Genomic DNA, 238,397 nt, shown 5'->3' with positions numbered 1-238,397 from the left:
CCTGGTAAGGCAAGCAAGCTGAGAGTCCAGAGGATAGGCTGGCATTTACTAGAAAAACTCAAAAGATAATTCAGACCAGAAACCTCCCCTGAGTTTCCAGATATTAGCAGGTCTCAGGAGTCCCTGGGAATATTTAAAGACGACATTGTGCAGAGTCAAGGTTTGGTGGCTGACTGTTTTTTCACTAAGGAGAAATTTGAAACCTTGACTAGTCTTTTCCTATGGAGTAGCAGTCACAGAGTAAAGTAACAGAATAAAGGGGAAGACCCACTAAATGGTTTCCAAGTAGATCCTCTCCATCCCTGTCTATCTCTCCCCTGCCTTTTCCCAGCCAGTTACCCTGATGCATTCTCTCTACTCACTCCCCTCTAAGACGTTTATTTGCTCTGCTTCTCTGGATTGGTGTTCCCAGATGTTACCAGGATTTTTATTCAGGGCAATAGCCCCTATGACCTTGAGTTGAAAACCTGTTTCCCTTCATGTGTATTCAAGGAGACTGATCCCTTCTCAGGGGGAATGGAGTGAATGGTAGAGTTGAATAGCCCATCTCTTGCACTTACTCTCAGATGGCAAGCTCTGGGACAGAAAGCAGAATGCTATCAAAGCTCTGGAATTTGGTTGCTGATGTCATCATAGGCATTGGGACCCCTACGTACCCAAATGTACACACTCTACCACAGGATCATTTTATAGGGTCATTTTTCTGGAGGAACTGGCCGTTGTGTGGGTAGGATGAATTTAGACAAGACCAGCCACGAGCTTTAAAAGCCAGATTGAAAAGTGTCATTTCATTTCGTTTGAATCTTTGTGGCCCGAGGTACCATATACATGTGCTTTCCCGGTTTTGTCTAGGAAAGGGTTAAAAAAAAACTCCAGAGCTTTAAGTGTGCAAGGTTTTTTCAAGTTTCCTGCTGAGAGTCCGTGTTAAGTTGTGAGAATCTGTCCCCAGCTCTGTCTCTAAAATTAGATTTTGTCTCTTTAACCTTTTCAGTCCTAACGGATAGCAAACTGCATTTCCTCATATTTATTTTCCAAGTCATCTTATCATCTGTGTAAATTCCAGTGGCAGGGAATGTGTCCGTACTCTCCAAACCATTTAGTACAGTGCTCTGCACACAGTAAGTGCTCAATAAATATGATTGACTTCTAGTGGAAGCTCCTCACATTGTGCTGTTGCCATTCCTAGTAAGTGGGGGCATTGGCTATGGAAGAGTCTGCTGCCTGGTGTATTTTCTTACAAAATGCCCATTCCTAGAAATCTTTTCATTCCAAATACCAAAATCGCTCCAATAATTAATGAATTTTTGCTTTTGAGACCCAAATCACATTCCTTCTTCTATTCTCTTCATTTACCTAACACACACCTAAAAGCCAAGCCTCCACAACAGCTCCCTTTAGGTGCAGAGTCTTTTCCTGAATTAACACCTAAAATCTGGAACAAATCTCTTCTAGTTTGCATCTCCCTTGACTTTTCAGCTTCACTCCAAAAACTCACCTGAAAAACCTACCTTGACCATTCCCCAGCCTTTCTTAATTTCCCTTCGCTGTTTGTCATTTAAGTCACTGAAACATTTGGGAGCTCAGTTTAAATGCAAGTCCTGACATAAAATAAAGCTGAATTGATTACAGGCTGCTGTACAGATGTAGCTTCTCTGGCCAAAAGCATCACCTCCTCTCTTTTGGACACAGAAAGCACTCAGTCAATATCATTGATATTGATCAGGGGTTTGGAGAGCTCAAAAATGTGAAGTTGAAGCATGACTTGAAGGAGGAAGTCCTGGTAGATGTAAACGGACTACAAAGTCTGCAAAATAGATTCTGTCCTAAATCTTAGTGCTACAGAACCATAGGGATTGAATGGACCCCATAAAATCAACTATTTCAACATCCAGAGCTTAGAACAGTGCTTGGCACATAGTAAGCATTTAACAAATACCATTATTATTATACTGCCTTTAGGAGGACCTCCCCTAATGCTGCCTGTGTGCTTCTTAGACTGGGAGCTTCGTTTGGGATGGGCTCTGTGTCTAATCTGGTTACCTTGTATCTACTCCAGTGCTTAGCACATAAGGGCTGAATAAATACCAAAATCATAAAAATGCCGACTAGACGCTACGTGCTATCAAACAGTCCGGTGCACCCTAGCAGAATGCTGTACCCAACTGTCCTTTCCACTTCTCAGAAACCTCCAAGCTTTGCCCACCCACCTCCACCAGAAATTCTTTACCATCAGCTTTAAAACTTTAAAATACCAAATCAGTTCTCTCCCTCTTTCGTTACTTTATTGATCTGCGAGCCCGTTCTAGACTGTGAGCCCGTAGTTAGGTAGGGACTGTCTCTGTATGTTGCCGACTTGTACTTCCCAAGGGTTTAGTAAAGTGCTCTGCACACAGTAAGCGCTCAATAAATATGACTGAATGAATGATCTCCTACTACGACCCAATCCACCCACTCCATTGCTCCAACACCTACCTACTCTTTGTAGCTCAATCATGTATATCCCTCCACTAACCCCTTGCCCATATTAATAATAATAATAATAATAATGGTATTTGTTAAGCGCTTACTATGTGCAAAGCACTGTTCTAAGTGCTGGGGAGGTTACAAGGTGATCAGATTGTCCCACAGGGGGCTCATAGTTTTAATCTCCATTTTACAGATGAGTAATTGAGGCACAGAGAAGTTAAGTGACTTGCCCAAAGTCACACAGCTGACAGTTGGAACATTCTTCTTCAGGCCTGGAAATTCCTCCCCTACAAATCTGACAAGTCCACCACTCTTACCACCTCCAAAACCCTCCTAAAAATCACAGCTCCTCCAAAAGCCTTTCCCAGATTAATCCACTCATTTCCCCTAACTGTTCTCCCCCTGTTTCAACTATGAAGTGACTGTGTTCACTTAAGCATTCTGATACTCAACCCAGCCCAACCACACTTTTGCAAGAATTATTTTACTGTACTATTTCCCTAATCTATTTCATGTACTTATTTCCCTAATCTATTTTAGTGTCTCTCTCTCCCTGTTAACTGTAACTTCTAGACTGTGAGCCAATTGTAGGGGAGGGACCGTCTCTATATGTTGCCAACTTGTACTTCCCAGCGCTTAGTACAGTGCTCTGCACACAGTAAGTGCTCAATAAATACGATTGAATGAATGAATGTTCACTTAAGCATTCTGATACTCATCCCAGCCCAACCACACTTTTGCAAGAATTATTTTACTGTACTATTTCCCTAATCTATTTCATGTACTTATTTATTTCCCTAATCTATTTTAGTGTCTCTCTCCCCCTGTTAACTGTAACTTCTAAACTGTGAGTCCGCTGTTGGGTAGGGACCATATCCATATGTTGCCGACTTGTACTTCCCAAGTGCTTAGTACAGTGCTCTGCACACAGTAAGCGCTCAATAAATACGGTTGAATGAATGAATGAATGTAAACTCCTTGTGGTCAGGGATCAGTCTACCAACTCTGTTGCATTTTCCCAAGCGCTCTGTATGCAGTAAACACTCAATAAATATCATTGATTGATTAACTAAACAATGAAGCTGCCAATGAGCATGGAAAACATCTTTTAGGTCATACCAAACTTGGTTTTCGAAGGATGGAATTTTACAGGGACACCCAGGTTCCTGGAAATAGTAATTATGAAGCCCAACTACCGTGATCCTTGAGTGTCCAAGCCCAGGACACAAAACAGCTACACACACAAACACACACACTTTCCCTCTCACCCACCTCTTCTCATCTCTTCTAGACTGCGAGCCCGCTGCTGGGTGTGGACCGTCTCTATATGCTGCCAACTTGGACTTCCCAAGCGCTTAGTACAGTGCTCTGCACACAGTAAGTGCTCAATACATATGAATGAAGGAATGAAAGGGTCTAAGAGATGTACAGCACAGGGTTTTCCTATGAAACAGTATTTCAAACAAAAGATTTACGTACAGGGGAAAATCCTTTCGGCCTCTGAGCTATAGCAAATACTGGAAAACCTGATCTCTCCTTTCCAGTCCCAATCCCTCAGCCCCAAGCATCCTTAGGATACTACTGAAATGAGAATTACTCCCCCTTCAAGGTAGATAGCCCTGTAGTGCCCCCCGGCTGTGGCTTTCATCAACAAGAGACTAGTGTCTCTGGCCAGTGGGGATGGAGGGGGAAGAAAAAAAAAACCAACCCTCTCTTCCCAAACAACCTCAGTTCCTTGCTCTTTAAGAGCAGCCTTTTATTTACATAGCCCCACCCATCAAATCCCTGAACAGACTCTTTCAGAGACCTCCCCTCCCGGGTCCTGAGTGGCTGTCCCTTTCCCTGAATATTTAAATAAAAGCCTCTAGGGGTGGAGTTTGCTCTCTGAATGAGGTCTCTCTCTCTCTTTTTCCCTCTCTGCCTTGCAGTTTGCTGAACAGAAACATTAGTGTAACCTAGCTCAGGATCCCAGTGCAGTGAGGAGAGAGAGTCAAGGATAGAGAGAGGAAGGAAGGGGAGGAGAGAAAAAGAGTGAGGGAGAGAGTAAAAGAGAGACAGGGAGGAGGGAAAAACTGCTGCATCAACTGACCTGCAGCTCTGAGACATTTCTATTTATACAGAGACTGAAGATTTCTGTGGTGCCTGATTCCCCACAACCTTCATTGTAAAAGGGGCGGGGGGAACCTGGGCTCCTTTTCCATTACTATTTGTGTGGCTTTCTTCCAGTCAGAGAGTTTTATTATAGATTTACTGCCCTCTCTCCCTGCCATTCCTGCCACTTAAAAAAAACAAAAACACAAAGTTGGCAAGGTTTTGTTTACTGAGAACCAAAAAAAAAAAGGTGTGACTTTCTGCTCCAATAAACCAAACCAACAATCCCAACAGCATTTTGTGGAGATGAGGGGCCTTGCTGGTTGGATGCTGATCGTCGCCCTGGGAAACTGGGTTTGGGTCCAGGGTCTGGTCCCTCTGGCTGACTTTTACCCCTTTGGCTTGGAGCAGGGGGATGCTGTCACTTTGAAGCAGGATGATGGAGGTTCCGGGCTTCAGCCAATCTCCATCAAATTTCCTTTCTTCGGAGTGGGACACACTGGACTTTATGTAAGTAACGCTCTCTTTATTTGATTCTGGCATTGATGGAAACTGCATTTTTCTTAAGCAGGGATTTGGAGGGTTATCGGGGCCACTACCCGTTTGCCTTCCAAGCTCCATTAGGTGGCATTCCCTGGCAGAGGGTATTCTGCCCCAGCTGGTTCTGCTTCACCCCTCTCAGGGGCTCTAGGGCTTACTTAGGAATTTGGCAGAGGAGCCTAGATCCATAAGGTGGAGTGAGGACAGTCCTTATCTGAGCAGCTTCAGCCAGGCAAACAAGAAAAGGGTTTCTGTTGCATGAAGAAGCCGGGTTTTAGAGAAGCAGCATGGCTCAGTGGAAAGAGCATGGGCTTTGGAGTCATGGGTTCAAATCCCAGCTCCGCCAATTGTCAGCTGTGTGACTTTGGGCAAGTCACTTCACTTCTCTGTGCCTCAGTTCCCTCATCTGTAAAATGGGGATTAAGACCGTGAGCCCCCCGTGGGACAACGTGATCACCTTGTAACCTCCCCAGCGCTTAGAACAGTGCTTTGCACATAGTAAGTGCTTAATAAATGCCATTATTATTATTCTTATTAATCAGTGAGCTAGGATCCCTTTCCACAGTCCTCGTGGAACAGAACAGGAGGAAGTTGAGGGGAAAAGGGGCACTGTTTGTTCTGGCATGAGAATGGCATGCAAGGCAATAAGCTCCCTGTGGGCAGGGAACTTGTCTTCCAACTATGATATAGTGTACTCTTCCAAGCGTTTAGTACAGTGCTTGGCACACAGTAAGTGCTCAATAGATACAATGTGATGGACTGATTGAGAACTAATAAGGAGCCCAAGCATTTGGCTCTATTTAACCAATTGCCTGTGCTCATTATTAGTTCTCAATCAATCAATCCATTGTATTTTTTGAGCACTAATAAGGAGCAATTGGGTGAATAGAGAGCACAGTAGGTTCTCTTCAGGACAAAAGAGCCTCTCCAGAAATGAATGCATCTTAGGACCCTCTTTTCTCCCTCAGCCCCTTTATCCTCCTTGCCCACCTGCTTCCAGCCCAACTGGGAAGAAACCCTTGGGGAGGGGACAGAGGGAGAGAAAGAGAACAAGGTAATCTCCTTAGCTATTTGATTTCTGCTGAGATGCATTTAGGAGGTCTGGGTATCTAAGTGCTAGAAACAAGACCCACATCATTGTGGTATGTTACCACTCTCATGTGGTCAGTGGTTTTCCCTCTTATCCTTAATAAGGATTCTGAGGAGTTCCTTTGTCACTAGAGAATGTGTGAACTCTTCCTGGGATTTCCTCATACCAACTCCATTCATTTATTCAATCGCATTTCAATTTGTATATGGTATCCAGTATTTCTGCCACTTCCCATAGCTCTCCCGGGAGAGGGAATGTGGTTTAGAGGAAATAACACAGACCTGGACCTGGGTTTTAATCCCAGTGCTGTGACTGGCCTCTTTGTGAACTTGAACAAGTCACTGACCTAAGTCTCAGTTTCCATAGCTGTAAAATGGAGATAATAGTAATAATGAGGACAAAAATTGAGTAAGTGATGTGAGAATGATTTAGATAAAGGGGCTATAGAAAGTTGAGGTATTTCTCTCCTTATTTTATTAACGTTGTTATTATTATTGCCCTAAAGCCCAGCTTTTGGAAAAGAGACAGGGAAGAGCTGAGAAAGATGAGACTTGAAGTGTTCTCACAGTTGGGTTGTTTGGGGCTATGGTTGGAGTGATGTCCTGACTGACCTCCATCTGCTTGAGTCTCTGAGCAGTAAGGGACTGGAAAACGTCAGGAAGTAGCTTGTGGTGGTGATGATGTCTGAGAAAACAACCTTCCTACGATGGAGTGTCAGGAAACTCAAGCCATCTCTCTCATACCTAGAGCTTTTTTACGCAGACTAGTCGGCTAAGACCAATACTCAGCTCACCTAGATAGTGTCTTCAGTTATGAGCTTTGTTCTCCATAGATGACACAGCAGTGGATAAACCACCCAGTTAAGAGCCCAGTGATATGAGAGAAGAAGAGTTATGGATTGAAAGCCAGTTTCAGACACTTGTCCGTCACCACTAACCAACCAAAGAGGACTTGTTTCATCCAACTGAGTTATGAAGACTATTTAGCAGTCTCCCTCATACAATACCGCTCGCTCTGTCTGCCAGACTCTCGCTGGTACACTTTCCATCCAACTGACCAAGAAACTACAATGGGAACCCTTCTCCCCACAGCTTTGAAGTGGCAACTTTTGGCTGCTGAATTCTTTGTTCACCTAATCAGTGAGGCGTTCCTCGTTGGCTACTCTAAGAGGTGAAATATTTCTCCAATCTAGACTGGGGGAGGAAGGGTCTCATCCCAAAGGTGAGGGGAGATGTTGACAAATGTCCAGGCTAAAGAGGAAATAATCCCTTCTATTACCCTGGCTAAGCACAGGAAGTTCCGTTTAGCAGTCTGTCATGACAAGAGAAGGCACCTGTGTTTTCTGCAAAGAAATGTTGATCACATATGGGCAAATGATCCTGTTCAAATCTGTGCAGTTCTGTTCAAGAGGCAGTTCTGCAATTGAAAGGGAAAGGCGAAAGAATTGGGAAAATGTTTGACTATCTCAACAGCCCAAAAGAAAATATTTGCTCTGGCCAGAACAACTGAAACAAGCGTTTCTAAATTGGAAATGTTTGCTGGCAAAAACAGATGTTTTTTCAACAGAAACGAATATTTTGGCTGTTAATGCTAGGTTTTTTCCTGAAGGAAAGTTTTTATTTGAGGAACCATTGCCAATGTAGACACGGGAAAAGAAAACGGTTTTCTTAAATTAAAAAAAAGACACCCGGGGTATCCTGCCTGAAATTATTACCAGGAATTTGTAGCAAGTTAGAGGGAGTTCACGAAAGAATAGCAAAACAGATTAAGGGATTGGATAGGAGCCAAAAGAGAAATGAAAGGAAGTGAATATGTCAGTTTTATAAAAGAGAAAAGTAATGTCATACAAGGAGGAAGAGAAACGAAACATGGGAATTTTTGATTCTTCATCTGAACATACTTCCCTAGGCCTAACCAGATCCCCTATACCAGCATAGTTTTAACTTTGCAATGATGACCCATGGTGATATCCTTAAAGGCACTATGAATACAACTGCTAGTTTAGGTTAAACCATCACTGAACCATTGTCCATTTCTAAGGCTGTCCCAAACTATAGGCAAACAGGGAGACAGCCCAGGGTGATATTGTCTTATGAGAGTTAATCAGCCACCCTATTCTTCATAATTCCAATTGCACTGTTCTTTTTCAATGGGATCCATGCCCTAAACCCTTCAGTCACATATCTTGCTCTTTCTAGACCCAGCTTGTTTGGCCTTTTCTTTTGGAACAATCCTCTGGAGGTGAAGGATGGGCAAGGGACCCACCAGTAAAGGATATTGAAGTGATGGGAGAGTCATAGTGAGATTGGGCTCGGAAACTGAGCAGTGGGATTGGGGGCGGTCACTGAGGACAGCTTGCAGGGCCTTTAACTCTAATATGAAGGAGAAGAAAGTGGGTTTGGTGGATGGGAGGTTGTTCTCTGAAAGAGGGATGGAACAGGCAAAGTTTGGGTGGTGGGGAAGGAGGCCCCTGAATCTCCTGGGTACCATGAGTTGAACATCAGGTTTGAAAGCAAAGTTGCAGCTGGTTGCACCACCGAAGTTATTTTATTTTACAAATGATTCTGGGGGTGGCTTCCAGGCTATCCACGAACACATTTTTTGATAAAAACGAACTGGGTCTCTCAATTCACCAAAATAAAACTGGTCAGTATGCTCTGAGGGTTTTCTACCGCACCTCTGTGTCCAGATGGGCCATTTTTTATGTTGACTAATTGGGTGGGGACAATTTTTAGAAATTTCAATCAATGCTATTTATTGAGCCCCTACTTTGTACAAAGCATCGTACTAAGCACTTGCAGTATAATGCAGTTAGGCACAATCCCTGCTCTCTAGGAACTTATAGTCTGACGGAGGAGGGAGACAGACACTAAAATAAATTGCAGGTAAGGGAAGCAGCAGAATGTAAGGATATATATGTAAGTGCCATGGGAGTGGGCATAGGGGGAATAACTAAGTGCTTAAGGGGTGGGACTAGGTGCATGGGTGAGGCAATAAGGAGAGAAAAATAGGGTGGAGAGTTGAGAGATTAGCCAGGGAAGGCTTCCTGGGGAAGATATTTGCCCAGAGTGCTAAAATATCCGAGGCCAGACCTCAGGTAAGACTAAGAAGGAAACCAAAGTTGCACTCTCTTTCCACCTCTATACTTTTCTCTTAATCCTACATTTAAACACTTAGTACAGTGCTCAGCACACTGTAAATGCTCAATAAATAATAATAATTGCATTTGTTAAGCACTTACTATGTGTCAAGAACTGTACTAAGCACAAGATAATAATAATAATAATAATGGCATTTGTTAAGCACTTACTATGTGCACAACACTGTTCTAAGCGCTGGGGGGGGATATAATGTGATCAGGTTGTCCCACGTGGGGCTCATAGTCAATCCCCATTTTACAGATGAGGTAACTGAGGCTCAGAGAAGTTAAGTGACTTGCCCAAGGTCACACAGCAGACACATGGGAGAGCCGGGATTCAAACCCATGACCTCTGACTCCAAAGCCCAGGTTCTTTCCACTGAGCCATGCTGCTTCTCCGATAATCAGGTACCACAGTCTAAGTAGGAGGGAGAACAGACATTGAACTCCCATTTTGAGGATGAGGGAACTGAGGCATGGAGCGACCAAAGTCACACAGTGGGCAAGTGGCAGAGCTAGGATTAGAACGCATAGTACAACTGATTGACCTAACATTAATAACCAAGCACAGCCTGAACCTCCAGCTTCCTGGTCCAATGTGTTTGGGGATAGCTTAGCACTGGTACTGAAGGTAGATGGGTGAAAAAATGCTAAAAGCCTCCCATCTTTGAGGTATCGAAACAATATCGGGTCTTCTCAGCGAGGAATCTTCTAATCCATAATGGAAAATGATCAGAAATGCTTAGGAATCTGGGGTGCCATGCCCTGTAGAGACACAATGCTTGTTGAGTGATGATGCTTAATGTAGAATGGGGATTCAATACCTTTATCTTCCTCCTAGACTATGAGCCCCATATGGGACAGGGACTGCGCCCACCCTAATTAACTTGCGGGTACCCCAGCACTTAGAACAGTGCGTGACACATAGTAAGTGTTTAATAAATGTGATAATAATAATAATAATATATGTCATAAATAATAATAATGGCATTTATTAAGCGCTTACTATGTGCAAAGCACTGTTCTAAGCACTGGGGAGGTTACAAGGTGATCAAGTTGTCCCACGGGGGGCTCCCAGTCTTAATCTCCATTTTACAGATGAGGTAACTGAGGCACAGAGAAGTTAAGTGGCTTGCCCAAAGTCACACAGCTGACAATTGGCGGAGCCGGGATTTGAACCGATGACCTCTAACTCCAAAGCCCGTGCTCTTTCCACTGAGCCACACTGCTGAATCTGCCTAATTGACTGACCGAGAAAGCAACGTGGTACAGTGGAAGAGCGCCTGCTTGAAGCCAGAGGGCTTGGCCCTGTGTTCAAGTTCTGCCAATGCCCTGCTTTGTGGCCTTCAGCAAGTAACTTAACCTCTCTGTTTCCTCATCGGCAAAATGGAGGAAGTAATACCTGCCTTTCTACTTCACAGGAGGGCAAAATGTAGATATATGTTTTGAGAACGCTTTAGGGATACAAGTGCTTTCCAAAACCAAAGTATTTTTCGTTCAGTCATTCAATCGTATTTATTGAGCACTTACTGTGTGCAGAGCACTGTACTAAGCTCTTGGGAAGTACAAGTTGGCAACATATAGAGATGGTCCCTACCCAACAATGGGCTCACAGTCTAGAAGGGGGAGACAGACAACAAAACAAAACATGTGGACAGGTGTCAAGTCATCATTATTATTATATCTCAACGAGCCCCTCCAGGTGACTGTTAATGATAACGATCCAGAGGACAGAAAAATGAGGACCTCTTTCCTGACGCAAATGAAACTGGTGAGACATTTATATAAGGCCAGCAAGGGCTGATCATAATAGTTTCTCTGTTTACAAGGGAAGACAAAGGCATCCCAGGTAATTCAAGGCATCACAAGAACTACAGGTTTACAAAACTGAACCCTGAAGTTGAAAGGAAACATAAGAATAATTATCTACAGAGCATGCGGTAACGCAAAATGATACATTTCAGGTGAAATAAAGGAACTCGAGGTGATTGACTATTCAAACATCAAATAGAATGTTGTCCATAAAATTTCAAGTTGTGCAGAGTGACTAAAATGCATAATAGGACAGAGGGAAATACCTATTAACTTGGGATTCTGAACTAATAATAAAATCCTGGGTATGGAATGTTTAAGAGAGGGGGTTAACACAAATACATAAATCTGCCTCTTCGGTATATCAAATTTGTAGGGTTTTGGTTGTCTCTGAGCCCAACATAAATAGAGGCCAAGATGTGAAGGACCATGCGGTAATAGGAAAAGGCAAGATTTTGAAGTGCTAGCTAAATTTTCATTGTGCCTGACAATTGAATAAATAGAAACTTGGGAGACCACCACTGGAGTCATCATTATTTCTAAACCCTAGGAGAAATGTGGTGACCAGAACTGCCTTTTCCAACTACAGAGAATCAGAAGATTATAAACTTTTCTCTAGAATGAGGCTTCGTAATGATGATATTATGTCAGCCATTCAAGCTAAGTTACTACCAATTGCATTTACCAACTCTTGTACTGTACTTTCCCAAGTGCTTACTACGCTGCTCTGCACATAGTAAGCCATCAATAGAAGCAATCATTTGATTGATTGGTCAGGCTGTCAGTAGAATTTATTGAGTGCCTACTCTGTGTAGAGCACTGAACTAAACACTTAGATACCAACAGTTGAAAGAGAAAAGAATACTCCATACTACACAGCAACTCACACTTTCCTAATATAAATTTCACTACTTACCCTGAGAGATGGGGAAATTTAAAACAGTAAGTCAGTTGGTTTGCCCAATACAGTATTTTTCAGCTTGACCTGAAACCTATATCTTTATCACACCGTTTGCATCACCTATCAATCCACCTTTAAGGCACTAATGCATTAGGTTCTTAGTACCCTGCAAGTGCTGAAATATTTCCATCTGATTCACCCAAACCAACTGAAATGAGGCCCAGCCCCAACCAGACTGTGTCCAAAGAGCGTTGACTTCATGCCCAGTTCTTTACCTGGGTAAGTCTGATGACTGCCAAAAGGGAATGGTAAGAGAAAAAGAGAGGAAGGGGGAGAGATCTAAATCTTGTCGGTTCAACCTTCACAACCTAGCTAAACAGTACTCTTTCTTCTCCATCCAAATGGCTACCACATTAATCCAAGCACTTATCCTAGCCTGCCTTGATTACTATATCATACTTCCTGCTGACGTCCCTGCCTCCTGTCTCTCCCGACTGCAGCCCACACTTCACTCTGCTGGCCAGATCGTTTTTCTACAAAAATGTTTGGTCGATGCTTCCCCACTCTTCAAGAACCTCTGGTGGCTGCCCTTCTACCTCCGCATCAAACAGAAATTCCTTACCATCCACTTCAAAGCAATCACCTTACCCCTTCCTACCTTACGTCGCTGCTCTTCTATTATAACCCAGCCTGTGCACTCATTTCGTCTTTTTCCACTCCATTCTGCATTGCTCTGATTTGCTCCCTTTATTCACCCCTCCTTCAGCCCCACAGCACTTATGTAAATATCCATAATTTATCCATCAATATCCATAACGTTAATGTCTGTCTCCCCTTCTAGACTGTGAATCCACTGTGGTCAGAGAATGTGTCAACCAACTCTGTTATACTGTACTCTTTCAAGCACTGAGTATAGTACTCTGCACACAGTAAGTGCTCAATAAATACGACTGATTAATTGATAAGTCCTCTTCCTATTTAAGATCATGTTCCTAAAGTAGGTCTTTGTTTTTGACCAACTATCCAGCCCAGTTTCTAAGATTTCTAAATCTGCCATAGGTGATCAGAGCTGATTTGGTGGCCCATTTCACCTTCTCCTAGAACCAGCTTTGATTACCTGTAGCTACCGAATGTAAGGGACTCCCAAATTTACATGCTTAATCCCCATGTTATAGATGAGGGAACTGAGACATGATGAAGTAAAATGACTTGCCCAGAGTCACACAGTAGATAAGTGGCAGAGCTGGGATTAGAACATGGGCCCAGGCCCCTGCTCAATCCACTAGGCCACATAATAATAATAATGGCATTTGTTAAGGGCTTATTATGTGCCAAGCACTGTTCTAAGCGCTGGGGGGGATACAAGGTAATCAGGTTGTCCCACGTGGGGCTCACAGTCTTAATCCCCATTTTACAGATGAGGTAACTGAGGCACAGAGAAGTTAAGTGACTTGCCCAAAGTCACATAGCTGACAGGTGGCAGAGGCGGGATCAGAACCCATGACCTCTAACTCCCAAGCCCGGGCTCTTTCCACTGAGCCACGCTGCTTCTCTATAACTACATAACAAGAGCTAAGACAGGACCAAAAAAAGGAGAAGGTAAATAGGATCATTTAAGCACACGTATCTCTAACTAGAGGATCAAACCCAAATGGGCAATCTTCAGTGGCTTCAGAGTCAACTTGGAGGTGGCATGCCATATGGGATTCAATGAGGATTGGTTGTGAGATTGATACTAAATGGACGTGCCAGTGCTTAGAACCATGCTCAGCGCTTAGAACAGTGCTTTGCACATAGTAAGTGCTTAATAAAAGCCATTAATAATAAAATAAAATGATAATAATAATAATTCTGATATTTGTTAAGTGTTAAGTGCAAGGCATTGTACTAAGTGCTGGGGTGGAGACAAGCAACTCAGGTTGGACACAGTATCTGTCCCACCTGGGGCTCACACTCTTACAGATGAGGAAACTGAGGCCCAGAAAAGTGAAGTGACTTGCCTAAGGTCACACAGCAGACAAGTGGCGGAGCTGGGATTAGAATCCACCACCTCCTGACTCTCAGGCCTGTCTTCTATCCATTACGCCACACTGAAGGTGATAAAACTCTAAAACAGGCAACAGAGGCAGAGTGTGGATTCTTCCTCCCTGTAGATCTTTAAAATAGACAAGCACCAACCCTGACTTCTGGAAGTCATTCATCTGCCTGGAGGCAGAGGCCTGGACCAGATGATCTCTCTGGATCCCTTCCAGCTGCAACTCAAGGTTTCCTGATCTCTCATATTGTACTCTCCCAAGTGCTTAGTATAGTGCTCAGCACACAGTAAGTGCTGAATAAATATGATTGATTCCTGAGAATTGGAGGAGAACTGGCCACTTCTAGAAATCCTTAGCCTGCTCAATTCAAGGTAGCCTGTGAATAGACACCAAGATAGAATATTTCTGCAGCAAATTCAGGGACCTGACGTGATCAGGTTGTACATTTCACAATTAAGGATGTTAATCTACAGGGTTTTCATGCCCAGGAAAACCAGTTGGTAGCACACTTTTCTACTCAATGCAGGTAGTGGTCCCAAAGGGACTGTGGTTGTTGCTTCTTGATTCATATTGGATTTATGGCCTTTATTGATCTTTGATGATCTGTACATAATATTAATTATGGAATCTGTTAAGCATTTCCTATTTGCAGGCACCATACTAAGCGCTGGAGTTGGACAGAAGCAAATCAGGATGGACTCAGTCCCTGTCCCATATGGGGCTCACAGTCTCGATCCCCATTTTACAGATGGGACAACTGAGGCACAGAGAAGTGAAGTGACTTGCCCAGGGTCACACAGCAGACAAGTGGAGGTGGCAGGATTAGAACCCATGCTCTATCCACAGCGGGACATCTTATGCCATGCCATCAACCTCTGCATGACAGAGTGGGGTTTATACTGTCTCTAAGAATAGCTTTCAATTTCTTTGCTAAATGCATTCTCCCATGCTCAGTCAGGGACAGTAACAGTTTATTCTGGGTAAGTAGAGAAGAATGGAGATTTTATCTTTGATTTAACCTATGTGTCTCTTGGAGGGATTGGGCTGGTTAAAAAAATCTATTGGGGAGTGGGGTACCTCTTTGGTTCTTATTTGCAAGGCTGCCGGAGGGGAAAGAAATAAATTTTAAATTCCCCTTAGGCAGAGGAAGTTTAGCTCTAGTGCTATTCTGGCTATTTCAAACAAGTGTCCTGGGGACCTGGTTTATAAAATGGGCAATTGATTGAAACAACATGAGTAAAGCGGGTGGGGTGAATGTGCAACCAGGACATTACAACTCAGCCCAAGAGACACTGAGACTGCTGGAGACCTCAAACTGTGAGGTCCCCACAGGTATTTCTTTTCCATCTTAGGAGGCGACTCTGCAGAGAACAGAGAAATTGGGGATTGTGTAAGCCTGTTTATGTGTGAATATTCTCTCTTTCTCTCAGATTTCGGGCTGTCCGGCCTACTTTCTGTCACATGTTTTAACTGAATAGCTCCAGACCTCTGCCAGCTGGAGTTATACAATTAGCCCTCTCTCAAGAGTTCCCAGGTGCTCAGAGAGGGAGGGAAGAAAGCTATTTTTCACAGGCATTTGAGGATATCACAAATGGGAAAATTCAGCAGTATGCAGTAAGGAGTACACACTTGAAAAGTGCTGAAAGACTGAATCTTTTCAGGAATGCTTGCTGTCAGAAATCTTTGGGGTTAAAATGGTGATATGGGAATGAATTCAGATTGAGTTCTCCATGACCTCCCTAGCCTTCTGGTCCTTGTATCTTTTCCAGACGAGTGATGAAATAAATGTCATTCAGTGCTACTACCCCAGCTCAGATCTCAAACAAGAAACTCTTTAGGAAGTTATAGTTATAACTTAGCTATAATTCTATTTATTCTGTTGGCATTGACACCTGTCTACCTGTTTTGTGTTTGGATTTTTTTTTTTTTGTCTGTTTCCCCCTTCTAGACTGTGAGCCCATTGTTTGTTAGGGACCATCCCCATATGTTGCCAATTTGCACTTCAAGTGCTTAGTACAGTGCTTTGCACACAGTAAGCTCTCAATAAATGTGATTGAATGAACAAATGAATTTAGGGGGCCACTAGGGGGTTAGCATTTACCTGGCTGAAAAGGCCTCTTAGAGGTACTTTGTTTCTAACAATTCTTCCTGCATATGTTTTGTTTTCTACTATTCACTAGGGATGCATTGATATCAGAAGAAACAGCCAGTGACTTATTGAATAAATTTACCCTAAATGCCAAGGAGCAACTCAGTTATTCTCATTTTGGATGTCTTTGCTTCTGACTTTGTCTCAACAACCCAGATGTAAAATGATCATCATCCACCCCACTTCACCCTCCTGCCACAAATTGTCAAATGATAGCAAGAACAACTCTCCTGGAGTCGTTTTGATTAGCAAATTATAAAAAAAACTAAGTGTAAAGCACTCTGTGGATATAAAGTTCTCACAAAAATGCAAAAAGTGAATCTAATGTCTCGGAATGATTCAGAAGAATAGAATGACTCGGCAGAAAGGGGCAGTATAAACAGTGAGGGTTGGTGTATTCTTGAATCAGGGCAAATATCCAGGCCTCTTTTTCCATTAGTCACTGGGCGATTCTCAGATAATTGGCCATTGAAAATAGGAGTGAAGCAGAAGTTTCTGCACTTTCATTGGCTCTCCAATGAAATAGTCTCTATTTTTTATGTTTTGTTTTCTGGTATTTGTTAGGCACTTACTATGTGCCAGGTGCTGTTCTCAGTGCTGGGGCAGATACGAGTTAATCAAGTTGGACACAGTCCCCGTCCCACATGGGACTCACCATCTTAATCTCCACTTTACAGATGAGGTAACTGAGGCACAGAGAAGTGAAGTGACTTGCCCAAGATCACCCAGCAGACAAGTGGTGGAGCCAGGATTAGAAACTCAGGCCCTCTGACCCCCAGGCCTGTGCTCTTTCCAGTAGGCCACACTGCTTCTCCCGTTGATAACCTGTGCTCCATTAATGGTGCCTTGTTCTCACCATCAGTTGTTTGGATTCCTGGGCTGTTGAGAGGAATGCTTTAATAATAACAGTGGCATTTATTAAGCACTTACTATGTGCATAGCACTGTTCTAAGTGCTGGAGAGGTTACAAGGTGATCAGGTTGTCCCACGTGGGGCTCACAGTCTTAATCCCCATTTTACAGATGAGGTAACTGAGGCCCAGAGAAGTTAAGTGACTTGCCCAGAGTCACACAGCTGACAATTGGCAGAGCTGGGATGTGAACCCATGACCTCTGACTCCAAAGCCTGTGCTCTTTCCACTGAGCCTCGCTGCTTCTCTTTACCGTCATAGGCATCCAATAAATTAATACTAGCATAATGACTGTGCTGTCATTATGGTCCTATAAGATGTGCACATTTATTCCTGCATGACAGAGCAGAGCTTGTCTACTGAATGCTTTGTTTTTTTTTAAATAGGTGAGCGCTCTTCTAGGATAGGGTTAAATTTTTCAGCAGAAGTCCCCCAATCATGTCAGTATGAGCCAAGAGACTCTGTTACCTGCTCCCAGGGCAAGATGATTGGTTGTCTGGAAGGGGATTGCACTAACATTTTTCACTGCATAAAAAAATCCAATCAATCATTTGTCTTTATCTCTCAAATGGGTAAAAAAAAAATTTTAAAAAGGTTGGAATTTTTTGAAAGTAGTTTTCCAAATTCATATCACATACCAGTGGGAGGATTGCTAGTTCTTATTCAACTTCCTAATTTATCATTTTCATAGAGATTCCTTGGTACAACCTCTTTATCACAATGTCTTTAGCCCAAGACCTATGTAATGGCAAAAATGCTGCTCTCTCAAACCTGAACGTGGGGGCTGGTTGGCCTATCCAGATCAATCAATCAATCGTATTTATTGAGCGCTTACTGTGTGCAAAGGCACCGTACTAAGCGCTTGGGAAGTACAACTTGCCAAGTTGTACTTCTCTGGGCCTCAGTTTCTTCATCTATAAAATGGGGGTAAAATACCCAGGTTCCCCCCATTTTTGACTCTGAACACCATGTGGGACAGGAATTGCATTGCATCCAACCTGGTTATCTTGTATCCTATCTTTTTTATTTTGTCTTGCACATTCTCTCTTACCCTAGGTTTTTCCTCAGTGGGTTTCCCGGGGAATACCAGGCTACTTCTCTCTTCTCCTTCATGCTTGTTTCTGTCACATAATCTGCCTCTTTATTCATTGAGAAGTAGCAGCGAGAGCACCTGCATAAGGAAACATCAGGCAGTTGGGTTTCATTCTTGCCCTTCTGAGTTTTTCAAGAAAAGGAGCAACACGGCATAAAGCATCTGGGAGTCAAAAGGTCAAGGGTTCTAATCTCAGCTCCGCCACTTGTCTGTTGTGTGGTCTTGGACAAGTCACTTTACTTCTCTGTGCCTCAGTCACCTCATCTGTAAAATGGGGGGTTAAGACAGTGAGCCCCAAGTGGGACAGGGACTGTGCCCAACCTGATTCGCTTGTATCCACCCCAGAGCTTTGTACAGTGCCTGGCACATAGTAAATGCATAATACCAAAATTATTATTATTGGAGGAGAAAAAAATTTTCCAAGTTAGTCAGGAAGATTTCTGACTGGCAGTTCTACCCAGTTGGACAGGGCATAGAGTTATCCTCTTTATCTTCTTGAAAAGTGTTCATTTCTTTAGGGAGGTTGTCAATGAGTTAGCAGCCTTTTTTTTTTTAAAGAAAATGCTAACTCCAGTAAAAATGTTGGGGCAACATTCTCAGTTTTGTTCTGTCTGCCAAATATAATCCCCACAGCTTGGGCTTCTTCCTGCACACCTTTCTTCTGAAAGCTTCAATACACTTTACCAACATTAACTAACTCTCCCTTTCAAAGTAGCTACAGAGACCTTCCACAAACACTTCTTTGAGATGGAGCTATGTCTGAAGTGAAAACTGTTTAACAGAGCAACCCTGCAGAAGAGAACAGGACATAAAAAGGCAAAAATGTTAAATAACTAAGGAGTTTTAAGTATCCAGATCCCTCTCTTTGAGTTCTGCTCAGGCCAAGACAACCCAGAAAACGTCCCTCAATTGAGAGGGGGGCTTTGTTCTCTTTGATGACCTTTGACATCCTTTGCCAAAAGTTGAAGTGTTCCATTTTACTAGTTGTCCCTCTATGTCCAAAATGTTTTTTTTTCTTTTTCCTGAAAAATCATTTGTCTTCTTAGAATCCAAGAGATTAAATACTCAGAATAAAATAAACTGTTTTGGAAAGTTCTTATTCTGGGATGCTAGGAGTTCAGCCTTGAGTTTCCATCACTTTTCTAGGAAGAAAACATTTCCAACCTTCAACATGATCGTGCCATTTTTCAATCCCAATCTCTTTCAGAGTGAGAGAGAGCTGTCTCAGACCCATCTATGAGGAAACCCCCTCTTATTCCAACACAGTTAACTTCTCCCAGGAGGATAAAGAAATCAGAATCCTGGAAGTGGATCTATTTTCTTTGAATGGGCTAAGTGTTCAGAATATCTGGGTCAAACTCCAAAGGTTTATGTTTCCAGCAAGGTTTTTTTCAAGGCGTTCTCGTAAAAGGTCAGGAAAAGGTGGGGACTGGCACTCCGTTCCCCTGGGGTTTTCCACCACCAGAATAATCCTTGACACAAACACCTGCTACCCAGGAAAGGAAATAACCCTATTGCTCCATGTGTGTGAATACATACCCCTGCAGCAGAATCTTGGGGCCCAGTTCCTAGTTTTCCAAAGGGTTGCTACCAGAACCAATCCCAGAGCTGCCCATGGCCTCTAGGAACAGTTCTGGTTTATAAAAGACTTTGAGGATGAGGAGGAGAAGAAAAACAATTCCTTTCAGGCCTCACAGAGGAAGGTGTGGTTGGAAGTTGCTGGGAGGAGGCCACAGGTAGAGTGTTGACATTGAATCCTGGTGGATCTATATTAGCACACTGTTATTTTTGCTTGCTGCACACCAAGAGAAGTTTGAGATTCCTACATAATATTACACAGGGCGTAGGTGTCTGAATTTCTCTTGGCACTTGGAGGGTGGAAGAGTAATCGGATTAATATGTACCATTAGTACTTCTTCTAAGATGGAAGAAAAAACTGCTTAGAGGGCTCAGGGTGCCCACAACTCTTAGGTCTATATAGGTTTGGGGGTGGGAAGAGGAGGGAGCCCAGTTCTCCCAGGGAACCTCCCCCTCCTAAAGGAATCCATCTTTCAGTGGTATCTACAGAATTTCACAGCTCCAAGAAGCTTTCCTTGCAAGCAAGCAGACCAAGGGGAAGCGTCAAGTTGGTTTGTTATTTAACATTCATTGGGTAGCAATACTGGGCCAGAATAAGTGGAAAAACTGGGAGCTAAACACCGCATCCACCCATTGGATTCACAACCTAATCTCAACAGACAAGTGAATCAGTGGGCTTAAACAACAATCATTCATTCCTTCATTCATTCAATCATATAGAGCACTTACTGTGTGCAGACACTGTACTAAGCACTTGGGAGAGTACAATACAACAATAAACAGACACATCTATAGGTTCCCCCAAGAACTTCATAGAAAGACTGTGCTATACACATTATAGAAGTTCAGGAAATACTATTGTTATGCATACTATTGATATAGATAGTGATTCTGAAGCACATTATTTTTCTGACACAGAAAAGTGAGGCTTGACTACTTATTTCACATTTATAAAATGAGGGCATTATGCACCATCTTCTTACCCCAGAATGATGCAGCGAAGGCAGATGTAACAATGTAACCTGTTTTCCCCTTTTCTGAAAAAGATGCAGATTAAACCTAACATGCAACAGCTCAAAGAATCTCTCTCTTGTTTGCCATTATAACTATGCTCCTCTCAAGCCCTCGAGTTTCATCCCTGTTTCCAGATGCCCCTTTTAAGCCTTGCTCTCAAGTCCATCGACCACACTGCTTCTGCCCACAACTCTTCTTTCATATCCTAATCCTTCCTCACTCACTCCCTTCCTTCCCACTAAATGTATTTTTCCCTTACCTTCTTGGTTTTCCTCTCCAACTCCCACCTTCATCACAGTAGATCCTAGAAGGCAATGAGAAGAGACACAACATGGGAGATTCATTCATTTATTCATTGTCGTATTTATTGAGCCCTTAGTGCAGAGCACTGTACTCAGTGCTTGGAAAGTACAATACAGCAATAAAGAGAGATAATCCCTGCCCACAGTGGGCTCACAGTCTAGAGGTGGGGCGTAAATGTGGGCTTGGCCCCACCTCTAGAAGAAGTGGAACAAAGTGACACCCCAGAATCCAGCAGGAAAATGGAGCTGAGAGTTTCATTTCCCCAAGTTATTTCACCCAGCAATGGCTTTGGGTATCTTCACATCAATCCCACTGCTCCTTTCTCTTTCCCCTTAGCCTGCAGTAACTAACTCCTCTCCCTGGGACTTTACACCTTTCCAAAACCGATCTCCCCTGTACTTGGTGCTTAGCCAAACTCCACATATTTAACTTCTTTAATCTTTCCTCACAAATCAATCCTTTCATTTCCCTATCCATTATGTTTTGGGCTTCTCTGATCTTGCTCCAATTTGTCTTCATTGTTCTGGCAGAGCGGTGCCCAGGACGGAACCTGATCTCTCTCTGCCTGCCCATGTATTGCAATAGCCTTGCTCCCTGTAGTATCCAGGCAGTGCCACTTTCCCTGCCAGAACCCTCCGGGGCTTACTGAAAGTGAGCACTGCCAAGTTTCTGAGAAAGGAAGTGGTGACATTTGCAATCCTGAAATATTCTCTGAAAATATACATTATATATATATATATATATATATGCATATATCATATACATTTTTAAATAGTATTTGTTAAGCACTTACTATGTGCCAGGCACATTCTAAGTGCTGGGTTAGATATAAGCTAGTCCAGTTGGACTCAGTTCATGTCATGAGAAGCAGCGCGGCTCAATGGAAAGAGCACAGGCTTTGGAGTCGTGGTCATGGGTTCAAATTCTGGCTCCGCCAACTGCCAGCTGTGTGACCTTGGGCAAGTCACTTAACTTCTCTGTGCCTCTGTTACCTCATCTGTAAAATGGGGATTGACTGTGAGCCCCCTGTGGGGCAACCTGATCACCTTGAATCCCCCCAGCACTTAGAACAGTGCTTTGCACATAGTAAGCGCTTAATAAATGCCATCATTATTATTATTTTTATGTCCCAGATGGAGCTCACCATCTTAATCTCCTTCTTACAGATGAGGTAGCTGAAGCCCAGAGAAGTTAAGCGACTTACCCAAAGGTCACACAGCAGGCAAGTGGAGGAGCCAGGATTAGAACCCACAACCTTCTGACTCCCAGGCCTGTGTTCTATCCACAAGGGCATGCTGCTTCTCCTATATTCTGAAGTGGCTTAAATTTAACTTGGGCCCTGTGAATCCAGGAAGTTCAGCAAACCCACCCAGGTTGAAGTGAGCTAAGGGACATTGGGTCTGGGCATGTCACTCCCCTCCTCAAACATTTCCAGTGGTTTCCTATCACCTTGGCATGAAGCAAAAACTCCTAACTACTGGCTTCAAAGCTTCCATCACCTTGCCCCCTCCTACCTCACCTCCCTTCTCTCCTTTTCCAGCCCAGCCCGCACACTCCACTCCTCTGCCACTAACCTCCTCACTGGGCCTCGTTCTTGCCTGTCAACCCCTGGCCCCCATCCTACCTCTGGCCTGGAATGCCCTCCCGCCTCACATCTGCCAAACTAGCTCTCTTCCCCTCTTCAAAGCCCTACTGAGAGCTCAGCTCCTCCAGGAGGCCTTCCCACACTGAGCCCCCCCCCTTTTTCCTCTGCTCCCCCTCCCCTCCACCCCTACTCCCTCCCTCTGCTCTACCCCCTTCCCTGCCCCACAGCACTTGTGAGCCCGGGCTTTGGAGTCAGAGGTCATGGGTTCAAATTCCAGCTCTGCCAACTGTCAGCTGTGTGACTTTGGGCAAGTTACTTAACTTCTCTGTGCCTCAGTTACCTCAACTGTAAAATGGGAATTAAGACTGTGAGCCCCCTGTGGGACAACCTGATCACCTTGTAACCTCCCCAGCACTTAGAACAGTGCTTTGCACATAGTAAGTGCTTAATAAATGCCATTATTATTATTATTTGTACATACTTATTACTCTATTTGTTAGTGATGTGTAAAAATCTATAATTCTATTTATCTATTTTGACGGCTGTCTACTTGTTTTGTTGACTCTCTCCCCCTTCTAGACTGTGAGCCCGTTGTTGGGTAGGGACTGTCTCTATCTGTTGCCGAATTGTACTTCCCAAGCACTTAGTATGGTGCTCTGCACACAGTAAACGCTCAATAAATACAACTGAATGAATTAATGAATTGGGCCACAGACCCACTATGGGGATTGAAAGAGAGGGAGGAGGAGTCAAGAATAAAGCCAATATTTAAAAATTTGTCAAAGAAAAAAGATGTGCCAATGAGGCAATTTATCAAATGCTTTTTCAATCTGAGTCCTGCTATCTCTTCAGTGATATTCATCTAAGTTTGTTTTTCTGTTCTCTCAAAAATCTATTCAGTTCTTTTGGAATAATTTGTCATTTTGAAGTCCAGGCTGCTTATCGTTCATCATTCCTTTCCTCTAGTGGTTTTGTTTTCTTTATTTTTTTTTCCACCCTTATTTTGCTAAGCTTCAAGGTAATGGGAGCCGGCCCATTTTCAGATCCATTCTGCTTTTCTGTCTGATGAGCATCACTGCACCTAACTTCGGTAGCCTCTCTGTCCTCTGCCACTTCTCAAATAATTATAAATTAATTATCCAATTCCTGGAAGCATGTCTCATGGCCCTGGTCGTCTGAGTTTAGTCATATTTTCTTGGGCTGGTATCCACTTTCCTACTAGTTGATTTTGCAAGGTGTTTATTATTTCCTCTTTGAACTGTAATATCCTGGTCTGTCTTTAGGAAGACAGGTTTTTAAAATCATTCAATTTTTCTCATCTACTTCAGCAATGTCACGGATTCCACCTCCCTATAATGATGGCATTTATTAAGCACTTACAATGTACAAAGCACTGTTCTAAGTGCTGGGGAGGTTACAAAGTGATCAGGTTGTCCCGCAGGGGCTCACAGTCTTAATCCCCATTTTATAGATGAGGTAACTGAGGCCCAGAGAAGTTAAGTGACTTGCCCAAAGTCACACAGCTGACAACTGGCAGAGCCGGGATTTGAACCCATAACCTCTGACTCCAAAGCCTGTGCTCTTTCCACTGAGCCATGCTGCTTCCTTCTGAATTGGTTACAATGAATCCACCTCGGCTCGGCCGGAACAAAATCTCTTTGCGGTTGGTATGTAAGAGGAGAAATAGACTGACTGCCTGTTCCCTTTAGCAGCCCGATAAAAAAGTCCATCAGGAGTTATCAGGCTCGTTGGAGTAAATAATCAAAATTCGAAAGACCGCAAGCCAGGCTCAAATGATTTTCCCGTAAGAGTTACATAGGATGCAAACCAAGGTTATCATTCATTATAATCTGATCTTTGCTAGGTATATACCAGTGAAACCTCAGGCTCTAAATTGTTTATGCATGTGCCTTACTCCTCCTGTCTTCCACTCTTTTCCTTTGCTTAGCCTCGCCTCCCCTACTTCCTCACGGCAACCCTTAATCCTAAAAGAAGGGACCCTACTGACAGTAGTCTTCCCACTGGAAGGACTAGCTAAGGGCCTCCTTTGAGGAATCATTAGAATTTCTAGAGCCCCATTGCTACAAATGTTGCATCCCATCAGCTTCCACGGGACCCCTCTTGTCACCCCTTTCCTGATTTTGGATAAGAATCTTCTGACAGTGTCCGTCTTTGCCTGTTCATGTCATTCTCTCCATTAATCCCATCTCTTTGGTTCTCTCACCCATCCCATCATCTCCTCCTTATGACTCACCACTGCCAGTCAATCAATCAGTCATATTTATTGAATATTTACTGTGTGCAGAGTACTGGACTAAGCGCTTGGAAGAGTGCGATGTAACAAAGTTGGTAGACATGTTCCCTGCCCACAGTGAGCTTACAGTCTAGAGTCCTCCTAGTTGTTGGTTCTGTGCTTACTGTTAAGTCAAGCAAACAGCTGAGGTGTCATGGCATCGTCCATGCTGGAGGTATTCAGCAATGCTATAGCTTTTCAGCTGTCTCTGATATTTTAAATGTTGCCCTATTGAAGGCAAGGGGGATGAACTAGATGACCTCCAAATGCCCCTTCCAGGATGAAGGTTCTAGGATTTCATTTGACCATTTACTGAGACCATAATTTCCCCTCAGATACAAGAAATAATAGGTAGCTGATACCAGAGTGGGTCCCACAGCATCTGATGGTTGGCCAATGAGCCATTTCCTCTAAATGGCAACATTAATCTTTGTTGACTAGCTCACAGCTAAGCCTAACAGGAACACTGGGAGATGCTGTATGGTGAATTTTAGTGGAATATCTTTACTTCTGTCATGTGAAATTCCCATTGAAGGGCTAAGCTAAAGCAGGATTCCACTCCATTGAGGGTGATCAATTCACCAGACTTTGTTCTGAAGATACAACGGCTCTCATTTAGAATGGATCCTTCCCATTATCGATTCATTTAATGGTGTGTGGAGCCGGAAGATAATTTTCAGTCACTTCTTTCTTAGCTTTCTATGCAGTTTCTACTTCAATTTAAGAGCTCTGGCAGTTCTAATTTGCATCTAGTCTTTGAAATACCTCGACTCCAAGCATATAAAATGCAATGTGGCATAAAGGAATCTCTTGGCCAGGAAAGGGACAATACTGGTTGAAACTTAGGGTTAGAGATGGTAGATTAACTGGTAAATATGGATGTGTGAGGAAGGATAAGCTAAATCCTAATGATTGCCAACAGGGGAAAGAACTGTTCTCAGTAGTAATATATGTATGTATATTCAATTGTTCTTGAATTACTTATTCTGGTTGTGCTGCTACTTCATCCTGTTATTTGTATTACTACTTCTGTTCCCTTTGTTTGTAAATAATTTGTGTCTGCCTCCCCTTTAGATTGTTAGCCCTTAGTGGGCAGGGAACATGTGTTTGCTTCTGTTCTATTCTCCAAGCTCATAGTACAGTTCTGTGCAACTGGTAGTGCATAGCAAATGCCACAGATTGACTGACTGATGGGTCAATTGACTGACTGAGCGTTTAAGATTTTCAAGGCATAGAGATCCTTAATGGAAACCGTGAGTATTCTGACAGCTTGTAAAATTAGACACACACAAAATTACAGTTCAGCAAAACCTCTAACCAGTGTTCTGAATGGTCATTTGTCCCCTGCGTGACAGAACTGATCTATATTCTTTTTAAAAAACCTTGCAAGAGAAGAAAATGTTTCGCTAACATTTGTGCCTTGTTCCCCAAATGTTCTTTCTCTAACTCCTTCTACTTATTCAACCCACTGCCTCTGACATTCAGGTGATGTTCCATATGCATTCATCTTTCACTAGCTTATCTCTTGTCTCTAATCTTACCCCAGTTCTCTCACCTTATTCCCTGAATCCCCTTCTTCTCTTTGTTCCTTTTAGTCTCTTCTCGGTGTCGGAACTTGAAAACTATCTCCAAAATGCAGATTACATTTCAGGAGATTCTCTCCTCCGCATTAATTGATTGTGGTGTTTAAGTGTTTACAGTGTGCCTCTCACTGTAGTAAGTGCTGGAATAGCTATGCTGCAATCTTATCTGTCTCTGTCCAACATGGGAACTCCCTGTTTGAGAGGGAGGGAGAACAGCTATTTTATTCCCATTTTAATGTGAGGAAACTGAGGCACTGAGAAGTTAAATGACTTGTCCAAAATCACACAGCAGGCAAGTCAAGGAGCCAGGAAAAGAACCCAGGTCCCCTGATTTCCAGGCCCGTGCTTTTTCCACTAGATCACTCTGCCTCTCTACATCTCCCTCTAACCTTCGGCCACTCCCTAGGCTGTAACTCGGCCCATGATTTTCATGAAAGCATTGTCATGCAATACGATAGTGATTGTTTGTTAATGCAGCTTTAGTTCTCCAGTCAGACTGTGGTTGATTCTCCTTGGATTTATCCAGCAGAGATTGGGTCTCAGAAAAGAATCCCACCCCAGGTAGTTGGGCTGCATTTGAAACTGCAGCGATACAGATACGTTCCTATAGATCCTATTTGGATCACTGGAGCCGGAGGCCTTTCCGATTCTCCTCTATGCACTTCAGACACCTGCTACTGGAGAGCTGCCCAGCGTTTATAGTGTGTCATCAGGAGTATCTGGCACAAGCGTAACATGGCCCAACAAAAAATTTGCAAGAAAAGCAGAAAATCTGGTAATCAAAAACAATCTGCAGACCCCAAGGCTGGAAGGCTGTCCCAGCAAAATGAAGTGGGAATTTAAGAGAAGGCGTATACAATTACACATTTCCTAGCATCAAGCCCCGAGTCGTAACTCTGGAAATAGACTGTGTTATAAGGACAGCTCTCCCACTGTAGGTTTTATCTCTCATCTCTCAATGACTTTCCTTAGAAAAAGGAAAATGTATTCAGCTTTTCTGTTCTTCATAAGCTGACACCTCTACAAGATACACTTCTGATCCATACGGCCAACTCTAACCATTTTCAGTGTATAGAACAGGAAGTTGGTCTTCTGTTCCCATTAGTGCCAGATTGACTTTCAGTTTGGCGGACGGGGATAGAGACTTCAATCCCCATTAATGTCACTGGAAAGTTCCTGCACTCTACCCTAAAGTTATGCTCCATAATTGTATTTTATTTGGCATTAAGCAAGCCTGGCTAACCCATGACACTGAGGAAAGAGGCTTAAAGAAAGGACACCCATTAATAATGAAAAGAATACATTAATTTTATGGCAAAAAAAAAGCAAATGAAAGATGTGTCCCTGAAGACCTAAGATTAGTTCACTTCCTGATCGTTCTTCTAATGCTTACCCATAGGTAAGCCCCAAGGCCCGCTGTTTCCACATGTGCTTGCAGTGTTAGAACAAGAGCAATTCCAGCCTTTCTTTGGAGAATTTTTCTCCTTTTGCCCTAAACTTTATGTCTCAGTAGTGCTTAACAATCTGAAATTGTCCTTCAAATCTCAAGAATGGCTTTGGCCACAGCTGCTGTCAGAAAAACTAGAACCTTTCTTCTTAAAGGTGGCCTCTTCCACATCAAAGGGGATTCATGATCTCCCATCCGAATCCCTTAAATATACTCTACCTTGGGACCATCGTAAATGCTGGACAGAAGCTCCCCAGGATACAGAAGAGAACACCCCCTGCTCTCTTTGTGGTGTGGACTGTATGCAACATACAACCCTGGCATTCTGCACACTAACCTAGCTTCCAATACTAAGAAGAAGTATGAGAAGCATCATGGCTCAGCAGCAAAGAGCCCGGGCTTTGGAGTCAGAGGTCATGGGTTCAAATCCTGGCTCTGCCAATTGTCAGCTGTGTGACTTTGGGCAAGTCACTTGACTTCTCTGTGCCTGTTACCTCATCTGTAAAATGGGGATTAAGACTATGAACCCCCCCGTGGGACAACCTGATCACCTTGTAACCTCCCCAGCGCTTAGAGCAGTGCTTTGCACATAGTAAGCGCTTAATAAATGCCATTATTATTATTATTACTATTTGTGGATTTCCTATGATGCTCATTACCCTACATTGTTTTGACTCTGTACGCCCAAAGTGCTCGATACATACTATTGATTGATTATATCCTAGTTTCCTAAGCAGTCACTATTCTCCCTATCCTCACCACAGCACAGAGTAAACTGAGCACTTTGACTCCATGATGACAGATTTAGCCTTTGAGGAATAAAGAGAATTGTCCGTGAAATTCGTCTCCCAGAAAACTCAAATGAATGTTCCTGGAGCAGTTATCCAACAGAGCAGCAATTTTGCTGCTCTGGAAACCTGGGAAGTTACTTACATGGCCTCTTTCCTGTTGAAATAGGCAAAACTAGAGCTGTTTGCTCCCTCCTCAGAATTCCACTGGAGAATCCCCCTCCCCACAGTCCAAGCTCTGCCTCTATCTCCTTTGCCTCCCAACACTTTTTGCAATTCTATATCTATTGCCGTAGCTTTGTTTTCTTTTCCTTATGTCCAAAGTTGCTGGGTCCCATCAGGGAACTCATTACTCAGAGAAGCAGCGTGGCTCAGTGGAAAGAGCCCGGGCTTTGGAGTCAGAGGTCATGGGTTCAAATCCCAGCTCCGCCAGTTGTCAGCTGCATGACTTAGGGCAAGTCACTTAACTTCACTGTGCCTCATTTACCTCATCTGTAAAATGGGGATTAAGACTGTGAGCCCCCAGTGGGATAACCTGATCACCTTGTAACCGCCCTAGCGCTTAGAACAGTGCTTGGCACACAGTAAGCACTTAAATACCAACATTATTATTACCTCTGCTACTTCTGTGGCTTAAGGCCCCTCTGCCTTCTAGGAGTTGATCCATGGTGGGATGTGGGGAGAGCAGGCAATGACGATGAGGTTAGAAGAGGAACGCTAAGGAGAAGAGAGGAGTAAGGAAGAGATTTAGATGACCTCCCTCCACCCACAACCCAGCAACAAACACCATCCTCCATCCTCCCCCTTCTTTTCCATTTTTCCTTTCCCCCCACCACCAAACTACCCAGTCCATTCCTGGTTCCATGGCTTTGCAGTTTGCAAGGGACTGGGGCAGCCAAGCAGGAAGAAGCAGCAATATCACAAAGGTCCCCAAATAATAATAATAATAATAATAATAATAATAATAATGGCATTTATTAAGCATTTACTATGCACAAAGCACTGTTCTAAGCACTGGGGAGGTTACAAAGTGATCATGTTGTCCCACGGGGGGCTCACAATCTTAATCCCCATTTTACAGATGAGGTAACTGAGGCATAGAGAAATTAAGTGACTTGCCCAAAGTCACACAGCTGACAGTTAGTGGAACTGGGATTTGAACCCATGACCTCTGACTCCAAAGCCCGGGCTCTTTCCTGCTGAGCCACGCTGCTTCTCGAATGGAACCCATCTGCATTGAAACTGTAAACTAGAGCAAAAAGGGGTGAGTTGTGGAATGACCAGGGAGCCAAGTTTGAAGAGTGGGGAGGAAAGGGGTGAGAAAGGCTGCAGGAACCCAAAGAAGGTGTTACTTCCCTGATAAATTTGCTGAAGCGGACAGCCAAGCTGCGTCACTTCAAGAGGAAGTGGTCTCCACCCAGTTAACATGAACCCCGTGGAGGCGTCATCGTTTTTCAATCTTTATGAAGAGAAAATTGGTCAATGGCATTTACTGAGCACTTACTGTGTGTAGAGCATGGTTCTAAGCACTTGGGAGAGTACAACAGAATTGGGATAGTCATCATCCCTGAATTTGACAGGAATGAATCTCCAAGGGCGATTCTGGCAACAGGGTATCTGTGAATGTAGAATAGTCCAAGGATCTTAAGGAGTGGCTTTAGCTGTGCATAGTTGTTTGTGAATGCACTCAGATTGCTAAATGAAGGAAAAATTATGATTTCCATCTCTGGATATAGAAAGGTTGTGAGCTCCATGAGGGCAAGGAATATATCTATATATTCTGCTGTATTCTTACTGAAGTGCTTTGCACTCAGTAGATATTCAAAAAGTACCTTTGATTGACCAATTCTTGTCTCAGCATATTCATTCATTCAATCGTATTTATTGAGCGCTTACTGTGTGCAGAGCACTGTACTAAGCACTTGGGAAGTACAAGTCGGTAACATATAGACAGTCTCTACCCAACAGTGGGCTCAAAGTCTAGAAATATGGTGGTACATGTAGCCTGCAAGCCCATTGTTGGGTAGGGATCATCTCTATATGTTACCAACTTGTAGTTCCCAAGCATTTAGTACAGTGCTCTGCACACAGTAAGCGCTCAATAAATGATTGAATGAATGTGGCCAAGGGCAGTAAGATGTGACAACCTCCCTGTACTCTTTTTTTCCATAAACTTCAGGAACCTACCAAACTTTTCATCCCTTCCAAAGATCGGAGTGTTGTATTTTTATTTTTGAAGCCCTGGATGAGCTCTTGAGAACATTCTATTTATATCTTTCGAGATCTTGGCTGGGAAGTGAACCGGAATCATCTGGAACCAGTAAAGAAAGGGCTTTTTGGTGCCGGCTCATTCTTAGCAATGAGATCCTTCCAGATAAAGATAGTGACTCTAATTGCCACAGAAAAGGTTCCAAACAAGACTTCTGATTACTGTGGTATCCCACAACTCAAATCTCGAGTCTATCGGACATGCATGAGGGGGATTTGGGGGGAGGTTTGTTTGCATGTTCATTGTTTAATCATTTTCCCTGCAGTTTGTTTTAATCCTTTTTCTTGAGCTGGCTTGTTGATTGGTTTTTCTTCTAATCTTTCTGCGTTTAATTGTGAGGATTTCCATAATTGCTTCTCTGCTGTTTGGTGGTTTCGTATCATTTTTCCTGTTTGTTTTTATAGATTATTAAAACGGTTTTAGCATTAACTGCGTCATCTATGACACATGGAATCAGCAGGTGGCTTTTAGCATTCAGGCATATGACAACAATTAGAAATACAGCGTGACCCAGATAAGCTCTCAAGAGCCCTTATGAAAAAAGTTCTGGGAGACTTGGGTAAAGTGGACTCTGTGCTTTGTTGCCCGGGTGCAGGCAAGAGGCATTCCCCAAGAATGCATTAGCCTCCTTTGCAAATGTGGGGCTATGAATAGCATCTCTGCCACTTGCCCTGGGTGATAAATGACCTATCTTGGGCAAGTAGTAAAGGACGTTCATTTTCTTCTTTCCCCTTCATCTGGCTCTCCTTTCAGAGGTTTTTTTGGCATGCGACGGTAGTGCAAGTGTTAGGGGAAGAGCAAAAAATGTCTGTGGTCTGGTAAATCTTTAGCTCTTATTTGCAAGACTGACTTAATGCCTTTGCTATGGTCTCCCTTTAAGACTTGCATCTTCCAGGAAGTTTATCTGGGCCCACGCTGGGCCTTTCCATGGGTGAGGGAGGGGTAAGCTGCATGAATCAACTTCCTACTCTCAGAGGCAACACGACTTCGGTCTTGCCCGTGTAGAAAGAAGGCTCTGTAAGCGATGAAATAGCTTCACAGACTGCTATAAAGGGAAATGGGATGGTATGTCGGGTATGCGGCAAAGATGTGCCTCGCTAAGGTATGAAGGACTACCAACGGATTGGTCTCCAGGAGACCTACTTTGATCACATTCTACCAGTTGAAAGTATTACTTTATAGGGCGTTTCCAGATCTCTTCCTCTGATCAGTTCCCGTTGCCGACTTGTACTTCCCAAGCGCTTAGTACAGTGCTCTGCACACAGTAAGCGCTCAATAAATATGATTGAAGAAGAAGAAGGTGGGATCTTATTGGTGGAAATGCCTACTAATCTCCCTGTTGAGGATCTGATTGACAGGGAGAAGAGGGGAGGGAGGAGAGAAAATGCTAAGTGGCTATGGCCTTTGTTGGAAGAGAATTTCATGTTTCATAATTTAAAATGTTTTAGGATTCCTGAAGGAAACAAGATCCTTTTGGGGGTTTTTTTATGGTATTTGTTAAGTTCTTACTACGTACCAAGCCCTGTACTAAGCACCGGGCTAGATACAAGTCAATCAGGTTGGACACAATCCATGTCCCATATGGGGCTCACAGTCTTAATCCCCATTTTACAGATGAAGTAATTGAGGTGCAGAGAAGATAAGTGACTTGCCCAAAGTCACACAGCTGACAAGGCAGGCCTGGGATTAGAATCAATCATATTTATTGAGCGCTTACTGTGTGCAGAGCACTATACTAAGCGCTTGGGAAGTACAAGTTGGCAACATGTAGAGACAGTCCCTACTCAACAGTGGGCTCACAGTCTAGAAGGTCCCTCTTAGAACCCAGGTCCTTCTGACTCTATCCACTAAACCATGTCATTTCTCTTTTAAAATATGCAAAGTGAAAACACGGCAGTCCGACTAGGGTGAGGAAGGAGAGGGGTGAAGAGTGTAGGTTTCCAGCTCACTTCCAGAGAGGTTGCTGAAACTGCAGCAAAGGCTCCAGCCCAGTGGATTGTTAGGCAAGCTTACCCCACCCTTCCCTCACTAATGCAGGCGAAAGCGACACTTAAAGGACTTGCCAAGCAGTTGTCAGCCTGCTATGCAGGCCTCGTGGCCACCAATCTTTAAGGAATTCACCAAATAGTAGGATCACTGTACACAAAGGAGAGGTTCCAATTTGAAATCCCAGCCTGCAGCCTGAAAAGGAGGCAGCCCAAGCAGCCGCAGCAGGATTCCCTGAGAAGTGTTCTCTGTTTCTCTGTGTCCGTACACTCTGTGACCTATGCACACATACCTTGTTCACACATAAAGATTGCCTACAGGCTGATTTCCACCCCTAAGAGCAACCGACTGGTTTGGTTTTTTTTGATGGCATTTATTAAGCACTTACTATGTGCAAAGCACTGTTCTAAGCACTGGGGAGGTTACAAGGTGATCAGGTTGTCCCACGGGGGCTCACAGTCAATCCCTATTTTACAGATGAGAGAACTGAGGCACAGAGAAGTGAAGTGACTTGCCCAAAGTCACACAGCTGACAATTGATGGAGCCTGGATTTGAACCCATGACCTCTGACTCCAAAGCCCATGCTCTTGCCACTGTGCCACGCTGCTTCTCTGGTTCTGCCCTTTGCCAGTGGCCTGCTGAAGGAGAGAACCTGAGAGGGTGACAGCCAAATCTCCAGCTCCCATAAGTGTGCCAACCTCACTTAACTGGACAGGATGACTGTCTCTGCATGCAGAGACCCCTGCTCACCCTCGACAGCACGTGGACCATTCGGGTCAAGGGGTTGGCACCGATCCTGCCACCTTTCACTTTTACAGATCTTCTAAGATACTCTGGCTGGTTCCCTTTCAGGGTTCAGGAAACCCAGGAATTGTATTTAAGGCCCAGAATCCCCCAACCCCAGGCAGGCCTGGGGTAGAGGGTGTCTAGGCAATCTCAGGGGGAAGGTTGGGCAGCATGGCACAGAGAACAGACAACAGGCCTAGGAATCAGAAGGACCTGGGTTCTAATCCCAACTCTGCCTTGTCTGCTGTGTGACCTTGGGCAAATCACTGCACCTCTGTGAGCCTCAGTTACTTCACCTGGAAAATAATAATGGCATTTGTTAAGCACTTACTATGTTCAAAGCACAGTCCTAAGTGCTGAGGAGGATACAAGGTGATCAGGTTGTCCCACGGGGGGCTCACAGTCAATCCCCATTTTCCAGATGAGGTAACAGGCACAGAGAAGTCAAGTGACTTGCCCAAAGTCACACAGCTGACAGTTGGCGGAGTTGGGATTTGAACCCATGACCTCTGACTCCCGAGCCCGGGCTCTTTCCACTGAGCCACGCTGCTTCTCTGAAAATGGAGATCAAAACTGTGAGCCCCCTGTGGGACAGGGACTGTGTCCAACCTAATTAGCATGTTGCTCAGAACAGTGCTTGACAAATATTAAGCGCTTAACAAATACCATCATTATTAATCCTAGCTCCACCACTTGTCTGCTATGTGACCTTGGGCAAGTCACTTAATTTCCCTGTGCCTTAGTCACCTCATCTGTAAAATGGGGATTGAGCCTGGGAGCCCCACAAGGGACGGGGATTGTGTCCAGCCCGATTTGCTTGCATCCACCCCAGCGCTTAGGACAGCGCCTGGCACACAGTAAGCATTTAACAAATACCACAATTATTACTATTAGATGGAGACTGATTTGGAATGGGGAATGTTCTCCCAAACAGGGAATCCCAGGATGCCCCTGCCACATGGAGCATCCCCTCCAAGGCTGCTCAGGTTGTGAAAGTCTTCTCAGATATCCTGGACTTGCCAAGCATGGAGGGCTGTGTTTTTGATCCTGTCCAAAAGGCAGGCCCAACCTCCACCCGCACCTACTTCAAGGAAGGACCTCCTGCAGCAGGAGACACAGCCTCTTTAAGAGCAGCTCAGCTGTGCCTCGAACTTAATCCAGAGCTTCATATTTACTGCTATTAAAATAGAAATAATAGTAAGAGCTCTGACCACACCTAGGGGCCTGTAGGACTTTAATGTGTTTGAGAGAATAACATTAATCTAACTTTCTGTAAGAACATTTGTACCAGTTGAAATGGGACAAGTTGTCTCAGCTCAAAAAGTCTGTTTTGATTGTATCTGAGCCAGGAATGATTACTGGGAAAGGCTACTTCAGAGGAGGCCTTTCAGTCAACCTTTTTAGGGGGTCCACGAGGGCTCTCGTTGAAACTGCCCTGTCCCACAACATCTTCCCCCCAAAAAGCAGATATCACAAGGTGGTCCCAATCATAATCGGAGAAGCAGCGTGGCTCAGTGGAAAGAGCCCGGGCTTTGGAGTCAGAGGTCATGGGTTCAAATCCCAGCTCCGCCAATTGTCAGCTGCATGACTTAGGACAAGTCATTTAACTTTACTGTGCCTCATTTACCTCATCTGTAAAATGGGGATTAAGACTGTGAGCCCCCCATGATTACCTTGTACCTTCCCAGCACTTAGAACAGTGCTTTGCACATAGTAAGCACTTAATAAATGCCATCATTATTATTATTATTATTGTAATGGGTACCAAAATGGGCTCAAACGTTGCTGGTGGAACCTGAAACAGTCAAGCCAAAAGGAAAATCATTCCCGGGTCCCTGGAAGAAAGAGACTCCAACAACAATGCAAACATCTCCCTAACTCTGCCCTGGCTTTACTGTTTTGAAGCAAGGTTCCACCAGCAAGGAACCTGCGGCAGAAATGAAAATGATGTCCAGCCTTCTTGAATTCTGACTGAACATCTCTAAGAATGTTTCTAAGTGGCCCACACTAATATGAACAGAAAGGGGGTTTAGTTTTTAGTAGAGAGATTATTCTGAATTGTGAAACAATAATCTTATTCCATTTAAACCTGCCTGTGACTCACTGTTGGTTTACAAATGTGGTTTGCAGAATGGTGACTGGAGGGATCACTCCACCACTCAGAATGCAAGCTCACTGCTTGATTCTAACCCTTCCAAAATTTATAGTGAACACATTTAGAAGGTCAGGTGGGACCTAGTCATTTTAAAAGTTCCTCATCCACAAAGTTTTATGGACAAAACTGATGAAAGAATTTAAATTCTTAAATCCTCATGGGCCATGCATTCACAGTCTCTCAAATAAAATATAACTCTCCCTTTTTCTCTTCTCCAAACTAAGGAAGTGGTTTGGGGTTTATAGCTGTCATTCTGATATAACAATGAAATTATTCTCGCTTCTAGACCAGTGCTTTGCCCAGAGTGAATAATCAACAAATACTATTGACTGCACGTGCAATCTGATTACATTGGGATTCCAGTTTTTACATTGTTCAATTTCCGGCTCTACGGGGGAGGGTGGGAACTCTTTCAAGTTCACTGTTGCCTAGATCTGAAAGTTGTTAGAGATGACCATTTTTAGCGAGAGCAAGGAAGCGGGGTCATTAGGTTAGGAATTTCAATATAGTGCCCAAATACACAAAAATTTTCATCACATGTGTCAAGGTCCACCAGACTCCATACAATCCCTTCCCTGCCGAGAGCCCACAAAAAGTAATTATCAACATAAAACCACTTAATTTGTTTTCCCCCCCAAGAACAGTTCCCTCTTATCCTCTTCTGGAAGTTCTGGATAGTATCCGATGGCGGTTCTCTGGATTCGCAGCATGTGATGAAAGGTCTGCTACTTTGCTTTTCAGACTGCTTTCTCCACATTCAAAGTTCAGGCCTTTGGAGACCGGTCAAAACATCTTTACTCCAAGGTCTGTTTTGTTTTCAGCCCTATATCCCAAGGCTTCAATAGGTTTTTTTTATATTTAAGCACTTACTATGTGTCAAACACCATTCTAAGCCCTGATGTACAAGTTAAGTAGGTCAGACATAGTCCCTCTCCCACTACGGGGCTCCCGGTCTAAGTAGAAGGGGGAACAAGAATATCCCCATTTTACAGTTGAGGAAACTGAGGTACAATGACTTGCACAAGGTCTCCCAGGAAGGAATTGGCAGAACCAGGATTAGAACCCAGATCCTTCTAACTCCTAGGCCTGTGCTCTCTCCACTAAGCCACACTGCTTCTCCTTGACCTTAATTAAGCCTTGATGCTCACACTTCTGGACTTTTCAGAGTTTTTTTGCCTTCACTGATCTAGTGGCAGGCCCTCTGAACTCTACTGCTCCATTTTTTATATAATCCAGATTCCATAGACCTTTAGCTGCATTCATTTGCCTGTCCCATCCTGCTCCTCTTCACAAGCTCTTATTTACCGGTGCTAATTCCAATGCCATCACTCCCTCGCCCAAAACACGTTTTCTAAGGACCTCAAAGAATTATTTCATCGATTTGCCAAAGCTAGAAACTGAGATATGTCCAAGTTAAATTTCACCATTCTGCAAACAAGAAGTCAGAAACCAAGCCCCTGACCACGCCACAGACCGAAACCAGCAGACAGTGTAGGGGGCAGAGGATTGGAATGAGGTGTCCAGGTTGTTTTCGATGTCTTTCTGAAGGTGACTGTGCTTTTAACTAAGGAACACCAGGCAGTTCCTACTGGTTTTGTAGGATCAGTAAGTGATGCAAAGCCATATTCTTGGGTCAAGACTTACTGAATGCTAGGCACCAAACTAAGCACTTGGGAGAGTTCAACAGTCACAAGCCCTCAAAGAGGTTGAAATTTAATGGTGTCAGGTAAGGAGAAAAAGGAGAAAAATTAGTCACAAGGGAAGAGAAAGGAAAAAGAGGAAAACAGCATTGAGGAGTAACCTAAATCTTGGAATAGAGCAAGACAGGAAAGACTCAGAAGAGAAAAGCAATGTGAGATTATACCTCATTTACTCCTATAATTGCCTCCACTGCATAATTCCACCCCCCATCCCATCCACCGCTTTTGAGCAGGAAATTAAAGATTGCTTTTGGAAGCAGTGATTGCAGTGCCTATGAGGGTAGGAAGAAGAGATGATGAGAAATAGCTGTTCTCCTTCCTACTTAGATTGTGAGTACCATATGGGACAGGGACTGTGTTAAACCTGTTCATCTTTTATCTACTGCTGTGCTTAGTACAGTATCTGAAACATAGTGAGTGCTGAACAGATGCCACAAATAAGAGAAATACCGTGGCCTCGTGGATAGAGCGTGGGCCTGGAAATCAGAAGGACCATGGTTCTAATCCAGGCTCTGCCTCTTGTCCGCTGTGACCTTGGGCAAGTCGCTTCACTTCTCTGCGCCTCAGTTACCTCATCTATAAAGTGGGGATTAAGACTATAAGCCCCATTTGGGATGCGGACTGTGTCCAACCTGATTAGTTTGTATCTACCCCTGTGCTTAGTACGGTGCCTGGGACATAGGAAGTGCTTAACAAATACCCTTTAAAAAATGGTAAAGCATCATATACCTGCATGTGCCCATGTGTTCCTTCACTAAAATGTGGGAATTCTAGGAGAAGAAGAGGCAGAGGATGGGAGGGGCCGATTAAATGAGTGCTTACTGCATGCAATACAATTGTGTACATTAGAAGTGTCACAACCGTGGCTTGTAGCAACCAAGACTTTCCTGAACAGAGGAAGCCTCAGTGATTCGTAGTAGTCACCAAACACCAAGGTTACTGTGAAAAGTTTTTTTTAACCAACATTCAAGGGACTGACATATACTCACTCTCACTCCCTTCACTCAATCATATTTGGGCAAGTCACTTCACTGTGCCTCAATTCCCTCATCTGTAAAATGGGGATTAAGACTGTGAGCCCCCCGAGGGACAATCTGATCACCTTGTAACCTCCCCAGTGCTTAGAACAGTGCTTTGCACATAGTAAGCAATTAATAAATGCCATTATTATTATATTTATTGAGCACTTACTGTTTGCAGAGCAGTGTACTAAGCACTTGGAAAGTACAGATCGGCAACAAGGGTCCAGTACCAGTCTGCTGATCAAGGGAGCCCATTCGGCCGATGCTTCTTCTTTCTGCTTCCAAATGATACTGCTCTCCTGCTTCTTTGCTTGCCTCTTGAATGCTTGCTTCTCCTCTGCATGCCTCAGTGATGCTCCAGGTGCTTTCTGCTTAACTCTTCTTCCTTCTCCTCCATGGGCTTCTGCTCCAGGTGCTTCTCCGTGATTCCAAATGACCGCCTTTTAGCTACCTTAGGCATTGCAGCTGTGGTTTACATAGCAGTGATTGATTGGACCGGGCCTGTGAGTGGGTAGAGAAGGCCACAACTCCCTCCATGCTCCGCCCCCATGGATTGGCAATCACCTGTCTCAGGTACAGCCCATCAGTGCCTTTGCCAATCTCTTCCTTGTTCATCATGGGATCACAGACAGTCACTAGTAAGGCAGCTTGGTGTGGTGAAGAAAGCACGGGCCAGAAGTCAGAGGGTCATGGATTCTAATCCCAATTCCGACACTTTTCTGCTGTTTGACCTTGGGCAAGTTAGTTCCCATCTCTCTACCTCAGTTACCTCATCTGTAAAATGGGGATTGAGAGTATTGAAGCAGCGTGGCTCAGTGAAAAGAGCCCGGGTTTGGGAGTTGGAGGTCATGCTTTTGAATCCTGGCTCTGCCGCTTAGCTGTGTAACCTTGGGCGAGTCACTTAACTTCTCTGTGGCTCAGTGACCTCATCTGTAAAATGGGGATGAAGACTGTGAGCCCCACGTGGGACAACCTGATCACCTTGTATCCCCCCAGGGCTAAGAACAGTGCTTTGCACATATTAAGCACTTAACAAATACCACCATCATTATTAGTATTATGAGCCCCATGTGGGACAGGGGCTGTGTCCAACCTGATCAATTTGTATTCACCCCAGTGCTTAGAACAGTGCTTGATACATAGTAAGTGCTTAACAAATACCATCATTATTGTGACCAGTCTCAAGTGCCCTTTTAACTTTCTCCTCCTTCCCTCCTCCTTTATTTTCTTTTCCTCTTTTTTCTCCAGCTCCCCTTTTTGCTAGAGTTAATTCTTATAGAACAATATGTCTTATGTATAGCTGTATGTACCTTATATAAGATTACAAATTTTATATGATTTATACTTCCTAGGTCCCCCTTCTGGCCTGAAGCACCCTCCCTCTTCATATCTGAAAGAAAATTATTCACTCCACCTTATTGAAGGCACATCTCCTCCAAGGGGCTCTCTCTGACCAAGCCCTCATTTTCTCTTCTCCCACTTCCTTCTGGGTCACTCTGATTTGCTCCCTTTATAATAATAATAATAATGGCATTTATTAAGCGCTTACTATGTGCAAAGCACTGTTCTAAGCGCTGGGGAGGTTACAAGGTGATCGGTTGTCCCACAGGGGGCTCACAGTCTTCATCCCCATTTTACAGAAGAGGGAACTGAGGCACAGAGAAGTTCAGTGACTTGCCCAAAGTCACACAGCTGACAGTTGGCAGAGCCGGGATTTGAACCCCTGACCTCTGACTCCAAAGCCCGGGCTCTTTCCACTGAGCCACGCCTTAAGCATTTGATACCCACCATTAATCTCCATTAGATATTTTGGAGAAACTTCTGTCCCTAAGGGATTCCCTGAGGCAGTCATGTAATCAAAATATATTAGACTCCAATGAGAGTAAGATTGATGGGAACTGGGATTGTACAGGATTCCTTCATTTTGTGGAATAAAAGGAAGAGGGGGAGAGAAATCCACTAATATAGGGAAAATGACCCGAAAAGACCAGAAAAAAGTCCATCAAAAGAAGTGGGAGGAAATTGCTCTTTGATAGTAGCATTTATCTATAGCAGCCTCAATGCAAGAAAGGTGTAACGCATGCGTGTGCGGGTACCCACAAACACACACAAAAAGATAAATTGTAGAGAGCAAAAACATGATGGAGAAAAGAGAAAAGAAACCAAAACAAAATGTCAAAAGGAGGATCCATGTATAATGTTTCTTTTAATATTTTTATATTGCTTCATTTGTTTATATTCCAACAGTAGTCATCAGCAAGAACTCTTCTTCTGGTTATGATAATAGTCAAGAGAGAACATAACTTTTCGATTTTCCAATTCCCGTAATAGAACTGTTTTAGAGCTTTTTTTTCCTGAGAAATCAAGAATATTAAGTACAGGATTTCATCTCTGAAAACCCAGGACACAACACAGATTTATGACTTCCTAAATAAGAAGTCTGGAGACCAGGTTTATGAATTTCAATGACAAATAAATTATAGGCCCCTGCTGTGACATTTGGACTGGAACCTGAAGACACATCTGGCACCCTACTGGCAATGCCCCTATAAATTCTGTTGCCCTGAGCTCTTGTGGAGTCTCCATTAGATATTTTGGAGAAACTTCTGTCCCTAAGGGATTCCCTGAGGCAGTCATGTAATCAAAATATATGAGACCCCAATGAGAGTAAGATTGATGGGAACTGGGATTGTACAGGATTCCTTCATTTGGAGGAATAAAAGGAAGAGGGGGAGAGAAATCCACTAATATAGGGAAAAGGACCTGAAAAGACCAGAAAAAAAACCATCAAAAGAAGTGGGAGGAAATTGCTCTTTGATAGTAGCATTTATCTATAGCAGCCTCAATGCAAAAAAAGTGTAACACATGCATGTGTGGGTACCCACAAACACACACACACACACTGTAGAAAAATGCACCTAGATTGGAAACCTCCAATAAATATTTTTTGAGGGTCAAATCAACAGTCATGAAATAGCGTGTACTTGCCTATATGTCTATCTTGATTACTGCTCCCCTGATTTTGTCCTATATTGTTTTTTATCTTCTCTGGACAATCTCAATTCATAATAATAATAATAATAATAATGGCATTTATTAAGCACTTACTATGTGCAAAGCACTGTTCTAAGCACTGGGGAGGTTACAAGGTGATCGGGTTGTCCCACGGGGGGCTCACAGTCTTCATCCCCATGTTACAGAAGAGGGAACTGAGGCACAGAGAAGTTAAGTGACTTGCCCAAAGTCACACAGCTGACAATTGGCAGAGCCAGGATTTGAACCCCTGACCTCTGACTCCAAAGCCTGGGCTCTTTCCATTGAGCCATGCTGCTTCATCCACTGTCTTTGACCCAGGTCCTTTCTATTATCACAGAAAATAAAAGAGGAGACAAATTGAGACCTGGGAGAAGGAAAAGGGTTCATAAGGGCCAACAGAAACTAGTACAGGGTATTCATTCATTTAATCATATTTATTGAGCTCTTACTATATGCAGAACACTGTACTAAGCACTTAGAAAGTTCAATTCAGCAACAGAGACAATCCCTGCCCACAACGGGCCTACAGCCTAGAAGCGGGGAGACAGACATCAAAACAAGTAAACAGTCAGGGTAATAATTATAGTATTTTTTAGTCCTTACTATATGTCAAGCACTATCGGAAGCACTGGAGTAGGTACAAGATAATGAGGTCAGACACACACAGTTTGTCCCACATGGTCTAAAAAGAAGGGTGAAGAATTATGGAATCCCCATTTTACAGATGAGGAAACAGGCACAGAGAAGTTATGTGACTTCTCCAAGGTCACACGGCAGGCAAATGGCAGAACTGGGATTAGAATCCAAATCCTCTGATTGCCAGGCCCGGACTCTTTCCACTAGGCCCTTAACGATCAGCAAGAACTTTTCTTAAGGCTGTTATCTTTGAGTTTCCCATCACTGTAGACGGCACTACCATCCTTCCCGTCTCACGAGCCTGCAACCTTGGTGTCATCCTCAACTCCACTCTCTCTCATTCACCCCTCACTTCCAATCCATCACCAAAATCTGCCGATCTCCTCCGCAACATCGCCAAGATCCACCCTTTCCTCTCCACCCAAACCGCTACCCTGCTGGTTCAATCTCTCTTCCTATCCCGACCGGATTAGTGCATCAGCCTCCTCTCTGATCTCCCATCTTCCTGTCTCTCCCCACTTCAGTCTATACTTCACGCTGCTGCCTGGATCATCTCTGTGCAGAAACACTCTGGGCATGTTACTCCCCGCCTCAAAAATCTACAGTGGCTCCCTGTCAACCTCCACATCAAGCAAAAACTCCTCACTCTCACCTGCAAAGCTCTCCATCCCCTCGCCCCCTCCTACCTCACCTCCCTTCTCTCCTTCTCCAGCCCAGCCTGCACCCTCCATTCCTCTGCCACCACTAACCTCCTCACTGTACCTCGTTCTCGCCTGTCCTGCCGTCGACCCCCGGCCCATGTCCTCCCCCTGGCCTGGAATGCCCTCCCTCCACACATCCCCCAAACTAGCTCTCTTCCTCCCTTCAAAGCCCTACTGAGAGCTCACCTCCTCCAGGAGGCCTTCCCACACTGAGCCCCCTTTTTCCTCTCCTCCTCCCCATCCCCCCCGCCCTACCTCCTTCCCCTCCCCACAGCACCTGTATATATGTTTGTACAGATTTATTACTCTATTTTACTTGGACATATTTACTATTCTATTTATTTTGCTAATGATGTGCATTTAGCTTTAATTCTATTTGTTCTGATAATAAATAATAATAGTGATGGTATTTGTTAAGCGCTTAATGACTTGGTACCTATCCACATGTTTTGTTTTGTTGTCTGTCTCCCCCTTCTAGACTGTGAGCCCATGGTTGGGTAGGGACCGTCTCTACATGTTGCCAACTTGTACTTCCCAAGCACTTAGTAAAGTGCTCTGCACACAGTAATTGCTCAATAAATACGACTGAATGAATGAATGAATGAATGAATGAATCAGAAGGTTGGACGAGCTACTAAATGAAGAATGACTCATAAAATTTGAACTCTTGCTAGCCTGGAAAGACAAAGGCTGTGTGCTCTGCACACAGTAAGCGCTCAATAAATACGATTGATGATGAGAGATAACATGGTTAAAGTTTTCTCCCCCTTTAGACTGTGAGCTCGATGTGGGCAGGAATATTGACCTCTTACTGTGTGCAGAGTCCTGCGAAGCACATGGGAGAGTACAATACAGTGGCATTGGTGGACATGACCCCCGCCTTCAAAGAGCTGATAGTGTAGTGAGAATTGTAGTAGTGAGAATTGTAGTGTAGTGAGAGCTCACAAAGACTCCATAATGTATAACTAGAGAAAAAGATTCCGAAATAAAAAAATTAGGGATATGGGAGGACCTCTCCCTAACCAACAGATGTCTAGGACGGCAGCCATCCCACCTCTAAGAATCCCATCGCTACTTTCAGAGGCGGAATACTGGGCTGGGTGGATCACTGATCTGACCCAGTAATTACCTCTTTTATGACCCAAGTGCTTAGTTCGGTGCTCTGCACACATTAAGTGCTCAATAAATGCAACTGAATGAACAAGTGACCTTACTGGATCCCTCAGCCCTAAATCTGCCGGTGGCCCCAGCAACTAGAGAAGCAGCATGGCTCAGTGGAAAGAGCATGGGCTTTGGAGTCAGAGGTCATGGGTTCAAATCCCAGCTCTGCCAATTGTCAGCTGTGTGACTTTGGGCAAGTCACTTGACTTCTCTGGGCCTCAGTTACCTCATCTGTAAAATGGGGATTAAGACTGTGAGCCCCCCATGGGACAACCTGATCACCTTGTAGACTCCCCAGTGCTTAGAACAGTGCTTTGCACATAGTAAGCACTTAATAAATGCCACCATTATTATTATTATTATCTCAGAGCTTATTTGACCTCTTTTGGGAAGCAACGTGGCATAGTGGGAAGCAGCAGGACATAGCAGCCAGAGCCCGGGCCTGGGAGTTTGAGTCCCAGCTCTGCCACTTGTCTGCTGTGTGGCCCTGGGCTTGTCACTTCACTTCTCTGTGCCTCAGTTACCTCTTCTGTAAAATGGGGATTGAGACTGTGAGCCCCACGTGGGACAGGGCCTGCATCCAACCTGATCAGTGCTGAGAACAGTGCTTGGCACGTAGTAAGCGCTTAACGAATACCGGCATTATTATTTGCTTGTATCCACCCCGGCACTTAGTACAGTAACCGGCACAGCGTAAGCGCTTAACAAATACCGTGGTTAATTAATGAATTATTGCCCCCATTTTAGTAGATAAGCCGCTACTGTTCCGCTGTCTGACAGAATGTGTATATGTTGGCTCTGAGAGTCCAAGTGCGAAGGGAATTAACTGGAAAGCCCTCCAGAGGGCTGGCATGTTTAGCTTGTTGATATTACAACTGGTGTCTGTCTTCGACCAAGTTCCCAAAATATGTTTGGCCCAGAAGAAAAGTACCCTAGCCTTACCTCAAGGCACATGGCTCCAAAAATGCGGCTGAGGGACCAGAAAGATAAATAAAAGGTGGAATTACCACGATGTTTGGTCTCCGCCATGCCAATTCTAGGTTGGTCTCTAAGCTCAGTTATTGAGCTTTTCCAGTTTCTATTTATCTTTCTCTGACTCAGCTGCAAATGCTACAGGATTCTGTAATGTAAAGTTGCCCCTGGAGAAACCAGCAGCAGTACTGTTATTTTGCTAGCTGGGTCCCACGAACACCAAATGGGCGTCTCTTGCTGTTTTCCTTTGGGCCAAAAGAGGAATCACTGTCTGTGATCTCCGTAAACTGAAGAGCTCTTACTTTCTCCATCTTTCTTAGAGTTCCTGTGATGGTTTTATTTTCAGATCTTTGAAACTCTCTGCATTTTCACAGATCCATTTTCAGAGGGAAATGAGTGCTTACTGCTCCTTCTTAAAGATGCTGTGATGCTGATTAGCACAGTCCTAGTCCAGCTTCTGTACTTCTTTAAATGTTCAAGAGTCCCAGGGATGATTTTGAGGAACCAAAGAAGGGAAGGGATCCTGCTGAATCTTTCAAATTTCTTGTGCTTTGAATGAATTGGAGTTACTTTCTTATTTGGAAATGGTGGCCCTTCAACAGAAACCATTTAGGTCTTAAATGGTTTTAGATCATTAGATCTTAAAGGCAGTTGGGAAGTTTGCAGGCACAGCTCTCTACCACTGTCACCATTTTTCTTCCATCTCCTTTTTTTAAATGGTGATTTGTTAAGTGCTTATTATGTGCCAGGCACTGTACTAAGCACCGGGTCACTGGGATAGATACAAGCTAATCATATTGGACACAGTCCATGTCCCACATGAGGCTCACAGTCTTAATCCCCATTTATCAGATGAAATCACTGAGGCACAGAGAAGTGAAGTGAGTTACCCAAGGTCACACGGCAGACGTGTGGCAGAGCCGGGATTAGAACCCTGGTCCTTCTAACTCCCACGCCCGTGCTCTATCCACAAGGCCATGCTGTTTCTCTCCATTACTCTTACATACGTGTACTAATCTGTCACCTTTCTCCCTTCTTTAAAATCTGAAAACTCACTCCTTCCCTGGAGATGTTCTTGATTAAGCCAAGATTGATCCCAGTGCTCACAAACATCCCTATTGATCTATTGATTTTGACTGCCCATCTCAACTTCCATCCACTGTTGTGATTGCTCTTGTATGTATTTGGGCACGTCGATGTATTTTACCAACTCATGGTAAGACAGGCAAGTGTCTGATCGCCATTTTTTAGAGTACCAAGTCCTCGATGGCAAATCCTAACTTAATGATGCCATAGAAGATAGATTAGATTAGATTATCCTTCGCTGTAGGATATGGATCTAAATGATCAGTTAATCGATGGTATTCATTGAGTGCTTCCCGGGGATAGAGCACTTTACTAAGCACTGGGTACTGTGTACAATATACACAATATACAATAACTGTGTACAATATAAGTGAGTTAGAAGACATGTGTTCCCTGCCCACAAGGAGCCTACAATCTAGAGGGGGAAACAGACATTAATATAAATAAATTAATTATGGCTCTGTCCATAAGTGCTATGGGGCTGAAGGTGCTCAAAGGGGTCAGATCCAAACGCAAAGGATCTTCCAAACTTTCTGTTTTCACACCAACTCAAAATGTTTTTAGCATCCGACAGCTCCGAAAGAAGAGCTACTCTACAGTGGTCGCAAGAAAACGGAGAAAGACATGAAAAACACGTTTTCTTTCATCTTTGAAGATGGGGCCACCGACAGGGAAATTTGCTTATGGTTGCAAATGTGGTTGAAAAGGCCCCTTCTGGGATGAACATGCTAAGACTGCCTGGTATGCTGTTTCCAGGGCCTAGTGTTATTCCCATTTTGTTTCAGTTTCATGATCCTATAAAAAGGGTTTTTTATGGTATTTTTAAGTGCTTACTATATATGTACTAAGCACTGGGGTAGATAAAAGTTAATCAGGTTGGACATAGTCCCTGTCCCACAGGGGGCTCACAGTCTTAACCCCATTTTACAGATGAGGTCATTGAGGCACAGAGAAGCTAAGTGACTCACTGGAGCCGGGATGCGACCCCAAAGCCCTTCTGACTCCTAGGCCTGTGTTCTAGCCACTAGGCCATGCTGCTTCTCTAGCTTTATATGAGAAGGGGCAGAAAGGGATGCCAAAAAGAAAGAGGGAGTCAGGTTTTTAGAGCAGGTCTCTAATGTGGTTGCTTTGAATTAGGATTCAGGTGCCCAAAACCTGAAAATGCCATCACCATAGATGCAGAAAACGATGCCCCCAGCAAAACTGTGGGCTAGCCGCACCAGCAGAATGACTGCCAATGAATGCCTAAATCTAAATCTGTACCTTGCATCGCCAGTGCATGATTTAGAAAGTCAAATTGATGAGGACCTGTATTATTTACATGCCAGTACACTGAACAATAGACCCACTCTTCTCTGGAACCCAGTCGATAGCAAGTAGCTTATTTAAATTTGAAACATCAACCTCGCTGCTGTCTATTTATGGGCTACCCTGGCTGCTAGTTAAGTGTTGGAACATCTGTCTTTCCGATTTCCTTGTGGAGTGAACTGAAAGTTCCCTGTTATCATTCTCGCAGACAGAGGATTTGCCTAATTTATAAAGGCACTCATTTCTGCCATAACACGTGTTTTCAATATGCATTTTGGTTAGAATGTGAGGAGAGGATTAGAGAAAGTTCTTCCAACAATGTGAAGCTCCTTATCGAGGAAATTGGACACATGCAAACTGTCAAATGGATGAGTTCTACTGTGTGAGTTTTTCTGAATGCAAGATTTCCCAAGAATGCGCTCTTCACATTCTTGTAGATACGAGTGCACATTAGGATCTATCCATTCCCAAAGGCACTGGTTATTCTCATACAGCACTGGAACTATTATGAATCTCTGATGCATAAAATAACTAATTAATATCCTAAACCCGCTTCAGCACTACATCCCAGACTTGGGGCTTTCTATGAGTGAAATTTGATATCTCCCTTCTCCGGAGAGAAGCGAATCTTGAAATCCCAACATCACTTTGTTATTGCACCACCCAAATTCGTGCGGTGATGAAGTGATTCGAACAGGCTCCAAGATTCATGATGAAAACCAGTTTCTCATCTAGAGTGCCTGTTGCTGAAGTATCAAACTTCCTTATCATCATCATCATTAATGGTATTTTTTGAGTCCCTTCCTTGTGCAGAGCACTGTACTAAACACCTGGGAGGATACAACAGAGTTGGTAGACACAGTCGCTGCCCTCAGCGAGCTTCAAACATACCAGATTTCTCCCAACCTACACAAACTTGGATGTGAAAGAGTAAAATCTGGGCAATTCAAATGTGTTGATATTCTCCCTAAGATCCTCAAGTATAACTGAGTTCACGGAGGGATAAGCCAGCTTTTTTGTTTTCAGTTGGAAACGGTGAGTTTGAAGTCCTTGATATCCAACGGATATGCAGGAAATAACTTGTGCGGAGTATGGGGGAGATGAATAGCTGGTTTACCTCTGCCAGGATTGCAGGAACTGGAGGAATTCCCAGGCTGATTATAAGTTGCTTGAACCATGTGTACCAGCTGATTTCCAGAAATTTTATTTTGAACTGTAAACATTTTTGAAACGTGCCCATTTTTCCTGATATTTGATTCCCAGTTCAATTTTAAAATTCTTCTAGACAAAAGCATCACCTTTTCTCTACTTTTTAATTAAAACCGGTCTTTACAATGCTGGGCTTCAAAATGCTAAATATCTGGCCCAGCCCATTTTAAAGAATATTTCTCATTTTCCTCAATAACAGCGGCTCATTTTAGTATCCCGGATACTTTACAAGCTGCATCGTTGGCCAAAATGGGTACCGCAACTTTGGTTTTACAGCAAGGAGAGCACTCAATCAATCAATCAATCAATGGTATTTATTGAGTGCTTACTGTGTGCAGAGCACTGTACTAAGTGCTTGGGACAGCACAATACAACAGAGTTGGTAGAGACATTCCCTGACTACAAGAAGCTTACAGTCTCTTCCTTCCCTGAAAGGGGCTGTTCACTTTTCTCTCTCTAAACTGGCAAATAACATGGCTCTATTATCAAAACTTAACAATAAGAATAGTTATAATTGCATCTGTTAAGCACTGGCTACATTTCAAGCACCGGTCTAAGTGCTGGGATAGATATAGGGCTATTAGTTTTGACACAGTTCTTGTCCCATTTGGGGCTCGCAGTCTAGGTAGGAGGGTGTAGGATTTAATTCCCATTTTTACAGATGAAACTGGGGCATGGAGAAGTGAAGCGACTTGCTCAACAGCAGACGAGTGGCAAATCTGGGATTAGAGCCCAGGTCCCCTGACTCCCAAGCCTGTGCTGTTTCCACAAGGCCACGCTGCTTCTTGTCAGAACACTGACCCATACATTTTAAATGAGAGCTGGTTCATAATTTCAGGGAAAGGAAGTTTCCACGATCCGGAGGCTTTGGCAAATGACTTCAAATCCCTTCAAAGCCTAATTCTCATCAGAGGGTTTTCCATGACATTTCCGGTATTTCCGGGTGTTATCCAAGTCGGAAATACCAAAGGAATAGTTTTTCTTATAGTATTTCCTCTTCCTGTACCAGCAAGGACTAAAACAACACTTTAGGAAAGCTAACCACGTTCCCAAACAATGAAAGGGCAGCTTGGCCCAGGGTGTGAGGTGAGCATTTTCTCTGAACTACATTCCACAGCCCTCCCTGTCCCGTTCCTTCTTCACCTCTGCGGTGATCATGGCTCTGACCCTTGCTAACCTGACACATGTAACTAGCTCCAGGCTTGGAAATGGCTAATCCTCACAGGGCCCGACAAAGGGCCTGGGCAGGACTAATTCTGCGCAACTGTGCGCTCTGTGAATGATACCCTCCCCTTCACCCAGAGTTGGCCTCTCTGCTGACCACGACAGGACGAGAATGGAGCTGAATGTAAAACAAGGCCTCCAGAGCTTGAAATGCTCATTTTTCCTTCGTTGGTCTCCTCCACCCTCATTATTTACCGAGCTCCGAAACCATCCTGTGATCTGTGGTCAGAAAACCCTGGCTAGAAACCATTTCCCATTAAGTTGACTAACAACCCTTCCACTGGCTAAAGACAAGATTTCTTCATTAGTTCAAAAGGGTGGAGCCAACAATAACAACCATCACGATAACTGAAAGGAGCAGAGCACCTACGTTTAGTTTTTAATGTACTATCTGTAGGCTATCAGCACCTAAACCGGTTTCCCCCAGAATGACTGGTGTCTTATGCTGGCTGCATCTTGGGAACGTTTGTGGATTCTCTCATTCCAGATGTGTGAGCTATGTTTTTGGGAACAGGGCAGCAGAAGGCTTTGCAGTGTGTCACGAGGACTTCCTCGGGGCAGGTGGCTGCTGAAACCTGATTTGCTTTTCACTGTCATTGGCTCTTTCCAGATGTTGCTGGACTCAATTAGGCTATTTCTTTGGCTACCAGATTTAGCCAAACACAAGACCCCTCGCAGCTTAATGTTTATACTTTCGTGACTGAAGCCCTGCTAGCGGACTCTGGCTAGTCACCTCATCCCCGGAGTTGTAATTCCTTTCCAAACCACAGAAATTGAAGGAGGTTGTGGTTGGGCCTAGTGGGTTTGATCAAAAAGACTTGTTACACCCTCACTGAGTAAGCTCCCCAAGCATAGCTCATCCTGGGCTCCAATTGGGAAAATTAATTAATCCTTTATTCTCCTGGGGAATGGCCCCAAACCTGCTTGGAGCCTCTCTCTCTCTCTCTCTCTCCTTGCTTCAGGCATGGTATTGCTGTTTCCAAGCTGTGAGGGACTGTCTCTAATTCGTGTAACTTCCTTTCCCTGGAATTTTGAACTAGCTCTCACTTAAAGCTCATGGGTCAGTTCTCTGACAAGAAGCAACGTGACCCTGTGGAAAGAGCACACGCCTGGGAGTTAGAGGATTTGGGTTCTAATCCCCGTTTTCTGCTGTGTGACCTTGGGCAACTCACTTCACTTCTCTGTGCCCCAGTTTCCTCATCTGTAAAAATGGGGATTATATCCTACTTCCTCCTATCTAGACCGTGAGCCCCAGGTTGGGCAGGGACTATGTCCAAACTGATCACCAAAGGCCATGTTTGGGCCCAAAGCACTGGCTCTAGCTGAAGTTGACGGAGCCGGGAAAGTTTCCGGGGACCCATCCAGACACCCAGCACTGAGGTCTCCTTGCCTTGGAAGCAGAGAGGGAAGCAGGTATGATTAGTCAATCTGTTGAACCAATAAAGCATGTGTGACACAGCTTTGCTGCTAAAGAAGTTGGCTGGAGCAGGAGGAGGGGGTGGTAAGAGGGTGTGTGAATAAGAGTAGCCAATATCCTTTCATACTCAAAAAACATCCTAGGAGGAGGTGACGCCTGGGTTCTAGCACTTTGTGGGCAGGGAATATGTCTACTAACTCTACTGCATTGTACTCTCTCGAGAACTCTCTGCACACAGTAAGAGCCCAATATATGCCATTGATTAATTGATTGACTGATTCTGACAGGGCCCAAGGCAATCTGAGGGCAAGACAATCTGATCAAATTTGATCTTAAGTATTTACCGTGTTCCAGAATCGGGTGTGGTGTTTTTCTTTCCTCTACTCAAATATCCCCTTCACCATCACTTATGCCCTTTCTTCTCTCTGGCTGTTTCTACCTCTGCCTCATTCCCACAAGATACGCTTTCTTCCCTGTCTCTTTCTGTCTCTCATGCTCTATCTTTGCCTACCTTTCCTACGAATGTTAAAAAGGGCATTCTAAATGACCAAGAACTGCCAAGAACAGAAAATTCACCTTATAGTATTACTTAAATATTTACTATGTTTCAAGCACTGGACTAACCACTGTGGTAGAAACAGGGTAATCAGATCAGACACAGTCCTTGGTCCCAAATATGGCTCAAAAATCTGAGTGGTTGGGAGAACAGGCTTCTTATCGCATTTTACAGAAGAGAAAACAGAGGTACTGGAAAGTTAAACGAGTTGCCCAAGGATTCATGCCTAGCCATGGTAAGGGCTAGGGTTAAAACCTGGGTCAACTGATGTCCTGTCCCACGTTCTTTCCACTAGGCCATGCTAATTGAAGTTCAGTCAAATCAAGTGAACAAACCAGCTCTACTTACTGTGGTTAAGACATAGGGTTAACATTAGGTTTGGATTAATGATAGGGTTTGTTTAGGCTTTGGGTAAGGTTTAGGGGTAAAGGAAATATGTGAAGTTGGATAATTGAATAATAACTGTGGCATTTGTTAAGGACTCATTATGGGCCAGGCACTGTTCTAAGCACCAGTATATATACTAGATAATCAGGTCAGACGCAGCCCCTGTCCCACATGGGGCTCACAGTTAAATGGGAAGAGGGAAACTGGTATGTTGCCGATTTGTATTTCCCAAGCGCTTAGTACAGTGCTCTGCACACAGTAAGCGCTCAATAAATACTATTGAATGAATGAATTTAATCCCCATTTTAGAGATGAAGGAACTGAGGGACAGAGTAGTTAAGTGACTTGTCCAAGGTCACAAAAGCAGATGGTATCGTTATTATAGTGTTATTATTCTAAAGAGCCTATTCCAGTTAAAGAAAAGTCAGGCATAAACTGTTGGTGCTCTTAAGGTTCAGAGACTTGGGCTTTGTGAAAATGGGAAAAACAATCAGGACTTGGCTATCAGTCAGGAAGAGGGTAAAAAACAAAGAGACATAGTTCTCCCACACCATAACACCAAGATACATCTGCACCTGGAATAATGCATACAGTTTTAGTCACGGTTTAGCACACGCTAGAGCTGGAGAAGGACTCCACTCTAAATAGATGAAGGTTGAGAGTAAACACGTTCGAAGTTTTACAAAATCTCGAAGGGCACAGAGAGGGTGAAAGCAGAACTGCTGTTGATCAATTCCAACAGTACCAACATTAGATGGCTCTCAAAGGAGTTTCAGGGTTCAAAGCAAACAAAAGGAAAACTTTTTTCATAGAGCAGAAGGGGAGCATATGGAATTCATTACAACAGGAAGTTGTGCAGGCAGAAAATGTCAGTAGAGTCAAGGAGAGTTTGGTTAAATTAATAGAAGTGGAAAAGAGGTGCACAATGGATTGATAGAGGGAAAGTTGCAGCTATAAAGAGAAAAGTTAGGGGGATGTTTTCAGACTAGAGGCACTTATGATAGATCATAAAAGGATTATTAAGGTCTAAGAAGATAGAGGAGACTTTTTCTACTTCACTTACTGTGAGGGTTCCTGTAGACAAGGCCGACATGGATAGGCCTTGTCTATTACTAATTTTGTAGCAGCTTATATCCTGGGCTGCCAAGGGTACTGAGATTGCATGATGGTTTGCCCATTCATCACTCATATATATTCCAGGACTCAGAAATACGGTATTTCAAAGATTTTTTTGAGTAGAGGAATCACATTTCCAACTCAGTTCAATTTCTGGGTGTTAAATGTTTGTATCTACAAGGTTTAGTTAACATTCTCTTGCACTAATTGCTTATTGCTGAATAAATGTTTGTTTGGGACTTCCTGCAAATGCAGTCTTCCCTGAAAAAGGGAAATTGAAGGTGCCAATCACCAAATAATAGGTCTATGGGGCTGGAACCAAGTACAACAGAAAGTGTCCAAAACCTGTTTTAGTCTGCATGCCCTTGGCCGGTACTAATAGTATTTATTAAATGCTTGCCATGTACAGAGCTCTGTGCTCAGTGTCGGACTACTTTTGCTACTTTTTGGTCTATTCCCTTTTCACTTCCAAATACACTCAGTTGAGACATCCTTCGAACCGGACCTCTGATCGGCGTTTGGAGAAGGGAATAGTATTCTAACCAGTAAATGATAAACTGACTTGAATGGAAATAATCTAGTTTACAGAAAAAGTCAAAGGTACTGCCATATTCATGCTTCTTTTTCATACTAAATAGGTTTGCACTCCGTATTTCCAAAGTACTTTGCAATATTTATCCATGTATACAGTAGTCAGGCGAAAGCAAATCACCTCCAGAAATGGAAGGTGTCCAATCAACAAGCTTGATGGGTCTTAGGGTGGAAAAGAGAATGCGGGGCCGAAAGGAAGAGGAGATGAGAGGAATGTGAGAAGGCTTTATCAGCTTTATCAGCTGTCAAAGAGCACTTCAGCTTGAAGGGATATAGATGTTATTATCCCCATTTTACTGAGGCAAAGAGACAGGCCCACAGCCATATTCGCAGGCCAGTGGACAATCCTTTGGGCTACTTGGCATTTCAGAATCACAAGACGTGCCCTCCGAAATCAGGACTCATTTTATAGAAATGTCTGGAAACCTATAATAGATCTAGAAAGTGTGGCAAACATGTAGAGGACTTTTTTTGTAAGTAGTATTTGTTGAGCACTTGCTATGTGTCAGGCACTGTACTAAGCACTGGGGTAGACACAGGCTAATCAGTTTGGACACAGTCCATGTCCCACGTGGAGCTCACAATCTTAATCCCCATTTTACAGATGAGGTAACTGAGACACAGAGAAGGGAAGTGACTTGCCCAGATCAAGCAGCAGATAAAGTGGCAGAGCTGGGATTAGAAGCCAGGTCCTTCTGACTCCAAAGTCTATGCCCTAGTCACTAGGCCAAGCATTGTTTAGTATCTCAGGGCTTTTGTGACAGGAACAGGACAGACATCAACCCCATCTACCTACTTCTAGCTCTGCCTGTTACTGCAAGCTCCGCAAGAGCGGAAGACCATGTGTCTTTTACTCTTATTTTGTGTTTCTCGTGTGGCTAGTATAGCTCTCCATATTCCTAAAATGGGCACTCAATAAATACTGGTGATGATGGTGATGATGATGATGATAACGGCGATGAGGGTGAGTCGTCCTCATCCTAACTCCAACCCCAAGTCGGACAACCTTCAGAGTCCCTCCACTGTACTATAGCTAGGAGAAGCCTCGGTTTCCAAGCAGTTCCCAATCGATCCATTTGATTGAGGAGAGGAAGAAAGAAAATCCCCCTCCCCGCCACCCCCTTCAACATAAAAACTTGACTATTTAAAGAAAGGAAGCTGGGCCAGATTTCCGCAGAACTCCTGCCTCCTCTCCCAGGTGAGGTGGGAACAGCCCCAGGGAACTGGGCCCTGTTTGTTTAAGCCGCTGCGGCCGCTACAGTTTTCTCAGCTGTTCCTCCTTCCTCTGGCCCATCTCCGCCAGGAGAACAGGGTTTGGTTTGTTCTGCCTCCCTTCCTAGACCCCCAGGCCACGGTCCTGCAGCCCACACCTCATTCGCTGTGAACAAATGGCAGAGGTTGTCAAGGGGAAGGTGGGGGTGGGAAGCAGATGGGGACAGATGATGAGGGATACGGGAAAGCAGGAGAGGGAAGAACGGCCTGTGTCCCTCGGCGCTCTTTTTTTTTTTAATCTGCATGCCATGTCCCGCGTAAGAGAACAAATTCACACTTCAAAGACCAGGAAGGAAAAGCTCTCAAATATTTATGAGGGAAAAAAAATGTATCATCGGCAAGAACTGAACCCATTTACCGGAGCAGTTCGCTCTCCCGGGCCTGTGGTCTCCCACCTATTTGATCAGCTAAAGAAATGGAGTTGGCTCCAGATGTGGACGGCTCAGGAAGGAAAAAGACACGAGGAGATAAAGGTGTTTGAGATTTAGAGACGTCTAGAAAACATTTTTCCCTGGCCAAGGTCTCTGTGGGGCAGAGGTGGAATTAACGTTTGCCTGTTAGACTACTTCCCCTTCCAGTCGGCAATGGGTTCAAATCCTGCCTCTGCCACCTGCCTGCTGAGTGAACTTGGGTGAGTCGTTTAACTTCTCAGTGCCTCAGTTATCTCATCAGTAAAATGGGGATTGAATGTGAGCCCAACGTGGGACATGGACCGTGTCCAACCTGATTACCTTGTATCTACCCCAGCGCTTAGAACGTGCCTGGCATTTAACCGATACTACAAAGAAAAAAAATTTCAACCTTGATATTGGATTTTTGGTCCTTTCTAGGTGAACAACAATGGAATCATCTCCTTCCTGAAGGAGGTGTCTCAGTTCACACCGGTTGCCTTCCCCATCTCCAAGGACCGCTGTGTCGTGGCTGCTTTCTGGGCAGATGTGGATAACCGGCGAGCCGGGGAAGTGTATTACCGGGAGAGTAAGAACCCAGCCACGCTGCGGAGAGCTACTCAAGATATTAGACAGTACTTCCCAGAGTTCACGGACTTCTCTGCACAGTGGGTTTTCATCGCCACCTGGAACCGAGTGACCTTCTTTGGAGGCAGCTCCTTTTCCCCTGTGAGTTTTCATCATTTAGCCAGGGGCGGGAGCAGAAAGTAACATACTGGGGCATCGGTCCCAATGTCAGAGGGCTGCTCACCGATTTGACCAAGCGTTAAAGTTGCGAGACCTGCCCCGGTTTAACAATGCCACGGAACTCGGCTTGTGGGCAGCTGTTTTCCCTTCCCCGGGTTTGAGAGATCAAAGCAGTAAAGTTTTTCCATCAAATATCCAAAGATTGCCTTTCACCCACAGAGACCCCTCTGCCACAGATGGATGCAACCAAGCAGACTCTCTTTTTAGCGCCTCTTTCGGGTAGTCTAGTAGAATTTTGTCACTTCACTCTTCTGGGGAAGGGAATTTCAGATGAGGCTATTTCCAGCCAGTCCCAAATCTCCCTAATCCAATAGCCCAAATGAGAACCTCTTGTCCCTTTAGACCACTGTTCTTGCGAGAGATGCTGAGATGCCTTCTACTAAGCCCCAAAGAACCAAAGGGTCTGTTTTAAGGATTTGGAAAGGGTGGGAAGCCCCGTACTGGAAATGGCAGTCAGCAGCCATGCCTTTGAATAGAAACACAATCCATTTAAGGCAGAATAGTGTAGTCTTTTCAACAAACATGTCCCGCCCAATTTGGATTGAATCCCACGTCATGGTCAAGCACTGACTAAAATGGTCCAGTCTCCAGAGAGAGGAAACAGTAAATATACAACAGCTCAGTCACATGAGAAAGGTAGCAAGTCATAAGAAAATATCTGGGTTCATTCTTCCTAGAGGCTCTCTAGCATCAAATTGTCCCCTCCACCATTGGTCTGTGAGTGTCGTCTAACTTTCTAGAAAGGAGGTGGGTTGCTTCTTTTTATCTGAGAAGTCTTACCCTCATTCTCCCTCATTTCTCATCATTACCACAAACAGGAGAATGATAAAGCCCTTACTTAGGAGTTGGGCTTGTTTAGTGCTGAACAGACAATAGCAGACCCCCTCACGTGGCATTCCCGTAGAGGTCACAATTCTGCTTCCTGGATGGAATGTGGATTTTACTTTATTTACAGAATTTTGCAGAGATATTTGACAGCGGTTGAAATTCTCTTCAAAGTATTATACTTGGGCCTTCTTCATAAAATTCTGCCATCATATTCTCCTCCACCCCAAGTAGTATTTTCCCCATCCTATTCTACCACCATTCTGCATCACCTACGCACTTGGGTCTGTGCCCTCTAAGCCCTTTAAACTCACCTTACCCACCCCCCAGAGCCCCCAGGTACATATCCATAATATTCTGTTGCTTCCCCTGTCTGTAATTTATTTTAGAGTCTATCTTCCTGACCAAATTGTAAGCTCCTTAATCAATCGATGGTATTTATTGAGTACCGTACTAAGCACTTGGGAGAGTACAACAGAGTTGGTAGACGTATTCCCTGCCCACGAGGAGCTTGCCATGTAGAAGGGGAGATATTATAATACATTTTTGAATGTTATAGATGTTGAGGGGCTAAGGGTGGGTTGAATAGAGGGTAGGGACCGTGTCTACCAACTCTATTGTATTGTAATCTATCGTATTGAGAAGCAGCCTGGCGTAGTGGATAGAGCACAGGCCTGAGAGTCAGAAGGTCATGGGTTCTAATCCTGGCTCTGCCACTTGTCTGCTGTGTGACCTTGGGCACGTCACTTCACTTTTCTGTGCCTCAGTTACCTCAACTGTAAAATGGGGATTGCGATTGCGAGCCCCATGTGGGACAGGGACTGTGTCCAACCCAATTTGCTTGTATCCATCCTAGCACTCAGTACAGTGCCTGGCACATAGTAAGGGCTTAACAAACACCACAATTATTAATTATTACTATTATTATTATTATTACTAGAGAAGTAGCATGGCTCAGTGGAAAGAGTCCGGGCTTTGGAGTCAGAGGTCATGGGTTCAAATCCCAGCTCTGCCAATTGTCAGCTGTGTGACTTTGGGCAAGCCACTTAACTTCTCTGGGCCTCAGTTACCTCATCTGTAAAATGGGGATTAAGACTGTGAGCCCCCTGTGGGACATCCTGATCACCTTGTAACCTCCCCAGTGCTTAGAACAGTGCTTTGCACATAGTGAGTGCTTAATAAATACAATTATTATTATTACTATTATTCCTACCAGGCACACTTTGGACCCGCATCAGGTCAAGTGCCCCTCATAATCTTGTCTCCATTATCTTCTCTTTTTTTCTTTCTTACTCCTTGGATTACTCTTTCCCTCTCCAAGGTCCCTTTTGTTCCACGTCTGTCCAGTTAATTCTTTTTACTTTCATGCTTCTCCTTCCTTTGTAGGTAAACACCTTCCAGATTGTCCTCATCACAGATGGCAAACTGTCCTTCACCATCTTCAACTATGAGTCTATCACATGGACTACTGGCATGCACGCCAGCAGCGGGGGGGATTTTGCTGGTTTGGGAGGCATTGCTGCCCAGGTAGGATCAGTACCTGACCCTGATGCCCTCGGGAACAACTCACTTTTCCCCTCGCTTGGTTTATTTTTCTCTTTCACTGCCTATTTCCTCACTAGAATTTAGAAACAATTCTAAATTGTCAGAATTGAGAGTCAGAGGTCATGGGTTCTAATCCCGGCTCCGCCACCTGACAGCTGTGTGACTTTGGGCAAGTCACTTCACTTCTCTGAGCCTCAGTTACCTCATCTGTAAAATGGGGATGAAGACTGGGAGCCCCACGTGGGACAACCTGATCACCTTGTATCCCTCCCCAGTGCTTAGAACAGTGCTTTGCACATAGAAGGTGCTTAACAAATGCCATTATTATTATTAAACAAATGGACTCTTTTTAGAGGTTGTTCAATATCCGTGTGTTCTCCCACTCCTCAAGGTTGTGAAATGTTTCTAGGGCTGTATAGGAAGCGTCGTTATGCAGAAACCACCATTCTTTACATTGGCCGAAATCTCTTCATTCCTTCCCTCCCCAACCTCGGACTTGAAGAGCAGCGACGGCAGTGAACCGAACTCTCGTTCTTGTTTTCATTCCGTCCCTTTGTTGTTGTTTTAACTGGTGCCCAGTCGGATGTGTGAATTTGTGTGACTCTGTCCCTGGCATTCTGCCTGCCCTCCTCTGAGAGTCTCCAGAAAGCAGGAAATCACAGGTGTAAAGGAAACGGATGCGTTTTGAATCCCACGATTCAAAAGAGCGGATTTTGTGATTGTAAACAGAGCGGTAACCACACAGATTGGGTGCCGTGCCCTGCTTTGGGACTGCCCCGCCCTAACACAGGAGGGATGAAAAGTTGAAAAGGAAATATCAACTGAGCATCAGATGAATTTTCCAGGCTGGACATTAGGGAGGGCCCGAGGGGAGCCTGCTTCCCCGGGGTGGAGGACTGCCAGGGGGGAAAATGGGGCATGAGTGTGGGGAACCAGCCATGCTTTCTGCAAAGATGTAGCGGACTCCCAGTGGGATGTCTGTCCCACTCAGATCCCCAGAACCCATCACATCAGCCAGCAGTTTTGCAGGACTACTGGGAAGATCCAAGAGCTGAGGTTTCTAGACCACTCGGCTCCCCCAGAGAAAGGTGCTGGATAAATATCGCATCTCAGCCACCCAGTCAATCCACGGTGTTTTCCAAAGAGCCAATAGAAACAGGAAATCGAAGTAGGTGTTGAGTGGAACCACCGAAAAAGAACAAACCATAATCTCTGCTCTAGAGGAGGCAGGATACACACGGATACACAAGCATAAAATCCAGGGACCAGCAGAGAAATCAGCATGGCCTAGTGGAAACAGCATGGGCCTGGGAGTTGGAGGACCCGAGATCTAATCCTGGCTCTTCCAATTGCTTGTTGTGTGACCTTGGGCAAGTCATTTAACTTCTCCGTGCCTCGATTCCCCCAACTGTAAAATGGAGACTAAACCCTACTCCCTCCTACTTAGACTGTAAGCCACATGTGGAACGGGGGCTGCGTCCAACCTGATAAGCTCGTACCTATCCCAGCGTTTAGAACAGCGTAAGCATAACTGCTTAGAAATACCACAGTGTAAAAAAATCTAAACGGATGCAAACGATCCAAAGCAACAGAATCATAGATGCTGAGGCTTGGCTGCAGTGGACTCAGATGGGAAGTTTACCTGTCGTATTTCTGTTTTCCTTTAGGGTGCTGGTGGGCAAATAAAGTACGTCCTCTCTCTGTCTGTTGTCTTCTTCCCCTCGTGGAGTTTTCACTCCCTGCCTTTGTCTTCCCAGGCAGGCTTCAACGCCGGTGATGGGAAGCGTTACTTCAACATCCCTGGGTCCCGCACCGATGACATCGCAGACGTGGAGATGACGACAAATGTGGGTATCCCCGGGCGCTGGGTGTTCAGAATCGATGATGCCCAGGTGCAAGTGGGGGGCTGCATCAACACAAGTAAGAGGACAGCCGCTAGGGTTATTCAAACAAAATGTCTTCGATCCCGTTGGGGGAAGCGGGCGGGAATTTGATGTCCTGTGTAATTCCAGCTCCCATTTTATCGTGAAATTGGAGCAGGGTCCAGGTGTGCAGTTGGACTGATCACAGAAAGATGTTAGGGTTCGAGGGAAAGTCTTTGAATCAGCCTAACATGTGGCTGCAATAATACACCGATATTAAGTACCTTGGATTTATATAAATGGCCTTTCTTACAAAGAGCTCAAAGCACAAATCAGTGGCTTCTAATCCTGGCTCCCATACTTGTCTGCTGTGGGACTTTCCTGTGCCTCAGTTACCTCATCTGTAAAATGGGGATTGAGACTGTGAGCCCCACATGTGACAGGGACTCTCTAACCCCAGTGCTAGTATAATGCCTGGTACATAGTAGCTCTCGACAAATACCACAGTTGTTATTATTATCATTATTATTAATCAATCAGTCAATCAATCAATGGCATTTATTGAGCACTTACTATGTGCAGCACACTGTACTAAGCACTTGGGAGAGTACAATACAACTGAATTGGCAGACAGGCTCCCTGCCCATCACGATCTCATTTGTTCTTGCTATATCCTTGAGAGGTTGAGAAGGCAAGTATTATTATCTCAAAACAAATGGGAATATCAAGGCCCAGAGAGGGTAAGTTACTTTTCCAATGTCACACAGTCAGGAACTAGAACCAATCCAGATCTTTTCCCATTCCACTGTGGGGCCAATCATTAATTAGTTAAGGAGCAATTATTTTAGTTCTTTAAAACCAGTGATATAATGGAATGCATTAGCGGGGAATAGATTCAAGGAATTAACACAGTGCCTTGGAGGGAAAAATAAATGGAGTAGAAATTCAGGAGCCAAATGTGTCTGATTAAAGCAAGGCACTTTTGATTTGTTACACAGTCTTCAAAAGGGTATATTCCATCTTTTTGACCTCAGTTTCTTTAAAATGGAAGTCACCCTGGAGAGTCCTCTGGTAGAACAAGGGAATTAATCATAGCTCAATGGAAAGAGCCCGGACTTGGTAGTCAGAGGTCATGCGTTCAAATCCCGGCTCTGCCAATTGTCAGCTGTGTGACTTTGGGCGAGTCACTTAACTTCTCTGGGCCTCAGTTACCTCAACTGTAAAATGGGGATTAAGACTGTGAGCCCCACGTGGGACAACCTGATCACCTTGTATCCTCCCCAGCACTTAGAACAGTGCTTTGCACATAGTAAGCACTTAACAAATACCATCATCAATTAATCGTGCGAGTTAAGGGCTTTCTTACCTTTGCCTTACAGAGATTAGGTGAGAAGAAAGTTACTAACACAGTGTGATATTTGTCTTTCTGTGATTAAACGAGTAATTCATTCATTCATTCATATTTATTGAGTGCTTACTGTGTGCACAGCACTGTACTAAGCACTTGGGAAGTACAAGTTGGCAATATATAGAGACAGTCCCTTCCCAACAACGGGCTCACAACCTAGAAGTAATGCACACTTTTTCCTATAATGGTTTTCAGAGATCATCAAAAAATATGCTCTGTAATGAGAGAGAGGTTAAATAACACTATTTCAGGCTTCCAGTTCAGTACATACATACAAAAATGAGCTAAAAATAGGGCTTCGGAAAGGAGAAGCGATAAATGGTCAGATTCATTCATTCATTCATTCATTCAATCCTATTTATTGAGCACTTACTGTGTGCCGAGCACTGTACTAAGTGCTTGGGAAGTACAAGTCAGCAACATATAGAGATGGTCCCTACCCAACAACAGGCACACTTTTTCCCATAATGGTTTTCAGAGATCATCAAAAAATATTATGTCCAGCCGTAATGAGAGGGAGGTTAAATAACACTATTCCAGGCTTCCAGTTCAGTACGTACATACAAAAATGAGCTAAAAATAGGGCTTAGGAAAGGAGAAGCGATAAATGCTCAGATGATAATTGAAAGCAGATGGAGAGTGAACAGAGGCTAACAAGAAAAGCAGCATGGCGCAGTGAGTAGAGCATGGGCTTGAGAGTCTGAATAACCTGGGTCCTAATCCCAGCTCTGCCACTTGTCTGCTGTGTGATCTTGGGCAAGTCACTTAAGTTCTCTGGGCCTCAGTCACCTCATCTGTAAAATGGGGATCAATACTGTGAGCCCCATGTGGGTTGTGTACTGGATCCAACCCAATTAGCTTGTATCTACCCAGAGCTTAGTACAGTGCCTAGCACATAGTAAGTGCTTAACAAATACCATTAAAAAAGTAAAAACGACTTGTAGAGAATTCATTCATTCATTCATTCAATCGTATTTATTGAGCGCTTACTGTGTGCAGAGCACTGGACTAAGCACTTGGGAAGTACAAGTCGGCAACATATATTGTCCCTACCCAACAACGGGCTCACAGTCTAGAAGGGGGAGACAGACAACAAGTGTGTTGAGTCATTCTATCCTAGGTTCTGTAGATGTGCAGCGCTTAGAACAGTGCTTTGCACATAGAAAGCGCTTAACAAATACCATCATTATTATTATGAGTGAGGGAGCAAGGCTGATTTGGAAGGGAACCTTTTGTGTTTCAAAGAGTTACTTGCATTCTTGTCAGTCAGATCAGGGGTGAGGTGTTCTCCTTTCTTTGCATATGAAGAACACAAATGATGATATTACACCCTCTTACACGAGGCCTGGGAAGTCATAAAGACGAGGGTAGCAGTATCTGAATCTAGGATCATTGCTCTGGCCTTGCAGAGCTCAGACTAATTGCAAAGAGGAGCAAATATTCATGTTGCTGTCTTTTGGGTTTGAAACTGATCCACTAGGGAATATTGAAGGTCAAATGGAGGCTTGAGAGAAGAGTAATTTTCTTGAGTACACTGTTAAACAGAAGGGAGTTTGGAGGGGTTGTTTTCTTTTTAAGGTATTTGTTAATCTCTTACTGCATTCCAGGCATTGTAATAAGACCTGGGGTTGATACAAGCTAATCAGGCTGGACACAGTCCACGTCCCATGTGGGACTCACAGTCTTAATCCCCATTTTACAGAAGAGGGAAAGGCGGCACAAGAGACTTGCCCAAGGTCAAACAGCAGACAAATGGAGGGGCTTGGATTAGAACCCAGTTCCTCTAACGTCCAGGCCCATGCTCTCTCCACTACACCACACTGTTTCTCTAAAAAGGTTCAAGATATGTTAGTTTAGCACTTTCATGGGTGAATGATACCTGACCTCATAGAACTGGGAAAGATAGCATAGAAAAGAGGGTGTCAACCTATCAATCAATCAATCAAATCAGGTGTATTTATTGAGCACTCACTGTGTGCAGAGCACTGTACTAAGTCCTTGGGAGAGTGCAATATAAACAGGGTTGGTAGACACATTCCCTGCCCACAAGGAGCTTAGAGTCTAGAAGGGGATATTCAAATAAACCTAGAAAAATGTAGGAAACCTAGCAGCACCGCAGCAATCAAAACAAGAGAAGTTAGTTTTCCTAAAGAACCGGGAATGACAAAAGAAGAAACAAGTAACTCTCCCAAGCACTTAGTACACTGCTCTGCACACAGTAAGCTCTCAATAAATACAACCGAATGAAGTAACTGCAAGTTGTTTGTAGAGCCTTTCTTTCCTTAAAAAGAGTGAATTATTGCATTTGACAGTCAAGGTGGAAGTGGAAAAGACAAAGATGCTCAGGAGATTATAAAATGAATAATATGGGAGAGAGTAAAAGTAGTTGTCAAATCCCTCTTATCAAATAAATGATGTTGGGTCCCCTTTTTATAATGGAAGTGCCATAGAAGCCCAGAGTTGGAAAGGACCTCAAGGTCATCTCTTCCAGCCTCCTGCCTTTGGGCAGGTGAATGATTAAATCATCTAGGATAGATGGTTTTCTATTTCTTATAAGGCCTCCAGGGTTGAAAACTCCCCAACCTCTCTCAGTTTAACCCTTGCCTGAGTTAAAGAAGAGTTTGGATAAATCCATGAATGAGATAGCTTATTAGAGGGGAGAGTTAGAGCCGTGAGAAAGTACATCCTTAACAAAACAATTGATTTGGGGGGGACAAAGGTCATCATCCCGTTCCCCCAAGCGTCCTAAATTGCTACTGTCAGAAATAGACTTCTGGGATGGATGAGCCGTTGGTCTGACCCAAGATGACTCGGTTAATGTCCTCATGTTCTTACTTTGGGGAGTAATTTGGTTTGGTTGGGATGAATGTAAAATATATAAATACTAGTCATGTGGGCCTTTCTTGTTGGAAAAGTAACTGAATGGTAATATTCAAAGTTATGAATGCTTTTTATCATTTATTAATGCCATCAAAGCATTTGTTTCTGACCAGTTATTAGTGTCCCCGTCCAATGGATTAACCTTCCGAATAGTTGCACAGAGTTAAAGGAGATGAACTTGATTTTTCCTAAGTCCCTGGAGTCACCATCTAGGCAGTGTCTCTTTCTGAGGCAAGAACTTAAACCAGTGAAGTCTGATTTCCTATGGATCAATGAATGTCCTTTGGTTTCATTGACAGCAACTGAGTCACATAGAGATTTTTCTCCTCTATTAACTCTATGTAGCTAGTCACGGTTGGCCAATTTCCAGCCTGGCCGGATCATTCATTCATTTGTTTAACCAACTGTACTTAACACAGAGGTCAATACTGGAATGTGGTTATAGAAACTGTACAACGAATTACTGGTCAAAACAAATTTGGTCCTTTCTTACTATATTAGTGGATGCAGTGATTATCAAGTGCAAAAGACTTCCAGTGATTTTCAAATTCATAAAAGGTCTCGTTACCTTCCATTACCATCACTGGGAAATTTTTGAAGTTCTGAGTTCAACATTCCATCAAATTTGTAGGTATCCCAAGGCTTGAGAGGCTGCCCAGGCCATCTGATTTTATAGGCCTTCTTTCCATAGGAAATCAGTCCGGAAACTGAGAAAATCAAATGTCAAATCCAGCAAAATTCATTTAAAGTATCCTGACTCCCCTGGAGTTTGTTGTATAGACTGGTAAAACTGAGTCCATAAATGAGCCAGCATTTGTTTGTTTTCTTGATTGACTGAAGAATGTCAGCTACCTGTCCTAATTTGAATTCAGCATATTGCAAGAAATATCAGAACACAACCTGCTTATATTGAAAGATTTCCTGCTTTTTGCCTGCAGCCTCTGTGTGTTTGACACTTCGTCCCTGTCTGAACGGAGGGAAATGTATTGATGACTGTATTACTGGAAATCCCTCATATTCATGCTCCTGCCTTGCGGGCTTCACAGGAAAGAGATGCCATCTTGGTAAGTATTTCTCAGAAAAGATTCCTCCAGAGGAAATTTCTAGTCCTCTTCCTCTATTTTCCTTTGCTTCTCTTCCTCTTTTCTTCCTCCTCCTCATCCTTTAATCAATCAGTTAATCAATCAGGGGATTTTTTTGAGTGCTATTGTGTGCAGTTTGCTGTATTTAGCACTTAAGAAAGTACAATACAATAAAGTTGGTAGACTCAATCCCTGCCCACAAGGAACTTACATTCTATATCCTTTCTATCCCCTCCTACTCCTCCACATCCTTCTTTTTTTTCCTCTTCCCTTTCTTCGCCCCCTACATACACACTATCTTCTCTTTGGTACTCCTTTATGGGATGCAGCATGGCGTGATGGATAGAGCATGGGCCTGGGAGTATAAAGGTCCTGGGTTCTAATCAGGCTCCTCCAGACATCTGCTGTGTAACCTCGTGCAAGTCACTTAACTCCTCTGGGCCTCAGTTACCCCATCTATAAAGTCATTCACTTTTCTGTGTGCCTCAGTATCTTCATCTGCAAAATGGGGATTAAGACTGTGAGTCCCATGTGGGCCTGGGACTGTTTCCAATCTGATTAGCTTGTATCTACCCCAGTGCTTAGAACAGTGCTTGATACATAGTAGGTGCCTAACAAGTACCATGATTATTAAAGAAGGGTCACTTTGGCATTAGCCATTTTTTTTCCTTTTCTGAGGTGGGAGGACTGACTAGGGTGTTTCCTTTCCCTAACCTCCCCATCTCATCTCTTTCAGATGTGAATGAGTGTATTTCCCACCCATGTCAGAATGGAGGTACATGCATCCACGGCATCAACAGCTTCAGCTGCCAGTGCCCGGCAGGATTCAAAGGGCCCATCTGTGAGACAGGTGGGAAATACTGCCTAAGTTGACGCCCCAAGAGATCACATTTTGTTGATGAAGTTCTTACGAGAGTCACGGAAATATTGTTTGGAAATTTGCCCGGGTCGGGTTACTTATTCTCTGGCAGTTTTTGGATTAAAACTGGGCTAAAATGGTCATTCTGACATTCTAGTTCTTATTTTTTCTCACCCATCTGCTGTCACTGGCCCACATGCCCCACTACAGAAGTTTTCAGCTAAACGGCAGGAAGCAAACAGAGCTAGGGAAAGCTCCTTAGGGGCAGGAATCATGACTACTAACTCTATTGTATCCTTGCAAGCACTTAATAAAGTGTTCTGCACTGAGCAAGCACTCAATAAATACTAGCGATTGATCTATTAAGGATAATGTTGTTCAAATTGTGCTTCAATTCAGCACTTAGAACAGTGCTTGGCACATAGTAAGCACTTAACAAATACCATCATCATCATTACTGATCACTGGGCCCTCTTTTTTCTCCCTGATAATAATGATGGCATTTATTAAGTGCTTACTATGTGCAAAGCACTGCTCTAAGCCCTGATGGCCCCAGAACACTTTCTAGAGGAGGTTTATTTCATTCTCTTTCAAGTTAATCATCACTGTCTACCTGTGATGGAGGTAGAGGGTCTACCTGTGATGGAGGTAGGGGGTTAGACATAATTATTCCCATTCTACAGGTGAGCAAATAAGCATAGAGAGTTGAAATGACTTGCCCAAAGTGGTCCAGTGAAAATCAGTGTGGCCTAGGGGCTAGATCATGAACCTGAGAGTCAGAAGAACCTGAGTTCTAATTCTGGCTCTGCCATTTGTCTGATGGGTGACCTTGGGCAAGTCACTTAGCTTTTCTGGACCTCAGTTACCTTATCTACAAAATGGGGATTAAGACTGTGAGCCCCATGTGGGACAGGGGCTGTGTCCAACCTAATCAGCTTGTGTCGACCCCAGTGCTTAGTACAGTGCCCGGCACATAGTAAGCGCTTAACGCACACCATGAAAAAGAGTGACGCATAGACCAAAGAGGGAGTCCCAATTTCCTAGCTTCTCTTCCGCAACTCCAGGAGTGCTCTCCATTGTCTGAATAGATTGGTCTATTCTGAAGTTAATCTTAGTTGACACTGCGGTTTCTGCAGAGATTAATGTTTCTGGAAACCTGTCCAAATTGGGACAATCGACTCTTACCTTCTGGTAGGACACCTTGATCCCAAATGGAAGAAAGAGGTGCTCAATCAGAGTGTGGCCAGAGACCACGGGCAATAGAAGAGAAACACAAAATGTCTTAAAAAAAAAAGCAAAATTATTTCAGGTTAGCCAGTGCAAACTGCTTCTTAGTCATCACAGCCTGGAAAACAGATATCCCCAGACAAGCAACAGAAGCTGAAGTCAGAACTGTTTAAATCCTCTTGGCTATAACTATATAAAAGCCCAAAGCTATCTGCTCACTCTCCTGGAATTTTGTGGCAAGAAAGTGGTTGCCTTCTTCCAGAGAGGAAAACAGTGTGTGTCTGACCTCTGTGGCTGACTCTGGTCCCGAATGGAAACAAAGAGGCAATTCCCGGGCCATCCTTTGAGACCATCTTTCTCTGTAATGAAATCTCCCTTCCCTTTTTTTTATATAAATCAAAGTAAGCAAACTTTAACCCTGAGTGAAGACATGGCCTTTGTCATCCTTCTTGGCCTCAGAATTTCATTTATTGATGGGCTGTTTGCTTTCGCTGTTCGATTTCGGTCTTTGCATTTACCACTCAGAGAGAGAATCTGGACAGCATCAGCTGCCAGGGAGAAAGGGACATTATGGATCCCAATTACACCTAGCATGCCTCTTAAATCAGAAGAAAATGTCAAATCTTTAGTTTCCCCCTTGAGTCATCCTTGGCTGATTTCTCCTTCTGATTTTCCCTTTAGTCCCTTACTTCTCTGTCAGTCATTTTAGTGATTAAATCCAGGACCGATCCAGCATCCTTTCTGCCTTTCTCACTGATAAGGAGCTTAGCCTCCCCTCTTTCCAGTTTACTCATGAGCTCAGAACAATCATCAAGAGCCAAGTGTCAGATTTTTTTTTAATGAAATTACCACAACAAGCTAGTCTGTGGCTCACCTAATTTTTATCCAGTGACTTTAAACAGTCAAAAAATTAGCCCTTTTAATGGAGCTGTTTCTTCCAGCAATTCTAGCCACTAGATTATACAGGCCCTCCTCCCACTGGATGTTGCCATTCTCTGCTTAGAAAGCACACGAGCAAAATGAGAGTCAAACTAATCAGGTGACTCAGAAAAGTTCATGCTGGGAAATAATGGTAGGGCTACAACTGTTGCAGAGGTGTGGCAACTGAGGCAGCTGCCATAAGGAGCCTCACCTGGGCATCCTGACAGAGTGGTCCCCAAACCTCCCTACCATAAAGAGGGAAAGAGGTGGAAGCCAATTTTGCTCAGCTTGGAAATGGCTGGAAGAGAAGAAGCAGCGTGACCTAATGGAAAGAGCAGGGCCTGGGTTATGGATTCTGATTCTGGCACTGCCATTCGCCTACTGGGTGACCTTGGCCAAGTCACTTAACTTCTCTATGCCTCAGTTTCCTCACCTGATCCCTGCTGCTCTCTAGCTCTACTCACTCCATTTGTGACTATTCTGAGCAAAATCTCCCCTAGACATTTCCCGTCTCTCTTGAACAAGTCAGTTCACCCGAGACAGTGAGCTGACCAAGGCCACTGAGAGTTCTCTCTGCTAAGCTGCTTCAGCTGGCCCACACCATTAAACATTGCCTAAGACAGCCAGCCCAGAACACCTGTGAGATTCACTAGAAAAATGATTTTGCTCCCGTGCTTTCCCTGCACATCTGTTTGAGGAGATTATGTGGTCATATCTACCTAAAAGCATAAACCACCTGAAGAGGGGAATCTTCTCAAGCGGCTTACAGTTAGACAGCCCTTTACCAGACAGGTTACTTGGGCATTCTCGCTAATTGAGGAAAGTGCAGAATTTGTGACTTGCAAAGAACAAATTCCAAACACTGACTTAATATCCCTAGTATCACTACCCTTTCAACTATTCAGGCACTAAACAGGGAAAGGAATACTGTGGCTCTTAAAAGCAGCACTCCTTTAAGCCCAATTTAAGCCATTTAAACCTGGTAGATGAGAAAGGAAATGCGATGGTGGGATTTTTGAGGAGAGGGATCATGACCGCTAACTCTATTGCGGTCTTAGTACAGTGCGTGGCACACAGTAAGTGTTCAATAAAAATTGTCGATTGAGTCTTTGTTGCTTGCTAGAAATTATGATGCTGATTAATTATAATAGCACCAAGGTACACAATTAGAAGGAGCATAAAATGTGATGTCACCAACAACTTTCATGTTTGGCTGGTTGTGTCCGGACTATAGTGATAAAAAGAACTTCCTAGTTAGGCTGGCCATGGAGTGTCTGGGGAAAACTGGTGCATTAGGATCCCATTCCAAACTCCGATTCCAAACTTGGGCACTTAAAGTAAGCAAGAGCCACTGAGGGCCTTTGTCAAATAGCTTCACCAATTTAGACAAGACACAATTTTCTAGAGTTGCCTAAGTGCATTTATAAAAATCTGGGATGATCGCAGTTTAAAAGGGGGCAGGGATTGTGTGTGTGTGTGAGTGTGTGTGTTAGGAATTATTAGGAATAAACTGACCGTAAGCATTAGGTCAGTTTATTCCTAATAAGTCTAAATGTCATGATAATTTGGATTGTGATCAAAGAAGCAATTAAAAGATGAATGATTCATTGAAAATCTTACAGTGAGAAATCAGAAATCTGGGCCGTTCATTCTGGATACAGTTTACACCAAGTACTCTGACCCCCACCCTCATGGTTGCATAATTGTGACTCTTCCAAAGAAACTTGTCATTCGCAATCATTTTTATTTACTACTTTCTATTATCCCTGCAAGAGCGAGTTCAGCACTGTGGGCCTATTTTACGGAAGAAACTGGCTAGGAAATCTATTCACACAGTTAATGAGGTAATGAGGAGGAGAAGCAGTGTGACCTAGTGGCTAGAGCACAGACTTGGGAGTCAGAAGTCATGGGTTCTAATCCCGGCTCTGCCATTTGTCCGCTGAGTGACAATTGAGCCATGCTGAACTTGTTCAGTCTCTCATCTCTTCTGCACTCTCTGGTTTTCCTGGAAATCTATTTTGGGGAATTTTTGAAAGTACAAGTGTCAGGTAGATGTTTTCTTAACCAGGTGTTACGGATGGCAGTGAGGATGACAAAGAAAGAGAAGGGGTGGCTTTGGGAAATGTGACTGAGGCCAATACAAATTACAAAGGACAATTAGAACTTTGGAGGGCATAATGATTTTTGAAAAGAGCTGGTATAAACCATTGCTTCAATAAACCTTGCTTCCTCTCTAGCTTGGCTTGGAGGTACAGCAAGGGACTTGTTTTACCGACTACTTTGCTGAGATGATTCTTTTTTTTTTTTAATCTATGACATAATAATCAGTGGACTCCCCATGTGACACCAAGGAATGCCAAAATGGTGGAGAATGTCAGGCAGAAAATGGGACCGCTGTGTGTGTGTGTCGATCAGGATACATGGGAGAAGACTGCGAAATCGGTAAGAAATCGAATGGGTAGGTCCCTAGTGGACAGGGGAAAGGTCCATTTTTACAGCACTCTGAGTACCAGGCGAGAGAGAAGAGGGATTGACCTGGAGGAAATTTAATGATTTTAGAGATTTGTGATTCTTCCTCTTCAGATATAAATGAATGTGACTCGAACCCATGTCTCAATGAAGGACGATGCATTGATTTGGTGGATAATTACACCTGTGAGTGTGTGGATCCTTTCACTGGACGGCACTGTGAGACAGGTAACCAGCTTTCTTTGGCACATTAGTCAGACCGCCCTGAAATGCAGTTAGTCTCCCTCACCCCATTTTTCCCCCTCCAGTTCATCCGCAGCTGACCCTTCGCTTTCCATCTGTCTCTCTTTCTCTCTTCCCATCTGTCTCCCATCTGCTCTTCTGCCTCCTCAGATTTTCTGGGCTGAGACCGGTCCCGCCTCTTGTGTCGTTGGCGCTGCTAACACCACTCAGCTACTCTGAGGCTTCCTCTTTTCTGCTCTAGATCCCTCCTCCTGTGAAGAGAGAAGCTGCAGGAACAGACAGACCTGTAACTATATCAGGCCTGGACGCTACGTCTGCATATGCTCCCCTGGTTACTATGGAAATAACTGCCAGTATGGTAAGCGATAGAGAGTCCCGCCCAACTCAGGAACCAAAATCGTGCAATCCCATGGCTAGATCCCCTCGCTACACGAATTGAAACAACTGGATTCCTGCCAATCTGGAAATCGCGAGCCCAACTTTCATCGGGCCTAAAGTTACTCTTTAGAAGTCGATTGGGCACTTTAATGAATACTGACCATTAGAGAAGCAATATGGCTTGGTAGAAAGACGTTGAAGGATGTGGGTTCGAATCCCTGCTCCACCACATGTCTGTTGTGTAATCTTGGGCAAGTTGCTTATCTGTGCCTCAGTTACCTCACCTGTAAAATGGGGATTAAAACTGAGCCCCATGTGGAACAAGGATTGAGTCCTACCTGATTACCTTGTATCTACCCCAGAGCTTAGAACAGTGCTTGGCACATAGTAAGCACTTAACAAACACCACCATCATTATCATCATTAGTAGTATTATCATTATTATTATGATGATGAGAGAACTTATGCACTAACACACTCATCTGTGCCCCTCCTAAAGTTTCTACTTGCTCCCAGAGAGTAACCTTAGGTACAGTGAAAACTGGGTTCATTTGAATAAAAAGAAACGGTGACTAATAATTAATTACTTAATCTTGCTTAATAAATAGCAAGGCTGGAAAAGTGCATTATAAAGAAACATATGGATTTGGGATTTTTCTTATGAAAAAATATGCCTTGGTTTTGCCACTCGTGGATGTAGCCATTGTGATACAGATTTACTACTGATTCCATGAATCAGATTTACTCCTGATTCATGTGGCACAGGACAGTACTACTCAAAACAGTTTTACTCACCTAATTTCTCTTGGTCCAAGCAAGTCAGGGAAGGAGTTCCAAACACCACCGAATGTCACTGGGTTAGTTTAGACAATGTCCTAGATCAGGGAGAAACACAGGGAAGATAGCATTCCAATTGCATAAGCCTCTAACTCCCACTGTCCGCCTCTGATAAAGACCAACCTTACTTTCCTCTCGCTCGTTTTGAGGCTAAAGTATTTGGAACTTTCAAATCTGCACTTCTGCTTAAACACTAACAAAGTATCTCCAAGGACATTGCATCTGCTGAAAAGTATAATCATTCACTGAGAGGTGCCACTGCAGTGAATGGTGCCATAAGCTATATTAATTGAAGATATGGTATCTTCAATCCTTAATATGTGACCACTCTGCCATACTTAGAACAATCAGAAAATCCAGTACTTCAAATTTAGATTCCACATATCAGACTGAAGTGAGTGCCTCTTAAATTTTTAAGTGCCCCTCTGCTGCTGATTGACATATAGCATCGTGTACATTTTCTGTGCTTCAGTTTTGTCAATTGGGAACAGATATAAATTCTAGCCAACCACTTACCACTTAGCTATATCGTGAAAAACAACCACTTTCTGATACCGCTGTGCTTTGAAAATAGAAAGCTATATTTTCCAGTTAGCTTTCCATCCTCTCCTTCAAGACGAAAAAGCAAAGCTCACATTTAGTCAAGATATCTTATGGTAGTCACCAGTGGAAAATGTAAAGGTAATACAGTATAATGCCGCCCCCGAAGATAAAAAAACCTGTTAAGACTCAAAACTCAAAAACCCTTTACTGATTCATGGGAGATTTCTCATACTGGATCACCTGTGTGCCCTTTGTTATTATTTGGCATTATTAATGAAATCAATGATAAAATAATAATAATATCTCCCATTGAGAACCTGCACAGAGGAATTGATTATGTTAGTAGGTTGTATCAAGTTATTTGTGCTCTCTTGCATCCCTGCTTATCAAATTTCCACCAGGGCAGAGACAGCAATGAGTAAATGGATGAGTAGGCAAGCACACTACAAAGTGTACACCAAAATCATTACACAAAAATCATTTGTCTGCAGGACCCTTTATTGCCAAAAAAAATCTGTCATTCAGGGCTGACAGTGGTGTTGTAGCTCCATGACCCTTCAGGTACGTTGGTCCACTGGACCAACAGCACAGCTTATTATTCTTTATTAATTGCATTAATAATCATAATATTACAAATAATATTGGCAGTCGGCCCCATGGGGACCACAAATGGTTCCCAAGACTCTGAAGCTTGTTAAACAGGGGGATATGTGGGATAGTGGAATCTCCTCCCCTAGCAGCCCTTCAAAACAGAGGATTCTCACTGTCTGCGATGGATGGCTATGGAAAATGCACCCTGGAATCCCACCAGATCCCTCCAACTCATAGCTCAGAAGACAGTTAATGCCAAGCCTTTCCTCATGCTCTCTCTAGATTTTTTTTTCCACTGGCTAAAGCTGCCATCTTGGAAAATCCAATATTTCTCACTTTTTCCCTCCTCCCTGGAACAGCAGGAATGTCGCAGCCCTGGCAAAAGGGAGAGATTCCCCTCTGGCTCTCCCAGACCTTCCTGGTCAGTGAAGGGAAGGCAGTCAGTAATTTTAGAGCCAAGATAAAGCCATGGGTTTTTCCGGTAAAACGTGCCATTCTGACTGTACCCTCAATCCTCCCTCCTCAGTCCTGGTGCTTTTCATTCATTCAAATGAAACCTCACATCATCCCCAAGCAGAGTATGAGCTTGGCATTATTATCCGCATTTTACAGATGTAGAAATTGAGGCTCCTGGAGGGAGTCATTTACCAGTGGTGATATAGCAAGGTACTGGCAGCATCAGGACTAGAAGCACAGGCAAACCGTTTGTTCACTAGCCCTACCTCTCGTGATTTCCTCCTTCTTTATTCACCGTGATTTCTCCTTTCAGGGGGTCCCAGGATCCCGAGCGCTTGTCTCTCCAATCCATGCCAGAACGAGGGCACCTGCCTGGAGACGGACCAGGGATATATCTGCGAGTGTCCCAGTGGGTACGCAGGTTCCGACTGCACAGACAGTAAGTGAGGCCATGGTTGCCTGAAGGGAGTGTTTCTGGGGTGAATGGTTGACTAACTGGCAGAGCCATTTGGAGTAAAGAATGAAAGTTAAACAGTCACACACAGGGCAAATTATGAGTAAGTGATGCCTCTGATTTCCAGTGGAAAGCTATAGTTACTTCATAATACTGGACTGGGTTCTTTTTTTTAATTGAGGAATAAAGGTGTTGGTACGATCAGGTTCAAATTGTACTTGTCCCTATCTTTTTTTTATGGTATTTGTTAAGCGCTTACTACGTGCCAGGCTGAGGTAGATGCAAAGCTAATCAGGTTGGACACAGTCCATGTCCCACATGGGGCTCAGCGTCTTAACCCCCATTTTACAGAAGAGGTAACTGAGGGACAGAGAAGTTAAGTGACTTGCCCAGGATCACACAGCAGGCAAATGGCAGAGCCAAGATTAGAACCCAGGTCCTTCTGATTCCTAGGCCCACGCTCGATCCACTAAGCCACACTGCTTCTCTCTGTGGAGACGAATTAAGCCGGTGGTGGAACTCACCCATTGCATTCTTAATGAGGATGAAAATTCATCCATTCATTCAATCATATTTACTGAGCACTTACTGTGTGCAGAGCACTGTAAGAGCTTGGGAAGTACAAGTCAACAACAGATAGAGACGGTCCCTACCCAACAACGGGCTCACAGTCTAGAAGAAATGTTCCCATTGTTGGGTAGGGACCGTCTCTATATGTTGCCAACTTGTACTTCCCAAGCGCTTAGTCCAGTGCTCTGCACACAGTAAGTGCTCAATAAATACGATTGAATGAATGAATGAATATGTTAAGCTCTCACTATGTGTCAAAAACTATACTAAGCTCTGGGGCAGATACAAGTTAATCAGGTGGCATAGTCCCTGTCAGACTCAGGGCTCACAGACTAAGTTGAAAGGAGAACAGGTATTTAATCCCCATTTTACAGATGAGGAAACCGAAGCCCAGAGAAGTGAAGTGACTTCCCAAAGTCACACAGCAGGCAGTTGGTGGGGCCGGGATTAGAACCGAAGTCCTCTGACCTCCAGGCTCCTGTTCGTTCTGCTAGGCCGGGCTGCTTCTCTGCCGCTGTTCTTCAGTGGGGAATAATCGTTTGGTCTTTAAATATGAATGTGTGAGAAGTGTAAATTTATATATGTTTGTGTGCATATATATGAAGTGTGAGTGCATAATGTGTTTGTATGCATATATATGAAGTGTGGGTGCATATGAATTTGTGTATATATACAAGACTGTGAGCCCGTTGTTGGGTAGGGACCGTCTCTATCTGTTGCCGACTTGTACTTCCCAAGCACTTAGTACAGTGCTCTGCACACAGTAAGTGCTCAATAAATATGATCGAATGAACGAATATACATACATAATACGTGTGCTTGTGAATGTGTATGTAGTGTCTATATAAATTGGAGTGTATATGAATGGTTGCAGGCGCTGCGTGAATATGTGCGTCATCTTTGAAACCAAAGATTCATTCATTCATTCATTCATTCATATTTATTGAGTGCTTACTGTGTGTAGAGAACTGTACTAAGTGCTTGGGAAGTACAAGTTGGCAACATATAGAGACAGTCCCTACCCAACAATGAGCTCACAGTCTATAAGATAGATTATGTATTAGGAGAATGTATGTATATTTGGAGCGCATATGTGCTTGAGCTGGGGAGGTAAGGCAATCGGAATCTTACAGTTTTACCCTTGGTCATCAAGAAACAGTCTTCTCCCACCATCCCATCCCAGAAAGACTAAGAGTAAAGGCAGGGAATGGGAGGGGAAGTTTGGGCAGAGGCTGGAAGTGTTGTCTAACCGTATTCCTGATGTGGAGCACATCACCCTGAATAGCCATGCCTTTGGGACTAGTGACAGGGGCTTGTGACAGGTAAATCCCGGGCCGCGGCCTTGTTAGTTTAACTGAAAATCTGCCACTAGATTGGAATGGGGAAAGCAAGTGGACGGGAGAAGGGAATGAGATCATGGCCAGAGTAAGGCTCTTTTGCTTCCACTGCAGAGCTTGCTGAAGATTGTGAGTGCCGCAATGGAGGGAAATGTCTAGATGGGAACTTCACCATCTGCCAGTGTCCTCCAGGATATTTTGGTCTCCTTTGTGAATTTGGTAAGGACTCTGGGATGAAAATCTTTTCATCTTTCACTTCACTTTCAAAACCACGAACTGCATGCCTCTTTTGTAAAGAAAATCTGAAACGCTTCTATAAGTTAACAGTTTTCCATTCTAAATGGGCAATGAGAGGGTAATGATGGGGATGAGGATAAACCAGAGGTGTCAGGATTTGGGGGCTTGAACTGAAACACAGAAAATAAGAGTAAGGAGACGGTCAGCAGTCAGCTTGTCTAGATCTTCTCACATTGGACCCTGAGATAATTCTTAAAGGAGAGGGAAATAATGCAGCTTGTTTTACAGTTTACCTTTCTATATGGGCAATGATGGGCAATGAGAGGGTAATGATGGGGATGAGGATAAACCAGAGGTGTCAGGATTTGGGGGCTTGAACTGAAACTCAGAAACTAAGAGTAAGGAGATAGTCAGAAGTCAGCTTGTCTAGATCTTCTCACATTGGACCCTGAGATAATTCTCAAAGAAGAGGGAAACAATGCGGCTTGTTGAATCAGCCTTGAGTTTCTCCATTGTCATCTCAACGTCTAGCCCCTCCTGCCCTCTCTAGAAAGGAAAGCAGCCTTGAAAGAAGGATTCTTTCTCTTTAGATCTGGTGACATCATCCCTCAAGAGTGGGCACCTTATCACTGCAGATTGCAGAACCCCAGCACCAATAAACTAAGGAGTTTGAATAAGCCTTGTGGATTAGGCTAAAAGGAAGGGGTTGGGGTGGGTTTTGTCCCCTTTGTCCCCTCAGAAGTCACCGCTACATCTTGCAACATGAACACACAGTGTCCAGATGGCGGTTACTGCATGGAATACGGTGGGAGCTACTTGTGTGTGTGCCACACCGACTACAGCACCAATCACTGTAAGTCATGAGGAGAAATGTGGGAAACAGAATTTAGGATCACACTGTGGCATGGGGCCAGAGAGAGCAAGGGAAGTGATTTCATTTTTAACAAAGGGAGAAGATTGTGGGCAAGGTGTGGAAGTTTGTTCTGTCGACTTGACACCTGTCCATGTTTCGTTTTGTTGTCTGTCTCCCCCTTCCAGACTGTGAGCCCGTTGTTGGGTAGGGACCATCTCTATATGTTACCGACTTGGACTTCCCAAGCGCTTAGTACGGTGCTCTGCACACAGTAAGCGCTCAATAAATACGATTCAATGAATGAATGAAGTCAGAAAGGCGAGGACCAGAAGAAAGCCATGTCTTTTAGGAAACTGGTGGGGAGGCAAGAAGTAAGTGAACCTACGAAGAAGGGAGTGTTACTTCGTAACGGTATTTAATAAGTGGATATTTATGGCATAAATAGAAGATACGAGCAGCTGAGGAAAGGAAATTTGGACTTTGTGTTCTGGGGGAAGAATAACTGTCTAAACACAAGGTGTCAGAACAAGAATCTGGAAACCATTAACTAAAGTGGTCTTAGAGTTGAAGATTGTGGTTAGTAATGTACGGAAAATATCCAGGAGGATGAGTCCCTGCTTTGAAGAGTTTTATGATGTCAGGAAAACCAGGAAGCTGCACACCTAGTTCAGGATGGATACTGGGGCAATGTTTGAGGTGGGCCTGCATTCCTCTGCCCTGTAGCCCAAAGCTTGAGTACAGTTCTGAAAGCAAACCCGAACAGCCTGCGTCATACAGGAGAAAAGATTAGCTTTTAACAAACCGCTGTTTATGGGCAAACTCTAGATAAGCCTCAGAGACGCAGGTGGGTTTTAAAGAAGTGATTTCTGTCAATTAACTCAAACCTCTACCGCCGCAGCTCTGCCATCTCCCTGTGACTCGGACCCCTGCCTCAATGGGGGGTCCTGTGATGCCCAGGATGATTCTTATACGTGTGAATGTCCTCGAGGGTTCCACGGCATGCACTGTGAGAAAGGTACGCCGGGGTCCTAGAGGTGGGAAGACAGAGCAGGACTGACACTGGAACCAACCTGTACACCCAATCCTTCCGATCAAGTGCTTAGTACAGTGCTCTGCACAGAATAAGCACTCAGTAAATACCACTGATCGATTCTGGTCCAACTCCAGTCATGAAAACATCACCTCCCCCAAACAGCACTCCATGCAGAGAAGCTGTCTAAGGCGTGGGGATGAAACCCACACGATTGGAGACTTGTTGATTATAAAATGGACCCTTCTCTCACCCTTCTCCTGCTTACTCACCTTAGTGAAAGAGGTTCTGGCCTGAAAGAGGTGGCTTTCCCTAGCAACAATCACACAGGTAATAGGAGGAGAGAAAGGAGAAAAACGTCCACCCCATGGCACAGTACAGACTGCCATTCTGGTTTCTGTGTGTTCCTGCGTAATTTGTCTTAATACAGTGCTCAAGTGCTTAGTATGGTGCTCTGCACATAGTAAGCGCTTAACGAATACCCATTGATTGATTTTCAAATCCTAGTAATAATAATAATGATTGTGGTATTTGTTAAGCGCTTACTATGTTCCAGGCACTGAACTAAGTGCTGCGGCGGAGACAAGCAAATCGGGCTGGACACAGTCCCTGTCCACAAAGGGCTCACAGTCTCAATCCCCATTTTACAGATGAGATAACTGAGGCACCGAGAATAATAATAATAATGGTATTTGTTGGCACTTACTATATGCCAAGCCCTGTTCTAAGCACTGGGGGGTAGATACACGGTAATCAGGTTGTCCCACCTGGGGCTCACAGTCTCAATCCCCCTTTTACAGATGAGGTAACTGAGGCACAAAGAAGTGAAGTGACTTGCCCAAGGTCACCAAGCAGAAAAGCGACAGAGGCGTAATTAGAATCCATGACCTTCTGAAGGGAATCACTGCCCGCTTTGTCATTTTGCCTCATCTTTTAGCCCAGCTTCTAACCGTGAGCTGTGAGAACGACTTCAGCCCAGCTTCTGAAGGGAGAATCCCAGCGGGGTTATACTCTGTTGCCCAATTCCCTAGGGCCAAACTTGGAGCCAAGAAGTCACAAATATAGATCCAGCCCGAGTGCTTACTCTCTAATAGGTGCTTGGGGTTCATATTCAAGAAGGGACCTAGCGCCTGCCCTGAAGGAGTTAATAATCTAATAAATATCTTCAAGTATCCCCGGTTTCTTCCCAGACTGGTTGCCCCATTGATGGACCATGGGGAAGTCAAGAAGTAAGCGCGGTTCAGAAGCCCCATTAAAAGGATAGTTTGGAGGTATCGGAATCGGGGTGCTGCAAAGCGAGACGGGCTGGGGCGTGAACGTGAGAGCTTGTCCCGTTTCTTCCTCTCTTTCCTCTTTCCTCAGTAAGGCCGAGACTGTGCAGCTCTGGACCGTGTCGGAACGGTGGCACCTGTAAGGAGTCGGACGGAGAATACTATTGCAGCTGCCCCTACCGATTCACCGGGAGGCACTGTGAGATAGGTAATACCGAGGCTCGGAGCCCATGGGGAGCCAAGACCCCAAAGATGCTGACCCCTTGTCAACTGGTATCTTCCCCTCGTTCTCTTCCTAGGAAAGCCGGATCCCTGTGCCTCCGGCCCGTGTCAGAACGGAGGAACCTGCTTCCACTACATTGGCAAATACAAGTGTGACTGCCCCCCAGGATATTCAGGGCGACACTGTGAAATACGTAAGGAAATGATCACTATAATTATGGCATTTGTTAAAGCGCTTACTATGTGCTAAGCACCGTTCTAAGCGCTGGGATAGAGACAGGGAAATCAGGTTGTCCCACGTGGGGCTCACACTTTTCATCCCCATTTTATAGATGAGGTAACTGAGGCACAGAGAAGTGAAGTGACTTGCCCACGGTCACACAGCTGACAAGTGGCGGAGCTGGGATTAGAAACCACGTCCTCTGACTCCCAAGCCTGTGCTCTTTCATTCATTCATTACTGTGTGCAGAGCACTGTACTAAGCGCTTGGGAAGTACAAGTTGGCAACATCTAGAGATGGTCCCTCCCCAACAGTGGGCTCACAGTCTAGAGGGGGGAGACAGAGAACAAAAAAAAACCACATTAACAAAATAAAATAGAATAAATATGTACAAATAAAATAGAGTAATAAATACGTACAAACATATATACATCCCCCTCCTTCCTCTACCCCTCCTCCTCCTCTCCACCACCTCCCCGCCTTACCTCCTTCCCTTCCCCACAGCACCTGTATATATGTATATATGTTTGTACGGATTTATTACTCTATTTATTTTACTTGTACACATCTATTCTATTTATTTTATTTTGTTAATATGTTTGGTTTTGTTCTCTGTCTCCCCCTTCTAGACTGTGAGCCCACTGTCGGGTAGGGACCGTCTCTATATGTTGCCAACTTGGGCTTCCCAAGCACTTAGTACAGTGCTCTGCACACAGTAAGAGCTCAGTAAATACGATTGATTGATTGATTGATTATACATATATATATAAGTGCTGTGGGGAGGGGAAGGGGGTAAGGTGGGGGGGATGGAGAGGGGGAGGAGGGCAAGAGGAAGGAGGGGGGGCTTTCCACTAAGCCATGCTGCTTCTAGAGCTGCCAACTCCGTGGGGAGGAGGGGCCATCAGCTCCAGAGAGGGGTCATTAGTTCTCAGAGAACCTGAGATATCACTCTTTGCTAATATGACCTTTAATGGGCCATTGGGTGTTTTGAGATTTAAGAAATTTAATCCATAGAGCCCTTGTAGACAGTGTCTGGTCCGTAGAGGTCCTGGATCTCAGGATCTCAGGATCGGAAGGTTGTACAGAACGATGTTGGTCATCTTAAGACCAACAGGAAAGGTCTTCCTGATTTGGTTGCTGCCTCTGGAGCAGAAGTCCTGAGCTCTTTAAATAATAATAATAATAATGGCATTTATTAAGTGCTTACTATGTGCAAAGCACTATTCAAAGCGCTGGGGAGGATACAAGGTGATCAGGTTGTCCCACAGGGGGCTCACAGTCTTAATCTGTGTGCTCTGCACACAGTAAGCGCTCAATAAATATGATTGATTGATTAATCCCCATTTTACAGATGAGGTAACTGAGGCCCCGAGAAGTGAAGCAACTTGCCCAAAGTCACACAGCTGACAGTTGGCGGGGCCGGGATTTGAACCCATGATCTCTGACTCCAAAGCCCAGGCTCTTTCCACTGAGCCACGCTGCTTCTTTAGAAGGCTGGACTCTGTGGACTTTCTGTGGACCGGAAGTTCTGTCCCTTATTAATCAATCAATCAATCGTATTTATTGAGCACTTACTGTGTGCAGAGCACTGTACTAAGCGCTTGGGAAGCCCAAGTTGGCAACATATAGGGACGGTCCCTACCCAACAGTGGGCTCACAGTCTAGAAGGGGGAGTCAGCTTGCGGGCCATACCTATGACCCTTATATTTTTAATGGTATTTTTAAGCCTTTACTATGTGCCAGGCACTGTACTAAGTGCTGAAGTAGATGCATCTTGCCATGAGGGGCTAGGTTGGGACCCTTCTAGTCCCTTCTAGACTGTGAGCCTGTTGTTGGGTGGGGACCGCCTCTCTGTGTTGCCAGTTTCTCTGCAGGGCTCTGCACACAGTAAGCGCTCAATAAATAGGATTGATTGAATGATCGAATGACTACAAGCGAATCAGGCTGAACAGACTGTTTCCCCCCAGCTCCTTCTCCTTGCTTCCTGAGTCCCTGTGAAAACGGCGCAACCTGTGATGAGCGTGGTATGGACTACATCTGTCACTGCCCCGTTGGATTCACCGGGAGACGCTGCCAATCAGGTAGGATGCATCGCGTACTTCAGACATAGGGCTACCTCCTCCTTCCTCTCCCCCTCATCCCCTTCTCCATCCCCCCCTGCCTTACCTCCTTCCCTTCCCCACAGCACCTGTATATATGTATATATGTTTGTACAGATTTATTACTCTATTTATTTATTTATTTTACTTGTACAGATCTAGTCTATTTATTTTATTTTGTTAATATGTTTGGTTTTGTTCTCTGTCTCCCCCTTCTAGACCGTGAGCCCACTGTTGGGTAGGGACCGTCTCTATATGTTGCCAACTTGGACTTCCCAAGCGCTTAGTACAGTGCTCTGCACCCAGTAAGCGCTCAATAAATAGGATTGATTGATTGATTGATTACCTCCTGGGTGGTGTGGAGGGGGGGGAGGAATGCCACCTTCTCCCCACGACAGCCATCCAGACTCACGGGGACTCTGGAAGCAGTACGCTGGGCACAAACATAAAATAATGACACCGCGCAGAAGTCTGCTTCAGTCTACCCTCGCTCCTGAAGCTACAGCATTTATTCTGGGGGTCTCCTATTGACCCACTTACTCCAGAGCCATTGCGTCCCTTTCTCAGATCTTTTTTTGCTCTCTTCCTCCCTTCAAGGCCCTACTGAGAGCTCACCTCCTCCAGGAGGCCTTCCCAGACTGAGCCCCTTCCTTCCTCTCCCCCTCGTCCCCCTCTCCATCCCCCCCGCCTTACCTCCTTCCCTTCCCCACAGCACCTGTATATATGTCTATATGTTTGTACATATTTATTACTCTATTTATTTATTTATTTATTTTACTTATACATATCTATTCTATTTATTTTATTTTGTTAGTATGTTTGGTTTTGTTCTCTGTCTCCCCCTTTAAGACTGTGAGCCCACTGTTGGGTAGGGACTGTCTCTATATGTTGCCAACTTGTACTTCCCAAGCGCTTAGTACAGTGCTCTGCACACAGTAAGCGCTCAATAAATACGACTGATTGTTTGATTGATTTATTGATTGTTTAACATGGGCCCCAGTCCTGATTTGGGTGGAGAGAGGCTGGCCATCCTGCAGCCAACCTACGTCTGTCCCCTCTGGCGGTGGGCCCTGTGGCAGCTACCAAACACTCTTACTTCCTGAAGCCGCCCCTGGAAAGGAAGGATAATAATAATAATAATAATAATAATAATAATAATAATAATAATAATAATAATAATAATAATAATGTCATTTATTAAGTGCTTACTACGTGCAAAGCCCTGTTCTAAGTGCTGGGGTGGTTAACAATAATGATAATAATGATGGCATTTATTAAGCGCTTACTACGTGCAAAGCACTATTCTAAGCGCTGGGGCGGTTAACAATAATAATAATAATGATGGCATTTATTAAGTGCTTGCTATGTGCAAAGCACTATTCTAAGCGCTGGGGCAGTTAATCATAATGATAATAATAATGATGGCATTTATTAAGCGCTTATTATTTGCAAAGCCCTGTTCTAAGCCCCGGGGTGGTTAATAATAATAATAATAATGATGGAATTTATTAAGTGCTTACTACGTGCAAAGCCCTATTCTAAGCGCTGGGGTGGTTAACAATAATAATAATAATGATGGCATTTATTAAGTGCTTTCTATGTGCAAAGCCCTGTTCTAAGCACTGGGGCAGTCAACAATAATAATAATAATAATAATAATAATAATAATAATAATGATGGCATTTATTAAGCGCTTACTACATGCAAAGCACTATTCTAAGCGCTGGGGCGGAAAATAATGATAATAATAATGATGGCATTTATTAAGCACTTACTACATGCAAAGCCCTGTTCTAAGCGCTGGGGTGGTTAATAATAATAATAATAATAATAATAATAATGGCATTTATTAAGCGCTTACTACATGCAAAGCACTGTTCTAAGCACTGGGGCGGTTAATAATAATAATAATGATGGCATTTATAAAGCGCTTACTACGTGCAAAGTGCTTGAGGAAGTCATTCATTCATTCATTCATTCAATTGTATTTATTGAGAGCTTACTTTGTGCAGAGCATTGTACTAAGCACTTGGGAAGTCCAAGTTGGCAACATATAGAGACGGTCCCTACCCAACAGCGGGCTCACAGTCTAGAAGGGGGAGGCCACGCTCTTCCCCTAACCAGCTCACAATCCAGCATGTTCTGAGCTGATTCCAGATTTGATTCTCCCCAGGATTTCTATTTATTCTGATGACTTGACACTGGACCACATGTTTTGTTTTGTTGTCTGTCTCCCCCTTCTAGACTGTGAGCCCATTGTTGGGTAGGGACCGTCTCTATATGTTGCCAATTTCTACTTCCCAAGCACTTAGTACAGTGCTCTGCACACAGTAAGCACTCAGTAAATACGATTGAATGAATGAATGAATAATCAGCTCACTACCCAGCATGCTCTGGGCTGATTCCAGATTTGATTCTCCCCAGGACCTCTATTTATTCTGATGACTTGACACTTGACCACATGTTTTGTTTTGTTGTCCGTCTCCCCCTTCTAGACTGTGAGCCTGCCGTTGGGTAGGGACCGTCTCTATATGTTGCCAACTTCTACTTCCCAAGCGCTTAGTCCAGTGCTCAGCACACAGTAAACGCTCAATAAATACGACTGAATGAATGAATGAATGAGTGAGTAGAGTTTCTTTTTAAAGTAGGGAAAGATCTGAAGAAGGAAGTATCGGCTTAGAGGTATTTATTTTACAATTCCCGTGTCTCTGTCCTCCTGAGAGGAAATAATGGAAACAATGAGGTTTCTCCAGGAAGAGACAACAGGCCTAGTGTGTTGTCCTAAAGTGCTGCCTATTTTTCAAGGCTTTAAGCCTTTGTTGGGTCTTTCTCTCTCTCTCTGTCTCCCTCTTTCTCTCTCCAAGCCCCAAGAGGTAGTTGTAAGGTTAATTCTCTATCTGCATCCCATTTTCCCTTAGAGGTAGACTGTGGAGTTCCAGACAAGGTGAAACATACTCAAGTACGGTTTAACTCTACCAAGATGGGCTCACTTGCAGAATACAAATGTGATCGTGGCTACGCTCTGAACTCTCACAACAACCCCAGGGTCTGCGGCGCACAAGGTGTCTGGAGTGAAGCTCCAGAGTGTGATGGTAATTTTTTTTTTGAATGACTTTTGCTTTCCCTTCTAATGTGAGAAAGGGTCTATTGAAACAAATCCTTGCTTTTAACGAATGGTATTTCTGCTTCCTTCAGTCACTCAATCGTATATATTGAGTGCTTAGGGTATGCAGAGTACAGTACGAAGCATTTGGGAGAGTACAATGTAACAGACTTGGCAGACATGTTCCCTTCCTACGACAAGCTTACAGTCTAGATGGGGAGACCGATATTAATATAAAAATATAAATTACAGATGAGGCTGAGGAAGATAAGTGGATGCAGAGTACAGTACGAAGCATTTCGGAGAGTACAATATAACAGATTTGGCAGACATGTTCCCTTCCTGCAACGAGCTTACAGTCAAGATGGGGAGACCGATATTAATATAAAAATATAAATTACAGATGAGGCTGAGGAAGATAAGTGGATGCAGAGTACAGTACGAAGCATTTCGGAGAGTACAATATAACAGACTTGGCAGACATGTTCCCTTCCTACAGTGAGCTTACAGTCGAGATGGGGAGACCGATATTAATATAAAAATATAAATTACAGATGAGGCTGAGGAAGATAAGTGGATGCAGAGTACAGTACGAAGCATTTGGGAGAGTACAATATAACAGACTTGGCAGACATGTTCCCTTCCTACAACGTGCTTACAGACTAGATGGGGAGACCGATATTAATATAAAAATAGAAATCACAGATGAGGCTGAAGGAGATAAGTGGATATGAGAAGCAGCATGGTTCAGTGGAAAGAGCACGGGTTTTGGAGTCGGGGGTCATGGGTTTAAATCCCGGCTCCGCCAATTATCAGCTGTGTGACTTTGGGCAAGTCACTTCACTTCTCTGGGCCTCAGTTACCTCATCTGTAAAATGGGGATGAAGACGGCGAGCCCCCCGTGGGACAACCTGATTACCTTGTAACCTCCCCAGCGCTTAGAACAGTGCTTTGCACATAGTAAGCGCTTAATAAATGCCATTTTTAAAAATGTGAATAAAGGGTGCAATTCCAAGCGCAAGGGCAATGAAGAAGGGAATGGGAGAAGAGGAAATGAGTGCTTAATCAAGGAAGACCTCTTGGAGGACATAAGATGTGCCCCTAATGAGACTTTGAAGGTGAGGAGAGCATCCGTAGGTCAGATATGAAGAGGGAGGGCATTCCAGGCATAGGAATTGGTGATGAGATAGACAAGATTGAGGTCTAATAATAATAATAATAATGGCATTTATTAAGCACTTGCTATGTGCAAAGCACTGTTCTAAGCGCCAGAGAGGTTACAAGGTGATCAGGTTGTCCCATGGGGGGCTCGCAATCTTAATCCCCATTTTCCAGATGAGGTAACTGAGGCACAGAGAAGTGAAGTGACTTGCCCAAAGTCACCCAGCTGACAGTTGGCGGAGCCGGCATTTGAACCCATGACCTCTGACTCCAAAGCCCGGGCTCTTTCCACTGAGCCACACTGCTTCTCCATAACACCAAAGTTATGGGCTCGTGATCAGGAAGGATGGTGGAAGGATTCTAGACTGTAAGCCCGTTGTTGGGCAGGGACCGTCTCTATATGTTGCCAACTTGTACTTCCCAAGTGCTTAGTACAGTGCTCTGCATACAGTAAGCGCTCAATAAATACGATTGATGAATATGAGGAGCTCCGTTTCAGACATAATCAATCAATCGTATTTATTGAGCGCTTACTGTGTGCAGAGCACTGTACTAAGCGCATGGGAAGTACAAGCTGGCAACATATAGAGACAGCCCCTCGCGGGACATCCAAGCAGAGATGTCCTGAAGGCAGGAGGAAGTGCAAGACTGCAGAGAAGGACAGAGTTCAGAGCTTTGATCCATAGTATAGGATAAAGAGTAGCCAATATATTAAAGAGTAGTCCAACTCCTACCAATGGCTCTTAGAGCCACTGCAAACCTTCACAGCGGGTTGTACATAAGGAGCTAGATGTTCAGACAGACATATATGCTGAGAGTAGTGGATTTCTAGATATTAATTAGGAAAGCATTCTCTCCAACCCCAATTCCAGGAACTGTAAAATTTTGCATGCGATTACGCACCCAATCCTGGAGCACCAATCAAGCGATTAATTATATTTACTGAGTATTTGCTCTGTATAAAGCTCGGTACTAAGACCCCAGGAGAATACAATCAAGTTAGTGGTAATTATTTGTTAATTATTATGGTATTTGTTAAGCGCTTACTATGTGCCAAGCACTGTTCTAAGCTTTGGGGTAGATACAAGGTAAACAGGTTGTCCCACGTGGGGCTCACAGTCTTAATCCCCATTTTACAGATGAGGGAACTGAGGCCCAGAGAAGTTAAGTGGCTTGCCCAAGGTCACACAGACCACAAGTGGTGGACTCCCAAGCCCGGGCTCTTTCCACTAAGCCACACTGCTTCTCTAGTAGAAATATGCTCCTTGTGAGTAGGGAATGTGTCTTATATTGTCATATTGTAGTCTCCCAAGTGCTTAGTTCAGTGCTCTGCACACAAAAAGCACTCAATAAATAGGATTAACTGACCGATTTCAAAGAGCTTACAGTCTGGCTGAGCAGAGGGGCAGCCTGTTCTGATGGGCTAGCAAAAACTACTGTGGAAAAATTTTTCTTTGTTGACAATTTGCAGCAGAAACGTTCAAGGGTCATCAACTGCTCTATCCTCTTCCACGCTTCCGTTTAGGCCAGTCAGATTTACCACTGAAGTAACTTCAGTGGCCTCTCAACAAGGGGCGTCGGGGTAATTCGCGCAAGATAATGTGACTTTTTGTTTTCTTCCTCCTTCGACCTTTCTTCCCCTAGAAATAGACGAGTGCAGGTCTCAGCCATGCCTTAATGGGGGCTCCTGCAAGGATCGCGTTGCCGAATTCCTCTGTGTGTGTGGAGCAGGATACACGGGACACTATTGTGAGTTGGGTAAGTTTTAGGAAACACCCCCTATCCGCATGGAAAAATCACTTAAGCACTAAAAGCAGCATGAAGCAGCGTGGCTCAGTGGAAAGAGCCCGGGCTTGGGAGTCAGAGGTCATTGCTTTGCCGCTTGTCAGCTGTGTGACTTTGGGCAAGTCACATAACTTCTCTGTGCCTTGGTTCCCTCATCTGTAAAATGGGCACTAAGACTGTGAGCCCCACGTGGGACAACCTGATCACCTTGTATCACCCCAGTGCTTAGAACAGTGCTTAGCACATAGTAAGCGCTTAACAAATACCATCATTATTATTATTAAAAGGGAGGGGAAGAGGAGGTATTGGAGTAGATTCTGTTCTATGAGGACCAGAAAGATGATCATCAAGGGCACTGAATCCTGGGAGATACCATGTAAAACTCATGGGATCAGGGGAAGGAAAATCAAATATTAAAGAACTGCCATAGCTAACCCATCTTTATTAATATGACCCAGAGTCAGGGAGCCCTAAAATGCATGTCCCCCAGTACGGTGACAAAACCAGATAAAACTGCCAACTATGTTGCATATTACGATCCCAAGCATTTAGTACAGTGCTCAGGACATTGTAACTGCTCAATAAATACACTGAATGAATGAATAAAAAGTAGCAAAACTGACCCATCTTAACTCTCATTTTCTTTCCTGCCCCTGCTAATCCTGAGTTATAGTTCCCAATGAGCAGACTGAAGAGGGATTATAGCTCTGAGAGTGAAGAGGGATTAAATCATTGCTCTGGATAGTCTTCCAATTCCTTATCAATCCCTAAATAAATCTACGAGAGGCTAAACAATGAGATTATATCAGTAGGTGGAAATAGTCAGTGTATATACATATACATATCTATATAAATATAAAAAGATATATATATATGCAGATAAAGGTGTTTATATACTGTACCCGTTTGTGTATAATGATGGTTGTAAATATTCTTTGTTTCCGAACAGAGATTAATGAGTGCCTGTCAGATCCCTGTAAGAATGGAGGAATTTGCAAAGATTTCCCAGGATCTTTTACTTGCCAGTGTCCTGACGGCTTTTTAGGAATCCACTGTGAAACAGGTAGGAACCACACCTGGGCCTGGATGTGCCCTCATTAGTCTGAGACCTCTAATGGCTGAATTGAGGCCTTTCTTCGGTGTCATTTCATTTCTACTCATTCCCAGAGAGTTTTTGTGTCTCTCCCGAGAGCCCCTGTCTCTACTCCCTTTCTTAAAGGACCCAGCAGAGCTAATCCAGGTACTGGGAAGATTCTGGGGTAACAAAGAAACTCAAGAACAGTAAGGATTGGGATCGGCCTGGCCTTTGTAAACTCCTTGAAGGCAGGGACATTTCTTTGTGCTTTATTGTACGCTCCCAAGGCCCTAATAGAGTGCTCAAAACACGGCAGAGGCTCGGTGAGCACTGAGGAGGAAGGACGACGAGCGCTGGCATTGAAGGCCAGAGTGCACCTCGCACTTTCTCATCTTCTCTCTTCCCCTAAAAAAGACCATCCCTGTTCTAGACAACAAACGCCTGGGACAGCCTCCTGGAGGTTATTTTCTTGCCTTCCAGTTGCAGTTTAAATGCTATCCAAAGCATGTAGACTGTTTCCTTCTACCAAGTAGATTTATCCTTCCTGAAAATGTACCATTATTTATTCTCAAGGATTTAATCCCTACCTAGGTTAAACAAAGAATTATCCCAGTGAAGAGTGAATGTCTACACCTCAGGTTTCCCAGCTGAAAAGTAAAGAGACTAACAGTGGTCTTTTGCCCATTGCAGAGAGGAGTAAATAAGCTTTCTTTTTCGCAAGTCAAGGGAAAGGAAACAATGCAAAGAAGGAGCTGAATTTTTGCCCTCCACAGAATGATGATGATGATGATGGTATTTGTTAAGTGCTTACTGTGTGCCAAGCACTGTTCTAAGCGCTGGGGGAGATACAGGGTCATCAGGTTGTCCAATAGACTTAATCCCCATTTTACAGATGAGGTTACTGAGGCAAAGAGAAGTTGCCCCAAGTCACACAGCTGGCAAGTGGCGGCGCGGGATTAAAACCCACGACCTTTGGCTCCCAAGTCCGGGCTCTTTCCACTAAGCCGAGAACCCAAGTAGCTAGAAAGGAGCTTATTGGTGACCCTAACTCTATGGCTACACTACCAGACGATTGCAGATGGAGGTGGGGCATTCTAGGAGAGATGTGTCCATGCCATCCCTATGGGTCGGAGACGACTCGAAAGCATAAGACAAGAGAAGACCTCTTGGCTAAAAATGAAAATCTGCTGGATTCCTAATACCTGCTTTTGGCCCAAACTCTGTCAGAGAGCAGGCTGAATCTCTGATTTGAATGGGCCTCTACAGGAGGCCCTCCCAGAGATGGAGAATCGGGTCTTCAATCATTTATCGAAATTTTAGTAACTGTAAATGACTTTTTTGTCCTGGGGGGATTTTCTAGAAGTGGATGCCTGCAATTCAAGTCCTTGTCAGAATGGAGGAGAGTGTGAAAATTATGGAGGCTCCTTCTTGTGTGTCTGCCCGGAAGGATTCTTTGGCTACCACTGTGAGATAGGTAAGATAAAATGAGCATGTTAATCATATATTAACATCTATATAATAATAATAATAATAATAATAATAATAATAATAACGGTATTTGTTAAGCGCTTACTATTTGCGAAGCACTGTTCTAAGTGCTGGGGGGATACAAGGTGATTCATTCATTCATTCAATCGTACTTATTGAGCGCTTACTGCATGCATAGCACTGTACTAAGCGCTTGGGAAGTACAAGTCGGCAACATACAGAGATGGTCCCTACCCAACAACGGGCTCACAGTTTAGAAACAGGAGACGGACACTAGGCCATGCTACTCCTCTTCAACAGAGGGCTCTGACAAAAATTAGTTTCATGCTTATCCAATGACAGCAACAAAAGTAGCTCACAGAATTTGAATTACAAGGAGATGGAGTGCAAAAGAATATAAGAACCGCCACTACATAGGTAACAAATATAAGCACATAGGGCAACAAGATTTTTAGAGCTATCAGTCACAGATGCTAAGTGTTACAGTGTAGTTTTACTCTAAAACAAATAATGGCCTATATAATTTAATTTGATGAATGCACATTATTGTGGTGCATATGACTATACTATTTTACAATCTTTCTCGTGGTCCCACGCGGGGCTCACAGTTCTTCATCCCCATTTTACAGCTGAGGTCACTGAGGCATAGAGAAGCCACACAGCTGACAAGTGGCAGAGCCGGGATTAGAACCCCTGACCTCTGACTCACAAGCCCAGGCTCTTTCCACTGAGCCACGCTGCTACTCTATATGCATGTGTTGGAGAAGCAGCATGGCTCAGTGGAAAGAGCACGGGCTTTGGAGTCAGAGGTCATGGGTTCAAATCCCGGCTCTGCCACTTGTTAGCTGTGCGACTTTGGGCAAGTCACTTAACTTCTCTGGGCCTCAGTTCCCTCATCTGTAAAATGGGGATGAAGACTGTGAGTCCCACGTGGGACAACCTGATTACCTTGTATCTACCCCAGTGCTTAGAACAGTGCCTTGCACATAGTAAGCGCTTAACAAATACCAACATTATTATTATTATGTGTTTGTGTGTGCACGCGTAGACGCGCAAACATGCACACGCACAATAGAAAATAAATTGCTAATACAGCTTTTGGAGGAGGGAGTTCCCCACATCTCACTACTCCAGGCCTTGAGCCCCCTCCTTCCTCTCCCCCTCCTCCCCCTCTCCATCCCCCCCGCCTTACCTCCTTCCCTTCCCCACAGCACCTGTATATATGTTTGTACGGATTTATTACTCTATTTATTTATTTTACTTGTACATATCTATTCTATTTATTTTAGTCTGTTAATATGTTTTGTTTTGTTCTCTGTCTCCCCCTTCTAGACTGTGAGCCCACTGTTGGGTAGGGACCGTCTCTAGATGTTGCCAACTTGTACTTCCCAAGTGCATAGTACAGTGCTCTGCACACAGTAAGCGCTCAATAAATATGATTGATTGATTGAGTCCAAACCACAGCAATCTCCCCAAAGACAAACCAATCTGTAAGCGCTATCCCAGTCTGCTCTGATAGCTGCAGGGATCCTAGTGGTCCCGAGCTTACATGGGTCTCTGCTAGTGTCCACCCTTGGTGACAGTGACAACAAAGGATGCAGGGAGAAACCACTCAGTTCAGTCCTTGATCTCCATCCTTACAGTTATAGATTCACCTCCTACCCACGCTAAACCTTTCCTTTTCATAAGCCTGTTTAATCTTTCTTGAGCCAACGCTTCTCAAACGTCATTATTCAAGGTCACTTTCCCCTCTTATTTAGCCAGCGATCCTTGTTTCTCCAATCCCTGTGGGAGCCGAGGCTACTGTCTGTCTAACAATGGATCCCATGGCTGCACCTGCAAGGTGGGCTACACCGGCAAGAACTGCGAAAAAGGTAACGGGGGCAGGATGGCCTCTCTGGGCCACCATCATCGGTCATGGGGGTCGGCCCTGCCCTCTCACTGAGAAGATTCACTCATTCATTCATTCAATCGTATTTATTGAGCACTTACTGTGTGCAGAGCACTGTACTAAGCGCTTCTTACCTCGCCTCCCTTCTCTCCTTCTACATCCCAGCCTGCACACTCTGTTCCTCTGGTGCTGACCTTCTCACTGTGTCTCATTCTCGCCTGTCCCGCCATCGACCCCCGGCCCACATCCTACCTCTGGCCTGGAATTTATTTATTTTATTTATTTATTTTATTTTATTTTATTTATTTTACTTGTACATATTTCTTCTATTTATTTTATTCTGTTAATATGCTTTGTTTTGTTGTCTGTCTCCCCCTTCTAGACTGTGAGCCCGCTGTTGGGTAGGGACCGAACCTATATGTTGCCAACTTGTACTTCCCAAGCGCTTAGTACAGTGCTCTGCACACAGTAAGCGCTCAATATATACGATTGAATTGAATTGAATTGGGAAGTACAAGTCGGCAACGTGTAGAGACGGTCCCTACCCAACAACGGGCTCACTGCCTAGAAGGGGGAGACAGACAACGAAACAAAACCTGTAGTCAGGTGTCAAAACTGTTAGAATAAATAGAATTGTAGCTACAAATATCCTTACTGATATTCATCTTTAGATAATATAAATTTATAATGGAAGTATCTTCCCAAATTCCCAATTCCCAAATTGTACTTCCCAAGCACTTAGTACAGTGCTCTGCACACAGTAAGCGCTCAATAAATACGACTGAATGAATGAAAGTATCTAGAATTTCTTTACTCTAATTAAATAATAATGGTATCCTCTGTGAGTCCACTGTTGGGTAGGGACTGTCTCTATATGTTGCCAACTTGTACTTCCCAAGCGCTTAGTACAGTGCTGTGCACACAGTAAGCGCTCAATAAATACGATTGATTGATTGATTGATTTGGGGCAAGTTAATAGGAGGAGAGCAGATGCTATTATCTCAGCCACCTACTGAGAATCCACAGCATGCTTGGCAATATATTCTAGACCCTCCAGGTGCTTTAAAAACAACACTCCCCAAACTTTTAAAAAGAGTCGTATTGAGGTTTCAAAATAAATTTTGGACTTACAAGCTTCACATTTCATTTTCAAGTTTATAATGCAAATTCCCCTTCTCCAGAGCCAGTGCTTCTTTATATTAGCTCCAAATTCCTATTCTCCCCTTTATTCCAAGTAACTGTGTAGCCCGACTCTTTTGGAATAACTCACTTCTGACTCTTCGGAAGAAGAGTTCCGCTTCTAAATACGAGTGATGAATGGCATCTCTTCGGTGAAATTCAAAGGGGCTGACAGTGTGAATGAATGGAGGATCAGAAACCTAGGCCAGGCCATCCAATGCCATCCGGGACAAAGCATTTAGCCTGAAACCCCGTTTTCTCATCTTTAAAATGAGAATAATAATACAACAGCAAACAGCAAGTGATACTGTGTCTACCACATGATGCTCAGTGAATATAGGGGATATATGTATAGGGGCTCATATAGACTGTGAGCCCACTGTTGGGTAGGGACCGTCTCTATATGTTGCCAACTTGGACTTCCCAAGCGCTTAGTACAGTGCTCTGCACACAGTAAGTGCTCAATAAATACGATTGATTGATTGATTGATTGATTGATTATGAAAAGGCAGGAGATAAAAAGTTAAGTGAGATTTCCCACTTAACCCTCTAGCATTTTCACCAGAGACCCCAGTGCCTCATCAGCAAAGCCCTGAGGATTGAAGACCCTAAATCTCTCTAGGCGCCGGGTGAACTTCAGATAATATAACAACAGTAACAACAGAAACAACAATAATAATAACAATGATAACAGTAGTAATTTGTGTTAAGCTCTTACTATGTGCCAGACACTGTAATAATAATAATAATGATGATGGAATTTGTTAAGCATTTACTATGTGCCAAGCATTGTTCTAAGCACTGGGGGGATACAAGGTGATCAGGTTGTCCCAGGTGGGGCTCACGGTCTTAGTCCCCATTTTACAGATGAGGGAACTGAGGCACAGAGAAGTGAAGTGACTTGCCCAAAGTCACACAGCTGACAATTGGCGGAGCCGGGATTTGAACCTGTGACCTCCTACTCCAAAGCCCGGGCTCTTTCCACTGAGCCACGCTGCTTCTCACTGAGCCACGCTGCTTCTCTGTACTAAGCACCAGGGTAGATATCAAATAAGCAGATCAGATTCAGGCAGGCCCTGTCCCTCATGGGGCTTCTAGTCTAAGTTGGAGAGAGAACAGATATTTAATCCTCATTTTACAGATGAGGAAACTGAGGCATAAAGAAGTTAAGGGACTTATGATAATAATAATTTTGGTATTTGTTAAGCGCTTACTATGTGCAAAGCACTGTTCTAAGTGCTGGGGAGGATACAAGGTGATCAGGTTGTCCCATGTGGGGCTCACAATCTTAATCCCCATTTTCCAGATGAGGTCACTGAGGCCCAGAGAAGTGAAGTGACTTGCCCAAAGTCACACAGCTGACAAGCGGAGCCAGGATTCAAACCCATGACCTCTGACTCCCAAGCCCGGGCTCTTTCCACTGAGCCACGCTGCTTCTCTGTACTAAGCACTAGGGTAGATTTCAGATAAGCAGATCAGATTCAGGCAGGCCCTGTCCCTCATGGGGCTTATAGTCTAAGTTGGAAAGAGAACAGATAGTTAATACTCATTTTACAGACGAGGAAACTGAGGCATAAAGAAGTTAAGGGACTTGTCCAAGGTTACGCAAAGTTGAGGTCAGGATTTGAACCCAGATCCTCTAACTCCCAGGCCCATGATCTTTCCTCTAGGCCCTGCTGCTTCCGTCCCTTGCCCAAATGCTAAGGGATCGGAGTGGGGACAATGTGGTTCCGACCAAGATTACATCTGGTATGTCCTGTAGATCTAAGAGTGAAACATGATGAGACTGCACTTAAATTACTGTCTTTGCCCCAAATCCAATTCCATTCTAATCCAAAGCCTTGGACCTTCTGGTCAATCAATCAATCAATCAATCATATTTATTGAGCGCTTACTGTGTGCAGAGCACAGCACTAAGTGTTTGGGAAGTATAAGTTGGCAACACATAGAGACGGTCCTTGCCCAACAGTGGGCTCACAGTCTAGAAGGGGGAGACAGAGAACAAAATCAAACATATTAACAGAATAAAATAAATAGAATAGATATGTACAAGTAAAATAAATAAATAGAGTAATAAATCCGTACAAACATATATACATATATACCGGTGCTGTGGGGAAGGGAAGGAGGTAAGACGGGGGGGGGATGGAGAGGGGGAGGAGGGGGAGAGCAAGGAGGGGGCTCAGTCTGGGAAGGCCTCCTGGAGGAGGTGAGCTCTCAGTAGGGCCTTGAAGGGAGGAAGAGAGCTAGCTTGGCGGATGTGGGAAGGGAGGGCATTCCAGGCCAGGGGGTGTATGGGGGATGTGTAGCGGGCCAAAAGCGAGTGAAACTGAGGAGCTGGATGTTCCCAATACTGCAGGTGTGAGATCCAATTTTTCTTCATAAAACCGAGTAACTAAGCAGAAGCCATCATGAGGCCAAAATGAAAGGGTTCTGCTGAAGCGGTAGCAAGCCGAGACTAGATAATAATAATAATAATAATAATAATAATAATAATAATAATAATAATAATAATGGCATTTATTAAGCGCTTACTATGCTCAAAGCACTGTTCTAAGCGCTGGGGAGGTTACAAGGGGATGAGATTGTCCCACGGGGGGCTCACAGTCTTCATCCCCATTTTACAGATGAGGTCACTGAGGCCCAGAGAAGTGAAGTGACTTGCCCAAAGTCACCCAGATGACAAGTGGCGGGGCCGGGATTTGAACCCATGACCTCTGACTCCAAAGCCCGGGCTCTTTCCACTGAGCCACGCTGCTTCTCAGACGGCTCCATCTTCACGCCTCCTAAAGATGATTGCTGCCTTTGTCATCGGCAGGCATTGACTGAATACGATTGTCCGTGGGGTGTGATGATACCGATCCAATAATCTGTTTTTACCGCCCAACTCCTCCTCTAAAATCCTCGTGGGCAGGGGTCATATCTACCAACTCTGTTGGAGTGTACCCTCCCGAGCGTGTGGTGCGGGGCTCTCCACAAAGCGAGCGAACGCTCAGTACATAGCAGAGATCAATCGATAACCATCGATAGATAAGCAGTATGGCATGGGGTTAGGGCACGGGCCTGGGAGTCACGAGGTTTGCTGCCATTTGTCTGCTGAATGGGGTTAGGGCAGGGGCCTGGGAGTCACAAGGTTTGCTGCCATTTGTCTGCTGCGTGACCTTGGGCGAGTCACTTAATTCCTCTGTGCCTCAGTTCCCTCATCTGTAAAATGGGGATGGAGACTGTGAGCCCCACGTGGGATAGGGAGAGGGTCCAACCCCATTTGCTGGTTGCCACCCCAGCTCTTAGAATGGTGCCTGGCACGTGGCAAGTGCCTAGCAAACAAATAATAATATATGTATATTATATATATATATATATGTATATTATATATATTATATATATGCATATTATATATATGTATATATGTTTGTACATATTTATTACTCTATTTATTTATTTTACTTGTACATATCTATTCTATTTTATTTTGTTAGCATGTTTGGTTTTGTTCTCTGTCTCCCCCTTTTAGACTGTGAGCCCACTATTGGATAGGGACTGTCTCTATATGTTGCCAACTTGTACTTCCCAAGCACTTAGTACAGTGCTTTGCACACAGTAAGCGCTCAATAAATACGACTGATATTGATTGATTGATTGCCATTTGTCTGCTGCCAGGGGACAGGGCAGGGCCTGGGAGTCACAAGGTTTGCTGCCATTTGTCTGATGCGTGAGCTTGGGCGAGTCACGTAACTCCTCTGTGCCTCAGTTCCCTCATCTGTAAAATGGGGATGGAGACTGTGAGCCCCACGGGGGATAGGGAGAGGGTCCAACCCCATTTGCTGGTTTCCACCCCAGCTCTTAGAACGGTGCCTGGCAAGTGCCTAGCAAACAAATAATAATATATGTATATTATATATATATATGTATATTATATATATATGTATACATGTATATATGTTTGTACATATTTATTACTCTATTTATTTATTTATTTATTTTACTTGTACCTATCTATTCTATTTATTTTATTTTGTTAGTATGTTTGGTTTTGTTCTCTGTCTACCCCTTCTGGACTGTGAGCCCACTATTGGGTAGGGACTGTCTCTATATGTTGCCAGCTTGTACTTCCCAAGCGCTTAGTACAGTGCTCGGCACACAGTAAGTGCTCAATAAATATGATTGATTGATTGATTGATTGATTGCCATTTGTCTGCTGTATGGGGACAGGGCACGGGCCAGGGAGTCACAAGGTTTGCTGCCATTTGTCTGCTGCATGGGGACAGGGCAGGGCCTGGGAGTCACAAGCTATGCTACCATTTCTCTGCTGCGTGACCTTGGGCGAGTCACTTAACTCCTCTGTGCCTCAGTTCCCTCATCTGTAAAATGGGGATGGAGACTGTGAGCCCCACGTGGGATAGGGAGAGGGTCCAACACCATTTGCTGGTTTCCACCCCAGCTCTTAGAACGGTGCCTGGCACGTGGCAAGTGCCTAGCAAACAAATAAAAATATATGTATATTATATATATATGTATATTACATATATGTATATATGTTTGTACATATTTATTACTCTATTTATTTATTTATTTATTTATTTTACTTGTACATATCTATTCTATTTATTTTATTTTGTATGTTTGGTTTTGTTCTCTGTCTCCCCCTTTTAGACTGTGAGCCCACTGTTGGGTAGGGACCGTCTCTATATGTTGCCAACTTGTACTTCCCAAGCGCTTAGTACAGTGCTCTGCACACAGTAAGCGCTCAATAAATACGATTGATTGATTGATTGATTGCCATTTGTCTGCTGCATGGGGTTAGGGCACGGGCCTGGGAGTCACAAGCTATACTGCCATTTGTCTGCTGCGTGACCTTGGGCGAGTCACTAAACTCCTCTGTGCCTCAGTTCCCTCATTTGTAAAATGGGGATGGAGACTGTGAGCCCCATGTGGGATAGGGAGAGGGTCCAACCCCATTTGCTGATTTCCACCCCAGCTCTTAGAATGGTACCTGGCACGTGGCAAGTGCCTAGCAAACAAATAATAATATATGTATATTATATATATATATATATATAATATATTATATATATGTATATTATATATATGTATAGATGTTTGTACATATTTATTACTCTATTTATTTATTTATTTATTGTACTTGTACATATCTATTCTATTTATTTTATTTTGTTAGGCTGTTTGGTTTTGTTCTCTGTCTCCCCCTTCTAGACTGTGAGCCCACTGTTGGGTAGGGACTGTCTCTATATGTTGCCAGCTTGCACTTCCCAAGTGCTTAGTACAATGCTCTGCACACAGTAAGCGCTCAATAAATATGATTGATTGATTGATTGATTGCTATTTGTCTGCTGCATGAGGACAGCGCACGGGCCTTGGAGTCACAAGGTTTGCTGCCATTTGTCTGCTGCATGACCTTGGGAGAGTCACCTAACTCCTCTGTGCCTCAGTTCCCTCATCTGTAAAATGGGGATGGAGACTGTGAGCCCCACAGGCGATAGGGAGAGGGTCCAACCCCATTTGCTGGTTTCCACCCCAGCTCTTAGAACGGTGCCTGACACGTGGCAAGTGCCTAGCAAACAAATACTAATATATGTATATTTTATATAGATAGATAGATAGATAGATAGATAGATTATATATATGTATATTATATATATGTTTATATGTTTGTACATATTTATTACTCTATTTATTTATTTTACTTGTACATATCTATTCTATTTATTTTATTTTGTTAGTATGTTTGGTTTTGTTCTCTGTCTCCCCCTTTTAAGACTGTGAGCCCACTATTGGGTAGGGACTGTCTCTATATGTTGCCAGCTTGTACTTCCCAAGCGCTTAGTACAGTGCTCTGCACACAGTAAGCGCTCAATAAATATGATTGATTGATTGATTGATTGCCATTTGTCTGCTTCATGGGGACAGGGCAGGGCCTGGGAGTCACGAGGTTTGCTGCCATTTGTCTGCTGCGTGACCTTCGGCGAGTCACCAAAGCCCTCTGTGCCTCTGTTCCCTCATCTGTAAAATGGGGATGGAGACTGTGAGCCCTACGTGGGATAGGGAGAGGGTCCAACCCCATTTGCTGGTTTCCACCCCAGCTCTTAGAACGGTGCCTGGCACATGGCAAGTGCCTAGCAAACAAATAATAATAACAATATATATTTATCATTTATTTATATTTATTATTTATTTATATTTATTACTCTATTTATTTTACTTGTACATATCTATTCTATTTATTTTATTTTGTTAGTATGTTTGGTTTTGTTCTCTGTCTCCCCCTTCTAGAGTGTGAGCCCACTATTGGGTAGGGACTGTCTCTATATGTTGCCAGCTTGTACTTCCCAAGCGCTTAGTACAGTGCTCTGCACACAGTAAGCGCCCAATAAATATGATTGATTGATTGAGTGCCATTTGTCTGCTGCATGGGGACAGGGCACGGGCCAGGGAGTCACAAGGTTTGCTGCCATTTGCCTGCTGCATGGGGTTGGGGCACGGGCCTGGGAGTCACAAGCTATGCTGCCATTTGTCTGCTGCGTGACCTTGGGAGAGTCACTTAACTCCTCTGTGCCTCAGTTCCCTCATCTGTAAAATGGAGACTGTGAGCCCCACGTGGGATAGGGAGAGGGTCCAACCACATTTGCTGGTTTCCACCCCAGCTCGTAGAACGGTGCCTGGCACGTGGCAAGTGATTAGCAAACAAATAATAATATATGTATATTATATATATGTATATTACACATATATATGTATATATGTTTGTACATATTTGTTACTCTATTTATTTATTTTACTTGTACCTATCTATTCTATTTATTTTATTCTGTTACTATGTTTGGTTTTGTCCTCCGTATCCCCGTTCTAGACTGTGAGCGCACTGTTGGGTAGGGACTGTCTCTATATGTTGCCAGCTTGTACTTCCCAAGCGCTTAGTACAGTGCTCTGCACACAGTAAGTGCTCAATAAATACGATTGATTGATTGATTGATTGCCATTAGTCTGCTGCATAGGGACAGGGCAGGGCCTGGGAGTCACAAGGTTTGCTGCCATTTGTCTGCTGCGTGACCTTGGGCGAGTCACCTAACTCCTCTGTGCCTCAGTTCCCTCATCTGTAAAATGGGGATGGAGACTGTAAGCCCCACGGGGGACAGGGAGAGGGTCAACCCCACTTGCTTGTTTCCACCCCAGCTCTTAGAACAGTGCCTGGCACGTGGCAAGTGCCTAGCAAACAAATAATAATTATATATATATATATATATATATTTACATATATATATGTTTGTACATATTTATTACTGTATTTATTTATCTATTTTACTTGTACATATCTATTCTATTTATTTTATTTTGTTAGTATGTTTGGTTTTGTTCTCTGTCTCCCCCTTCTAGACTGTGAGCCCACTATTGGGTAGGGACTGTCTCTATATGTTGCCAGCTTGTACTTCCCAAGCACTTAGTACAGTGCTCTGCACACAGTAAGCACTCAATAAATACGATTGATTGATTGATTGATTGCCATTTGTCTGCTGCATGGGGACAGGGCACGGGCCAGGGAGTCACAAGGTTTGCTGCCATTTGTCTGCTGCATGGGGTTAGGGCACGAGCCTGGGAGTCACAAGCTATGCTGCCATTTGTCTGCTGCGTGACCTTGGGGGAGTCACTAAACTCCTCTGTACCTCAGTTCCCTCATCTGTAAAATGGGGATGGAGACTGTGAGCCCCACGTGGGATAGGGAGAGGGTCCAACCCCATTTGCTGGTTTCCACCCCAGCTCTTAGAACTGTGCCTGGCACGTGGCAAGTGCCTAGCAAACAAATAATAATATATGTATATTATATATTGTATATATATATATATTATATATATATATGTTTATATGTTTGTACATATTTATTACTCTATTCATTTATTTATTTATTTTACTTGTACATATCTATTCTATTTATTTTATTTTGTTAGTATGTTTGGTTTTGTTCTCTGTCTCCCCCTTTTAGACTGTGAGCCCACTGTTGGGTAGGGACCGTCTCTATATGTTGCCAACTTGTACTTCCCAAGCGCTTAGTACAGTGCTCTGCACACAGTAAGCGCTCAATAAATATGATTGATTGATTGACTGATTGATTGATTGATAGGGAGAGGGTCCAACCCCATTTGCTGGCTTCCACCCCAGCTCCTAGACGGTGCCTGGCATGTGGCAAGTACGTAGCAAACAAATAATAATATATGTATATTATATATATATATACTATATATATGTATATTATATATATATATGTATGTATGTATATATGTTTGTACATATTTATTACTCTATTTATTTATTTATTTATTTTACTTGTACATATCTATTCTATTTATTTTATTTTGTTAGTATGTTTGGTTTTGTTCTGTCTCCCCCTTTTAGACTGGGAGCCCACTATTGGTTAGGGACTGTCTCTATATGTTGCCAATTTGTACTTTCCAAGCGCTTAGTACAGTGCTCTGCACACAGTAAGTGCTCAATAAATACGATTGATTGATTGATTGATTGATTGCCATTTGTCTGCTGCATGGGGACAGGGCACGGGCCAGGGAGTCACAAGCTTTGCTGCCATTTGTCTGCTGCGTGACCTTGGGCGAGTCACCTAACTCCTCTGTGCCTCAGTTCCCTCATCTGTAAAATGGGGATGGAAACTGTGAGCCCCTCGGGGGATAGGGAGAGAGTCCAACCCCATTTGCTGGTTTCCACCCCAGCTCTTAGAACGGTGCCTGGCACGTGGCAAGTGCCTAGCAAACAAATAATAATATATGTATATTATATATATGTATATTATATATATGTATATATGTTTGTACATATTTATTACTCTATTTATTCATTTATTTTACTTGTACATATCTATTTTATTTATTTTATTTTGTTAGTATGTTTGGTTTTGTTCTCCGTCTCCTCCTTCTAGACTGTGAGCCCACTGTTGGGTAGGGTCTGTCTCTATATGTTGCCAGCTTGTACTTCCCAAGCGCTCAGTACAGTGCTCTGCACACAGTAAGAGCTCAATAAATAAAATTGATTCATTGATTGATTGATTGATTGCCATTTGTCTGCTGCATGGGGACAGGGCACGGGCCAGGGAGTCACAAGGTTTGCTGTCATTTGTCTGCTTCATTGGGACAGGGCAGGGCCTGGGAGTCACAAGTTTTGCTGCCATTTGTCTGCTGCGTGACCTTGGGCGAGTCACCTAATTCCTCTGTGCCTCAGTTCCCTCATCTGTAAAATGGGGATGGAGACTGTGAGCCCCACGGGGGATAGGGAGAGGGTCCAACCCCATTTGCTGGTTTCCACCCCAGCTCTTAGAACGGTGCCTTGTGCGTGGCAAGTGCCTAGGAAACAAATAATAATATATGTATATTATATATATATTATATATATATATACGTACATTATATATATGTATATATGTTTGTACATATTTATTACTCTATTCATTTATTTATTTATTTTACTTGCACATATCTATTCTATTTATTTTATTTTGTTAGTATGTTTGATTTTATTCTCTGTCTCCCCCTTTTAGACTGTGAGCCCAGTATTGGGTCGGGACTGTCTCTATATGTTGCCAATTTGTACTTCCCAGGCACTTAGTACAGTGCTCTGCACACAGTAAGCGCTCAATAAATACGATTGATTGATTGATTGATTGCCATTTGTCTGCTGCATGGGGACAGGGCACGGGCCAGGGAGTCACAAGCTTTTCTGCCATTTGTCTGCTGCGTGACCTTGGGCAAGTCACCTAACTCCTCTGTGCCTCAGTTCCCTCATCTGTAAAATGGGGATGGAGACTGTGAGCCCCACGGGCGATAGGGAGAGGGTCCAACCCCATTTGCTGGTTTTCACCCCAGCTCTTAGAACGGTGCCTGGCACGTGGCAAGTGCCTAGCAAACAAATAATAATATATGTATATTATATATATTATATATATATATGTATATTATATATATATGTATATATGTTTGTACATATATATTACTCTATTCATTTATTTATTCATTTTACTTGTACATATCTATTCTATTTATTTTATTTTGTTAGTATGTTTGGTTTTGTTCTCTGTCTCCCCCTTTTAGACTGTGAGCCCACTGTTGGGTAGGGACTGTCTCTATATGCTGCCAATTTGTACTTCCCAGGCGCTTAGTAAAGTGCTCTGCACACAGTAAGCGCTCAATAAATATGATTGATTGATTGATTGATTGATTGCCATTTGTCTGCTGCATGGGGACAGGGCACGGGCCAGGGAGTCACAAGCTTTGCTACCATTTGTCTGCTGCGTGACCTTGGGCGAGTCACCTAACTCCTCTGTGCCTCAGTTCCCTCATCTGTAAAATGGGGATGGAGACCGTGAGCCCCACGGGGGATAGGGAGAGGGTCCAACCCCATTTGCTGGTTTCCACCCCAGCTCTTAGAACGGTGCCTGGCACGTGGCAAGTGCCTAGCAAACAAATAATAATATATGTATATTATATATATAGATATATGTATATATATATATGTTATATATATAGTTATATATATATGTATATTATATGTATATGTATATATGATTGTACATATTTATTACTCTATTTATTTATTTATTTATTTTGCTTGTACCACTCTATTCTATTTATTTTATTTTGTTAGTATGTTTGGTTTTGTTCTCTGTCTCCCCCTTCTAGACTGTGAGCCCACTGTTGGGTAGGTACTGTCTCTATATGTTGCCAGCTTGTACTTCCCAAGCGCTTAGTACAGTGCTCTGCACACAGTAAGTGCTAAATAAATGTGATTGATTGATTGATTGATTGATTGATTGATTGCTATTATGTCTGCTGCATGGGGACAGGGCACGGGCCTGGGAGTCACAAGCTTTGCTGCCATTTGTCTGCTGCATGGGGACAGGGCAGGGCCTGGGAGTCACAAGGTTTGCTGCCATTTGTCTGCTGCGTGACCTTGGGCGAATCGCCTAACTCCTCTGTGCCTCAGTTCCCTCATCTGTAAAATGGGGATGGAGACTGTGAGCCCCACGGGGGATAGGGAGAGGGTCCAACCCCATTTGCTGGTTTCCACCCAAGCTCTTAGAACGGTGCCTGGCACGTGGCAAGTGCCTAGCAAACAAATAATAATATATGTATATTATATATATATGTATATTATATATATGTATATATGTTTGTACATATTTATTACTCTATTTATTCATTCATTTTACTTGGACATATCTATTCTATTTATTTTATTTTGTTAGTATGTTTGGTTTTGTTCTCTGTCTCCCCCTTCTAGACTGTGAGCCCACTGTTGGGTAGGGACTGTCTCTATATGTTGCCAGCTTGTACTTCCCAAGCGCTTAGTATAGTGCTCAGCACACAGTAAGCGCTCAATAAATACAATTGATTGATTGATTGATTGATTGCCATTTCTCTGCTGCATAGGGACAGGGCACGGCCCAGGGAGTCACAAGATTTGCTGCCATTTGTCTGCTTCATGGGGACAGGGCAGGGCCTGGGAGTCACAAGCTTTGCTGCCATTTGTCTGCTGCGTGACCTTGGGCGAGTCACCTAACTCCTCTGTGCCTCAGTTCCCTCATCTGTAAAATGGGGATGGAGACTGTGAGCCCCACGGGCGATAGGGAGAAGGTCCAACCCCATTTGCTGGTTTCCACCCCAGCTCTTAGAACGGTGCCTGGCACGTGGCAAGTGCCTAGCAAACAAATAATAATATATGTATATTATATATATATATATCTTATATGTATATTATATATGTATATGTTTGTACATATTCATTACTCTATTTATTTATTTTACTTGTACATATCTGTACTATTTATTTTATTTTGTTAGTATGTTTAGTTTTGCTCCCTGTCTCCCCCTTTTAGACTGTGAGCCCACTATTGGTTAGGGACTGTCTCTATATGTTGCCAATTTGTACTTCCCAAGCGCTTAGTACAGTGCTCTGCACACAGTAAGTGCTCAATAAATACGATTGATTGATTGATTGATTGATTGCCATTTGTCTGCTGCATGGGCACAGGGCACGGGCCAGGGAGTCACAACCTTTGCTGCCAGTTGTCTGCTGCGTGACCTTGGGCGAGTCACCTAACTCCTCTGTGCCTCAGTTCCCTCATCTGTAAAATGGGGATGGAGACTGTGAGCCCCATGGGGGATAGGGAGAGAGTCCAACCCCATTTGCTGGTTTCCACCCCAGCTCTTAGAATGGTGCCTGGAATGTGGCAAGTGCCTAGCAAGCAAATAATAAAATATGTATATTATATATATATATATATATTATATGTATTATTTATATGTATATCATATATATGTATATATGTTTGTACATATTTATTACTCTATTTATTTATTTATTTTACTTGTACCGATCTATTCTATTTATTTTATTTTGTTAGGATGTTTGGTTTTGTTCTCTGTCTTCCCCTTCTAGACTGTGAGCCCACTGTTGGGTAGGGACTGTCTCTATATGTTGCCAGCTTGTACTTCCCAAGCTCTTAGTACAGTTCTCTGCACACAGTAAGCACTCAATAAATGTGATTGATTGATTGATTGATTGATTGATTGATTGCCATTTGTCTGCTGCATGGGGACAGGGCACGGGCCTGGGAGTCACAAGCTTTGCTGCCATTTGTCTGCTGCATGACCTTGGGAGAGTCACCTAACTCCTCTGTGCCTCAGTTCCCTCATCTGTAAAATGGGGATGGAGACTGTGAGCCCCACGGGCGATAGGGAGGGGGTCCAACCCCATTTGCTGGTTTCCACCCCAGCTCTTAGAACGGTGCCTGAAACGCGGCAAGTGCCTAGCAAACAAATACTAATATATGTATATTATATATATGTATGTTATATATATGTTTATATGTTTGTACATATTTATTACTCTATTTATTTTACTTGTACATATCCATTCTATTTATTTTATTTTGTTAGTATGTTTGGTTTTGTTCTCTGTCTCCCCCTTCTAGACTGTGAGCCCACTGTTGGGTAGGGACTGTCTCTATATGTTGCCAGCTTGTACTTCCCAAGCCCTTAGTACAGTTCTCTGCACACGGTAAGCGCTCAATAAATGTGATTGATTGATTGATTGATTGATTGCCATTTGTCTGCTGCATGGGGACAGGGCACGGGCCTGGGAGTCACAAGCTTTGCTGCCATTTGTCTGCTGCATGACCTTGGGAGAGTCACCTAACTCCTCTGTGCCTCAGTTCCCTCATCTGTAAAATGGGGATGGAGACTGTGAGCCCCACGGGCGATAGGGAGGGGGTCCAACCCCATTTGCTGGTTTCCACCCCAGCTCTTAGAACGGTGCCTGAAACGCGGCAAGTGCCTAGCAAACAAATACTAATATATGTATATTATATATATGTATGTTATATATATGTTTATATGTTTGTACATATTTATTACTCTTTATTTTACTTGTACATATCTATTCTATTTATTTTATTTTGTTAGTATGTTTGGTTTTGTTCTCTGTCTCCCCCTTCTAGACTGTGAGCCCACTGTTGGGTAGGGACTGTCTCTATATGTTGCCAGCTTGTACTTCCCAAGCGCTTAGTACAGTGCTCTGCACACAGTAAGCGCTCAATAAATATGATTGATTGATTGATTGATTGCCATTTATCTGCTGCATAGGGACAGGGCACGGGCCAGGGAGTCACAAGCTTTGCTGCCATTTGTCTGCTTTATGGGGACAGGGCAGGGGCCTGGGAGTCACAAGGTTTGCTGCCATTTGTCTGCTGCGTGACCTTGGGCAAGTCACCTAACTCCTCTGTGCCCCAGTTCCCTCATCTGTAAAATGGGGATTGAGACTGTGAGCCCCACGGGGGATACGGAGAGGGTCCAACCCCATTTGCTGGTTTCCACCCCAGCTCTTACAACAGTGCCTGGCACGTGGCAAGTGCCTAGCAAACAAATAATAATATATGTATATTATATATATATATTTTATATATATATGTATATTATATATATATGTATATATGTTTGTGCATATTTATTACTCCATTTATTTATTTATTTAACTTGTACATATCTATTCTTTTTTTTTATTTTGTTAGTATGTTTGGTTTTGTTCTCTGTCTCCCCCTTTTAGACTGTGAGCCCACTATTGGGTAGGGACTGTCTCTATATGGTGCCAATTTGTACTTCCCAGGCGCTTAGTATAGTGCGCTGCACACAGTAAGCGCTCAATAAATACGATTGATTGATTGATTGATTGATTGCCATTTGTCTGCTGCATGGGGACCAGGCACGGGCCAGGGAGTCACAAGCTTTGCTGCCGTTTCTCTGCTGCGTGAGCTTGGGCGAGTCACCTAACTCCTCTGTGCCTCAGTTCCCTCATCTGTAAAATGGGGATGGAGACTGTGAGCCCCACGGGGGATTAGGGAGAGGGTCCAACCCCATTTGCTGGTTTCCACCCTAGCTCTTAGAATGGTGCCTGGCACGTGGCAAGTGCCTAGCAAACAAATAATAATATATGTATATTATATATATATATATATATATATATATTATATATGTTACATATACCTATATTATATATATGTATATATGATTGTACATATTTATTACTCTATTTATTTATTTACTTTACTTGTACCGATCTATTCTATTTATTTTATTTTGTTAGTATGTTTGGTTTTGTTCTCTGTGTCCCTCTTCTAGACTGTGAGCCCACTGTTGGGTAGGAACTGTCTCTATGTGTTGCCAGCTTGTACTTCCCAAGTGCTTAGTACAGTGCTCTGAGACACACAGTAAGCGCTCAATGAATGCGATTGATTGATTGATTGATTGACTAATTGCCATTTGTCTGCTGCATGGGGACAGGGCACGGGCCTGGGAGTCACAAGGTTTGCTGCCATTTGTCTGCTGCGTGACCTTGGGCGAATCACCTAACTCCTCTGTGCCTCAGTTCCCTCATCTGTAAAATGGGGATGGAGACTGTGAGCCCCACGGGGGATAGGGAGAGGGTCCAACCCCATTTGCTGGTTTCCACCCCAGCTCTTAGAACGGTGCCTGGCACGTGGCAAGTACCTAGCAAACAAATAATAATATATGTATACTATATATATGTATATTATATATATATATATATGTTTGTACATATTTATTACTCTATTTATTTATTTATTTTACTTGGACATATCTATTCTATTTATTTTATTTTGTTAGTATGTTTGGTTTTGTTCTCTGTCTCCTCCTTCTAGACTGTGAGCCCACTATTGGGTAGGGACTGTCTCTGTTGCCAGCTTGTACTTCCCAAGCACTTAGTACAGTGCTCTGCACACAGTAAGAGCTCAATTAATACAACTGATTGATTGATTGATTGATTGATTGCCATTTGTCTGCTGCATGGGGACAGGGCACGGGCCAGGGAGTCACAAGGTTTGCTGCCATTTGTCTGCTTCACTGGGACAGGGAAGGGCCTGGGAGTCACAAGGTTTGCTGCCATTTGTCTGCTGCGTGACCTTGGGCGAATCAACTAACTCCTCTGTGCCTCAGTTCCCTCATCTGTAAAATGGGGATGGAGACTGTGAGCCCCACGGGGGATAGGGAGAGGGTCCAACCCCATTTGCTGGTTTCCACTCCAGCTCTTAGAACGGTGCCTGGCACGTGACAAGTGCCTAGCAAACAAATAATAATATATGTATATTATATATATATATATATATATTATATATATTATATATATGTATATTATGTATATATATGTGTATATGTTTCTACATATTCATTACTCTATTTAACTTGTACATATATATTCTATTTGTTTTATTTTGTTAGTATGTTTGGTTTTGTTCTCAGTCTCCCCCTTTTAGACTGTGAGCCCACTACTGGGTAGGGACTGTCTCTATATGTTGCCAACTTCTACTTACCAAGCGCTTAGTACAGTGCTCTGCACACAGTAAGCGCTCAATAAATACGATTGATTGATTGATTGATTGCCATTTATCTGCTGCATGGGGACAGGGCACGGTCCTGGGAGTCACAAGCTTTGCTGCCATTTGTCTGCTGCGTGACCTTGGGAGAGTCACCTAACTCCTCTGTGCCTCAGTTCCCTCATCTGTAAAATGGGGATGGAGACTGTGAGCCCCACGGGCGATAGGGAGAGGGTCCAACCCCATTTGCTGGTTTCCACCCCAGCTCTTAGAACGGTGCCTGACACGTCACAGTGCCTAGCAAACAAATACTAATATATGTATATTATATATATGTATATTATATATATGTTTATATGTTTGTACATATTTATTACTCTATTTATTCATTTATTTTACTTGTACATATCTATTCTATTTATTTTATTTTGTTAGTATGTTTGGTTTTGTTCTCTGTCTCCCCCTTTTAGACTATGAGCCCACTATGGGGTAGAGACTGTCTCTATATGTTGCCAGCTTGTACTTCCCAAGCGTTTAGTACAGTGCTCTGCACACAGTAAGAGCTCAATAAATATAGTTGATTGATTGACTGATTGATTGATTGCCATTTGTCTGCTGCATGGGGACCGGGCATGGGCCTGGGAGTCACAAGGTTTGCTGCCATTTGTCTGCTGCATGGGGTTAGGGCACGAGCCTGGGAGTCACAAGCTATGCTGCCATTTGTCTGCTGCGTGACCTTGGGTGAGTCACCTAACTCCTCTGTGCCTCAGTTCCCTCATCTGTAAAATGGGGATGGAAACTGTGAGCCCCACGGGGGATAGGGAGAGGGTCCAACCCCATTTACTGGTTTCCACCCCAGCTCTTAGAACGGTGCCTGGCACGTGGCAAGTGCCTAGCAAACAAATAATAATATATGTATATTATATATATATATATATTATATATGTATATTATATATATGTATATATGTTTGTACATATTTATTACTCTATTTATTTATTTATTTATTTTACTCGTACATGTCTATTCTATTTATTTTGTTAGGACGTTTGGTTTTGTTCTCTGTCTCCCCCTTCTAGACTGTGAGCCCACTGTTGGGTAGGGACCGTCTCTATATGTTGCCAACTTGTACTTCCCAAGCGCTTAGTATAGTGCTCTGCACACAGTAAGTGCTCAATAAATACGATTGATTGATTGATTGATTGATTGATTGCCATTTGTCTGATGCATGGGGTTAGGGCACAGGCCTGGGAGTCACAAGCTATGCTGCCATTTCTCTGCTGCGTGACCTTGGGCGAGTCACTAAACTCCTCTGTGCCTCAGTTCCCTCATCTGTAAAATGGGGATGGAGACTGTGAGCCCCACGGGGGATAGGGAGAGGGTCCAACCCCATTTACTGGTTTCCACCCCAGCTCTTAGAACGGTGCCTGGCACGTGCCAAGTGCCTAGCAAACAAATAATAATATATGTATATTATATATATATATAATATATGTATATTATATATATATGTATATATGATTGTACATATTTATTACTCTATTTATTTATTTATTTATTTTACTCGTACGTGTCCATTCTATTTATTTTATTTTGTTAGGACGTTTGGTTTTGTTCTCTGTCTCCCCCTTCTAGACTGTGAGCCCACTGTTGGGTAGGGACTGTCTCTATATGTTGCCAACTTGTACTTCCCAAGCGCTTAGTATAGTGCTCTGCACACAGTAAGTGCTCAATAAATACGATTGATTGATTGATTGATTGATTGATTGGCATTTGTCTGCTGCATGGGGTTAGGGCACGGGCCTGGGAGTCACAAGCTATGCTGCCATTTGTCTGCTGCGTGACCTTGGGCGAGTCACTAAACTCCTCTGTGCCTCAGTTCCCTCATCTGTAAAATGGGGATGGAGACTGTGAGCCCCATGTGGGATAGGGAGAGGGTCCAACCCCATTTGCTGATTTCCACCCCAGCTCTTAGAATGGTGCCTGGCACGTGGCAAGTGCCTAGCAAACAAATAATAACATATGTATATTATATATATATATATATATATATATTATATATTTTATATATATGTATATTATATATATGTATATATGTTTGTACATATTTATTACTCTATTTATTTATTTATTTATTTTACTTGTACATATCCATTCTATTTATTTTATTTTGTTAGGATGTTTGGTTTTGTTCTCTGTCTCCCCCTTCTAGACTGTGAGCCCACTGTTGGGTAGGGACTGTCTCTATACGTTCCCAGCTTGCACTTCCCAAGCGCTTAGTACAGTGCTCTGCACACAGTAAGCGCTCAATAAATACGATTGATTGATTGATTGCCATTTGTCTGCTGCATGGGGACAGGGCACGGGCCTGGGAGTCACGAGGTTCTGCTGCCATTTGTCTGCTGCGTGACCTTGGGCGAGTCACTTAACTCCTCTGTGCCTCAGTTCCCTCATCTGTAAAATGGGGATGGAGACTGTGAGCCCCACGTGGGATAGGGAGAGGGTCCAACCCCATTTGCTGGTTTCCACCCCAGCTCTTAGAACGGTGCCTTGTGCGTGGCAAGTGCCTAGCAAACAAATAATAATATATGTATATTATATATATATATTATATATGTATATTATATATATATGTATATATGTTTGTACACATTTATTACTCTATTTATTTATTTTACTTGTACATATCTATTCTATTTATTTTATTTTGTTAGTATGTTTGGTTTTGTTCTCTGTCTCCCCCTTTTAGACTGTGAGCCCACTATTGGGTAGGGACTGTCTCTATATGTTGCCAGCTTGTACTTCCCAAGCGCTTAGTACAGTGCTCTGCACACAGTAAGCGCTCAATAAATACGATTCATTGATTGATTGATTGATTGCCATTTGTCTGCTGCATGGGGACAGGGCACGGGCCTGCGAGTCACAAGGTTTGCCGCCATTTGTCTGCTGCATGGGGACAGGGCACGGGCCTGGGAGTCACAAGCTTTGCTGCCATTTGTCTGCTGCGTGAACTTGGGCGAGTCACCTAACTCCTCTGTGCCTCAGTTCCCTCATCTGTAAAATGGGGATGGAGACTGTGAGCCCCACGTGGGATAGGGAGAGGGTCCAACCCCATTTACTGGTTTCCACCCCAGCTCTTAGAACGGTGCCTGGCACGTGGCAAGTGCCTAGCAAACAAATAATAATATATGTAGATTACATATATATATTATATATATACTAGTATATTATATATATAATTTGTTTGTACATATTTATTACTCTATTTATTTATTCATTTATTTTACTTGTACATATCTATTCTATTTATTTTATTTTGTTTGTATGTTTGGTTTTGTTGTCTGTCTCCCCCTTTTAGCCTGTGAGCCCACTATAGGGTAGGGACTGTCTCTATATGTTGCCAATTTGTACTTTCCAAGCGCTTAGTACAGTGCTCTGCACACAGTAAGCGCTCAGTAAATACGATTGATTGATTCATTCATTGATTGCCATTTGTCTGCTGCACTGGGACAGGGCACGGGCCTGGGAGTCACAAGGTATGCTGCCATTTGTCTGCTGCGTGACCTTGGGCGAGTCACCTAACTCCTCTGTGCCTCAGTTCCCTCATCTGTAAAATGGGGATGGAGACTGTGAGCCCCACAGGGGATAGGGAGAGGGTCCAACCCCATTTGCTGGTTTCCACCCCAGCTCTTAGAACGGTGCCTGGCACGTGGCAAGTGCCTAGCAAACATATAATAATATATGTATATTATATATATATGTATATATGTTTGTACATATTTATTACTCTATTCATTTATTTATTTTACTTGTACCTATCTATTCTATTTATTTTATTTTGTTAGTATGTTTGGTTTTGTTCTCTGTCTTCCCCTTCTAGACTGTGAACCCACTGTTGGGTAGGGACTGTCTTTATATGTTGCCAGCTTGTACTTCCCAAGCGCTTAGTACAGTGCTCTGAACACAGTAAGCACTCAATAAATACGATTGATTGATTGATTGATGGATTGATTGATTGATTGCCATTTGTTGCACAGGGACAGGGCACAGGCCTGGGAGTCACAAGGTTTGCTGCCATTTTTCTGCTGCATGGGGACAGGGCAGGGCCTGGGAGTCACGAGGTTTGCTGCCATTTATCTGCTGCATGACCTTGGGCGAGTCACCTAACTCCTCTGTGCCTCAGTTCCCTCATCTGTAAAATGGGGATGGAGACTGTGAGCCCCATGGGGGATAGGGAGAGGGTCCAACCCCATTTGCTGGTTTTCACCCCAGCTCTTAGAACGGTGCCTGGCACGTGGCAAGTGCCTAGCAAACAAATAATATGTATATTATATTTATATTATATATCTATATGTATATTATATATATATGTATATATGTTTGTACATATATATTACTCTATTCATTTATTTATTTATTTTACTTGTACATATCTATTCTATTTATTTTATTTTGTTAGTATGGTTGGTTTTGTTCTCAGTCTCCCCCTTTTAGACTGTGAGCCCACTGTTGGGTAGGGACTGTCTCTATATGCTGCCAATTTGTTCTTCCCATGCGCTGAGTAAAGTGCTCTGCACACATTAAGCGCTCAATAAATATGATTGATTGATTGATTGATTGATTGCCATTTGTCTGCTGCATGGGGACAGGGCACGGGCCAGGGAGTCACAAGCTTTGCTGCCATTTGTCTGCTGCGTGACCTTGGGCGAGTCACCTAACTCCTCTGTGCCTCAGTTCCCTCTTCTGTAAAATGGGGATGGAGACTGTGAGCCCCACAGGGGATAGGGAGAGGGTCCAACCCCATTTGCTGGTTTCCACCCCAGCTCTTAGAACGGTGCCTGGCACGTGGCAAGTGCCTAGCAAACATATAATAATATATGTATATTACATATATATGTATATATGTTTGTACATATTTATTACTCTATTCATTTATTTATTTTACTTGTACCTATCTATTCTATTTATTTTATTTTGTTAGTATGTTTGGTTTTGTTCTCTGTCTTCCCCTTCTAGACTGTGAACCCACTGTTGGGTAGGGACTGTCTTTATATGTTGCCAGCTTGTACTTCCCAAGCGCTTAGTACAGTGCTCTGAACACAGTAAGCACTCAATAAATACGATTGATTGATTGATTGATGGATTGATTGATTGATTGCCATTTGTTGCACGGGGACAGGGCACAGGCCTGGGAGTCACAAGGTTTGCTGCCATTTTTCTGCTGCATAGGGACAGGGCAGGGCCTGGGAGTCACGAGGTTTGCTGCCATTTATCTGCTGCATGACCTTGGGCGAGTCACCTAACTCCTCTGTGCCTCAGTTCCCTCATCTGTAAAATGGGGATGGAGACTGTGAGCCCCACGGGGGATAGGGAGAGGGTCCAACCCCATTTGCTGGTTTTCACCCCAGCTCTTAGAACGGTGCCTGGCACGTGGCAAGTGCCTAGCAAACAAATAATATGTATATTATATTTATATTATATATCTATATGTATATTATATATATATGTATATATGTTTGTACATATATATTACTCTATTCATTTATTTATTTATTTTACTTGTACATATCTATTCTATTTATTTTATTTTGTTAGTATGGTTGGTTTTGTTCTCAGTCTCCCCCTTTTAGACTGTGAGCCCACTGTTGGGTAGGGACTGTCTCTATATGCTGCCAATTTGTTCTTCCCAGGCGCTGAGTAAAGTGCTCTGCACACATTAAGCGCTCAATAAATATGATTGATTGATTGATTGAAGATTGATTGCCATTTGTCTGCTGCATGGGGACAGGGCACGGGCCAGGGAGTCACAAGCTTTGCTGCCATTTGTCTGCTGCGTGACCTTGGGCGAGTCACCTAACTCCTCTGTGCCTCAGTTCCCTCATCTGTAAAATGGGGATGGAGACTGTGAGCCCCACGGGGGATAGGGAGAGGGTCTAACCCCATTTGCTGGTTTCCACCCCAGCTCTTAGAATGGTGCCTGGCACGTGGCAAGTGCCTAGCAAACAAATAATAATATATGTATATTATATATATATATATATATTATATATATATATATGTTATACATATGTATATTATATATATGTATATATGATTGTACATATTTATTATTCTATTTATTTATTTATTTATTTTGCTTGTACCGGTCTATTCTATTTATTTTATTTTGTTAATATGTTTGGTTTTGTTCTCTGTCTCCCCCTTCTAGACTGTGAGCCCACTGTTGGGTAGGGACTGTCTCTATATGTTGCCAGCTTGTACTTCCCAAGCGCTTAGTACAGTGCACTGCACACAGTAAGCGCTCAATAAATACGATTGATTGATTGATTGATTGATTGATTGCCATTTATCTGCTGCATAGGGACAGGGCACGGGCCAGGGAGTCACAAGCTTTGCTGCCATTTGTCTGCTTCATGGGGACAGGGCAGGGCCTGGGAGTCACAAGGTTTGCTGCCATTTGTCTGCTGCGTGAACTTGGGCGAGTCACCTAACTCCTCTGTGCCTCAGTTCCCTCATCTGTAAAATGGGGATGGAGACTGTGAGCCCCACGGGCGATAGGGAGAGGGTCCAAACCCATTTGCTGATTTCCACACCAGCTCTTAGAACGGTGCCTGGAACGTGGCTAGTGCCAAGCAAACAAATAATAATATATGTATATTATATATATATATATATATACACACACATATATAATATGTATATTATATATATATGTGTATATGTATATATGTTTGTACATATTTATTACTCTATTTATTTATTTATTTTACTGTTACATATCTATATTATTTATTTTATTTTGTTAGTATGTTTGGTTTTGTTCTCTGTCTCCCCCTTTTAGACTGTGAGCCCACTATTGGGTAGGGACTGTCTCTATATGTTGCTAATTTGTACTTCCCAAGCGCTTAGTACAGTGCTCTGCACACAGTAAGTGCTCAATAAATATGATTGATTGATTGATTGATTGATTGCCATTTGTCTGCTGTATGGGGACAGGGCACGGGCCAGGGAGTCACAAGCTTTGCTGCCATTTGTCTGCTGCGTAACTTTGGGCGAGTCACCTAACTCCTCTGTGCCTCAGTTCCCTCATCTGTAAAATGGGGATGGAGACTGTGAGCCCCACGGGGGATAGGGAGAGGGTCCAACCCCATTTGCTGGTTTCCACCCCAGCTCTTAGAACGGTGCCTGGCACGTGGCAAGTGCCTAGCAAACAAATAATAATATATTCATATGTATATATATATATATATATATATATATATATAAAATATATATGTTATATATATATGTATATTATATATGTGTATATATGATTGTACATATTTATTACTCTATTTTTTTATTTATTTATTTTGCTTGTACCGATCTATTCTATTTATTTTATTTTGTTAGTATGTTTGGTTTTGTTCTCTGTCTCCCCCTTCTAGACTGTGAGCCCACTGTTGGGTAGGGACTGTCTCTATATGTTGCCAGCTTGTACTTCCCAAGCGCTTAGTATAGTGCTCTGCACACAGTAAGCGCTCAATAAATACAATTGATTGACTGATTGATTGATTGATTGCCATTTGTCTGCTGCATGGGGACAGGGCACGGGCCAGGGAGTCACAAGCTTTGCTGCCATTTGTCTGCTTCATGGGGACAGGGCAGGGCCTGGGAGTCACAAGGTTTGCTGCCATTTGTCTGCTGCGTGACCTTGGGCGAGTCACCTAACTCCTCTGTGCCTCAGTTCCCTCATCTGTTGCGTGACCTTGGGCGAGTCACCTAACTCCTCTGTGCCTCAGTTCCCTCATCTGTAAAATGGGGATGGAGACTGTGAGCCCCACGGGGGATAGGGAGAGGGTCCAACCCCATTTGCTGGTTTCCACCCCAGCTCTTAGAACGGTGCCTGGCACGTGGCAAGTGCCTAGCAAACAAATAATAATATATGTATATTATATTTATATATATATATATAATATGTATATTATATATATGCATATATGTATATATGTTTGTACATATTTATTACTCTATTTATTTTACTTGTACATATCTATACTATTTATTTTATTTTGTTAGTATGTTTGGTTTTGTTCTCTGTCTCCCCCTTTTAGACTGTGAGCCCACTATTGGGTAGGGACTGTCTCTATATGTTGCCAATTTGTACTTCCCAAGCGCTTAGTACAGTGCTCTGCATACAGTAAGCGCTCACTAAATACGACTGATTAATTGATTGATTGCCATTTGTCTGCTGCATGGGGACAGGGCACGGGCCAGGGAGTCACAAGCTTTGCTGCCATTTGTCTGCTGCGTGACCTTGGGCGAGTCACCTAACTCCTCTGTGCCTCAGTTCCCTCATCTGTAAAATGGGGATGGAGACTGTGAGCCCTGCGGGGGATAGGGAGAGGGTCCAACCCCATTTGCTGGTTTCCACCCCAGCTCTTAGTACGGTGCCTGGCACGTGGCAAGTGCCTAGCAAACAAATAATAATATATGTATATTATATATATGTATATATATTATATATATGTTATGTATATGTATATTATATACATATGTATATATGTTTGTACATATTTATTACTCTATTTATTTATTTATTTATTTATTTTACTTGTACATATCTATTCTATTCATTTTGTTGGTATGTTTGGTTTTGTTCTCTGTCTCCCCCTTCTAGACTGTGAGCCCACTGTTGGGCAGGGACTGTCTCTATATGTTGCCAGCTTGTACTTCGCAAGCGCTTAGTACAGTGCTCTGCACACAGTAAGCGCTCAATAAATACAATTGATGATGATGATGATAATAAGTCCTTTGATGGCTGCAGACCGGTTCCAAATCAGGTGAATCCAGGGACCCTGTTATAGCGTTTTCTACGGGGGGGAGGCCTGACTGAGCATTGGGGCTCTTTCTGATCTTCTTTTAATTTCTCTTTCCCCTTGGCTAAGTCATGAAACGTACAGAGGGGGAGGAGAGAAGATGCCTCTTATGGGGAAGGCAGCCTCAATGTGACAGGAAGCTCATTCATTCAGTCATTCATTCAATCGTATTTATAGAGCGCTTACTGGGTGCAGAGCACTGCAGTAAGCGCTTGGGAAGGACAAGTTGGCAACATCTAAAGACGGTCATTCATTCATTCAATCGTATTTCTTGAGCCCTTACGGTGTGCAGAGCACTGTACTAAGCACTTGTGAAGTCCAAGTCGGCAACATCCATTCAGTCATTCAATCATATTTATTGAGCGTTTACTGTGTGCAGAGCACTGTACTAAGCACTTGGGAAGTTCAAGTCGGCAACATCGAGAGATAGTCCCTACCCAACAGTGGGCAGCTGTCTGGACTCATGTGGGGCAGGGACCGTGTCCAACCCGATTTGCTTGTTTCCACCCCAGTGCTTAGTACAGTGCCTGGCACATAGTAAGTGCTTAACAAATACCATAATTATTATTATTATTATTATCTCTTTTACCAACATATCACTCCCCTCCTGAGTTGAAGGAGTGTTAATCAATCATTTATTGATCGCTTTCAGTGGGCACAGCAGTCTGTACTAAGCACTCGCGAGAGTCCAAAATAACAATATAACTACAATAATTCTGGTATTTGTTAAGTACTTACGGTGTGGGATTGACTGTACTAAGCGCTGTGGTAGAGACAAGCAAATTGGGTCGGACAAAATCCCTGTCCCACTTGGGGCTCACAGTCTCAAGTACTTTCCAGGCACTTAGTACGGTTCTCTGCACACAGTAAGTGCTCAATAAATACGACTGAATGAATGAATGAATATGTTAAGCTCTCACTATGTGTCAAAAACTATACTAAGCTCAGGGGCAGATACAAGTTAATCAGGTGGCCCAGTCCCCATCAGACTTGGGGCTCACAGACTAAGTTGAGAGGAGAACAGGTTTTTAATCCCCATTTTACAGATGGGGAAACTGAAGCCCAGAGAAGTGAAGTGACTTCCCAAAGTCACACAGCAGGAAGTTGGCGGGGCCGGGATTAGAACCGAAGTCCTCTGACCTCCAGGCTCCTGTTCGTTCCGCTAGACTGGGCTGCTTCTCTGCCGCTGTTCTTCAATGGGGAATAATCATTTGGTCTTTAAATATGAATGTGTGAGAAGTGTAAATTTATAGATGTTTGTGTGCATATATATGAAGTGTGGGTGCATAATGTGTTTGCATGCATATATATGAAGTGTGAGTGCATATGAATATGTGTATATATACAAGACTGTGAGCCCGTTATTGGGTAGGTACCGTCTCTATCTGTTGCCGACTTGTACCTGCCAAGCGCTTAGTACAGTGCTCTGCACACAGTAAGCGCTCAATAAATACCATTGAACGAACGAATCCCCATTTTACAGATGAGGTAATGGAGGCACATAGAAGTGAAGGGACTTCCCCAAGGTCACACAGCAGACAACTGGCAGAGCGGAATTAGAACCCATGACCTTCTGACACCTGGGCCTGTGCTCTATCCAGGATGCCCTGCTGCAAATCAATCAATCAATCAATCAATCGTATTTATTGAGCGCTTACTGTGTACAGAGCACTGTACTAAGCGTTTGGGAAGTACAAGTTGGCAACATATAGAGACGGTCCCTACCCAACAGTGGGCTCACAGTCTAGAAGGGGGAGACAGAGAACAAAACCAAACATATTGACAAAATAAAATAAATAGAATAGGTATGTACAAGTAAAATAGAGTAATAAATATGTACAAACATATATACATATATACAGGTGCCACCTAACAAACATTTCCTTCCCACTGAACAAAGCGTTTGGGAGATTACAAAACAACAAGAGTTACTAGTCACGTCCCCTGCTCACATTTAAAAAGAAAAACAATTCCATCAACTAACCCTGAACTTACGGATGTTTACAAATAAATATGTATGCTAGATGTATTTTAAAAATAAACTTCAAAGTTTATTCAATTAAGCTATTTAGGAAGACAAAAAAGCATTTAATTGAATAAAAATAGCAAGCTTTACCTTTCAAAGGGAATTTTCTTCATTCCGCTGTCTTTAATGTAATCCCCCAGTTGTCTTTGAGTTCGTCCACTAAGAAGAAACAATCGGTCAATCAATCGACTGTATTAAACGGAGCATTTAGTGTGTACCGAGAACTATACTAAGTACTTGGGAGAGTAGGATAGAAGAGTCGGTAAGACAAGTTTACCATCTTGCAAATCAAAATAGCCGGGCATTTTCCTCTCTTATCTAACATTTTATCACTTCCCTTTTCTCCCGTCCTGGTGGAAACAGTACAACAGTAACAATAATAATAATGATAATAATAAAAATCATGCTAAATGAAGAGAAGAGAGCTCTATGTGGAATAATTTCATCCACTAAGGAGAAACAATCGGTCAATCAATCGACTGTATTTAACAGAGCATTTAGTGTGTACCGAGAACTATACTAAGCACTTGGGAGAGTAGGATAGAAGAGTCGGTAAGACAAGTTTACCGTCTTGCAAATCAAAATAGCCGGGCATTTTCCTCTCTTATCTAACATTTTATCACTTCCCTTTTCTCCCGTCCTGGTGGAAACAGTATAACAGTAACAATAATAATAATGATAATAATAATAATCATGCTAAATGAAGAGAAGAGCGCTCTATGTGGAATAATTTCATCCACTAAGGAGAAACAATCGGTCAATCAATCGACTGTATTTAACGGAGCATTTAGTGTGTCCCGAGAACTATACTAAGCACTTGGGAGAGTAGGATAGAAGAGTCGGTAAGACAAGTTTACCGTCTTGCAAATCAAAACAGCCGGGCATTTTCCTCTCTTATCTAACATTTTATCACTTCCCTTTTCTCCCGTCCTGGTGGAAACCCCGAAGAACTGCTGCCGCCCATGTCTTTAAAGGTCGAGAGGGTAGAAGACAGCGGCGTCTCTATTTCTTGGCGTCCACCGGAGGACCAAGCGGCAAAGCAGATGATCGACGGCTACGCGGTGACTTACGTCTCCTTCGACGGTTCTTACCGCCGGACGGATTTTGTGGACCGGAGCCGCTCTGCCCACCAGCTGCGGGCTCTGGCTTCGGGCCGAGCCTACAACATCTCCATCTTTTCCGTGAAACGCAACGTCAACAACAAAAATGACATCAGCCGGCCAGTCACGCTCGTCACCCGCACTCGTGAGTCCCGTCGGGGGGCGAGGGGGAGGAGGCAGGGAGGGCTTTCTGGTCTGGACAGGAATTTAACTGACCAAAATGTCACTTGGGGGGTCCTTCACAACTAGCAGATTTTCCACGTTCCAAAACCGCCCATCCCCGGTGACTACATTTACTTTAGATTCAGATGACAAAAAAAAATTATCTCATTGTGGTGCCAACATAAGGCATTGGGTGGATTAGAGTCCCTCCCACTTAGCTCATTGCTCCTGCTTTCCTTCTGTTCTCTAATAATAATAATGACAGCATTTATTAAGCGCTTACTATGTGCAAAGCACCGTTCAAAGCGCTGGGGAGGTTACAAGGTGATGAGGTTGTCCCAGTCTTCATCCCCATTTTCCAGATGAGGGAACTGAGGCCCAGAGAAGTGAAGTGACTTGCCCAAAGTCACACAGCTGATAAGTGGCAGAGTCAGGATTTGAACCCATGACTTCTGACTCCAAAGCCCGGGCTTTTTCCACTGAGCCACTCAGACTGTGCCCTTCAGCTCTCTCTTAGCTTCTTTGGTATTCTCAGCCACTTGGCCATTTTAAATAGAAGGCTGTGTGTGAGTACAATCTGTATTAGCACTTAGAACAGTGTTTTTCACATAGTAAGTGCTTAATAAATGCTATTATTATTATTATTATTTTATTATTATTAGGGTCCATGCTCCTTCTGATTCAGGTGAAGATGAGCTGCCGGTTGGGAAGCTCCCATATATTTTCCTCAGTGTGAAATCTTTGCATTTCATGGCCAAGATCTTCCATGTCAACATTTCTTTTTCAAGACTTTTTTTTATCCGGGATACGTTAGATAGATTTGGGTTTTTCTTTATTTATCTTACTGACTCACCCAGAGGCAATATCCAGCAAAGACAACTGTAGAAATTCACTGTGGAGAACGGGCCTTTTCATAATGATTTTCCAGGGCTAAACAGAGTAAGCACTGTGTAAATGGGGACCTTTGCATTTATTATTATTAATTATTATTATATTTGTAAATTGCTTATTATGTGCCAAGCACCGTTCCAAACACTGGAAAGATATAAGGTAATCGGGTTGCTCCACATGGGGCTCACAGTCTTAACCCCCATATTACAGGTAAAATAAAAGGCACAGATAAGTTAATTGACTTGTCCAAGGTCACACAGCAGACAAGTGGCGGAGCCGGGAGTCTCAGCCGGACCATGCTCTTACCACTAGGCCATATGAGAAGCAGCGTGGCTCAGTGGAAGGAGCCCGGGCTTTGGAGTCAGAGGTCATGGGTTCAAATCCCAGCTCCGCCACTTGTCAGCTGTGTGACTTTGGGCAAGTCACTTCACTTCTCTGGGCCTCAGTTCCCTCATCTGGAAAATGGGGATTAAGACTGGGAGCCCCCCGTGGGACAACCTCATCACCTTGTAACCTCCCCAGCGCTTAGAACAGTGCTTTGCACATAGTAAGCGCTTAATAAATGCTATCATTATTATTATTGCCCTCACATCTGTGAAGGCATTTGTTCATGTGTTCAGTTCTTAGCGATTTGCTAAGGTTTATGGGTTGTAATTGGTATTCCTTAGGATAAACAATAAAAAAGGGAGTTCTCTTCCCTTTGTTTTTGGAAAAGACAATATGAGCCGGACTAGCTGGGTGGGTTTGAGGACTGGGCCATTTAATATTGGAATATTCATTCATTCATTCAATCGTATTTATTGAGCACTTACTGTGTGCAGAGCACTGTACTAAGCGCTTGGGAAGTACAAGTTGGCAACATATAAAGACGGTCCCTACCCAACAGTGGCTCACAGTCTAGAAAATGCCTTATGTTTTCAGTAAGCCCAACCTCTTCCCTCCCCTGGTGACTTGTTTCCAACCCTTTAGCAACGCTTTTGGTTTCTCTGAGGAACAGAAGGCGATCCAGAATAAAGAGACCGCTCCTTCCTGAGATATTTGGACTGTTGCATTTTTTTTCCTTGTCAGGATCTGTCCCCTGGATAACATAGGGGAGGCAAAAAGGGAGGGGACCCAAAACATGCTCTCCTTGGACCCCATAAAGTGGACATCTCACTTTTCTGCATTATGCACTGTGACAGGCATGTGTCTGCATCCATTTAATCAATCGATCAATCAATAGTATTTATTGAGCACTCACTGGTTGCAGAGCCCTGTGAAAAAGGCAATCCTTGAGTTGAGGACTTTTGGAGGTTTTCTTTGATTCTTCAAACAAACGAACTCTCTCCAATCACCACGAAGAGATGTGTTTTATCGCTTCCCGCGTTCCTTCTTTGAGGCCCCCTTTTTAGGCATTTTACCGCTGTGCTTGGTTCTTGCCCACTGTCCATCCGAATTGAAGATGCTGAATCCCTCCTGCCCGAGATCTTTGTCGTCCCTGTAGAGAAATGGGTGGCAGTGATGGTAAGCAGTCATTTCACCCAACAGGGCCTCGCCCGGTGGAGGGCTTTGAAGTCGCCAACGTGTCAGCCACCACCATCACAGTGCAGTGGGCGCTCCACAGAGTCAAGCACTCGACCGTCAACAAGGTCCGCATGTCCATCCGCCACCTCGGGGATCGGGAGGACCGCACCGTGGAGCTGGACAACAGCATTTCTAAGTACACATTCTGGTAAGCGGGCCAATTCAAGTACACTCAAGGTCCTGTATGTGTTCTGTTGGAAGACAGCGGGTGTCCTGGGGACTGCCGTGTCTCTTTGGTAACTGTAGGCCCCTGTAAGAGTCTAGTCTACCTAGCCTAGCCTAGTCTACCTTCAGGCAAGACCACACATTTGGAAGAAATTCATTCAGTCATATTTATGGAGCGCTTACTGTGTGCAGAGCACTGTACTAAGTGCTTAAATTAAGAAATCCCTCCCCCTCCCCACTCCCCAAACCCCACCTCCCTCGCTGAAAAAATACTCCAGGTTCAGGTGAACTCAGTGCATTTTCATAAAGTGGCACAATGGAATTTAGGGCCTCATCATTCATTCATTCATTCAATCATATTTATTGAGTGCTTACTGTATGCAGAGCACTGTACCAAGCGCTTAAATTGAGAAATCCCTCCACCCCCACCCGCCAAACCCCACCTCCCCCGCTGAAAAAATACTCCAGGTTCAGGTGAACTCAGTGCATTTTCATAAAGTGGCACAGTGGAATTTTAGGGCATCATCATTCATTCATTCATTCAATCGTGTTTATTGAGCACTTACTGTGTGCAGAGCACTGTACTAAGCACTTAAATTAAGAAATCCCTCCCCTATTCCCCAAACCCCACCTCCCCCACTGAAAAAATACTCCAGGTTCAGGTGAACTCAGTGCATTTTCATAAAGTGGCACAATGGAATTTAGGGCATCATCATTCATTCATTCAATCGTATTTATTGAGCGCTTACTGTGTGCAGAGCACTGTACTAAGCGCTTGGGAAGTCCAAGTTGGCAACATATAGAGACGGTCCCTCCCCAACAGCAGGCTTACAGTCTAGAAGGGGGAGACAGACAACAAAACAAAACATATTAACAACATAAAATATATTAACAACATAAACATATTAACATATAACATATAAACATATTTATAACATATAAACATATTAACATATAACATATTAACATATTAACAACATAAAATAAATAGAATAAATATGTACAAATAAAGTAATAAATGTGTACAAACATATATACATATATACATCACACTTAGCTACATGCCCAGCATACTGCATGTGGCATTGTGGGTGTATCCGTGACTGGGATCATTGAGTGCTGTCAGGCATATTTATTGAGAGCTTACTGTGTGCAGAGCACTGTACTAAGCGCTTAAATTAAGAAATCCTGCCACCCCCCCCCCCCCAAACCCCTCCTCCCCTGCTGAAAAAATACTCCAGGTTCAGGTGAACTCGGTGCATTTTCATAAAGTGGCACAATGGAATTTAGGGCATCATCATTCATTCATTCAATCGTATTTATTGAGCGCTTACTGTGTGCAGAGCACTGTACTAAGCGCTTGGGAAGTCCAAGTTGGCAACATATAGAGACGGTCCCTCCCCAATAGCGGGCTCACAGTCTAGAAGGGGGAGACAGATAACAAAACAAAACGTATCAACAACATAAAATAAATAGAATAAATATGTACAAATAAAATAAAGTAATAAAAGCATACAAACATATAGACATATATTCATCACACTTTGCTACATGTCCAACATACTGCATGTGGCGTTGTGGGTGTGTCCGTGACTGGGATCATTGAGTGCTGTCAGGCCACGCTATTATAGAACCATCCTCCTCCTCTCAGGGAGGTAGAATCTGCCCCAGTATTTAATGAAAGTTAAAATCTCCCTCCTGTTTCTCTCCCTTCTTCACAGGGATCTCTTGCCTGGAGAGCGGTATATTATCCATGTGGCCACCCTCAGTGGGGTGGGAACTGAAGACCATCCCTCAGAGAGCTTGGCCACTCCCCCTGTCCATGTGTGGACTCGTGAGTATAACCCAAAGACTTCTGCCTCAAAGTATCTCAGCTGCACAAAAAGAGCTCTCCCCTTATCACAACTCATGGAGACCCTCCTCCCTTGCAGGGTTGCCGCAGTTCCTAAAGCACAATTACTTCAAGAAAAACAATACTTGGCTAATGAGAGTCTAAATCTTTCCCCTGTGCACCGGGAGGTCATTCTCTGTGCTCGCTCCCATCCCGACGGCTGCTTTAGATCTCCACTTCCTGGAAGGAATGATGGGCTTGGAAATCTGCCAGAGGAAAAGGCAATTGGAAAGTCCATTATTCCAACTCCTGCTCAGGCCAGGAGTGCTGTCTGATGGCTCTTGAGTTAATGTTGGTGGTAATAATAATAATACAGCGTGATTTAGTGGAAAGAGCACAGGCTTGAGAGTCAGAGGTCATGGGTTCTAATCCCAGCTCCACCACTTATCAGCTGTGTGACTTCGGGCAAGTCACTTCACTTCTCTGTGCCTCAGTTCCCTCATCTGTGCAAGTCACTTCACTGTGCCTCAGTTCCCTCATCTGTAAAATGGGGATGAATCAATCATCAATCGTATTTATTGAGCGCTTCCTGTGTGCAGAGCACTGTACTAAGCACTTGGGAAGTATAAGTTGGCAACATATAGAGACAGTCCCTACCCAACAGTGGGCTCACAGTCTAAAACGGGGAGACAGAGAACAAAACCAAACATACTAACAAAATAAAATACATAGAATAGATATGTACAAGTAAAATAGAGTAATAAATATGTACAAACATATATACATATATACAGGTGCTGTGGGGAAGGCAAGGAGGTAAGATGGGGGGGATGGAGAGGGAGACGAGGGGGAGAGGAAGGAAGGGGCTCAGTCTGGGAAGGCCTCCTGGAGGAGGTGAGCTCTGTGAGCCCCGCATGGGACAACTTAATTACCTTGTATCTGCCCCAGCGCTTAGCACATAGTAAGCACTGAACAAATACCATCATTATTAATAATAATTGTATTTTTTCAGTGGTTGCTATGGGCCCAGCGCTGTACTAAACTCTGGGGTAAATAGAAGACAATAAGGTCAGTAAGAACTTCTCCCACATAGGGCTCACAGTCTTATGCGGGAGGGAGAACAGACATATACTCTCCATTTTACAGATAAGGAAACTGAGGCACAGAGGAATTAAATGACTTGCACACAAGTGCCAGAGCTGGAATTAGAGGCCACCTCTGACTCTCAGGCCAGTGGCCACGCTGGTGACTCTGAGAAAGCTGGAATTATTTAACTGCACTGTATAATTGGTGGACTCAGATACAGAAGAAAGAAGGGGAAGACTTTCCCATTCTCTCTCATACGAGTCCCAAATTTGGCTTTATTCTAGTGATGGCAACTTAAATGGCTTCTTAACGTGGAAAGGATTCTCCAGAGTTTTCTACCCATTCTCTGAAAATAACCCTCTCCGGTTGTAATCGTACACTAAGTGAGAAGTACCGTGGCCTAATGGCCTGGGAGTTAGAAGGACCTGGGTTCTAATGCTGACTCCACCGCTTGTCTGCCGTGTGACCTTGGACAAGTCACTTAGCTTCTCTGGGCCTCAGTTGCCTCATCTGGAAAATGGGGATTGGATTGAGACTGTGAGCCCCATGTGGGGCATGGACTGTGCCCGATTCTTTCTTTCTTTCAATCGTATTTTTTTGAGCGCTTACTTTGCGCAGAGCACTGTACTAAGCGCTTGGGAAGTACAAATCGGTAACATATGGAGACAGTCCCTACCCAACAACAGGCTCACAGTCTAGAAGGGGGAGACAGACAACAAAACAAAACAGGCAAGATGCCTATCATCATCATCATCATCATCAATCGTATTTATTGAGCGCTTACTATGTGCAGAGCACTGTACTAAGCGCTTGGGAAGTACAAATTGGCAACACATAGAGACAGTCCCTACCCAACAGTGGGCTCACAGTCTAAAAGGGGGAGACAGAGAACAAAACCAAACATACCAACAAAATAAAATAAATAGGATAGATATGTACAAGTAAAATAAATAAATAAATAGAGTAATAAATATGTACAACCATATATACATATATACAGGTGCTGTGGGGAAGGGAAGGAGGTAAGATGGGGGGATTAGCCCCCAAAATATAAATTAACAAAAATATATAGACGTGCTTAGTTTTTACACCCCAAAAGGTGTTGCTCAAGAGACCAGAATTTTTTAAAGGTTGTTCTATGAGATTTCCTCACCCAAAGGATTTGTTGAACATTTCACTCATAACTCAGTGAAGAATAAATGGTCAGTAAGTATTTTTTAGCTTGTATCTACCCAGCACTTAGTCCAGTTCCTGGCATACGGCAAGCACTTAACAAAATCCATTAAAAAAATATAGCGTCCAGCACTGAAGGGGTGAAAGATGAGTTGAAATGATACCTACAAAAGCTTTGGAAAATAGTGCGGCCTCAAGATGTGCTTCCCAGACTGAGCCCCCTCCTTCCTCTCCCCCTCCTCCCCCTTACCTCCTCCCCCTCCCCACAGCACCTGTATATATTTATATATGTTTGTACGTATTTATTACTCTATTTATTTATTTATTTTATTTGTACACATTTATTCTCTTTATTTTATTTTGTAAATATGTTTTGTTTTGTTGTCTGTCTCCCCCTTCTAGACTGTGAGCCCGCTGTTGGGTAGGGACCGTCCCTAGATGTTGCCGACTTGTACTTCCCAAGCGCTTAGTACAGTGCTCTGCACACAGTAAGTGCTCAATAAATAGGACTGAATGAATGAATGAATGAAAGAAACACGCACGCTGTTCAAGGCATCCAAATAAGGATGGTTCACAACCTCCCTGCACAGGGTCCGACTGGACAGGAACAGCCGACCTGTCCCTTTACAGTCTTCCCTCCACTGGTCATCCCATTCGGGCTGCATTTTCTCACGTGGCACAAATCCACCACGACAACAGTCTTAGGAAACACAGGAACAGCCGACCTGTCCCTTTACAGTCTTCCCCCGAACTGGACATCCCATTCCGGCAGCATTTTCTCACGTGGCACAAATCCACCACGACAACAGTCTTAGGAAACACAGGAACAGCCGGCCTGTCCCTTTACAGTCTTCCCCCCAACTGGACATCCCATTCAGGCAGCATTTTCTCACGTGGCACAAATCCACCACAACGACAGTCTTAGGAAACACAGGAACAGTCAACCTGTCCCTTTACAGTCTTCCCCCCAACTGGACATCCCATTCGGGCAGCATTTTCTCATGTGGCACAAATCCACCACGACAACAGTCTTAGGAAACACAGGAACAGCCGACCTGTCCCTTTACAGTCTTCCCCCCAGCTGGACATCCCATTCGGGCAGCATTTTCTCATGTGGCACAAATCCACCACGACAACAGTCTTAGGAAACACAGGAACAGCCGCCTGTCCCTTTACAGTCTTCCCCCAAACTGGACATCCCATTCAGGCAGCATTTTCTCATGTGGCACAAATCCACCACGACAACAGTCTTAGGAAACACAGGAACAGCCGACCTGTCCCTTTACAGTCTTCCCCCCAGCTGGGCATCCCATTCGGGCAGCATTTTCTCACGTGGCAAAAATCCACCACGACAACAGTCTTAGGAAACACAGGAACAGCTGGCCTGTCCCTTTACAGTCTTCCCCCCAACTGGACATCCCATTCGGGCAGCATTTTCTCACGTGGCACAAATCCACCACGACAACAGTCTTAGGAAACACAGGAACAGCCGACCTGTCCCTTTACAGTCTTCCCCCCAACTGGACATCCCATTCGGGCAGCATTTTCTCACATGGCACAAATCCACCACGACAACAGTCTTAGGAAACACAGGAACAGCCGACCTGTCCCTTTACAGTCTTCCCCCCAGCTGGGCATCCCATTCGGGCAGCATTTTCTCACGTGGCACAAATCCACCGCGACAACAGTCTTAGGAAACCAATCCTCACTGAGCGCTTACCGCGGGCAGAACGCTTTACGAAGCCTTTGGGAAACTAAGGCTAAGCTAGGCCCAGTCTGATCCTTCGTTGGGTGATCAATGAAAATGAAGCGTCACCTGTGAGTGAGGGAACTTGAACTTCTTAGTAACCATTTCTTTCCCGCCTTCTCTCCCCGGGCTAGGGCCTCTTCCTCCCAGGAACCTCACTGCCTCCCGAGTGGCAGCCACGTCTGCCCACATGGTGTGGGAACACCCGCTGGCCAGCGCTTCGGTGGAGGGCTACATCATCAATGTCACCACCAATCAGAGCGTGAAGAGTCGCTACGTCCCTAATGGAAAGTTAACCGGCTACACCGTACGTGACCTGCTTCCGGGTCAAAGGTATCACCTTTCAGTGACCGCTGTACAGAATACCGAGCAAAGTCAAGTTCACAGTGACCCTGCCCACCTGTATATTATCACCTGTAAGTTCTGAACCGTTTTCCCTGACTATCACAATGCCCGTTGCTAGGAAACCTTTACTCCAGGGGAGGACTCGGCCCCCGGGAAAGATAATCTGTGACTCCAGAGACTGGATTCGTTCATTCACTCATTCATTCAATCGTATTTATTGAGCGCTTACTGTGTGCAGAGTGGATGCTGTCGTTGCCTATATGTAATCAAGAGCATGCATTTGGTGGCCTTTTAATCGCTAAATCAGTCAATTATTGAGTGCTTACTCTGTGCAGAGTGGCTGCTGTCGTTGCCTATATGTAATCAAGAGCATGCATTTGGCGGTCTTTTAATCGCTAAATCAGTCAATTATTGAGTGCTTACTCTGTGCAGAGTGGATGCTGTCGTTGCCTATATGTAATCAGGAGCATGCATTTGGCGGCCTTTTAATCGCTAAATCAGTCAATTATTGAGCGCTTACTCTGTGCAGAGTGGCTGCTGTCGTTGCCTATATGTAATCAAGAGCATGCATTTGACGGTCTTTTAATCGCTAAATCAGTCAATTATTGAGCGCTTACTGTGTGCAGGGCACTGTACCATACGCCCGGGAGAGTACGATAAGAGTTGGTAGAAACGTTCCTGATCCACAAGCAGCTTACGGTCTAGAGGGGATGACAGACATGAGTATAAAGAGTTCAAAGCCCTACTGAGAGCTCACCTCCTCCAGGCCTTCCCAGACTGAGCCCCCTCCTTCCTCTTCCCCTCCTCTCCCTCCCCCGCCTTACCTCCTTCACCTCCCCACAGCACCTGTATATATATTTATATATATATATATGTATATATATATATATATTTATATGTATGTATATATGTACTCTATTTTACTTGTACATATTTATTCCGTATATATATATATATATGTGTGTGTATATATATATATACGGAATAAATATGTACAAGTAAAATAAATAGAGTAATAGATATGTACAAACATATAAAATATGTACAAGTAAAATAAATAGAGTAATAACTATGTACAAACATATATATATGTGTATATATGTTTGTACATAGTTATTACTCTATTTTACTTGTACATATTTATTCTATTTATTTTATTTTGTTAGTATGCTTTGTTTTGTTGTCTGTCTCCCCCTTCTAGACTGTGAGCCCACTGTTGGGCAGGGACCGTCTCTATATGTTGCCAACTTGTACTTCCCAAGTGCTTAGTACATTGCTCTGCATGCAGTAAGTGCTCAATAAATACGATTGAATGAATGAATGAGTGAATTAATGAAAGAATGCCTTAAAATAATATCTTAATATAATGTCTTAAAAGGGTAGTACAGATAATGAGGGCAAAATGGAAGATGTTACCAATGTGGGGAGGGGGCGGCAGGGAAACTTTAGAAAAATGATCAGCAGGTGGCAGGAAGGACAAAGGAGATTATTAATCATTTTAGGGGTGACAGCAAACAATAACAATTGCGGTATTTGTCAAGCACTTGTTATGTGTCCAGCCAAGGTACTAAGCACTTGGAATAGCAGATCGGACACAGTCCCCTTCCCACAAGGGGCTTACAGTCTAAGGGAAATATCGAAAGGGAGATGATACCCTCAACCTGAAAGCGTTCTTGTACAGATCAATCAATCAATCAATCGTATTTATTGGGCGCTTACTGTGTGCAGAGCACTGTACTAAGCGCTTGGGAAGTACAAGTTGGCAACACATAGAGACAGTCCCTACCCAACAGTGGGCTCACAGTCTAAAATGGGGGAGCATGACTGAAGGGCGGTGTAATGTTGTGGAGACAGAGCTGTGGGACGGACAGCGCTGTCGCCATGGTGGCCCAAAATGGGAGAGGGGGAAATATCCACAGAGCTGTCTCTCGGACACTGTACTTCCCAAGCGCTTAGTACAGTGCTCTGCACACAGTAAGCGCTCAATAAGTATGATTGATTGATTGATTGATTGGAGATACCAAAGAGGCAGATGGTCTGTCCCTTCCCACTCACGCTTACCTTCTTGTTCTGCAGCACAGAGGGAAGGAACTTCCGACAGGCGGTGGGGTCAAGGGGGGAATGCCAGGGTGCTCCGGAACAGACTGCCCCCAGCATTCCTGCCGGAACTGCGACTGTTAGCCGACCACGATGTCCCGGAGGAACCGCCCCAGCCCTCCAGGTGAGACCAAAAGCGCAAACCTAAGCGTTGGATCGCTAGGCCCGCTCACGTACGCCGCCCGTATATGGAAGAACTTAGATCCAGAGGAGACACTGAAAGTAATAGCACTTACTGAACACCCACTGCCGTGGTAGAAGTAGCATTAATTGAGCACTCACTAATAATAATAATAATAATGTTGGTATTTGTTAAGCGCTTACTATGTGCCAAGCATTTACTGAACACCCACTGCCGTGGTAGAAGTAGCATTAATTGAGCACCCACTAATAATAATAATGTTGGTATTTGTTAAGCGCTTACTATGTGCCAAGCACTGTTCTAAGCGCTGGGGGAGATACAAGGTCATCAGGTTGTCCCACGTGGGGCTCACAGTCTTCATTCCCATTTTACAGATGAGGGAACTGAGGCCCAGAGAAGTGAAGCGACTTGCCCAAAGTCACCCAGCTGACAAGTGGCAGAGCCGGGATTTGAACCCACAACCTCCGACTCCAAAGCCCGGGCTCTTTCCACTGAACCACGCTGCTTCTCGCGTGCCCTTTTAAGTTCTAGGATTGATCATTCATTCATTCAATCGTATTTATTGAGCACTTACTGTGTGCAGAGCACTGTACTAAGCGCTTGGGAAGTACAAGTTGGCAACATATAGAGACGGTCCCTACCCAACAGCGGGCTCACAGTCTAGAAATCTACTGTGTACCGAGCACTATAGTACAAGCAATCTAATGGAAGAGTATTATATATATATATATATATATATATATATATATATGTATGTATATGTTTGTACGTATTTATTACTCTATTTATTTATTTATTTTACTTGTACATATCTATTCTATTTATTTTATTTTGTTAGTATGTTTGGTTTTGTTCTCTGTCTCCCCCTTTTAGACTGTGAGCCCACTGTTGGGTAGGGACTGTCTTTATATGTTGCCAACTTGTACTTCCCAAGTGCTTAGTACAGTGCTCTGCACAAAGTAAGCGCTCAGTAAATACGATTGATTGATTGATTGAAGAGTAGAAGATATAAATTGATGAAAAAACCTTAGTGAATAGTGAAATACTAGACACAAGGAAATACATCAATCAATAATTAATAAACAGGAAAGCTGTCTGGTGCTATTTGTTAAGGGCTTACTATTTGCCAATGACTATCCTGAGCACTGGGGTTGATACAAGAAAATCAGGTTGAAAACAGACCCTGTCCCTCGTCGGTCTCACAATCTTTGGGGAAGGGAGAACAGGCACAGAGAAGTGAAGTGACTTACCTAAGGTTACACAGCAGGCAAGTGGCAGAGCCAGGACGAGAACCAAGTCTTCCCGATACTCAGGCCCAAGTTTTTTCCTCTAGGACAAGCTGCTTGTGAGGTACCCAGTTAAAGGTTGAGAGAGGGAGAAGAATCAGGAAAGGAAACTGAGGAGGGGTCAAAAAGAGAGGGGGAAAATCAGGAGAGTTCCATATTTGCAAAACCAAGACTTGAGGGGTTCTCAGAGGAAAGGATGGTCAACTATGTCGAAAGTAGAAGAAAAATCATAGAGAATTAGTATAGAGGCCACTTGTTTGATGTGTGACCGTGGGCAAGTCACTTCACTTCTCTGTGCCTCAGTTACCTCATCTGTAAAATGGAGATTAAGACTGTGAGCCCCACTTGGGACAATGTGGTGACCTTGTATCCACCCCAGCACTTAGAACTGTGCTTGTCACTTAGTAAGTGCTTAACAAAAATCATCATATTCAACAACATAGATTGTAAGCAACTGGAGGGCAGACAGGCACTCTATTTCTACAGTTATTCATTCAGTCAGTCATAACAGTGCTTTGCACATAGTAAGCGCTTAATAAATGCCATTAAAAAAAATCAATCAATCAATCATATTTATTGAGCGCTTACTGTGTGCAGAGCACTGTACTAAGCGCTTGGAAAGTACAATTAGGGAATAAAGAGAGCCCACACTGGACTTGCAGTCTAAAAGCGGGGAGACAGACATCAAAACAAGTAAACACCGTTATATTCTCAAGCAGCTAGTATGGGGCTCAGCGCACAGTCGGTGTCCAGGATAGTGCTCTGCACACAGTAGATGCTCAGTTCAATGTTCCACACACAGTAGAAATTCAGTAAATGCTGCTGCTGAAAATAGTAAATATAACTATTAGGTTTCACTAGAAAGTTGCTATTGGAAACCTTGGTAAACACAGTCTTGGCATAGTGAAAAGGGGGAAATACAAATAGTAGGAAGTCAAAATCATCTTCATCATTATCATCTTCTAGACTGTAAGCCCGCTGTTGGGTAGGGACTGTCTCTGTATGTTGCCAACTTGTACTTCCCAAGCGCTTAGTACAGTGCTCTGCACACAGTAAGCGCTCAATAAATACGATTGAGTGAATTATTATAAATTGAGAGTTGGCCAAGAGAAAGGAGAGAGCGCTTGGATGATTGATTGATTGATTGATGATGGCAGAAAGGGAGAAGGGAAATGGGGTGATAACTAGTGGGTGTAGTATCTGGGAGGGAAGGTCAGTCTCAAATCTCTCAAAAGATCCCTGAAAGGTGTCAAGTTGTTGGCTGAAGTTGAGTTAGAACTTTATTTTTTTTTTAGTTATTCAGTGCTTATTATATACCAGGTACTGTACTGAGTACTGGGGCAGCTACAGACTTATCAGTCCCACATGGGGCTCACAGTCTTAATTCCAGTTTTACAAGTGAGGTAACCGAGGCCCAGAGAAATGAAAGGACTTGCCCAAGGTCACATAGCAGACAAGCGGCAGAGCCGGAATCAGAACCCAGGTCCTTCTTGGACTTGCATCTTGGTGCCCATGAGACCTCTGAGGCCTTCTAGACTGTGAGCCCACTGTTGGGTAGGGACCATCTTTATATGTTGCCAACTCGTACTTCCCAAGCGCTTAGTACAGTGCTCTGCACACAGTAAGCGCTCAATAAATATGATTGAATGAATGAATGAATGAATGAATGGGCTCCCTAGGGTCAACTTTGAGCAGGATAAGTGAATGTGATGAATTTATTCATGCCTGTTCTAGACTGTGAGACTGTTGTCGGGTAGGGATTGTCTCTGTTGCCAAATTGTACTTTCCAAGCGCCTAGTATAGTGTTCTTCCCACAGTCAGCGCTCAATAAATACGATTGAATAAGGAGAAAGAAAGAAAAAGTAAAGCAGAAAGGGGACCCGTTTCTGCTAGACCTCCCTGGAGCTCCGGAAAAGTCAGCCAAGGAATTAGGACAAGACGACGACGTTAAAACCTCGGGTTGTCCTGAAGGATCTGGCCTAATCTGGTCATCCCAACCCATTAGAAGCCCGTTAGAAAACACAATGCAGCCACAGGCTTCGCCTGAATCCAAGGTCCAGGATTCCAGTGCTTATCAGTTGCCTTTCTTTCCTAGGTTTACTGAGCTGGTGGATGGCAGAGGAAGGATCAGTGCTAAATTCAGCAGTTTACCCAATAAATCGGTCACCGTGAGATCCCGTAAGTGTTTCTCCTTGGGCTTTGGACCAGGCTCCCTTTTGTAGTCCGTCACTCTGTCCAGCTGATGAACGGGGCTTTCAAAGTGGTTGGTGTAACTGGTGTGCCCACCCCGCCTTTCCTCCAGTAGGAGAGATTCACGGTCCGGGCGTAGCTGGCAATGCGAAACCAATACAACCTGAACCAAATTGCTACGTTCAAAACAGCAAGGGCAGATCCAGCGGCCCAAAGCAAGTATTTTGGGGGAGTACAAGGAGAGCTCCTCTTCGGAGACTTTAGGGACATTGAAGAGGCAAAGAGGACCCCTAGAGATGTAGGGCCCAGAGCAGTGACCCCCGACAGCACTCGTGGACACCAAAACACACCTTTGCGGGCCTGAAAGAAATAGATGTATGTTCTGCCGTGTGAGTTACGCAGGCAGTGTAATAATAATAATAATAATAATGGTATTTGTTAAGTGCTATGTGCCAGGCACTGTACTAAGCGTTGGGGTGTACTAAGCAAATTCGGTTGGACGCAGTCCCTGTCCCATTTGGGGCTCACAGTCTCAATCCCCTAGACTTCTAGACTGTCAGCCCACTGTTGGGTAGGGACCGTCTCTCTATGTTGCCAACTTGTACTTCCCAAGCACTTAGTACAGTGCTGTGCACACAGTAAGCGCTCAATAAATACGATTGAATTGAATTTTCTAGATGAGGTAACTGAGGCCCGGAGAAATGAAGTGATTTGCCCAAGGTCACCCAGTAGACAAGTGGCGGAGTCAGGATTAGAACCCGTGACCTTCTAACTCCCGGGCCCCTGCTCTATCCACTATGTCATGCTCCTTCTCATGTCCTTCTGAACCTTAAGAGGGAATTGCACAGGGGATCACTTCTAGACTGTGAGCCCACTGTTGGGTAGGGACTGTCTCTATATGTTGCCAACTTGTACTTCCCAAGTGCTTAGTACAGTGCTCTGCACACAGTAAGCGCTCAATAAATACGATTGATTGATTGATTGATCACTGAGTCCTTCCCTCACTCCAGAGACACTGTGAATAATAATGTTGGTATTGGTTAAGCGCTTACTATGTGCGAAACACTGTTCTAAATGCTGGGGGGATACAAGGTGATCAGGTTGTCCCACGTGGGGCTCACAGACTTAATCCCCATTCGACAGATGAGGTTAGCGAGGCACAGAGAAGTAAAGTGACTTGCCCAAAGTCATACAGCCGATAAGTGGCGGAGCCGGGATTAGAACCCATGACCTCTGACCCCCAAGCCCGGGCTCTTTCCACTGAGCCACATGAATGGGATTTGGCAGCAAGAGCCGGGAGGCTGGGCGTTTAAAATAAAAATCCCAGACGCCAAGGCATTTTGTGTCATTTCCAAACCAGAAGAGGGTGTGGGCCCGGTGACAACTACACTGTCCGGGATAAAAGCAGACAGATGACCATCCTAATTGCACCAGGATCCAGCTTACTAGAAATCAATCAATCGTATTTATTGAGTGCTTACTGTGTGCAGAGCACTGTACTAAGCGCTTGGGAAGTACAAGTTGGCAACATAAAGAAAGGGAAGAGTTGGTGAGATTCTTGATTAGTCTGCCGGTTTCCCCTGAGCAAACCTGCCGTGGTGTGTCGACTTCGGGGCCTGAAGCACCGAAGCTGAGATTGGGAGGGCTCGCTTGTTTGTTAAAAGAAAATAATCTACTTCCATCGTCTTCTTCCAATACAAATAACACAGTCACGCGGGCACCCACTTGTAGCCTTCCATTGCTTTCCGGCGTACGCACACATGTGCACACACGCACACTGAGTGCTTACTGTGGAAAGCGCTGGACCCTGCGCTTGGAAAAACACACCTCAATCGAGCCGGTAGACGGGATCCCTGCCCACGGGGAGTTTCCGTTCTGCACGGTCACCACACTCTCTATTGACAGAACAGGGGCATGTAAATATTGATTTCACTATGGAAGATGTAACCATAATTAAAGGGGCCTGAAAAGTGACTAATAAATTCCTTTCTGGGAGCTACGTTTCCTAGGATTCTGTAGGACTAAATTTCCCACAAGCCTCTGAGAAACTCCTTGATGGAGGAGGAGGAGGTAGCATTTCTTACAACCCAGGGCACCAACGGAAAGAAAAACAAATGCCCGAATTACACATGCTCAGGCCCAAGAAAGCTTATGTCATTATTGGAGTCTGTGGAATTGTTGATGTTTCTAGAACTGATGAAGTGTCAGAAACTGAACCTAGCGGGTCTCTCCCATTTTACTCCCTTTTTGTGTTAAAAATGAAATTCCGACATCCAGGACTACCATTAATTTTTCTGTGGTTCCTCCACCATTACTGTGGCTCTGGTTGTACAAAGTACTACATGAGAAGCAAAGTGTGGGACCGTGACACAAGTCAGACAACACCAGTATCACCTACCACACAATTACCCTTCCCTCCCAAGGAACACAATCTTATCCATGAAATAAAGACTTTAAGTATGAAACTAGGAAAGTCACTTATTTTCTCGGTGTCTCAGTTACCTCATCTTAAAATGGGGATTAAAGCTATGAGCCCCATGCGGGACTGAGACTGTCTCCAACCGGATTAGCCTGTACCTCCCCCAGCGCTTAGTACAGTCCCTGGCACTTAGTAAATACCACTAAAAACAAATAACAATTGAGACCACAGATCCAGCAGCTCCAAAAAGGCACCCAACACAAAATTTCTCCACCACAGACAGTTGGGAATGCAAACCCGTTCACAGAGCGCATAGGCAGGAATACGAAAACGGGTTCCCGGGTGTAACCTGCTCTTTCATTCCGGACCTTTTCGTGGTTTATTCTAGAACCAGAGACTCCTGTGAAGCTGGAAAACATGGAGGAGTCCACCAATCGGATCAGCTTGGCTCTACAACTCTCAGAGCCTGAGAACAAGAAAAGAGAAAGTAAGTCGGAAGAGAGGAGGAGGAGGGGATTGCTGTATTGACTTCAGGGATCTGTCCGTAAGTGAGCAGCAAGCAGCAAGCACACTCTCAGAAGGCACTTAGCTCTGGCAGGCGCGCTTGTCGTCCTTGATAATCTGGACATGCTTCATCTACAGTGAAGATAGTTGAAAAATACCAAGCATTCCTCCAAGGCAGGACCCTTTAAGGGAGAACACATTGGAACAGTGCGCTTCTTGATTCCTCACAGATGAATCTGCGAGACACTGAATTATGAAAGCCTCTCATTCCTAAATCCCTCCCCTTACTTGTCTTTCCTCAACGCTTGGGAAGCTCTACTTCGCCTCCTTCCCTCCTCTCTTGGTTGTCTGTCTCACACCCTCCACCTTATCATTCCCTCTCCCTCCTCCCCGCCTCCCGCCCCAGACTTCTTCCCTCCTCCACCCCGCCAGCCCTGGGAAGCTCTCTGATACGGCCTTTCCGTGCCATTTTCCAACAACCCAGTTGCGTTTCATCGCTCACCACACACTCCTGATCCCGAGTCAGGACCAAGCCGGGGGAGGAAAGAACAGGGAAGGAGCGTTAGAGTGAGGGAATGCCCGAAAGAGGCAACCGAGGCCCAGGAGGAGACTTGAGATGGGAAAAAAAGACCTTAGCTTTTGGGAGGAGCCAGCTGGAATAGACCAGGAGCCCAAATGAGGTAGGATAGAGGCCCAAGGAGGACTATTTGTTCCCTACGCTTGCGGTACTGAGGCATTTTGATCAAAAAACTAAAACAAGCTGACGGGTTCCCAGATTAACCCACCCTTAGGACGGAAAGCCAACCACCCCTGGCTTTTTCCCACCCAGTCTGGTGGCCCCCTTTGTTGGGGGAAGGCCCCATTTCAGAGCCTCCAGCCTCCCCAGAGGTGCCCAAACCGTTGCACCCGAGGGATGGAAATTGAAGTCAGCCAACCAATCTCCAATGGTTGCGGTCACCAAAGTTCAACTCCCATTGGTTTCTACGAATACGCATTTGTGTTAGCTGTCGGCTATGTGGGTAGAAAAGCGTTTAATTGCAGGAAATGAAGAACTATATCGTTTTAAATGCAATGTACTCCTAGTGAAGATGTTCATGTATAATTTTTTTTGAAAGTGAAATAAAAGTAACATTTCACCAGATGGTCTGTGTGTTGCATTGGCCCTACTCGTGTTTGAAAATGTATCAGGCCTGAATTTTCACGGATTTCCCCAGAAACTAAAGATATATGAACGGTGGTGTCTGTGATGGCAATTGTTTGTGATGCAGGTGAAAGGGTAGGGCCAGGAGTCAGATGACAAGGGGAACAATAAGGGCCTATGTAGATCTACGACTCGCCAATAAGTAGCCTCTAAAGAACAATTTTTGAGACACAAAAACAATGTATTTAGTAGATTGCAAAATTAACGATTGATGATCAAATGTAATCATTAGCAGTCTCACGAAAGGATTTGAGACAGCCCATTCCGTGGCATCTCAGTAAAAAAAAAATTCATAATAACTAACTTTGATACCAGCATTAGTTCATGAATGGAAAGCTGATTACAACTGGGATAATGCTTCAAATCAGTGCATGAAATAAGGGCAAGGATCTGGGAGAAGGCTGCAGAGTTCAGTGGAGGCCTTGGTAATATAAGTCGATGGCTGGAAAAAATGGTCAAGGGGGCATGGTTATTGAGCTGGAAAATAAAATAACATGCTGTTAATAGAAACCAAGCTTGACGGGTGAGAAATTGGGGCAGAAAATGGCAGGATGAGATTCAGTAGGAGGAAAACAAACAATAATCTAATGGGGTCAAAGAACCCCCAAAAGAATGATTTACTGGGAGGGCAATCCTGAGGGAAATCAGAGAGGCAAGGTCGATATTGGGCAGCAAATTGGTTGAGTTGGTGAGGCTGAAATGGTACCAAGATAGGACAGAGTTGATCTTCTCTCAATAGCTGTGGCAGATTGAACCCACTGGCCTGCCCAAATGATGTACCCCTGAAATAGACGATCTAAAGGGAAAGAAGGAAGAGCAACAAGAATGACATAAGGGCTCTGGAGAAAATGACTCCATGAGGAAAAATTAAGAAGTCATTTGCTATGGAGCTTGTCTAAGCAGTGGTGGAGGAATGATGAGATAAAACCTTTTCACTGATCGATTGATTGATTAAACCTGCTCTCTGTATCTGCAGCACTGAGCATAAAGTTGTAAAGTTGAGAAGCAGCGTGGCTCAGTGGAAAGAGCCCGGGCTTTGGAGTCAGAGGTCATGGGTTCAAACCCTGGCCCCGCCAATTGTCGGCTGTGTGACTTTGGGCAAGTCACTTCACTTCTCTGGGCCTCAGTTACCTCATCTATAAAATGGGGATGAAGACTGTGAGCCCCCCGTGGGACAAGTTGATCACCTTGTAACCTCCTCAGCGCTTAGAACAGTGTTTCGCACATAGTAAGCGCTTAATAAATGCCATCATTATTATTATTGTAACTTTACAAGATACATCCCCCCTTCCCAGGGGCTCAATTAAGACAGGTCCCAGGTATTTTTCAATGTGTCTTTTACCAAATAGCATGATAGCAACCAAATTACTGGAACTATCCAAGATAGAAGCAGCGTGGCTCAGTGGAAAGAGCATGGGCTTTGGAGTCAGAGTTCATGGGTTCAAATGCCGGCTCCGCCAATTGTCAGCTGTGTGACTTTGGGCAAGTCACTTCACTTCTGTGCCTCAGTTGCCTCATCTGTAAAATGAGGATTAAGACTGTGAGCCCCCCGTGGCACAACCTGATCACCTTGTAGCCTCCCCAGAGCTTAGAACAGTGCTTTGCACATAGTAAGCACTTAAAAAAATGCCATTATTATTATTATTATTATTATTATTATTACTACTACTACTACTGTGGAAACAGGTTAGGTTAGTCTTATGAGCCAGTTTGAGGAAACCTCTGGTATAGAAAATGAATTCATCTTCCCACACCAACATTGACCCATCTGGGGAAGACACTCCCACTAAAAGGGCTGAGAGGCAATTAAGCAAATGAGAAATTGACTGATTTTTAAAGAAGCCCCATTACCAGCCAGATCTCTTAGGCTGAGAAATTTTTAGCCAATCCGGAGATGCAGGAAAAGCTTTATGCCTCAAAAATTTGAAATAGCCCCAGGCAAACCAGAACAAATGAATTCTGTTGAGGGCATCCTTCTCCGGAGAACACAAGGGATAGTGAGAAAGGCCACATTTTCAGGGTTGGGATGCTGGGAGAAATGGTGCAGAGGAAGTCCATGGGTCCAGAAAGAGACCACCAAACAACCCAACCTCGCCTCATCTCTAGTGTGTCATTCTCAATGCTCACTCTCTAATCAATCAATGGTATTTATTGAGTACATACTATGTGCCCAGCACTGTACTAAGCCCTTGGGAGAGTACAATACGATAGAGTTAGCAAACACGTTCCTTGCCCACAATGAGCTTACAGCAGACCATTCATCAGTGTATAAAATAGGTTCTGTCTCAATTTCTTAATTTTTTTTCCAGTGTTTTCACTTACTATTTTGCATTGTTTTTGGAAACATGATTCTGAATTCTAAACACAGATCTCGGGCCTACTGTAATACTCTGTGCTTTTTTCCCTGATCCAGTTCTCCAGAGAGAGGAAATTGCCTCTCTCCTAAAGTAATGACTCATCTGCTTAGAGTCTCTCTTCTGCCTGGTTTAGGAAGATCTGGCGTAAAGGCAGAAGGTTGGATTAGATAGCCTCTAAAGTTGTCTTCTAGCCCTAGCATTGGAGAACCTCTCTTTTGCTACTCTCCATACCAGCTCTTAAATAAATAAGCAGCGTGGCTCAGTGGAAAAAGCCCGGACTTTGGAGTCGGAGGTCGTGGGTTCAAATCCCGGCTCCGCCACTTGTCAGCTGTGTGACTTTGGGCAAGTCACTTCACTTCCCTGTGCTTCAGTTACTTCATCTGGAAAATGGGGATTAAGACTGTGAGCCCCCTGTGGGACAACCTGATCACTTTGTATCCCCCCCTCCAGCGCTTAGAACAGTGCTTTGCACATAGTAAGCACTTAATAAATACCATTATTATTTGTTTCTACGGTTCCTCAGGCTCTGAAAGACATTATATTTGGGCAAGAAGCAATCCCTAATTCTAACTCCTGGGTGACCTCTGGACATATCCTACTTGTACTTCCCAAGCGCTTAATACAGTGCTCTGCACACAGTAATCGCTCAATAAATACGATTGAATGAATGAATATCCTCTGGCTGATAATCCTCTCCTCCATTCAAGCAGTTAAATGCCATTATTATTATTATTATATTTGTTTCTATGGTTCCTCAGGCTCTGAAAGATATTATATTTGGGCAAGAAGCAATCCCTAATTCTAACTCCTGGGTGACCTCTGGACATATCCAACTTGTACTTCCCAAGTGCTTAATACAGTGCTCTGCATACAGTAAGCGCTCAATAAATACGATTGAATGAATGAATGAATGAATATCCTCTGGCTGATAATCCTCTCCTCCATTCAAGCAGTTGAGGTTCAAATAAATCCTAAAAGGTGTTTTGAGCTCATTCCGGCCTCTCAAATATGGCAAAGCTCCAAGGAAAGGCGAGTATAGAGGAGGTGGGTTGAAAGAAATGAAAGAGGAAATTGGTGGAGAAGAGAAAGTGAAGAAACTACAATTAAAAATAACCTAGATAAGATATTAAATAAGGCTGAGAGGAAGCAACCAAGATAAAGAATGAAGGTAAAGAGGGGCAGTGTGGCCTTGTGGAAACAAAATGGGCTTGGGAGTTAGAAGACCTGAGTTCTAACCTGGTCCAGGCAGTTGCCTGCTGTGTCTCTATGCTTGTTTCCTCATCTGTAAAAGGGGGATTTAATGTTCTCCCTCTTATTTAGACTTTTGAGTCCCATGTGGGCTGGGACTTTACCCGACCTGATTAATTTGAATCTACCTCAGCGCTTAGAACATGGCTTGGTACATAGAAAGAGCTTAACGAATATCCTAATAATTAACAATGATAATGCTTATAGTAATGATAACCCCTCTGACAAAGACAAACCAAGCAAATGCAGCTCCATGGGGCCATGGCATTAGGTCTCAATGAGTTTTGTATTTCAGACACAAGTTATTGTGTAGAGTTTACTGTATTTCTCTGGAATTTGCACAGAGAGACAGAGGGTCAGGACAGAAGGGACGTTGTTACATCTGCCAAGAATGGAATTAGGTGGGAGAGTCGGGTTTGCCAAACAACTCCCGCACTCTTCCTTGCACTGAAACTATCCTCTTCAGCCGTTTGAACTATTCCAGACTTCCCAAGAGGCTTGTCTGGGGCTCCCTGAAGCAATGGCTGAGTTCTTTTGCCTAAACTGAATCTTGGTTCAATCTCTTCCCAGCCGAGCTGGATGGCAAGATGGGACGGCCCTTCTTCTTACCTTCAACAGGCTCCCCTGGCCTCGGCCACTGATGTGGGATCGCGTGTAGGGAGGAGTCGTCGAACGTCCACCAGATGGTCTCTGTCCTTCTCCTAACACGTCCAGCCTAGCGTCACACGGACTAACCATTCATGGCCTTTTGGTTTCCAGATGACAACAGGAACTGTTCGGTAAACCCTTGCAGAAACGGGGGTACGTGTGTGATCGGGACGGATTTGCGCACCTGTGACTGCACCCCAGGATTCAAAGGCAGATACTGCGAGCTATGTAAGTCAGAAGTTCAGCTTCTTCTCCCGGGCTATGACCGGCCCAGCCCCAGACTTACGACACCACTGATGTAGAAAAACTCCAGGTTCCGGGTTGCATGTGGCAAGATTCTTCACTAGTGTCTGTCGGGGCCCCGAAGAGCGGGAAATCAGACATGCTCTTCGGGAAGAGAGAAAGCAATGTCATGTACTAATGAGATGGGCAGAAAGTCTCAGCAACGTTCTTACATTTTACAATTTATTGTCTTTATTGTCTTCCAAAAAAATATTTGGATAGAGTATGGGGTGTGGAGTTCCTAGGGATGGACACTGTCTACTCGGGTGTGATGCTATAGGGAGATGCATTCATCATCATCAATCATATTTACTGAGCGCTTACTGTGTGCAGAGCACTGTACTAAGCACTTGGGAAGTACAAGTTGGCAACATATAGAGACAGTCCCTATTCTAATGGTGTTTGTGTGCCAAGCACTGCACTAAGCACTGATAAATCAGTGACTCCGTCAACTAGGTTCGGGTTCAAAAAATTGGGGGAGGCCTTTGAGAGTTAGACAAAATGAAGGCAAGAATGTTCATTCGGATTGAAAATCCAATCCTCAGCCACAGCCACTGACGTACATGCTTTCAATGCCCACGCTGGTAAATGTAAACAGGGCTGGTAGCAATTTTAGAAAACTGAGATTATTCCCTTTTTGCCACCCCTGTGCAAGACCCTCCCTGCGCTGGAGGTTAGGCAAAATGAGAGTGGAACTGTTTGAGCTGCAACCTTTTCACAGGGAGAAGTTTTGTGGGTTTCTCACGGGTGGGTTCTGCCTTTGTGATAGTCGTTCATAACTCAACTCCTATTTCCTTCTCCCCGGATAGCCTGTAAGAAGGTGCCACACTCCTGCACGCGGCTATTTTCGGAAACGAAGTCCTTTCCTGTCTGGGAAGGAGGAGTCTGCCATTATGTGTAAGTCTTGGCTCATACATACCCTCTTGGCCTTAGAGGTTGCCACAGTACAGTAGGACTGAAAGAAAGCAGCGCGTTGCCTAGTGGAAAGGGATCGGCCTTGGGAGTCAGAGGACCTGGGTTCTAAACCTGGCTCCGCCACTTGTCTGCTGTGTGACCTTGGGCAAGTCACTTTGCTTCTCTGTGCCTCAGTTACCGCAGCTGTAAGATAATAATAATAATGATGGCATTTGTTAAGCGCTTACTATGTGCAAAGCACTGTTCTAAGCACTGGTGGGGGGATACAAGGTGATCAGGTTGTCCCATGTGGGGCTCACAGTCTTTATCCCCATTTTGAGGCTCAGAGAAGTGAAGTGACTTGCCCAAGGTCACACAGCAGGCATGTGGCGGAGCCAGGATTCAAACCCATGACCTCTGACTCCAAAGCCCACGCTCTTTCCACTGAGCCACGCTGGGACGTGGATTGTGTCCAAACCGATTAGCTGGTATGTTCTCCAGCACTTAATACAGTGCCTGGAAATAAGTAAGAGCTTAACAAATACCATTTTTTTTTTTAAAAAAAAAAGGCTTCCTGAAAGGAGCGCCCCATCCCATCACACACAGAGAAGATCTTAAATCCTAATTTAAGAGATCTTAAGAGGAAGCTCCACAACTTCCCTTAGGAAGTAGTCAATCAATCAGTGGTATTTATTGAGCATTTACTGTGTGCACTGTGCTGTACTAAGCGCTTGGAAGAGTTGGTCCAATGGAGCTGGTAGTTGCGATCCATGCCCTCAGGAAGCTTACAGTCTATGCCAGTACTCTGCCAATTGTCAGCTGTGTGACTTTGGGCAAGTCACTTCACTTCTTGGGGCCTCAGTTACCACATCTGTAAAATGGGGATTATGGCCGTGAGCCCCATGTGGGACAACCTGATTACCTTGTATCCCCCCCAGCGCTTAGAACAGTAAGCACATAGTAAGCGCTTAACAAATGCCATCATTATTATTATTATTATTATTACTTAACAACTCTTCCAGATCTAGTTCTCACACTGCATTTTCAGCCCATCTCTTCTTGAAGGTCCTCAATGAAAATGGAGAAAAGAAGGTCATTTTCCCTCCATTTTGTAACAATAATGATGGCATTTATTAAGCGCTTACGATGTGCAAGCCCTGTTCTAAGTGCTGAGGCAGTATAAAGTTCAAAATTTGAAGACTGTTACCCGATCACTGCTCAGCTTTTTCTTCAGGCTAACCTCACGGCCTTTAACATTTTCTTACAGAGTGTTGCAAGTTTCTTTTTCCAGTCCTTCAGTCATCTCCATCTTCTTCGAGTGTTTCGTGGTCCTCAAATTGTGAACCTGAGAACTTGACTTAGTAGCCTAATAGAAGTATGCCCAATGCAAACTAGGCCCAGATAACCCTCTCTTCCTTTCCATGTTTTCCGGGCCTGTGCTAACTTTCCTAAGAGCAGTGTTTCCTGCTCAAGTTACTCTTCTCCATCATATATTTGTGCAGTGTTTGATTTTCCTCTCGATATGCAGTACTTGCCCTTGCTTCTTCTGAAAGTCATCTTGTTTCTGACATCTTTTCCAACTTTATTACGTTGGCCAACGGAATGAGGGGAAAAGGTAGGGATGGGCGGAGAGGTTTCACGTTCTAATGTGATAATCTCATGGCAACTTCAGCCTCCTCTGGGACTTAAGCCGGCAGCGAGGGACAGAGGTGCAGGTTAATCTAAGGCATAGCCTAGAAGCCAGACCCCAGGCCCGTTTTGGGTTTAGGATGAGAAGGTAACCGTGCTCTGCGCACAGTAAGCGCTCAATAAATACAACTGAATGAATGAATGAACCCCTATTTCTTGGAACTCATTGTTCCCGGTTTTGTTAATCACTCTGAAGAAAGGATAATATTCTAATGCTGTCAATCAAACCAACTCCTTCAGGCTAGCCCCATTTCCCCGCTTCATATAATCAAATCATGACCATGCTCGTAATGACCAATCCGATGGTTTCGGCCTAGAGTGGCCCCGGGCATAATTTAATTGCGCTTAGGGAGAACCATGGATTTCGTACAGCTCTCCAAGACTTTAGGAGGTTTTGTTTGTTTTTTTCGATAGATTCTCAAGCTTCAACCTTCATGTGGCCAAGCACATACTTCCCAACCTCTCTTCACTGTTTACCACAAAATGGTAGCAAATAGCTTGAAAGGCAAATTAAAATACAGTCCACGCAGTCAATATTATTCTTGACTCCTCATTCAATTTCAGATCTCACGGACTCTATTTCACATGCTAAATCCTGTTGGTGCTTCCTCCACAACATTTTCGAGTCCCACTCCTTCCTCTCTATCTTAACAGCCACTATTCTAGTCCAGACAACAGTGCTATCCCGACTAACAATAATAATAATAATAGTAATAATGGCATTTATTAAGCGCTTACTATGTGCAAAGCACTGTTCTAAGTTACCTCATCTAAGTTGCCTCAGCTACCTCATCTGTAAAATGGGGATTAAAACTGTGAGCCCCCCGTGGGACAGCCTGATCACCTTGTAACCTCCCCAGCGCTTAGAACAGTAAGCACTTAACAAATACCATCATCATTATTATTATTGTACCCATCCAAACACTGAGAACAGTGCTCTGTGCTCAGTAGACACTCAATAAATCCCACTGGAAAATTAACAATGAGGTTTAGAAGACAAGATCCACCCCTTCCTTTACCCTCCCATGCCCCCAAGTTGTAAATCACCGTATGAGAGGAAAAAGACCCTAGGATTTGTACCGCCAACCCGCGCTCCCTTAGCTCTCTTCCCTGGCCATTCCTACCTTCTCCTTGGTGCCTGGAGCCTTGGGAAAGGTTCTGCGGCTCCCCAGGTCCCGGAGCTTACCTGCTGCCTCCCAAATGCGGGTCTCCAGGAGCTTCATGCAAAACGACTGATCAGAAATAAAGCGGAAGCAGTGTCGGAGAAGCTGCAGGAATCCTACACCTCTGGCTTTCCCTTCTCTGCCTGGGCCACTTAAAGCACTCAATCAGCAATCCCCCTCCTACCTTATCCTACCTATCCTAACCTATCCTTATCCTCCTACCTAGCTGATCACGCGCTTAGTACAGTGCTCTGCACACAGTAAGCGCTCAATAAATACGATTGAACGATCACCTACAATCCAATTGGCACACTTCACTCCTCTAACTCCGAACTGTCTCTATATGTTGCCAACTTGTACTTCCCAAGCACTTAGTACAGTGCTCTGCACGCAGTAAGCGCTCAATAAATATGATTGATTGATTGATTGTACCTCAATCTCGTCTGTCTCCCGGCCAGTTCCTCGCCCACGGTCTCCCTCTGTCCTGGAACTCCCTCCCTCTTTATAACCAGTAGACCACCACTCTTCCCACCTTGAAAGTCCTCCTAAAAAAAAAATCACATTTCATTCAAGAGACCTTCCCCAACTACTTTCATTTCCCCTACTTGCCCTCCCCTCTGCACTGCCTATGCATGCAGTTCTGTACCCCTTAATGATAAGAATAGCATTTATTAAGCGCTTACTATGTGCAAAGCACTGTTCCAAGTGCTGGGGAGGTCACAAGGTGATGAGGTTGTCCCACAGTCTTAATCCCCATTTTACAGATGAGGTAACTAAGGCCCAGAGAAGTGAAACTTGCCCAAAATCACACAGCTGACAATTGGCGGAGCCAGAATTTGAACCCATGACCTCTGATGCCAAAGCCAGGGCTCTTTCCACTGAGCCACGCCTTAAGCATTCGATACCCACCCCATCCCCACAAGACTAACATACATATCCTTATCCTCTCCCATTTCTCTTGTCTGTAATTTATTTAAACATCCCTCTCCCTTAGAGAAGCTGCGTGGTTTAGTGGGAAGAGCTTGGGCTTGGGAGTCAGAGGTCACGGGTTCTAAGCCCGACTCCGCCACTTGTCAGCTGTGTGACTTCGGGCAAGTCACTTCACTTCTCTGGGCCTCAGTGACCTCATCTGTCAAATGGGGCTTTAGACTGTGAGCCCCATGTGGGACAACCCGATTACCTTGTAACTACCCCAGTGTTTAGAACAGTGCTTGGCACATAGTAAGCGCTTAATAAATACCATCAGTCTCCCCCTGTAGACCGTAAGCTCCTCGTGGGCTGTGATCGTGTTTACCAATTCTACTTAACTGTACTCCCCCAAGCAATTAATACAGCACTCTGCATCCAGTAAGCACATGATAAATACCACTGATTAATCACCAAATTGCCCATATTGCCACTTCTGATTTTCTTCCACGTGCTAGGCATAGCATAGAAGCTTGTGTTTTACCCAATTTGTTTGAATCCACCCCTTCACTTAAGCACATAAGTGCCACCCTGGCACATAGTAAGAGCTTACCAAGTACCATGAGGCAGTGTGGGGATCCCTGGGCAGATCCGGCAAATCAAAAACTGCTGGTTTCCTAGGTTTCTGTTGCTTATGGATTTGGCATGGTCAGAGAACACTCCTCTTTTTCAGGAGACATAGGCCTCCTGTGGTATACTGCTAGTCTGCCATATTGCAACGTTCAACATTTGAAGTTCTAGTATTTCCCTCTGTGTTCACAGCTGGAAATGACAGGGCCTTGATTCTACTGGTGGAGTAAGACAGGTGTGGGTTACAGTTTTGGTCCTTGAAAAAGTCATCCTTATTTGACGTGGTCGGTAGGTGAAGGGAGTGATCTACCCACCAATGTTCCGATCACCTTCATCCAACATCCACTTGGCACTGTTCAGAGCGACTTAGAAGACCCTGCCCTACCAAAGCGTACCCTCTAAAACCAAATTCGGTGTTCAGGGGGAATTGAGGGCCTCGGGAGACTCCCCCGCGCTTGAAGCTCAGGACACTCGGGAGGCGTTGTGAAGCTCACTAGCTCTTGGCCTTTCTCGTGCCAACAGGTATAAACGGGTCTACAAGATCCACCAGGACATCTGCTACAAGGAGAGCTGCGAGGGGACGACTTCAAAGAAGACGCCAAACAGGTACCGGCACCCGAAGCTCGGAGGGCTTACAGGTGGCGATACCGGGGATGAGAACAGCTAGTGTGTGCCGCTCAGATTAAGGCACAGCATATCGCAGTCGACGTCACTGGACTCGGGGCACTCTAACGGGTGAAGGAAAGGCAGGTGCCCGTTTTCCACTGAAAAGCAGACAGCCACAGTAGCGTTCTGCCAACTCCCGCTCCTCTGTTTAGGAATATACGGAGTCTTTAGAGTTTGGGAAAGGCAGCCTGGGGTATTTTTGGTATTGTGAAAAATCTGTGCATCATTGGAGGTAGCAGAGGTTCTGTCATTTATTGGAGGGTAACTGGAGGCAAGAGAAGTCCTGCCATCATTGGTGGGTCAACGGGCAGCAGTAGAAGTTTACCCTCAATTTTTCAGGGGTTTCGTATCTAGTTTACCAGTGACTTGGGTCTTTGTTTTTCCCAAGCAGCCTAACTTTTAGGCACCTCTGCTGCTTAGGAACACCTCTGTCAAAGAGTGTAAAAGGGAAAATAAAACATGGTGCAACTCAAAGTAGTCTTTTTGTCTATTTAATGGCAGTTTTGTGGAAGGCTTGACTGTCTGGCCTACCCCAATGCTTACAACGGTGCTTGACATACAGTAAGCACTTAAATGCAATAACAATAATAACAAAATAAAAATAATAAAAAAGAAGATCTGGGGATTTTCTTTTTCAATTATTCATACTAACCCTGTTTCCATGCTCACTAATAATCTGGAAGGGATAGTGCTTTGGATAAGCCTATATGCTATGGATGCAGTTTCATTTTCATTTTTTCTCTCTCTCTCTCTCTCACACACACAAACTCTCTATTTCAGGAAACTGAGTAACAGTCAAACGCTGAAGAGGACTTAAGGTAAGTCAACTGTCTCCAGCTGGACTTAAATATTTTTCCACCCTGACACCAAATTGTTGTTCTGTATCATATCTTCAGTGGGCAGGTTCAGCCCACTTGTCTTTCCATGGAAACCTTTGTAACATTATTTAAGGATCAGGAATAGGAGAAGCAGTGTGACAGGAGAAGCAGGGTGGCTCAGTGGAAAGAGCCCGGGCTTGGGAGTCGGAGGACACGGGTTCTAATCCCGGCTCCGACACCTGTCTGCTGTGCAACCTTGGGCAAGCTGCTTAACTTCCCTGTGCCTCAGTTCCCTCATCTGTAAAATGGGGATTAAAACTGTGAGCCCTCCCAACCTGATTACCTGGCATCTACCCCAGCGCTTAGAACAGTGCTCGGCACATAGTAAGCGCTTAACGAAGACCATAATTATCATTATTATTATTTTTATAGCATTTATTAAGCATTTACTATTTGCAAAGCACTGTTCTAAGCGCTGGGAAGGTTACAATAATATAATAATAGTAATGATGGCATTTATTAAGCGCTTACTATGTGCAGAGCACTGTTCTAAGCGCTGGGGAGGTTACAAGGTGATCAGGTTGTCCCACGGGGAGCTCACAGTCTTAATCCCCATTTTACAGATAAGGTAACTGAGGCACAGAGAACTTAAGTCACACAGCTGACAAGTGGGGGAGCTGGGATCTGAACCCATGACCTCTGACTCCCAAGACCGTGGATACTTAAGGATCAGGAATAGGAGAAGCAGCATGGCAGGAGAAGCAGCGTGGCTCAGAGGAAAGAGCACGGGCTTTGGAGTCAGAGGTCTTGGGTTCAAATCCCCGCTCCGCCACTTGTCAGCTGTGTGACTTTGGGCAAGTCACTTCACTTCTCTGGGCCTTAGTTCCCCCATCTGTAAAATGGGGATGAAGACTGTGAGCGCCCCCGTGGGACAACCTCATCACCTTGTAACCTCCCCAGCGATGTTGCCAACTTGTACTTTCCAAGCGCTTAGTACAGTGCTCTGCACACAGTAAGAGCTCAATAAATACGATTGACTGACTGATTAGAACAGTGCTTTGCACATAGTAAGCGCTTAATAAATGCTATTAAAAAAAAAAAGACCAGGCTCTTTCCACTGAGCCACACTGCTCCTCCTGCCACGCTGCTTCTCCTATTCCTGACCCTTAAGTAAAGTTACAAAGGTTTCCACGGAAAGATCGTTGGCTCCAAACTCCAGGGTTAAACCTGTTTACGAACCTGGATTGTCAGAATTCCCCAACCGTGTGGAATCGTTCCCTGAAATGACTAACTCTCCGAGTTGAAGGATGGGTGAGGCCCCGCGGAAGATAAGGGCTTCTTAAGGGCAACCTGGGCAAGGCTCTGCCGCAGCTGTGAAAGCTGGCTAGCCCCCCCTCTTTATTGGCAACACTTTAGGTGGCAAGTTCAGCAGTGGAGGTGCTGAGTGAATGGAACCATGTACCTCTCTTTCCCCCCGTTCCACACACGCCCTCCTCTCTAGATCTTTCATCCCCTGACCCCCCACCCCATCAGGCAGCAGCGCACTATGTCCAGGAGTCCTGCTGATAGCAACGGGGTGAGTTGTTTCCACACCCCCTGCTCAACTCCCACTCCCACTTCTCAATCAGTCTCTTCCACCTTCCAATTATTCTCCCGACCCGTGCCAGAAAGAGACACCCCCAATGACGGTCGCTCACTTAAAGATGAGGAAAGCTCCAGATCGATAAAAGTACGGGTTAGATTCTTCCCTCGCTTAGAAGAGAGGTGGTCTCACCCAAAAATCTGTTCCTGCCGCTTTGAGCAACACCTAGAGGACCCCCACTCTGGGAGAGGGGGGCGAGCTGTAGAGACAGGTTCTTACCATCATCATCATCATCATCAATCGTATTTATTGAGCGCTTACTGTGTGCAGAGCACTGTACTAAGCGCTTGGGAAGTACAAATTGGCAACATATAGAGACAGTCCCTACCCAACAGTGGGCTCACAGTCTAAACATTTAAGCTTTTTTTTCGTTGTGTTGTCTGTCTCCCCCTTCTAGACTGTGAGCCTGTTGCTGGGTAGGGACCGTCTCTATATGTTGCCGATTTGTAATAATAATAATAACGATGGCATTTGTTAAGCGCTTACTACGTGCGAAGCACTAAGCGCTGGGGGGATACAAGGTGATCAGATTGTCCCACGTGGGGCTCACAGTCTTCGTCCCCATTTTACAGATGAGGGAACTGAGGCTCAGAGAAGTTAAGTGACTTGCCCAAGGTCACACAGCAGACGTGGGAGGAGCCGGGATTAGAACCCATGACTTCTGACTCCCAAGCCCGGGCTCTTTCCACTGAGCCACGCTGGTTCTCTAACCAAGCGCATAGTACAGTGCTCTGCGCACTCAATAAATACACTTGAATGAATGAATGAAAAGCCTGTTGTGCGAACTTGCAAATGAGCTACATGATTACTGTGGGAATGGGGTGGGAATTGACCAAATATACTTTTTAATCTGGAGGTTCTAACCTTTCAGCTCCTGTTTCCTTCTCCAAGGTAGGTAAGAAATGCCTTCGCAAAACGCATGGTTCTCCAAACACATTTACACGTCCCACATGGCTGGTGAAAACACGAGAAAGACGTGGAAATCCAAATATTTTTTAAAAAACAATAACAAAAAAGATTGGCTCCATATACACTCAAACGGCAGCAGGAAAAGAGGAGGCCAAGTTAACTGATGAAGCATTTATAGCTAATGCTTGGACACACCCAGACACAATTTACCTCATCAAAAAAACCCAACATTGGCCAGAGAGAAGAGAGCGAGAGCGCAGGGTAGCTTTGGAAGTCACTATCACCCGAGAAATGGTACAAATTGGAAAAGGTCAGAGAAGAGGACAAGGCCTGTTTCTGGCCAACAAAAAAAAGGCATTTGTCAACTTCCCTCAACCATTTCACCTACTACAGTGCCCAGAATGTAATGAAATTGCACTTCAAAAATGAAAGAGCAGCATGGCTAAGTAGAGGGCCTGGGTTCTAATCCTGCTCTGCCACATGACCTCGTGAAGGCATTTAACTTCTCTGTGCTCCAGTTTCCTCATCTGTAAAATGGGACTTAATAATAATAATAATGGAATTTGTTAAGCGTTATGTGCAAAGCACTGTTCTAAGCGCTTGGGGGAATACAAGGTGATTAGGTTGTCCCACACAGGGCTCACGGTCTTCTTCCCCATTTGACAGAAGAGGGAACTGAGGCGCAGAGAAGTGAAGTGACTTGCCTTAAGTCACACAGCTGACAATTGGCGGAGTCGGCATTCGAACCCATGACCTCTGACTCCCAAGCCCGCGTTCTTCCCACTGAGCCATGCTGCTTCTCAGAATTCAATATCTGCTTCCTTCAGACAGCGAGTCCCACACGGGACACGGGCTGAATCCAACTGGATTATCTTGTATCCACCCCAGCACTTAGTACAGTGCTTGGCTCACAGTAAGTGCTTAGCAAATGCCACTATTATTATTATTATCATCATTATAACATGACTTGAAAAGCAGCATGACCTAGTGGAAAGAACCCAAGCCTGGGAATCAGAAGACCTGGGTTCTAATCCCATCTCTGCCACTTGTCTGCTTTGGGACCTTGGACAAGTCACAGCTTCTCTGCACCTCAGTTTCCTCATCTGTTAAATGGAAATTAAATCCTACTCCCTCCCACCTGGACTGTGAGCCTCAAGAGGGACAGGGACTATATCCAACCTGATAACCTTGTATCCCCCCTCTCCCCCTCGTCCCCCTCTCCATCCCCCCATCTTACCTCCTTCCCTTCCCCACAGCACCTGTACATATGTATATATGGTTGTACATATTTATCACTCTATTTATTTATTTATTTATTTTACTTGTACTTATCTATCCTATTTATTTTATGTTGTTAGTATGTTTGGTTTTGTTCTCTGTCTCCCCTTTTAGACTGTGAGCCCACTGTTGGGTAGGGACTGTCTCTATATGTTGCCAATTTGTACTTCCCAAGTGCTTAGTACAGTGCTCTGCACATAGTAAGCGCTCAATAAATACGATTGATGATGATGATGATGATGATGATCTACTCCAGCACTTAGAAAAGTGCAAGGCACATAGTGAGCGCTCAACCCGTACCATAAAAAAAAATAGTTCCAAAACTAAACTAACTGGCCAAAGAACCTCACTTCCGTTAGGGGACGCAGAAAGAAGGTGGAATTAGAACGGGTGAGGCATTCTAACTGCAAAATCTTTCTTTCTTAGGATCCCAAACAAGGGTGGTTTCGGCTTGTCTGCTCCAAGAGCTTTTAAACCCCAGGAACACCAGATCTACTAGAAGAATCAGGAGACACCTTACTGACTGCCTCCGCTCTTCGCAAGCCTCTCTGGGATAAACAGTCACGTCTGAACGCCGCACAACCCCCTTCTCCCTCCTTCGAGGCAGGACCGACTTTCCTATGGTATCTGTCTTTACCCACCAAGACAAGCGACGCTGAAATGTCTCCCTCGGTCTTTTCCGGCGGCTTTCTGGGTGACCGGGGCTGTGGTTTTCTCTGGAATACGAATGCGGCTGTCCGTGTGCATTGGGCTCCACCAACTGACTGCCGTTAAAAGTTGCAATGACCGAAAACTGGATCCCAAGACCAGCGTTAAAAAAAAATAGAAATCTCCCTTCTTTTCAGAGGTAGCAATTGATAACAATAATAATAATAATAATGTCGGTATTTGTTAAGCGCTTACTATGTGCCAAGCACTGTTCTAAGCGCTGGGGGAGATACAACGTAATCGGGTTGTCCCCCGAAGGGCTCACAGTCTTCATCCCCATTTTCCAGATGAGGTAACTGAGGCACAGAGAAGTGACTCTGGGCAAGCTGACAAGCAGCAGAGCCGGAATTAGAACCCACGACCTCGGACTCCCAAGCCCGGGCTCTTTCCACTAAGCCATGGCAGCAGGAATAAAACCATCAAGCAATTCAAATGTTGCTTTATGTTCAGGAAAAGAACATAAATTAGTCAGTCCCTGCGCAGTTAATATGAGCAGTTGTTTTTTTCTATTTACTACTTTGCAGGGTAGTAGTCTATAGTAGGATTAGGACCCCTTGGTATTTTGAAAGAAAAAAAATGCTTAGCTTCCATTATTTAGCTTAGAAAACTTTTTTGTCTTCCAGATTTTTACATTGGCTTATGAGCACACGCAAATGAATTTCTTAGCACGCATCACACTGTCCTAGCCTCAGGAACGGTCATGTCAGATCAGCTGAAAAAGGACTCTTATTCACTGTGCGTTTCAAGCTACCAAGTGTTTGATAAGTTCCCCGTTGCCCGTTCCCACCAAGACGTTATCACTCACTACATCTGCTTTTCATTATCTTTCTAGGTACAACTCTGTAACCCACAATAATACTGAAAATGAGTCCCAAAGCATATGTAAAGAAACTAGAGCTGCAAAACACACCAATCCCCAAAGAAACTCAATCTGTGGCACTAAGATTCAGTGTTTAAGCCACTGTATCTTTTTTTACTGTAGCTGTTAGGGCTGTTAAACACTTTATAAGCGCTGGAGTAGGTGCAAGTTGATTATACTGGACACGGTCCCTGTCCCACATGCGGCTCACGGAATAAGCAGGAGGGAGAACGGCTACTGAATCCCCATTTTACAGTTGAGGAAACTGAGGCCCAGAGAAGTGACACACCCAAGGTCACACGGCAAGCAACTGGCAGAGCCAGGATTAGAACCCAGGTCATCTGTCTCCCAGGCTGCTCTTTCCACTAAGGCATACTGCTTCTCTCCATTCTCGGGGATAAGTACCTACTGGAAAAAAAAGAAAGTTCTGTTCTATTTTCCAATTTTCTTACGCCTGTTAATGTGCGTTATAGCTGTCTGAAGTATTAACATAAACCCAGTATCTGTCACTTCATTCCAAGACCATCCTTTGGTTCTGAGCCATGGGTTCTCCAAGCACCATATGCGAGAGGAAGCCATGACCCACTCATCAACCCGTGGCCTGAGAGGTGCTTATTCCTTGCTTGTTTATTACGTCTATGTGCCTCTGACCCACAAATCCAAATAGTCCTCTCTGGAAAGACAGAACAATTCCACTAGGAAAAAGACCATTTAGCGCAACGGCAATTCAGGAGCCTTCACCATCATCTCACTGATAAATGCCCTTGAACACTTAGGGTGGCTGGAGAAGAGGAAGCAATGCACATAAACACACAGTGATCCTTTCAATAATATTAGGACTTACAGCCACGCGTTTGTATAAGCTACATTGCTGGCAAGTGAAAAGACAATGATATCACTCCTCAAGTACATTAAAAGAAAATCCTGCTACAGTGTAAATAGTCCCAAGCGCTATCAGGTCAGGAGGCCAGTGCTTATCTACTGAAATTGTGAGTTTTGAAAGATGTGGCCAAATGACCGACCGCTTTTGATGCTTCCCTGCCAAAATGGAAACATCTACAGCAAACCAGATTTCCTGGTCCAAATAACAGCACTTAGTCTTCTCCTGGGAGTTACACCTTTCACACGCTTAAAAGTATTTCAAAATGAAGCCATCATTTTTCTCCCCACCGTGTGCCTCGGTTCTCATCTTACATTTCTTTTGTGAGATCGTCTAGGCCAAACCACTTTTCCTACAAGCCCTGCATCTCAAAAACAGATCAATGTAGGATTAGATATTTGTCATCGGAGAAGGCAGAATCATTTTCCTCCTTCTAGATGGACTCAGAGAATAATCTGCCAATTATTAAGGAAGAACTGGGCTAATTGTACAGAATGAAAATTTGGTACAGAGTGTCTGTAAAAGGATTTTCAAACTATTCGTAAGCTGTCCAGAAAACAAAAAAAGCACAGATCTTTGCTTTTCTTATCGTGTACAAGAGATGGATGTTGAACTCTCAGAGATACATGAGGATAAGTTTCCATATAGTGAAAACTGCTTAATTTTTTATGCATTTTTTTCATGGACTAGGAAACAGACACTGAAAATCTCCACTACAATATCATGCTAGATATTGCTCTGCTCTACCACATATCAACCAGCCCACCAAGACTTCTCTTGGTTTAAAAAATTTCTTCCCTATAAACTGATGCCAGAGTTAGAGTTAGTTACTCAACAGAAGGGATTCACTTACCTTTCTGCTTTATTGCTGAATTTCTTCTGTTTGTCAATCCCTCACCAATATGAACAGCCATTAATCCACTGGAGAGAATTAATGCAGAGTCCAAAGCCAAGCGAGTACTGAATACCAAGAATGAAATAGCGCGATGGAAAGTCTCTCGGTTGAACAAAATAAATACCAAGTAGCAAAAGAAAGTCTTGTTTAAAATTAGTTGTTTTTTTAAAAAAATAAAATACAATTTCTAAAAAAAGTCTTTTTTCCCTTTTGTTTTTGAAATGTGCATTTGGGAGGAAGGTAAACCTAGGGACTGACATTTAAGGGGCATATTAGTGCAGCAGATTAGGTATGGCTTGTTTTGTCTGGCTTAACCAACGTATCTGAAATTTGTACAGTGCTCTGCACACAGTAAGCGCTCAATAAGTACAATTGAATGAGTGAATCTGAAGAAGTTGGGATCGCCAACATAGCAGAAAAAAGCAATTAGGAATTACAGACTCAAAACAGTTCCTAAAGCTCAAAAATGCATAATAGTACCAGGTACATCTGCAATGAATATCAGAAATTCTACCTGGGGACATGAAGACAAAAAAGTTCTGTCCCGATTCTTCCGGGAATGAAATGCTACTAATAACGTTCTACCAAAGAGACCCCTTTTATGAGCTACTGCGAAAGCTGAGCCAGTACTAGGAAAATTGCCCCAGAAGGGACTCAAGTCACTTGAAAGTGACTTCATTTCCCTCCTAAATCCCAGTTGGCTAGAAAAACCCAAAATGACTTTTGAATTCACTTCGGCCTATTTACCACAGAACCAAACAAGTAACCTCCGAGTTATTGGTCCGGCCCAGTAGAGACCTGGCTCAAAGTTCATCCGGGGATTCATTAAGTACGAACCTGTGGAAGCTCATCAAATGTTGGAGTTGGTGTTCACGGGGAAGTGAGAAATGATAAAATTCTATGCTCAGCTCTCCAAAATTATCCAAGATCATCAACCATAAGATAATATCCTCAGTATCATCAAATCCACAAGTAATCCACAGGCTAATCTACCTGTCCCTAACCAATTACATTTGATTATATCAATGGACGAGGTGATTATGAAGGAAGCAGACACGTTTAGATTGAGAACTGAAGCAGCATTTGGAAGAAGACCGTTACACAAATCAAATATGGTATAAGAAGTCATTCAGATTTCTTCACTTTTACCTAATGCTCACTTCAGTACTACAAATATTTGGTTTACTCTCTTCCTTTGCCAAAAGATAACCAAATTATAGCAAATTTATTTATTTCCAATAAGAACCACAGCTCTTCTCTGTAGCATTAATGTAACAACATTAGCATATCATCACAATTAAAAGGGTTAAAAAAGGAAATAAAGTTGTGGAGTGTTTTTGACCGACTAATGTAGGAAATTAATATCTGAATCTGAAAAATTAGTCCCACTCCTGGTCGTGTCCATTCCTGGCTATGAATTTGTTCTAAATATTGATTGAATAAAAAGACTAGACTAACTCTAATGTCCCATTTAGTGTTCTTCGCTCAATTTGGTATCTTCCTGATTGTTCCAGGGAGTAGCTTCATATAAAAATTAAAAGTTTTAAGATCTCATTGACGGACTTCCACAAGTTTTCAATCATCATCATCACTGGCATTTATTGAGTGCCTAGTGTTTACAGAGCACTAAACTAAGCACTTGAGAACAGAGTCGGTAGACACACTCCCTGCTCACAACCATAAAGTTTGAACACTCTTCCCCAGCTTTCCCACCTTCAGTTTTCCAAGTCTATTCAGTCAAAAGATTCTTCTTCATCTTCCAAATCTGAATCTTCCTCTTCAGATGCTGAATCCTCACACTCCTCTTCCTCCTCCCGGGCCAGGAGCTTCTTAAAGATTTCAAACTCCTCAGAGGAGGAACGAGCTGTCTTTGTCAGGAACTCGGCTTCTGAGACCTTCAAGATTGCCATCACCTTAGGGTTACAGATCTGGGTCTGCCTTTTCTTATCGGGAGTTTGGTAAAGACCCAGTCGCTCTAAGAAGATATGCCTCTGCTTGATCTTGGTTATTGGGTACTGCAATAATTTGGTCCTCACAATATCAGGCTGCTGAATTCCCATCCTGAAATAGGCGTACTGTAAAGAACAAAGAATTTCAGAATCTTGGGGGTAAGTTTTGCAAATTCTCCGCCTGACGACATGCTTTAAAAGTGGCAAACAAGCCCTAAAGCCACGGGCAACGATACACGGGGAAGAAAACGCGGCAGGAATCCATTTTTTTCCTTAGGCTAAGAGGAACCAAACATCAATAAAAAGGGTGGAAATGGAACTCTGGAAAAATGTTTGCAGAAAAGATTTGTGATTTTAGTCTAACAATCATAGCTTCTATTACAAATGCAAACCAAGTGACATAATTAACTGACCACATTCAGAAGAACTGAGAATGTAAAACAGGAGGGGAAACAGACTATCAATCAATCAGTGGTATTTACTGAGCACTTACTGTGTGCCGAGAACTGTACTAAGAGTACAATACAACAGAGGTGAAAGACACGTTCCCTGCTCACAAGGAGTTTACAGTCTAGAGGGGAGACAGACATTAATATAAATACATAAATTAGGGAGATGCACATAGTGCTTTGGAGCGGAGAGTGAGGTGACTATCACATGCTGAAAGGGTATCTACCCAAGTGCAGAGGCAACACAATAGAGGAAAGACGACTAAATTGGGGAAGGTCTCTTGGACGAGATGTGGTTTTTATTAGGTTTTTGAAAGTGGGGAGAGTGATGGTCTTGTCACATAGGAGGAGAGAGTTCCAGAGCAGAGGGAAGATGTGTGGACAAGGTGTTGACAGTGAGATAGATGAGATACAGTCCTCCAGACTGTAAGCTTACTATGGGCAGGGAACGTATCTGCTAATTCTATTGTACTGTACTCTCACGAGCGCTTAGAACAGTGCTCTGCACACAGTAAGGGTTCAATAAAAACAATTGATTAATTGATGCGACTGAGGTACAGTGAGTAAAATGGCATTAATAATCATGATAATAATTATGGTATTTAATAATGATGGTATTTGTTGAACCCTGACTATGTGCCAAGCACTGTTTTAAGCACTGGGGTAAATACAAGGTAATCAAGTTGTCCCACATGGGGCTAGCAGTCTTAATTTCCATTTCACAGATGAGGTCACTGGCACAGAGAAGTTAAGCGATTTGTCCACGGTCACGCAGCAGACAAGTGCGGAGTAAGTTGGGATTAGAGGAGCGAAGTTTGTGGGTTGGGTTGAAGAAGGAAATAAGCCACATAAGGCAGGAGGGGGTGAGCTGACTGAGGGCTTTAAAGCTGGCTGTGAGTTTCTATTTGATATGGAGATGAATGGGTCACTGTTGGAAGTTCCAAAGGAGTGGAAGACATAAACTGAACAGTTCTTTTTTTTAAAAAAAAAAGATCCATGCACCAGAGTGAAGTATGGACTGGAGTAGGGAGAGGCAGGAAGGTCAGCAAGGAGCCGAATTCATTCTCTCATTCATTAAATCATATTTATTTAGCATTTAATGTGTGCAAAGCACTATATGATGGCTGAAGTATGGACTGGAGTAGTGAGAGGCAGGAAGGTCAGCAAGGAGCCTGATTCATTCTTTCATTCATTAAATCAGATTTATTTAGCGCTTACTGCGTGCAAAGCACCATACGAAGCCTGATGCAGTAGTCAAGGCAGTATAGAATAATAATAATAATACAATGGCATTTATTAAGCGCTTACTATGTGCAAAGCACTGTTCTAAGCACTGGGGAGGATATAAAGTGATCAGGTCATCCCACGGGGGGGGCTTACAGTCAATCCCCATTTTACAGATGAGGTAACTGAGGCCCAAAGTCACACAGCTGGCAAGTGGTGGAGACGGGATTCAAACCCACGACCTCTGACTCCAAAGCCCGGGCTCTTTCCACTGAGCCACGCTGCTCGGATCAATGAAGAAGCAGCTTGGATGGAGAAGAAAGGGCAGATTTTAGCAACGTGGTGAAGGTAGAACCGAGAGGATCTGGTGACAAGCTGAATATATGGGTTGAGTGAGAGAGATGAGCCGAGGATAATGCCAATGTTAAGGGCTTTTGAGACAGGGAGGATAGCGGTGCTCCCTGCAGTGATGGGAAAGATGGGAGAGGAGAGGGTGTAGGTGGGACGAGGAGGAGTTCTATTACGGACATGTTAACTTTGAGGCATCGGCAGGATATCCAAGGAGAAATGTCCTGAAGGAAAGATGAAATGTGGGACTGCAGAGAAGGAGAGAGGACAGGGCTGGAGATGTGCATTAGAAGATTAACCCCACGGTAGTTGAAGTCCTGGGAGCAAATGAGTTCTCCGAGGGAGCGGATGAAGACGGAGAATAGAAGGGGACTCGGAACTGAGCCTTGAAGGATAAGAAGAACAAGGCACAGTTGGCCTGTCTATTCCTATCTTTCAAGGATAGTTCCTTCCCAGGGCCAATCTCCTCTCACATACACCCAATCCTGACCTTCTTACTTGGAATACGAACCATTCATTCAATCGTATTGAGCGCTTACTGTGCGCAGAGCACTGGACTAAGTGCTTGGAAAGTACAAGTTGGCAACATATAGAGACGGTCCCTACCCAACAGCGAGCTCACAGTCTAGAAGGGGGAGACAGACAACAAAACAAAACATATTAACAAAGTAAAATAAATAGAATAAATATGTACACATAAAAAAACATTTTATTTATGAGAAGCCATGAGAAACCTGGGAACTGCCTTACCAAATGCCTGCTCTTCTCACAATCCTGTCTTCCTTCTGATACTTTACAACAGACTACAATGTAAAATATTCAACTGAATTTTAAGGTTGCCTTCGGATGGGCCGAGACATTGTAGAATGCTCAGTAGATCTACTAGTGGATTAACCAGGGCCCAGGAATAGTATACTAATACACCAGACACGGAGTCCTGGGTTCTCTAGCATTTCCTCTGCCCCTGATTTGATATAACCTCTCTATATCTCAATCTCTTCATCTATAGGATAACTACAGAGTAGGGCAAAATCCCGTATGGCTCAACAATTGCACCCCTGGTGTCTTAAAAGTCATTTCTGATTAATTTAATGAGCTCCGATTTTTTCATACTTATTAACACTTAGTTTTTTAATCCGGGATTTAAAATAGATGTGGGAGCAGTTGGAAACTTTCTACCGTCCTCTCGCTCCCAATGCCTCCCATTCTGCTCCCCTGCCACTTGCCCTACCTGTAATTTGGTTTAATATCTGCCCTCACCATTAGGTTGTAAGCTCCTTGAGGTCAGGGACTCTACTGAATTGTTCTTTCCCAAGCGCTTACTGTAGTGCTCGGCACAATAAGCAGTCAATAAATGCCACTGACGGAGTGACCCCATCAGGTCTTCCTTCCTGAATCCCTTATTCCTCCTATCTTGTCCTGAGAAATGGGCTGTAACCAAGAGTGGGAGAAGGACTCTCATCTCTCCCCTCTCGCTGATCCTCCTCCTCCTCCCGGCTTCCTACAGCTCGACGAAACGGTATAAAGATATGAGTCGGCGGGTATACAGCATGAATCAACGTCCAGAACCCAGGCCGGCTTGCCCAGAGCTCAATAAACCGTGGAGCAAACTCTCCATTTCACCTGGAGAAGTCCAGCCCACCCGCCAGTCACCCTAATGCTCGCCTGCCCTGTGACATAAATAGTTCCTCTTAAGTGCTAGTGATTTTCCAAGTTCTGATCCTTCCTCAATGCACTTTATCAATTACTAGTAGAGTATAAGGATATGAACATAAGCGCCGTGGGGCTGGAGTGAGTAGGTACACTTTATGGCCGGCCAGCATTCTCCTATTAGAGTTTTAAACCACTCCCTGAAAGGGTGGATGCTTCTTTAATTGCCTCTTCTGTGCCTTTCCCTCAAATTTAACCTCTTGTTGAGTTTAGCAGAAATTGAGCCTCCAACACCCCATATCTTGGAGAATTTGTGACTTTGTAATACATACTACATGGAAATTTCATGTGAAAGAATGCTCCTAGAAAAAAAAAAAACACGTGTGATCGCCACGATCTGTGGTTTACCTGCTCTTACCTGGAATTTGTACTCCAGATTGTTGGGGTCTTCGTGTAGAACTCTGGGACAGGTGTGCAAAATTTCTGTCACTTGCTCAACTGTAAAAAGACACTTTTTCTTCAAAACACAAACGATGGCTTCGATTTGCTGCTGTTTCAGGACAAAGATATCAGGGCAGCAGTTAACCACATGCCGCAGATGTCCTGTGGGACACAAAGCAAGGAGACAATAAGGATGAGTGTGTCGGGGTTAGAATCTAGAGCATCCTCTAATAAAACACAAAGTAAAACAGCCAGAAACACGTTTCTTTGAATTGTTTGGGCCCATCTAGTTTTCTCATCCCAACATTTTGAAGGATTCTGCACCAAGGCTTTCTCCTCTGATACCAGAGACTGTAGAATTTTTCAGATCCAATAAATATCATAAAAATCAATAAATATCAGATCAGAATTCTGTCCTGGATCTAGCAGCCTGAGACAGCTCTCTTCCTACCTAGAAACCTAATCCATTTTTCTTCATGACATCAGTCAGAGGTGCCCAAATTATTGAATTGAGGAGAGTAGGGAGAATATTATTGACTCAAATGAGAGTACTAGAGAGGCAGCTCTAGAAGAAAAAACCCACTTTTCATAGGTGTTATACCATTAGGCCACGATGGCATTTTTTAATATTAAGCATCCACTGGCCAAACAAAATACTGATCACACAGAACACGGTCCCTATGAAGAGGACACTAATTGTGTTAGTTCCTTTAATTTCGCCACACTGGCTAAGCAGCGTAGCTCGGTGGAAAGAGCCCGGGCTTGGGAGTCAGAGGTCATGGGTTCTAATCCCGGCTCCCCCACGTCTGCTGTGTGACCTTGGGCAAGCCACTTAACTTCTCTGAGCCTCAGTTACCTCATCTGTAAAATGGGGATTAAGACTGTGAGCCCCCCGTGGGACAAACTGATCACCCTGTAACCTTCCCAGAACTTAGAACAGTGCTTTGCACATAGTAAGCGCTTAATAAATGCCATTATCATTATTATTATTATTACCTGTAAAATGGGGACGAAGACTGTGAGCCCCACGTGGGACAACCTGATCACCTTGTATCCCCCCCAGCACTTAGAATAGTGCTTTCCACATAGTAAGCGCTTTACAAATGCCATCAGCCATACTACTTTACTAATATTAACTAAAATGCTCGTATTTGGCCCAGGGGAAAGGGCACAACTCTGAAAAGCAGGAAACCTAGATTCTAATCTGGGTCCGGCAAGCAAGGGAATGCCTGCTGGGACGAAGCCAGCAATGGGGAGGGCTTATAACCCCAGGGCTACAAAGGGTGGTCCGTGAGGGGGGAGGGCCTGGCTGGGATCCTGGAAAATAGCTGGTTCTTGTGGGTGGCTTCCTAAAGGAGGTGGGATTGAACATCTGGAGAGCTGGAGCCTGGTGGATTTGAAGAAAGGGAGTTCAAAGCAGGGGTAATGTCACGAATAAGGGGTCACAGGCAAGTGGGCAGAATAAGGTAAGTGTGATTTTTATGTTTCTTCTCCCCTCGCCTCTGACTTTTCATTCATGCCTGACCCTTTCTTTCTCAACATCTGCTTTCCTCGCCCTCTCTCTCCTCGTCTCCCTGAGCACCCAGGTTCACATTGCTTGTGTCCACCTTTTGGTGTCACTTCCTTTCTCTACAACAATGTCTGAGACACCTATGTATATACAACCTACGGATGGGTTTGTGCGGCCTTGCTCGTGTCCCTGGGTGGGTGTCTATCAGCGTGTGTTGCTAAAATTGGTGCTTCCCTACACATCTGTGTCTTTTCCCACTGACCACAGTTTTCCTGGGTGAATCCGCGTCCCCTTCCCACATCTGTGTATATGTTTGATTCTGGGTATGCCTCTGGGTTTGTTTCCCCTTTATCAGGTGAGTGGAGGAGGTGGCTGCAGCAGCAGTGCAGTGCTCTTGGAAAGCTAAGGTGTTATCAGTCTCCGACTCTTTAGTTTCCATCCCAGCTCAGGATCCCGGCGGGCCCCGCCACATTTCAGATTGAGCTTCTCCAGCCCAGCTCTTCCAATAACTCTGCATGCCCTGGGGCCCTGGCCCCGTCATGTACAGATGGGGATCACCCTAGGTTTGTGCCCCTTTCTGCCTCCTCCAGGCTTTAACACTGTCACGCAGACTGATCCCAGCCTCTATAATTATTAATTGCTTATGTAGTTTGGGGGGATGAAAGAGAAGGGCTTTTCGCTGGCTTTTTATCGTGAATGGGTATTTTACTCTTCCCTTCCTTTTAGGCTGTAGGCTGGTTGTGGACGGGGAACTTGTCTGCTAACTCTCTTGTAGTCTCCCAAGCGCTCAGTACAGTACTCTGCACATAGTAAGCGCTTAATAAATACCATTGATCGATTTGACTTTTAAGCTGGGCAAAATTCCTGAACACGGAGAGGACCCAATGCCTCCTCTGGGCAAGTTTACAATCCAAAGAATTTGTCTGAAATGCTCAAGTGTGGCCTAGTGAGAAGAACACAGGCCTCGGAGTCAGAGGACCTGGGTTCTAAACCCAGCTCTCCCACTTGTCTGCTGTGTGACCTTGGGCAAGTCACTTCTCACTGCCTCAGTTTCCTCACCTGTAAAATAGGGATTCAATACCTCTTCTCTCTCTCTTACTTAAGACTCTGGGCCCTGTGTGGGAAAAGGACTGCATCCAACCGCCTTTCTTGTAACTATCCCAGTGCTCTGTAATAATAAGCAGTGTGGCTCAGCGGAAAGAGTCTGGGCTTTGGAGTCAGAGGTCATGGGTTCAAATCCCGGCTCCGCCAACTGTCAGCTGTGTGACTTTGGGCAAGTCACTTCACTTCTCTGTGCCTCAGTTCCCTCATCTGTAAAATAGGGATGAAGACTGTGAGCCCCACGTGGGACAACCTGATGACCTTGTATCCCACCAGAGCTTAGAACAGTGCTTTGCACATATTAAGCACTTAACAAATACCATTATTATTATTATTATTATAATGATAGCATTTATTAAGCGCTTAGGCACATAGTAAGCGCTTAACAAATACCACAGTTATTATTATTAGGGTCACTTCTGATTACTAAAGAGCTCCAAAATATTTCTCATCTGATGAGAAGTTATCAGATTTCACCTCAGGCTAATACAATGGAAAAAGAGAGAAATTGTTTGAAAGACAGAGGAGAAAAGGGAAGAGTCGGGGATGTCATTTTTCTAACCTTTTAGCAATGCATGGATTAAAACTTACAACACAGACAGCGATACCTGCTTCAAGTCCAAGCCTTCGTAGGTAACCTGCCTGATTCTTCAGTTGCTTTACTGTCATGCCCAGTATTCCGGGGCTGTTCTTCAAGATTTTACACACAGGACCAGGGTCCAAACCGAAGAGCACTAATTCTGAAATTATCTCCAACCTCTGCTGAGCTTTGAGCTTCGGTTTAAAACTGAACAGCTCCATTATCTGCGTGTTATTGAATCCCATGTCGAAGAATGACTTAATCGCCCTCTCCAGCTCCGCGGTTCTTTCATCATTTTGGTTTTGCAAACTGGCAAGAAAGTCCTGCAGCATGTCCTCGTTTGATTCCGGTTCCTTATTCTGGTTGAAATTAATCAAGGATAAACCGTCACTCGTCCCTGTGGATGAAGCTGTGGCTAAACTGTGGCCATTATGTAATAAAGAAGTAGAAGTTATCATTTTCTGCCTAATATGCAGGTGAAAGGCCTTAGCAACACGGAGGTAGGCTGGATGAACCAGGCCTTGCCAACGCAGGATCTGTAAAAACATAAAACAAGTCAGCATAATTCTTCAGATTCATGCTAGTGGGTATTACGCAGCCTAAGACGCTGATTTTCTTATTCCGCCCTGGTGTCTGTGGTTTTCCTGGGAACTGGCACTTGCTTGATTGCCGTATTCTTTCTTCTCTTTCCAAAATAAAACCCTCCCTTCAAAACCAAGACTTGGATAATGGGCGAGAATTAAAATGCAACGATACGACACGATCCGAAGTCTTTGAAATTTCTGAAATTTAAGACCAACTTTTAAAAATAATAAAACACCGTGCCACCTTGGGGTTTTATTCCAGACCTGCCCTGCGCGAGCGGGGTTAGGAGGGATTTGGGCAGTGGCAGCAAAACCCCCAATTTTAGAAGGCCGGGAGGACGTTGTTGGTGACTGCTGAGCTCCGACCGGCCAACGGCTCCTTCGGCTGCCGTCGGTTCGGTGCTCTTGCTGTTCTTGGGTTCTTTTGTTGCTTTGCCCTTGCCTCTTTTAGATCGTGACCCCCACCAAACAAGAGTAGTTTACCTTGTTTATCCCTTATTGTATTCTTCCTTAGTGTGCTGGACAGTGCTTTGTGCACAGAAGAAGCTCAATAATAATAATTATTATTATGGTATTTGTTAAGCGCTTACTCTGTGCCGTGCGCTGTTGTAAGCGCTGGGGCAGATACAAGGAAATCAGGTTGGACACAGTCCCTGCCCCTGTCTTACAGTCTTAATCTCCTTGAGCTCCTTGAGCTCACCTCCTCCAGGAGGCCTTCCCAGACTGAGCCCCTTCCTTCCTCTCCCCCTCGTCCCCCTCTCCATCCCCCGCATCTTACCTCCTTCCCTTCCCCACAGCACCTGTATACATGTATATATGTTTGTACATATTTATTACTCTATTTCTTTATTTTACTTGTACCTATCTATTCTATTTATTTTATTTTGTTAGTATGTTTGGTTTTGTTCTCTGTCTCCCCCTTTTAGACTGTGAGCCCACTGTTGGGTAGGGACTGTCTCTATATGTTGCCAGCTTGTACTTCCCAAGCGCTTAGTACAGCGCTCTGCACACAGTAAGCGCTCAATAAATACGATTGACTGATTGATTAATCCCCATTTTCACGGATGAGGTAACTGAAGCACAGTGAAGTGACTTGCCAAAGGTCACACAGCGGACAAGCGGCGAAGCCGGGATTAGAACTCACGTCCTCTGACTCCAAAGCCCGTGCCGCCTCTCCCAGGCTCAAGAAATACCACCGCGTGAATGTTTCACTTCTGAAAAAGGTCTTCCACGGGTTGCCCAGCCCCCTCGACTTCATGGAAACTGCTTTTCTAAGGTTACCAGTGACCTGCTTCTTGCCCATTCCAACAGGCTTTTCTCTATCCTAATTCTCCTAAACCTCTCAACTGCCTTCGATACTGCCGACCATCCCCTTCTGGAAATTCTATCACCCTTTGGCTTCACTGACACCGTTCTCTGCTGGTTCTTCTCCTATCTCTCTGGCTTTGGAGTCAGAGGTCACGGGTGCAAGTCCCGGCTCCGCCACTTGTCAGCTGTGTGACTTTGGGCCGGGCACTTCACTTCTCTGGGCCTCAGTTACCTCATCTGGAAAATGGGGATGAAGGCTGTGAGCCCCCCGTGGGACAGCCTGATCACCTTGTAACCTCCCCAGCGCTTAGAGCAGTGCTTAGCACATAGTGAGTGCTTAATAAATGCCATTATTATTATTATTATTCCCAGACTTAGCTCCCTCCTCCCGCTCCCCATCCCCCCCGCCTTGCCTCCTTCCCCTCCCCACAGCACCTGCATATATGTATATATGTCTGTACGTACTTATTACTCTTTATTTTATTTGTACAGATTTATTCTATTTATTTTATTTTGTTAATATGTCTTGTTTTATTGTCTGTCTCCCCCTTCTAGACTGTGAGCCCGCTGTTGGGTAGTGACCGTCTCTATGTTGCCAACTTGTACTTCCCCAGCGCTCTGCACAAAGTAAGCGCTCAATAAATGACTGAATGAATGAATGGTCTCTCTCGCTGTCTCCTCCTCTGCCACCCAACCCCTAAATGTGGGAGCTCCTTAAGGCTCAGTTCTGGCTCCTTTCTACTCTCCATCTATACCCACTCCCTTGGAGAACTCATTCACTCCCACAGCTTCGATTACCAGCTCTACAAGGATGACTCTCAAATCTATCCAGGGTCTTAACACGTGACCCTTCCTAACTCCTTCTCTACACTCTCACACATCGTCCCGCCTTCAGAACGCCTCTACTGGACGTCCCTCCGACACCTACAACGTAACACGTCCAGAACACAGCTCCTCATCTTCCTCCCGCCTTCAGAACGCCTCTACTGGACGTCCCTCTGACACCTACAACGTAACACGTTCAGAACACAGCTCCTCATCTTCCTCCCGCCTTCAGAACACCTCTACTGGACATCCCTCCGACACCTACAACGCAAAACGTCCAGAACACAGCTCCTCATCTTCCTCCCGCCTTCAGAACGCCTCTACTGGATGTCCCTCCGACACCTACAACGTAACACGTCCAGAACACAGTTCCTCATCTTCCTCCCGCCTTCAGAACGCCTCTACTGGACGTCCCTCCGACACCTACAACGTAACACGTCCAGAACACAGCTCCTCATCTTCCTCCCGCCTTCAGAACGCCTCTACCGGATGTCCCTGCGACACCTACAATGTAACACGTCCAGAACACAGCTCCTCATCTTCCTCCCGCCTTCAGAACGCCTCTACCGGACGTCCCTCCGACACCTACAATGTAACACGTCCAGAAAACAACTCCTCATCTTCCTCCCACCTTCAGAACGCCTCTACCGGATGCCCCTCCGACACCTACAATGTAACACGTCCAGAACACAGTTCCTCATCTTCCTCCCGCCCTCAGAACGCCTCTACTGGACGTCCCTCCGACACCTACAACATAACACGTCCAGAACACAGCTCCTCATCTTCCTCCCGCCTTCAGAACGCCTCTACCGGACGTCCCTCCGACACCTACAACGTAACACGTCCAGAACACAGCTCCTCATCTTCCTCCCGCCTTCAGAACGCCTCTACTGGACGCCCCTCCAACACCTACAACGTAACACGTCCAGAAAACAGCTCCTCATCTTCCTCCCGCCTTCAGAACACCTCTACCGGACATCCCTCCGACACCCACAACGTAACATGTCCAGAACACAGCTCCTCATCTTCCACCCGCCTTCAGAACGCCTCTACTGGACGTCCCTCCGACACCTACAATGTAACACGTCCAGAACACAACTCCTCCATCTTCCCACCTAAAGCTTCTTCTACCCATGGCTTCTTCATCACTGAAGACACCACCACCACCACCAACCCCCCTTCTCACGAGCCTGAAACTGTGGCATTATCCTCAACTCACCTCTCTCAATCAACTCAAACATTCAGTCTGTAAACAAATCTTGGTGGTTCTCCCTCTGCGACACCTCTAGAATCCATCTCCTTCCACTCCATCAAGACTGCTACCACGCGGATCCAAGTACTTATACGCCACTGCAAATAACCTCACCATTCCATTCCACGTCACGGTTCACTCTATTTAGTGGATCATTTTCTAAAAAAGGTTCAGTCCCCATCTCCCCAACCCACAAAACCCTCCCACCTCCCGCCCATCTCCACATCAAACAGGAACTCCTTACCGCTGGAATTAAAGAGAAACACCTCGCCATTCCATTCCACGTCACGGTTCACTCTATTTACCGGATCATTTCCTAAAAAAGGTTCAGTCCCCATCTCCCCAACCTACAAAAACCTCCCACCTCCCGCCCATCTCCACATCAAACAGCAACTCCTTACCGCTGGACTTAAAGAGAAGCAGCATGGCCTAGTGGAAAGAGCATGGGCCTCAGAGTCAGAGGACCTGGGTTCTAATTCCAGCTCAACCACGTGTCTGCGGTGTGACCTTGGGCAAGTCACTTAACTTCTCTGGGCCTCAGTGCCCTCATCTGTAAAATGGGGATTAAGACTGTGAGCCCCATGGGGGACAACCTGATCACCTTGTAACTTACCCAGCGCTTAGAACAGTGCTTTGCATATAGTAAGCGCTTAATAAATGCCATCATTATTATTATTATTATTCTAGGGGATTTAATTCTACCCACTCCTAAGTAGACTGGGAGCCCCTTGTGGGACCTGATTGATTCGTATTTACCGCAGCACTTAGAAAAGGGCTTGACACATACTGATCACTTAATACGATAATAAAAATATAATAATTATCCATTTAAAGCCCTCCCCTTTCTACCTAACCTCCGTTCTTCTCCCACTACAAACCAGCCAGCACACTCCACTCCTCTGCCAGCTTACTCGGCGTACTTCAATCTTGTTTCTTCAGCCTTCCCCTTGCTCGCTCTGAACTATAATTCCCTCCTCCTTCACATCTGACTTCACAGACCACTACTCTCCCCATCTTCAAAGCCTTACTAAAACCCTTTCTCCTCCAAGAAGTCTTCCCTGACTAACCTCTGATATCCCCACCCTACTCACCCTCCTGCACTGTCCACGCCCTTGGTTCTATATTCCGTAAATACTTTATTACTCATCTCAGCCCCCACAGCACCTATGTACATGTTCTTACACCCTGCTACTGCCCCTATTTCTACTTTATTTTTACATCTGTCTCTCCCACTAGATTATAAACTCATTAAGGACAGGGACCATGTCTATCTACTCCACTGTATTGCACTCTCCTAAGAATTTTAAACTGCACACGGTAATCCCTCCTCCCTCTTCCCCCGGCCCTACCTCCTTCCCCTCCCCAAAGCACCTGTATATATGTTTGTACGTATTTATTACTCTATTTATTTATTTATTTTATCTGTACATGTTTATTCTATTTATTTTATTTTGTTAATATGTTTCGTTTTGTTCTCTGTCTCCCCCTTCCAGACTGTGAGCCCACTGTCGGGTAGGGACCATCTCTATATGTTGCCAACTTGGACTTCCCAAGCGCTTAGTACAGTGCTCTGCACACAGTAAGCGCTCAATACGATTGAATGAATGAAATACCAGATTAATTGATATTTATCTTTTGCCCTCACAATAAACCCGTACGGCAAGTAAAAAGGCGGGTATCACGATCCCCATTTTGTAGATGAGGAAACTGGGGCACAGTGAGGTAAAAATGGCTTGTCTAAAGTCACATAGTAAATACGTGGCCTAGAAGGGACTCGAATTCGTGGCCTCTGGATTCCTGACTAGCCCTCTTCCCCACCGCACCATGCTGACCAATGATAATAATAATGATAATAATAATAATAATAATAATAATAATAACATAGTGCCCACAACCAGTGGCCTAGAAGGGACTCGAATTTGTGGCCTCTGGATTCTAGACCAGCCCTCTTCCCCACCGCACCACGCTGACTGGTAATAATAATAACAATAATAATAATAACAATAATAAATAATAACAGCATAGCACCCACAACCAGTGGCCTAGAAGGGACTCGAATTCATGGCCTCTGTATTCCAGACCAGCCCTCTTCCCCACCGCACCACGCTGACCAATAACAACAACAACAACAATAATAATAATGATAATAATAATAATAATAATAATAGCATAGTGCCCACAACCAGTGGGAATTCAACAAACCTTCTCAAGCAATGGTATCTTAGTCCAGTGTTCTGCACACAGTAAGCGCTCAATAAATACGATTGAACAAATGAATGGTATCTGAGTGCTTACTGTGGGCAGGGCACTGTATTAAGCACTTGAGAGGGTACAAAAAAACAGAGTTAGCAGACACATTCCCTGCCCACAATGAGCTCAGTGTGTGGACAACACTAGTACCAGGTCACGGGTTCTAATCCTGGATACTCCACTTAGCTGTGTGACCCTAGGCAAGTCACTTCACTTCTCTGGGCCTCAGTTCCCTCATCTGTAAAATGGGGATTAAGACTGTGAGCCCCACGCGGGGCAACCTGATCACCTTGTATCTACCCCAGTGCTAATAATAGTGCTTGGTACATAGTACGCGCTGAACAAATACAATAATTATTATAATTATTATTACCCCAGTGCTTAGAAGTGCTTGGCATATAGTAATAATGATGGCATTTGTTAAGCACTTACTATGTGCAGAGCACTGTTCTAAACCCTGGGGGTGGGGGGAAATACAAGGTGATCAGATTGTCCCACGTGGGGCTCACAGTCTTCATCCCCATTTTACAGATGAGGTCACTGAGGCTCAGAGAAGTTAAGTGACTTGCCCAAGGTCACACAGCAGACATGTGGCGGCGCCAGAATTCGAACCCCATGACTCCTCTGACTCTTTCCACTGACCCACGCTGCTTCTCTCTCCCCTTCGTCCCCCGTCTCCATCCCCCTCATCTTACCTCCTTCCCTTCCCCACAGCACCTGTTTATATGTATATATGTTTGTACATATTTGTTACTCTTTTATTTTACTTGTACATATCTATTCTATTTATTTTATTTTGTTAGTATGTTTGGTTTGGTTCTCTGTCTCCCCCTTCTAGACTGTGAGCCCACTGTTGCGTAGGGACTGTCTCTATATGTTGCCAACTTGTACTTCCCAAGTACTTAGTACAGTGCTCTGCACACAGTAAGTGCTCAATAAATATGACTGATTGATTGATTGATAGATATAGTAAGTGGTTAGCAAGTACCATTATTATTATTGAGCGCTTACTGGGTGCAGGACACTGTACTAGCGAAGCAGTGTGGCTTAGTGAAAAGAGCACGGGCTTCGGAGTCAGAAGATGTGGGTTCTAATCCTGCTCTGCCACTTGTCAGCTGTGTGACCTTGGACAGGCCACTTAACCGCTCTGTACCTCAGTTCCCTCATCTGTAAAATGGGGATTAAGACTGTGAGCCCCACGTGGGCAACCTGATCGCCTTGTAACTACCCCCCAGTGCTTAGAACAGTGCTTGGCACTTAGTAAGCGCTTACCAAACACAATAAATGTTTTGTTTTGTTGTCTGCCTCCCCCCTCTTCTAGACTGTGAGCCCACTGTTGGGTAGGGGCTGTCTCTATATGTTGCCAACTTGTACTTCCCAAGCGCTTAGCACAGTGCTCTGCACGCAGAAATAGCTCAATAAATACGACTGAATGAATAACAATGATGGTATTTGTTAAGCACTTACTATGTGCTAAGCGCTGGGGGGGAGGAGACAAGGTGATGAGGCTGTCCCACGTGGGGCTCCCAGTCTCTATCCCCATTTCACGGATGAGGGAACTGAGGCCCAGAGAATAATGATGATGATGATGATGATGGCACGCGTTTGTTAATGGCTTACTATGCAGCAAGCCCTGCTGTAGGCGCTGCGGCGGTGAGGTTAGCAGGTGGATCAGTTGGCCCCCCCGGGTGGGCCACCTCACCTGGCTGCACAGGCCCGCCATGGGGACGCCGACTCCACGGCGACGCGCATGCGCCAGCCCCGCCCGCCCCGCTTCTCCTCCCGCGGGGGAAACCTTGCGCCCCCGACGACGCATGCGCGAGCCCCGGCCGCGCGCCTCTCTTCGCCTCCCGACGGAAACGAGGCCCGCGGGAGAAACATTCCGCCCGTTCGTTCGTTCTCTTCTTTTTCTTTCTCTTTCTTTCTTTTTCTCTTTCTTTCTTTTTCTTTTTCTTTCTTTCTTTTTCTTTCTTTCTTTCTTCCTTCTTTCTTTCTTCTTTCTTTCTTTTTTCTTTCTTTCTTTCTTCCTTCTTTTTTCTTTACTTCTTTCTTTTTTCTTTTTCTTTTTTCTTTCTTTCTTTTTCTTTCTCTTTCTTTCCTTTCTTCCTTTCCTTTCTTCCTTTCCTTCCTTCTTTCTTTCTCTCGCTCTCTCTTCTTTCTCTTTCTTTCCTTTCTTCCCTCCTTCTTTCCTTTCCTTCTTTCCTTTTCTTTCTTCCTTCGTTCCTTTCTTTTCTTTTATTTCTCTCTTCCTTTCTTTTTCTCCCTTTCTTCCTTCCTTTCTTTCTTTCCTTCCGTTCTTCTTGCCTTTTCTTTCTTCCTTCCTTTTCTTCCTTTCCTTCCTTCCTTTTTCTTTCTTTTCTTTCCTTCCTTCCTTCCTTTCCTTTTTCTTTTCTTTCTTTCTCTTTCCTTCTTCCTTTCTTTTTCTCCCTTCCTTCCTTTCTCTCTTTCTTTCTTTCTTCCTTTCCGTTCTTCTTTCCTTTTCTTTCTTTCTTTCTTCCTTTCTCTTTCTTTCTTTCTTTCTTTCCGTTCTTCTTTCCTTTCTTCCTTTCTTTCCTTTTTTCTTTTCTTTTCTTTCTTTCTCTTTCCTTCTTCCTTTCTTTTTCTCCCTTCCTTCATTTCTTTCTTTCTTTCCATTCTTCTTTCCTTTTCTTTCTTTCTTCCTTCCTCTTTTCTTTTCTTTCCATTCTTCTTTCCTTTTCTTTCTTTCTTCCTTTCTTCTCTTTTCTTTCCTTTCCTTCTTTCTTTCCTCTTCTTTCTTCCTTCCTTCTTTCCTTCCTCCCTTTTCTTTCTTCCTTCCTTCCTTCTTTTCTTTGTCTTCCTTTCTTTTTCCTTCCTTTCTTCTTTCCTTTCTTTCTTCCTTCCTTTCTTTCTCTTTCTATAATAATAATGATGGTATTTGTTAAGCGCTTACTATGTGCCAAGCACTGTTCTAAGCGCTGAGCACTTCATTCATTCATATTTATTGATAATAATAATGATGGTATTTGTTAAGTGCATACTATGTTACCAAGCACTGATCTAAGCGCTGAGCACTTCATTCATTCATTCATTCGTTCATATTTATTGATAATAATAATAATAATAATGGTATTTGTTAACCACTTACCATATGCCAAGCACTGTTCTAAGTGAAGAGCACTTCATTCATTCAATCGTATTTATGGATAATAATAATAATAATGGTATTTGTTAAGCGCTTACTATGTGCCAAACACTGTTCTAAGCACTGAGCACTTCATTCATTCATTCATTCAATCGTACTTATTGATAATAATAATAATGGTATTTGTTAAGCACTTACTATGTGCCAAGCATTGAGCACTGTTGTAAGCGCTGGATTCATCCATTCATTCTTTCAATGGCATTTATTGAGCGCTCACTGTGTGCAGGGCACTGTACTAAGCGCTTGGGAAGTACAAATCGCCAACAGATAGAGACGGTCCCTACCCATTATTATGGTATTTGTTAAGCGCTTACTATGTGCCAAACACTGTTCTAAGCGCTGGGGGAGATACAAGGTGATCAGGCTGTCTCGCGTGGGGCTCACGGTCTTCATCCCCATTTTACAGATGAGTTATCCAGAGATGTAAAGTGACTTTCCCAAGATCACACAGCAGACAACTGGCAGAGTGGGGATTAGAACCCACGACCTTCCAGCTCCCAGACCTGTGCTCTATCCACTATGCCATGCCGCTTACACCCCCGAGGTTGGAGTCCTAAAAAGATTGGGCCTCTAGATTGTAAGCTTGTTATGGGCAGGAAACATGTCCGCTAATACAGCTGGATTTTCCTCTCTCAAGCGCTTAGTGCAGTCCTCCGCACATAGTAAGCGCTCAATAGACCCTCTATGAGCTCGTTATGGGCAGGAATTGTCTCTATTGCTATATTGTACTTTCCCAAGCGCTTAGTACAGTGCTCTGCACACAGTAAGTGCTCAATAAATACAACTGAATTCCCATTGATGACGATTTATTCATCTTAATTATTATTATCATAATAATAATAATAATGGCATTTATTAAGCGCTTACTATGTGCAAAGCACTGTTCTAAGCGCTGGGGAGGTTACAAGGTGATCAGGTTGTCCCACGGAGGGCTCACACTCTTAATCCCCATTTTACAGATGAGGGAACTGAGGCCCAGAGAAGTGAAGTGACTTGCCCAAAGTCACACAGCTGACAGTTGCCAGATCCGGGATTTGAACCCACGACTTCTGACTCCAAAGCCCGGGCTCTTTCCATTGAGCCACGCTGCTTATTATGGTTCTTGTTAAGGGCTTACTGTGTGCCAAACCCTGTTCTGAGCACTGGGGTGGACACAAGTTAATCAGGTTGGACACAGTCCCTACCCTGCGTGGGGCTCACACTCTTATCCCCATTTTCCAGGGAGGGTAATTGAGGCACAGAGAAGTTAAGTGACTTTCCCAAGGCCACACAGCAGACATGCGGCAAATCATGTTTAGAGCTGGGTTTACAAATGATATCTTGATTGTCAAACTCCAAAGCGAAGCCCTGAACCTCTTAACTTTTTCCCATACGCTTTTAGTCTTATTGCTTAGCCTACGTTTAGGACTTTGAGGAACCTAAACCCAATTAATCGGTTAGAATTTACTGCGGGCTTATTGCATTCAGAGTGCTGTGCTACGTGCTTGGGAGAGAAAAGAATTAGCCGACATGATCTCTGCCCTCGAGGAGTTTGCAGTTCAGTAGTGGAGACAGACTCTAAATAAGTGGTTACAAAAATACATACTTGAATCCAACGGCGGAGATGGGGTAGGGTACGACTACCAGATGCTTAGGTGGCATGCAAATGCTGAAGAAGCGGTTGAGGGGAGAGAAGGGAAGGAGATTAAAAATCAATTCAGAAGACCTACTGGAAGAGGTGCCAAGTTTCAGAGAGGAAAGGTGGCGAGGGAGAGCTTTACAACAAAATTGCTCAAACAGCTTCACGTCGCAAGCGTGACTTGGGAGTCAGCACACGAACGCATCCAAATCCCCAAACTGAGACCAAAGGTTTTATTTGGTTGTTTTAAAAATAGATATTCGACACAAAATTTGAGACCATAAGGAGCAAGGTAGTAGATAATTAAAAGGGCATCCAGAAAGTCTTCACTGCCATTTAAAAGTTAAAACCCAACACAAAAGAGTACAGTAACTGAGAAAAGTTTTCATGAGTAACGTTGACAGTGTGAAGTTGGCTCAATTATTGGAGACCCCAATCCAATAAGATTTAGTTTGTATTAATTCTCGCTGTTGGGCAGATAGAGCAGGCGTCTTCCAGAAAGGCCAGTTATACTGCATTTACCCAGAGAGAGAATAGAGTTTTTGATATAAGATGTGTCCCTTCTGCATGTCATATAGGGAGTCAAGTACAAGAATCCCACTAATTTGAAATTCTTATTATAACTTAGATTTTTAAAGGTACTCTTTTGTTCTTCACTCATAACGGAGAGAAGGAGCTTGACTCTTGCAGCTGCAACCAGACAGTTTAACCGCAAGATTAAATGAAGCACAAAAATTTACTAAAATGGGGAAAAGAATTACAAACCAGCAATAACAGGGACATAAAAACCACACTACTCAGAAAGGCTCAGCTGAAAAACGCCTGAACACCATACTTCAACGGTAGATTTTTTTTTTTAATTGACACCGATTTGAATTCAAAGACCATTCCTGTAACTGCAAATGAATACTGTAACACAGGCCTTTTACTTCCATTCATCTGGGCAACTAGTTGAGTGCATTTTTACTGGTGAAGGGGATAAAATGCTAACAAATTATTTAAAACCAGTAATTCCTGCTATTCCTAAAGACGGTGGTAAGCGATGGGCTACTTTTCATCAGTCTCAGCTAGGAATATCGTTCCTTGGGCAGAACCTGCTCCTAAGGGGTGTCACCCTGACAGGTGAAGCAGTTCCACAATTCTTGATCCAAAGGAGTAGAAGACCGATCCGTTTTGCCGTCTAGTCTCTGCTCTAGACTGAGGCCTGGTGCTGAATGAAGGGCTTGTCCTTTGAGATGGCTACCTCCTGAAGAGAAACCAGAATTAAGAGTCAAGACACCACACTGCAATTATACACTTACATCTACTTCAAATACAGCTGCTCCAGATTCTGAAAGGGGGATTTGGTCCTTTGTCATGGCTGGTAATAACAATAATGATAATAATAATGGCATTTATTAAGCAATTACTATGTGCAAAGCACTGTTCTAAGCGCTGGGGAGGTTACAAGGTGATGAGGTTGTCCCACGGAGGGCTCACAGTTTTAATCCCCATTTTCCAGATGAGGTCACTGAGGCCCAGAGAAGTGAAGCGACTTGCCCAAAGTCACACAGCTGACAGTTGGCGGAGCCGGGATTTGAACCCACGACCTCTGACTCCAAAGCCCGGGCTCTTTCCACTGAGCCACGCTGCTTCTCCTGGTAATATTCTTACCAGTATCAACTTGATCATTACCAATTACAAGTTAAATTCCGAGGACATTAAGTCTTCCATGTCCTTGGTAATTCTTTATTGCACCCAACACAGTGCTCTGCACAATATGTTATTTACTGCAAACAGCTAAAAATGCAGACCATTGAAAATGCTGTCTGGTTTCTTTTTAAAGCAGTCATTAAAGAGTTCTAGACCTCAAATCGGAATTTTAAGAGCTTTTCTATTTTCCATAGAAAATATAACCGCAGGGATCCAGTTTTAATGCGGTCGTCTCCTTTTTCCGCCCTCAGATCTTTGAACGCTAACAATTTTAAAGGCAACCTTGTTTCCGAGTTAAGATTCTCACCTGGCTTAGCCAAAGGGAACACCTCTTCCCAAGCGTAGTTAGCCAGGTTCACCGGCTGAATCACCCAAGGATCTTTGAACAACTTTTCCAGGGTTGTGCGTTGTTCCGGAATAGGCTGCAGAAGCCCGGATACAAGTTTCATTAACTCTAAAGAGAGAATGGAAAAAGTCTTACATACAACAGCTTGGTGTTGCAGCAATTTTATTTTATTTTATTTTTTTGCTTCTTCCTCCAATAAAATTTTGGTATCTTAGAAGCCCCAGCAGTTCACCCGACAGAGGACAAACCTATGATGAAAATCCCCCGCAAAAGTTAATGTTTCTTGGGATGTTCTTTATGTTAGCGGTGGACAGAGAGAAAGCTAAACTCAGCCATAGTACCTTATATGTTATGGGCTGAAATTATAGTAAAATAAGACTTCATTTGAAGCACTCTGGAGAGCTCATGTTTTCTTAAAATGGTTCACTCTGTCCGGACGCCCTGTTTTCACTGGTAACAAAAGTCTCAACCTGTGACTTGATCATCTTCCTCCTGTACTTCACTGATCATTCTATTTTCTAAAATCAACTTCATGTCTTCCTTATGCTACGCTATTTCAGATTTTGTTAACGTCTCATTGAAAAAGTCAAGTCCAGAAATCTCAAGCCAAGCCTCCAGCCAAAGACTAATAATGCAAACGGATTTTAACGTAGGAGCCCTTTGCCTATCTCAGAAGGGGGAACAGCATAACAGGTAAAAAGGATATGAATGGAAAATCTGGCAGGAAGCAGAGGGAATGTGGCTGTGGGGAAATAATGTGGGTAAACAGATCAGTCAAGGTTATTTCTCATCTGATATTTGGTAGAGTTTTTTTTTTTTTTGGCGGGGGGTGGTTAAAGAAAAATTTCAGTCACTCTTTCCCAAATCTGTTAGCACGTACCTTCTGATACAAAGTAAGGTGGATTTAGTACGGCCTCCATGGCCTCTTCTAATTCACAGAAAGGATTCTCTTCAAATATTAAAGTATACAGTGTAACACCAAGTGACCACATCTCCAGCTCAGGCCCCCGATATCTATATAAAAACAATAGAATATTTAGTTTACCACTGTAGAGTTTACAAACATAGTGAACCCTAGACCAAAAAAACAAAAGCTAAATAAAATGCTTATGCTGGCAATTATAGCATGTGTTAATGTGCAAAAAATTGACACCTGTCTACTTGTTTTGTTGTCTGTCTCCCCCTTCTAGACTGTGAGCTCGTTGTTGGGTAGGGACCGTCTCTATTATGTTGCCGATTCATACTTCCCAAGCGCTTAGTACAGTGCTTGGCACGCAGTAAGCGCTCAATAAGTACGATTAGATGAATGAATGAAAATACAAAATTTGTAATTATATGGACATCTTCATTTGAATAACGATAATTGTGGTATTTCTTCGATGCTGACTTTGTGCCAAGCACTGTAATAAGCACTGGGGTAAATAAAGGATAATCAGGTTGCACAAATCCCTTTCCCCACATCAGGGTCACGGTCTAGGAGGGGAAATTAAATACCGGTTCTTTTACAGATGAGAAAACTGAGGCACAGAGAAGTTAAGTGACTTGCCCAAGAAATAATAGGCAAATGGCAGAGTCAGGATGAGAGCCCAGTTCCTCTGACTCCCAAGCCAATGCTGCTTCTCTGGGCATCGGAAGAATTTAATGATCACTTTGAGTCCAACCTTGGGACCCAGGAAGTCAGTACACCTCAATGATGAAGGGATCGATAGGAGTGTCTTCACTGACACTGTTCTTTCACTGACCCTGTCTTCTGGTTTTCTTCCCATCTTTCTGGTTGATCGCTCTCGGTCTTTTTCATGGCTCCTCCTTTACGTCCCACGCCCTAACTGTGGGGGTCACTCAGATTAAGTTCAGGGTCCCCTTCTATTCTCCATCTACACCCACTCCCTTGGAGAACTCATTTGCTCCCACGGCTTCAACTACACCTGTGTGCAGATGATCCCCAAATATCCATCTCCAGCCCTGATCTCTCTCCCTCTCTGCAGTCTCGCATTTCCTCCTGCCTTCAAGACATCGCTACTTGGATGTCCTGCCTTCACCTCAAACTTAACATGTCCAAAACAGACTTCCTTATCTTTCCACCCAAACCCTGTCCTCCCCCGACTTTCCCATCACCACCATCCTTCTTGTCTCGCAAACCCGTAACCTTGGCGTTATCCTTGCCAGATCTCTCATTCAACTCACATATTCAATCTATCACTAAATCCAATCGGTTCAACTTACACAACATTGCTAAAGTCCACCCTTTCCTCTCCACTTGAACTGTTACCACATTAAGCCAAGCACTTATCCATGAAGGAGCATGGCTTAGTGGATAGAGCACGGCCTCTTAATCCCCAAATTTTGGCGGAGGGTCAAGAGACCATAACTACTTCATCTGTTTCAGCATCTTGCAGTGATGCATTGCATTATCTAAATTTAATGAGGTTTTTACACCACTGAATGAGTTGCAATGAGCTCACACGGCATCTGCAGCATTGTTTCTAAATTAAGGTGACTCCCCAGTTGAACAACTTTTTTGTTTGGTGGGCTTCTTTTACCCCTTTGTAGACACAAACTGTGAGCAGAACTTCCTCCAACTTCCAGTCCTTGTTGAATGTTTAATCTCATCAGGTAGGGGAAATTTACATAACTGTAGCATTCCCGGAGTCATTGGATCACAGGGAGGCTGTAGCCAGTCAGTCAATCATATTTATTGAGCGCTTACTTTGTGCTTGGGAGAGTACAATATAACAGACACATTCCCTGTCTCCAATGAGCTTACAGTTTAGTCCAGAGTAAGGTAATGGACAATCCCTGCTGTAGATTTTATGAATCCTCAGGTAGCTGTGACCTGGGGTATGCCTGTTTTTCTTTAACTCTGACACTGGCAATCCTGGACTTGCAAAGAACTCACATTTCTCCTCAAACCTTATATTCTATATTTCTTCAATTTCAACATATGTGAAAGATGCGATAATTCTTTCCTTTTGGTGTTGTGTCTTGATAAAGTCCTACCCACAAAGAGGAATGAGTATCTTTTCCCTTATAGGGAAACGTTTTAATAAAACTGAATTAAAACCACAAATCATCTGCCTTAACCGCAAGCTCTATCCTACTTCTTGATTTCTTCCCTGCCCGACCTCAGTTATTACATCCCGTGGATAAACTAAAATAGCTCCAAGTGTCAGAAAGGGTATTATGTAAGCACACAATAAATACCATTGATGTTGATGATGTCCTTAAGTAAAATCCTATTCACTTTTGATGATGATGATGATGGTATTTGTTAAGCGCTCACTATGTGCAAAGCACTGTTCTAAGCACTGGGGGGATACAAGGTGATCAGGTTGTCCCACGTGGGGCTCACGGTCTTAATCCCCCTTTTACAGATGAGGTAACTGAGGCCCAGAGAAGTGAAGTGCTTACTTCACAGTTTTAGACTGTGAGCCCACTGTTGGGTAGGGACTGTCTCTATGTGATGCCAATTTGTACTTCCCAAGCGCTTAGTACAGTGCTCTGCACATAGTAAGCGCTCAATAAATACGATTGATTGATTGATTGATTGAAGTGACTTGCCCAAATTCACATGGCTGACAACTGGAGGAGCCGGGATTTGAACCCGTGACCTCTGACTCCGAAGCCCGGGCTCTTTCCGCTGAGCCACGCTGCTTTTCAATGAGGAACAGACGCATTTTCCCAAACTGTCCAACACACAGATCACAAAGAAACACTTCCCCATCCCTCTTTCTTTCCCTCTTACAGCTCATTACTGGTATCACTGGTAAGAAACACAGACGGTTTTCACATACGGATTTCCCATGAGTACTTCCGGTGAGCAATATTCTATGGTTCCGCAGAAGGTATAAAATAATTTCCCCCGTTCCATGTAGGCTGCTGAGCCAAAGTCGATCAGCTTGATTGTGAAATCCTCAGCAATGATGATATTCTCATCTTTAATGTCTCTGTGGAGGATGTTCTTGGACCGAAGGTAGGCTACGGCTGACACCAGCTGAAAGACAGAATTGGAAATCACTGTAACACACTTGTACTTCCCAAGCGCTTAGTACAGTGCTCTGCACACAGTAAGCGCTCAATAAATACGATTGAATGAATGAATGAATGAACACTTCAATTACGCTCTTTCAATAGTACTAACTCAGAAAGACCTGGGTTCTAATTCCATTTGTCTGGTGTGTGACCTTGGGCAAGTCATTTAACTCCTCTGTGCCACAGTTACCTCATCTGTAAAATGGGGATTAAGACTGTGAGCCCCATATGGGACAGGGACTGTGACCAAAATGATTATCTTGTATCTACCCCCAGCGATTAGTATAGTGCCTAGTACATAGTAAGCGCTTAACAAATACCATAAATAATAAATGATTTAAAAAGAAATGGTGGCATCTGTTAATGTTTATTATGTGCCAATCGCTGTCCTAAATGCTGGGTTAGATTCAAGAGAAGCAGTGTGGCTCAGTGGAAAGAGCCCAGGCTGGGGAGCCAGAGGTCGTGGGTTCTAATCCCAGCTCCGCCACTTGTCAGCTGTGTGACCTTGGGCGAGTCACTTCAATTCTCTGGGCCTCAGTTCCCTCATCTGTAAAATGGGGATGAAGACTGTGAGCCCCATGTGGGATACCCTGATTACCTTGTACCTACCCCAGTGCTTAGAAAGTGCTTGGCACGTAGTATATGCTTAACAAATACCAACATTATTATTATTATTCAAGATAATCAGGTTCCATATAGAGCTCATGGTCTACGTAGGAGGGAGAACTGGTATTGAATCCCCATTTTACAGATCAATCAATCGTATTTATTGAGCGCTTACTGTGTGCAGAGCACTGTACTAAGCGCTTGGGAAGTACAAGTTAGCAACATATAGAGACGGTCCCTACCCAACAGTGACTGGCACAGAGAAGTTAGGTGATTTGCCCAAGGTCACACAGCGGGTAAGTTGGACGAGCCAGAACCCATGTCCTTCGACTCCTGGCCCAAGCTCTTTCCACTAGGCCGTGCTGCTTCTCTTTTAGGTGGTCCTATGTCTAACAGAACTCATAAAGCATGCCACTGAGAAGCATTTTATACAGAGGAATTCAAACTAGTCAGGAGAAAAAGGAGAAAAAGTAGAAAGAGCCTGTTTTAAGCCACTAAGAACTCACTCGAGGGTTCATTTAGAGAAATTACTTTGAAAGCCTATTTTCAGATTTATGAAACTTGAATGTACTACTGTTGAGAAGGCTAACCACACTTGCAGTTTCCAAAGGACAAATGCCCAGTCTTAACCAAAAATAATTAAAATGTATGTACCTTGATAGCAGGTTATGCTGCCTCTGCCTTTATGTAGCGCCCTAAGACCCAAAGGACACTCAATAATTACTATTGTCTGACTCCTCCTTGGAAATTACCCAGAAGAGCCTCTGAACAAATCTTTGAAATTGGAAGCAGAACTACTTTCTTCAGTTATATTGGTTTTATAACGCTACCATTGCTATTGCAATACTCTCCACCCTTTGGGTCAACAACAAATACTTGTAAAATGACAACTCAACATAACTGGGGTTTAATTAGCAATTAAATACACACAGAAATAACAACAATATAATTTCAACCGCATTACTGCAACAATCCTATTGACAAATCCTAACCAATAACCCTGGGGCTCGTCACTCGGGCTATTAGCGCGTGCACGCATACACACAAACACACACACCCGCAAAGTGCCTATTTATATTCAAATATAACTGTATGAAAAATAGAGGAAACCACCGGTTAAAATAACAAAGTGGGAGACTGCCCTGTAAAAAAACTCATGCCTGGTAAGCATACCCCTACAGATATGGTCTTTATTGGGATTTCTAAAAGCCCATATTTAACATTGTTCAAGGTATATACGCTGCAAATACATTCAGTTAGTAATTACTTAGCACTGGGTTTTTCGTTGCTGTTGTTGGTGGTACTTGTTAAGCATTTACTAAGTGCTACGACCTAAATTAAGCGATGGGGTCGACACAAGCTACTCAGGTTGACCACAGTCTTAATCCCCATTTCGCCTATGAAATAACTAAGGTACAGAGAGGTAAGTGACTTGCCCACAGTCACACAACAGACAAGCGGCAGAGCTAGAATTAGAACCCATAGCACTTTTTCCAGAGGGTTGAGATGAGAGGAAACCTGAGTTAATTATGCTGTTTATTAGTAGAGAGTGGGAAAGTTAGGATTTGTGCTCTGCGCTCTTCATGAGCCGATCTTTCACCAGCTACCCTGAGTCTCTGTGGAACCACACAACCCCTCAACGTTAATTAGCTCCCTTCTCACTTGTCTGAACATGTAGCTTGCCAATGGCTCATCTAGACTAGGATGGTGATCGATGAACGTAAAGAGGTCAAGGCCCGATCCGTGTTTCTCCATCACTAGCTGGAAAAAGCCTTCATTTTCAAATACGTCCAGAACCTGAAAAGAGAAGAATGGGAATATAAGTTAACTGCCAAGCTTTTATTTTCAAAAATCCTGTTCCTTTTAGACTTTACTTGAATTCATCCAGAAGGTATTTTAACAAATCTAAATACCGCTCTACAGATATTTTAGCCATACTGCCGTACCTTAATTATATTGGGATGCTGAATCTCTGACAGAATTAGAATCTCGCGAGTAACTTTTCCTAATTCAGGATCTTCTACCCAGCAATCTTCTAGTATCTTGTTCTTCCAGATAAACTTCACCACCGCCTGCATACAAAACACAGAAGAACAATCTTAATTACTTCTCTCTACTTGAACTTGCATGAGTTCTATGAAAAATCTACGAGCATTCCAAGTTTCTAATAATAATAATAATGGTGGTATTTGTTAAGCACTTAATATGTGCTGAGCACCGTTCTAAGCACTGGGGTAGATACAAAGCAATCACGTTGTCCCACGTGGGGCTCACAGTCTTCATCCCCATTTTACAGACGAGGTCACTGAGGCACAGAGAAGTGAAGTGACTTGCCCAAGGTCACACAGCAGACAAGCGGCGGAGCCGGGATTAGAACCCACGCCCTCTGACTCCCAAGCCCGGGCTCTGGCCATTAGGCCACGCTACTTAATGCCAACCACCACCATCCGAAGTTAGGTACACCAGTTAGAGCTAATACCTCTATCCTTCTCTTTGCCACCTCTTTATTTTTGATCAGTCACCTTAATGCCGAAAAGCATAAATCTAAAGAAAGATCATAATTCATCTCATTTACAGATAAGGAAACTGAGGCACAAGACAATGCAGGGACTTTTCATGGAATCACATAACAAATCCGTGGCAAAATCTTTTGCTTCTTAAACCAGTGAAAACAAACTGTTGACTATTATTTAAAACATGGGAAGAACATTGCCTTTATAAAATGTCATGCGCACCTGAGCCAAGACATTGCCACGCTAACTTATCAATATTTCACTGATATTTGCAAATTGAAGAAGGGGAGAATGAAAAATGCAACCAACGCTAGGGTCGTTAGAAAACATTATTGAATTTAATGAGTGATTCAAACAGAAAGAGGCAGTTAAATCACTAAGGCACATTTCAATTACACTTCTTAATGAATCAATCAATCAGTGGTGTTTATTGAGTGCTTACTATGTGCAGAATATTATACTAAGCATTTGGGAGGGAACAAACGATACGATATGGTTGGTAGTTGTCATACCTGACAAGGAGCTTACAGACTAGAAGGGGAGGAGGACATTAAAATAAATTACAGATAAGGGAAACGGCAGAGTGTAAGAATTCATTCGTTCATATTTTTGAGTGTTTCACTATGTACATAAGTGCTGTGGGGCTGAAAGTGAGGAGAATAGCAAGTTCTCAGAAGGGAAAGATAGAAGTGGTGATACAGAGGTGACAGAAGGGTGGGCGAGTAGGGGAAATGTGAACTTAGTTGGGGAAGGCCTCTTGGAGGAGATGTGACTTTAAAGACGAGGAGAGTGGTGGTCTCCCCCTCCTATGAAGGGGAAGGGAATTCCAGGCCCAAGGGAGGACATGGCCAAGGGATCGGCGGCCGGGCAGACACGATCGAAGCAAAATAAGTATGTTGGCAGTAAAGGAGTGAGTGTGTGGGCTGTGGTGTAGTAGGAGATCAGCAAAGTAAAACAGGAGGAGGAGAGCTGATTGGGCCCTTTATAAACCTAGAGTTTTTCAATGTCGATGAGCCTAATTTTCCAAATTTCTAACATTATGCCCCAATAACTTTGGAAAGAACATTAATTATTCCAAACCACTAGGAGACCAACTATTGTACAGTATTGCTGCACTCCTCATTCCAAGTGTCTCTCACACTTACAACCAGACACTGGCAAAATCAGGCTTATTATTTTTATGGGGGAGGGACATATTACCAGCTCTTAATGATTCTTTCCATTAAATGGCCCACAAGGGATCATCTTGGCTCTGTCACTGTCTGCTGTGTGATCTTAGGCAAATCACTTCACTTCTCCGTGCCAAGTACCTCATCAGTAAAATGGGGAATAAAACTGTTTTACATGCGGCTCATAGACATTATTTATATTAATGTGCGTCTCCCTTCTCTAGACTGTAAGCTCAGTGTGGGCTGGGAATGTGTCTTTTTATTGTTGTATTATAGTCTCCCAAGCGCTAAGTACAGTGCACTGCATACGGTAAGCGCTCGATAAATATGACTGACCGACTGACATGGACTGGGTCCAATCTGATTAGCTTGTACTTACCCCAGTGTTTAGTACAGTGCCTGGCAAGTAGTAAGCACTTAGATGCCATTTAAAAAAGGAGATGCAAGTTGACCGTTAATACACAAAGCCACCTCTACTAGATCACCCAGGAGGCAGTGCAGAATAGAGGAAAGAGTTTGGGCCTGAGTTTGAGTTTGGGCCTGAGTGTCAGGAAACCCAAGTTTCCATTAACCATTAATTTTTAATTAATAAATAAGGGAAAGTCTTTACCTCTTTGTTTTCTTCTTTATTCCTGGCAGTCCAGACAAAGCCAAAGGCGCCACTGCCAATGGGATTGAGGGTATTGTAATGCTCTGAATATTCTCCCTCACAAGCCTTCAATATTTCCATCTCCATAACTCTGGGGGGATCATCAAACCATCGCTTTGTTCTCATTATCTAGAATAGGGAGGGACAAAGACCCAAAACTCTATAAGCCAGCAAAACGATCAATAAAAAACAAGTGAGAAAAGCCAAGGTGAAAAGGAACGGAAAAGAAAGAAGGGACCGATTTATTAGAAAACTTTCAGAACCACTCGGCCTTTGCTCGGGTTAGAAAAATGATTGTTCCTTCTCCTCTGCTCACTCTGTTCAGTTTCTTTTCTTCCATTTTTGTATAAGTTGTGGTCGTTTTCCTCTCTCTCTCTGTAACCCTTATCCCAGACCCCCTGGTCCCAATCTCCCCTTTGACCCTGACTGGGCTCCTGATGCTCCTCCTCTCCACTACTGAGTGGAGCTGAGAAGGGGCCACGGCAAACCTGGGACAGTGGATCCTCTCTGGCACCCAGCCCCCAGCCTGCAGTGACCGCTCCACCAGCCTGCCTGTTTGGAGGCAGGACGCTGCAGAGGTGATAGTACCCTGACTCTCGCTCCGGCCTGGGGCCTGCCTTGGCCAATCGGTCCAAAGGAAAAGCGAGACCTCTGGACTAAGGTTGAGGTCAGATTTGGGGCTCCTCTGAACGCCCTGAGCAGAACTGGAGGATTAGGGGCTAGTGCGTATGGAGGAGACCTAGGAAGCGCACCTTCCGACATTTCATTTCCTGGTGAAATGAGGCATCAGGCATCAGGCAGAAACTCCTCAGCCTTGGCTTCAAGGCTGTCCATCACCTCGCCCCCTCCTACCTCACCTCCCTTCTCTCCTTCTCCAGCCCAGCCCGCACTCTCCGCTCCTCTGCCGCTAATTTCCTCACCGTGCCTTGTTCTCGCCTGTCCCGCCGTCGAACCCCGGCCCACGTCATCCCCCAGGCCTGGAATGCCCTCCCTCCCCACATCCACCAAGCTAGCTCTCTTCCTCCCTTCGAGGCCCTACTGAGAGCTCACCTCCTCCAGAAGGCCTTCCCAGACTGAGCCCCCTTCTTCCTCTCCCCCTCCTTCCCCTCCTCCCCCTCTCCATCCCCCCCACCTTACCTCCTTCCCCTCCCTACAGCACCTGTATATATGTATATATGTTTGTATGTATTTATTACTCTATTTATTTATTTATTTTATTTGTTTATTTATTTATTTTATTTTATTTATCTATTTATTTCATTTTGTTAATATGTTTTGTTCTCTGTCTCCCCCTTCTAGACTGTGAGCCCACTGCTGGGTAGGGACCGTCTCTATATGTTGCCAACTTGTACTTCCCAAGTGCTTAGCAAAGTGCTCTGCACACAGTAAGCACTCAATAAATATGACTGAATGAATGAATGGTGGAGGTCTCCTCCCATGAAAGAAAACAAGACAGTGTGAGAGCAAACACTAGATGTACCCCCACCAAACTAACCAATCAATGGAGAAGAGTCCTCAATACCCAAGCATGTTTTTTTGTGTGTATGTGTGTGTGCGTATTCATTCATTCATTCATTCAATCGTCTTTACTGAGTGCTTACTTTGTGCAGAGCACTGGACTAAGCATTTGGGAAGTACATGTCGGCAACATAGAGAGACGGTCCCTACCCAACAACGGGCTCACAGTCTAGAAGAGGGAGACAGACCACAAAACAAAACATGTGGACAGGTGTCAAAGTCATCAGAACAAATAGAATTAAAGCTCTATGCACATCATTAACAAAGTAAATAGAAAATATGTACATGTAAAATACATAGAATAATAAATCTGTACAAATATATATACAGGTGCTGTGGGGAGGAGAAGGAGGTAGGGCGGGGGGGGATGGGGAGGAGGAGAGAAAAAAGGGGGCTCAGTCTGGGAAAGCCTCCTGGAGGAGGTGAGCCCTCAGTAGGGCTCTGAAGGGAGGAAGAGAGCTAGTTTGGCGGATATGTGGAGGGAGGGCATTCCGGGCCAGGGGAAGGACGAGGGCTGGGGGTCGACGGCGGGACAGGCGAGAATGAAATACAGTGAGGAGGTTAGCGGCAGCAGAGGAGCAGAGGGTGCGGGTTGGGCTGGAGAAGGAGAGAAGGGAGGTGAGGTAGGAGGGGGCGAGGTGATGGACAGCCTTGAAGCCGAGAGTGAGGAGTTTTTGCTTGATTCGTAATAATGCTCTGCACATAGTAAACGCTCTTTAAATACAATTGATTGAAATACGATTGAGTGTGTGTGTGTATGTTGACACTTATGGCATTTGTCACGTACTTACTCTATGTCATGCACTGTTCTAAGCGTTAGGGTAGATACAAAACAATCAGGTTGGACACAGGCCCACATGGGGTTCACAATCTCAGTCCCCATTTTACGGATGAGGCAAATAAATTAAAAAATGATGGTATTTGTTAAGTGATTACAATGTGCCAAGCGCTGGTATAGATACAAGGTAATCAGGTTGTCCCAGGTGGGGCTCACAGTCTTAATCCTCATTTTACAGATGAGGCAACTAGGGGAACGGAGAAGTGAAGTGACCCACCCAAGGTCACCCAGACGACGAACGGCAGAGCTGGGACCAGAACCAGGTCGTCCAACTTCCAGGGCCGGGCTATTTCCACTAAGCCACACTACTTCTTTCTCCTCTTGAGAGAGAGAGAGTCTGATTTAAATCCTTCAACAAAATCTCCATATTTACATATGTCCTCACGCCACCAGGGACCCAACTAGAAATAAAAGCGAATTATATCTTGGATACCTACCTCTCCTAGGCCAAATCCAGAAACTTCCACTATGGATTGGGATGAACTAGGCAAACTGGAGAGGAAAAGCTGAGTCCTTGCTGTTGCTTCTTTATGACTTTGAAAGAAGTCTTTCCCCACCCAGCAGCAAAACAAGGCCGCGGGGTCCTTCAACTCCACCCGTTTCACTTCAAACTGCATACCTTAAGGAGTAAAAGCAATCTGACAGTTATAAACAAAAATATACAAACACACATTCATAGCAGAAAAAAATGAAGCCTTTAATCAACACAAAAATAAACTAACTACAAAAGGACAAGGATTTCAGACGAGCTTTCAAACTCTAACTCCCTGAGGCCTGGAAAGTTATTCTAGAAGTGTGCTATTTCTCCAAAAAGGTTACTCTAAATTAAAAATTGAGATTCAGTATCAGGCTGCTATGATCTATAACTTCAGAAGTCGGTCAGTTAATCGTACTTACTAAGCGCTTACTGTGTGCAGAACGCTCTACTAAGCACTTGGGAGAGTACAAAATAACAAGAAGCAGACACATTCCCTACCCTCAGCAAGCTTAGGTGGGGGGATACAAGGTGATCAAGGTTGTCCCAAGAGGGGCTTACAGTCTTAGTCCCCATTTTACAGATGAGGGAACTGAGGCCCAGAGAAGTCAAGTGACTTGCCCAAGGTCACACAGCTGACAAGTGGCGGAGCCAGGATTCGAACCCATGACCTCTGACTCCCAAGCCCGTGCTCTTGCCACTGAGCCACGCTGTTTCTCTTTAAGAAAACTGTAAAACAGCCTCAGGACTTTGATCTCTGATTCCATCTACAGTGTCAAATTTAAACAGTAAACCAAAAAATACGCCTTTTGGATCTCCTGCAGGGGATGAGACTAAAAGACAGTAAATCATAACAACACACCTCAAAATGTAGTATGGCCTGAAACGTAAAATTTCTGGGAAGTAAAAGGGAAATGCAAACAGCAACTGAAAGACCAGCTGCAACACAGATAGAGTTGATGTAGGACGCAGAATCAGGGTAATAAATGTGGTATTTGTTAAGCGCAGGATGAGATGATCAATCAATCAATCAATCGTATTTATGGAGCGCTTACTGTGTGCAGAGCACTGTACTAAGCGCTTGGGAAGTACAAGTTGGCAACATATAGAGACAGTCCCTACCCAACAGTGGGCTCACAGTCTAAAAGGGGGAGACAGAGAACAAAACCAAACATACTAACAAAATAAAATAAATAGAATAGATATGTACAAATAAAATAGATAAATAAATAGAGTAATAAATATGTACAAACATATATACATATATACAGGTGCTGTGGGGAAGGGAAGGAGGTAAGATGAGGGGGATGTGAAGATGATGCAGTACAGAAAGGGATAGAGCGCTTCAGGGATCCAACTGTGAGATGCTCCATAGTGTAATGGACAGAGAAGCAGTGTAGCCCAGTGGAAAGAGCCCGGACTTTAGAGTCAGAGGTCACGGGTTCAAATCCCGGCTCCGCCAATTGTCAGCTGTGTGACTTTGGGCAAGTCACTTCACTTCTCCGTGCCTCAGTTACCTCATCTGGAAAATGGGGATGAAGACTGTGAGCCCTCTGTGGGCCAACCTGCTCACCTTGTAACCTCCCCAGCGCTTAGAACAGTGCTTTGCACATAGTAAGCGCTTAATAAATGCCATTATTATTATTATTATAGAGCACAGGCCTGGGAGTCGGAAGGACCTGGGTTCTGTTACTTGCCTGCTGTGTGACTTTGGGCGAGTCACTTAATTTCTCTGTGCCTCAGTTCCCTCACTGTAAAATGGGAATTCATTCATTCATTCATTCAACTGTTATTTCCTGAGCGCTTACTGTGTGCAAAGCACTGCACTAAGACTTGGGAGAGTACACTATAACAACAAAAAGACATATTCCCTGCCCACTACGAGCTCACCATCTAGAGGGGCAGAACACGGCAGACATTACCATACATAAATAAATAAATAAGACTGTGAGCCTCTTGGGGGACGTAGACTGTGTCCAACCTGATTAGCCTGTATCTATCCCAGAGCTTAGTACAGTGCCTGGCACATAATGAGCGCTTAACAAATACTATTAAACTAATAAAATGAAACTCTGGGTGGGGCTGCCTTTCTGATTATTAATGAAGGGACAGGGGAAAAAAGGAGGTGAGAGATGAGAGAGGCTCATGAGTGTCACTCTGCTCATCCAGGGGTTAGATGGGACTCTTTTTTTTATGGCATCTGTTAAGCGCTTACTATGTGCCAGGCACTGTTCTAAGTGCCGGGGTAGAGGAATGTTTGTCTCACTCCCAGGCCTGTGGTTTAACCACTGGGCCACACTGATTCCCATGTTCTTATGTCCAGTTCCGAGTGGAGAAGAGAGTCAGGCAGGGGGAAGAGAAGGAATAGGGGATGAGGAGGAGGAGAGGAAAAAGGGGGCTCAGTGTGGGAAGGCCTCCTGGAGGAGGTGAGCTCTCAGTAGGGCTTTGAAGAGAGCTAGCTCGGCGGATGGGCAGAGGGAGGGCATTCCAGGCCCGGGGGATGATATGGGCCGGGGGTCGATGGCGGGACAAGCGAGAACGAGGTACGGTGAGGTGATTAGCGGCAGAGGAGCGGAGGGTGCCAGCTGGGCCGGAGAAGGAGAAACCTTCTACTTGATGCCGAAACCCGTAATTCAGAACCAGTTTTTCCCATAGGAATGATGTTATAAATGGGCGGTTGGTTCCTGAATGTCATCCTAGTTTCATCAGTATTACCTAAAATTGTAAGCTCAATCAATTAAAAATGGTTATAGAGCTACCCTCCCACAGCACCTGTATACATATTTGTACAGATTTATTACTCTAATTATCTTACTCGTACATATTTACTATTTATTTTGTTAATGATGTACACAGAGCTTTAATTCTACTTGTTCTGACGATTTTGACACCTGTCTCCACGGTCTGTTCTGTCGTCCGTCTCCCCTTTCTAGACCGTGAGCCCGCTGTTGGGTAGGGACCATCTCTACATGTACTTCCCAAGCACTTAGTCCAGTGCTCTGCACACAGTAAGCGCTCAATAAAGATGACTGAATGAATGAATGAGTGAAGGGAGGAGGAAGAGCTCTATCTTTGAGCGTGGAGTCAGATGTGAAAAACAGAAAGGGTATCGGGAATTCCGAAGCCGGCTTTGGGAATGCGGAGTCAGGGAGGCACAGCCAGGGTTGTTAAGTCCCAGGGCTTCAGTCTGCCAACCTGCCTTCAGCAAGTGGCTCTTTCAGCACCTGTAGATATGTTTGTACATATTTATTACTCTATTTATTTATTTATTTATTTTACTTGTACATATCTATTCTATTTAATTTTGTTAGTATGTTTGGTTTTGTTCTCTGTCTCCCCCTTTTAGACTGTGAGCCCACTGTTGGGTAGGGACTGTCTCTATATGTTGCCAATTTGTACTTCCCAAGCGCTTAGTACAGTGCTCTGCACATAGTAAGCGCTCAATAAATACGATTGATGATGATGATGATGATGATATAGCCATAGCAATTCAGCCCTTTTCTGGGTAAACAGTGTAATCTCCTGACCAGCGTATGCCCGGGCCAGAAATCCACGCCCAAGCCCATCCCACCCACCACTCCCTAGATCTGGCCCTAAAGGGTGGCATCTGCGTGCAGAACTGAGGGGAGGCCAGGGGGAACCGGGCCACCTCCCCTTCTAGACTGTAAGCTCACTATGGGCCGGGAATGGGCCCGTTTATTGTTGTGCTGTACTCTCCCCAGCCCTTAGTAAAGTGCTGTGCACACAGTGAGTTCATTCAATCGTATTTATTGAGCGCTTACTGTGTGCACGGTGAGTGCTCAATAAGTACAACTATCTGCAACGGAGACTCACTGCTGGTGAGCGCTGCCACTTGAGACGTTAACTCGCGCAATCTGAGCGTGCCCGGTTTACCACATTTGGTCAGCGGCACCTCCCAAAATAATAACAATAATAATGGCATTTGTTAAGCGCTTACTATGTGCAAAGCACTGTTCTAAGCGCTGGGGAGGTTACAAGGTGATCAGGTTGTCCCACGGGGGGGGCTTACAGTCCTAATCCCCATTTTACAGATGAGGGAACTGAGGCCCAGAGAAGTGAAGAGACTTGCCCAAAGTCACACAGTCACACAGCAAGTGCCACGCCGCTTCTGGCTCAGCGATGCCCCCGAGGCCTAGCCCTTTCCAAACAGGGGGACCCTGGGGACCGGTGGTAGTCCATCTGAACCCGGTCCAAATTGGGCCTGATTCAGTTTTTTGCCACCCCAGTCAAGGAACTCTGTTGATTTATAGTTTGATCCCATTTCTATGTCTTTTTAGGGTATCTGTTAAGCCTTTACTATGCACCAAATAATAATAATAATAATAATGGTATTTGTTAAGCGCTTACTATGTGCCAAGCACTGTTCTAAGTGCTGGGGGGATATGAGGTGATCAGGTTGTCCCACGTGGGGCTCACAGTCTTAATCCCCATTTTACAGATGAGGGGACTGAGGCCCAGAGAAGTGAAGTGACTTGCCCGGTCACACGGCTGACAATCGGCGGAGTTGGGATTTGAACCCATGACCTCTGACTCCAAAGCCCGAGCTCTTTCCACTGAGCCACGCTGCTTCTGGCTTAGAATATTGTTCTAAGTCCTGGGGCAGATGCAAGTGAATTAGCTTGGGCACAGTAGCTGTCCCACATGGGGCTCAAAAGGAAAACTGAGGCACAGAGAAGCTAAGCGACTTGCCTGAAGTCACCCAGGAAGCAATTGGTAGAATCGGGATTAGAACCCTGATCTTCTGACTCCCAAGTTCATGCCCTTTCCGCTAGACCAGCTGTAGTCTGTGCTTTATGGGGAGAAAAAAATCAAAACTCCTCCATTAAGAGCCTAAATTCAATTTATTTCTTTGGACGCTTCCCCGTGGCAGAACTAGATTTTTTGGCATCTGGGGCCAGTTTTGAAGCTGGAGTTTGGTGGCAATTTTTCAACTTATGAGTATTCACGCCTAGGGCAAGGCAGAGGGAACGAGGAGGCCCAGATCCACAACTCTGTTCGACCAGCACCTCCCCTCAACCCCCGCATTCCCGATGAGGAGGCTGGAAGAGACAGAAGGGACCCAAAGCCCCAATCATAAAAATACCCTGCTCTGTCACCGGTGAGTGCCAAAAGAAATAACGTTTCGGGAAGGCTGTTTTAAAGCCCTTTGTCTATTCCGCAGAATAACAAAAAGTCTTCAAATTCCTGCAAACGCCTCCATGGGACCGACAGTGAGAATCAGGGGGAGGGAGAAGGGGGAGACTGTTTACATGATATAACGAGGGAAAGGGAGAGAAAAATAATTTTAGGCAGCTTCGCTGTTATGATTCATTGTAGCCTGACTGCAGTATGATCCTTGGGTAGAGTAAGAGAAGTTAGGGTCAGCTGAAAGCTATTTCACGTTACTTGTTCATTTCAGTTGCATACTTATGTCACTGGACAGTGGGATAAACAAATATCATAATTGGCCTTTGCCCTTTCTCAGTAATTCTGAAAAGGGTAAGACAATACACGAAACCTACGTCCAGGAATCACTGAAAAGTACTGAATGTTAACAAAAATTGATAAACTGCCAAAGCTTACAATGCTTGGGAGACATATTTCTGAGCTGCGCATTTAAATAAGACAGAAAACATGAGCGAATGTCTTTTCCCATGAGAAGTACCGGGCAATTTCATCAAAATATTCAAAATTGAATCTTTCATATATATGAATTATTCATTTTCAATCATGAGCAAAAGCCCAGAGAGCTTTATTACCCATAGCACTTTCTTTTTCCTCCACATACCCCTTACTGAAAAACCCTGAGGCTTGGAAATACTAAACATCCACCGTAATTGAGTATCTGGTTCCAATTTTCTTAATTTCCTTCTGGAAGCTTATTGAAAAGCAAAAACACTTCCAAAAACATACAGGCCCCCATAAATCCCTTTCACTAAAATCACTAGCTGGAGAAAGAAACAAGAGAAAATGGCAGGAAAGCCCCAAAGTGCAAATACGTAATCACGTCGCAGAAAACAAAGGTAGACCTGAAAAGGAGGTGCTTATTGCTGTTTACTTCAATGCAACGGAGGAAATCAATGAGCAGAGCAGGTAGGTTAAAGTATTTTTTTTCCAAATTCTTGTGTGTGATTAAAAGAGGACAGAAAATTATTCTATTTACTTACTGAGTCTAGCACCATCTCGGTGATAGCAGCTTCCCATATAACTACCTTCCAAAATCTCAGACTTCACATCAGGTATTTGGGCCGTCGGCTCACTGGAAGTCTTCACGGGGGTGGATGTTGCCTGAGTTTTCGGTCTCTGCTGCACGGCTTTTGGATGGTCACTGTTTTGGAGCAGGCCCTCACCTTCACTTTCTTCAAAGCTCTTACAAACCTCTGAAGGATCCTCCTCATCATCTCCCAAGCAACTGTCACTGATCTGCCTAATTTGACTCTCACTTGAAGAGGTGTCGGTCAGTTTTAACGATTCAGGCCTTCGAGAGGCGTCAAACATCCGACTGGAAATAGTCTCCTCGTTTGTATCGGTGTCCCCCACAGAAGAAGCGCGTGGCTTTAAGACTACTGAAGTAGCACACGAGCAATTGTCTGAAACTGCTTCTTCAATGACATTCAAATCCAAATCCTTAAGGTCGCCACAGATAGCGTGCACCTTAATGTCCGGTCCATCCACCTCTTCAGAATTACTGGTGGCACCCAATGCTTTACAATCTATAGGGAGTCCTGCGTGACCACTATAAATGCCACTGTCTCTCCCGTCACACACAGACGATGGATCTGCTACGGATTCAAAGCGAGAGTTTCCAACGGTGTAAATGAAGTTTGGTTTTACCGACTGCTCTGCGATCGCCGAAGTCTTCTGTGCTGGTCTGGGATCGCTCATCATCCCCTGCCACGGTTCATCTTGAGTGGGAGTTCCAAATGAGGTATAAGAAGCGTTAGAAGGAGGACTAATTGAGTCCTTTGCCCCACTTCCTATACCCTGTTCTTTTCTGGATGGAGTAAAAGCTTTTATGGAATACGCCTGAAGGTCTTCTAAGTCTTCATTTTCCAATATTTCACCTAGGTGATGTTCTGAGGTCTTTCCACTGTCAACCGATTCCTGCTGTGCTTTGGGAAGCAGGTCGTGAACACCAACCTTTCTGTCCTTAGGCTGAGTTCTGATGGGCAAAGAACCTTCGTTCAGGTCCACAGAGAATTTGAAACTTGAATCTAAAACCAATGGTTTCGTGTCAGTTTTTTTTGAAAAACGTCCATCAGGGAGGCTTGGATGTGTGGTATTCTCCTCCTTAGACGTTCTACTCTGCTGGTTCTCAGACAGAGGCGGTTCATCATGGGTTGGTAGATTCTTTGCAGTGAGGCTGTCCACGCTAAAGAAATTAATATTGATGTCACAGTTACATCAGACTGCAAGATAAAGAGAATACAAGCAGTGTTCTGGCCTTTACTGCTCCACTGTTCATCTGAAACAAGTTAATTGGAAATCTTTAGGAAGAAAGTTTGAAGGTTTTTTCCCATCATATTTTACCGGAATTTTTTTAAACTACTCCTTGTGGAGTAGTTAAAATTGCAGACTCCCAACATTTTCACCAGACAAATCCAAACAATCAATACTATTTACCGAAAATCACTTATGTACTTTGCTACTAATGCCAGGCCCATAGTACTTCTGCAAATATTCTTCTATGCTACTATTTCCCTTAGCCCTAATCTATCTTAATGTCTGATTCCCCATCAACTGTAGACTATAAACTATGGGCAGGATCATATCCACCTGTTGCACTGCACTTTCCCAAGCACTTAGTACAGTGCTCAGCATATAGCAAGCACTCAAAAAATACTACTGATTGACTGCCTTACTGTGTGCAGAGCACTGAACTCAGCACTTGGAAGAGCCCAACGGAATTACTACCCGTGATCCCTGGCCTGAAGGAGTTTACAATCTAGCAGGAGAGATAGACACTACAATAAATTCCAGAAGGGAGGAAGAAAGAAAAAGAGATATCAAGTTAGTTTTAAGGAAGAAGTTAAGCGACTATGAAAATAAGTGTTTGGGGAGTTCGGAGTACTTAAAATGCTTAGGTGGCACAGCGATACTAAAATGGCATTTGAGGGATACAAGTTGAGGAGAGTGGAAACTAGAGAAGCAGCGTGGCTCAGTGGAAAGAGCCCAGGCTTTGGAGTCAGAGGTCATGGGTTCAAATCCCGGCTCTGCCAATTGACAGCTGGGTGACTTTGGGCAAGTCACTTAACTTCCCTATGCCTCAGTGGCCACATCTGCAAAATGGGGATTAAGACTGTGAGCCCCCCGGGGACAACCTGATCACCTTGTAACCACCCCAGCGCTTAGAACAGTGCTTTGCACATAGTAAGTGCTTAATTAATGCCATCATTATTATTATTAATCAGGGAAGGCCCCTTGGAGGGGAGGTGTTCAGAAGGGCCTTAAAGATGGACAACCATTTGTGGTTTTTGAGAAGTGGGGAGACGCGTGCAGAAAGACATTTACAAAAACAATCCTTGGTTCTAATCCCGGCTCCACCACTTGTCTGCTGTGTGACCTTGAGCACGTCACCTAACTACTCTATGCCTCCATTACCTCATCTGTAAACTGGGAATTAAGACCGTGAGACTCAACTGGGACATGAGTGAAGCAGTAGGAGGGGAAAATATGGTGGGGAGGACTGTCAACTTTAAATGCATTTTGAATGGAAAATTCTTCCTCCAGCTCTCACCAGAATTCTTCAAGTTTCTCCCAGAGACTGTAAACTCCTTTCGGACGGGGAATGTGTCCACTAACTCTGCTGTATTGTCGTCTCCCAAGTGCTTAGTACGGTGCTCTGTGCAGAGTAAGCTCTCAATAAATACCATTGATGATGACCATGTGTTCCTCATGAAATGTTCTGTGCAAAGCTAGGATGTCCCTAAGATTTATAAGGAAGCCAGCAAATTTGCCAGAAAAGAAATTTCATCCGGGCATCGCCCCAGCCCCACCTTAGCATACCGGGCATCCGTGGAGTGGCATGGGCACAGCAGCCGTGAACAGCACCCCGGCATCAGGATAGAAGATTAATGTTTATTCTGTATAATACTAATGATGGTTTTTGTTAAGCGCTTACTATGTGCAAAGCACTGTTCTAAGCACTGGGGGGATACAAGGTGATCAGGTTGTCCCATGTGGGGCTCACAGTCGTCATCCCCATTTTCCAGATGAGGGAACTGAGGCCCGGAGAAGTTAAATGACTTGCCCAAAGTCACACAGCTGACAATTGGCGGAGCCGGGATTTGAACCCATGACCTCTGACTCCAAAGCCCGGGCTCTTTCCACTGAGCCACGCTGCTTCTCTGTATGTTCCCCACCCCGGACTAAGGTCGGAGACATATATGAAAGGAACGGTCAAACATCCAAGAGCAAAATGGCCAATAAATGGATTAGAAAAAGTGGCCACCACACTGATGTCAAAAAAACGCAGACCAACATGATGTAATTCAAAGTTATAACAAATAATAAATAATAATAATGGCATTTATTAAGCGCTTACTATGTGCAAAGCACTGTTCTAAGCATTGTGGAGGTTACAAGGTGATCAGGTTGTCCCAAGGGGCTCACAGTCTTAACCCGCATTTGACAGATGAGGTAACTGAGGCCCAGAGAAGTTAAGTGACTTGCCCAAAGTCACACAGCTGACAAGTGGCGGGGCCGGGATTTGAACCCCTGACCTCCGACTCCAAAGCCCGGGCTCTTTCCATTGAGCCACGCTGCTTCTCCAAGTTACATACCGAGGGACAACAAACTTACTTCCTAGTGCATTCAAATGAAAAATTTCTCTTCAGAGTATTTTGTCAGGGTTGGTATTCTTTTTTGGGAGGGCTTACAAAGCAAAACAGAAACATTAGTTTGGGTAAGGACCTACCCTGCTGCAGATATTCCTGGAGGGGACGAAGGATCTGAAGGAAGGCGACCCCCATCCCTAGGTCGGGTCTGAGCCCTAACCGACAGCTCTCCTCTTTCGCATCCGGCAAGCTTCGGCTTCTCATTCTGGAATCGGACCTCATCTCCAGCAGGGAAAATGTTGACCTCCGCAACTAATACCAAGACAAGAAAAATCACATTTCCATCCGCCCGGTGACTCCTTAACACACCCAGACACGATCCTCATTTTTAATAAAGCTCCGTAATGGGCAGGGTGCAAATATGTTCTTTGGACACTTCCTTTTTTGTTAGATTAAGGAGCAGAATTAGAAAAATACGTAAACCGAAGTGGCCGAACAGCAGCTTGTGAGGCACATGCGGCTTTTTGGTCATTCAACTGGAGTATTTCATTCAGTCGTATTTATTGAGCGCTTACTGTGTGCAGAACACTGTACTAAGTGCTTGGGAAGTACAAGTTGACAACTTATAGAGACGGTCCCTACCCAAAAACGGGCTCATTGCTTACTACGTGTTAAGCGCTGTACTAAATGCTGGGGAAGAAACAAAATAATCAGGTCTCACAGTCTGAGAGGGAGGACAGGTATTGAACACCCATTTTGGCACAGAGAAGGTAAGTGACTTGCTCAAAGTCACACAGCAGACAAGTGCCACAGCCAGGCCATGCTGCTTCTCAAACTCCAATGTGTCTCATAAAGCCAGGTTCACAGTGAGGGAGCCAAATTCTCTGACTCTGCAAAGCCGATACCACCATCACTCTCCCTGCAGTTCTGCTGCTGAGAAGCGGCTTGGGCCCTGAGCTAAAATACTCAATAACCAACCTTTCAAAAACAAACCACAAAAACCCCTTCCAAATCCCAAACAAGATGTCATTTTTGCACCCACATGCTTCCACATCTGTGAATACTGTAAACTCTCACGCAGCTGAATGTGAAATGTGAATTGCTTTCAGCTAAACAAGCGGCACTTGGGAGGGCTGGAAACATCCTGCCTCCTCCCGCGGCGCTTACTGTTTGTTTGTTCAGCGCTTACTATGTGCCAAGCACTGTGCCAGGATTTGTACTAAGGGCTGAGGTAAATACAAGGTAATTGGGTTGGACACAGTCCGTGTCCCACGTAGGGCTCGCAGTCTTAATCCCCATTTTACAGAGGAGGTAACCGAGGCCCAGAGAAGGGAATTGACTTGCTCGAGGTCACAGAGCAGACATGTGGCAGAGCCAAGATGAGAAGACATGGCCTTCTGACTCCTAACTCCATGATCTATCACTGCAGCCCCGGTCTCCAGGATGAATTCAGGGTATTTTTTTAGCTCTTCTTGAATTCTGGGCCTCAGGGGGGGAAAATGGCCAGCCTGACTATGGCTGGAATCCAGTGGCCCTCTCTCACCACACCCCACTCCTGGATGAGAAACGGGACCCAGCCATTCTCTGATTTCAGATTTTTTTTTTAATCAATTATTCAAAATAGAGTCAGTCCCAATCTTTCTGGAGGGCTGAGAGTCATCCGTATAATCATTTACAGACAGAACTTACAGACAGAACCTCAACACAATAGGATTTCACCACTTTTTTCCCCTTCATCAAGGCCAATTTAAGAAAAACTACAGAATCGGATTTGCTTTTGTATGAGTCCTGTAATCAAATCCACTGTAGTATTGAATCAGATATTAAGCCCTCGTTCATATTAAGATGTAAATATTTTGCTAACACTAGCAAGTGCGTTCCTCTAAGATCATTTTGAATACAAATACCATTTTTGAGGCGAATCTCCATGGAGACAGTTTAATTCTGATGCTAGGTGTACAGGCAAATAGAGCCACACCACTACCAAAATCAATCAATGGTATTTTTTGAGTACCTACCAAAATCAATCAATGGCATTTTTTGAGTACCTACTGTGAGCAGAGCACTGTAGTAAGCATATGGAGATCAAAGCAGAAACATAAAATGCGGTTCTTACCCTCCAGAAGGCTTACATCACTAATTAGTCCCCCACGCTCAGGAAGCTTGTCATCACATTCTGCATCTAATGGACAGGTAGTTTCTTGGGCTTTTCCAACTCTCCATCCCTTTTCCCACCCTACTGTCCCACCCGTTTTCCGACCAGAGTAATCCCTGGAAAATCCCCAAAGTCCAGGCAGGTCTACCCAGGATAGAGGGAAGGATCAATCAATCAATCAATCAATCGTATTTATTGAACGCTTACTGTGTGCAGAGCTCTGTACTAAGCGCTTGGGAAGTACAAGTTGGCAACATATAGAGACAGTCCCTACCCAACAGTGGGCTCACAGTCTAGAAGGGGGAGACAGAGAACAAAACCAAACATACTAACAAAATATAATAAATAGAATAGATACGTACAAGCAAGATAAATAGAGTAATAAATATGTACAAACATATATACATATATACAGGTGCTGTGGGGAAGGGAAGGAGGTAAGATGGGGGGGATGGAGAGAGGATGGGCTAGAAGAACCTCTAGTCATCAGTAACGCACCGCCAAGAACAAACCAGAAGAGAAATACACAATGCTTAATCCAATCCAATTAAGTGGCTGCCTTTTTTTCCCAATTCAGCCTAGAACTGAGCTCTTGGAACAGCAAGCATCCATTACTAAGCTTCTCCATTTTTAGGAGTTGACAATAAGGCACGTAATATTAGCATTATTAAGAAAAAAATCTGGAAACTCTTACATTTTTTCATCCTGCCATGAGGTTCGCCCGGGGCAGGCACATCCAATGGGTATGGTATAATCAACACAAAAATTAGAGCATGAACTATTCCAAAAATATCTTCCTAGACGCTTTTATCCCAATGGCTTAATAAGGAGGCGATAACTAACTCTAGCCTTCCCTTTCGAAAGAGACAGTGCAGACTAGAGGTATTTGAGAGTGTGAGCCCGTTGTTGGGTACGGACCATCTCTATCTGTTGCCGATCTGTACTTCCCAAGCGCTTAGTACAGTGCTCTGCACACAGTAAGCACTCAATAAAAACGACTGAATGAATGAAGGAAGGAAGGAAATAAGAACTCAACTTAAAGCAGAGGTCAGCACTAGAGCTAGTACAAAAACGAGACTAAACCCGGTCCTGGCATGACCACATCCTGTCCTGCCATAACAATAATAATAACAGTGGTATTTGTTAAGCGCTTACTATGTGCCAGGCACTGTACTGAGCACTGGGGTGGATACAAGCAAACCGGGTTGAATACAGGCAAATCAGGTGGATACAAGTAAGTTCTTGTGGCACTGGAGTAGCAGCAGACAATATAAGATTCTCCAACTCCTTGGGGTTGTTCTTGTTCCAGGACGGTGAAAGTACAGTTTTTTTTGGGGGGGGGGTTGTTCTCAACACCTTTTTTTTAATGGTAGTCTTTAAGCATTTATTATGTGCCAGGCACTGTACTAAGCGCTGGGATAGATACAAGCTAATCAGGCTGGACAAAGTTCAGGTCCCACATGGGGCTTAATCCCCATTTTACAGACGAGGTAACTGAGACACCCCCTCTCAGGGTCGCACCTGGAGAGTTTTCGGTACTCTGTCGGTCTCGATTACGGGAGGAAGAGTCGAGCAAAGGCCTACCCACTCCATTCCTAGCTTGCGAAGTGGCTAGCGAGTGGAAGGCAATCTGCTAAAATCAAAACTCCCCTGTGCTGTGCAGCAGTGGGAGAGAGTCGAGGGCAGAGACTCAAATGTACTGCACGGAAGGAGGAAATAATAATAATGATAGCATTTATTAAGCGCTTACTATGGGTAAAGCACTGTACGAAGCGCTGGAGAGCTTACAAGGTGATCAGGTTGTCCCACACGGGGCTCACAGTCTTAATCCCCATTTTACAGATGAGGTCAGTGAAGCACAGAGAAGCGAAGTGACTTACCCAAAGTCACACAGCTGACAATTGGTGGAGCCGGGATTTAAACCCATGACCTCTGACTCCAAAGCCCGTGATCATTCCACCGAACAATGGGAAACCGCTTCCAGATTTTTACCAAGGAATCTCTACAGATACACTGCCAGAATGATTGCAGATGGAAGTGGGGAGTTCTGGGAGAGACGCGCCCATGGCATCGCTCCGGTTGGAGATAATAATAATAATAACGGAATTTATTAAGCACTTACTATATGCAAAGCACTATTCTAAGTGCTGGGGAGGTTACAAGGTGATCAGGTTGTCCCACGGGGTGCTCCCAGTCTTCATCCCCACTTTCCAGATAAGGGAACTGAGGCCCAGAGAAGTGAAGTGACTTGTCCAAGGTCACACAGCTGACAATTGGCGGAGCCGGGATTTGAACCCATGACCTCTGACTCCAAAGTCCATGTTCTGTTCCACTGCGCCACGCTGCTTCTCATGACTCGACAGAGTAAGACAAGACAAGAACCGAGGCACAGAGAAGTGAAGTGTCTTGCCCAAGGTCACGCAGCTGATAAGTGGTGGAGCTAGAATTAGAATCCATTCATTCATTCATTCAGTCGTAATTATTGAGCGCTTACTGTGTGCAGAGCACTGTACTGGGCGCTTGGGGAGTCCAAGTTGGCAACATATAGAGACGGTCCCTACCCAACGGTGGGCTTACAGTCTAGAAGGGGGAGACGGACAACAAAACCAAACATGTGGACAGGGCCTTCTGAACCCCAGGCCCCTGCTCCGTCCACTAGGCCACACTGCTTCTCACCTTAATTTGTACTGCTAGGAGGCTGGAGACAGACACACCCACACTTCTCCTTGTGCGGGATTAATCTCTTCCTGGGATGGTTGACAACAGGAGAGATGGGGACAGACTGGCAAAGTGAAAGTTTCACTCTTTTCCAGCCACCACCACTCTCCCACAGCGACTCACTGTCAAAGCCCATCTGCATTTCCATCCTAGGAACTGTGCCAGGCCTCTTCCCTCTTCCCATATCCCAGAGAGGAGCAGTGTGGCCTACTGCATAGAGCATGGGCCTGGGAATCAGAAGGATCTGGTTTCTAATCCCAGCTGCTCCACTTCTCTGCTGAGTGACCTTGGGAAAGTCACTTGACTATTTATTTATTTATTTATTTATTTACTTGTTATTTATTTATTTATTATTTGATTTTATTATTCATTTTTTATTATTTTTATATTTATTTATTATGCATGTATTTATTTATTTATTATTTAATTTTATTATTCATTTTTTAATATTTTTATATTTATTTATTATGTATTTATTTGTTATTTATTTATTTGTTATTTGATTTTATTATGCATTTTTTATTATTTTTATATTTATTTATTATGTATTTATTTTATTATTTATGCATTTATTTTATTATTTATTGTTTATGTATTTATTTTATTGTTTATGTATTTATTTTATTATTTATTGTTTATAATAATAATAATAATAATAATAATGATGGCATTTGTTAAGCGCTTACTATGTGCAAAGCACTGTTCTAAGCGCTGGGGGATACAAGTTGATCAGGTTGTCCCGCGTGGGGCTTACAGTCATCCTCCCCATTTTACGGATGAGGTCACTGAGGCCCAGAGAAGTTAAGTGACTTGCCCAACGTCACACAGCAGGCACGTGGCAGAGCCGGGATTCGAACCCATGCCCTCTGACTCCAAAGCCCGGGCTCTTTCCACTGAGCCACGCTGCTTCTCTTTATGTTTATGTATTATGTTTATGTATTTATTTTATTGTTTATGCATTTATTTTATTGTTTATGTATTTATTTTATCATTTATTGTTTATGTATTTATTTTATTGTTTATGTATTTATTTTATTATTTATTGTTTATGTATTTATTTTATTGTTTATGCATTTATTTTATTATTTATTTGTTTGTTTATTATTTATTTATTTATTTTATTTGTGCGTGTTTATTCTATTTATTTTACCTTGTTAATATGTTTTGTTTTGCTCTCTGTCTCCCCCTTCTTGACTGTGAGCCCACTGTTGGGTAGGGACCGTCTCTAGATGCTGCCAACTTGGACTTCCCAAGCGATTAGTACAGTGCTCGGCACACAGTAAGCGCTCAATAAATACGATTGAATGAATGAATGGGCCTCAGATACCTCATCCATAAAATGGGGATTAAGACGGTGAGCCCTATGTGAGGCTGGGACTGTATCCAACCTGTATCTACCCCAGTGCTTAGTACAGTGTCTGGCACGTAGTAAGTGCTTAACAAATACCATAAAAAGAAAAAAATCCTATAAAATGGGGATTAAGATGGTGAGCCCTATGGGGGACTGGAACTGTGGCCAACCTGTATCTACCCCAGTGCTTAGTACAGTGTCTGGCACATAGTAAGTGCTTAACAAATACCATAAAAAGAAAAAAATCTGAACTAAAAAGTGCCAGGACTCTGGACCAGCCAGAGGCCGCAGCCCAGCAAATACCAGTGGCTCAGGGAAAAGAGCCCGGGCTTTGGAGTTCGAGGTCATGGGTTCGAATCCCAACTTCGCCACATTTGCCGTGTGACCTTGGGCAAGTCACTTATCTTCTCTGAGCCTCAGTTCCCTCATCCGTAAAATGGGGATTAAGACTGCGAGCCCCATGTGGGACTGTGAGCCACATAGTAAGCGCATAACAAATGCCATCATTATTATTATTATTATGATACCAGGATTTATCGATGGCTACTTCTACCACCATCCTGAGACTTTCCCAGATCCCTGCCAAGATCTTACCTGCTTCCAGTCCTCTCCGTTACCCCGGCAAATTCTAGAAAGCCAGGGTCCTATTTTAACGGCAGCTCTGAGCTGAAGAACGTGGTTAGGATTCAAGTAGGATTAAACTTTTCCCTTATCGGCTTCCAGTAGGCTTCCAGTAGATGGACCGATTTTCTGGCTCTGTTTGAATTTGAACATTGCTGTTTATAATAGTTATGGTATTTCTTAAGGGCTTACTAGGTGTCAAGCATTGTTCTAAGCATTTATGCTAGTTACACAATGGCAAAGAAGGTTAAACTATAGAATTCCATGTAGGTAGCTCATTTAAATGGCATTAAGCAGCTCACTTCTTAAAAAGAGAATTGTTATTAAAATGTGGTATTCAGTAGAAAAGATAGCGGGATCTGCAAATGTCTGCCAACTGTGGGAGTGAAAATCTACTTTGAGCTCAATTATTCATTTATCTGAGCCAAGGAGGGTTTTTTTTGGCCTAAGTGGCTATTTGGTTGATTCAAGGACACTCTGACCTGAATTAAAAGGACAACTTGTTTGGGAGGACTTGAACTAAGGCTGAAATTATCACGTTTTGGGGGAGGAGACTGATATACATCAAGAAGAAGCGTTTGTCATTTTCAGCAACCTGGCTCCTCCACACTGGGCATAAATGTGAAATTGACTAGCATCATTTCTTTAGCAGCTTTAAATTGGCATCTGAGTAGTTCTAGTCTGATTCCAAGTTCACATGTCTTGTTACTTTTCATTTCCCAAGTAATAATAATCACAATAATGATGGTATTTGTTAAGCGCTTACTATGTGCGAAGCACTGTTCTAAGCGCTGGGGGGGATACAAGGTGATCTGGTTGTCCCATGTGGGGCTCACAGTCTTAATCCCCATTTGACAGATGAGGTAATTGAGGCACAGAGAAGTGAAGTGACTTGCCCAAAGTCACCCAGCTGACGTGGCAGAGCCAGGATTAGAACCCACTACCTCTGACTCCCAAGCCCAGGCTCTTTCCACTGAGCCACGCTGCTTCTAGTATAGTGCTCTGCACATAGTAAGTGGTCAAAAAAATACTACTGTTTGCTCTAGAAACAAAGGATCATGAAGATAGGCATCCATAAATTGGAATTTCAAATGTGTCTCGAGAGTCAGTCGGTCATGGGTTCTGATCCCAGCTCTGCCACTTGTCTGCTGTGTGACTCTGGGCAAGTCACTTCACTTCTCTGGACCTCGGCTACCTCATCTGGAAAATGGGGATTAAGACTGTGAGCCCCATGCGGGACGGGGACCGTGTCCAAACCCATTTGCTTGTATTCACCCCAGCGCTTAGTACAGTGCCTGGCTCACAGTAAGCACTTAACAAATACTACGATTATTATTGTAACTTTCCATCACACCATTATCATTTGCCATTTACCTTTAGCGCTGCTAGCTAGATGCCAGTCTCCTGCATGGCTTTTCTTCCTTTCCTCAGCGCTACTCGGACTTCCCATCTCTAGGCAGTCAACAAGATGGACCAAGGGCAAGGAACTGTCATCCATGGGGTCCATATAGTTGTAGAACCCAGGAATCAGGAACGTGATGTTCTAGAAAAGAGCATATCCAGTATTCAAAAGCTAGGCAAAGTTCACAAAGGTCAGGGGGAAAGAAAAATGAATATGCCTAGAATAGATGGACTGAGTATATAGAAAAGCAAAATTTTCCTTTAGCATCCTACTGAAAAAGCTTTTCTTCAGAAACTCTACCAAGTCTTTCATGCCTCAGCCTGCTTCATCCTTAGTAACGTTCACTACCTCTTGAAGGGTAAGGAAAGCATCATGTGCCACTTCTAACTTCTCCAACTCTGAAATCCCAGACCTCGACGGCCACCCCTTAACCCGCCTCCTCTTTCACCCTCTTCCCTCTAACGCTGTTCTCTCCCAAGTGCTTTTCACACAGCAGCGCCTCAACAAATACTACTGAGATAGTACAGTGCTCTGCACACAGTAAGCGCTCAATAAATACGATTGATGATGAGAGTCGCAACTGACTGATCGACGCTTAGTACAGTGCTCGGCACACAGTAAGCGCTCAATAAATATGATTGAATGAATGCGGCGGTTCCTGTTCCACTTTCCCCTGATAGACCTTCCTTCCCTCGCATACCCTCTGTAGAACTGCCACATTCTGGCTAAAGGCATCCATTGTACAAGTAGAACTCTAGCTGAGCATAAATGATTTGTACGGTGGTGTTTGTGAGGCTGCATTTGTGTGTGTGTGTGTGTGATGAGGGGGGGCATGGAAGAGACAGGAAGGGAGCAAAAATAATTGCAGTTTTTCAAGAAGGAAAGAAACAATTAGCAGCACCCTTCCACTACCTATGAAATATAAATACTAGATCAGAGTCTGACACGTACTGCACCATGTCGGGGTGGGGGTAAAACAGCCAGAAGTTGGGGAATGCTTCCTGGGGCAGGTGTCTGGTCAAAAGGACCGCCTACTGTGTCTCCTCTGGTTGACAGGTTCAGGAGGAATTCTGGCAGTAACCAGTGGTGAAGCCCACAGAGCTTATCCTGGCAACCACCTGCCTGTCTACAGAGCCACGGCGCAGCCTCGGCAATTTGTTGTGATCGCTTTGGCCATTAACAGGTTTGGTCTGTAATATTCACAAGGGTTCGTGCCCCAGAAATCTTTTAAGTCCAGATTCAGGCTCATCCATCACTTATGACCGGAGGCTGCATCGTTTAACTACCCGATAGGCTTTTATAGATGGATCCTTTTAAGGATATTGCTTTGTTTCTTGGGTTGTTTCATGCAAACGTCAACGTTTGTCCAAGTGCTGTGTTCTCTGGTTCAAAGCAAAATCATAAACAGATAAGCTTCTAGACTTCTAGATAATCCTTCTAGACTGTGAGCCCACTGTTGGGTAGGGACCGTCCCTATATGTTGCCAACTTGTACTTCCCAAGCGCTTAGTACAGTGCTCTGCACACAGTAAGCGCTCAATAAATACGATTGAATGAATGAATAAGTACACGGACCTCATTTTCTTCCTCAACAGGGAAAAATACATGTAAATAAAAACAGCAATCTTTCCGAATTCGTCTGGAGTTATGGACAACCATTGGTGACATACCGAAACTCTAACCAGAGCTGAGCTGACGTCTATGTGATGAAGCAGAGGAGCAGTAGCAAGAGCAACTAAAAAGAGAAACCAATTCCCATCCTGTTGCCAACTAATTGCTCTTTTATCTTCTCCTGCTGTAACTTCTCAGCCTCTTCTTGGACTCAATCAATCGGATTTATTGAGTGCTTACTGTGTGCAGAGCACTGTACTACGTGCTTGGGACTCCCAGTAGAGACCCCAAATTCTGGAAGATGATAATTGTAGGGGCTGTTTTCTACTCTTAGTTCCTCTACTTGTGGGTTCCCCAGAGTTCTTGTCCCCACAGGGAGCCAAGCAAAAAGAAAACAGCAGGAATTTGGAGAAAGAGAAGCTCCAGACACACTGTTAACAGCACCTCCGTAACCACAATGGCCACTGGAGTCACCATCATTCCATGGGGAACCCACATAGACCAACCCCAGGGAGAACCCAGAGCCCCATTCTATCACACGTGTAGAAAAAATCCTCACCTTCCCTATCAGCTCTGCCCTTTCATAGCCAAACAACATCAAGGCAAAACTGTTGTTGATGCCATAGATGGTTCCATCTGGTAGAAGAGTGATGAGGCCGCTGATGGTGGTGAAAACCCAGATGGAAGCAGAGAAAAAATGGTCTGAGGGGTGTTCTGTTTTCGTCTCTTCTGGCTCTCCTTCTGGGACCCTGGGTCTCAGTTTTAAACTCAGGGGGAAGGTAGTGCCCTCCTTGGCTCTCCCAACAGTTCTTTGAATTTTGAGATTCTGAAAGAAAATAAAAAAGAGTTGATAGTTCACAGCTGCCAAACACACTCCCCTCTCTCTCTCTCCTCTCTCTCATCAGCAAAGAAAAAGCCCCAGTTGTAACTTGGAGGGTTTGCTTCAGGTTCCTAAATATAGTAGAGACCAATATTCGGCCTTCAGTTGGCAGAATCCTTAAGAACAATTTGGAGGGCAAGCTGTAAAATTCCCTGGGCAGCTTCCAAGAACTGCACGACCACTGTCAAGCACAAGCCACCGACTACAAAATTTCAATCGAATCAGTTTGTTATTGAAAATGAAATCCAACGGGGAAACAGTTGTTAGAAAAATCATAGCCCAGAAGAAGCCGTTCAGTCAAAAGGCCTTCATTACTCCCCTTCGCCCTCCCTTCTATGTTGCCTTCGCACTTTCATCCATTCATTCATTCAATCGTATTTAATATGATTGAATTCAATTCAATACAAGTCAATAAATACGACAATGAATGAATTTACTGAGCGCTTACTGTGTGCACAGCACTGTACTAAGCGCTTGGAAAGTACAATTCGGCAACAGATAGAGACCATCCCTACCCAACAACGGGCTCACAGTCTAGAAGGGGGAGACAGACAACAAAACAAGTAGACAAGCATCAAAATAGATAAATAGAATTATAGATATATACATATCATTACTAAAATAAATAGAATAAAAAGTATGCACAAATATACACCAGTGCTGTGGGGCGGGGAAGTGGGTAGAGCAGAGGAAAAGGAGGGCTCAGTCTGGGAAGGCCTCCTGGAGGAGGTGAGCTCTCTGTAGGGATCTGTACTCCTTAAGCATTTGATATTCAGCTCACCTCCAGTCCCGCAGCACTTATTACATGTCCCCATCTTCTCCCATTCCCCCCATCAGATTTCTAATCTAATGCCTGTCTCCCCTTCAAGACTGTGAGCTGCTTGTGGGCCAGTGATGTATCTACCAACCTGACCGTACTGCTCTTTCCTAAGCACGTGGCACAGTACTCAGCAGTACACAGCCGGAGCTCAATAAATACTACCGACTGATTGACTGAAAAGGCCATACCTTTGGGATTTTCTTGCCAGGAGGAGGAATCTGTACAGCAGGAATCAGTTCTGCGATGTGTAACCCCGCGACTTCCTCCGAAGATGTATAACCATAGAGTTCAGCAAAGCGGTGGTCGCAGGATGTTATCCTTCCCTTAGAAGAAAAGTCCACATGGCATGGCCACTTTATTCACTATTTGTTCCCCCTCCAACCTTCCACTTCATCAAACTTCAGTTTCTCCTGATAGGAACATAAATAAGCCTTGACCTTATAACCAGACCGTAACATATTTCTCTGAGTTTTTCTGAGGACTCAAAGAATTTTCAGGCAGTATCCACCGGACAAGATCTCTTATCTACGTGGGACTCCAGATTTCAATTATCAGTCAACTCAGTTGACTTTTGCCACGGTCTTTTCTATCTCCTATTCCCTGAAATGACCCTGGCTTCTCCTTCATTTTCTCCTTTTGGAAAGCGGCTCTAAAAAGCTAGGACACGAGCTTGGAGTGGTTTACTTTTAAATACCCAAACCGCCTTTATCAAATTCTTGCTGGTCCAATCCCAGGCCAGTGGACTCCTATTCTAAGTGAAAAGGAGAATTCGAGAATTCTCCCATTCTAGAAGAAAATGATGGTGAGAGAATGCGTGCCATTTAAATCAATGGACAAGAAGTGGCAAACAGTGAGTCCTATTGGACAGGAATCAAACTGAGGTTTCTATTTAACGGAGACAGTGAGAGGGCAAAGCTTTAGCCAATAAAACCAGAAGGATGGACTGTAAAGTTGGTGCTGTTTGAGGGTAAGATCTCTGGCTATTAAGACAGAACTGCTGGAGTCTCCCCCTTCACAGCCCCCACTTCGCTAATAAATGTTCAGGTTATTCCAGGCAGACAACTGAAGCAACTGAATTATATTCCGCCAGCACATTTCCTTTTTCTTCCTCTTTCCCCTCCCAAAGCGATTTGGAAAATGAGGTGGGATACTGCCCTGTGATTCTCCTAGGTGATCCCCACTAGCCCACAGAATTTGTGGCTTAGTGGATAGAGCACGGCCTGGGAGTTGGAAGGACCTGGGTTCTAATCCTGACTCTGCGGCATGGGTAACCTTGGGCAAGTCACTTCTCTGGGCCTCAGTTACCTCATCTGTAAAATGGGGATTAAGAGTGGGACCCCATGTGGGACAGGGACTGTGCCCAACCTGATTTCCTTGTATCCACCCCAGTGCTTAGACGAGTTCTTGGCACATACTAAGTGCTTAACAAGTATCATTATTATTATTATTATTACCCTCAAGTCCCTGAAAATGTGGTGACACCTAACCAATGTCAACTGCAGCATCAACCCTCAGCATTCAGAGTAAAGCCCCTGGCTCATGGAAGCGGGCTGGGATGGCGATGGAGCCCGGAAAGGACAGGTGGTGACAGGGGGAAAAGTCTGGCTTCCTTTCCAATGTCCCATTGTTCTTTCAGGACATTCTATTTTAGTATTCAATTCGGCCTTGAGAGTAGCAGGGGAGGCAAAAGGAAGAAGCCAAAAAGCCTGACTTGGAAAAAGAACATCAGGGAGAGGGAGGGAATAGTGACGAAGGAGGAGACAGACGGATCTGGAGTAGGGAAGGAGGAAAAAGGGCAGTTTAATAATGCACAATTCATCCCATTTCACCTAAAATAACCAGTGCTGATTAAAAGCAAACCTAGCCCAAAATAACAAAGGTACTGCCTGATGGGAATGAGTCACATAAAAGGAGCTTGAAGGTGACACCATTCTGATTTAAACCAGGGAGGCTCCAAAGAGAAAACAGCTGGAGAGCACATGCACTTTTATATGAAAATATAAGCCATTAGGTTTATGGAATATCACCTCCCCAGCTAAGAATGCCTCTGAAAGTAACCCCTGGCCTTCCCACAGATCCTGGAGTTGGACTTGCGAACGCTAAATACCCAGGTGGGCCAAGGGTAAGGGTCGAAGGATATAAAGCCACGAAAGTGACTCTGCCACATGTCTGCTGTGTGACCTTGGGCAAGTCACTTCACTTCTCTGGACCTCAGTTACCTCACCCGTAAAATGGGGATTAAGAGTGTGAGCCCCATGTGGGACAGGGACTGCGTCCAACCTGATTAATTTGTTTCTACCCCAGAACTTAGAACAGTTCTTGGTACACAGGAAGCACTGAACAAGTACCATTATTATTATTATTATTATTATTATTATTATTATTATTATTATTATTATTATTATTACTAAAAGTGTACTTCAGTTCCTCACACTGATCCTCACATGAGCCTCTGTTACACGCACATCTTCCCACTACCAGTCATTGTTCAATCCTTCCTGCTCATTCTCTTCCTTCACAGGTTGGCAACCGGGAAGCTTAGAGGGATTTCCCTCCAACAGATAACGCTGCCTTGTCTCCAATCAATCAATCAATCAAATCGTATTTATTGAGCGCTTACTGTGTGCAGAGCACTGTACTAAGCGCTTGGGAAGTACAAGTTGGCGACATATAGAGACGGTCCCTACCCAACAGTGGGCTCACTTGAGCAAAAACATAAACAAAAAAATGTAAGCTAATTTTTCTAGGTGCTCAGTTCACCCAAGAGCTTGAAGCAATATAATTAAAGACTAGAGTGCGAATCTGGAGTCAAGGCTTCTAAGTTAGGTCACTGAATAAGGCCATCCTTCTTTCAATCCTATTTACTGAGCGCGTACTGTGTACAGAGCCATCGCTTTGCTTCCTTGACTATCTTGCTTTGTCATCCCCTCCTGTAAAATACGGACGCTTGATTTTTTTTTTACATGCTATACTTTAAAGGCTCTAGGATAAAACCTATTAAAATGTGTACATATCTGACATCTCATTTGGGGAAACAAAAATACAGGGACCGCTTAATACAGTGCTCTGCACACTGTAAGCGCTCAATAAATATGATTGACTGAATGAATGATCACCGATTGCCTCCAACCCGATTCTCTTATATCTAGAGAAGCAGCGTGGCTCAGTGGAAAGAGCCCGGGCTTCGGAGTCAGAGGTCATGGGTTCAAACCCCGGCTCTGCCGATTGTCAGCTGTGTGACTCTGGGCAGGTCACTTCACTTCTCTGGGCCTCAGTACCTCATCTGTAAAATGGGGATGAAGACTGCGAGCCCCCCGTGGGACAACCTGATCACCTTGTAACCTCCCCAGCGCTTAGAACGGTGCTTTGCACATAGTAAGCGCTTAATAAATGCCATTATTATTATTATTATTATTACCCCACTGCTCGGTAGAGTGCATGACACCTAGTAAGTGCTTCACGAACACCTCAGATATTATCATTGTCAACTCACGTCGCTTTGAAAGGTGACCCAAGCAGCGATTCTCTCCACGGGTTCCAGCACAACTATACAGCAGTGACTGCACTCATTTTTTATCCTCTTCATCCACACCGACACAGGAATCTTCTCGTTGTTGCGACCAGTGATATCCACCTAAACACAGATTAGGAACTACTTGAAGGGAGAGATCGTGTAATTTGGATGGAGGCTCGCAAGCACTCCAGCAATGCTAATGCAGGCTGGCACGTTGATAGAACAAAACACGCCGGACCTTTCTGAAACTTCCCGTTAGATGAAAGTTCAATCGAGACTTTGAGGAAGAAGCGTGGCCGACTGGAAAGAGCAGGATCTGGGCGTCAGAGGACCTGGGTTCTGATCCCAGCTCCGCTGCTTGCCTGCTGGGCGACCTCGGGCAAGCCGCGACTTCTCTGTGCCTCAGTTTCCTCATCTGCAAAATGGGGATTCAAAACCTGTTCTTCCTCCAGCGTGGCTCAGGGGAAAGAGCCCGGGCTTTGGAGTCAGAGGCCATGGGTTAAAATCCCGGCTCCGCCAACTGTCAGCTGTGTGACTTTGGGCAAGCCACTTCGCTTCTCTGTGCCGAAGCAGCGTGGCTCAGTGGAAAGAGCCCGGGCTTTGGAGTCAGAGGTCATGGGTTCAAATCCCGACTCCGCCAGTTGTCAGCTGTGTGACTTTGGGCAAGTCACTTCAGTTCCCTCATCTGTAAAATGGGGATGAAGACTCTGAGCCCCCCGTGGGACAACCTCATTACCTTGTAACCTCCCCAGGGCTTAGAACAGTGCTTTGCACATAGTAAGTGCTTAATAAATGTCATTATTATTATTATTATTATTATTATTATTATTATAAATGCCATAATTATTATAGGCTGTGACCTCCATATGGGACCTGATGATCTTGTGTCTAACTATTCCAGCATTTAATACAGTGCTTGGCATAAAGCACTTCACAAATACCATAATTACCAAGCCTCCCTATATTTTTTTTTAAAGATGAAAGATAAATACAACACCAATATTGATATTTAGAAAATTTGCCAGAATAATTCCATTTCTTTTTCAGCCAGGTAAATGAAATGATTAGCACAGTACCTGGCACATAATTAAGCACTTAGCAAACATCGTAATTATTGTATTATTACTAGAAGAAAATAAACCATTTTTTTTTTAATGAAAGAATACACATGCTACCACACACTACGCACCTGACTTTTCTCTCAGGAGTTCTGACACTGACTATTTCCATGTCCTGACGACTTGCTTCCAAATGCCTCTAATTCTTGTCTGTCCCCTTAAAATTTTGCAATTTCCCACCTGAAGTCTTAAAGGGCCGATGTAACCGACACGGCTAAGCTTCGCCACCTTTAATCAACCAATCAATCAATCGTATTTATTGAGCACTTACTGTGTGCAGAGCACTGTACTAAGCACTTGGGAAGTACAAGTTGGCAATGACTTCACCCCGGCTTGGCTACACCTACAGCCTGGCATTACCTTGACGTGCCGAAATTTAGCCCACTGTCACAACAGTGACACCGCACTGGATATATACAACTTCCAGGCAATCCGAATTGAAAAGCGAAGAAAACGCGGTGCAAATCATCACTTTCATTTTGGCGTTGATGCCGCGCGGGTCAGTTATAGTCGTAAATAGGGGCTTCGTCAAACTCAATTTGCTTGTATCCACCCTAGAGTTTATTTAGTGCAGTGGCTGGCACATAGTAAGCGCTTAACGAACAACCATCATTACCATTATCATTGTTAGGCAGATTAAGTGAAAGGAGACAGAATTAGAGAAACATTTTCGCCAGACTGACACCTTTCCTTGGAAAGTCTGGTCTCACTCACCACTGTGCCAAAAGTCACGGCAGCATGTCCATCCAATTCCATATGCTCCTCACTCACGGCTTCTACTACATCGTTGTTGGTCTTAGTAAACAGCATGGACAGTTTCTGGCCTATTAGATCATGGCTGCTACACCCAAGGAGCTTGCAGGCTTTGTCGTTGACAACGAGAATCTAAGACGGAGGAGAAAAGGGATTCATTCATTCATTAATAAGATTTGTTAAGCGCTTAACTATGTGCCAGCAAGCGCTGGCATTTATTGAGCACTTCTTGTGTGCAGAACACTGTACTAAGCGCTTGGAAAGTACAACTCAGCAACCAAGACACAATCCCTGCCCACGACGGGCTCCCAGTCCGGAAGGGGGGAGACAGACATCAAAACGAGGAAACGGGCAACAATAGCATCAATGTAAATAAATAGAATTGGAGATTCATTCGTTCAATCAAGCGTATTTATTGAGCGCTTACTGTGTGAAGAGCACTGTACTAAGCACTGGGGAAGTACAAGTTGGCAACATATATTCATTCATTCATTCAATCAATCGTATTTATTGAGTGCTTACTGTGTGCAGAGCACTGGACTAAGCGCTTGGGAAGTCCAAGTTGGCAACATATAGAGACGGTCCCTACCCGACAACGGGCTCACAGCCTAGAAGGGGGGAGACAGACATCAAAACAAGTAACCAGGCATCAATAGCATCAATACAAATAAATAGAATTAGATATTCATTCATTCAATCAATCATATTTATTGAGCGCTTACCGTGTGCAGAGCACTGGACTAAGCGCTTGGGAAGTCCAAGTTGGCAACATATAAAGACGGTCCCTACCCGACAACGGGCTCACAGCCTAGAAGCGGGGAGACAGACATCAAAACAAGTAACCAGGCATCAATAGCATCAATACAAACAAATAGAATTAGATAGATTCATTCATTCATTTATTCAATCGTATTTATTCATTCATTCAATCGTATTTATTGAGCGCTTACTGTGTGCAGAGCACTGTACTAAGTGCTTGGGAAGTCCAAGTTGGCAACAGATAGAGACGGTCCCTACCCAACAGCGGGCTCACAGTCTAGAAGGGGGAGACGGACAACAAAACAAAACATATTAACAAACTAAAATAAATAGAATAAATTCATTCATTCATTCAATCTTATTTATTGAGCGCTTACTATGTGCAGAGCATTGTACTAAGCGCTTGGGAAGTCCAAATTGGCAACAGATAGAGACGGTCCCTACCCAACAGCAGGCTCACAGTCTAGAAGGGGGAGACAAACAGCAAAACAAAACATATTAACAAAATAAAATAAATAGAATAAATATGTACAAGTCAAATAAATAGAGTAATAAATCTGTACAAACATATATACAGGTGCTGTGGGGAGGGGAAGGAGGTAGGGCGGGGGGATGGGGAGAGGAAGAATGGGAAGAGGAAAGAGGGGGCTCAGTCTGGGAAGGCCTATATATACACAGCAGGACAAGTAAAACAGGCATTAATATAAATAAATAGAATTATAGATATGTAAATATATAAACAAGTGCCGTGGGGCGGGGGGTAGAGAAAAGGGATTGAGTCACGGCGAGGTGGGGGGGGGAGGGGGAGCTGAGGAAAAGGGGGGCTTAGTCTGGGAAGGCCTCCTGGAGGAGGTGAGCCTTCAGTAGGGCTTTGAAAGGGGGGGAAGTGGGATTGGCGGATTTGCGAGAGATGAGAGAGAAAACCAGCAGACACATAACGCTGACTGATTACTTGATCAATCGACTGTACTGGCTGAGCTCTTACTGTGGGCAGACCCCTGCACTAAGTGAGAAGCCGCGTGGCTCAGCGGAAAGAAGCCGGGCTTGGGAGTCAGAGGTCCTGGGTTCTAATCCCGGCTCCGCCACTCTGTCAGCAGTGTGACCTTGGGCAAGTCCCTTAACTTCTCTGGGCCTCACTCCATCTGTAAAATGGGGGTGAAGATTGTGAGCCCAATGTGGGACAGGGACAGCGTCCAACCTAATCAGCTTGAATTCCACCCCAGCGCTTAGTACAATGTCCGGCACATAGAAAACGCTTAACTGGCATTAAAAAAGTGCTTGCAAAAGTAGAGTCCAGTTACAGGTAACACGGGGCAAGAGACATATTTACTATTCTATTCATTTTATTTTGTTAATATGTTTTGTCATCTGTCTCCCCCTTCTAGACTGTGAGCCCGCTGTTGGGTAGGGACCGTCTCTAGATGTTGCCAACTTGGACTTCCCAAGCGCTTAGTACAGTGTTCTGCACACAGTAAGCGCTCAATAAATACGATAATAATAATAATAACGTTGGTATTTGTTAAGTGCTTACTATGTGCAAAGCACTGTCCTAAGCGCTGGGGGGGATACAAGGTGATCAGGTGGTCCCACGGGGGGCTCACAGTCTTAATCCCCATTTTACAGATGAGGTAACTGAGGCACAGATAAGTGGCTTGTCCAAGGTCACACAGCTGACAAGTGGGAGAGCAGGGATTCGAACCCATGACCTCTGACTCCCAAGCCCGTGCTCTTTTCACTGAGCCACGCTGCTTCTCCGATGGAATGAAAGAGACAAGTGCTATTACTCTAGGATTCTTTTCAAGCTTCCAGTCTCCTCAATCATACTTGTATCTTGAATGTGCTCGAAAAAAGGACATGTTCATTTCCAATTGCTTTCCCCACTTCCTTGAATATTTATCTGGGACTTGGTAATTACTAGAAACAGAAATGAAGATCCCGGAGACAAGGACTCTATTACTCTATTTATTTATTTATTTATTTATTTTACTTGTACATATCTATTCTATTTATCTTATTTTGTTAGTATGTTTGGTTTTGTTCTCTGTCTCCCCCTTTTAGACTGTGAGCCCACTGTTGGGTAGGGACTGTCTCTATATGTTGCCAATTTGTACTTCCCAAGCGCTTAGTACAGTGCTCTGCACATAGTAAGCGCTCACTAAATACGATTGATGATGAAGGAACCAGCTCTAAATAAGCTGCTTTAAAATATTTATGGTTACGTTGCAGTAGCTTTTTCTAAAAGTAACCATGCTGCATCAGTAACCAGCTGACTGTGGAAAGCCAAAAATATCCAAGAAACTGCAGTCAAACTGAGGGAAAAATACCAGAGAGTTTCTTTTACCTTTAAGTATTGTTAAATACATCAGTTCAATTTACAAGCGTTTAAATTCAGAAAATTCTCATGTTCTTTTCATTAAGCAGACGTGAATGGCTGGTGTCCTCATTTACTTTACCCTCCTTTTGACTGTGCATCTTTAATTCAGTGGGCGAAGTATCACACCTTGAGTTGTCTTATGTGTTTATGTCCTGACAAACCCCATGGTAAGGAAAACTTGTTTTACAATAAACACACGCCTCAGTGGAGAACTATTTATTTCACCACTGCATCGAGTTCTACCTAGACGAATGAGCCTACATCCTTCTTCTAGAAGAGCGTTATGTTGCCAACTTGTACTTCCCAAGCGCTTAGTCCAGTGCTCTGCACACAGTAAGCGCTCAATAAATACGATTGATTGATTGATTCTTCTGGTCTAGAATTCCTCCCCCTTCAAATACGACAGATAACCACTCTCTCCACCTTCGAAGTCTAACTAAAATCATCTCCAAGACCAAGCCCTCATTTTCCCTACTCTCTCCCCTTTCTGCATCGCCTCTGCAGTTGGATCTTTACACTTTAAGGACTTGATTTTCACCCCACTGTGAGCTCCACGGCTGTCTCCTCTCTTTTAGACTGTAAGCTCCTTGTGAGCGGTGACCGTATCTACCGACTCCGTCGCAATGTACTCTCCCAAGCTCCGCACATAGCAAGCGTTCAATACATACCGCTGATTGACTGTTAAGATTTAATTTCCAAAAGTCCTGCTGAAAACGCGCATTAAGGGAGGACTGAGTGTATCCTGCTATTTATAGACCTTCAGTACAAACGTACCAAAGATCACCACTCATAGTTGGAGCAGCTGTATTCCTTACAATAATCTTAATAATCTTAGAATAATCTAAGAGTATTCCTTAGATGCTCTCCAGGACAGTAAAGGGCACGCTTGTCTGAAGCAGAAATAGCTACAGCTCGTTTGGACCGGGATACTCAAGCGGTCAAAGGGAAACCGATACCTCTGTCGTTCGGCCGTCAACGGTGAAGATGGCTTTGTTTGGATTGCACACAGGTGGTGGGAGAGAAAGGCTGGATAATCCCGTCGCCAGTCCATTCAGAAAAGAGCAACAGGGTGTACTGTACACCGAACTGGACAGAGAGGAAGGCTCCAGGCAGGTCCGGCAGCCACTCAGTTTGCTGCGACAAATATTTTGGGCCGTCAACGAAGACAAGCAGTAGGAGCTCCATCTGTCTTCTGGGAAAAGGAGGAAAGGATGAGAATTTCTGCAGATGCGAGGAATCCCCGTTTGAAACACCGGGATTTGGAACCCAACTTTCACGGGAAGATTAAAGCATTCATTTAATCGGCGGACATTTGGAACTGAGGTTTCGAGAAAAAAATGAGGCGATCCGAATTCCCCCAGGCCGTTCAAGTAAATCATTTTTCCATCATGGGATCTGGGTTCAGCCTTTCATTCCAAATATGATACTGGGGCAAGTGTAGTCTTCTAGACTGTAAGCTCGCTACGGGCAGGGAACGTTTCTGCTAATTCTGTTGTATTGCACTCTTCCAAGTGCTTAGTTCGGTGCTCTGCACATAGTAAGTGCTTAATAACTATCATTGATTGATTAAGTACAGGAATATGTGGCAATTACAAAAACTACAAAATGGGAACACAAAGGAGAGTTAAAATCCTGTTTATATGACATTTTAGTATGCTTATGCTATTATGCAACCCCATGGCCCCATTGGTAATATACAATATATTGCATACACTATATTGTATATACAGTATATTGCATACATGATATAAAACAAAATACACAAAAATATAACCAATAAGTACCATTTACAGCCCCTCAGCACTTATGAACATAGCCATTATTTAATTATTTATATTAACGCCTGTCTTCCCCTCTAGATCTCCCCCTTTAGACTGTAAGCTCCCTGTGGGCAGGGAACACGTCTACCTACCCTGCTGTATTGTACTCTTCCAAGAGCTTAGCACAGTGCTTTGTAAACAGGAAACAATAAATACAATTGATTGCATCATACAACAAGAATACTTAGTTTTTTTCTGAAGACTCAAACCCCTCTTAAAATTTATTTTATCTTACAATCCCTGTGAGGTCAGAAGAAAACGGTTATTTTTATTTCCATTTTAAACATGAAGACTCTCCACAGTCAATTCAGTATTACCGTCGGAGGAGAAAGTAATATCTCATGGTCTCCAGGCCAAAATTCTCTCGATTCAATTAAGAGGTCAGAAATAGAATTTTCAACAGAACAAATTTAGACCACATATTGGTTTTAGACAAATTGCACAATACAAAATGTAGACAAAAGTCCAATGAGAAGAAATGACCAAGAAAGGGGCAGAGGACTCCAGAAAACTAGTACTAATTGTAAGAGGAGAATACAAACAGCAGAACATAAATTGACTTTGCCAAGAACGCTATGAAAGGCTAAATGGAAGAAACGTTAGATGCAAATAGGCAACAAAAAAACTCGGTGAAAATCTAGAGAGGCTGAAAAACAAGGAAATCAATCAATCAATCAACTGTATTTATTGAGCGCTTACTGTGTGCAGAGCACTGTACTAAGAGCTTGGGAAGTACAAGTAACGTGGAGATGGAAAACCAAAACAAGCAGGCGATATATAATTTACTATATGTTGCTGGAAAGCAGAGGCAAAATAATATATTGCATGTCCTTATGTTGTTGGAAAGCAGAGGCAATGAGACAAGGAAAATCAATCAATCAATCATATTTATTGAGCGCTTACTGTGTGCAGAGCACTGTACTAAGTGCTTGGGAAGTACAAATTGGAAACATATAGAGACGGTCCCTACACAACAGCAGGCTCACAGTCTAGAAGGGGGAGACAGACAATGAAACCAAACATATTATCAAAATAAAATAAATAGAATAGATATGTACAAGTAAAATAGAGTAATAAATATGTACAAACATATATACAGGTCATATACATATATACAGGGGATATACATATATACAGGTGATATGATCTAAGGCTTTGGTGGTAGAGAAGAGAACCTGTTGTTGATCAAAATGTACAAGAGACACCCTCTCCAAGAATGCTCAATCTGGTAAAGAATTCATTCACTCATTCAATCATATTTATTGAGCGCTTACTGTGTGCAGACCACTGGACTGAGCGCTCGGAAAGTACAAATCGGCAACATATAGAGACGGTCCCTACCCTACAATGGGCTCACAGTCTAGAAGAAGGAGACAGACAACAAGACAAAACAAGTAGTCAGGCATCAATAACATCAAAATAGATAAATAGAATTACAGGTCTATGCACATTATTAGTAAAATAAATAGAATAATAAATATGCACAAAATCCCATGGACCAGAAAGATTTTGCTAATACAAAACTACAAAACTGTTGTCCTGTCTCTGGATAAAGTGCCCCTCTAGACTGTAAACTGCCTGTGGGCAGGGAATGTGTCTGCTAACTCTGTTTTACTGTATTCTCCCAAGAGCTTAGTACAGTGCTCTGCATACAGTAATTGCTCAGTACCAATACCAATAAATACCAATACCAACTGCTTAATAAATCCCCTTTCTCCTCCCCTCCTCCCCAACGCCCCCACCCTACCTCCTTCCCCTCCCCACAGCACCTGTATATATGTTTGTACAGATTTGTTACTCTATTGATTTTACCTGTACATATTTACTCTTCTATTTATTTTATTTTGTTAATGATGTGCATCTAGCTTTATTTCTATTTATTCTGATGACTTGACACCCGACCCCATGTTCTGTTTTGTTGTCCGTCTCCCCCTTCTAGACTGTGAGCCCGTTGTTGGGGAGGGACCGTCTCTATATGTTGCCAACTTGGACTTAATAATAATAATAATAATGGCATTTACTAAGCGCTTACTATGTGCAAGGCACTGTTCTAAGCACGGGGGAGGATACAAGGTGATCAGGTTGTCCCACGGGGGGCTCACAGTCTTAATCCCCATTTTACAGATGAGGGAACTGAGGCCCAGAGAAGTGAAGTGACTTGCCCAAAGTCACACAGCTGACAACTGGCGGAGCAGGGATTTGAACCCATGACCTCTGACTCCAAAGCCCGGGCTCTTTCCATTGAGCCACGCGACTTCCCAAGCGCTTAGTACGGTGTTCTGCACACAGTAAGCGCTCAATACATACGATTGAATGAATGAAATACCACTGATTGATTGACAGCAGAATATGGCTTCTGTCTTCTAGACTGTGAGCCCGCTGTTGGGTAGGGACCATCTCTATATGTTGCCAACTTGTACTTCCCAAGCGCTTAGTACAGTGCTCTTCACACAGTAAGCACTCAATAAATACGACTGAATGAATGAATGATGAATGGCCATTGGCCTGACAGATCCTACTGCTCCTTCCCCCTTTATCGGCGTCCCTGTCTTTTTTTTATGATACTTGTTAAGCGTTTACTATGTGCCGGGCCCTGTACTAAGCACTGGAGTAGATACAAGCTGATCGGCGTCCTTTTCTTTTTTTTATGGTACTTGTTAAGCGTTTACTATGTGCCGGGCCCTGTACTAAGCACTGGAGTAGATACAAGCTGATCGGCGTCCCTGTCTTTTTTTATGGTACTTGTTAAGCGTTTACTACATGCCGGGCCCTGTACTAAGCACTGGAGTAGATACAAGCTGATGAGGTTGGTCACAGTACCTCACAATCTTAATCCCCACTTTACAGATGAGAAAACTGAGGCTCAGTGAAGCGAAGTGACTTGTCCAGGGTTGCACAGCGGACAGGTGGCAGGGCCGGGATTAGAACGCAGGTCCTCTGACTCCCCAAATAAATGAAAATAAATAAATAATGGCATTTTTATTAAGCGCTTACTATGTGCCAAGCACTGTTCTAAGCGCTGGGGAGGTTACAAGGTGATCAGGTTGGCCCAAGGGGGGCTCACAGTCTTAATCCCCATTTTACAGAAGTGGTAACTGAGGCCCAGAGAACTGAAGTGACTTGCCCAAAGTCACCCAGCTGACAAGTGGCAGAGCCGGGATTTGTTCCACCCCAGCGCTCAGAACGGTGCCTGGCACATAGTAAGCGCCTAACATTATTATTTATTCATTTATTATTCTATTTATTTTATTTTAATATGTTTTGTTCTCTGTCTCCCCCTTCTAGACTGTGAGCCCACTGTTGGGTAGGGACTGTCTCTATATGTTGCCAACTTGGACTTCCCAATCAATCAATCAATCAATCGTATTTATTGAGCGCTTACTATGTGCAGAGCACTGTACTAAGCGCTTGGGAAGTACAAATTGGCATCACATAGAGACAGTCCCTACCCGATAGTGGGCTCACAGTCCAAAAGGGGGAGACAGAGAACAGAACCAAACATACCAACAAAATAAAATAAGTAGGATAGAAATGTACAAGTAAAATAAATAAATAAATAAATAAATAAACAGAGTAATAAATATGTACAACCATATAGCGCTTAGTACAGTGCTCTGCACACGGTAAGCGCTCAATAAATACGATTGAATGAATGAATAACATTACCACAACGGTTATTATCAGCGCTTAGAACAGTGCTTTGCACATAGTAAGCGCTTAATAAAAGCCATTATTATTATTATTATCATCATCATTATTATACAAGTCAATCAGGTTGGACACAGTCCAAGTCCCACACTGGGCTCACCGTCTTAAACCCCATTTTACAGATGAGGTAACTGAGGCAGAGAGAAGTGAAGTGACTGGCCCAAGGTCACGCGGCAGGCAAGCGGCAGAGCCGGGACGTGAACCCGGGTCCGGGATCGAGGAGCTCACGCGACGGCAGAAGTGCCTGAAAGGAAAGCTTTCAACTTCTTTTAGACTGTGAGCCCACTGTTGGGTAGGGACCGTCTCTATATGTTGGACTTCCCAAGCGCTTAGTCCAGTGCTCTGCACACAGTAAGCGCTCAATAAATACGATTGATGGATTGACGGATTGATTCTAACGCCTGTAACTTCCGAAATGGGCGAGAGGGCGATTACCTGAGAGGGTCGTTCTGCTCTTGCAGAGTTTGGCGAGACCGTTCTTCCGGCTGTGACATTTGCTGATACACGGGAAGGATTTATTCATCTCTGAGGTACTACTCCGTTGAACTGGGACGTCCATATTTCCTGGAAGTGGGAAAAGTGAAGAAGCCTACAGGAACTGTCGAAAAAGAAGGATCGAGTCATTTGCTGTCATGTGATTACCTGCCATCCACCCTCAGGAAACCCTCAAACGGGAATTCGTTCAGACCTGTGGTACTTTTACTCCTCAGTGCTTCACTGTGCCTCAGTTCCCTCCTCTGTAAAATGGGGATGAAGACTGTGAGCCCACCGTGGGACAACCTGATCACCTTGTAACCTCCCCGGCGCTTAGAACAGTGCTTTGCACATAGTAAGCGCTTAACAATCAATCAATCAATCGTATTTATCGAGCGCTTATTGTGTGCAGAGCACCGTACTAAGCGCTTGGGAAGTACAAGTTGGCAACCTATAGAGACAGTCCCTACCCAAATACCATCATTATTATTAGTATTATTATAAAATGGCAAAATGGAGAACATTTACGGATAAAAAAAAAATCAATATTCATTCATTCATTCAATCGTACTTATGGAGCATATACATATAACCTGTATATATGTATATATGTTTGTACATATTTATTACTCTATTTATTTATTTACTTATTTTACTTGTACATATCTATTCTATTTATTTTATTTTGTTAGTATGTGTGGTTTTTTGTTTTTTTTTTTCTCTGTCTCCCCCTTTTAGACTGTGAGCCCAATGTCAGGTAGGGACTGTCTCTATATGTTGCCAATTTGTACTTCCCAAGCGCTTAGTACAGTGCTCTGCACATAGCAAGCGCTCAATAAATACGATTGATTGATGGAGCGCTTACTGTGCGCGGAACACCGGACTAAGCGCTTGGGAAGTCCAAGTCGGCAACGTCTAGAGACGGTCCCTACCCAACGACGGGCTCACAGTCTAGAAGGGGGAGACGGACAACGAAACAAAACGCGTAGCCTGGTGTCAAAACCGTCGGAATAAACAGAATTACAGCTATATTCAATCGTATTTACTGGGCACTGTGTGCGGAGCGCTGTACTAAGCCCTTGATATGCACTAAGTGCTCTATGCACATCATTAACAAAATCAATTGAGTAGTACATATGTACAAGTAAAATAAAGAGTAACAAAGTGCGGTGGGGAGGGGAAGGGAGCAATACTGCTGTAACGCTTTGAACTCCTAGGTGGTTACTTTTTTATGGTATTTGATAAGTGCTTACTGTGTCAGGCCTGTACTAAGCGCCTCAATATCACCCTCTCCACTGAACCCAACCCTCTCAATCCCCTCTCCCTTCACTGATCTTGCACCTCACTAACCCACGGCCCTGGATCACCTCCGCAGTTGGCTTACACGCGCCGCGGAGGGCTGCGGGCGGGAAATCCAGCTCTCAAGTCGACCTTGTCTCCCTTAAATTCATCCTGGCTCGCGTTAACTCTGCCCTCTCCATCCATCCAACCGTATTTACGGAGCGCTATGTGATGATAATGATATTTGTTAAGCGCTTACTATGTGCCAAGCGCTGTTCTAAGCGCTGGCGGGGGATACAAGGTGATCAGGTTGTCCCACGGGGGGCTCACAGTTTTAATCCCCATTTTTTCCAGATGAGGTAACAGGCTCAGAGAAGTGACTTGCCCAAGTTCACCCAGCAGACATGTGGTGGAGCCAGGATTCGAACCCGTGACCTCTGACTCCAAAGCCCAGGCTCTTTCCACTGAGCCACGCTGCAGAGCACTGGACTAAGCGCTTGGGAAGGACAAGTCGGCAACACATAGAGATGGTCCCGACCCAACAGCGGGCTCACAGGCTGGGGGGGAGACGGACAACTGTGTGCAGAGCACTGTACTAAGCGCTCGGGCAGTCCAAGCTGGCAACATCTAGAGACGGCCCCTACCCAACAGTGGGCTCACAGTCTAGGAGGGGGAGACAGAGAACAAGACACATTGACAAAATAAAATAGAAAATAGAATAGATCTGTACAAGTAGAATAAATAGAGTAATAAATACGAACGAACATATATACATATATACATATGTTTGTTCGTATTTATTAATACTTGTTAAGCGCTTACTATGTGCTGGCACCGTACTAAGCACCGGGGTAGATAGAAGCTAATCAGGTTAGACACCTGACCCGGAGAAGCAGCGTGGCTCAGTGGAAACAGCCCGGGCTTTGGAGTCAGAGGTCATGGGTTCGAATCCCAGCTCCACCACTTATCAGCTGTGTGACATTGGGCAAGTCGCTTCACTTCTCTGGGCCTCAGTTACCTCATCTGTAAAATGGGGATGAAGACTGGGAGCCCGCCGTGGGACAACCTGATCACCTTGTATCCTCCCCAGTGCTTAGAACAGTGCACATAGTAAGCGCTTAATAAATGCCATCATTATTATCATCTGTAAGATGGGAATGAGGACTGGGAGCCCCACGGGGGACAACCTGATCACCTTATATCCTCCCCAGTGCTTAGAACAGTGCTGGGAACATAGTAAGCGCTTAATAAATGCCATCATTATTATCTGTAAAATGGGAATGAGGACTGGGAGCCCCATGGGGGACAACCTGATCACCTTGTATCCCCCCAGCGCTTAGAACAGTGCTTGGCACATAGTAAGCGCTTAATAAATGCCATCATTATTATCTGTAAAATGGGAATGAGGACTGGGAGCCCCACGGGGAACAACCTGATGACCTTGTATCCCCTCAGTGCTTAGAACAGTGCTTGGCACATAGTAAGCGCTTAATAAATGCCATTATTATCATCTGTAAAATGGGAATGAGGACTGGGAGCCCCACGGGGGACAACCCGATGACCTTGTATCCTCCCCAGTGCTTAGAACAGTGCTGGGAACATAGTAAGCGCTTAATAAATGCCATCATTATTATCATCTGTAAAATGGGAATGAGGACTGGGAGCCCCACGGGGGACAACATGATGATCTTGTATCCCCCCCAGTGCTTAGAACAGTGCTGGGCACATAGTAAGCGCTTAATAAATGCCATCATTATTATCTGTAAAATGGGAATGAGGACTGGGAGCCCCATGGGGGACAACCTGATCACCTTGTATCCCCCCAGCGCTTAGAACAGTGCCTGGCACGTAGTAAGCGCTTAATAAATGTCATCATCATTATCATCTGTAAAATGGGAATGAGGACTGGGAGCCCCACGGGGGACAACCTGATCACCTTGTATCCCCCCCAGGGCTTAGAACAGTGCTTGGCACATAGTAAGCGCTTAATAAATGTCATCATTATTACCATCTGTAAAATGGGAATGAGGACTGGGAGCCCCATGGGGGACAACCTGATCACCTTGTATCCCCCCAGCGCTTAGAACAGTGCTGGGCACATAGTAAGCGCTTAATAAATGCCATCATTATTATCTGTAAAATGGGAATGAGGACTGGGAGCCCCATGGGGGACAACCTGATCACCTTGTATCCCCCCCCAGCGCTTAGAACAGTGCTTGGCACGTAGTAAGCGCTTAATAAACGCCATCATTATCATCTGTAAAATGGGAATGAGGACTGGGAGCCCCACGGTGGACAACCTGATGACATTGTATTCCCCCCAGCGCTTAGAACAGTGCTTGGCACATAGTAAGCGCTTAATAAATGCCATCATTATTATCATCTGTAAAATGGGAATGAGGACTGGGAGCCCCACGGGGGACAACCTGATCACCTTGTATCCCCCTCCAGCGCTTAGAACAGTGCCTGGCACGTAGTAAGCGCTTAATAAATGCCATCATTATTATCTGTAAAATGGGAATGAGGACTGGGGGCCCCACGGGGGACAACCTGATGATTTTGTATCCCCCCCCAGCGCTTAGAACAGTGCCTGGCACATAGTAAGCGCTTAATAAATGCCATCATTATTATCATCTGTAAAATGGGAATGAGGACTGGGAGCCCCACGGGGGACAACCTGATCACCTTGTATCCCCCTCCAGCGCTTAGAACAGTGCCTGGCACGTAGTAAGCGCTTAATAAATGCCATCATTATTATCTGTAAAATGGGAATGAGGACTGGGGGCCCCACGGGGGACAACCTGATGACCTTGTATCCCCCCAGTGCTTAGAACAGTGCCTGGCACATAGTAAGCGCTTAATAAATGCCATCATTATTATCATCTGTAAAATGGGAATGAGGACTGGGAGCCCCACGGGGGACAACCTGATGACCTTGTATACCCCCAGCGCTTAGAACAGTGCTTGGCACGTAGTAAGCGCTTAATAAACGCCATCATTATCATCTGCAAAATGGGAATGAGGACTGGGAGCCCCACGGGGGACAACCTGATCACCTTGTATCCCCCCAGCGCTTAGAACAGTGCTGGGAACATAGTAAGCGCTTAATAAATGCCATCATTATTATCTGTAAAATGGGAATGAGGACTGGGAGCCCCACGGGGGACAACCTGATCACCTTGTATCCCCCCCAGCGCTTAGAACAGTGCTGGGCACATAGTAAGCGCTTAATAAATGCCATCATTATTATCTGTAAAATGGGAATGAGGACTGGGAGCCCCATGGGGGACAACCTGATCACCTTGTATCCCCCCAGCGCTTAGAACAGTGCCTGGCACGTAGTAAGCGCTTAATAAATGTCATCATCATTATCATCTGTAAAATGGGAATGAGGACTGGGAGCCCCACGGGGGATAACCTGATCACCTTGTATCCCCCCCAGCGATTAGAACAGTGCCTGGCACATAGTAAGCGCTTAATAAATGCCATCATTATTATCTGTAAAATGGGAATGAGGACTGGGGGCCCCACGGGGGACAACCTGATGATTTTGTATCCCCCCCAGCGCTTAGAACAGTGCTTGGCACATAGTAAGCGCTTAATAAATACCATCATTATTATGGCATTATGATTATGCCATCATCATCACTATGATTTATAATAATAATACTATTTATAATAACATATTATATTATTAGGATATAATTATAATATAATATAGCAATATCATAATAAAAATATAATATTATTTATGATGATATTATTGTTTGTAGTAATGGTGGTGATAATAAATGATAATAATAATAATAATTAAATAATAATAATAATAAGACAAACGGTCATTCTCCCGCCCTTTCCCCCCGTGCAGCCGGTCCTACCTTGCCGGGCCTCGAGCGGCGGAGGCCCCGCCCCCTTCCCGGACGGGCCAATGGCAGCGCCCGGTCGCTCTGACTGACAGCCGCCCTCAGCCAATCGCGAGCCCAGGCGGGGCGGGACTCCCCGCCCGGGAGCGGGAAAAGCCCGTGGCAACGGTTGCTAGGGACGCGTCGAGGCCGGCGGCTACGGCGCGCGGGAGGGACCCAATTTCATCGTGCGTTTCATTCATTCATTCATTCATTCATTCGCATTTGTGGAGCACTGCTTGGGCCCGGAGCCCTGAACTAGAATTATTTACAGCATAATAATAAAAATAATTTTAAAGTGATAATTTATTATATAATATAGAGGTCACTACCATCAGAATGATAAAAAATAAAAATAATTATTCATTCTATAGACAACCTGGTCACCTTGTATTTGTTTATTCTACTTGTACATATCTATTCTATTTATTTTATTTTGTTAGTATGTTTGGTTTTGTTCTCTGTCTCCCCCTTCTAGACTATGAGCCCACTGTTGGGTAGGGACCGTCTCTATATGTTGACAACTTGTACTTCCCAATCAATCAATCAATCAATCGTATTTATTGAGCGCTTACTGTGTGCAGAGCACTATACTGAGCGCTTGGGAAGTACAAGTTGGCAACGTCTAGAGACGGTCCCTACCCAACAGTGGGCTCACAGTCTAAAAGGGGGAGACGGAGAACAAAACCAAACGGTTAGTACAGTGTTCTGCACACAGTAAGCGCTCAATAAATCCGATTGATTGATTGATTGTAACCTCCCCGGCGCTTAGTACAGTGCTCAGCACACAGTATGCGCTCAATAAGTACGATTGAATGAATTATAGCTCTAGGCCAATAGGGATGGTCAGAAGAAAGAAGAATAAGAAGAAAGAAGAAGGAAAGTTCAAAGTCACACCGCCGATAATTGGCAGAGCTGGGATTTGAACCCATGACCTCTGACCTCAAGGTAATGAGGTGGTCCCACGTGGGGCTCACCATCTTCATCTCCATTCTCCAGATGAGGTCACTGAGGCCCAGAGAAGTGAAGTGACTTGCCCAAAGTCACCCAGCTGACCAGTGGCAGAGCCGGGATTAGAATCCATAGTAATAATAATGGCATTTATTAAGCGCTTACTATATACAAAGCACTGTTCTAAGCGCTGAGGAGGTTACAAGGTGATCAGGTTGTCCCACGGGGGGCTCACAGTCTTAATCCCCATTTTACAGATGAGGGAACTGAGGCACAAATAAGTGTGAGCCCGCTGTTGGGTAGGAACCGTCTCTATATGTTACCAACTTGTACTTCCCAAGCGCTTAGTACAGTGCTCTGCACACAGTAAGCGCTTAATAAATACGATTGAATGAATGAATGAATGAAGTGACTTGCCCAACTGTCAGCTGTGTGACTGTGGGCAAGTCACTTAACTTCTCTGGGCCTCAATTACCTCATTGTAAAATGGGGATTAAAACTGTGAGCGCCCCCCCCACCCCGCGACAACCTGATGACCTTGTATCCTCCCCAGTGCTTAGAACAGTGCTTTGCACATAGTAAGCGCTTAACAAATATCATCATTATTATTATTATTATTATTATTCTCTGGGCCACAGTTCCCTCATCTGGAAAATGGGGATGAAAACTGAGAGCCCCACGTGGGACAACCTGATCACCTTGCATCCCCCCAGTGCTTAGAACAGTACTTTGCACATAGTAAGCACTTAACAAATACCAACATTATTATTATTATTATTCTCTAGGCCTCAGTCCCCTCCTCTGGAAAATGGGGATTAAAACTGTGAGCCCCCCATGGGACAACCTGATCACCTTGTATCCCCCCAGTGCTTAGAACAGTGCTTGGCACATACTAAGCGCTTAACAAATACCAACATTATTATTATTATTATTATTATTATTATTATTATTATTATCATTATCATTATTCTCTAGGCCTCAGTTCCCTCCTCTGGAAAATGGGGATTAAAACTGTGAGCCCCCCATGGGACAACCTGATCACTTTTTATCCCACCAGAGGAACAGTGCTTTGCACATAGTAAGTGCTTAACAAATACCAACCTTATTATTTTATTATTATTATTATTATTATTCTCTAGGCCTAAATTCCCTCCTCTGGAAAATGGGGATTAAAACTGTGAGCCCCCCATAGGACAACCTGATCACCTTGCATTCCTCCAGCTCTTAGAACAGTGCTTGGCACATACTAAGCACTTAACAAATACCATCATTATTATGATGATGATGATGATGATGAGAAGCAGCGTGGCTTAGCGGAAAGAGCCCGGGCTTGGGAGTCAGAGGTCATGGGTTCTAATTCCGCCTCTGCCACATGTCAGCTGTGTGACTTTGGGCCAGTCACTTCACTTCTCTGGGCCTCAGTTCCCTCAATCTGTCAAATGGGGATGAAGACTGTGAGCCCCCCGTGGGACAACCTGATCACCTTGTATTCCCCCAGTGCTTAGAACAGTGCTTGGCACATACTAAGCGCTTAACAAATACCATCATTATTATGATGATGATGATGATGAGAAGCAGCGTGGCTTAGCGGAAAGGGCCAGGGCTTGGGAGTCAGAGGTCATGGGTTCTAATTCCGCCTCTGCCACATGTCAACTGTGTGACTTTGGGCCAGTCACTTCTCTGGGCCTCAGTTCCCTCATCTGTCAAATGGGGCTGAAGACTGTGAGCCCCCCCGTGGGACAACCTGATCACCTTGTATTCCCCCAGTGCTTAGAACAGTGCTTGGCACATACTAAGCGCTTAACAAATACCATCATTATTATGATGATGATGATGAGAAGCAGCGTGGCTTAGCGGAAAGGGCCAGGGCTTGGGAGTCAGAGGTCATGGGTTCTAATTCCGCCTCTGCCACATGTCAACTGTGTGACTTTGGGCCAGTCACTTCTCTGGGCCTCAGTTCCCTCATCTGTCAAATGGGGCTGAAGACTGTGAGCCCCCCCGTGGGACAACCTGATCACCTCGTAACCTCCCCAGCACTTAGAACAGTGCTTTGCACATAGTAGGTGCTTAATAAATGCCATTATTATTATTATTATTATTATTATTCTCTGTGCCTCAGTGACGTCATCTGTCACTGAGAAGGAGAAGCAGCGTGGCTCAGTGGAAAGAGCACGGGCTTTGGAGTCAGAGGTCATGGGTTCGAATCCCTACTCCGCCACATGTCTGCTGTCACAACTTCTCTGAGCCTCAGTTCCCTCATCTGTAAAATGGGGATTAAGACTGTGAACCCCACATGGGACAACCTGATCACTTTGTATCCCCCCCCCCCCAGCGCTTAGAACAGTGCTTTGCACATAGTAAGCGCTTAACAAATGCCAACATTATTATTATTATTATTATCTGTCAAATGGGGATTAAGACTGTGAGCCCCACGCGGGACACACCTTGTGACACA

The 238,397-nt window shown here is 44.1% G+C and overlaps 3 protein-coding genes and 1 non-coding gene across 9 annotated transcripts; 2 read left to right on the top strand and 2 right to left on the bottom strand.

The window, feature by feature from the left end:
- The first annotated feature begins 4,475 nt into the window (after positions 1 to 4,475).
- SNED1 (sushi, nidogen and EGF like domains 1) lies at positions 4,476 to 157,405 on the top strand. 3 transcript variants are annotated; one of them, XM_038749193.1, is made up of 33 exons: positions 4,476 to 5,067; positions 56,240 to 56,527; positions 58,817 to 58,957; positions 60,733 to 60,895; positions 66,064 to 66,189; positions 66,944 to 67,057; positions 71,543 to 71,656; positions 71,798 to 71,911; positions 72,168 to 72,284; positions 75,045 to 75,170; positions 77,207 to 77,311; positions 78,069 to 78,182; positions 79,081 to 79,197; positions 80,575 to 80,691; positions 80,783 to 80,899; positions 82,893 to 83,006; positions 85,943 to 86,116; positions 88,933 to 89,046; positions 90,023 to 90,136; positions 91,509 to 91,622; positions 93,397 to 93,510; positions 122,443 to 122,739; positions 125,175 to 125,358; positions 127,097 to 127,209; positions 131,347 to 131,628; positions 133,634 to 133,778; positions 137,178 to 137,260; positions 140,080 to 140,178; positions 145,761 to 145,877; positions 146,741 to 146,828; positions 151,736 to 151,819; positions 152,660 to 152,697; positions 156,953 to 157,405. In XM_038749193.1, the coding sequence occupies exons 1-32, from the start codon at positions 4,864 to 4,866 to the stop codon at positions 152,694 to 152,696; spliced, it is 4,350 nt and encodes a 1,449-aa protein (XP_038605121.1). In that variant the 5' UTR covers positions 4,476 to 4,863; the 3' UTR covers position 152,697; positions 156,953 to 157,405. The 3 variants fall into 3 exon arrangements, with proteins under 3 accessions (XP_038605121.1, XP_038605122.1, XP_038605123.1); XM_038749194.1 differs by lacking the exon at positions 72,168 to 72,284; XM_038749195.1 differs by lacking the exons at positions 140,080 to 140,178; positions 145,761 to 145,877; positions 146,741 to 146,828; ... (1 more) ...; positions 152,660 to 152,697; positions 156,953 to 157,405 and having other exon boundaries at positions 131,347 to 131,545.
- Positions 157,406 to 161,058: 3,653 nt separating this feature from the next.
- Positions 161,059 to 177,083, bottom strand: MTERF4 (mitochondrial transcription termination factor 4). Its single transcript, XM_038749121.1, has 4 exons — positions 177,042 to 177,083; positions 169,149 to 169,656; positions 165,907 to 166,091; positions 161,059 to 161,943 (listed from the first exon to the last, which is right to left on the bottom strand). Exons 1-4 carry the CDS (start codon positions 177,060 to 177,062, stop codon positions 161,602 to 161,604), a joined length of 1,056 nt encoding a protein of 351 aa, XP_038605049.1. The 5' UTR covers positions 177,063 to 177,083; the 3' UTR covers positions 161,059 to 161,601.
- A 3,282-nt stretch (positions 177,084 to 180,365) lies between these two features.
- PASK (PAS domain containing serine/threonine kinase) lies at positions 180,366 to 231,259 on the bottom strand. Of its 4 annotated transcripts, none has more exons than XM_038749553.1 (18): positions 231,193 to 231,259; positions 229,770 to 229,932; positions 224,763 to 224,998; positions 220,635 to 220,805; positions 218,782 to 218,922; positions 215,477 to 215,611; positions 214,148 to 214,414; positions 211,951 to 212,119; positions 203,872 to 204,043; positions 200,123 to 201,327; positions 193,918 to 194,099; positions 191,086 to 191,253; positions 188,740 to 188,865; positions 188,456 to 188,590; positions 185,950 to 186,149; positions 183,039 to 183,172; positions 182,120 to 182,266; positions 180,366 to 181,366 (listed from the first exon to the last, which is right to left on the bottom strand). In XM_038749553.1, exons 2-18 carry the CDS (start codon positions 229,891 to 229,893, stop codon positions 181,221 to 181,223), a joined length of 3,858 nt encoding a protein of 1,285 aa, XP_038605481.1. In that variant the 5' UTR covers positions 229,894 to 229,932; positions 231,193 to 231,259; the 3' UTR covers positions 180,366 to 181,220. The 4 variants fall into 4 exon arrangements, with proteins under 4 accessions (XP_038605481.1, XP_038605484.1, XP_038605483.1 ...); XM_038749556.1 differs by having other exon boundaries at positions 224,763 to 224,995; XM_038749555.1 differs by having other exon boundaries at positions 229,770 to 229,898.
- Positions 207,390 to 207,527, top strand: LOC119931234. Its single transcript, XR_005452087.1, has one exon. It is a non-coding gene; the product is annotated as a small nucleolar RNA SNORA7 (small nucleolar RNA).
- Positions 231,260 to 238,397: the final 7,138 nt, after the last annotated feature.

This window comes from Tachyglossus aculeatus, chromosome 7, assembly GCF_015852505.1.
Source record: "Tachyglossus aculeatus isolate mTacAcu1 chromosome 7, mTacAcu1.pri, whole genome shotgun sequence".
Taxonomy (NCBI): Eukaryota; Metazoa; Chordata; class Mammalia; order Monotremata; family Tachyglossidae; genus Tachyglossus; species Tachyglossus aculeatus.
The sequence above is the reverse complement of the archived record's forward strand: the minus strand, read 5'-3'. Positions and strand labels throughout refer to the sequence as shown.

Bases quoted from the DNA above. Each gene is read 5' to 3' on its own strand.
- PASK (XM_038749553.1), bottom strand. From the start codon at position 229,893: ATGGACGTCCCAGTTCAACGGAGTAGTACCTCAGAGATGAATAAATCC. The intron at 220,806-224,762 runs GTATCGGTTTCC...CCTCCGTCTTAG, and splicing joins TTGACGGCCGAACGACAGAG to ATTCTCGTTGTCAACGACAA. The intron at 218,923-220,634 runs GTGAGTGAGACC...ATCTGTGTTTAG, and splicing joins CCGTGACTTTTGGCACAGTG to GTGGATATCACTGGTCGCAA.
- SNED1 (XM_038749193.1), top strand. From the start codon at position 4,864: ATGAGGGGCCTTGCTGGTTGGATGCTGATCGTCGCCCTGGGAAACTGG. The intron at 75,171-77,206 runs GTAAGTGAGGCC...CTTCCACTGCAG, and splicing joins AGGTTCCGACTGCACAGACA to AGCTTGCTGAAGATTGTGAG. The intron at 93,511-122,442 runs GTAACGGGGGCA...GAAACCCCGAAG, and splicing joins CGGCAAGAACTGCGAAAAAG to AACTGCTGCCGCCCATGTCT.
- MTERF4 (XM_038749121.1), bottom strand. From the start codon at position 177,062: ATGGCGGGCCTGTGCAGCCAG. The intron at 166,092-169,148 runs GTATCGCTGTCT...TGTGTCCCACAG, and splicing joins AAGGCTTGGACTTGAAGCAG to GACATCTGCGGCATGTGGTT. The intron at 161,944-165,906 runs GTAAGAGCAGGT...TGTTCTTTACAG, and splicing joins ATCTGGAGTACAAATTCCAG to TACGCCTATTTCAGGATGGG.